The 264,533-nt window shown below is 44.7% G+C and overlaps 3 protein-coding genes and 1 long non-coding RNA gene across 10 annotated transcripts in view; 1 reads left to right on the forward strand and 3 right to left on the reverse strand.

The window, feature by feature from the left end:
• ZNHIT6 (zinc finger HIT-type containing 6) overlaps positions 1 to 14,206 on the reverse strand; it is a 16,379-nt gene extending 2,173 nt beyond the window's left edge. The window contains exons 1-7 of the mRNA XM_069981561.1: positions 13,925 to 14,206; positions 12,923 to 12,988; positions 11,934 to 12,040; positions 9,830 to 9,915; positions 9,006 to 9,109; positions 1,288 to 1,356; positions 148 to 228 (exon numbers count right to left, since the gene is read on the reverse strand). Of these exons, the coding sequence (XP_069837662.1) occupies positions 148 to 228; positions 1,288 to 1,356; positions 9,006 to 9,109; positions 9,830 to 9,915; positions 11,934 to 12,040; positions 12,923 to 12,988; positions 13,925 to 14,022 (611 nt within the window). The 5' untranslated portion in view covers positions 14,023 to 14,206. The remainder of the gene's footprint in view (positions 1 to 147; positions 229 to 1,287; positions 1,357 to 9,005; positions 9,110 to 9,829; positions 9,916 to 11,933; positions 12,041 to 12,922; positions 12,989 to 13,924) is intronic.
• Positions 14,207 to 49,490: 35,284 nt separating this feature from the next.
• Positions 49,491 to 236,115, reverse strand: COL24A1 (collagen type XXIV alpha 1 chain). 3 transcript variants are annotated; one of them, XM_069981558.1, is made up of 60 exons: positions 235,797 to 236,115; positions 208,564 to 208,628; positions 200,462 to 201,753; positions 196,699 to 196,752; positions 182,306 to 182,359; positions 170,338 to 170,391; positions 169,794 to 169,847; positions 162,804 to 162,848; positions 154,141 to 154,194; positions 150,734 to 150,778; positions 147,675 to 147,728; positions 147,516 to 147,560; positions 131,559 to 131,612; positions 130,090 to 130,134; positions 122,957 to 123,010; positions 122,833 to 122,877; positions 122,533 to 122,586; positions 120,746 to 120,799; positions 117,860 to 117,913; positions 114,342 to 114,395; positions 114,074 to 114,127; positions 112,493 to 112,537; positions 102,495 to 102,548; positions 101,612 to 101,656; positions 93,887 to 93,940; positions 92,380 to 92,433; positions 89,897 to 89,950; positions 89,214 to 89,267; positions 83,465 to 83,518; positions 83,329 to 83,373; positions 82,977 to 83,021; positions 82,534 to 82,587; positions 77,015 to 77,068; positions 76,021 to 76,074; positions 75,620 to 75,673; positions 75,023 to 75,076; positions 74,603 to 74,710; positions 73,341 to 73,394; positions 72,345 to 72,452; positions 71,942 to 71,995; positions 71,004 to 71,057; positions 70,654 to 70,710; positions 69,356 to 69,409; positions 69,191 to 69,244; positions 68,118 to 68,171; positions 66,235 to 66,288; positions 64,283 to 64,390; positions 61,509 to 61,616; positions 61,309 to 61,416; positions 61,179 to 61,232; positions 61,011 to 61,073; positions 60,597 to 60,650; positions 57,461 to 57,496; positions 56,018 to 56,053; positions 55,575 to 55,601; positions 54,422 to 54,487; positions 53,209 to 53,377; positions 52,021 to 52,130; positions 51,307 to 51,516; positions 49,491 to 50,834 (listed from the first exon to the last, which is right to left on the reverse strand). In XM_069981558.1, exons 1-60 carry the CDS (start codon positions 235,850 to 235,852, stop codon positions 50,691 to 50,693), a joined length of 5,058 nt encoding a protein of 1,685 aa, XP_069837659.1. In that variant the 5' UTR covers positions 235,853 to 236,115; the 3' UTR covers positions 49,491 to 50,690. The 3 variants fall into 3 exon arrangements, with proteins under 3 accessions (XP_069837659.1, XP_069837660.1, XP_069837661.1); XM_069981559.1 differs by lacking the exon at positions 182,306 to 182,359; XM_069981560.1 differs by lacking the exons at positions 49,491 to 50,834; positions 51,307 to 51,516; positions 52,021 to 52,130; ... (4 more) ...; positions 57,461 to 57,496; positions 60,597 to 60,650 and having other exon boundaries at positions 61,012 to 61,073; positions 61,179 to 61,248.
• Positions 55,678 to 83,090, forward strand: LOC138799853 (uncharacterized). Of its 5 annotated transcripts, none has more exons than XR_011364318.1 (9): positions 55,678 to 55,833; positions 71,018 to 71,075; positions 75,493 to 75,692; positions 75,810 to 76,067; positions 80,200 to 80,484; positions 80,766 to 80,803; positions 81,313 to 81,395; positions 81,624 to 81,735; positions 81,918 to 82,468. It is a non-coding gene; the product is annotated as an uncharacterized lncRNA (long non-coding RNA). The 5 variants fall into 5 exon arrangements; XR_011364320.1 differs by having other exon boundaries at positions 80,200 to 80,359; XR_011364321.1 differs by having other exon boundaries at positions 80,200 to 80,328; positions 80,418 to 80,803.
• A 14,693-nt stretch (positions 236,116 to 250,808) lies between the features above and the next one.
• Positions 250,809 to 258,298, reverse strand: RPS11 (ribosomal protein S11). Its single transcript, XM_069981569.1, has 5 exons — positions 258,191 to 258,298; positions 255,251 to 255,382; positions 253,414 to 253,489; positions 253,093 to 253,222; positions 250,809 to 250,984 (listed from the first exon to the last, which is right to left on the reverse strand). The coding sequence occupies exons 1-5, from the start codon at positions 258,203 to 258,205 to the stop codon at positions 250,861 to 250,863; spliced, it is 477 nt and encodes a 158-aa protein (XP_069837670.1). The 5' UTR covers positions 258,206 to 258,298; the 3' UTR covers positions 250,809 to 250,860.
• Positions 258,299 to 264,533: the final 6,235 nt, after the last annotated feature.

Genomic DNA, 264,533 nt, shown 5'->3' on the forward strand with positions numbered 1-264,533 from the left:
CAGCAAGACCCCGACTCTTTGGTGAAGAGTGCCCATTTAATTATTTTGGTGGACACCATATTATTGGCCGTCCCCCGAGGATCCTTAGTTAGATATCCATCATCATACATACCCCACCACCAAACGCGATGCACAACTCCAACATACCTTTGGCGAATGGTTGGATCGGACTCTGCTGGGTCAATGTATTTTTTCAGGATCTCATTGAGTGTTTTATTCTCCGGTACCCTGCCAACCATAAAGAGACTTCTGTCAATAACTAGAGGGGATAGGTTACTACGTCAAATTTCATTCTTTGTAGGATTCAGGAGCTAGATAAGTTATCATTCTTCCCTATATGCTCTATAACACATCCTCAGAGGAAGCGGTAGCAAAATAGAGGACATTATAGAGCAGCAGTGAGCAGTATAGGCTGTGAATCCAGCACTGAGTGAGATAGCGATTATAACACTCACTAGAAGCTGCTGCAGACTCTCCCTGTATCGCTGTCTACCACTTTTTCTTTCTAGCCACTTGTGCTCCACATGAGCAACTGCAACCTGATCACTCAGTGAGCTGTTTTTATTCAATAGACTTAAGCAGGTTTTCAGAATGAATTAATGTTTGAGTAGTGCTGGGCAGGAAAGAAGCCCGACAAGTGAAAAAAGAGGCTAATTTCTCTAATAAGATATATTTCAACATATGAAAACCCCTTTAATTCTATTAGGGCTCCGCTATGATCAGCCTAAATTCCTAAATTAATTGTGGGGAGATGACAAACATATTGACTTCTAAGAGGCACTTTTTTCTGCTAAGATATATTACAATATACCACATATATAACCCCTTCAACGCTATTAGGGCTCAGCTATGATCAGCGACTCCTACATAAATTGGGGGAGGGGGGGAATCCCAGACATATGGGGGGAGATTTATGAAAGGGTGTAAATATTCACCTGGTGTAAACTGCCCAGAGCAACCAATCACAGCTCAGCTTTCAGCTCTGGTAAAATATAAGAGGAGCTGTGATTGGATGCTGGGAGCAGTTTACACCAGGTGTATATTTACACCCTTTCATAAATCTCCCCCATCGACTTCAAGGGGCACTTTACTCTGATAAGATATATAGCAACATTTTTACATTTCACATGTTTTATTGATTTCTACCTAGTAGAGTGTTGCTCACGGGAAATCATCATCTCTTGGACAACTCGTTTGCATTAAACCCCATTATTTATTTTATTTTAGTGTTGCTTTTTTATATATTTTTTTTTTTTTTATTAGATATCATTATAAATAGACGATTACCTCTTTTCCGTGTACTCGGCCTGACTCTGCGGAAATTGAAGCTTTAGATGCCAGTAAAATCTTTGTTCTCTGGAATCAGGGAGAGAGAAGAAGAGGACGTCAGACTCCACATAACACTTATACATAAGATTTCTAGGTTTGTACCAGGCCCAATTCTCCATAGATCAGGATTCAGGTCTATAGTGAAGAACGAGGCCGGAGCGCATGCATCGGTGTGTTTTACAGCTGAACCCGAACAACATTTGGTTGCTATGTGGTTCTATAGCAAAGCTGTCACATCCCTCCACATGAGAGTTATAAAACGCGGCTTTATTGGCTCCAGACTGGACTCTTGCCCGAGGAGCAGCCCGAGCTCTGAGGTCATGTTCATGAAACACGCCTGGACTCCTGGCTCCCGAGCTGTCAGCTTCTTCTCCCACTCGCTCTGCGTCACCATCGTGACTCGTCTCTCCCCGGACTGAGGCGGCTTTTGATGCTTTCCCCAGACTGGCACTGCCCAGGACCCGTATAAAGGAACGTATGTCTGGAAAAATCCATGGACTGAACCTGTGATGTCAGGGTAGACTGGGAATGTCTGACAAGCGTCCATTACCAGACGTCTCCTGGCTCTCTAGATGTCTGACTTTATGCTATATGATATTATGTAATAGGTCAAGACCAGCCTATTGATAGTAAGCAGCTATGGGGACTGTTATGGGAAACGGCTGACATTATTAGTAAGTGCTACTTAGGCAGAAACAGCGCCACCATTATCTGCAGGTTGTGTCTGGCATTGCAGCTTAGCCTTGAGTGCTTGATAGCTGCAATACCAGACGCAGCCTATGGACAAAAGTGGCGCCATTTCTGACCAAAATAAATAAATAAATTAAATCCAGATAAGCTGCTCCATATATTTTGATAACCAAGACAAATTTGGCAATCTTTCCCACGCACTGGTGTGAGCACTAAAGCCTCTTCCATGTTTACCAGCACATTTTCTCCGAGCTCTGAACGCATGTGACCGAGATGGACTCCCAATGTAAGGGTCCTTTTACACTAAAAGATTTATTGGGTCATATGTAGTGCCGAACTTTGTTTGTGCAGCCACGGAAACTGACAGCACTGATATACATATATCTGTGCTGTCAGTTTCCAAATCACACAGCAGTACATACTTACCTAGCACGCTGCTCCTGCGATCCAAAATCCTGTTCTCTCTCTCTCTCTCATCCAACCGCTCCAGTCTTCAGGCTCCGGCTGTCAATCATTCTAGAAGAGGTGTCAGCCTGAAGATACAGCAGCTAGACGGGAGAACCGGAGAAGAGGATGCCGGATCACAGCAGCAGTGCACTAGGTAAGTATGTACTGCTGTGTGATCAGGAAAATGACAGCACAGATATACATATATTTATACTGTCAATTTCCCTTTATTACTGGCCCCACATCCTCCAGTTACAGAAAAAGATCACAAACATATTGACTTCTAAGGAGGAGGGTCTATCCCCGTCACTCCTAATCGGCGCATGTCAGATGGAATCCAAAAATGTTGTTTATTTGCAAGAGGGGGGAAACCTAAAGCGCTGCAGCGTCCTCTATAACCGCCTGTCCTCTGGCTCTGTCCTATAATAACACCCGAGTGTCAAAACAAGCTCATGGGGGGGGGGGCTCGCCAGCACAAGTGCGCTCTGTCTGTAAATATTCAGGTACAAGCAGCCATATTAACCACAATCTGTCTTTTAACACTTGATCTGATGTTTGAATTCCAGGTCAGTTTTGCTAGAACAAACACGAAAGGGACAAGAGGTCTGTGTGATGGCGGACGGGAGCTGCTCCGAGATTCCTCTAAAAAGTTGAAATGTTTGTGAAGTAGTAAGTGTGAGGCGTGCAAACCCCAAAATATCTCCTCAACCACTAACATTCACTGTCCGCCCCCGGTATGTAAGAAAATACCGGAGAACCTCAACCATGTTCTCAAAAACATCTCTCTACCTATCTGATGTCTAGCTATATCTACCTCCCCTCTCTCTCTCGCTCTCCCCCCCCCATCATCTCTCCCTCTCCCCCCCCCCCATCATCTCTCCCTCCCCCCTCCCATCATCTCTCCCTCTCCCCCCCATCATCTCTCCCTCTCCCCCCCCATCATCTCTCCCTCTCCCCCCCCCCCATCTCTCCCTCTCCCCCCCCATCATCTCTCCCTCTCCCCCCCCCCATCATCTCTCCCTCTCCCCCCCATCATCTCTCCCTCTCCCCCCCATCATCTCTCCCTCTCCCCCCATCATCTCTCCCTCTCCCCCCCCCATCATCTCTCCCTCTCCCCCCCCCCATCATCTCTCCCTCTCCCCCCCCCCATCATCTCTCCCTCTCCCCCCCCCCATCATCTCTCCCTCCCCATCATCTCTCCCTCCCCATCATCTCTCCCTCTCCCCCCATCATCTCTATCTCTCCCTCTCCCCCCCATCATCTCTATCTCTCCCTCTCCCCCCCATCATCTCTATCTCTCCCTCATCATCTCTCTCCCTCATCATCTCTCCCTCTCCTCCCCCCCCCCATCATCTCTCCCTCTCCCCCCCATCATCTCTCCCTCTCCCCCCCATCATCTCTCCCTCTCCCCCCCCCCATCTCTCCCCCCCCCCCCCCCATCATCTCTCCCCCTCCCCATCATCTCTCCCTCTCCCCCTATCATCTTTCCCTCTCCTTTCCCCCCCCCCATCATCTCTCCCTCTCCCCCCCCCCCCCCCCCATCATCTCTCCCTCTCCCCCCCATCATCTCTCCCTCTCCCCCCCATCATCTCTCCCTCTCCCCCCATCTCTCCCTCTCCCCCCCCCCCCCCATCATCTTTCCCTCTCCCCCCCTGTGGCCGGAGAGGATCCTGCGCTCTGGAAGCGTCCGGGGTTTTGTTGCCTTAGCTGTGTGTAACCATACTGACCACATCCACATTGTATAAACACGTGCTGCTGACCGCCGGACTGAGGAGCCAAGAGCGGATGGCAGCGTCCTCACTCATGTGGTCGGCGGCGGCATGCTTGCTTGGAAATGAAGGGTTTGGCTGCACGTGGTCTGGAGGGGAACAGCAAATAACACAGATGGGGCTTTACCCGAAGCCAGCGCTCTCCGGCCACAAACACTGCCACCGGGAGGAGGGCACTAAGAGGTGCCAAGCCACACAGCAGTGAGAACGTGTCTCCAGTCTCGATTCTGAGGGACATTACCATCCCCAAGCCTACCGAAGGGTTCCCGAATACAGAGAATATAGAGAGGTTGATTATATAAATTAAAGGGGCACTCTGGTGTCAGAAAGTTATACAGATTTGTAACTTACTTCTTTTTAAAAATCTCCAGTCTTCCGGTACTTATCAGATGCTGTAGGTCCTGCAGGAAGTGGTGTATTCTCTCCAGTCTGACACAGTGCTCTCTGCCTCCACCTCTGTCCATGTCAGGAACTGTCCAGAGCAGGAGAGGTTTTTTATGTTTTTATCTTCTACTGCTCCGGACAGTTCCTGACATGGACAGAGGTGGCAGCAGAGAGCACTGTACCAGACTGGAAACTTCCCCACTTCCTGCAGGACATACAGCAGCTGATAAGTACTGGAAAACTATTTTTTTTTTTTATAAAAGTAAATTACAAATCTGTAAGTGTGTGTGTGTGTGTGTGTGTGTGTGTGTGTGCGTATTAAAAATTAAAATGTAATAATAATTATATATACACTGTGTGTGTATATATATATATATATATATATATATATATATATATAAATAATATTTATATATACATACACACACATAAAATATACACTCACTGTATAGTATCTATGTATATATTCTGCACAGCCACACACATACAGGGTTATACTGCGGCCTCCATATCTGTTACACCTGAGTACATAACTGCATTAATACCCCAGGTTCCCACATCTGATCGACCACAAACATCCCCCCCCCCCCGGTTTACTTGTTGGCCCAGGAGCCGGATCTCCGTCCATATGAATGAATGACTATATTTACCGGGTGTTTTCATTAGCCCCCAGATCCGCACAGAGCCGCTCACATTTTATAGCCCAGAAAAAGAATTGACTGTCAGCGCAGTTTAGTTTGGCAGAGAACCATTACATTTCACATCCTGGGGTTACTCTCCGCTCCGCAGACTACATCTTAATATAGGTGTCACCGAGGTGTGAAGAGTCGGACCCAACTGATATACAACTTACACACTGTGACGAATTCCAGCGACAATCGCAAAACGGACGCGGGGTAAACAGACGGACAGACCAGACATATTTCAGGGGTGGAAGACGCATCAATCAAGGGAACAAGTCTATTTATAGCCTCAGCTGGTGAACATGTGAGAGCCAAAAACTCCTGATAACAGAGAGCAATAGCTGAGGGATCTGTACTGCTGGTCTATGACCTAAACTTCAATATAAGCGTATACAGCAATCCTCTATAGAGGAGCCATAAACATCTGCTGCAAAACTACAACTCCCATCATGCCTGGAAAACCAAAGCTTTAGCTGTGCAGGCATGATGGGAGTTGTAGTTTTGCAACAGCTGGAGGCCAAGGTTCCCTACCCCTGTCATAGACTACAGAATTAGTATAGGAATCATCATCTGCAGCAGAAGAGGGAGAGAAGCACTTAGTTATGCACTTCTCTCAGAGTTTGAACCCGACTGATCAAAACTTTTGACAAGTCTGTAAAAAAAAATTATGAAGTAATAGTAACGATTTAAAGAAAAAGTCCGACCAAATCAAAAAGGTTACACTGCAGGCAGTGGGTGGGGGGACATAACAAAGAATCTATACTTACATGCCCCCATAGCACAAACACCCAGACCCACCACCAGCCTCCTGCAGCTCCAGTCCCTGCAAAGCCAAAACCCAGCTCAGGCAGTCAGTGACTGGGGCGCAAACCACAGCAGGTTGTGATCACATCAGAACCCTGGAGAAAATATAACCTGGAGGTTTTAGCGCCACTCTTGCCGTGAGCGGTATTGCAGCTCAGTTCCATTGAAGTCAATGAGGCCATGTTGTAATAACACTCACAACCTAAGGACAGGGGTGGTGCTGTTTTTTTAAGGAATAACCCCTTTAAAAGGGTTTTCAAATCAGCTGGTGCCAGAGATTTGTAGTTTACTTCTATTAAAAAAATCTCAAGTCTTCCAGTACTTATCGGCTGCTGCATGTCCTGCAGGAAGTGGTGCATTCTCTCCAGTCTGACACAGTGCTCTCTGCTGCCACCTCTGTCCATGTCAGGAACTGTCCAGAGCAGGAGAGGTTTTCTATGGGGATTTGCTGCTGCTCTGGACAGTTCCTGACATGGACAGAGGTGGCAGCAGAGAGCACTGTATCAGACTGGAGAGAATGCACCACTTCCTGCAGGACATCCAGCAGCCGATAAGTCCTGGAAGACTTGAGATTCTTTAATAGAAGTAAATTACAAATCTCTGGCACTCTCTGGGACCAGCTTTTTTGAAAGAAAAAAAAAATGGTGAACAACCCCTCTAAGCTTTTCTTTAAAGCGACTCTGTTCCCACAATCTGCCCCCCCACCCACCCACCCAAACCACTTGTACCTTCGGATAGCTGCTTTTATCCAAGATCTGTCCTGGGGTCCATTCAGCAGGTGATGCAGTTACTGTCCTAAAAAACAACTTTTAGACTTGCTGCCCCGTGCCAAACCGGAATATCTGTGCCCTAACCTTGCACCACCGCTCCGTCCCTCCTCTCCAGCTCTTTATCATTAGGAATGCCACTGGAACATTTTTTCCATGCTGAACATTGCACAGGTGCTTAACAATCCAGCCCATGTGCCGTGTGCACATAGCTGAGGAATAGGAGACAATCTGCCTGGAGCATTCCTAATTACGAGGAGGGCGGAGAGGTTGTGCGAGCTAATGCATACAAAATCTAGGCCATAGCCGTTGGGCACAGGGCTGCAAGTTTAAAAGCTGTTTTTTAGGACAATAACTGCATCACCTGCTGAACGGACCACAGGACAGATCTTGGATTAAAAGCAGCTATCCGAAGGTACAAGTGGTTTGTGGGGGAGGGGGGAGGACAGATTGTGGGTACAGAGTCACTTTAAGTATACACCTATCAGGGGGGACAAGCTAGATTCCCATAAACAATGTGAGGACGAGCCTATAAATCTGTGGTTAGGCCGGGACATTTCTCAAAAAGAATGTCAGAGATACTGTATATACCTGTAAATACACAGGATATATACCTCCAATCTACCATTAATAAGGCTTAATTGTAATACCAGACAAAGCCTGAGGACAGGAGTGGCGCTGTGATGCACATTAAGGGGTTAATCTTTTACGATGCGGTTGTAACTATACCATGTCATAGACTTCTATATCTGCACAGAGGACGAAAACGAGAGGCGTCTGTCTTCCTCCTGATCACTTCTAATGCAGAGAGAGACACCCAGTGGACGAGCGCTGCTCTGGCTGCCTCCGCACAATCCTCTGCTGTTACTTTTGCCTTCAGATCAGTTTCAGTCGTTACTAAGTCAGTGAATGTAAGCAGCAGTTTCCAGCATGTAGCATTCCAGCTGCTGCAAAACTACAACTCCCAGCATGCTGGGAGTTGTAGTTTTCCAACAGCTGGAGAGCTGGAAATTGTTCCCTTTAAAAGGGATTGTTCACAAAATAAAACCTCAAGTCTTCTAGTACTTCAGCTGCTGTACGTCCTACAGGAAATGGTGTATTCTTTCCAGTCTGACACAGTGCTCTCTGCCGCCACCTCTGTCCATGTCAGGAACTGTACAGAACAGTAGAAAATCGCCATAGAAAACATTTCCTGTGCTCCAGTCTCGGAAAAAATATCACTTCCTGCAGGACATACAGCTGCTCATAAGTACTTGAAGACTAGAGATTTTTTTTTTTTTTTTTTTAATAGAAGCAAATTACAAATATCTGGCTCCAGTTAATCTGAAATAATTTTTTTTAGTGAGCTACAACTTTAAGTAGAAAAAAACAGCATCATCCCTATCTTCAGATTGTGTGTAGTATTACAGTTCAGTTTTACTGCACTGAACTTAGCTGCAATACCTAAACCCAACCTAAGGAGAGGGGTGGTGCTGTTTCTGAAAGAAGGAAGCGAAAATTATTATGTTAATTTGTTTTCCCTGAGACCCATTGGCATCACAACGTATGGGGTTAATTCGCCCCTGCGAGACCCTGGGACGAAGGAATTTTAATGAATATAATTAGCATAAGCTTTTAATCCCCTCCTACGGATGTATAAATAGGCCCCGCCTCCCCTCGTCATCAGTCAAATAACAAGAACCCAATAAGGGAGGGAGCCTTGTGATGCCAATGGGTCTCAGGGAAAACAAATTAACATAATAATTTTTGCTTCCCTATCGTCCCATTGGCATCACAACGTATGGGGAACTAGCAAGAAATCCCCAAGGGTGGGTCATTCCAGAACAGCGGCGCTGAGCACCGATCTGGCGAAGGCTGTTCTGGCCTCAAACCTAGTGTTTAGTCTGTAATGTCTTACGAAGAAAAAAAGACTGATGACGAGGGGAGGCGGGGCCTATTTATACATCTGTAGGAGGGGATTAAAAGCTTATGCTAATTATATTCATTAAAATTCCTTCGTCCCAGGGGCTCGCAGGGGCGAATTAACCCCATACGTTGTGATGCCAATGGGACGATAGGGAAGCAACATATTTCTAAGCCCAGATAACCCCTTTAAAGGGGGGCACTACCCGCAGTAAAACACATGTACTTACTTTTTATGGAAAAAGGTCGTATTTGCTTTTCTTTTCGAGAACCCAACGGGCAGTAACTTCAGGTCGATGCCTTGTCTCCGAGCTCGGTTTTTCAGATAATTCAACTGAAGGAAAGGAAGGGGATGGTGTGAAATGAGGGGGGGGGAAAGAACGCTCCCCTACATGTTGCATACACCTATACGGCAGAGATGGGGAGCCTGCATGCTGCAGCAAACTACAATTCCCATCATGCTAAAGCTTTGGCTGTCCAGGCATGATGGGATTTGTAGTTCTGCAACAGCTGGTGGGTCACATTAAAGGGGTATTCCAGTGAAAAACTTTTTATTCTCCAATCAACAAGTACCAGAAACTTTATATAAATTTGTAATTTACTTCTATTTAAATATCTCCAGTCTTCCAATACTTATCAGCTGCTGTATGTCCTGCAAGAAGTGGTGTATTCTCTCCAGTCTGACACAGTGCTCTCTTCTGCCACCTCTGTCCATGTCAGGAACTGTCCACAGCAGCAGCAAATCCCCATGAAAAAAACTCTCCTGCTATGGACAGTTCCTGACATGGACAGAGGTGGCAGCAGAGAGCATTGTGTCAGACTGGAGAGAATACACCACTTCCTGCAGGACATACAACAGCTGATAAGTACTGGAAGACTGGAGATATTTTTAATTTTTTATAAGAAGTGAATTACTTACAAAGTTTTACATAAATTTCTGGCATCAGTTGATATGAAAGAAAAAAAAATTGTTGGTGAACAATCCCTTTAAGGTATTATGGATTGCCACATGCAGCAGGAGGGATCACATCACATAGGGGAAGCAAAAACTTACAAACTTATTGGTTGTTTGCCGGGGGATCAGGGCGTCCCTCAGTGCGGCGTCCGCCACTCTGCCCGCATCCTCTAGAAACCGATAATCTGTAGGGAAAAGCAATGAATGTAAGATACAGTAACTTTGGTGATCATTTGCCCCTTAGAGGGAATGTACACACACAAGAACTATCCCTTTAAGAATCCTGAATGATCATTGTTATTGGAGCAGCTCCATCCCCCTCTTATCACAGCAGAAAAGCAACCACACAGCGCTGTCTGTAAGTGCTGACAATGCCGTCTCCATGCCGCCATAAACCCATCAGCCATAACACCTCGGGAGACAATTGGTTTCCTGGCTCTACATCAATGTCCAATGAGAAGCTTCTATGGTGATGAGTATACAAGAAAGCTGTATGTATACCCCCTCTACTTTGGATCCAGCCTTGGTGAACACAGCCCCATCCTTCACTGATGTTGCAAGGAATCAGCTTCCTTAAAGGGATTATCCAGGATTAAATATGGCACAGCGCCACCCTTGATCTCAGGTTGTGTGTGGTATTACAAATCAGCTCCCTTTACTTCAATGGAACTGAGCTGCAAAACCCACATCCAAACTGAGGGCAGGAGAGGCGCCATTTCTGGAAGATGGAAGAGAGCGGCCATGTTTTTTTAAGCTTGGACAACCCCTTTAATAGGGGCTTTTAAAGGGGTCGTCTCACCTACAGCTCAGTATAGGCTTATAAGTACTGGGGTTCTCACCTCTGGGACCCCTGAGTCTCCTTTCTGAATAGTGCAGTGGTTATGAAGGTTTATTGCTGCTCCAATCACAAGGGCTGGAGATATCAGTTATTAAGGGCTGCAGTGTGCATATAACATGGGAAGAAGACATGGGACCCCACCTCAGTCTTGAGATCTCTGGGATTAGGCGTATGGCAGAGGACAACTCCAGTTCATACAGAATTTACAGTTCTGGGTGCTAACTATATAGTGTCAGCATTGTAAATGTTTGGTGTTACATTACAGGTTAATTTAAAGTAGTTATTCAAAATGGGGGAGGTGGGGGTTGGTGGACTCCTATGCACTGGTCTTAACAGATCTCTCCATAAAATTTATTTGAAGGTCCTGGGACAAAGAGTCTCCAATATGTTCCATAGCGCGAAAATCTCCAGACAGTACAGATTACATCACTGGCTCCTTCCATATTTCAATACAATGGTCTATGGCTGCTACCCCCACTCTGCAGCCACAAATCTGCAGCCACAACCCCCACTCTACAGCCGCATATCTATAGCCGCAACCCCCACTCTACAGCCACAAATCTGCAGCCGCAACCCCCACTCTGCAGCCACAAATCTACAGTTGTGACCCCCACTCTACAGCTACAAATCTACAGCCGCGACCCCCACTCTACAGCTACAAATCTACAGCCGCAACCCCCACTCTACAGCTACAAATCTACAGCCGCAACCCCCACTCTACAGCTACAAATCTACAGCCGCAACCCCCACTCTACAGCTACAAATCTACAGCCGCAACCGCCACTCTACAGCCGCAACCCCCACACTCTACAGCTACAAATCTACAGTCGTGACCCCCACTCTACAGCTACAAATCTACAGTCGTGATCCCCACTCTACAGCCACAAATCTACAGTCGTGATCCCCACTCTACAGCCACAAATCTACAGCAGCGACCCCCAACGCTACAGCAGTCATTCCCACTCTACAGTCAACCCCTAATCTACACTCACAAATCTAAAGCCTCAACCCCCACTCTACAGCAGCGATCCCCAACAGCCCAGACCTCCCCAACTCTACAGCCCCGACCTTCGCTATACAGCTGCGATCCCCACTCTATAGCTGTGGTCTGCATCTGTTGCAAAACTACATCTACATGATGGGAGTTGTAGTTTTGCAATAGATGAAGGGCCACAGATTGGGGATTGCTGGTGTAAAGCACAAGCCACACCCTGCGTCTCTGCATCTCATGGTGCCAAACTTCTCCACTACCTGTAGAGCCACAGATAGAAGGGGACATGGCCCAGTGTCGGCCCCATATGCACAACGGTGGGGAGGGGGGTGAGGACAGGATGATAATCTGCGCCAGGCGGAGGCTTTACTTACCGCTCAGTAGATGTATGTCACCAAAAGTATTTAAAGGGACAAAAGCAGTCTTGTCTCGCACTCCGCTGCACGTAACGTCCACTTTATGCTTCTTCACACAAGGTAAACTAAGAGGAGAGACGCAATGAATGAGGAAAACTGAGAAGAGACATGATGGCAGGGGGCACAGGTGTGTGATCTGTTACATGACGGCAGGGGGCACAGGTGTGTGATCTGTTACATGATGGCAGGGGGCACAGGTGTGTGATCTGTTACATGATGGCAGGGGGGGGGGCACAGGTGTGTGATCTGTTACATGATGGCAGGGGGGGGCACAGGTGTGTGATCTGTTACATGATGGCAGGGGGGCACAGGTGTGTGATCTGTTACATGATGGCAGGGGGGCACAGGTGTGTGATCTGTTACATGATGGCAGGGGGGCACAGGTGTGTGATCTGTTACATGATGGCAGGGGGGCACAGGTGTGTGATCTGTTACATGATGGCAGGGGGACAGGTGTGTGTGATCTGTTATATGATGGCGGGGGGCACAGGTGTGTGATCTGTTACATGATGGCGGGGGGCACAGGTGTGTGATCTGTTACATGATGGCAGGGGGCACAGGTGTGTGATCTGTTACATGATGGCAGCGGGCACAGGTGTGTGATCTGTTACATGATGGCAGCGGGCACAGGTGTGTGATCTGTTACATTATGGCAGGGGGCACTGGTGTGTGATCTGTTACATGATGGCAGTGGGGGGGGGGCACAGGTGTGTGATCTGTTATCTGATGGCAGGGGGCACTGGTGTGTGATCTGTTACATGATAGCAGGGGGACAGGTGTGTGATCTGTTATATGATGGCAGGGGGACAGGTGTGTGATCTGTTACATTATGGCAGGCGGGGGGGGGGCACAGGTGTGTGATCTGTTATCTGATGGCAGGGGGCACTGGTGTGTGATCTGTTACATGATGGCAGTGGGGGGGGGGGCACAGGTGTGTGATATGTTACCTGCAGGAAAACTTCAGACACCGCGGACACTTGTACTTTGCCTCCTCATTGCCGCAAGTCTCACAGCTGCAGAACACAAGAGCAGAGAATGAAGAGCAAACACACACAATATACATGTACAATCATCATCATGCAGAGCATCATGTGTGTCCTTAATCCTGCAGAGCATCGTCAAGCACCACGGCTGCTGCAGAGCATTTTGTGTATCCTTAATCCTGAAGAAAATCCCATGCCTCGGCTGCTGCAGAGCATCTTCTTGTGTATCATTATGTACCCCAGCTGCTGCAGAGCATCATCACCCGTCCTGGCTGCTGCAGAGCATCATCACCCGTCCTGGCTGCTGCAGAGCATCATCACCCGTCCTGCCTGCTGCAGAGCATCATCACCCGTCCTGCCTGCTGCAGAGCATCATCACCCGTCCTGCCTGCTGCAGAGCATCATCACCCGTCCTGCCTGCTGCAGAGCATCATCACCCGTCCTGCCTGCTGCAGAGCATCATCACCCGTCCTGCCTGCTGCAGAGCATCATCACCCGTCCTGGCTGCTGCAGAGCATCATCACCCGTCCTGGCTGCTGCAGAGCATCATCACCCGTCCTGGCTGCTGCAGAGCATCATCACCCGTCCTGGCTGCTGCAGAGCATCATCACCCGTCCTGGCTGCTGCAGAGCATCATCACCCGTCCTGGCTGCTGCAGAGCATCATCACCCGTCCTGGCTGCTGCAGAGCATCATCACCCGTCCTGGCTGCTGCAGAGCATCATCACCCGTCCTGGCTGCTGCAGAGCATCATCACCCGTCCTGGCTGCTGCAGAGCATCATCACCCGTCCTGGCTGCTGCAGAGCATCATCACCCGTCCTGCCTGCTGCAGAGCATCATCACCTGTCCTGGCTGCTGCAGAGCATCACCTGTCCTGGCTGCTGCAGAGCATCATCACTTGTCCTGGCTGCTGCAGAGCATCATCACATGTCCTGGCTGCTGCTGAGCCGCGCTGTGTGTACTCACCTGTATAAGGACATCTTCCTCTTGGGCCGCACCGTGTGTTCCCATTCCTCCGAGCTCTTCCCCATTCCCAATGTATCAGACACCAGCAGAGCCTCCATGGCCGCCCCCGTCACCACACGTGTGACCTACTTCCGGGATCCGCAGGAAACAGCTCAGGTAAACAGGAAGTTACGCCGCCATATTGGGTTTGGCAAAATGAGCGGCAAAGATCAAACGGGCGGGCACTTTGAGTGTGAGGGAAATGCACTAAACTGCTGCAGCCGCCATGTTGTGGTCATGTGGTTATGTACAGGGCGCGAGTGTCATGGCAACGGCATATAGGTATGATGGCTGTACAACAATAAGGAGCTTCACTGAGGTGCCGGCAGAGTGCCCCCATAGATAATAGTGCTGGCAGAGTGCCTCCCCATATATAATAGTGCCGGCAGAGTGCCCCCATACATAATAGTGCCGGCAGTGTGCCCCCCCCCCACACATAATAGTGCCGGCAGAGTGCCCCCCCACACACACACACATAATAGTTCAGGCAGAGTGCCCCCATACATAATAGTTAAGGCAGTGTGCCCCCATACGTAGTAGTTCAGGCAGAGTGCCCCCCATACATAATAGTGCTGGCAGAGTGCCCCCATACATAATAGTGCCGGCAGAGTGCCCCCATACATAATAGTGCTGGCCAGGGCCGGATTAAGGTTGGTGGAGGCCCTGGGCAACAATTTTGTTGGGGGCCCCCCCATTTTCTTCCCCCCACAAATAAACCATACAGTGATCTATACAGGTTGCTGATTACTGTAGGGGACTGTAGCACCTACCTCTCCTCACTCCTGGCTGTGTGGCTCAGCATCCTCCTCTGTTCTGCATATGCTGGTCCCTAGAGGCTGCAGTCCAGAGGAAGATGCCAGGCCCTAGAGACAGGATGGGGGAGGGGTGAGCATTGCGGTATGTTCCCACTTAATTCAATGCGAGAACACAGCACTTTAGCACTTTCTGTGCGCTCTTGCCCACTGGGTCAGCCACCACAGCTAGCATGTTCCCAACCACAGCTAGCTAGCAGTTCCCAACCATATAAACTACCTGAAGCAGTAAAGAGCAGAAAGTTGTGTATAATCTATAGCGGATATGCTACATGTGAATATACCCTAAGGATCATGGCATATATAGCTGCACACAGGCTACATGTCATATGCTGCACACAGGCTATGTATACCATATGCTGCACACAGGCTATATATACACCATATGCTGCACACAGGCTATATACCATACACTGCACACAAGCTATATATCATACACTGCTCACAGGCTATATATCATACGCTGCACACAAGGTATATATCATACACTGCACACAGGCTATATGTCATACACTGCACACAGGCTATATACCATACACTGCACACAGGCAATATATCATAGGCTGCACACAGGCTATTTATCATACACTGCACACAGGTTACATGTCCATATGCTGCACACAGGCTATATACCATACACTGCACACAGGCTATATACCATACACTGCACACAGGCTATATACCATACACTGCACACAGGCTATATATCATACACTGCACACAGGCTATATACCATACACTGCACACAGGCAATATATCATAGGCTGCACACAGGCTATTTATCATACACTGCACACAGGTTACATGTCCATATGCTGCACACAGGCTATATACCATACACTGCACACAGGCTATATATCATACACTGCACACAGGCTATATGTCATATGCTGCACACAGGCTATATACCATACACTGCACACAGGCAATATATCATAGGCTGCACACAGGCTATATATCATACACTGCACACAGGTTACATGTCATATGCTGCACACAGGCTATATACCATACACTGCACACAGGCTATATATTATAGGCTGCACACAGGCTATATACCATACACTGCACACAGGCAATATATCCTAGGCTGTACACAGGCTATATACCATACACTGCACACAGGCTATATATCATAGGCTGCACACAGGCTATATATCATACACTGCACACAGGCTACATGTCATATGCTGCACACAGGTTATATATATATATATATATATATATATATATATATGCGCCTATAGTATATACCCCTGCTCTGATATATGCCCCCATAGTATATGCCCTCGGCTCTGATATATGCCCCCATAGTATATGCCCCCTGCTCTGATATATGCCCCTATAGTATATACCCCTGCTCTGATATATGCCCCTATAATATATATCCCTGGTCTCATATATGCCTCTATAGTATATACCCCTGCTCTGATGTGCCAATACAAAACAAAACCTCATACTCACCTGATCTGGGCAGATGACAGGTCTTCTCCCTTCTGGCTCTTCTCTGTTCCTTCAGCCTGTCAGCCACTGTGACAGATGCTCCAGCATGCTCCATGATGTCACATCCCTGCTGGAGAGATCAGGTTTCCTTGCTAAGGTCCCAGGCAGTCCTCTCCTCAGTGAGGGGAAGGGGGAGTGAGGACCTCGGCAGGAGACAGGCACCCAGAAGCTTGACAGGAAGAATCCATTCAAAGACCCACCAGGGGGGAGTCTGAGCCTGCCGGGAGGGAGATGCTTACACAGGATTAACCCTACACCTCCCACCCTCCCTGGACAGCATGCAGTGTGGCCAGTGCTGTGTCCAGGTAGGGTTTCCACATGCTTTTTGCGCATGGGACTGGCTCCCAGACACCACTTCTGGGTTTGGGCTGGTGGAGGCCCCCTAGTGGTGGAGGCCCCTAGGCACGTGCCCCTTGTGCCCTCCCTTTAATCCGGCCCTGGTGCCAGCAGAGTGCCCCCATACTACATAATAGTGCTGACAGAGTGCCCCCATACATAATAGTGCTGGCAGAGTGCCCCCATACATAATAGTGCCGGCAGAGTGCCCCCTATACATAATAGTTCAGGCAGAGTGCCCCCATACATAATAGTGCTGGCAGAGTGCCCCATACATAATAGTTCCGGCAGAGTGTCCCCATACATAATAGTGCCGGCAGTGTGCCCCTATACATAATAGTTCAGGTAGAGTCCCCCCATACATAATAGTGTTGGCAGAGTGCCCCCATACATAATAGTGCTGGCAGAGTGCCCCCATACATAATAGTTCAGGTAGAGTGCCCCCATACAAAATAGTGCCGGCAGAGTGCCCCCATACATAATAGTGCCGGCAGAGTGCCCCCATATATAATAGTTCAGGTAGAGTGCCCCTATACATAAAAGTGCTGGCAGAGTGCCCCCATACATAATAGTGCCAGCAGAGTGCCCCCATACATAATAGTGCTGGCAGAGTGCCCCCATACATAATAGTGCCGGCAGAGTGCCCCCATACATAATAGTGCTGGCAGTGTGCCCCCATACATAATAGTGCCGGCAGTGTGCCCCCATATATAATAGTGCTGGCAGAGTGCCCCCATACATAATAGTGCCGGCAGTGTGCCCCCATACATAATAGTGCCGGCAGTGTGCCCCCATACATAATAGTGCCGGCAGAGTGCCCCCATACATAATAGAGCCGGCAGAGTGCCCCCATACATAATAGTGAGGGCAGTGTGCCCCCATACATAATAGTGCCGGCAGAGTGCCCCCATACATAATAGTGCCGGCAGAGTGCCCCCTATACATAATAGTTCAAGCAGAGTGCCCCCATACATAATAGTGCTGGCAGAGTGCCCCATACATAATAGTTCCGGGAGAGTGTCCCCATACATAATAGTGTCGGCAGTGTGCCCCCATACATAATAGTTCAGGTAGAGTGCCCCTACACATAATAGTGCTGGCAGAGTGCCCCCATACATAATAGTGCTGGCAGAGTTCCCCCATACATAATAGTGCCGGCAGAGTGCCCCCATACATAATAGTGACGGAATAGTGACGGCAGTTTGCCCCCATACATAATAGTGCCGGCAGAGTGCCCCCATACATAATAGTGCTGGCAGAGTGCCCCATACATAATAGTGCCAGCAGTGTGCCCCCATACATAATAGTTCAGGTAGAGTGCCCCCATACATAATAGTTCAGGTAGAGTGCCTCCATACATAATAGTGTCAGCAGAGTGCCCCCATACATAATAGTGTCGGCACAGTGCAAGCATACATAATAGTGTCAGAAGAGTGCCCCCATACATAATAGTGCTGGCAGTGTGCCCCCATACATAATAGAGTCAGCAGAGTGCCCCCATACATAATAGTGCTGGCAGAGTGCCCCCATACATAATAGTAGGGAAAAGCCCATTCAATCGTAATCTCAACGTCCGGCCTTTGCCTAGCAGTGAGGCCCTTGTTCCTGCCCTCCATCCTGGGATCCTCCGCTCTCTTCTTAGGGTAGGTTTACACCTCGTTAACATTAACCCCTTAAAGACGGAGCCAATTTCGATTCTTGCACTTCCGTTTTCTCCTCCTTGTGTATATAAGGCCATAGCACTTGCATTTTTTCACATAGAAACCCACATGAGCGCTTATTTTTTGCGCCACTAATTGTACTTTGCAATGACAGGCTGAATTTTTTCATAAAGTACACTGGAAAAGCAGGAAAAAATTCAATGTGTGGTGAAATTGAAAAAAAAATGCATTAAGTTTATTTGGGGGGTATTTGTTTTTACGCCGCTCGTCCTGGGGGAAAACTGATTTGTTTTGCATGTTCCTCAAGTTGTTACGATTACAACGATATATAACATGTATAACTTATATTGTATCTGATGGCCTGTAAAAAATTCAAACCATTGTTAACAAATATATGTTCCTTAAAATCGCTCCATTCCCAGGCTTATAACGCTTTTATCCTTTGGTCTATGGGGCTGTGTGAGGTGTCATTTTTTGCACCATGATGTGATCTTTCTATTGGTACCTTGATTGCGCATATGCAACTTTTTGATTGCTTTTTATTACAATTTTTCTGGATTTGATGCCACCAAAAATGCGCAATTTTGTACTTTGGGAATTTTTTATGCTTGCACCGTTTACCGTACGAGATCAGGAATGTGATAAATTTTTAATTCGGGCGATTACAGACGAGGCGATAACAAACATGTTTATTTATTTATTTTTATTTATAACATGGGAAAAGGGGTAATTCAAACTTTTATTAGGGGAGGGGGCTTTTATTAACAACACTTTATTTATTTATTTATTTTACACATAAACTAGAACCTCCCTGGGATTAGGGTTATCCCCCCTGTGGTTAGGGTTATTCTCCCTGGGGTTATGGTTATTCTACCTGTGGTTAGGGTTATTCTCCCTGAGGTTAGGGTTATTCCCCCTGTGGTTAGGGTTATTCCCCCTGTGGTTAGGGTTATTCCCCCTGGGCGGTTATTCCCCCTGGAGTTAGGGTTATTCCCCCTGTGGTTAGGGTTATTCCCCTTGGGGTTAGGGTTATTCCCCCTGGGGTTAGGGTTATTCCCCCTGGGGTTAGGGTTATTCCCCCTGTGGTTAGGGTTATTCCCCTGGGGTTAAGGTTATTCTCCCTGGGGTTAGGGTTATTCCCCTGGGGTTAGGGTTATTCCCCCTGGGGTCAGGGTTATTCCCCCTGGGAGGTTAGGGTTATTCCCCCTGGGGTTAGGGTTATTCCCCCTGGGCGGTTATTCCCCCTGGGGTTAGGGTTATTCCCCCTGGGGTTAGGGTTAGTCCCCCTGGGCGGTTATTCCCCCTGGGGTTAGGGTTATTCTCCCTGGGGTTAGGGTTATTCTACCTGGGGTTAGGGTTATTCCCCCTGGGGTTAGGGTTATTCTACCTGTGGTTAGGGTTATTCCCCCTAGGGTTAGGGTTATTCCCCTGGGCTTAGGGTTATTCTCCCTGAGGTTAGGGTTATTCTACCTGTGGTTAGGGTTATTCCCCCTGGGGTTAGGGTTATTCCCCCTGGGCGGTTATTCCCCCTGGAGTTAGGGTTATTCCCCCTGGGGTTAGGGTTATTCCCCCTGGGCGGTTATTCCCCCTGGAGTTAGGGTTATTCCCCCTGTGGTTAGGGTTATTCCCCCTGGGGTTAGGGTTATTCCCCCTGGGAGGTTAGGGTTATTCCCCCTGGGGTTAGGGTTATTCCCCCTGGGAGGTTATTTCCCCTGGGGTTAGGGTTATTCCCCCTGTGGTTAGGGTTATTCCCCCTGGAGTTAGGGTTATTCCCCCTGTGGTTAGGGTTATTCCCCTTGGGGTTAGGGTTATTCCCCCTGGGGTTAGGGTTATTCCACCTGGGGTTAGGGTTATTCCTCCTGTGGTTAGGGTTATTCCCCTGGGGTTAAGGTTATTCTCCCTGGGGTTAGGGTTATTCCCCTGGGGTTAGGGTTATTCCCCCTGGGGTTAGGGTTATTCCCCCTGGGGTTAGGGTTATTCCCCCTGGGAGGTTACGGCTATTCCCCCTGGGGTTAGGGTTATTCCCCCTGGGCGGTTATTCCCCCTGGGGTTAGGGTTATTCCCTCTGGGGTTAGGGTTAGTCCCCCTGGGCGGTTATTCCCCCTGGGGTTAGGGTTATCCCCCCTGTGGTTAGGGTTATTCTCCCTGGGGTTAGGGTTATTCTACCTGTGGTTAGGGTTATTCTCCCTGAGGTTAGGGTTATTCCCCCTGTGGTTAGGGTTATTCCCCCTGGGGTTAGGGTTATTCCCCCTGGGCGGTTATTCCCCCTGGAGTTAGGGTTATCCCCCCTGTGGTTAGGGTTATTCCCCCTGGGGTTAGGGTTATTCCCCCTGGGAGGTTAAGGTTATTCCCCCTGGGGTTAGGGTTATTCCCCCTGGGCGGTTATTCCCCCTGGAGTTAGGGTTATTCCCCCTGGGGTTAGGGTTATTCCCCCTGGGCGGTTATTCCCCCTGGAGTTAGGGTTATTCCCCCTGTGGTTAGGGTTATTCCCCCTGGGGTTAGGGTTATTCCCCCTGGGAGGTTAGGGTTATTCCCCCTGGGGTTAGGGTTATTCCCCCTGGGCGGTTATTTCCCCTGGGGTTAGGGTTATTCCCCCTGTGGTTAGGGTTATTCCCCCTGGAGTTAGGGTTATTCCCCCTGTGGTTAGGGTTATTCCCCTTGGGGTTAGGGTTATTCCCCCTGGGGTTAGGGTTATTCCACCTGTGGTTAGGGTTATTCCCCCTGTGGTTAGGGTTATTCCCCTGGGGTTAAGGTTATTCTCCCTGGGGTTAGGGTTAGTCCCCCTGGGCGGTTATTCCCCCTGGGGTTAGGGTTATCCCCCCTGTGGTTAGGGTTATTCTCCCTGGGGTTAGGGTTATTTTACCTGTGGTTAGGGTTATTCTCCCTGAGGTTAGGGTTATTCCCCCTGTGGTTAGGGTTATTCTACCTGTGGTTAGGGTTATTCTCCCTGGGGTTAGGGTTATTCTACCTGTGGTTAGGGTTATTCTCCCTGAGGTTAGGGTTATTCCCCCTGTGGTTAGGGTTATTCCCCCTGGGAGGTTAGGGTTATTCCCCCTGGGGTTAGGGTTATTCCCCCTGGGCGGTTATTCCCCCTGGGGTTAGTGTTATTCCCCCTGGGGGACTTCTAGTATAAGTACACTGATCTCTCATTGAGATCTATGCTGTATAGTTATACTGCATAGATCAATATGGATTGCTTCTGGCGTCATTACGGCGCAGACCTCAGCCCGAGCCAGATGTGTGGATCGCTCCTCCGGGACAACGTCCCGGGGGGAGGGGGGGGGCGATCCACCCCAGTAGACACCAGGGATGAGGCTGCATAAAGGATTCTGATGCAGCTGTCAACTTTAACAGCTGCATCTGAATCCTTAATTAGCGGGCACGGCAATCAAACCGCACACAGGTTACATGTCATATGCTGCACACAGGCTATATACCATACACTGCACACAGGCTATATATTATAGGCTGCACACAGGCTATATACCATACACTGCACACAGGCAATATATCCTAGGCTGTACACAGGCTATATACCATACACTGCACACAGGCTATATATCATAGGCTGCACACAGGCTATATATCATACACTGCACACAGGCTACATGTCATATGCTGCACACAGGTTATATATATATATATATATATATGCGCCTATAGTATATACCCCTGCTCTGATATATGCCCCCATAGTATATGCCCTCGGCTCTGATATATGCCCCCATAGTATATGCCCCCTGCTCTGATATATGCCCCTATAGTATATACCCCTGCTCTGATATATGCCCCTATAATATATATCCCTGGTCTCATATATGCCTCTATAGTATATACCCCTGCTCTGATGTGCCAATACAAAACAAAACCTCATACTCACCTGATCTGGGCAGATGACAGGTCTTCTCCCTTCTGGCTCTTCTCTGTTCCTTCAGCCTGTCAGCCACTGTGACAGATGCTCCAGCATGCTCCATGATGTCACATCCCTGCTGGAGAGATCAGGTTTCCTTGCTAAGGTCCCAGGCAGTCCTCTCCTCAGTGAGGGGAAGGGGGAGTGAGGACCTCGGCAGGAGACAGGCACCCAGAAGCTTGACAGGAAGAATCCATTCAAAGACCCACCAGGGGGGAGTCTGAGCCTGCCGGGAGGGAGATGCTTACACAGGATTAACCCTACACCTCCCACCCTCCCTGGACAGCATGCAGTGTGGCCAGTGCTGTGTCCAGGTAGGGTTTCCACATGCTTTTTGCGCATGGGACTGGCTCCCAGACACCACTTCTGGGTTTGGGCTGGTGGAGGCCCCCTAGTGGTGGAGGCCCCTAGGCACGTGCCCCTTGTGCCCTCCCTTTAATCCGGCCCTGGTGCCAGCAGAGTGCCCCCATACTACATAATAGTGCTGACAGAGTGCCCCCATACATAATAGTGCTGGCAGAGTGCCCCCATACATAATAGTGCCGGCAGAGTGCCCCCTATACATAATAGTTCAGGCAGAGTGCCCCCATACATAATAGTGCTGGCAGAGTGCCCCATACATAATAGTTCCGGCAGAGTGTCCCCATACATAATAGTGCCGGCAGTGTGCCCCTATACATAATAGTTCAGGTAGAGTCCCCCCATACATAATAGTGTTGGCAGAGTGCCCCCATACATAATAGTGCTGGCAGAGTGCCCCCATACATAATAGTTCAGGTAGAGTGCCCCCATACAAAATAGTGCCGGCAGAGTGCCCCCATACATAATAGTGCCGGCAGAGTGCCCCCATATATAATAGTTCAGGTAGAGTGCCCCTATACATAAAAGTGCTGGCAGAGTGCCCCCATACATAATAGTGCCAGCAGAGTGCCCCCATACATAATAGTGCTGGCAGAGTGCCCCCATACATAATAGTGCCGGCAGAGTGCCCCCATACATAATAGTGCTGGCAGTGTGCCCCCATACATAATAGTGCCGGCAGTGTGCCCCCATATATAATAGTGCTGGCAGAGTGCCCCCATACATAATAGTGCCGGCAGTGTGCCCCCATACATAATAGTGCCGGCAGTGTGCCCCCATACATAATAGTGCCGGCAGAGTGCCCCCATACATAATAGAGCCGGCAGAGTGCCCCCATACATAATAGTGAGGGCAGTGTGCCCCCATACATAATAGTGCCGGCAGAGTGCCCCCATACATAATAGTGCCGGCAGAGTGCCCCCTATACATAATAGTTCAAGCAGAGTGCCCCCCATACATAATAGTGCTGGCAGAGTGCCCCATACATAATAGTTCCGGGAGAGTGTCCCCATACATAATAGTGTCGGCAGTGTGCCCCCATACATAATAGTTCAGGTAGAGTGCCCCTACACATAATAGTGCTGGCAGAGTGCCCCCATACATAATAGTGCTGGCAGAGTTCCCCCATACATAATAGTGCCGGCAGAGTGCCCCCATACATAATAGTGACGGAATAGTGACGGCAGTTTGCCCCCATACATAATAGTGCCGGCAGAGTGCCCCCATACATAATAGTGCTGGCAGAGTGCCCCATACATAATAGTGCCAGCAGTGTGCCCCCATACATAATAGTTCAGGTAGAGTGCCCCCATACATAATAGTTCAGGTAGAGTGCCTCCATACATAATAGTGTCAGCAGAGTGCCCCCATACATAATAGTGTCGGCACAGTGCAAGCATACATAATAGTGTCAGAAGAGTGCCCCCATACATAATAGTGCTGGCAGTGTGCCCCCATACATAATAGAGTCAGCAGAGTGCCCCCATACATAATAGTGCTGGCAGAGTGCCCCCATACATAATAGTAGGGAAAAGCCCATTCAATCGTAATCTCAACGTCCGGCCTTTGCCTAGCAGTGAGGCCCTTGTTCCTGCCCTCCATCCTGGGATCCTCCGCTCTCTTCTTAGGGTAGGTTTACACCTCGTTAACATTAACCCCTTAAAGACGGAGCCAATTTCGATTCTTGCACTTCCGTTTTCTCCTCCTTGTGTATATAAGGCCATAGCACTTGCATTTTTTCACATAGAAACCCACATGAGCGCTTATTTTTTGCGCCACTAATTGTACTTTGCAATGACAGGCTGAATTTTTTCATAAAGTACACTGGAAAAGCAGGAAAAAATTCAATGTGTGGTGAAATTGAAAAAAAAATGCATTAAGTTTATTTGGGGGGTATTTGTTTTTACGCCGCTCGTCCTGGGGGAAAACTGATTTGTTTTGCATGTTCCTCAAGTTGTTACGATTACAACGATATATAACATGTATAACTTATATTGTATCTGATGGCCTGTAAAAAATTCAAACCATTGTTAACAAATATATGTTCCTTAAAATCGCTCCATTCCCAGGCTTATAACGCTTTTATCCTTTGGTCTATGGGGCTGTGTGAGGTGTCATTTTTTGCACCATGATGTGATCTTTCTATTGGTACCTTGATTGCGCATATGCAACTTTTTGATTGCTTTTTATTACAATTTTTCTGGATTTGATGCCACCAAAAATGCGCAATTTTGTACTTTGGGAATTTTTTATGCTTGCACCGTTTACCGTACGAGATCAGGAATGTGATAAATTTTTAATTCGGGCGATTACAGACGAGGCGATAACAAACATGTTTATTTATTTATTTTTATTTATAACATGGGAAAAGGGGTAATTCAAACTTTTATTAGGGGAGGGGGCTTTTATTAACAACACTTTATTTATTTATTTATTTTACACATAAACTAGAACCTCCCTGGGATTAGGGTTATCCCCCCTGTGGTTAGGGTTATTCTCCCTGGGGTTATGGTTATTCTACCTGTGGTTAGGGTTATTCTCCCTGAGGTTAGGGTTATTCCCCCTGTGGTTAGGGTTATTCCCCCTGTGGTTAGGGTTATTCCCCCTGGGCGGTTATTCCCCCTGGAGTTAGGGTTATTCCCCCTGTGGTTAGGGTTATTCCCCTTGGGGTTAGGGTTATTCCCCCTGGGGTTAGGGTTATTCCCCCTGGGGTTAGGGTTATTCCCCCTGTGGTTAGGGTTATTCCCCTGGGGTTAAGGTTATTCTCCCTGGGGTTAGGGTTATTCCCCTGGGGTTAGGGTTATTCCCCCTGGGGTCAGGGTTATTCCCCCTGGGAGGTTAGGGTTATTCCCCCTGGGGTTAGGGTTATTCCCCCTGGGCGGTTATTCCCCCTGGGGTTAGGGTTATTCCCCCTGGGGTTAGGGTTAGTCCCCCTGGGCGGTTATTCCCCCTGGGGTTAGGGTTATTCTCCCTGGGGTTAGGGTTATTCTACCTGGGGTTAGGGTTATTCCCCCTGGGGTTAGGGTTATTCTACCTGTGGTTAGGGTTATTCCCCCTAGGGTTAGGGTTATTCCCCTGGGCTTAGGGTTATTCTCCCTGAGGTTAGGGTTATTCTACCTGTGGTTAGGGTTATTCCCCCTGGGGTTAGGGTTATTCCCCCTGGGCGGTTATTCCCCCTGGAGTTAGGGTTATTCCCCCTGGGGTTAGGGTTATTCCCCCTGGGCGGTTATTCCCCCTGGAGTTAGGGTTATTCCCCCTGTGGTTAGGGTTATTCCCCCTGGGGTTAGGGTTATTCCCCCTGGGAGGTTAGGGTTATTCCCCCTGGGGTTAGGGTTATTCCCCCTGGGAGGTTATTTCCCCTGGGGTTAGGGTTATTCCCCCTGTGGTTAGGGTTATTCCCCCTGGAGTTAGGGTTATTCCCCCTGTGGTTAGGGTTATTCCCCTTGGGGTTAGGGTTATTCCCCCTGGGGTTAGGGTTATTCCACCTGGGGTTAGGGTTATTCCTCCTGTGGTTAGGGTTATTCCCCTGGGGTTAAGGTTATTCTCCCTGGGGTTAGGGTTATTCCCCTGGGGTTAGGGTTATTCCCCCTGGGGTTAGGGTTATTCCCCCTGGGGTTAGGGTTATTCCCCCTGGGAGGTTACGGCTATTCCCCCTGGGGTTAGGGTTATTCCCCCTGGGCGGTTATTCCCCCTGGGGTTAGGGTTATTCCCTCTGGGGTTAGGGTTAGTCCCCCTGGGCGGTTATTCCCCCTGGGGTTAGGGTTATCCCCCCTGTGGTTAGGGTTATTCTCCCTGGGGTTAGGGTTATTCTACCTGTGGTTAGGGTTATTCTCCCTGAGGTTAGGGTTATTCCCCCTGTGGTTAGGGTTATTCCCCCTGGGGTTAGGGTTATTCCCCCTGGGCGGTTATTCCCCCTGGAGTTAGGGTTATCCCCCCTGTGGTTAGGGTTATTCCCCCTGGGGTTAGGGTTATTCCCCCTGGGAGGTTAAGGTTATTCCCCCTGGGGTTAGGGTTATTCCCCCTGGGCGGTTATTCCCCCTGGAGTTAGGGTTATTCCCCCTGGGGTTAGGGTTATTCCCCCTGGGCGGTTATTCCCCCTGGAGTTAGGGTTATTCCCCCTGTGGTTAGGGTTATTCCCCCTGGGGTTAGGGTTATTCCCCCTGGGAGGTTAGGGTTATTCCCCCTGGGGTTAGGGTTATTCCCCCTGGGCGGTTATTTCCCCTGGGGTTAGGGTTATTCCCCCTGTGGTTAGGGTTATTCCCCCTGGAGTTAGGGTTATTCCCCCTGTGGTTAGGGTTATTCCCCTTGGGGTTAGGGTTATTCCCCCTGGGGTTAGGGTTATTCCACCTGTGGTTAGGGTTATTCCCCCTGTGGTTAGGGTTATTCCCCTGGGGTTAAGGTTATTCTCCCTGGGGTTAGGGTTAGTCCCCCTGGGCGGTTATTCCCCCTGGGGTTAGGGTTATCCCCCCTGTGGTTAGGGTTATTCTCCCTGGGGTTAGGGTTATTTTACCTGTGGTTAGGGTTATTCTCCCTGAGGTTAGGGTTATTCCCCCTGTGGTTAGGGTTATTCTACCTGTGGTTAGGGTTATTCTCCCTGGGGTTAGGGTTATTCTACCTGTGGTTAGGGTTATTCTCCCTGAGGTTAGGGTTATTCCCCCTGTGGTTAGGGTTATTCCCCCTGGGAGGTTAGGGTTATTCCCCCTGGGGTTAGGGTTATTCCCCCTGGGCGGTTATTCCCCCTGGGGTTAGTGTTATTCCCCCTGGGGGACTTCTAGTATAAGTACACTGATCTCTCATTGAGATCTATGCTGTATAGTTATACTGCATAGATCAATATGGATTGCTTCTGGCGTCATTACGGCGCAGACCTCAGCCCGAGCCAGATGTGTGGATCGCTCCTCCGGGACAACGTCCCGGGGGGAGGGGGGGGGCGATCCACCCCAGTAGACACCAGGGATGAGGCTGCATAAAGGATTCTGATGCAGCTGTCAACTTTAACAGCTGCATCTGAATCCTTAATTAGCGGGCACGGCAATCAAACCGTGCCCGCTAATTGCCACGGTCCCAGGCTACATGTGGCAATCGGGACCACGGCGGTTCAGAGCGGGGTCGCCAGGCAGCCCCGCTCTGAACTGCCCGAGGCGGTCGCAAGGCGTAAATATACACCTGCAGTCGTTGGGGTTAAAGAATGGATGTAACAAGCTGTACATTACAGTGTAATGAATACCCTGTAGGATGCAATATTTGATATATATATATATATTAAAGATGGAGGATCCTATGTTTTGCATATCTGGATTCCATGCTAAATACCCGCTGTGGGCTCAGATTCTTGCATCAAAAGGTCACTTGGTGTCACAGGTGGAGTGTTTACAGATGCAATATATCAATGTGAGACCAAGTGACAATCCGTCCCTTCCATGGTCAAAAGGTTCCTTCTAACAACGGGATGTCTGCGAGAATGGGGGAAACAAAGGGACATGAGGGGTATAAAAGGAACCAAACATGGCTCATAGGAGTGGGCAAAGGAGGCCGGGAAGGGGGAAGACAGACCAAAAGAAAAGTCAAGAGACGGGAGACCAGACCTGAAGGGGAGCGGCTACTGTAAATGGAGACCTGTGTGTTTAAAGGCCCTATTACACGGGCCAATGGCGAGGAGGAAGAGAGCGCCAACCTGGAAGATGAGCGTTTGCTTGCTCCTCGGGTCAGTGTGGGGGGAAGGCGCAGGAAGGGGCTCCTTGGATGGTCGTCCAAGTATAGACGATCTCCTTTGGGCCCTATTACACGGGACGATTATCGTGTGAAAAATCGTAATATCGTTTGAATAAACGATAATCGTTCTGTGTAATTGCAGGAAACGATCGAAAAATCATTCGTATGTCGTTGATCGTTGATTAAGATCTGAACCTAAGATTATCGTTAATCGTTCGCTGTAATTCCACGTTCGTTTGCTCAAGTTTCTAATTTTTTCTCTAATCGTTCAGTGTAATTGCACATTGCCCATTGTTTTTCTGAAATCAGAAGGAATAAACGATCGCAATAACGATCGCATCTAACGACCATTGTTCTGTGTAATATGGTGAACGATTTCAGGTTAAAGATAAACACTCTCATTTGCGATCGTTTATCGTTAGTCGTTAATCGTTAAAAATCGCTCCGTGTAATAGGACCCTTAGATGTCTGTGGAGAGTAGGAGGAGGGGAGGCACTTAATCCCCTTACTTGCTGGGATGGGTACACTGTGAGATCAATCTGCAATCTGGCCCCCAGGGGGTTAAGTATGGATGCCATGCATCCTCACTCAACCCCTTGTGTGCCAGACTGTAAGCAGCATACTGTAAGGTGGCCTATTCCATGGAGCGACTATCCGATTATCGTTCCGTGGAATAGAGACAACGATGAGCTGATGATCGTGTCATCGGCTGATTGTTTATTTAGGTTCACACCTAAAATCATCGGTCGCCACTTGCGCATCGCTGCGTGGAATAGTGGTGCACGGCGGGCGACCGACGATCTTACAAGCACCATACATTACCTGTCCAGGCGCAGGTCTTCTCCTTCTCCCGGTCCCGCCCCGCAGCAGCTTCGGAGCGGCCTGTCTGAACTGACAGACAGCTCAGCCAATCACTGGCCGGGACCGCCATGGCCAGTTATTGGCTGAGCGGTCTGTCAGTTCAGACAGACCGCTCCAAAGCTGCTGCGGCGCGGGACCGAGAGAAGGAGAAGACCTGCGCCTGGACAGATAATGTATGAAACAAGGGCTGCAAGGACATCGGTAACGATGTCCCTGCAGCCCTCGCTAAACGATTGTCGGGCCGTGGAGTAGGTCCAGATCGGTGCTTGTTTACACCGCTGATCGGGCGCTTCTCAGCCCGTGGAATAGGACCCTTAGGTGCAGAACACCTGTCAAAATGATGGGCGTTCTGCTCCTGGCTTTTTCTTGTGTTTCTCCCTTTTGTTTTTCAGATATCCGTATCCAGGAGACTGCATCCAATTCAGTCAATGACCAGCGTTGTTTTTTTTTTTTTGTTTGTTTTTCAGGCTTTTAGTAGGGGAAGCTGTCTGATAGACGGCATCCATTACTAAGTCAGGGCTTAATGTTAGCCGGTATAACATGGCTAATCCTAAACCCCCATTATTACCCCAGTACCCACCGCACCAGGGGTACTGGGAAGAGCCGGGTGCCAGTAGTCCTGGTGCATCAAAATTGGCGCTCCTGGACTGGGTGGTGACAGGCTAGTATTATTAGGCTTGGGCCTAAAATGGCTCCTCCCACCCTGGTACTACTAGGCTGTTGCTGTTTGTTTTCTTACCTGGCTAGTTATGGAAATAGAGGGAACCCTACATGTTTGTTTTAATAAAAAAATTCCCCCCATTTTCATAACCAACCCGGTTAAAAAAACAAACAGCTGCAGCCTAGTAGTAACAGGACATACGACAGCTGATAAGTACTGGAAGGCAATATTTTTTTTTTTAACATAATTTCTAGCACTTTCTGGCACCAGTTGATTTCTGCTGGAGTTGCCCTTTGACCGCTTCAGGACTGGGCTAATTTTCATTTTTGCACATTAATTTTTTCCTCTCCGTGTTTAAAAGGCCATACGTTGCATTTTTTAACCTACATGAGTCTTTATTTGTTGTGACATTAATTGTACTTTGCAATGGCAGTCTTAATTTTTCCATAGAGTATGCTGTGAAACCAGAAAAAAATTATTTCTGCAGTGAAATAAAAAAAAAAAAAAGGAAATTGTTTTCATTTTGGTAGGTTTTGTGTTTACACTGTTTGATGTGATAATTTAATAGTTCGGGTGATTCCGCATGCGGCGATACCAAATATGTTTGTTTATTTTTATTTATAAAATGGTGAAAGGGTGATTTAAACTTTTATTAGGGGAGAGAATTATTTATTAATGAAATGAAATCTCCCATAAAGATCACTGCAGTATTGCAGTATTTAATACAGCACTGATCGATAAGGCTCTGCAGACCAGATACATCAATTGCCGGGTCGGGATCAGCATCAGTGCGACGCTGAGCCCCGGCCGGTAAGCAGGAGGGATCTCCCCCACTAGATACCAGGGATAGGGGCACACTATACATTTAAATGCAACTGTCAGTTTTGACAGCTGCATTTAAATGTTCAATTAGCGGGCGGGTCATCGCACCACACCCGCTAATAGCTGCGGTCCCAGGATACATATAGCAGCCGGAATCGCTGTGGTTCAGAGCAGGGTTGCTGTACGACCCCTCTTTAAGCCCCCCACCCGCATAAGGCCGTACAGTTACATTCTGATGCAGGAAGGGGTTAAAGCTGTCATTGCAAAGTACAATTGGTGTCACAAAAACAACACGAGGAGGAAAAAGCAAAAACGAAAGTGCAAACACTGAAATTGGACATTGAAAGCTTTTAATATGTCTGAATAAAAGTTTTCCTCTCTTGCAGCTGTGGATTTTGCTTGAATCATCGGGTGTCGGCCGAGTCTTCAGATTCCACCTGCTCCTTCTTGGAAACCAGTTGGTTATTGGACACAATGCACACTGGTAAGCTGACAAATCTTCATTCGTTGTCTGGATTACACACGGTTATATTGATCCCCCTTCCTTTCCCGGGATGTGCGGGATCATTGTTCTACAATTCAGGGAAATGTCAGATGGGCGGGAACTTATCCTAATAATGGGAGTAAATAGCCGGTGATGGCCGGATTATACAGTCAGGGAAAGGGAATGGGTTACACTGAGGGGTGTGTATACCTAATACCCCCGACCATAGAATCCCAGCCAGTCACTCCCGGAATTGTCAGACAAACTTTACACCCACAAATCTCAGGAACAGGAGGGAGAATCAAGAAGCTATAAGAGGAACATCACATTTTATTAGGTTATAACATATCCTCTTTAGGCCATGTTCACACATGGTATAACACTGGCCGTTCTGTGACACGGCTGGGTCACAGAATGGCTGGTTTTACTGAAGATTATCCCGGCCAGTACTGCAGTACCAGCCAGATGATCTTCCTTTCTGGTGAAAGGGCGTACAAGGAAATCACCCGCATCCCAATTCAGCGCTGCACACAATGGAGCATGCAGCCGCACGCTCCAGTGTGTGAACTGATATGTCTCTGTGGCCGCTATTCAATGAATACTATTTGTATGTATATATGTACTATGTGTATACGCTCCGGCCAGGATTCCATTCATTCCAATACAACCATTGTTTAACATAAATCACGGCCGTTGTTGCAAATTGCAACAACGACTGTAATTTATGCTAAACATACATTGTGTGAACATGGCCTAAAAGTGTCACTGTCACTTAAAGTGACACTGTCACCCCCTTTTTTGCATTATGACTTCTCTACACAGGTGTAAAGGGTAAATTTTGCAGTTTTCATACCTTATTTTATATCATATGTCATGGTGGTTGTTCCAATAAAAAGTGATCTTTTATTATCTGCGGCAGCCACATCAACACTTAGCCCCGCCCACATCATGCCGTAGCCCCCTCCGTGACGTAAATGGCGCATAGGCCCCGCCCCCTCAATGGCCATCAGAAGGGCCGGCCTAAAGGTCTATGTGTCCATGAGGCCACGGTGAGATGTTGGCAGGGCTACGGTGGCGATGGTGCAAGACTCCAAATGGCTTTCCATAGACAAAGTGCAGGAGATGTAACCCTGGCCGATGTGTAATAAAGAACATGCACATACTCTGTATAGATACATTATGGACCCAAAGTGCCACTTAGTAACTACTAATGATGGTCACTGGACACTAACTCAATGTAATAAAACATTTATTTAAATGTGGAGGTGGCCCCATGGTCGGGGCATCCGAATGAGGTTGCCCGATGGTCAGGGCAACCGGAATGGGTGGTGGCCCAATGGTCGGGGCAAAGCGAGGAAAGGGGTGGCCCAATAGTATGGGGCAGCGGCAGAAGGAGGGGTGGCCCGATTGTCGGGGCAGCCGGATCAGGGGGGAGGGAGTCGCCCGTTGTTCATGGCAACCACAATGGGGGGGGAGTGGCCCGATGTTCTGGGCAGGAGGAGGGGGGGTGGCCCGATGTTCGGGGCTGGAGGAGGGGGGTTGGCCCGATGTTCGGGGCAGGAGGAGGGGGGGTGGCCCGATGTTCGGGGCAGGAGGAGGGGGGGTGGCCCGATGTTCGGGGCAGGAGGAGGGGGGGTGGCCCGATGTTCGGGGCAGGAGGAGGGGGGGTGGCCCGATGTTCGGGGCAGGAGGAGGGGGGGCCCTATGTTCGGGGCAGGAGGAGGGGGGGGTGGCCCGATGTTCTGGGCAGGAGGAGGGGGGGGGGTGGCCCGATGTTCGGGGCAGGAGGAGGGGGGGTGGCCCGATGTTCGGGGCAGGAGGAGGGGGGGGCCCGATGTTCGGGGCAGGAGGAGGGGGGGGCCCGATGTTCGGGGCAGGAGGAGGGGGGGTGGCCCGATGTTCGGGGCAGGAGGAGGGGGGGCCCGATGTTCGGGGCAGGAGGAGGGGGGTGGCCCGATGTTCGGGGCAGGAGGAGGGGGGTGGCCCGATGTTCGGGGCAGCAGGAGGGGGGTGGCCCGATGTTCGGGGCAGGAGGAGGGGGGTGGCCCGATGTTCGGGGCTGGAGGAGGGGGGGTGGCCCGATGTTCAGGGCAGGAGGAGGGGGGTGGCCCGATGTTCGGGGCGGTGGGATGAGGGGGGGGGCCCCGATGTTTGGGGCAGTGGGATGAGGGGATGTGGCCCGATGGTCGGGGCGGCAAATATCTTGATCTTTAGAATATAGCGACATCCTGTATAGAGAGAAGTGACAGATAATAATGTTAAACAAATCTGCGACCTCCATCTTTGTATGTATAGCACAAGTAACATCTAACCCCCCGAGTTACATACACAGAAATAACTACATGAGGAAATGAGGTATTTCTGGCCTAATATACTAGAACTAGGACTAGATAAGCTGTGAAAGTTCTTTATAGGTTCTAATAACAAATAAATGTACAATATGAAGAGATGCGGGAAAACCTTCTCCTCTCCATATGTAGCAGCTGCCAAGACTAGAGCTCTATGATATTCCCATAGTGCACTGCTCTCATTGAGCGCCCCCTAGCTGCCTACACTACTAGTTACATAAAGGAGCTTAAAGCCACCAGGTTGCTGCTTCCAGGAGCCCCGAGAATACTTCTTATATACAAGGAATGGAAATCCCGCATTGATGCTCTATTACTTTGCATCGTTTTTTGTTTTTTTTAATATGACTACGGTGGCTATTAAAAAGACCAGCAGTTAAAAGGGTACTCCGGCAAAAATCTTTTTCTTTCAAATCAATTGGGTTCATAAAGTTAGGTAGATTTGTAATTTACTTCAATCTTCCAGTACTTATAAGCTGCTGTATGTCCTGCAGGAAGTGGTGTATTCTCTCCAGTCTGACAGTGCTCTCTGCTGCCACCCTTGTCCATGTCAGGAACAGTCCAGAGCAGGAGAGGTTTCCTATAAGGATTTGCTGCTGCTCTGGACAGTTCCTGACATGGACAGAGGTGGCAGCAGAGAGCACTGTGTCAGACTGACATGAATGCACAATTTCCTGCAGGACATACAGCAGCTGATAAATACTGGAAGACTGCTGATTTTTTAATAAAAGTTATTTATAAAGCAATATACCTTTCTGAATCCAGCTGATCAAAAATAAAAAAGTTGGAGTACCCCTTTAAGGGCAGCATTGTACAGAACGACTTAGAAGTCCTTAGAAAGATGTCATATACTCACCCCATCAATGGCGTCTATAGCCCAGCAGCAGCAGAAGGCAGATGTAATCCTATAAGAAAAAGAAATAATATAACATGAGAACCTCTCCTCCCAGTGACACCATGTAGAATAGCCGTGTATATTGCTGGGTCCAATCTCTCCACTTACAGCTTCCAGACTGATGGCTTTGGGGCGATCTCTTTGGTGTTTTCTCTATTGGACACAGAATAGATAATTTATTAGAGAAATTTGTGAAGAAAAAAAAAACATCAAGAATTTATAATAATAGTAATTGTATTTATATAGCGGCAACATATTCTGCAGCTCTGTACAATCCTGGGGGTATATACACTGACACAATCAGACATTACACAGATACACATGTAGCCGTCAGGTCAGACATGAGGAGAGAGCGTCCTGATCCCAAGAGCTTACACTCTATGCGGAAAAGAGCAAAGAATGACAGATAATTCTCCTCTTATTTCCTCCACAGTTCAGTAAGACCGTTAGGAGCACTGCCCCCCCCCCCCCCCCCCATAGCGCTGATCCACCCTCATAGTGCCCCTCCGTCCATGCTTCTCCCTGCTGCTCCGGCTGCTCCTCACTTTCTCTCTTTCTCCGCTGCAGGGAACATCCGTTTAGAGCAGGGATTCCCCTTATTCCCCTCCTTTACAGTAAGTAGTGGTGTAAGATGCGCGGCTACTTACTATTAGTCTTTACACTCTGTGGGCCGGGTGCTCTGCACACATGGAGGGTAAACACCAATTATAGACATTTACATTGTTCCCTATGGGAGCACACAGCTCGGTTCTCTAGCCGCTCGGTTATGGAACAGCCTCCAGAACCGATTATGTTCCAGAACAGAGGTATTACTGTATTGTACTATTAATCCATCTTGGGTTCCTATAACTTACAGATGACATGTTATCAGTTTTGTGTGCGCTGTGTATACAGTGGTACCTCTGTTCTCGAACATAATCAGTTCTGGAAGACTGATCCACAACCGACCTGTAAGTTCTCATAGGGAACAGTGTAAGTCTCTTTAATTGGTTTTTGCACTCCATGGGGTCAGATGCAGAGCACCCGGCCCACAGAGCGTAATAACTAGTAGTAAGTAGCCACGCACCACTACTTACTGTAAAGAGCGGGGATTCCTGTCATTATGAACCTGTTTAAACTTGCTGCGCTGCTCCTGCTTCTCTCAGCTGCGGGGAGCACCCTGTAAAGAAGCGGGATTCACAACATAATGAGGGGAATACCCCCTTCTTTACAGGGTGTTCCCCAAAGCAGAGAGAAGCAGGAGAAAGTTTACACAGCCGCCCGCTCCTGCCGGTTTTGTTCGGATACCGAGTAATGTTCGAGTACAGAACAAAATGAGGTGTTACTGTATTAGTACAATAAATGTCTCGGCTTACTTCCACATATCATCCATGGTCTTCTTCATAGCGCCACACTTTAGTTCCAGCTCCCAGAGCAGCTGTTCGGCAGTTTCATCCCTATTGCACATAGAACATACAGTATAAACAGGAGCCATAAAAATGTCATCTTTGTTGTGTCATCTATAAGGGTTGTGTATATTAGTATAATAAATCTCTCTGCTTACATTGTCATTTCTGGCAGGTGCTTCCCAGGTGTCAGTTTCTCAATGTCCACCATGAGCTTTTTAGAGCTGTCCTTCCTATTATATATAGAACATACAGTATAAAGGGGAGACACAAGGACTTTAAACCTACAAGTAGGAGGAAGGGGGAGGAGCCGCTCTGAGCGCCATCCCAGGGAAGTAGGGTGGTCCGAGAGTGCCGTCCGGGAGGGTGCTGGGGAGATTGCAGTTTGCAGTGCCGTGAGAACCGCTCTGAGCACCATCCCAGGAAGAGGGAGGGTAGCGGCTCTGAGCGCTGTACCATGGAGGCAGGACATGCTCGGCCAGGTGCAGGCCCCCCTGCCTCACATGATGCCCCATAGCAGCTGCGTGGCCTGCCTCTATGGTAGCTACGCCACTGGTTGTGTATATTAGTACAATACATCTGCTTACATTGTCAGGTCCTGCAGGGTCTTTAAAAAGCTGAGATCCAGGTCCAGGTCTCTCTCTAGTTGGTCCGTGGTAATCTCCCTATTATACATAGAATATACAGTATAAACAGGAAGTTTTACACTATGACTGAGCTATAACTATTTTATAAGTCAAGAAGAGTGTGGAGATATATATTCTGTATATGTGTTACATATGAGGATTTGCTGCTGCTCTGGACAGTTCCTGACATGGACAGAGGTGGCAGCAGAGAGCGCTGTGTCAGACTGGAGAGAATACACCACTTCCTGCAGGACATACAGCAGCTGATAAGTAGTGGAAGACTGGACATTTTTTTTGATAGAAGTAAATTACAAAGTTACAATTAAACTGAGATCTTGGAGACATTTTCTTATTAAATTCAATATAATTCCATTAAGAAAATTCCATTGATTTCCCATTTCCAGGATTTGATGTCCCTGTCGTCTCTGACCCCGGCATTTATACAGCAGCCATGGAGTGATGACAGCCACCAGGAGCCATCTGGGTATGAAGGGAGCCCAGCTCCTCAGCCAGCTTCATACACTCTTACTGGGATGGTACAGCGCCATGGTGGGTGAGGGCGATACTAAATGTATTCATGTCAGTAATATGTCAGAAAAGATATGGACTAAGTGATCTATTTCCTGACATAAGTAACTGTATAGGAAAATATGGTCTGGGCTCAGGGTTGTAACTAGAAAGGGCCAGGCCCCATAGCAAACTTCTGATTGGGCCTCCTCCTCGCCCCCATTCCACTGTAGATATCCCCCTGTTTGTTAGCCCTCCGGCCAGTACATAGCATATGTTATGCATCTCCCCCAGTACATAGTGCCCCCCGTGTTATGCATCTCCCCTGGTATATGGTGACAGCTCAGGAGGCCCAGTGTATTGCAGGGATGGGGATGTATTGCGGCCACTATGGTGTTAGTTACGCCCCTGGCCAGACCTCAGAGGAGGGTGAAGAGTCTCGGCCGCTATTAACAAGCATGAAGGAACGTCCCATCCCCCCATACCGCAATAATAGACATTTCCTGGGAGTTATAGACAGCAGCACAGAATCAGCTACATCAGGGGGAGGGAAGCTTTTTGGCTGAGACATGGACACCAAATTTCTTTAAAATGTGATTCTGTGAGAACCGTACAATCTGTATATAACTAAACAGTAAATGTCGGTATTTTATGTAAGATCAACACTTATACACTACAATAAGTCTCTGAGTCCTTTGTAATAACCTAGTTCTGCTACTGCCACCAATGAAGAATAAAGGCCCTATTCCAGGAAACCATTATCAGTTGTTTTCAGTCGATATCGGCCGTTGCGGCCGATAATCGTCCTGTGGAATAGAAGGCAACGATCAGCCGACATCGTTCATGTTGGCTGATCGTTGCGTCGTTTGTCGTTCAAACAAGTTGAAAGAGAAACGACTGGGATAGCAGCGATCTGCTACCATCGCTCCACGGAATAGGAGCGGTGGTACCAGACCGCTACTATCCTCTATGTGCTGCCTGGACGATCACCTGGGCAGCTCCCCACGACCCCTCCCGCACTCACCTGCTCGCTACTGCAGCGCGGAATAGCGGCGGCAGCAAGCGGGAAACCAGGAGCAAACAAGCTTTGACAGCGCTCGTTTGCTCCTCTCGTCGGCCCGTGGAATAGGGGCTTTAAAGGACGTCTTACCATTACTGTGACTACTGGTGTTGCATGGACTTGCTGATGATGGCTTTGTAGTCCCCCCCCCCCCCCCCCCCCACACACACACACACGCACTACCAGTGCAGCTATGTTTTCAAAATCTCCAGGCAGAACAGATGGGGATGGCTTTAAAATTCAACTTTCAAATCCCTTTTTTACCCCAACATCATGTCTTGGTAAGTAAGGACCCCCCCAATTCAAAATCCATGGGTACAACAGCAATAATACATATGGCAATATCATTATTAAATATCTTTACAAAACATTTTTCTTTCAAATAAACTGTTGCCATAGATTTATAATTTACTTCTATTATAAAAATTCTCCAGTCTTCCAGTACTTATCAGCTGCTGTATGTCCTGCAGGAAGTGGAGTATTCTTTCCAGTCTGACACAGTGCTCTCTGCTGCCACCTCCGTCCATGTCAGGAACTGTCCAGAGCAGCAGCAAATCCCTATAGAAAACCTCTCCTGCTCTGAACGCTTCCTGACATGGACAGAGGTGGCAGCAGAGAGCACTGTGTCAGACTGGAGAGAATACACCACTTCCTGCAGGACATACAGCAGCTGATAAGTACTGGAAGACTGGGGATTTCTAAATAAAAGTAAATTACAAATCTATAAAATTTTCTGAAACCAGATGATTTAAAAGAAAAAGATTTTCACTGGAGTACCCCTTTAATTCATTTTCTGACTTACATAATATGATTTTTCCTTTCTTCTTATAGAAGAACTCAAAGTCAAAGTCTCAAAAGTAGTCGCAATCGTCACAAAGGAAGTTGTAGTTATCGCAGCAATTGAAGAACAATCCTTGATATAAAGAATAAAAGACATGTTATTACAATGGGCCACACATGGCAGGAGGAGGGGAGGGCAGGTGCCGCACATGGCAGGAGGAGGGGAGGGCAGGTGCCGCACATGGCAGGAGGAGGGGAGGGCAGGTGCCGCACATGGCAGGAGGAGGGGAGGGCAGGTGGCGCACATGGCAGGAGGAGGGGAGGGCAGGTGCCGCACATGGCAGGAGGAGGGGAGGGCAGGTGGCGCACATGGCAGGAGGAGGGGAGGGCAGGTGCCGCACATGGCAGGAGGAGGGGAGGGCAGGTGCCGCACATGGCGGTTTGTCTGGAAAACGGTCGCTGCAGTTTCTGAGCCACAGCCAGAAGTGGATCCAGCCCAGCGGAGACATACAAGCCCGTCCTTTCTATTTCCTATCAGCTCTGACTCCACTTTTGGATTTGGCTTAAAAAACACATTGAGAATTCTTAGTAAGAAACAGTGATGTGTGACAGCGGTCTATAAGAGTTATAGGTAGAAGAGAGGAGATAATAGAGACAGGAGGTAAGGACGGCCATACTTACTCTTACCGCAGCAACACTACAACTGGGAGACAATTCTCTGCTGATGCTTAGTGATGTCATAATGGGCCTGATGATGTCATCATGTGCAGCAGGGTCGGGTTACACTGCAATGCATTATACAGGAGATACATAGATATACAGGAAGCCTATGTGCAGTTACTGAAGCATATATTAGGTGGCTATAGTACCTGGGAGCAATCCCCTCTATATGCTTCTATCTTCTATTATGGAGGATTACTTTCCAGCTGTATTTATAAGCAGCCGCTAATATGTTGGGCAGGAATGGGAGGTGTTACATGAGACCTTTATAAGTCCCACTGATGGCTCCCTAGTGGGCTCAGGGCGCTGGGGAGGAGGGTATGTCTGTTACCTTTATACTCTGTGCCGTTCCTGTGCAGTTGTTTGTGACGTTCTCTGCCTAGTAAAACGTTAAGAGCACTGGGGGCAGGACTACGGCTACAGGCCCCCCCCAGCACCGATCTGGCCGACCCCCCTATAGTGACAATCATTAGAAGGGGCGGTGCAATAGCCCCGCCTTTCTTACTAAATATATTAGTTTACGAAATGATGTCCATCAGGATTGGTGTACTATTAGTGGCAGATTCTGAGTATGAACCTCTAAAAAGGAAAGGAATGATCCTTCACCAGAGTGTCAGTACTGGACACTGAGCGACACCAACTTCTCTTAACCAGAAGGGAACTTTGGCTCCATCCCTGTCCTAGGGTGTGTGTAGTATTGCAATTCACTTCAATGTAAATATGTTGAAGAAATGTTCAGGGGTCTAACTAGAAAGGGTTGGGTTCCACAGCAAACTTTTAATTGGTCCCCCTGCTCACCCCCATCCCACTGTAGATAATCCCAGTTTGTTAGCCCTCTGCACAGTAGACAGAATATGTTAGGCGTCTCCCCCGGTTCCCCCCCCCCCCCCCCCCAGTAGATAGTGCCCCGATGGCAGGCATCTCCACCAGTGTCTCCCTTGGTTGTATAGGAGGCCTAGTGTATTATAGGGATGGGCCCCGTGAAGTGGTGGGCCCCGTAGCGGCCACTATGGTCAGGGCCGCCATCAGGAATTTCGGGGCCCCATACAACCAAAGTGTCTGGGCCCCCCACATTAATAAAAAAAAAATAGTGTGTTCGCCCCACGCCTTGCTGGGAGGTATAATTTGATTCCGATCAATTCTAGAGAACTGGCTCATATTCCCCATTTTCCCCAGTGGCTTAAAATGTAACCTCTGTTATACAGTTATAAAATTGTAGAAACTAAATGTGAACAAGGTGCAATGTAAATGTCCCCATACAGACACTTACTTGTATAGCCGTCTCTTGTGCTCTGTATGCAGTGCGTTATATTCACCCCTGCAACGTACAATTTATAGCGTGTCTACAAGCCCAGCGGGGCTCATTATGATGGAGACTACAACATACAAGAGTGGGGTAGGGGTTCCCCTGTATTCAGAATGCTGTTGAGTACTAGGCAATGCCCCGTTTGGGGTTATTGAATTTCGAGGGTCTGGGGGGCTGTTTGATTTGTATATGTTCACCAATAATAATGCCCCCAGAGGTGCCCCCATACACTAATAATGCCCCCAGAGGTGCCCCCATATACTAATAATGCCCCCAGAGGTGCCCCCATACACTAATAATGCCCCCAGAGGTGCCTCCATACACTAATAATGCCCCCAGAGGTGCCCCCATATACTAATAATGCCCCCAGAGGTGCCCCCATATACTAATAATGCCCCCAGAGGTGCCCCCATATACTAATAATGCCCCCAGAGGTGCCCTCATATACTAATAATGCCCCCAGAGGTGCCTCCATACACTAATAATGCCCCCAGAGGTGCCCCCATACACTAATAATGCCCCCAGAGGTGCCTCCATACACTAATAATGCCCCCAGAGGTGCCCCCATATACTAATAATGCCCCCAGAGGTGCCCCCATATACTAATAATGCCCCCAGAGGTGCCCCCCATGAACTAATAATGCCCCCAGAGGTGCCCCCCATGAACTAATAATGCCCCCAGAGGTGCCCCCATATACTAATAATGCCCCCAGAGGTGCCCCCATATACTAATAATGCCCCCAGAGGTGCCCCCCAAGAACTAATAATGCCCCCAGAGGTGCCCCCATATACTAATAATGCCCCCAGAGGTGCCCCCATATACTAATAATGCCCCCAGAGGTGCCCCCCAAGAACTAATAATGCCCCCAGAGGTGCCCCCATATACTAATAATGCCCCCAGAGGTGCCCCCATATACTAATAATGCCCCCAGAGGTGCCCCCCATGAACTAATAATGCCCCCAGAGGTGCCCCCATATACTAATAATGCCCCCGGAGATGCCCCCATATACTAATAATGCCCCCAGAGGTGCCCCCATATACTAATAATGCCCCCAGAGGTGCCCCCATACACTAATAATGCCCCCAGAGGTGCCCCCATATACTAATAATGCCCCCAGAGGTGCCCCCATATACTAATAATGCCCCCAGAGGTGCCCCCATGAACTAATAATGCCCCCAGAGGTGCCCCCATACACTAATAATGCCCCCAGAGGTGCCCCCATACACTAATAATGCCCCCAGAGGTGCCCCCATACACTAATAATGCCCCCAGAGGTGCCCCCATACACTAATAATGCCCCCAGAGGTGCCCCCATATACTAATAATGCCCCCAGAGGTGCCCCCATACACTAATAATGCCCCCAGAGGTGCCCCCATGAACTAATAATGCCCCCAGAGGTGCCCCCATACACTAATAATGCCCCCAGAGGTGCCCCCATACACTAATAATGCCCCCAGAGGTGCCCCCATACACTAATAATGCCCCCAGAGGTGCCCCCATATACTAATAATGCCCCCAGAGGTGCCCCCATATACTAATAATGCCCCCAGAGGTGCCCCCATATACTAATAATGCCCCCAGAGGTGCCCCCATTCACTAATAATGCCCCCAGTGGTGCCCCCATGAGATAATAATGCCTCCAGAGGTGCCCCCATGAGCTAATAATGCCCCTAGAGGTGTCCCCATATACTAATAATGCCCCCAGAGGTGCCCCCATATACTAATAATGCCCCCAGAGGTGCCCCCATATACTAATAATGCCCCCAGAGGTGCCCCCCATGAACTAATAATGCCCCCATATGCTAATAATGCCCCCAGAGGTGCCCCCATATGCTAATAATGCCCCCAGAGGTGCCCCCATACACTAATAATGCCCCCAGAGGTGCCCCCCTCGAACTAATAATGCCCCCAGAGGTGCCCCTAAAAAAACAAACATCCTACTCACCTAATCCGCGCTGTGCAGGCAGCAGCTCTTCCTCCTCTTCGGGCTCCATCTTGCGAGCCGCAGGGACGGGACTTCCGGCAGGCGTGATGACGTCACATGATCACGCCTGCCGGAGAGGTCACGGCCCGGCCTCCCATAGGCTGCTGGTATGAAGTGCCGGCAGCCAGGCCTGTATTTAGAGTTTATGCTGCCCTAGGCACTTTGCACGCTGTGGCGCCCCCCCCCCCCCCACGTTGCTGTACATGCATGGTATATACCCTGGCACTTGGGTGTCGCTCTGCTTGATGCCCGCTATTCTCATCAAACAAATGTGATGGAGGAAGGAAGGAGCCGGGGACGTCTTAGTTTGGGGGCCGCTTCTGTCCAGTGTCGGACTGGGGCACCTGGGGCCCACCAATATAGAACCAGTGAGACACGACATGCTGACCCGCTCCTTTCCTGAATTCATCTGTATCTGTGACAAATCCCTACATTTATACAGCTCTCAGGGTATGCTGGGAGTTGTAGTCTCTGAGAGGACAACCCTGTAATAAATCACTGTGTGCAGAGGCTCCTGGTGGCTGCAATCTGTGGGTGACAACCATCAGCCCTGAAGGTCCAGCAATACATCTGTCTACACTATACTACAACTCCCAGCATACTCTGAGGGCTGCAGACTGTCAGTACATGCTGGGAGTTGTAGTGCCTGCAGCTGTTGTAGTTGGGTCCTATACACTGGATGCTTTGTGGCATATAAGAATACAAAGATCTGTGGGGGCTCAGTGCAGGGAGGTGACCCCAGAACATCACTAATAGGGATAGAACAAAAACATCTACCACTATCCCCTATTAGTGATGTTCTGGGGTCACTTCACCGCACTGAGCCCCCACAGATCTATGTATTCTTATATGCTACAAAGCCTCCAGTGTATAATGCACCTAGGACCCAACTACAACAGCTGCAGGCACTACAACTCCCAGCATTTACTGACAGTCTGCAGCCCTCAGCATATGCTGGGAGTTGTAGTGCCTGCGGCTGTTGTAGTTGGGTCCTAGTTTAAAAGTTTGCGCTAGTGTACTGTAGTGACTGCGGGGCTGTGTCAGTACACTACTGCAAACAATACACTGACCCATTTAGACCCCAATGGTACACAGGCTCTGCACACTATAGAAGTGATTACAGTGCAGTTACTAATGACTCACCGGTGACGTCTTCTCCGATTGCCGTCGCTTCTTGCTTTCTTCTCCATCTGGCGCAGCAATCAAGAAGACTTCTCCGACCACAACTAGTCTGCAAGCAGGCAGCTGGGGGTGACTGGGGAAGGGAGGCAGCTGGGTGTGCCAGGGGAAGCCGCTGGGGTGAAGGGGAGAAGCTGGGGTGACAGGGGGAAGGAGAGCAGCTGGGGTGACGGGGAGCAGCTAGGGGTGGCAGGGGGAGAATCTGGGGAGGCAGAGGGAGCAGCTGGGGGCAGGGGGAGTAGATGGGGGCAGGAGGAGGAGCAGATGGGGGGCAGGGGGAGCAGCTGGGGTGAGAGGGGCAGGGGTAGTAGATGGGGGCAGGGGGAGCAGCTGGGGGGGCAGAGGGAGCAATGTGGGGCAGAGGGATCAGCTCGGGGGCAGCAGCTGGGGTGGCAGGGGGAGTAGATGGGGGGCAGGAGGAGCAGCTGGGGTGGCAGGCAGGGGGAGCAGATAGGTGGCAGCTAGGGTGGCAGGAAGAAGATTGGGCAGCTGGAGTGGCAGGGGGAGAAGATGGGGGACAGGCGGAGGAGCAGATGGGGCAGGGGGAGAAGATGGGGGGCAGGAGGAGCAGCTGGGGGGCAGGGAGAGCAGCTGGAGGTGCTGGTGGAGAGGCTAGGGGGTGCAGGAGGAGAGGCTGGGGGGTGCTGACAGAGAGGCTGGGGGGTGCTGACAGAGAGGCTGGGGGGGTGCTGACGGAAAGGCTGGGGGAGAGGCTGGGGGTGCAGGAGGGTAGGCTAGGGGGAGAGGTTGTGGGGTGCAGGAGGAGAGGCTTTGGGGTGCAGGAGGAGAGGCTGTGGGGTGCAGGAGGAGAGGCTGGAGGAGAGGCTGGGGGTGCAGGAGAAGAGGCTGTGGGAGAGGCTGTGGGGTGCAGGAGGAGAGGCTGAGGGGTGCAGGAGAAGAGGCTGGGTGAGGCTGTGGGGTGCAGGAGGAGAGGCTGGGGGGTGCAGGAGAAGAGGCTGGGGGAGAGGCTGTGGGGTGCAGGAGGAGAGGCTGGGGGTGCAGGAGGAGAGGCTGGGGGGTGCAGGAGGAGAGGCTGGGGGGTGCAGGAGGAGAGGCTGGGGGAGAGGCTGGGGGGTGCAGGAGGAGAGGCTGGGGGTTGCAGGAGGAGAGGCTGGGGGGTGCAGGAGGAGAGGCTGGGGGGTGCAGGAGGAGAGGCTGGAGGGGGGGTACAAGAGGAGAGGCTGGAGGGGGGGTACAAGAGGAGAGGCTGGAGGGGGGGTACAAGAGGAGAGGCTGGAGGGGGGGTACAAGAGGAGAGGCTGGAGGGGGGGTACAGGAGGAGAGGCTGGAGGGGGGGTACAGGAGGAGAGGCTGGAGGGGGGGTACAGGAGGAGAGGCTGGAGGGGGGGTACAGGAGGAGAGGCTGGAAGGGGGTACAGGAGGAGAGACTGGAAGGGGGTACAGGAGGAGAGACTGGAAGGGGGTGCAGGAGGAGAGGCTGGAGGGGGGTACAGGAGGGGGGGTACAGGAGGAGAGGCTGGAAGGGGATACAGGAGGAGAGGCTGGAGGGGGGGTACAGGAGGGGGGGTACAGGAGGGGGGGTACAGGAGGAGAGGCTGGAGGGGGGGTACAGGAGGGGGGGTACAGGAGGAGAGGCTGGAGGGGGGGTACAGGAGGGGGGGTACAGGAGGAGAGGCTGGAAGGGGGTACAGGAGGAGAGGCTGGAGGGGGGGGTACAGGAAGAGAGGCTGGAGGGGGGGGGGTACAGGAAGAGAGGCGGGGGGAAGAGGGAGCGGCCGGGGGAGCCAGGGGAGCAGAGGGAGCAGAGGCAGGTGAGGGAGCAGAGGCAGGTGAGGCAGGTCCCCCCTTCCCATGCTGCGTTGGTCCGGTGAGCTTCCGGCACACGCTGCCTCTATCACTGGCCGGAAGCTCACAGCTGCAGCCCCGCGGTCCAGGAACTTCTCTCCTGCTGGGCGCGATGACGTCACGTGCGCCGCTGCCGAGCAGGAGAGAAGGACCGCAGGGCTGCAGCTGTGAGCTTCCGGCCAGTGATAGAGGCAGCGTGTGCCGGAAGCTCACCGGACCGAAGCGGCACAACCCCCCCCCCCCCCCCAGGTGGCAAGGGGGGCCGTGCGGGCCCCCCTAGCTTAGCGGTCGGGGTGGGGGGGTAGCGGTCGGGGTGGGGGGGTAGCGGTCGGGCGGGAGGCGGCGGCCGGCGGGCCCGCCGGGCCCCCCCCCCATGTCTCTTAAGGGTCCGGGCCCCATACGGCAGTACCGGTTGTACTGCCCTATCGGCGGCCCTGACTATGGTTGCTACAGTGGTAGTAACGCCTCTGAAAATATTTAATAGGGAAACAGCCTGATGGTCACTTGTCCAACTCAGACATATTCATATTGGACGATTCTCTTTCAGTAGATCCTGACAACTATTCCAGCTGCGGTATAACAGAGGCTGCTGGGTATGGAGAATGATTCCTCTGCTGAGTGACTAGAGCCGCCCCATGACTTGAGAATAGTCGGGTTGGGTTGTTGTGTAGAATAATAAAACCATCGTGGCACAGCAAGATCGGCTAAGAGCCGGCAGTAATATTGCTACAGCCCGCCCTGATGAGTCCTCTGATGGAAGCAGAGCTTCTCGGCCCCTCAGAAGGGTCAAGCATCTTGTTCATTGACAGTGTTTGTGTTGTTCTGAATCTTCTGATGAACCCCGTATATTATGGTCATAGTTGGGAGATTTCAGAATTTCACTGAAACAGGAGCCGTGAAATGAAGAGAAAAAAGTGCCCGGTGCCAGCTGTGCCCACCGATCGGATTGTTACAGCCAGCTGATAACTCATTAGTATGCCAGTCCATATTTATAGAGCATGCTTTATGCCGCACTTTCTCACAATGTGGTTTTGATGTCTTGCTCAGAAATTATTTCTTAAAAACACAATGGCCAGAGGTTAGCTTGGCATCAATAGGGAAATATGACAAGTCACCCCCACATGGTGTTTTTTCCACCCTTTAGTGTACGTTTTAGGCTCAGTCACAGTTTATCACACTCCCAGCATATTCAGGGGATATTTTTATCCAGCCAGAATAAAGGAGTGCAAAATTAGTGTCTGAAGGAAACCTAAAACTTACAGAAAAAACTGTGCTCAGTCTAGTCCTGGTCTTCCACCAATTCTGGCTGCTATCTACAGTGGTAAAGATTAGTTATAGAGAATAGGCCTAGCCTGACTAATCCTGAGTGTAAGAGACGAGAAAAGACTCCACCATGCTTTCTCCTAATATAGTTATCTCCGTACACATAGATAGAATTAACTGTCACTGTTGTGTTTCTTTTTGCAGAAACCAATCGTCCAGGCGATTTTAAGAAACTTTGTAATTGGGTTTATTTGGCAATTATGCCATTATCTGCATTCAAAAAGACTTTCCCCAGGTCCCCCCCTCCCTCCTCTCTCTCATTCACTGCTCATTATCAGGAAATCTCGTCTTTTTTACATCAGTCAGGCCCTGTGTAACCTATGGAGAGGGGAGGGGGGAGGAGGGAGATTAGTCGCTAGCAGAGAGCAGAGAACAAAGGATTACACAGCGGGAAATGCATGAAAGCCGGTATTCAGAGGTCAGAGAGGTCAGTCAGAGGAGATAGCCTGGTGATGTCGCTGTAAATTAACTCTTTGTTGTTCTGTTTTGGTGCCTCATCTCCATCCACCCCTCCCCTCTCCGTAGACAACCATGAAGACAGGGGGGAGAGCTTCAAACTCTTTTTTCATGATGAAAATGTATTTTTCGGCTAATAAACCCAATTATAAAGTTTCTCAAAATCGCCTGTACTATTGATTTCTGCAAAAAAATAAAAATAAAAAATTAAACGACAGTGACACTTTAACTCTTCCCCGCACGAGGACGTAACTGTACGTCCTCGTGCGGGTGTTCAGAGCGGGGCCGCGCAGCGACCCCGCTCTGGACCGCCGCGATCCCGGGTGCCTCATATAGCCCGGGATCGCGGCTATTAGCGGGCACGGTCCGATCGCCGTGCCCGCTAATTAGATAATCGGAGGCAGCTGTCAAAGATTACCAGATTCAGCCGCTCCCTGGTGTCTAGTGGGGGAGATCTCAGTTACTGAAGCCGGCCGGGGACTGCTCCAAGATGGCACCGTCCCCGGCTCGGCACTCGTTTGTTTTCGGCTGCAGCAGCCGAAAGCAAACGAGTGCCGATCTCATTGATCTTTACTGTATAACTATACAGCAAAGATCTCAATGAGAGATCAAAGTGTATATACTAGAAGTCCCCCAGGGGGAATAACCCTAGCCCCAGGGGGGAATAACCCCAACACCAGGGGGGAATAACCCCAACACCAGGGGGGAATAACCCTAACCCCAGGGGGGAATAACCCTAACCCCAGGGGGTAATAACCCTAACCCCAGGGGGGGCTTCTAGTATATGTGTAAAAATAAATAAATAAAGTGTTGTCAATAAAAAGCCCCCTCCCCTAATAAAAGTCTGAATCACCCCCCTTTTCCCAGGTTATAAATAAAAGTAAATAAATAAATAAACATGTTTGCTATCGCCGCACACGTAATCGCCCGAACTATTAATTAATCACATTCCTGATCTCGTACGGTAAACAGAGTCAGCGCAAAAATATCCCAAAGTGCAAAATTGCGCATTTTTGGTCGCATCAAATCCAAAAAAATTGTAATAAAAAGCGATCAAAAAGTCGTATATGCGCAATCAAGGTACCGATAGAAAGAACACATAATAGCGCAAAAAATGACACCTGACACAGCCCCATAGACCAAAGGATAAAAGCGTTATAAGCCTGGGAATGGAGCGATTTTAAGGGACATATATTTGTTAACAATGGTTTGAATTTTTTACAGGCCATCAGATACAATATAAGTTATACATGTTATATATCCTTGTAATCGTAACGACTTGAGGAACTTATAAAATATGTCACTTTTTCCATAGGACACACCGCGTAAAAACACAATCCCCCCCCCCAAAGAAAAAGAATTGTGTTTTTTTTTAAATTTCACTGCGCATATATTTTTTTCTGGTTTCGCAGCATATTTTATGCAAAAGTTCAGCCTGTTATTGCAAAGTACAATTAGTGACGCAAAAAATATGGGCTCATGTGGGTCTCTAGGTGTAAAAATGCAAGTGCTATGGCCTTTTAAGCACAAGGAGGAAAAAACGAAAACGCAAAAATGAAAATTAGCCTGGTCCCGAAGGGGTTAAGAGGTAACAATTAAGAAATAAGAATATAGGATGTGTGCTGTAATATAATATGTGTGCTGTAATACATACCTTCCAAGCTGATTCATCACCAGATCAAAAGGTCTACTTTAATCAGATCATAAATAAGTTTGAAGGTCACACACACCGTAGCGCAGCGGATTTGATGGTGCGGATCTGCTGCATATTTGATCTAAATAACTGAACACAGCATTTAAATCTGCTGCGGATCCTGTACATGTGAACGCACCCTAAAGGGTCTGTCTCCTGAAAAATCCGGCCCAGTGATCAGCTGATCACCACAGGTCTGGGTTCTGCATGGTGCCCATTCAGTGCAAGAACTGTCTGGGAGCCATATATACTTCATCTATAAGCACTATGGAATATGGCTATACTTCAATAGAGACCACAGAGAGCAGAGGCCGGTCCTCATAGTGTACAGCGCTGTTTTATTAACACTAAGGCAGATCTTTTATTACAGTGGTAAAAGACGGCTGACAATCTCATTCTATGATGATAGGTTACAATATACACGTAGAAACAAACAATACGCACTGAAAGCCAAATTAACATAAGGTTCATCTTCTGCGGACCACATTTCCTTTTTTTTTTTTTTTTTTTAAATCGAAACGTGGATTTTTATTTATTTATTTTTTTGGAGACCAATCTGAATTAAATAAAAAATAGCACCAATTAATATTGCAAAAAAAAAAAACAAAAAAAACATCATCTAAACATCAGAAACGATTACAATTATTATAACTTAACATCAGCATTATAAAATATCCGCTGTATTAAAATTTCAATACATGTTACAAAATATATACACACTTTAACAACGTGGATGCCATCGGATGTTGGGGGAGGAGGAAAAAATACATCCTGAACAAGGCTAAACTTTATTTAAAGTTAAATTTTTTTTACTTTTTTTTGTACAATAAGAAAATATGACTTATAGGCACCATATACATTGTGCTATGCGGGGCTATGACAAAAAATAGATTGATCCTTTCATATAAATAAACGTCTCCTGAAATGTACGGAAGAGAACGAGTGATGTAGCCAGTACATACAGACGGGAAGCAATCGGACTGGTTCCATTTAAGCCATGAGCACCTTGTTTTCTTATGAGCACCAGGCAACACGGAAGAGGTAGGGTACCATCTCATGAGAGGTATACGTCTGCTAAGGACCAGAATCAGCCAAGGTAAGTGTTCCGGCCCGGGCAGGTGATTGTTCTCTCCTCTAATTCGGAGTTACTCCTTATATTAAAAAAAATTATTTTTCAAAAACATTATTGCACTTTCCAGAGTAGTAACCAGTACTGCTCCTCAGCAAGCCCACTGCTTCCTCGAAGGCAACTTGTACAGTGCTTTTCTATTTGTCTCAGGTTTACATAAAGTTTTTGATTAAAAAAAAAAAAAAAAGATTAATAAAAAACTTAAATACTCTATCAATATCAAAGTTCTTTATCTCCTGTGAAATTATGTCCTTCTTAGGAGGAAGTCTCTTCCGGCTTCTTTAGAAGATTGCCCACACAATGGTCTGTAATAGTCACGCAGTGGCGACACTGCTACCTTCCCTTATATGCTCTTTTATAGAAAAGAGACTTGCACTTAGCAGCTGTCCCTTGGTTGTCTACATGAGATCAGAGGAAGCAGACTGGACCGTTCTCCAAATAATGCTGTCCTCTCTGGAGGGGGGTGAACTTGGAGATGTCAACGATTGGAAGTTGGTTCGTCTCTAGGGTGTGAAACTTGAATTTTGTCTTGTGCCAGCTGCCGTCCTGTACCTGCAACAAGAGAGCAAGAGGATCATCTCCACTTTCCACTCCAAAGTCGCTGTTTGATAGGAAGCCTATTGTGGCATTCTAAAAACACTATCCCTAATAAGACAACCCCTTTGACAGGGTATTCCAGTGTCCCTAAAAAATTATATACATGTATATATAGTTTCTTAGACAAGTCCGAGCCTGAAAGCTCAGCCATTCACTGGTATAGACGGGACACCACAACGGCCGGTGATTGGCTTCAAATTTTTGTCTTAGAAACAGAAGAGATAAGTATTGCGGGACTGGAAGGGACCGGCACCTGTGGGGGACCAGGCATAGGTGAGTGTGTGTGTACATACAGAAACATTCCCATACAGAATAGTCCTTGTCCTGCATTGTATGGCCTGTCCCTGCTCACTGGTGCTGTCACACTTCTCTCTCCTGACGTCTTCCTACTTGCTTCTGGTTTCCTCCTTGCACCTGTGTGTCTTACCTTGCATTCATCTAGAAGAACGTTTCTTTCAAGTAAATTTTTTCCTTCAAATTTGTGGCCATTCCATCCCTTAAAGGTGAGAGGCGTCCCCCCACCGACATCTGTCCCTAAGACCGGTGTGTTCAGACAGTGGATGGTGATGGTGTGAACGGCCTCAGAGCTCAGCAAATGGAGAAAATTCATCTGCACCTTGCCAACGCTGAACTCCAGCTGGTTAAATGGAAAAGATGAATTAGTACATTAAATAATAGATGGGAATAGATGGATCATAAGAGAGTTTGGGGGGAGGGGGCTGGTAGACATGGCAGGACTCTCTTCGAGAGTTGGGGGAGGGGGCTTGTAGACGTTGCAGGACTCTCAGTTTTTGGGGGGGGGCTGGTAGATGTGGCAGGACTCTTTCAGTTTTGGGGGGAGGGGGCTGGTAGACGTGGCAGGACTCTTCGAGAGTTGGGGGAGTGGGCTGGTAGATGTGGCAGGACTCTCACTTTTGGGGAAGGGGGCTGGTAGACGTTGCAGGACTCAGTTTTGGGGGGAGGGGGCTGGTAGATGTGGCAGGACTCTCAGTTTTGGGGGGAGGGGGCTGGTAGATGTGGCAGGACTCTCACTTTTGGGGAAGGGGGCTGGTAGACATTGCAGGACTCTCTCAGTTTTGGTGGCCTCTTACAGGTTTGTCCCTCCCCTTGTGGTTGGCCGTAGATTTCCAGGTTCCGTTACCTTTGTCACAGTGGTGGGTGATAAGCACGTCTGTCCCCCTGCTGTAAAGTTACAGAACACTTCTATAGCATCTGATGGGCAGCCAAGATTGGGGTCAATCCAATATTTTCCTGGAAGATACAATACGGATGGTATACAGCCAGTGAGTGTGATGTGGAGCAACTAACCTGACATCTCCCTATAGTGCCGGGGGCGCTGAGGATGAAGACAAGTTTTTTACCTTCATCCACAGCACCGTTTTCATGTACTTTATAGTTTAATCCATATGCCAATGAGGCTGTTTTGGTGCAAAGAGTGCGGGAATACTGCACCATCGGCATGTGACACCCGCGGCTTATTCATTCCTAATGAGGGCTCTTTCCGTCGGCTCCACAGGAATGAATAAGCCGCGGGTCACATGCCGTACCTGCGGCTCTATTCATAACAGAGCTGGCACAGCCAGATACGGAGATGGGGGGGTGTTTCCTGGAATACCCCTTTAAATGGCATCAGTGTGATCCCTGGTATTGGTCAATAGTAGCGGGAGTCTACTGCAGATAGCACCCAACCCGCTACGTATGGAGTAGATTTACCTCTTGAGACTGCTCCATACACAAGTTATATATACAAGTTATACAATATGCAAGGTAAAGGGGTTATCCAGGATTAGAAAAAGCACAGCTACTTTCATACAAAAACAGCGCTACCCCTGTCCTCTGGCTGTGGGGCTTTTAACCTCAGTTCTATTGAAGTGAATGGAGCTGAATTGTAATGCCACACACAGAGGACAGCGGAGGTGCTGTTTCTGGAAGAGAGCGGCCATGTTTTTGTGAACTTGGAAAACCCCATATAATAAGGATATATTATATATAGATGTGTGTGTGTCATACCATATTATTTTAGGTCCAATATATATTTTAAATAGGTTCTCCTATTTGAACAATCCCAACAAGTTTCTTGACATTCAGCTGATCTCTGTGCTGGGACCACCAGCGATCAGCTGTAATTTATAATGAAGTGTGGCAGTAAGGGTTCTGTTACCCTGCAGCGCCACCCACAGGTGAAATAAAGCATTACACATTTCTCATAGAAATCGCTTTCTGATCTATTTTCAATGGTCAACGCGTAATCTCAAGGCCATGGGCCCCGATGCAGTGTCAGTACATTAGGACCCCTCCTCCTAACATGCACACGTTTTGGTGCACCTACCGTCAGTCACTTTCCGTTCACAGTGAAGAAGGTCTCGACAAATCCGAGCTGGATTATCCCGGGTCCCAGGGGGGTTCTTTATACTGTGCATTAAATCCGTAAGGTAATGGAGTGTTTTAAAGACCTCCGTGCTAAAGTCTAGTATGGTTACTTCAGTATTTTGATAGCTCTGCATGTTAGTAGTCAGAGTTTAACGAGTCAGTAACAATGTGGTCAGAGGGTAACGTGTCAGTAACAATGTGGTCAGAGGGTAACGTGTCAGTAACAATGTGGTGAGAGGGTAACGAGTCAGTAACAATGTGGTCAGAGGGTAACGTGTCAGTAACAATGTGGTGAGAGGATAACGAGTCAGTAACAATGTGGTCAGAGGGTAACGTGTCGGTAACAATGTAGTCAGAGGGTAACGTGTCAGTAACAATGTGGTGAGAGGGTAACGAGTCAGTAACAATGGGGTCAGAGGGTAACGTGTCAGTAACAATGTGGTCAGAGGGTAACGTGTCGGTAACAATGTGGTCAGAGGGTAACGTGTCGGTAACAATGTGGTCAGAGGGTAACATGGAGACGAGATGATACAGAGAATGACAATGTTACAGACAGAGAATTAGACGCAGAATAACACGTTCATGCAAAACATTAGTTCAGGTGGTTAATAGGTTATGGGGAAAAAAGCATAATAAAAACACGTTAGAAATTTATTGCAATTTTTTTTTATGACAACAGTTTGAAAATCCCCACAGTAACTAATGACACTATTGAATAGAAATGTATGCAAAATTATCTGTCCACCAGAAGGAAGAAAACTGTGCTTCTAGCGCCACCTATAGGATATTTCTTATAGCTGACACCAGAGAGACGGTTTTTTATTACCTAGATGTGAACTCATTTGCATACTGTTTTCTCAGGGGGCGTTTCCTGCAAGAATATGGACACCGTCCGGCTCTCCTTAGCCAGAACAATACCTTCCAAGGTTGTAGATCAGAACGGTTTTAGACCATAGCAGTAGTAGCAGCTGGTCACATGACATCACTAGGGACAATCCTAACAATACTTTTCAACCAATAAAAGTTAAGAATTTGCATCTTATTACCATACATTATATTCCCGCATACTGCATATAATAATTCCTCGAGTTATCCCAAGCTATGTCATTATATTTGATTCTGTGTAATAAATGAATGTGGTTTGGTGCTAAATGGCAATGATTGCTCCTCACCTCCATCTGCAAAGCTGCGTGCGACTCCATGAGGGCCTGAATAGCCGAGTTTACGTCAATCACTTTCTATGTAATAAAATGGAAAAGCAAAAATTAAAAAAGAAGCACAAACTGTCCATAACGGGCACAGACACGTGACGTCCCTGGGGAACATGTGGCAGAACTATGTGAGGGGGGGACACTTGAATTAATTGTAATACCACACATAACCTGAAGACAGGGATGGCGCTTTTTCTGCTGTGCTTATTCTAATCCTGGGTAATCTCTTTAATTTTGCTGGTAGTCAGAGAATATTGGATTGACTATATAAGCCTTTACTCATGGGTGTGCAGATTCCTGCATTTGTTTTTTAATTCATTTTAGTAGCATTTTCTTTTTCAGCAGATTGATAAAAATTTTACAAAGTATTGTATTACCCCTCAAAAGTTATACAAATTACCAATATACACTTATTTCCGGAAATGCACATAGTGTTTTTTCCCTGCACTAACTACTGCATCAAGGCTTCACTTCCTGGATAACATGGTGATGTCACTTCCTAGATAACATGGTGATGTCACTTCCTGGATAACATGGTGATGTCACTTCCTGAATAACATGGTGATGTCACTTCCTGGATAACATGGTGATGTCACTTCCTGGATAACATGGTGATGTCAGAGCTGTGCGGGCTGTGGCTGCTGGAGAAGATGATGGCAGGGGGACATTGAGGGACACAGGGCACTGGAGGGACACTGAGCATCGCTCTGCCATCATCCTCTCCAGCAGCCACAGCCGCACAGCTCTGACATCACCATGTTATCCAGGAAGTGACATCACCATGTTATCCAGGAAGTGACATCACCATGTTATCCAGGAAGTGAAGACTTGATGCAGTAGTAAGTGCAGGAAAAAAGCACTTTATAAGCATTTCCTGTAATAAGTGTATTTTGGGGATCTCTATAACTTTTGGGGGGCAATGCAATACTTTAATAAAATTTTTGCCAGACTTCTCCTTTAAAGGTTAGGGACCTCTATGGAAACTACAGACATCCCCCCATACACATTAGAGCTGTGGTATATACTCTACTTAGAAATTAATGGGCTCAATCGATGTGTGACCATGATGGATGCAGAACTCTATACTTGACATGAATACATCTCTTACACTTACCGTTGGTCCTGGCTCCCCCCGCGGACCCTAAAATAGATATTTGAAATCTCAGGTTTACAATTGTTTTGCCATTTTAAACAGTTCTTTTTTTTACAGCTGCAACAATGGCTCTGATCCACTGTAACACGAACCCCCACGACATACGGAATCATAGACAGTCAGGATCTGTGGCACATGTGAAGGATCCTGCTGTTCTCCATTGATGGAATCCCTGTCTAGTAGCACCTCTCTACAGTACAGGGCGGTACTACATGTCAGGGTGAGTTGCACCTCTGGAAACAGGGGAAGTTGGCTTTATATTATTATTGGAAACCATTGGCTTTCTGTCATGTTGTCCACAATTTCACGGGACATAAGGTACAGCATAGCATGCTGGGAAATAATCTGGGATTCTTGGCTGAATACGTGCACACATGAAGCTATCGGTATGATATTATACTCACAGGTAGACCTGGGTTTCCTGGGGGTCCTTGAGGTCCCTAGAAATAAAACAGAATTTCTATAAAAGGCAATGGGGGAGAGAACAGCAAGTTTACATAATAGGAGTGAATAGAGATGTAATGTACCACAAAGGGTTAACCTGATGGATGCTGAGAGTTCCCGCTGCGCAGCTCCTACGCTGCCCTCCCCAGGACGGACAAAGCTTCCCTTACATCAGGCGGACACAATGTACTAACCCCAAGAACGCCGTAATGGGGGCTGCAGTGTGTGATCTCAGCTCCGGGTTAACCCTTTATGAGCATGTAGTAGCTTCTTTATTGATTTGCTCCCCCTATCTGAGTGTTGCAGCTATCTCCCACTGTGCAGGACACCAGATACTGTAGATACTATAAGGAGCTCTGTCAGGTGACAATGCTCCGGAATCACTCACTGATACTTGTTATAGGGGTGACATTTACAGCTCATTCTCCGGTAACTATACACAGACCACCCTACAACTTGGTTGACACAAAAAAAAACTTCTAATACAGAACAGATTTGTTAAAAGATACAATAGTTTTGACCCAAAATCTGTGCTCTACTCCCTGGCCCGCTGCCCTATCCAATTGTTTTAAAGGCAGTCCAGTTTATACCCCAATACTGAAGGGGTACTCTGGGAAAAAAGGCTTTCAAATCAACTAGTGTCAGAATGTTACAGATTTGTAAATTACTTCTATCTAAATCTTCAGTCTTCCAGTACTTATCAGCTGCTATATGTCCTGCAGGAAGTGGTGAATTCTCTCCAGTCTGACAAAGTGCCCTCTGCTGCCACCTCTGTCCATGTCAGGAACTGTCCAGAGCAGGAGAGGTTTTCTATGGGGATTTGATACTTCTCTGGACAGTAGCAACTCTGGGTAGTTTTTTTTTTTTTTTTTAACACCAGTTTATTTGAAAACTTTTTCCCACCAGAGTACCCCTTTAAAGGAATATTCTCAACTTATAACATGATTGCATGATTGTGAGGTCCCAGAGGTTGACCCTACTGATCCTAAGAATTAAGGACTGCGGCACTTATAAGGCACAGTGAAAGGGCATGAGTGCCATTGCAAAAGGAAAACAGTGAAGGGGCCACATCACTGCAATAGTACAGCACTATATCAGCACAGCACTACAATAGTAAAGGTCTATAGCAGCACATCACTACAAGATTACAGCACTATATCAGGACAGCACTATATCAGCACAGCACCACAATAGTACCGCACTATAGCAGCACAGCACTGTAACAGTACAGCATTATAGCAGGACAGCACTGCAATAGTACAGCGCAGCACTACAATAGTACAGCACTATAGCAGCACAGCACTACAATAGTACAGCACTATACCAGCACAGCACTACTCTACTACTGTGCTGACCACCACAAACAAGAAAAAGATGGCAAATCCTAGAGCATATTTTCTTACCATTTCGCCTTTCGATCCCTTTTCGCCCCGATTTCCCTGAAAATGAAGACATAAAGTTAATAAACGTCAATACTATATCTTATTCGCATGGCTGCTCTATGGACGGGATACATGCACAGATCTCTATGGACAGGATACATGCACAGATCTCTATGGACAGGATACATGCACAGATCTCTATGGACAGGATGCATGCACAGATCTCTATGGACAGGATACATGCACAGATCTCTATGGACAGGATACATGCACAGATCTCTATGGACAGGATGCATGCACAGATCTCTATGGACAGGATACATACACAGATCTTTATGGACAGGATACATACACAGATCTCTATGGACAGGATACATGCACAGATCTCTATGGACAGGATGCATGCACAGATTCCTACGGACAGGATACATGCACAGATCTCTATGGACAGGATACATGCACAGATCTTTATGGACAGGATACATGCACAGATCTCTATGGACACAGCCATATATTAATAGCTACAGCCTCCTTCTTACACCTGGGCAGTGGCGGTCTTTGGCACCAAGCACACCAAGCGATCGCTTGGGGCCCCCAACATCCAGGGGGGCCCCCACGCCCCACTCTTGTGCTCAAGACCGCTGGACAGGGCCGCTGCCCCGCTCGCTACTGCCCTCTGAACTGTAACTATGAGCACTCGTAATGAGCGCTCATAGTTACATGCAGCAGCACTGGCAGGGCAGGAGACATTGGCTCCCTTCCTGTCAGTCACTCTTGTGGCCACAGGAAGGGTTTTCCCTGCGGTCACAAGTGGCAGCTTTGTCCTTGTGGTGCCGGCGCTCCAGTGACATCACTGGAGCATCGGCGCCAGCACAAGGGGAGTGCGGTCTTTTGTGATCGCAGGGAAAACCCTTCCTGCAGCCACAAGAGTGAAGAGAAGAGGAGACGCCCGGACCCAGGTGAGTATAAGTGTTTGTTTTATTGTGTTATATACTGTATGGGAGGGGGAGCACACAGGGGTCTGTTTAACTGGGGGAGCGCACATCGGGGGTCTATATAAATGGGGGGAGCACACAGGGGGGCTATATAACAGGGGGAGCACACAGGGGGGCTGTAGACTACTGGGGCTTCACAAAGGGGTCTACATACTATTGGGGGCAGCACACAGGGGGTCTATATACAACTTGGGCCAGCAGAATGGGGTCTATATACAACTTGGAGAGCACACAGGAGGTCTATATCCAAGTGGGGGAGCACACGGGGGCTATATACTACTGGGGGAGCACACAGGGGTCTATATACTACTGGTGGGGCACACAGGGGGTCTATATACTACTGGGGGAACATACAGGGGGTCTATATACTACTTGTGAGGCACACAGGTGGTCTATATATAACTGGGGGAGCACACAGGGGTCTGTATACTGCTGGGGCAGCACACAAGGGGTCTATTTAATACTGGTGGGGCACACAGGGGGTCTATATACTACTGGGGGAACCACACAGGGGGTTTATATACTACTGGAGGAGCACACAGGGGTCTATATCCAAGTGGGGTAGCACACAGGAGGTCTGTATCCAAGTGGGGGAGCACACAGGGGGTCTATATACTAGTGGGGGAGCACACAGGAGGTCTATATACTTCTGGGGGAGCACACGGGGGGGCTATATATAACTGGGGGAACACACAGGGGTCTATATACTACTGGGGGAAGCAAACAAGGGGTATGTACTATTGGGGGAAGGACACAAGGGGTATATACTACTGGGGACAACACACAGCGGTCTATTGTTTTGGAACGCGTGTCGAGGGGGGGGGGGGCCAGACATAACTTCGCTTGGGGCCCCAGAAATGCCAAGACCGACCCTGCACCTGGGCACAATGCTACAGGCAGCTATAAACTTCATTGGATTTAAATGTGACATGATTGTGGCCGCTGAGTGATAGCACCAGACAGCGGATATGTGAGGCGCGTGTCTCCATCCCCGGCCCCATCACTATCATGCTGAAGGGTTCAATTTATATTATCTTGGAAATGTTCGGCCTGTCATGATGTATACGGTATATACACATGTGGTATTATTTACACATTGTCATTTTTAATACTAGGTTTGAGATTCCAGTATTCCTCAGAGTACAGATGTGTAGATATACAGTTATATGGATTAATACTCTATGTGGGATCAAAGCTTAAAGGGAATGTGTCATCAGACAATGACTTATCGTACAAATAATGTTTCTGTGTTAAACAAATTTTTGGTGACATTTTTCAAATTTTCCATTTTTCTATATATATTATAAAATAATCCTGATATCTTGCAGTTCTCATTCTTACCACTGAGACTTCCTGTTGTGTCTGTAGTAATAAGAGGAGGCTGCCGTAAAGTGATCTGTATAGCATTGCAGCGTCATGTGACACCAGTAGATAGAGGAGACAATAACAGCTCCCTGTGGAATGACCTCTTCACAGGTCACAGAGCTCGCTCAGTAATGTCTCACATTTATATCAAGGGGATAGAGTCTGTCTATTGTCATCTATATCCATGAGTCTTGGATATAGGCAAGATGGTTTCCACCATAGCATTGTAAAAAAAAGTGAATAAAAAAAAAATTACAGTCAGAAAATAAAAGCAGATTAGAATAAAAGAACAAGTTTTAGTGTCTGACTCTAATCAGTAAAAGAAAATTTAGGTGACACATTCCCTTTAAAGGGACTTTGCCCCATCTTGTCAAAATGAAGAGGGAAAAAAATCCTTAAAGAGTCCTACTGGGGCATATGGATGTAATGTAGGGACACGCCTCTTTGACACGTGGAATGGTAACTCCCAGTTGTCAATTTATGCTTTATTATTCAGGGGGAGTAACAGAGGAACGGAAGTTATAAGAAGAAGTGCTCCAAAGTTATTACTTTATGAGCAATGTCATATCAGGAATGGAGACAGCTCGTATATAGAGGTGAACACTAGATGGGGGTCCCATATGTCATAGATACACGTCAGAGAGTCAGATCACTATAACAATGGGTCCGGGACATGAAAACCCCTTGGGCACTGCCTAGAGATTTCCATCCCTGTAATAGGATGCAGTGTCAGAGATTTCCAGAAACTGACACCAAAGGGTCCAGATCTCAGCGGAGGAAGGTTTCTCACTACTCACCAGATTGCCTGAGGGTCCGATGATTCCAGCAGGGCCAACAGGACCACTGTTTCCCTTTACGGAAGGATAAGATAGTATAAGTAAACACAATGCAGAATATCCCAACACCACAGGGTTTATGTACATGTGACAATGCTATTAGTGGATGGCGTGGGGGTCTGGGGCTTTCCTCCTTCATAACCCATACGCAAGGAGGTGGACACAGACAGTATGTGGCCCCTCGGCAATGACCCTTTATAAGCCCCTAGCCCTCAAGTAACTCAATATGGAGGTCCCCTCTTATTCATCTAACAGCCCACTAGTAGACGTGAGTTCTTTCATCCAATATCAAAGCTTGTAGATGCTTTTAGGGTGGCAATGGGCCCCTATACCTACTGGGCAGCTATACAGTCTAATACAATAAAGAACACTTACAGCTTGACCAGGAGGACCTTTAGGACCGATGATACCCACTAGACCAATACCACCAGAAGGACCCTAAAAACATAGGAAAAAAGGTAACATAAATATCTAAAAATGTTGAAACTACAGAATGTTACCATCTACTACTCCTCACACGGTTAGACAAGAGTCATACTGTACCTTTGGGCCAGGAAACCCTTGGAACCCCATGAGACCTTGATCACCATCTTCTCCCTGTGTACAAACAAATCTTATTATTGCATATGTATTGCATGATTCCTTAAGTGGATAAGAAGTGATGGACACTTACCGGCAGCCCCTTTAGGCCACTTTCACCCTTTGGTCCTTGATCGCCATCAGCTCCAGTTAACCCCCTCGAGCCTGCTTTCCCCGGGTAACCACGGAGTCCTGTCTCCCCCTCAAAAGGTGAAAAATGTATGGAATTAATTGGAATTGTCACAATATCCTGTAGAACAGTAAGTAATGTGTGTATGGATGGCGGTGGTATACCTTCGGTCCTGGCATTCCTTCACTTCCTTGAGGGCCAGGAGAACCCTTTGGCCCCGGTCGGCCAGGTAAACCAGCCAGTCCATCTAGACCCGGGCTGCCACTTTCACCCTATAGTAATAGAAATATAGAACGTTACATCTTCCATCTTCTTATCAGGGATATACAGCCCCTCTGAAGATTGCATACATGTCTACTATATATCAGCGTTCTTGAATGACTTGGATTTGATGAATACACCATCAGACACTATGATCTGATGGTGGTGGCACCCACTATTATCTATACGGACACTATGTAGGTACTTTTGTGTCCTTTTTGAGGCATTTAATTACCAGACACCGACCGTTCCCTGATGAAGCTGTACTTCTTGACAGGAAAAAAGCCTTGAAGTGTTTCTACTTTTGGTGTCTTTTCTATGTCTAAGTGTTGTGGAGTCGATCACAAGTGATTTCACTGTTTTGTTACTTTTTCCTGCACTTACTACAGGGTAGGAATCACCCACATGGTTGGAGCCACCCTATTAAGGGGGTATTACACTCAAACATAACTTTTGCTGCCCATTGGGAGACTAGCAATTCATTTCATAATTGTCATTATCTATTCAGTCTCCTTCCCCCCATTCTCAACTGCTGCTTTCTGATGAAAAATCTGAAGTCTTTCAGTACTTATCAGCTGCTGTATGTCCTGCAGGAAGTAGTGTATTCTTTCCAGTCTGACACAGTGTTTTCTGCTGCCACCTCTGTCCGTGTCAGGAACTGTTCAGAGCAGGGGTTTTCTATAGGTATTTGCTGCTGCTCTGGACAGTTAGAGGGGTATTCCCACATGACAATCTCCTATCTACAGTATAGGGGATAACAGTCCAACCACTGGGGTCACCAGTAATCTTAATAAACGCGACCCCTGTTTCCCTTTGGAATGGAATGGCAAGTCACACAAGCACCACTACTCCATTTATTCTCAATAGAGGCTAATAGAAACGGCTGAACACTATATTCAGTTGTTTCTGCAGCTCCCATAGGGAATGAATGGAATGGGCCCACCGCTTCATTCTGATGGGGGTCCCAACAGTTAAACCCTTTGTGATCAGCTAGTTATCCCATATCCTGAGGATACCCCTTTAAATGGATGCAAAGTAATAATGGAACTACTAACTCCTCTAGGGGCATGTTACAGATTTAGTGACCTTTTGGATGATGATTATGATGGTAACTCCTGCATTGTGCTCCATAACCCCCTTAAGCTTTGGCTGTCCAATCATGATGGGAATTGTAGTTTTTCCAAAAGCTGGACGGCTGAAGGTTCCCCATCCCTGTACTAGAATGTAACTGTGCAGCACTGGCGTAGCTACCATGGAGGCAGACCACACAGCTGCTATGGGGCCTGGGGCTTGCCCTGGCTAAGCGTGATCTGTCTCCACAGTACGGCTCTCCCTTGACAGTCACCAGCCGCACCCCCAGGACACCCACCGGTCACACCAGCACCTGCACCCCCTGGCCACACCAGCACCCGTCATGCACCCCTGGACACTCGCTGGCCGCACCAGCATCCGCATCCCCTGGACACGCGCCGGCTGGACCAGCACCTGCACCCCCTGCACACCCGCCGGCTGCACCAGCACCCACAGGACACCGTCAGGCCGCACCAGAACGAGATATTGCAGAGGGCTGTGCTGGTTGAGTATATATGCTGGTCTGGTTGAGCGGTGCATACAGGACCTCATACAGGTTTTTTTTGCAATGGAGTCCCCTTGAATCCTAGGTACACCCCTGCTGCGCTGTAATACCAAACACGGACTAAGGACAACGGTGGTGCTCTTTCTGAGAAAAAGTTCCACTGTTCTTTCACAGAAGAGGACACCTCCAGGACATATCTGGATGTGATGTTTTTCTCATTTTTAGAAAGAAATGTTCTTCACAAGTTTATTATAAATAAAGGAAAGGTCGGAAAGAAAAACTGGACATGGTTTTCCGCACATGTTCTATCGTCTAATAAAACTCAGGTTTTTATGCATTTGGCGAACATTTCATTTTCTAAGGTTTTTTTCCAAATACAAACAACAAAACAGAGGAAAAGTCAGAAGGAAGAAGATTTTCCATAACTTTTCTCTTTTATGGCTACATCAAACAGCCGGGGGATGATTTCTGGATGACATTAGAGGGTTTGATATTATTTAACACACACAACATGTGAACGTTGAGGCCCTTCTATTCTGCACTGTAGAAGTCATGTGTGTTTATGTGTATTCCATGCAAATAGCTGACATCCCTGCAATAAACACATAATAAACAGCCCCTGCAATACACACATAGTAAACAGCCCCTGCAATAAAGACATAGTAAGTGCTAGGATCCCCACCCATCACAGGAATGGAGGTCTGTAGTCCTCCAAATGAATGGAGCAGCAGTGCACATGCTCGACCACCTCATAATTTATTGTCTATAGGACTGGCTAGGTGGTCGAGCATGTGTGGCCACTCCATTCTCACAGGAGACAACCGACCTCTTTTCTCATGATAGGTGCGGGTCCGAGTGGTGGGATAGTTTCCACTGATCCTGTGAATAAAACTACTCACTTTATGGCAGCCGCATAGTAAGAGGTCAGATAAAGCACCGATGGCTTTTAATTATGTAAATTCACACTGCCCACCCCCTTGACCCCAACTAACACTAAACAACCATTTTTTTTTTTTTTTAACTTTCCCTTATATGAAAAACATGTCTGTGTAGTAAGTATAACATCTACAATTCCTTGAGCCCATTGTTCTGTATACTCACACGTAACCCAGGTTTTCCAAGCAATCCAGGCTTTCCAGGAAACCCAACAACAGAATCAGACCCAGGGTATCCATCTGCACCTCTTAATCCAGGTGGACCTTGTTTTCCCTTAAATTAAATAAAAATAAAAAAAGGACAAGTTATACCCACATATAATGGAGGGTTCCGGCAATATTAAAGGGCTTTACTGAGGTGGATACAGTTGCACTCAATCTACATATACATCAGCAGCAGCTGTAAAGGGAACTACAATTCCCATAATCCTTGGACAGCCAGTGCTAAAGCTTTGGCTGTGCAGGTATGATGGGAATTGTAGTTTTGTAACAGCTGGAGGGCCACAGGATCCTCATCCCTGTTTTAGATGAACAGCCTGTAAATAAACACAGAGCGGTGCTCCATTACCAAGCCTCAATCATCATGCTGGCAGGACTAAAAGAATTATCTATAGGGCCATTACTGTTGGTCACACATCGCCCAATTGGATAAGGCAGGAAATATGAGGCTGTGTATGGGTAGTAGTAGTGTCCCAGAACCCACGTGCCACTGCTGTTTCTGTGTACATGTAGGTCAGTACTTAGGGTAATGTATTGATGGGTATTCGGTGGATGGTAAAGGTCATACTGCATTTTGGTCACTAGATGTCACTGTGTATTTTCTATTACTGGAAGCACAAGCTGAAGGGAACTGTAGCAGAAGGGTTCATGGTGTATGTGACTCGGCACATGTCTGCCGCCTGTTAATTGGCTTGTCCACCAATCCCTGTAAGATACTTTCCCAACTCCCCAGGTTTCTCTCCACCAATAGCTAACCTGACAAAAGTCTATAAGCAGAGGTGGAGTGGGCCATGTGCTCAGACCAGAACAAGCTCAGAACAGGGCAGATCAGTGAAATCAGGTGTAGTGAGTAGTAGTGTATGCTCAGCCTGCTAGTTTTTCTCAAGCGTTCCTGTATCCCACGTCCGGCTAGTACACCTTGGGTGAGAATACCACAGAGGTACTACATCCTATCCATGCCGAGGAGCTATCCTGATTGTCTCTGAGCCCTGAAACCTCCAGGAGCTTCAGTCAGGCCAGCAGATTGGGTAAGAGCAACTTAACCGGGGCCTGTACTAATGGACTTGTCACTTGGCCTTTGCCCAGCAATAAACGGATTGTCATAGACGCGAGTACAGGTTATTTCTCAAATGTATCACCACTAACTCCAAAGTGGTCAGAGCCCTCCATCAGAGCGGGGCTCTCTCAGGAAATTCTGAGTGCCATCCTGGGGGTGCTGAGGTGATTGCTGCGCCATGAGGGCTGTGCTGGAAGGGAAGGGGTCGTTGGTACGGGGGCCATGCTGCATGGGCCCCATAGCAGTTGTGTGGTCTGCCTCCTTGATAGCTATGCCACTGGTAGTACTAGTAGCAGCAGGAATATGAACTATCATGTATTACAAAAACATGCACTCTGCTCTGTATATTTCCTTCAGGTCCTGTATATAGTGAACCTGTAAGTATCACACTACATTAAAGTTTCTGCAAGGAGGTCATGTATAGAAATAACTCCAGTATCACATTACTAAATGGAAGAATTGCCCGGCTCTTAGCAATGATACATGTGTCCTGATGTATGAGAATGCGCATTGACAGCTATTTGGTTACATGTCCAGAGGGTTTCTATACTCATAGGCCCCACTAGCTGTATACGGAGCCCTGTCTATGGTGTAGTCATTATTACGGTGGCTGTGTACATTATATAACGGTAAAGGATCAGAGGCGTCATCCATCATGTAGTTACATTTCTCTCTCACTGGTAAAATATTCCAGGCTTCTGATTATAGATAAAGCACAGAACATCTGGTCCTAATCCAGCGACTACTGCATGTGGGATCACCGGGGAGAAGAAACTGATGTTATAATAATATTCAATTGAAAGGAGAGATAAGTTGTCATACGCGATATCCACATCACTCACAGGAATTCCCGCTTTGCCAGCTGCTCCTCTCATTCCTTTCTTTCCCTTTGCGCCCTGAAATATAAAGTTTTGTAGAGTTTAGGCTAAGAGGGTCGGCTACCATGAAAAGAACTGCAATGCTATACGGTATAGGTCATAAAAGGTGCAATAAAAATACAATTATGTAAAGGGAGCCCTGTGGATACCTCCAGGTTATAGAACTTGGCCGTTCTTATGATCAGGAAACACGGACCTGGAAGCCTTTCATGAGGATACAGGAAACCATCAGTGCTTCCTGACCGTAAAAATGGAGGAGAAAAAGGTATATACTCACCTGCTGCATGGCTGCAGTTGTGCTCCCAGCCGGCTTCTCCCTCTGTCTTCCAGCTTTGCAAGCACATGGGTAACGTCACTCATGTGCCACAGTGCTAGGTGGGAGAGAGCGCCCTCTTGTGGCCGGAGGCAAAATGCTGCCTCTGGCCAGAAGAGTGATTGACAGGAGATGGGATATGCGCTCCTGATTAGGTTACAGTTAAAAGCCATCAGCACCCAGCGGCACTTACTGGTGCTGACACTGGCCCTGGTTACCATGCAGTGCAACAAGAATTCCGGACAGTTTCTGGATGCGCATCTGGAGCTGTCCAGAATTCTGGATTCCCTCATAGAGGTCTATGGGGCATCTGTGCTGGAATTATGGACAAGTAAAAGGACAGGTCCTATAACCTCTGGGCCTATTTTCTGGCACGGACACCTGAAGGGTCTCCATGCCCAATAGAATCCTGCGGGTGATTCAGGACCGTATATAATGTCCACAATCCACAGAAAAGTTGTCCGGAGTGCATCTGTAATCAGTAATGCAAAAATGGGAAAGTGATCAAATTAAGGTGATCCGAAATGTTTTCAGACATTACAAACGTTACTTCTCTAACATCCGCAAATTACAGACACTTCCATAGACTTCTTTGGATAAATCCGTGCCACAGTTACGGCCCTAATATTTGCAGATCCATAAAACGGACAGTGTGAACAGCCCAATCAATGAGCCTTAATGAGAACTTGCGGAATGTGGGAGCACGTGGCCTTAAGGAATTATGTTTTTACGTCTTGTAAATAAGAAAAAAAAATTGAATCTGAAAAATCTGAACTGCTCTGCTCTTTTCAGTATTTTACCAAAATAAAAATAAGAAATTAAAGGAATATCCTCCATCTCCCCTAAAGGCTTCCCGGCCCCCTCTGGCCTGTTTATGGCAACTGCATGTAGCCTGGAAGCCGAGAACACATAAAGCGGGTGAGCTACGCAACGCTCTTGTGGGGCTTCACTGTGTGCAGCTCTGATTAGAGCAATGTGAGAAATTCATCTGCTTCAGCTGTTTATAGATCTCCGATGGCCCTAGGCAGGCCTGAGGAGGCTGGGAAGCCTTCAGTGCAGATGGGAGTACCCCTTGAATAAGAAACCAACAGCAGGTTAGAAGACTCACAGAACAGGTGCACAGAACGCTAAGGAGGATGATAATTATTTTACTTTCAGCCTCGATGCCCTTTTCGCAAAATCTTCAATTTAATCAGTATGTGAATTAGCTTGGTGCACTGTGGACGGGACTACCAACCCAGCCCACCCCTCCTCATGAATACTGGGGCAGCACCAGACTGACGTCACTGCAGATCGCTGCCTCTATATTCAAGAGGAGGGGAGGGCCGGCAGGGCGGATCAGTGCACCACCTCCTGGGCAAGGAAACGGCGCTGAGGATAAAGGCAAGTAAAATCCTGTTCATTCTCGGCTTCCCTGACCCTATGGGAACCTAACAGGAGGTTAAAGTCTCTGAACTGTGCATGAAAATGATTTCAAACGTTTGTTTTCCAAATCCAGAATAATAGAAATCCTAATAATCATATAAATACATACCACAAATCCTCGCTCTCCTTTCTGTCCCTGGTCGCCTCTCTCACCGTGTTCCCCCTAAAATATCAATCACAATGTTAAATAGTGCAGATCAGCACAATGGCCTATAGACCATGCAGCCGTTCTATGTAGAGATAAGCGAACCTCGAGCATACTGGGGACCGTCCCAACCAGAGCGTGCGGCATTTGTTACCGGTGGTTGCAGACCTAGGGAGTCCTGGAAAACATGGATATAGCCATTGGCCTATGGCTGTATTCATATCTTCCAAGACTTCCTAAGGTTGCATCCAACTTCTACAGCCGCCCGTTATCAAATGCTGCACACTCGGATGAACCCCAACGTGCTTGCGGTTCTCTCATCTCTAGTTCTATGATCTATGTAAGATTGTGGCTCCCACCATGGATGCATCCATCCATCCATCCAGTACAAGGTTAGCAGAGGAATAGCTAAAGGTTCACAGCCCTGATGCAAATGCTTGTCTTTGGTCCTTCCCCCTTCTATGGTCTTATAGATGTCCTGTCTCCAATAAATACACTCACATATATCCTTTTGTTCATGGTGAGATAAGCTGCTGCAAGATGTGAGGCTGAATCAGTTGCGGCCCCTGTAGACTCATGTACCTGTGCGGCCCCTGTAGTCTTATATACCTGTGCGGCCCCTGTAGTCTTATATACCTGTGCGGCCCCTGTAGTCTTATATACCTGTGCGGCCCCTGAAGTGTTATATACCTGTGCGGCCCCTGTAGTCTTATATACCTGTGCGGCCCCTGTAGTCTTATATACCTGTGTAGCCCCTGTAGTCTCATGTACCTTTGCGGCCCCTGTAGACTTTGTATCTGTGAGGCCTGGGACACTAACCCTAGTTGGTGAACAGCATAGAGCAATATCATTATTGAGAGCAATAGGTTAACACACAGTTGTTTTCGCCTCCGCTCCGGTTTATGGATCTGCACCCCCTGCGACCCCTGTGACCCTGCAGCTACACCACTGATGCCATTAGACCAGTAAGACCTATTTCCCCTCCGGTCTATAGATGAGTAGTGGGAAAGTATTATAGAAGAATGATAGAGACTTACTGGAGGTCCCTGCTGTCCGATAGCGCCCCTTGGTCCAATGACACCAATTATTCCCTATATAAGAAAGGTGACATTGTATCACTTTATTCTCATAGATTGCTATGAAGGAGCCTGAACCATTCAGTGACATATACTAATGGCTGTAACTGTGCATATTTATATCACCTTATAGCCCTCATCTCCAGGTTCGCCTCGGTCTCCATGTTCTCCAGGAGGACCCTACAGGGAAAAGTATATATTTAGTGTTTTATTCACCAGTTAACATTATTGAAGTCATGAACACTTCCATCATACATACTATACATACCATACATACTATACATACTATCTATCATCACTGTACAAGAAGTGGTGCGGCAATGGTGGCAATCTGCGGCCCTCTAGCTGTTGCAAAACTATAACTCCCAGCATGCCTCAACAGCTGCAAGTTGTGGTTTTGCAATGGCTGTAGGGCCACAGGATGGGGAATACTACTGGGAAACAATACATGAAATATGCAGACGGTGAGAGGAGTGACCCAGGTGTACCTTTAAGTGGGGTGAGTGATTTTAAGAGTGATTTTATTTTTTATTGAAAAGATGAATAGATAGATAGATAATAGATAGATAGATAGATAGATAGATAGATAGATAGATAGATAGATAGGAGATAGATAGATAGATAATAGATAGATAGATAGGAGATAGATAGATAGGAGATAGATAGATAGGAGATAGATAGATAGGAGATAGATAGATAGATAGATAGATAGGATAGATAGATAGATAGATAGATAGATAGATAGATATAAGCCGCACTTCCGAAACCAATGTGGCGGGTGCTATAGGAATTAGGTCCCCAGGCCAGGGAGTCTACAAGTAGAAGATGGAGAGTCCACAGCACACCAGCTCAGGTAGTAAAAGAATGTAGTTTATTCCAAAAAATATGGTACAAACAGATGCAATGTTTCTATGCATGCTTGAGAAAGATAGCGAGAGGCTATCGAAACGTTGCATCTGTTTGTTCACTATTTTTTGGAATAAACTACATTTTTTTACTACCTGAGCTGGTGTGCTGTGGACTCTCCATCTTCTACATAGATAGATAGATAGATAGATAGATAGGAGATAGATGATAGATAGATAGATAGATAGATAGATAGATAGATAGATAGATAGATAGGTAGATAGATGATAGATAGATAGATAGGAGATAGATGATAGATAGATAGATAGATAGATAGATAGATAGATAGATAGATGATAGATAGATAGATAGATAGATAGATAGATAGATAGATAGATAGATAGATAGGAGATAGAAGATAGAAGATAGAAGATAGAAGATAGAAGATAGATAGATAGATAGATAGATAGATAGATAGATAGATAGATGTAATATAGTGTGTTACATGTATGATCTGTATATGGTCTATAGAAGAGGATATAGCTCCTAAAACAAAAATGCTTTAGGGAAAAACCTACTGGTTCACCTGGGGATCCCTGTGGTCCTATAACCGTATTGTCTTCTCCGGGATAACCCTACAATGCAAAAAGAAAAGAAAAAAAAAAAACCTTTCAATTTTTCTTTAAAAATGAAAGAAAAAAAACAACACAACAGCAGGGTGGGGAGAGAATCCTCTGAGGACAGCTCAGGTAGCATGAAAGTAATGAGAGATTCTCTCTTAGAAATGCGAGTGCTTGGTAATAGTGCTTGGTATTAGTGCCTTTCTATCAGATCTCCTGATGTTCTTCACATTAGACGCCGGCGTCCATTATAAGCCCACAGCTCCGGCATATACCCCACCACATCAGACATAATGTACATGTATTACCTTTTCTCCTTTAGGTCCAGGTGGTCCTGGGGGTCCTGTCTGACCTTGATGACCCTGTGCAGAAATATACAGGTAAGTCATATATACAGATTACCTTTCAGTATTACTGTAATATCATATTCATTACTATTCTCACATCGGCTTAGACGTCGGCACCTGTGCTAATATTTTTCAAGCCTCTACCCAACAAAAGGTAACACCATAAGACCCCTTTACTGCACCATTAATAAAAGGACATTAACATAACACTTGTCTTCCCCTATTACAGCTCTTTGGTCCTCTATTTGACCAATTATTAAATCATTAAAAGGGGATCTCTGGTGATTTTTTTTTCCTTTCAAACCAACTGGAGTCAGAAAGTTATATAGATTTGTAATTTACTTCTATTTAAAAATCTCCAGTCTTCCAGCACTTACCAGCTGCTGTGTGTCCTGCAGAAAGTGTTTTTTTTCCTTCCAGTCTGACACAGTGCTCTCTGCTGCCACCCCTGTCCATGTCAGGAACTGTCCAGAGCAGGAGAGGTTTTCTGTGGGGATTTGCGACTGCTCTGGACAGTTCCTGACATGGACAGAGGTGTTTACTGTGTCAGACTGGAAAGAATACACCACATCCTGCATGACATACAGCAGCTGATAAGGACTGGAAGACTTATTATTAAATACAAATATGTATAGCTTTCTGACACCAGTTGATTTGACAGAAAACATTTCTCACAGAGTACCCCGCACAGCTACTGTCTTGCAGAAACAGCCCCACCCCTGTCCTTAGGTTGTGTGTAGTATTACAGTTCAGCTCTATCCACTTCAAGGGAGCCACTTCAAATAGAATTGTGCTTTTTCTGGAAGAAGGCATCCATGTTTTTCTAAGCCTGGACAACCCCTTTAAATTATTTCATTAAAAGCAAAATAATAACCAAAACAGTATGAAGTAGTCCATACCCCATATCCTGGGATTCCAGGCTCTCCTTCTGGCCCCATGGCTCCTAAATGCCCCTGTCCAAACACAAGGAAATGACAATTACATATGGCGCAGCGCTTGGTGCTTTGTTGTCTTCTTGATAATTGGGCGTCTGATTGGCAAAGGATTTTCTATTTCTCCCTCTTGATGTAAATAAGACATCTTCCTGCAATGAGATAGGGGCCGCTCTAGTGGTTATGCCCCCCGGAATTATAAGTAAGAAAGTCTTTGGTTCTCGCAGTAATTGCCGTCCTTTGATCTAAATACAGAGTTTATATCATAGAGACAAACAGCCGGTTGTGTGTTGCTTTTTGTTCTTTGTTGTTCTGTTACGTCTGATTGCATCAATGGTGCTTGATTTCTTCCACATTGGTAAATACCCACCAGTGGTCCTCTAGTGCCCCGCGATCCTTTCGGCCCCGATTCTCCGCTCTTTCCTCTGTCACCTATACTTCCAGGCTCTCCGGCCGGCCCCATGTGACCTTTGTCCCCCTGTAGGGAACATTATCAGAACGCCGTCATTTTTAGTGAAATAAATAATTATCAAGGTGTTCCATATGACAAGCTTGCTCAGGGCGTGATCCCACGTTAAGGTTTTTTGATGCCAAGGCCGGGAGCGGATCATAAATGTAGAGCATGTATAATGGAAAGAGTGAGACGTCGCTTCTTTATGAATCCCTTCTAGGCTTTGGCTTTAAAAACTCAAAAAAAACCATGAACATGGAAACACACCCTTACATATCGAGATGTGGAATTTTATAAGACAAGACACTACATCATCTTGGATGGAACCCAAGATGTTTTCTAGGCTGTGAACCTTGAACCTTTTATCACCTTGTTCTCTAAATGTAGCTGCTATATAGCCAAAGTTGATCTGGTGGAGCTTCACTTTAAAGGGATTTGTTGGGAGAAAATTCTTATTTGTTATATGGTTCCTTATGCACTTAAAACGGCATACTCACCTCCCCCACTCCCCAGCTGAGACTGCAGCCAAGATTTACAATCCCTACTGCTGTCCTCTTCTTCCTCTTCCTGATAATGTTTCATGCCAAGTCAGCCAATCAGTGGGCCAAGTGACCAGTTCTTGGCTGCACAAAGCATCACTAGGTGGAGGAAGAAGAGGACCACAGTGGGGAGCAGCAGTGGGGGAGTGGGGAAGGGGAGTAAGCACAGTGCATAGGGAGGCATATGACACATGGGAAAAGTAGCTTTCCTCCAGAATGAAGAGGCTAATGGGCAATGCTCTTTCAAACTGCAAGAAAACAATATGAACCCTATTAAAATCAATAGGATCTGTTGGGATGCACATTATGTGATTTTTGCAGCAAATGGAATAGATGTGAATGAAGCCTTTGACTGTTTTTGCTGGTGTACCCTCACCTTTTTGCCAGGGCGGCCCCTTTGACCTGGGTTTCCTTGTTTGCCTTCTGGTCCCTGTTTGTTAATAAAGCAACCGCTATTATTATACACCCAAAGAGATTAACACACGCCATGAATAAATGAATAAAACAGTACTGCTTAGAATTGTTGTAAAGGTACATGACATTTATAGAGTGATATAAACAGGAGCCAAACCTCAACTGCATAAGGGCATGCTCATGGTTTAGTGGCCTCAAGTCTAGTGACAGAGTCCCTTTAAAGAATTTAAAGGGGTACTCTGGAGAAAAGCACAGTGCTCTCTGCTGCCACCTCTGCCCATGTCAGGAACGGTTTTCTTTAAGGAGTTGTTCCTGCTCAGGACAGTTCCTGACATGGACAGAGGTGGCAACAAAGAGCACTGTGTCACACTGGAAAGAATACAGCACTTCCTGCAGGACATACAGCAGCTGATAAATACTTGAAAACTTGAGTTTGTTTTTTTTAAATAGAAATAAATTACAAGTCTGTATAACTTTCTGACACAGATTGAAGAGCTGAGCAAATTAATATAAGTCATTGTGGGAAAACACTCAGTATAACTTTTTTAACTGAAATCTCTGCAGTCTCTATTCTTAGGAGCCTAATGGGCAGAGTCACTTTGTGATAGGACAGGCCACTGGACTCGTAAGCATTAAAAAGAGAATTAACAAGTAATCTTTCCCCACAAAGATGCAAAGAACGGATGAAAAAAAAAACAGATTGCAAAAACGTAGTGTGAACCCAGCCTAACTCGATCAGGAGTTCCGTCACCAGAATTAGCACAAACAAAAAGTAGAAAAAGCGGTGGCTTTCCTGGCTCAGGTCTGATGAAGAGGAGGGTGAGCGCCTCCAAACGCATAGCCGAATGCAAATAAAGAACTTTTTTCTCCAAAACGTGGAGTCAGTGTCCGGTAACATTGAAGAAACCCAGTGATCCAAACATCAGACTCCAGGTCCAGAAGGACTGTGCCAGGAAAGCCACCGCTTTTTCCACGTTCTCTTTGTGCTTATCTATCTAAACATATACATCAATCTGCTCAGCTCGTTCTGCTCTGTAATATGATGCTGATCGATTCCATATCATTTGCAATGTGACAGGTTCCCTTTACATTAATAAGCAATAAAATATTAAACCAATTTAGATTAAAAAAAACCAACCATCCATATACAGATTATTTCAGCTTTAATTGTTGTGGTCAAAATATTAATGATATAATGATTGGTTATAGAGAAGAGAAACCTACGTGTAATCCCATTCGGCCAGGTTCTCCACCAGATCCCTGGATGCCGGGGATTCCTCCTTCCCCCTTCTCTCCATACTCTCCCTGTAGACCAGGATCACCAGCTTCTCCCTTCATGAAACCACAAATATATAAAACACTGGAACATTAGGTGCAGAAATATATGATAATAAATGTAATAATAGTCACAGGCAACAGTATCCAGAGATATTGGCCCTGATTTACTAACGTTATCTGGTTTACGAGAACCCTGCACCTCAGGGCTTTAGTTACCAAAACTGAGAGATTCATTAATGTCCCATCACCCTTAGTAAATCTCATAGTTTGTACAGCAGTTTTCTATCATAAAGCAGCAATGGAGGGTCCCACCTGAGAGACCCCCCAAATTGTTAAAGGAGTCATGGTCTGAAAAGTGGTTGTTACCTTTGGACCATCTTTTCCTTGAACACCATCTTCACCTGCAGGACCTGGTTGCCCCTATTAATCCCATAAAAATTAAAGTTAAAATTGACATTGCTTGGCATATACAGTATACCTATAGAGGAACAGAGGTTATAATCCAGTGCTGTAACTTGTGGCATTATGTACAACAATTGTCCCTAATCTGAGTCTAGTTTAGCCAATGAGTGACTCCCTTACAGCTATAGTGCCCGCCCCCAAGGAGCTGGAAACTGATCACAAGACTTCAATGATGGAAATACATCGCTGCCATCTTACTTAGCGGCTTCAGTTCAAGTCTTTATTTCTTCCCACCTCAACATCAGCATGGACTCTGCGGTGTGGATTTTGGTGCTGATTTGGAGGTGGTTTTTTGTGTTTTTTTTTTTTTTAAGATCTCATTGATTTTAATAGAATTTTCTTTTTTTTTTGCCCACTTCCCATTATAATCAAAGGGAAATGGTTTTATAGGTTAAGATAAACAGAGTGATCTGTGGGCACACATCTAGATGATCACCGATCGGATTATTTGGATTTCCAATTAAGGTTTCCCATCATGCGACAGCCATACTTCATACTTACCCTGATGCCCGGTTCTCCTGGTGCCCCTGTGTTACCGATACTTCCGAGGTCTCCCTACAACCAAGATAAATTGGTAAGATAATATATTCTTAGAGTTTGCAGGATAAATGAAAGAAGATATTTTGTAATTGACAATATATAAGCTTCTTTATGTCAGAAACAAACAGACATCTGGATTTTATTGTTCCAGACATGGAGTCTATCAGAGGTTTGCATTGCAGCTGATGCTCAGAATTGTGCATGGTCCTTAGCCATGGAAACCCAATGCGAGAAGCTTAGGATCAGCTTGGTATTGTGACCAATCATAATGAGGCAGGTATAATCTGATACACCCAAACTTGTATTGCGTTATTGACTCCCAGAGAGGAAACCTTTACAAGGCAAGACGCAGAATGGCTCACCTTCATGCCAGGATCTCCTTGAGGACCAACACTCCCTTCAGTTCCAGGTGATCCCTATATAAAATAAATGTTACAGCATGAATACAGCCTAAATATTCTTACAGTTACCCAAACCCAGGCCAATATGATGAAATAGATGAAAGGTGGGATACTGAGTATGGGACCATGATCAATCACGAGGACATGGGTCCTTTGTCCTCTGAGTGAATGGAGCAGCAGCATACAAGTTCAGCCTTAACTCCATTCTAAAGATAGCCGAGTATTGTGCTGAAGCAGAACAGAGGCCGAGCATAGACACTGCCACTTCATTCAGTAATCAGTGGATAGGGGATTACTTTTAATCATGGCTGAACCCCTTTAAAGGTTATGGACACCTTTGCACTGACCTTTTTATTGTTTTTTTGTTAATTGTTTGTTGTTTATTGTTTATTTGTATTAAGCAACTTTAAATAGTCTTCATTATAAATTTCCTGCCATTTAGCTGCTGCTCAGAGAAAGAGAAGATAAATCCATAAGAAAGAATCTCTGCTTCCTCAGTGTTAATTAGGAGTGAGTTACACAGCAACTTAAATAGTGGACAGGAGGGAGAGAAACTCTGGAGGATAGCTTACTAAGGCTGCACACCTTCCCATCACAAGCATGGCTTTCAATTTTTGATGTAAGGAAAGCCATTGGAGACATGCACCTATTAAATGGAACCAGATTATGAGGGTGGTCCCTGGTAGCTTCTCCCCACGCCACCAGTCTTGATTAATAGATCTCTCCTACTTGGGGTGTAAAGAAATATCTATCAATCCAGACCAATAGGACAGGCAGAAGCCACCAGGGACTACCCTGATAATGTGGTGCAGGCAGCATGGTGCATTTTTCTGGTTGGTTGGTTTATTTCATTCTGGAAGAGGGTGAGTAATAGACTATAATTTACCTGTTGTATACAATACTATTATATAACACATTCTAAAAACTGCTAAGTAGTCAAAAAGGTGGAACTCACCTCTGGTCCTGCTTCTCCAGGTGGTCCTGCATCTCCTTGGGGTCCCCTTGGCCCCTAACATTTATGACAAATGATATAGAATATATTAGTAAACCAGAGAGTGAAATATTTTAAGGTCCTAATGTATCTCATTGCGAGATTCCATTTAGTTCCCCGGTTCAGACAATGTTCCTTTAGCACTAAAATGAACATTGTAATTTGCTTGAGCTGATACATTTAGTACAAGTCTGTGGGGTCTGATGGTCTGAACCCAAGTATATTCGCTTTATAATTGAACAAACTATAAACATCTGGTATAATCCTGCAGAGAGGAGCTTCACTGGGTTATGTCAATCTGCTCCGAATTACTCCCGAAAGTTAGTGAATTCCTCATAAGGGGCTATTGTTCTTTACATTATTAAGAAACCAAAAAACAGGATTACAAATGGCAGACCAATCAATCTGGTTTTCAGGGTCAGAAAGCTGGCTGTGCTATATGTGTTGGGAATATTCTGGATATCTGATAACAAAAGGTTGTATATATATATATATATATATATATATATATATATATATATATACACACACACACAGTGGTGCCTTGGATTACGAGCATAATCCGTTCCGGGTCCGTGCTTGTAATCCAAATCCACTTTTAAACCAAAGCAAATTTTCCCATAAGAAATCACAGAAATGCAGACAATTGGTTCCACACTCCAAAAATAATGATTTATTATTCTGAATAACATGTAAAATTAATGAAACAAACATTCAGAAACAGCAGAATCTGTGATATATAAGTTACTGTACAGTAATGGAGAGGATGGGAAACACAAGGGCGGACAGAGACTGCAGGGAGCATGAAGGAATGAGCAGGACAGATGTGGGCACAGTATAGCAGCGCTCTCTGTCCGGGGAGAGAGGGGTTACAGCTATGGAGAGATTACCTCCACAGTCCTGTCCCCTGATGCAAGCCCCAGCCTGAAGTGGATCTGGTATGATTTGTAAGGTGAGGAAGACCTTCTGGGTCTGAGTACAGGGCTGTAGACCCCGCTATGCAGACCATGCCCCTCCTCCATGCGCGCTCCCACAGTACAGGGAGCTCTTAAACCAAAGCAATGCTCTTAAACCAAGTCTTAATTTTGAAAAACTGTGAGCTCTTATATCAAAACGCTCTTAAACCAAGTTACTCTTAAACCAAGGTACCACTGTGTATATATATATATATATATATATATATATATATATATATATATGCTATGGGCCTGAAAGCTATCTCTTCTGATCCCGCCTTACATGGGAACAAAATTGGTAGGGAAGGGCCAGCTGTCAGATAGAGAACAAATGGATTCTATTGTTGAAATTTAACATGCCCAATCCTTCCCCTGACATTGTTGGAGGAGAGTCAGGAGTCCTCCCATATATACGTTAGATGGTCAGCCCATCATGTTGTCAGGCTCCTCTAACACATGTCTGATGTATATGAGGGCTTTAAGGTGAATCTGTCAGCTGCAGTTCACATTAAAAATTGCTAAGAGGGCCCAGAGAAGGGGTTGTTCACCCCCCAAAAAATTTCTTTCAAATCAACTGGTGCCAGAGATTTGTAATTTACTTCTAGTAAAAAAATCTCAAGTCTTCCAGTACTTATCAGCTGCTGTATGTCCTGAAGGAAGTGGTATTCTATTCAGTCTGGAGAGCAGAAGAGGTTTTCTGTGGGGATTTGCTACTGATCTGAACAGTTCCTGACATGGACAGAGGTGGCAGCAGAGAGCACTGTGTCAGACTGAAGAGAATACACCACTTCCTGAAGGACATACAGCAGCTGATAAGTACTGGAAGACTTGAGATTTTTTTAATAGAAGAAAATTACAAATCTCTGGCACCAGTTGATTTGAAAAAAATTTTTGGGGGGTAAACAACCCCTTTTCAAGACTCTGATATGTAGAGGGCTTGGTTGAAGGCATAGTTTTTTTTAAGTGCAGGATGAATTTGATGATACCATTATATTTTATATTATTATACTATTTTTATAGAGTAATCTCTTTATACAATTCAAATATTAATTTTTTTTAATAATGAGCCCTAGTTCTCACCTCCATGACACTTATGGGAGATTAAAAAAGCATTTGTTCAACAAAAAGCACACATGTAGGGTTTAGAGATGTGCGGGACGCCGATTCACTTTAACTCCTCTGAGACCGGCCTACTTGGACCTTCCCCAATTTCACATATGTATGGCCTATCAATAACTGATTGGAGGGGTGCCGACAACCAGCACCCCCATCAATCAGAGCCACCCAAGCCAGATCTACACTGTGGTCACAGCCAGGAGCAGACAGTGCAGGACAGGTTAGTCCTTTTCAGGATGAATATTTTGTTTTATTCTGTTTTTCTTATTTTAAGTAACTGTAACTGTATTTTTTTAAGTATACTGATTACCTTTTTTAACTTTTAGTAGAAATAGCGAAAAAAAAAGAATTCTTCCATTGTTTTTAAAATGTTCGCAGTCCACTATGTGGCATAAATAACTTCATTCTTTGGGTTATTATAATTACAGAAATACCATAAATTTTCCATCGAGGGAGGTGAATTAGAGCTTGTTTTTAATAATATAATTTTTTTTTTTTTAACTGGTTGAACATAAAAAATCCCCCCCCCCCCCCCCCTTTTATTTTCTTTTTTACAGTGCAGGATGAATCTGATGATAGCGTTATATTTTATACTATTATACTATTGTTTATAGTGTAATCCCTTTATACAATTAAAATATTATATATATATATATATATATATATTAATTCTAAATTAATATTTATTCATCATTGTATTTTTCTTTTGGCGGAGCTGTACGAGAACTTTTTGCAGGATTTTTCAGTTTTTATTTTATTGGTGGCATTTTAGGCGACATATGGCTTTTTTTAAAATTCTTTTGTTATGCAAGGCAAATAAAAAAATTTGGCAGTTTTATAGGATTGTTTCTAGCGACGTTCGCCATGTGGGATAAGTGATGTGATAATTTTATAGTTTGAGTTGCTATGGATCCATTGATGCCAATAATGCGGAGTTTGTTTATTTATTTATTTATTTTTGTATGTCTTTTTTTTTCTTTACAAAAAACATATGTCTCTTTGTGCCTATTACCTATTGTTCTGCTTTATAGTTATACATTGTCTTTTTTTTCTTAAATAACTCTCATTTATTGGCAGCAAAGGTTCTCTATGGGGATTTTCTGCTGCTCTGGACATTTCCTGATATGGACAGATGTGGCAGCAGAGAGCACTGTGTCAGACTGGAGAAAATACACCACTTCCTGCAGGACATACAGCAGCTGATAAGTACTGGGAGACAGGATATTTTTAAATCAAAGTAATTTACAAATCTGTATAACTTAATGACACCAGTTGATTTGAAAACATTTTTTCAGAGTACCCCTTTAAGGAACCTGCACAAAATTCTGAACCAAAAGCGTTAAGAGAAAGCATCACATAATGGTAATAAACTGTGCACAGTCACAGTTTTTTTGTTACTAGGACATATCTCCAACCTATGATCTTTGGGGTTCAGACCTTTAGGACCCCCACTGATCTTAAGAAAGGAGGGGGTGTAACAATGATTTGGCATTAGGATAACCATACACATACAGTAGCTGTTAGCTGAACACTTGTTCCATCTGTCCTCTATTACATCTACCATAGGCTATTGGGTTGTGGGTGACTCAGGCACTACCCACCAAGGGACGTGCACCACACTATGACGTTTATCTCTTTTCCAGATACCTGTCCTGATCACTGCATACACATCAATGCTCAGGTGGGTATCCATGTATTCTGAACAGAGGGGGATGGAAGTTGCCGCTGGACTCCTCTAGCGGAGGCTTAGCCCACTAAGAACATAAGGTCGGATCAGTTGAAATATAACATGCCCAATCCTTTTCTTCTAGAGTCCAGAGGCCGCCATACATATTAGACAACTCACCAGTCCTACTGAATTTGCAAGTTTGCATGACTTTTCTCCAATGTGTATGGGGTTCTGTGTGGGAAACATCAACAGGCCCCTTTCACTTGAAGGGAGCTGCAATTCCCTGGCACAGTGAAGCAGCATATAGTGAACATATGTAGTCGCACAGTGGTGTATTGGTGGGTACAGCTGTGTATCAGTTGGCACAAAGTTATATTGGTTAGCACAGCAGTGTATTGGTTGGCCCAGCAGTGTATTAGTCGGTTGGCACAGTGGTGTGTTGATAGCTGTGTATTGGTATCCCAGAGTGGGTGTCCACAGCTAATGTAGCAGCATGTATTGATTGGTACTATGTGTTATAGGATTCGGGGCTGAAGACCTGTAGAATGCGGCGCCTGCCACCAGGTGTCACTGTGATTTGGACCTTATGTCTTCACGGCTGAAGGTAAAACTACTAAAGGGTATATTAATGTCTCTTTTGATCATATGACTCATGCCACTGATAAATATATATATAGTGGGGTGGGACTTCATGTCAGTGAGGAGAGTGTGTCCAGAAGTGATTAATGATTATTACAGAGTGTACGCTAAGAAAATCTTCTAGGCCTTGGCCTGAGGCCTAGACCCTGTCACAGGACTATTCCTGATTTCTTTATGTCCAATTACACTCTAGCCATTTCCAGCTAAAGCACCTCAAGGATGGACTGGGATAAAAAGCAGGACCAAACCTGTTCACACTGGGAAGCTATATCTTCTACCTCTGAAGGCTATGCAAGTATATTGAGGTATTGTACAACACAGTAGTCAAGCTAAGTGCAAAGGTCAAGTCTCTACTGCCAACACGCCAGGTTCTTAAGGGGTACCCCCAACGGGTTGTTCTCCCACTGGGTGGTCCTGTAATCCCTGATCTTGTGTCACTCCATGCCTACAGGATAGCTAAGGCAGATTTTTATTCCCTTGGATACAGGACTTTCTTCTAACGGCCCCAGCGGAGTACCTCGTGTCTGAATAGGTCCCCAATCTGCAGCCTGCAGACTCCCAATACTACAACTTCTTAAAGTCAAGGCTATTCTAAATTATTCTTGTCAAGGTCTACTCTACTACAAGTGTCTAAAGTATACAGAGACTGTGTCAACTCATATCTCTACCAGCGACCAAGCTGTGCCTGAACATAGCAAGCCTTATCTCCTCTTGTATTCCAGCCAAGCCAGCTGTGTATTATTCAACGTGCAAGCATCTATTGGGTTCTTGAGATTCATAAACTATGTTTACTGCCCTAATGGGATCTTCTGCAAATGATATAGATACTATACCTCTGTACTGCACTACTTCAGTAAAGACGTTAACCGTTTAAGTGCCTGAACTCTAAGCTCATTAGCGTACGACACCATGCTACACACACTTGTCCTACCTAACTGAAAAGACGTGTAACAGTGCATTCAGGGGTGGGCAAACATACCACTCCTTGCCACCGTGACAAGTTCTCTCCTTGCCTATTATAAAAAGATTGTGTGAATATTCTGGTGCATTAGAAACGATAATAAAAAGAACCTTATGTAATATAGTATAAGGAATCAACATACTGCTTCTCCAGGAGGCCCCACGTCTCCCGCGCTTCCTGATGGACCCGCTGTGCCCTTTAAATTCAAAGAAAAAAAAAGAGCAATCACTATGATATACCAAGAGTGATAGAACAGTCTCTGACCATTAGCTCCGAGGCTGAGAAACTGCAACTCTTTGTGTGTCCCAGCATGTTGAGTTGAGTTGTAATCAGAAAGCTTAATGTTTACAACCATAAAACATATTAGCAGAAATCTGTATGCGATAAACTCCCCCTAGTGGTGGCCACAGATAGCCAGAATTTTATCTTTCTGTCTTTCTGCATTGTAAATGGAAGAAGTTCAGTAGATATTATAGCTACCTGTTACTATACCGATTTCATTTTATTATATCTCCTTTTTAACATAAATAGCAAAAAAACATTACATGATCTGTCAGCATCTGCCACATTTCACATGTTACTTACAGGTTTTCCTTGTTCTCCTCTTTCTCCAGGATTTCCCACCTTCCCCTATGTAAGTATATAAAAGAGAAACTTTATACAGATATATCAGAAGCCATGACAATGGGAAAATATACAGCAGTCTATAGTTCACATGATCATGGGGGGTTAAAGAATGGAGACTGACAGGGAAATAACCATGTAAATGCTCATGTCCATCAAGAATAACAAAGTATTACATGGAGCTGTATTAAAGAACTGGGTGCCCATTGGATTTAATAGAGGTCTTATAATAGATAGATAGATAGATAGATAGATAGATAGATAGATAGATAGATAGCTTTTTATTTGGATGTGGATTTAGAGTTCTACTCACAATACGTCCAGGCGGTCCCTTTTTCCCAGATTCACCTCTTTCACCCTGGAGGAAGGAATATTAATATGTAATAATAGTAATACCATACAAGCTATAATGAGATGATAGATTTTCTTACAATTAATAGTTTGCTTACCTTTAACCCTGGGCTGCCCTGATCTCCTGGGGGACCGTCAGGACCTCTTGGACCCTAAAACAAAAATCCAGCAGCTCTATACCACCGATTTACAATGAAAACATGAAGTTTAAGCACTATATAGACAACATCTTCTTAAATTATTAATTCTTTTAAGCATTAAAACTAATAGTTCTTTGTATCAGTCATCATTACTTTGCAGGGAAACCTTCTAGAAAGCGTTCACATTCCCTGCAGCGCCACCACAGGGGGATTGAAGCATTACACCACTGATACTGACATCTATGAACGTGCTGGATGTGACAGATATTCTTTCTAGATGATCAAACTAATTGACGTAGATTTTAAAGCGACAGACTTCTTTTTATTAACTATATATACACACATAGATAATGTAAACCATTCTACCTCATAAAGCAAATAACTAGACCAGTATATCACATTCCAGTGGAGGGGAATTATTTTATTTTATCCTCATTTTTCATTGCATTAGCTTAAGGACCCCGCTCGGTCCACATATCATTGTGAGTATTAAAGCAACCCAGCAGCCTAATGGTTAAAATGACAATGGATGATGAAGATGAAGAAGAGAAATTCCATGGGGAGAGGTGTAATTATTAGTTAGCAGGTTCATACAGGTTCTCCAGGAATGTAACTTTCCATCTGATTGTGGAACGTGGATGGAAGAAAGTGCATGATAGACGGAGACATGACTGGGGGGACTGGGCACCATTAGGTAACATAGTCATGAGCGGCTCATACACCTCATACATCCCTAGCTGCTTTTATCCTGATGGTGGAGAATGTGTTTCCATTTGATTCTCTTCAGTTCTGATGGAAATGATGATGTATGTATGGCAGCCCTGGATGAATGGTGAATGTGTGCTTCACGTCTCCTGTTATCCATCGGCTAGTTATCACTCTAAATACTTTCTGATATTTGAATAAAATGTAATATGATCAGACAAATGGAATTCGAGAAATCACCTAAAAATGTGGAAGTATGATAACATTCATCTATGGACCAGCCCTATCACCGGTATGAAAAATGAGCATTTTAATGGGAAAAGATGACTATGTTATATTATATATATATGAGGGGTCCTGACCCTCCTCAAACCGATCTCAGCAGGACCAGACGACTATGTAATATATGGGGGTGTCCTGGCCCTCCCCAAACCAGTCTCAGCAGATCCAGATGATTATGTTATATATGGGGTGTCCTGACCCTCTCCAAACCAATCTTAGCAGGACCAGATGACTATGTTATTTATGGGGGTGTCCTGACTCTCCCCAAACCAATCTTAGCAGGAACAGATGACTATATTATGCTTAGACTATCCTGACTCTCATCAGATCATCTTTTAACAGTACCAGACTGAATTTTCTGTATAGGGGTGTCCTAACAATCCACCATAAACAATTGGTATTGTAAGGAGGATGTATTGGGCATGTTGAATTTTAAAGGGACTCCGTCAACTCCAAAACACCCGCTAAACTTAAGTTATCAGTAGATGATACATCAGTTGAATATACAATGCTGATTCTAAATCTGAATCTTTTATGTTTCTATGTTCTTGTATTCCTTTCCTATAAGCCACAAATGAAGGAGTCTAAGTAGTCCTCTCCGTTATATTCTTGAGCTGAGTCGTCCTCTCTATGCATCAACATGCCCAGTTTATAGGATTACAGCGGTGACATACAAAAAATTAGAAAGCTACAAATGACAGATTTGGACTTGGCATCCTTTATGCTACTTATAGATGACTTTAGTTTAGGGATTTGAGGAGGTTGGGTTGGAGGTGACAGAGTCCCTTTAAGAATGACAACCACAGTTATGCAAATTACATCTCAGATTAAATAAATACATAGATTCAGTGGGTTGAACAATGCTCAGCACCAGCCCTGATGAATCTAGCCCTTTACTACATAGTAAATAGTGATGAACAAACTTGCCGAATTGAGTCCGGCAACTTTCTTCACGCCTAATTGCCGTTTGAAGTTTGGCATTTGACTCCTGGCGGCTGAAGAAGTCAGATGCTGCCAGTGGTTGTATCAATGTTTTCTAGGACTCCGAGCACTTGGGTTCAGAGAACGTTGCCAAACCTGAACAGTCAACTCCACCCAAAACTACTAGCCACATATCAGAGTTAGTTATAGGGCATTATGGGGACTGTAGTTTTGTTAGAGTTAGAGGGCCGAAGGTTCTCCATCCCAGCAATAGTGACAGCATTGATAAATCGCCCCATATGTTTGTTTATTCAGACAGGGAATGTGATCACTGGAAAGGAAAGATGGGATTACCGCTGACGAGCTAGAACAGAACATGCAGCAAACAATCTCATGACAAATTGTAGGACACCAAATCTGCCACTTTCCACCCGGTAATCTTCTCATTATCATCAGTAGCTATTATAGGTGTCAGGAAGGACTAAACATAATATTTACTGCTAGTATAGTCTTCTGTAAGAGCCACCTGGACCTGATCCTAGACTGGAAGGAATGGCAGAATCACCAGTTTAGCCCTTTCTAAGTGGTATTATAGTGGATGGTGGGAGTCGTGCCATCCGCATAGCAGATCCAGCATCGCTTCTTATGATTGGTTTGCACAGTCGGCAAATTACATAGCACCGAGCTTAGAATATACTTATTGCGGATGGTCTGTGTCCCACGGCCGCTCACATTCTAATTACCCGCCTGGGTGGCAGATATAATGGAGCCAGGTAACCTCTTAGTATATTTCTGGACTGTAAGAATGAAACTTATGATTCCGGCACAGCAAAGTTATAATTGTCCGCAGTGTTTTAGCGTATAAATGTAGGTTATATATAGAGATGGAATGTGATAAAGCTCTTTAGTCTGGTCATGTGGGTGATACAGGGATTGTGTAGGGCCAGGTAGTCATAGGGCGTGAAGTGCGGAGAGTGGTTCTTCCCTTACATGCAGCTATATTCATCCCACAGAGTAATTTTGTTCTACTTTAGGCTTAAAACTTTACTTTTAAGTTGCACTTTTCTGGTTTTATTCTACCGCAGGACAGTGAAGCAGGAAGTTGACAGCCATCGATATACAGTGTTTATTATAGTATCTCTTAACAAAATTTAAAGGGATTGTCCTATTTGCACAGCCTTGTTTGTAAGTTCTATTGGGAAACCTCTATTTGGGTCCCCCTCCTTATGCCCATTGCAGGAAGCCCCTGAAAAGAGTGGTTGCTGGTCTGTAAAGGACCCTTACATGATGCCCTCAGATTGGACTCCATTTCTAATATGACGCTGGTGATGACTTTTTCTCTCTTTGAATTATTAACCTATAAATAATGGTGATCATTGGATGAATGGTCCTATTACTCAGCCCAATACTCAAAACAATGGAGCCCGGGGGCTGAACCGGAGATCGTGGGGGGTACAGAGGTCGGATCCCCTGCGATCTTTTACTTGTCCCCTATCCTGTTCGTTTTAAAGGGTACCCATCATTTAAACAAACTTCTGCAATGTCATAGCCACATGTCAGAGGTTTGTATTGGTCAGGGTCCGAGTGACGAGATCCCCGCCGATCATTAGAATGAACAGGTAAGACGCACACAGCAATACCCGCTCTGCCTCTTCATCTCCTTGTCACTGGTAAAGTAGCGGTACACAGAACTATAATGGAGCCCTATGGAACTTTCAGTAATTGCTGTACCAGAAGTTCCATAGGGCTCCATTATAATTCTGTCCACCGCTACCTTAGCAGTGAGGCTGAGATGAAGAGGAAGAGCGGTTGCTGCTGAGCGCATCTGCCCCTTCATTCTAACAATCGGTGGGGTCTCAGCACCCCGACTTCGACCAACATAAACCTCTCACATGTGGCTATGACAAGTCAGAAGTTTGTTTAAATGATAGAAACCCTCTAAGTAAAAGAATCCCTTTAATAATCATAAACCATGAATACAATGACGTCTGAGTTCTTCTATTGATCCTTAAGATACATAACTGAGATGCACTAAAGGTCAAATCAGCCATCTCACTCATTGACCAATCTCTGCCACTTGCACCCTTTCCCTGTTTTTTCTCAAAGTTATCTGCTCTGGACGTCTAAAATCCTCTACTCTGGGTGCACTCTGACCACGCTCAGCTCCCCCCTCCCTTTGTAGATACAGGACATGTGATCCCCTCTCTGGTGGTGGGGTTAGCTGTCTATTCACTTGGAAACATCATCTGCATCATCAGCATTGGTGCTGCTTCCATAGACTTGTTCCATAGACATGTGTCCCTGAGCCTAGGTCTCTTTAATATGAAAATGTATAGTTCTATCTCTGCTAGCTGTCAGTGAATGCAGGCATATCTACCTGTCTTTGTGTCACAGCTCTGTATATTGTAAGTGTTATAGAAGTTCTTAGAGTCTGGATGGAACTAGAATGTTTTTATTAACAGTCAGCAAGCAGAGATCTAAACCTACACTACACCCCTCACAGATGCCCCTTATGCAGCACATAGCTACACCATGCGTGCATCAGCTCTGCTGCATCACCAGCTAGTATGGAATACATATTGTTGTGATGTGATGCAAAATCGGTGAAAAAAACAGTCCTGTGTTTACTGTGCAATAGTAATGACAGCAGTGGGCAGGAAAGAAAGCTAAGGGGGCGAGTACAGACCAATCAGGGAGATGCATGATGGGAAATGTAGTTTCATATCTAGGTTATAGATTGGCTTTTAGAAAAACATGTAACTCGGGAATTGCAGCAGCTGCTTACTTAAAGGGGTTATCCAGGCATGATGGGAATTGTAGTTCTGCAACTGCTGCAGACCGCCAGTTTTTCTCCCCAGCTGTAGACTACCCATCTCATTTATCCAGGATCTATGATGGAGCAGTACTTCACAGCCGCACAGCAGAAGCTTTGCCCCCATACTCTCAGCCTGTCTAGGTACTCAACCATAGAGAATGTTTCTTGGCCCTTCCTCCCTGGTTTCCCATGATCACATGTATCCGGCCCCTCTGGCGCTGACGTGTCTTCCTGCAGCACATCTGGGTTAGATGCGATCTCGGCATGGCTTACACATAGACAAGGCCACTTCTAGTTTTATAGCTCACTCATAAGCATTTGATTTGTGCGGCTTCGGAGAAGGTCATTTCGTTTTGCTCGCGTTCTGCGACTAATTAGAAATTTTCTCTTTAGTCTCAGAATAAATTCATAAACAAATACATCAGGGCTTCAATTACGTCTTACAAACCGGCCACCGCTAACCCTAGAGATGGCTTCCAGCTGTCTCCTGAGCATTCTGACTTACAGTAATAGATGAAAGATTGTGCAGGGAACGTGGGGAGCAGACTCTAGGTGCGCTGAATTTAGGTGCGCCTCTACATAAATCTGCGTACTGTCGGCGCTGCGGGAACATACTTGTTTCCACCCTGGCTTTACCCATATAACTCATAGGGTCACTATAGGCAGAGGGAGTAATAATAATGGTATAATATTATGGTAGGGGAGATACAGAAACCTAGTGTAGCGCCACCCGGTAGAGAGAGATCTTGTTTTCACCAGTGTATTCTCACTCCCTAAACATCACCATTCTCTCTCCTCCATTGTTACCTCTGTCCTCCCTGTATTAGTTTTAGTTGTGTATGGAGACGTCACGGACAACAATTCATGTATATCCAGACGGTTCATTGTATATCCAGATAGCTCACTGCTAACGTTTGACAAAGGGCTCCGGAGCCATGGGTTGTAGAACAATGGCCCACATTGTATGGATAAGCTCATACTCACTCTTTGACCTTTTGGACCTTGTATTCCTGGTGATCCCCTTTGCCCAGCAGGACCCTGTGGTAGAAATACAGAATTCTGTTATGTCAGAGATAACCACCAAGTACTGTACATCCGGCTATAGTGTGTAACCAGCAAGACCATATTTGTCCCCAAGCACCCCAGGGCCTGCGCTCAGGGCGGCACTTAAAGGGGCGGTGTCACAAAGGAAACTAGATCTAAACTGATGTATTATGTAATATGAAACATATTTTAAGGCCAAGTTCTCACAGTGTTTTTTTTTTTTGTTTTTTTTTTGTGAACTAGCCCTTTGTATCGTTTGAGAGCTATAGACTTACTAACCGCCATAAGTCTGCTTTGTTTGATAACCTGTTGCCCCTGCCTGGCATCCACTAAGTTGGGTCACTCATGTTCAGTTCAATCCCAGTCACCCGATCTGTTCCATTAGTTCCAGGAGTTGGTTTCCACTTCACATGAAAGCAAGGTGGATTATGGGAAAGTGTCTGCACTGTTGCTAACATTTGATTTATGACACAGCCCCTTTAAGTTAGTGACAAATGGTTGAAAAATTCTGCTGCACATGGAGTCCAGATATCTAGGGCAGCACAAGCTGCAAATACGGCCCAGGTAAGTGGTTGGTAAATAGTTAAGAAAATGGTCAACTTCTGATAAGGTCTTTTACTTACTGGTAATCCTGGTGGACCAACTGGTCCAGGTGTGCCAGGGGGTCCAGGATAGCCCTAAAATGACATGAGAAAAAGGTGAAACTCCTGCAGTTTATATAAACTATATAGGTTGCAAAGTTTGTTTCCTAAAATGTTATACAAATCCTTTAAAGTATTTCCTAGCATCATGTGACCAAGACTACTTTCACTTCTATAGAGTAGCTTATGTTTGGGCTCTACATTGGCATACTGGTAGCATATGCTGTATTCCCTGACATATAGTACATTATAGATGATTATAGTCACTTGTATAAAGAGTCTGCCACTATCTGAGGGTAGACTAGGACTGAGGGACAGATTGTGGTCCTGTCCTAAGGTTTCATCCACTTTAGTAAATGCTAAGTCTGATATATACAGCCTGCAAGTAGCACTTTCCCCGCCCATGTGGAGTCATTGTTGGCTTTTCCTATACGAGTCTGTATACAGGAAGAGCTGTCAATCACTAAGTGTGGGCAGGCGGAGCAGGACTCACAGGCTGTCTATTAGGTTGGTGTCATGGAGCTTTTTTTGCCTGGTAACACTGCAGCCGGATGTTGGCTGAAAGTAGGGAAATATAAAACATGATACAAATAATTAGAGATGAGCAAACTTTTCAAAAGTTCGGTTCGGCAGGTTTGCAGAACTTTAACGCAAAGTTCCGGCTCGTTTGAACCGAACCCTAAATGAACCGACTAAAACAGCTAAACGATTGCAGGTGAATAGCTGTTTTAGTGCAGATCAGCAAGTTAGCTCATCAATACTTACCTGTCTGTGCTTCCCCAGTGTCCCCCTGCAGCTGTCTCCAGCCCGCTCAGCTAATTGTTGGTCACTGCGCTGTTCAGTTTAAGTCAGTGAGTGGCTGAGCGGGCTGACACCAGAGACCTGTAGCAGGACACCGTAGGAACGCAGACAGGTGAGCATACCTTTCTTTTTGTATAATATTGTGCAGCCACCATCTTTACAAACTCATTAAAAATTTACAAAAAGTTTGGTACCAAACCAAACTTTCTACAAACTTCTCACCTACAAATGGGTGGAGTTTTTTTTTCTCCGCTCATCTCTACAACTGACCAAGGTTTTTTTTCAAGTCTGTTATGCACATTGCAGAACAAAAACAATGTTTTGGTGCAGGCGGATTGTGTTTCTCCCTGTGCATACTACGATATGCACTCTGTGGTGGAGCGACAGACTGTCTACAGATGAAGACATCCATACTCTCAGTTTGGGTACAGGCTGGAGTGTTTAACGTTTGTGGTTTTGAACAAGCAAAAGTTATGTTTTCAAGTGCAAAGTGTGCATAGTTGTGGTGAACCCTCTGTAGGTAGTGCCTATAGGGGCTGGAGGAAATCTTAGTCTCTTGGTTCCAGCTTCACAATTTTCTGCTGTTCTGCAAATTCTTCCAGCTCTATATGTCCTACAGCCATTTACGGAGAGACGTTAAATTACATTTCCATGAAATAAGTCTCGTAATGTTACCCTGGTGGTCAATGCAACTGTTTAAAGCATAAGATGGTAATGATGGAAAAATTATTTCAGGTCTTGAAAAGCTCAGCAGAAAAAGTCGGAAAATCTGCAAGAGCCATCGAAACCGCAAAACAATCTTTACGTAACGTTCTGGTACCAGTCTGTCAGTGAGCGTTCTCTGCCAGAGGAAATGTGTTCGCTCAGCCACAGATGGCACATGAAGCGTTCTGCCGCTCTAGTATCCATTATATAACATTGTACATTGCAGCTCGTGTGGAATGCTTCCCCTATTACTGGTGGTGGTTGACCGCTGCTGGGAAAACAGGGCCAGATGCAATATGATCTCCATGGGACTACAGGATAACGGTAATGAATCCAGAGGAGGACGCCGCTGACTTTGCACATTGTCACAAAAAACACAACACAATGACATTTTTGACAATGATCACAGTGATCTTGTGAATTTAAAGAGGTATTCTGGCTTCTTTTAATCAACTGATTTGATAAAGTTATATAGATTTGTAGAGCAGGAGAGGTTTTCTATTTGCTACTGCCCTGAACAGTTCCTGACATGGACAGAGGTGGCAGCAGAGAGCACTATGTCAGACTGGAAAGAATACACTACTTCCTGCGAGACATACAGCAGGTGATAAGTACTAGAAGACTTAATTTTTTTAAAATAAAAGTAAATTACAAATCTCTATAACTTTCTGACACAGTTGATTTGAAAAAAAATATTTTTTAACATAAATATGTTTAACATAAAAAGCAATCGTCAAGTTTTAAAGGGAATGATGATGATACATTCCCTTTAAGAACTGGACACTGACACAGGGTTGCAATATATAGGTGGCGAGGGAACAAATTAGCATATTTCTTTCCCAAGAAGCATTGCGTATAATACTCCATACCTTCAGCTGGATCTTCTTACTGATAACTGGTACCCCCCCCCCCCCGAGCCGTATTAATTTCATCACATGACGGTTTATATATATTTATACCTGTGAGCCTTTTTCACCAGAAGGACCTTCAGGACCAGGATTACCACGCTCTCCCTGAAAAAAAATGAAATAATGTATAATAATGTCGTACATGCTCTCGTTGCCAAACCTGAACAGTTTTGGTCCACTCAACACTAGTAATAAAGTACATTAGTCCTGTGTATTAAGGGGCCATCTATATCTCATACAGGATGAGTGATAATAAGGTGACTGGTGTTGGTCCAACCACCACCAGTCCCAAAACCATTGACATAATTGCCCCTGTAATGAATGTCTCGGCTTCTACTCACATACAGATTCCTGGCGACATACAATTAGACTAAAGAATGCCTACAATCCTCGACATCATGTTGCCATAATACTGTGGCCATGTTTCCAGGACTTACATAATTATACCCACTTAAAAACAATTTATGGCTCTGGAATTTCTATCCTCCGTCCATGTTTTCTTTGAGCTGCCGAGTTACGATCGGAGCAGAAACTACAATAAATCCTTATCTACCCCTTCAAAGATTGTTTGTATGAGACATCATCATTACAGGCGGATTCCATGCCATTCCTGGGTCGTAATAATCTTTGCAGATGTTGTATTTCCCAAAACTGAAATATCTGAATATTACGAAGTAAAGCCGATCCAAATGTAGAACGTATTACACCGTCTTATAAAGAGAGCGTATTGTCATTCTTGTGGTGTTTTTATGTAAGATAGTATAATATATTCCCCTTCATACACTGCTACCACTGAGGCACACAATAAGCTTACATATCCCATTCCTGCTGCTCATTCAGCTTTGCTGTATAAACTGAGACAGAGCCCCAGAGTCTTCTCATTGTCATTAGAAAAGGGGGGTTTAAGAGTTATTTTTTTTTACCCTTTTTAGACTTTCAGGATGCAGCAAAAACTTTAGGAATTTACAGTGATTTGCAAAAAAAAAACACTTTTTTTGTGCAAATTATAGAAAAATGCAGAACACATCCTGGCACTGTTAAAGGGGTATTCCAGCTGTGTAAAACTTGATATGTTGCTGTCCCGGTGAAGAACATAACAAACATGTTATTCTTACCTTCTGTGCCCCCCCAGTGTGTCCTCTTGAGACATCTCCATGTCCCCGGCTGAAGGATCCCATCTCCACTTCCGGGACCGACTCATCCTGGCAGTGACAGCTCACACACCAATCAGTGACTGAGATGGGACAGCACTGCGGCCAGTGATTGGCTGAGTGCCCTGTCACTGCTGAGACAAGTCTGTCTCTGAAATGGAGGTGGGATCATTCAGTAGGGGACCCGGAGATCCAGCTGATTGTTGCGGGTGCCAGGTGTTACTGTGGATCATTCTGCCCTACTAAAACCCACCTCTATGATACTAATAATGGCCTTCACCAACTGGTAATGAGCAATCTGGATGATTTCGGGCAGTTCTTGGCTTCTTTACTATGAGACCCCCCCTCCCCTGCTATGCACCAGTGACACACTACAAACATCACACATCCCATTTTACAGCTTGTACCTTTTCTCCAGGATCTCCAGCTGGTCCAGATTCTCCCGGCAACCCCTCAGGACCCTACAGGATTAACAAAAAAAAACAGCATATAAACAAAATTACCCCCAACAAAGGCAACACAGTAAACAAAACCAAACAAAGTTATGTGTTTTTCATCACACTATTCAACAAAAAGCTAATTTTTATAAAAAAAAAAAAAAGCAAAAAAACAAAAACAGATTTCTTTTGTCTAAACTGCGTCCAAACGTAAATCTTCAATAAATCCCCAATTAGAGTTGTACAATCCCTACTGTACACGGTGTGTTACAGCTCCGACTGATCATGGCCGGGATGGTTGCAGTGACCTTTAGTGCTACACGTTTTCTTTAGACTGCCCCCTGGAGGTGAGGGCAGGTAACAACATTTGCCGAGCCTTTCTCATTGTAAAACGGGTCAGCTCCGCTACCGACAAGTAAGTTAACGGCAGCAGCTTCTGTGTCCTCATGTACAATGCCGGATTCTTATATTACATGAGTCAGAGCTCCAATAATTCACCCCAGCTTCCGTCATCTGTTTTCATTCATAAATTGTCTTGAAATAACTTAAGTTCCAGATTTTCGGCTATAAAGGGACGTTCTCTCCCACCTCTCACATAGTTCTGCACAAAGTGATCATTATATAGTTTTTTTTATTTACCCTTTAAACATTATATTAGTATTGTTTTTTAATGTGATGGGAAGTTTTAGGGACCAACAACTAAATCTGTACCAGCATACCCCCCTCAATTGACAACGTATGACATAAGAGCCTCCAGGCCCCGACAAGTAGCAAGTCTGAGGTGTAACTGGGTCCCAAAGCAAAATCTGTAATAGCAACCCCAGCTACCATGCATCATTTATAGTACCTGTCACACATAAGGTGGTTTAAGAACTTTAACACTGACTGACTCTGTCAGTAGGTTTATGGTGTCCTATCTCACGGTGGTATAAACTAGTAACAGAGAAGCGAAACAGAAGGATGTATCACTTACATCCCCTAGCAGAGGATAGCGTATAAGTATGAGATTGTGGGGGGATCCAACTTCCATGTCCTCTGGGAATTTCTTTATAGGCTGGGTCCCTATAGAGAGATCCCCGGGGGCACGGAGGTCAGACTCCTGCAATCTCTATTCTGTGGATAGAGGACAAGTATTTTCAAATCGGAAAACCCCTTTAAATGAGGGAAGGCGGGTCAGAAAAACTAAGTCATAGGTTCATTTTAAATGCTGCGGGGCAACTGCACTCTGTACCATCTGCACCAGCATACAAATTATATTTAATAAAATAAAAAAGCCCATTTTGACCCATGCAGAAATATTTGTATGCTATGCTCCCCATATCCAAGATATAGGGGGTTTACTATTTGGTTCACTGTCTGCACTTTACATGAAACAGGCAGATAGAAGGGAACTTTACTGTAAAACAGACTGCAAATGCTAGTCTTAGGGGGTCTTTGTCGCAGCTTCATAATCGCACAACCAGCCAAGCCTGATTCATGCCCCCTTAGCCTAGCAGCCAATTTTTATACACATATTAGCACATAGCTCCAGACCAGGGTATTGGTAAGTCAGTCTTGGTAAATTCCCCCATTAAAGGATGCACTTACTACTGCATCAAGGCTTCACTTCCTGGATAACATGGTGATGTCACTTCCTGGATAACATGGTGATGTCACTTCCTGGATAAAATGTTGAAGTCACAACCCGACTCTCAGAGCTGTGCGGGCTGTGGCTGCTGGAGAGGATGATGGCAGGGGGATGCTCAGTGTCACTCCAGTGCTCTGTGTCCCCCTGCAATAATCCTCTCCAGCAGCCACAGTCCGCACAGCTCTGGGAGTCGGGTCGTGACATCCCCACTTTATCCAGGAAGTGACATCACCACGTTATCCAGGAAGTGACATCACCATGTTATCCAGGAAGTGACATCACCATGTTATCCAGGAAGTGACATCACCATGTTATCCAGGAAGTGACATCACCATGTTATCCAGGAAGTGACATCACCATGTTATCCAGGAAGTGAAGCCTTGATGCAGTAGTAAGTGCACGGAAAAAAGCACTTTATGTGCATTTCCTGTAATAAGTGTATATTGGTGATTTGTACAAATTTTGGGGAGCAATACAATACTGTAATAAAATTTTTTGATGGACTTCTCCTTTAAGCCTAGTAAAATGCTGGAGGAGTTGGGGCCTTTCAGTTACCCTATAATCCTCCATTTCCCCGTTTATCTAGACTGTTCCTTTAAGATATTTTTAGAAATTGTTTTCTAAACCAACAAAAAATACCAAAGACAAAGATCAATAACAAAAAAAATATTCAAAGGTGAAAGTGTCAGGAAATCATCGCTGTACCACGTCTAGGCTATAAATTTACCAGACAGAGAGACGTGCTTCTTCCTACAGATACTGTAATGGTCTCTGAGAAATGAATCAACCAGGGGAAGAAAAAGTCCATGTGACTAAACCTAAGAGAAGCGTACAATTGTTCAGGAGCATCTGAGGCCTGACCTTCTCATTATACGGAAAACCTCATGGTGGATCCATCCCAAGCCTGTTTAACAGATTTTATTCATACATATAAAGAAAGGAAATGCTCTCATCTTCCCATCTCTGGTGAACTAGTGATCACTGAACGGCCATGTGTCACATTAGAATGGCTTACATATACTAGGCGGTCCAACATCATTCTTTTGATGACAACTGATACCACAACGGCAAGATAGCATCAGTTGTCATCAGACTTTCAACCTGGATGTTTCCATTAACCAACAGGGCTGGATGGCAGAAGGCTGCACGTTTGTTCCACCATCTTGCCTGTCCCGCGATCGGGCGTCCCAATTGAAGTGCTGCATGCTTTGAACTGTCCAGTTGAAATGAATGGATCTACTGTGCCGGAGGGGAACGCTGTCGGATTGCAGAATAAATCTAAACCCGCCTTTACTCTCAGATCAATCTTTTAAGGAGTACTCCGACAAAATATTTTTCAATTGGTTTAAAAAAGTTATAGTTATATATTTGTAATTTACTCCTATTTAAAAAGATCCAGTCTTCCAGTACTTATCAGTTGCTGCATGTCCTGCAGGAAGTGGTGTATTCTTTCCAGTCTGACACAGTGCTCTCTGCTGCCACCTCTGTCCATGTCAGGAACTGTCCAGAGCAGGAGAGGTTTTCTATGAGCATTTGCTGCTGCTCTTGACAGTTCCTGACATGGACAGAGGTGGCAGCAGAGAGCACTGTGTCAGACTGGAGAGAATACACCACTACCTGCAGGACATACAGCAGATGATAAGTACTGGAAGACTAGTGATTCTTAAATAGAAGTAAATTACAAATCTATATAACTTTCTGAAGCCAGTTGATTTGAAAGATAAACACTGGCGGAGTTCCCCTTTAATTGAAGCTGTATGGGCACCCTTACAGTATCCATGCACAGTAGATTAAAGTTGAAGTCCATGAACAATCTTTCAGGACAGAATAATCTCAGATCTCATCCTCCGCCTGGTGTTATTGATCAACAACAACCACTGTGATGGCTATTTATAAGTCTGAAATGTGTGCTGCCTGTGTTCTGCATCATGGAGACCTTGATGTGAAATAGTTTGATGAAGAAAAAGGAATAGTTACTGGAAAGTGTTGGTTTCCATATTTCTCCTATAAAATGTAATGGATGATATAACTATATGACAGCAATACCATCATTCAACGGTGGTACAACCATCAAAATAGTTCTATCTAATGTATATGGAGACTTTAAAGGGAATGTGTCACCTAAATTTTCTTTTACTAATTAGAGTCAGATACTAAAACTTGTTCTTTTATTCTAATCTGTTTCTATTTTCTGACAAAAATCTACAATTTTTGTACATTGTTATGGGGGCTCCCATCTTGCCTGGGTTGTTCTTAACAGCATTTAGTGACATTCTTTACAAGACAATAGACAGAGTTTGTCCCTTTGAGGTGAATATGAAACATTACTGAGCGCGCTCTGCGACCTGTGAAAAGGTGATTCCACAGGGAGCTGCTATTGTCTCCTTTACTGGTGTCACATGACGCTACAATGCTGTACAAATCACTTTACAGCAGCCTCCTCTTATCACCACATACACAACAGGAAGTCTCAGCTTAATTTTAGCCCCAGTGGTGAGAATGAGAACTGCAAGATCTCAGGATTATCTTATAGTATAGATAGAAAAATTGAAAATTTGAAAAAATGTCCCCAAAAATTCTTAAAAAAATCTGTTTAGCATAAAAACCTTATTTATACAATAAGTCATTTTCTGATGACATTGTCCCTTTAAGGGGGAGAAGCAGGAGATAGAGAAGTAGAAGAAGGCAATGGAATAAGTCCAATAAGACAATGAAGTGATGAAGCTGCAATGCGGGTACAGGTGTTACATAGAGATCCACCATCTGGCTTCCACCCACTTCACGTCAAAATATCAGATCAAGGTTATAGCATATGGCATTATTTTACAGCTGCGCTGGGGGAAAATTTACTAAATAATTCTAAAATACAACTTCATGTCATCACCTTGCAGACTGTGATGAGGATCATAGCAATAGAAGTGCCCCCATATGTTCTATAGGCAGCATGCTGGAACAGAACTAATGCGTCCTTCTCCAGCCCCTATTACCGCCTGTGCAGATAAAGCTTTCAGGACCGCTCCTCTGATCAAAGCCTTCGTGATAGCTTTAGCATACCTAAAATGTGCAGATAAAACATTTTTCCTTAAAAACAGGAAGATGGCAGCCCGCCTCCGCCTATGGGCCTCGGCTATTGATGTCAGCCATCTCACACATTCTGTACAGGTGACAACTGGTTCTCATTTCCTAGAGTCTGAGCGCTGATGCGGAAAAATGACCACGATCACATAGAACTATAACTTTTTATTCTTTGATATCTATTTGGAATATTTTTACATTTAAAATATATGTGACTAAAAAAATGGGATGAGCTGGCTTGTGTGACTGATGAGAACTGCAATGCCACACAACAAGGTAGGAGTGGTGCTGTCTGATATGTTAGTGAGAGCCTAGACTGTCACACCAATGGCTTCTCAATGGGAAAAGTGCTCAGGTTTATGCCCCATCGAACGCAATGGTGACTGCCCGAAAATCTATAAACTGCAGTGATGTTAATAGACAATAGACATGGTGGTCACCACTGCTTAAAGGGAAACTATCTGCCAGTAAGAAGAATCTAAGGGTAATTTTCTTACCTCCATCCTCGGCACTGTTTCCATTATTTTAGGTTTATCTCCTACGTTAAAAAATAGTTTTGGTGCAATGGGGGCAGAACAGTCACCTCTAGGTGGCCCACCCCTCCTAATGGATATCAAAGCGGGCCGGCCAGAGAGGATAATTGTAGTCCTGCACCCAGTGCACCAAAACGACTTATTAAGCATAGGAGATGAATTCCTAATTTCATGGAAACGGCACCAAGTATGAAGGTAAGAAACTTACCTTGATGCTCAGAGCCTCATGCACAATATGGAGATATCAGAAGGTTAGATAGTTCTAACCTGCTGATAGTTTCCCTTTACAGAGAGTCAGTCAGCCAGCAGGTTTATGGGGTCCTATCTCAGGGTAGTATAAACTAGTGACAGAGAAGCTGAACAGAATGATGCATCACTTACTAATTGTTCTGTGCAGCTTCAGAGATCTCCTCCTGAATAACATGGACAATAATTAGTCCTCTCCATTATGTGCATGAGCTCAGTAGTCCTGGATATTCATGAGAAGCAGAAAACTCCGCCCACCAGCTGTTGATTGGCAGTTATCTATCCATGCTGTGTAAAGGCAGTCAACTGTCAATCAGCAGCTGGAGGGCGGGGGAAGGGGTGTGGCAAGGATCCTATTCTCCTGCATATTAGGAGAACGGCTGAACTGAATGTTGTAAGTAATACACTGATCTGTTCAGCATTTCTGTCACTAGTTTATACTGCCCTCATTTAAGACACCATACACCTAGATTCCCTTTAAGCTGGCCATACAGTTTTAATAACTGTCAGTTGACTAAGTATTCGGCCAACATTTACCTCTCCTGACTTCCCCATACACATGAGCGTTCAGCACAGTGCAATGTTCATATTTCCTATGGCTGCCAGTTACCTCCCAGAACAAAAGGGTCGGGTAGCAAAAATCCAGCATGCATTTCCCTCCTTTTCACAAACATTATCGGGGGGATGCTATACAAGTTGGCCCAACCCATCAATGGCACCCTTTTAGTATAAGGTGTATTGGCATCTTTAGTTTTGAATGGGACTTGAATCAGAGGGCTCTCTCTATGGAGAACTGAGCAATAGTGACCATCCATTTGGCAATCTAGACCCAAATTAACATATTGGACTGGAAAACATTTTGAATTGTTGTAACCAGCATTTTAGCTACTTAGATGCTTCTTCAAGTAAAATATTAATTTGCTCTGAGACGACCATTGTAAATTGGACACTTTGTTAAATCTGACAATAATTTAAGAAGAATAAATTAAACATTGCTACCTAAGCTCCAGTTAAAATGGAGTCACTGGGGCTCTCCATGAGTCCCACTGATGCAAGCACGCCTTTTGTTTCATAATTGACAGCCCCCTAAGCTTGACTTCAGATAAGGTTGAGGCCTGCTTGCAGCAGGGGAAGAAGTGACTACACACAACTTCATGACTCAGGACTGCTATGTAATGCCCAAATGGGTCCAGGTACTTAAAGTGACTCTATACCCAAAATCTGCCCCCCCCCAAACCGCTTGTACCTTTGGATAGCTGCTTTTAATCCAACATCTATCCTGGGGTTCCTTCGGCAGGTGACACAGTTATTGTCCTAAAAAAAACGTTTAATCTTGCAGCCCTGTGTCAAATTGGCGTGGCCTAGGATTGCGACACCCCTCCATCCCTCCTCATCATTAGGAATGCTCCTAGAACATTTTCTCCTATTCCTCACCTGTTTGAACACTGCACAGGTACCTTAACGATCCAGTCTATGTGCAGTGTTTACACAAGTGAGGAATAGGAGAAAATGTTCCAGGGGCATTCCTAATGGTGAAGAGTGCGGGGAGGAGGGACGGAGGGGTGGTGCAATGCTAGAGCATGGGTACTCTAGGCTACGCTAATTTGACACAGGACTGCAAGTTTTAAAGTTCTTTTTTAGGACAATAACTGCATCACCTGCCAAACAGACCCCAGGACAGATCGTGGATTAAAAGCAGCTAATCGAAGGTACAAGTGGTTTTGGGGGGGTCAGATTGTGGGTACAGAGTCACTTTAAATTAGACCAAGTTAAAATCCAAGAACATATTACTCAGACACACATATTCATGTATCAAATGACCTACATCACACTGCAGATGGGCAGTGTCTGACAATGTATGTTAAATGTGATTTCAAGTTATATCTGTCCAGGAAAGACCAATGTAAGTTTTAAATACAGTAACCTAAGAGCACTGTATGGCTCCGTTCACACGAAGCAAAACTGGCGGAATTCTTTCATTCTTCAGTGTAGAGAGAGGAGGCGCACGAGGCTCCCATAGACTGACATTATGTCAGGGAAGCAGGCGGGATTCTGTGGCGGACCAGTTTTGCTCCTTGTAAACTGAGCCTATCTGCAGGGAATATGTCATCTGTGTATGGGAAATGTTTATGAAATTTAAAATATTTATCATGAACTGAAATAATGAGGGTCACTAAAGTTATAACAGAAACTAATAACTATTAGAAAACTTACTGCTTCCCCAATTTTTCCAATTTTTCCTACATCTCCAACTTCACCCTGAGGAAAAACATACAAAAACAACACTTACATGAAATACTTATTACACAACTGTATATCCACAAAATACTTTGACAAAAACAACAAAATAATTTAGGCTGCCTGCAACCACCACTAGAGGGAGGTATTAGATCCTACTGCATACTCTTTTACTATTGTGTTTAATACACAAACAGCTGTAAGCTCCCTCTACTGGTGGCTGTAGGGAGCCAAAATGTCAGAACAAATCTGTACTGTAACCCCCAAACCACCAGTACCCTAAGTAGCTTTAATGGTTTCCTCCTGTTGCTGGCATTCCGGAGCGAGGCAGGGACCAGAGCATCTGTACTCTAGACCTGCAGCCTCTCTCTCTTTTTGCTGCCCACCCTGCCTGCCCCAGGGGCGTAGCTAAAAAGAAGGGCGGGTAGCAAGAAGAAAGAGTTGCCACAGGCCTAGAACACAGATGCACTGGTCTCCGCCTCTTTGACCCATCACCACAGAAAAAAATAAAAAAAATCATGATATCTATCAATATAAATGAGGCGCACAGCATGCATTTTTCCATTATTTAATATATTTTTTCCTTTTTTTTTTTAACACAGAAAAACCTGCACTAAAATTCACCCCAAAATCAATAAAATGTCATGTAAGATCTGCTGTGGAAGAGGCCCACTTGTAGTAGTGCAATATTAATTAAATATAAAAGATGTTGATTTCCCGTAAGCCTGGGGCGCCTATAAACCTCTATTAACATCAGAAAGGCTGCAGAGGAGGATGAGGAAGCTCTTTAATGTCCCAGATGGTGAGCTCATCCTCAGCCTGTCTGGAAGCAGCACTTTCTTGGTAACAAATAAATCACCTTTAAGCCTTCGGGGCCTTGTTCTCCAGCGTAGCCTTTACGTCCCGGTCTTCCCTAACAACAAATTAGAAAGAGAAAAAAGATTTTTTGGGGTAAATGATACCGTTTCATATGACTTATCACAGCTATACACCCAAAAAGTTGCCCTTCAATCAAGCTACCAATCAGGAGGAGTCTTACAATAAGTCCCGCCCACCTGACTCCTTTAAAACAGGACTCTTCTTGTTGCTTAGGTTTCAGTGTTGCAGAGAAGTGGGACATGTGACATGCAGAAAATACACCCATAGCCATTTAGTGTGAACATACCCTTATGCAATTTTCCAGATCTTTTGTTCTGGTGGCTATTATAGAGTCTCTGTCACTTAGAAAAAAAAAACCTTGGGGGGGGTCTTGGAACTCCGGTAGAGCAATTTAAGTAGAGAGGGCGGGGGGGGGGGGGGGATATAATAATAAAATGATACTTACCTTTCCAGGGGCAGCTCCACCACTAACACCATCCAGTCTCCTGAATCTTTCAGTTCCTGTATCATCATGACACCATAGGATCCACCCGCTCATCAAGTCAGTGCAGAGGTAGTCACTGATTGGCTGAGCGGGCTGTAACACCACAGGATCAGGACACACAGGAGACCGGCAGGTGAATGTGAATAGTATCATTATTATGTTCCCACAACCCCCTGCTCTCTCTGTTTTTGTTTACCTATACCCGTAGTACCACTTTAACTGAATAAAGTCCATCATTTAGGATCTTAGCCAGAGTGAAGAGCAGCAATAAAGAGCATCTCTCTCTCTGGGGGACCAGTCCTGTTCTACACACTTTCCCACATTTCATTTCAGAGTAGTGTTGAGCAGACTTGCCAAACTTTCTCCAAACCTGAACTCATTTGACTCCTGGTGGCTGCAGAAGTTGAATGCCACCCCAGGGAGTCCTGGAAAACATGGAAACAGCCATAGGCCTCCCTAGGGTGGCATCAAACCTCTCCAGCCAAATACCAATCGTCTAGGTTCAGAGAAAGTTGCAGAACAGCTCGAGTCCTACCAGCAGCAAATCAACTTATCTTCTAACAAAAAGTTCACATTACAATATGCTTTTATTGTATGATAATGATGTAATTGGATTAAAATCTTATGAATCGCTTAGAGGGAGCCGAGCCAAACAGGTCATCCCAGGAATGAGCACTGGGTAATTGCTGACACCATTACTGAGGGTCAAACCATTTAGCCATGTGCACGCTATGTGGTCAAGAAGGTTTTAAGCACTTAAAGATTTTCAGTCCAAAAGCAATATTTGTAGAGTACATCTAATCTGAGAAGACCTCAACCCCTCTCTCCTCCCGAAAACAGACGATAACCTTGTGTTTGTTTTGGGAGCTATGGTTCCTATGTACAGTTTCAAGCCTCACAACAAATGCACATTTTGTTAGTATTAGGCTACTTGCTCTAGAGGTCTACAGCGGAGATGGGGAACCTTCTTCCCTCCGGCTGTTGCAAAACTACAACTCCCATCATGCCTGGACAGCCGCTGGCTACCTAAAGGGAATGTGTCATCAGATGACTTATTGACTTATTGTATAAGTAATGTTTTTATGTTAAACAAATTTTTTATGAATTCTTGGTGAAATTTTTATAATTTTAGATTTTTCGATCTATATAATCAATTATTCCTGATATGTTGCAGTTTTTATTCTCACCACTGGGGCTAAAACTAAGCTGATACTTCCTGTTGTGCCTGTGGTGATAAGAGGAGGCTGCTGTAGGCTCATTGCTGCGTCATGTGACACCAGTAGATAGAGGAGACAATATCAGCTCCCTGTGGAATGACCTCTTCAGAAGTCACAGCGCACTCAGTAATGTTTCACATTCATCTCAAAGGGACAGAGGCTGTCTATTGTCATCTATGTCCATGAGTCTTGTTGTAAAACATGTCATTAAATGCTGTTAAGAACAGCCCAGGCAATAGGGCAGCCCCCATAACCATTTACAAAAAGTGAAATTTAAAGGAGAAGTCTGGCCAAAATTTATTTTTTATATGTTATTACTTATGGAAAGTTATACAATTTTCTAATGTACATTAATTATGGGAAATGCTTATATACTGCTATTTCCCTTAATTTAGTGTATCAGGAAGTGTTAGAATTCTCTCAGAACCAGTGACGTCACGACGAAGGGTGTAATTCCTATGGAGTGTCCAGCAGGGGGCGCTCTATATATAGAAGTCAATGAGTACCATTGACTTCTATATATACTGCGCCCCTGCTGGACACTCCATTGGAATTACAATGGATGTGTGTATGTAATGTAATGTACTGTACTTTGCGATTGAATACATTTATGGAATACTTTGGGGAGCAAGTGTCCTTGCTCCCCAAAGTATCCCATAAATGTATTCAATAAATACATTTGCTGGGCACAGAGCAGGGAGGAAGAGAGGTGTCATCTACCTCCCCCCTCCCTGCTCGGTGCTGGGAACATATACACAGTACTACTCCCCCATTATCTGTAGATAATGGGGGAGTAGTACCTGTGCTATCTTATCACCGCCCGCTCCGCCGCCGCCGCTCACACAAGGGCCGCCCTCTCCGCCGCCGCCGCTCACAGAGGTGCCCCCTCCTCCTCCTCGAAACACTATGGTCACGCTGACTCCCCCGCCGCCACTCACACTATCCAGCCATCCGCCGCTCTCTGCTCCTGCAGGCCGGCTGCGTCAGCCCTCACCCACCCCGGCCTGGGACACCAGGAAGCACCAAGAGCGCCGTGCTCCCAGCCGGGGTGGGTGAGGGCTGACGTGGCCGGCCTGCAGGAGCAGAGAGCGGCGGATGGCCGGATAGTGTGAGTGGCGGCGGGGAGTCAGCGCGACCATAGTGTTTCGAGGAGGAGGAGGAGGGGGCACCTCTGTGAGCGGCGGCGGCAGAGCGGGCAGCCCTTGTGTGAGCGGCGGCGGCGGAGCGGGCGGCCCTTGTGTGAGCGGCGGCGGCGGAGCGGACGCCGATAAGATAGCACAGGTACTACTCACCCATTATCTGCAGATAATGGGGGAGTAGTACTGTGTATATGTTCCCAGCACCGAGCAGGGAGGGGGGAGGTAGATGGCACCTCTCTCCCTCCCTGCTCGGTGCCCAGCAAATGTATTCAATCGCAAAGTACAGTACATTACATTACATACACACATCCATTGTAATTCCAATGGAGTGTCCAGCAGGGGCGCAGTATATATAGAAGTCAATGGTACTCATTGACTTCTATATAGAGAGCGCCCCCTGCTGGACACTCCATAGGAATTACACCGTTCGTCGTGACGTCACTGGTTCGGAGAGAATTCTAACACTTCCTGATACACTAAATTAAGGGAAATAGCAGTATATGAGCATTTCCCATAATTAATGTACATTAGAAAATTGTAACTTTCCATAAGTAATAACATATAAAAAATAAATTTTGGCCGGACTTCTCCTTTAATACTTGTCATGGAGTCCCTGGCCAATGCTCTACAAAGAAATGACTCAGTCAGGAAGGTGATGTTGGGCTACCAGGAACATAAACTGTCCTTGTTTGCTGATGATCTCCTCATTTATTTGACTGACCCACAAGTAGGCCTCCCGAACGTTTTGAAGGAATTCGAGAGGTTCGGGGCGCTCAGCAATTTTAAAGTCAAATTACAAAAATCGGACATCTTGAACATCACCCTCCCCCTAATGAGGTATCTTCCTTAAAAGAGAAATTCCCTTTCTGTTGGAGAAGTGACTCCATTAAAGGAAAAGTCCGGCAAATTTTTTTATTAAAGTATTGTATTGTCCCCTAAAAGTTATACAAATCACCAATATACACTCATTACGGGAAATGCTTATAAAGTGCTTTTTTCCCTGCACTTACTACTGCATCAAGGCTATACTTCCTGGATAACATGGTGATGTCACGACCCGACTCCCAGAGCTGTGCGGGCTGTGGCTGCTGGAGAGGATGATGGCAGAGGTATCAGTGTACCTCTGCCATCATCCTCTCCAGCAGCCACAGCCCGCACAGCTCTGGGAGTCGGGTCGTGACATCACCATTTTATTCAGGAAGTGAAGCCTTGATGCAGTAGTAAGTGCAGGGAAAAAAGCACTTTATAAGCATTTCCAGTAATAAGTGTATATTGGTGATTTGTATAACTTTTTGGGGAAAATACAATACTTTAATAAAAAATTTCCAACAAACTTCTCCTTTAAATATTTGGGCACACACATCCCTGCTGACCCATCTAGGCTCTACAAATTAAATAACAAACCCCTGTTATTAACGATAGAAAAGGACCTCCGAAATTGGAGTTCACTGACACTCTCAGGGTTTGGCAGAATTAGCGTGCTAAAAATGGACACTCTACCTAAATTATTATTTATTTTCCAAACCGCTCCCCTATGCCTACCCAGTACCTATCTAAAACAACTTCGCCAGTTGGCCTCCAAATTTGTATGGGGGCAGTCCAGTGCTAGACTCCGCCATTTTAAATTCACTTGTTTCAAAGAACTAGGTTGTACAGGCATGCCAGATTTTACACTACCACAGGGCATTTATAGCCACCTGTGTTTTAGATCGTTTCTACCATAAAGATTCCAAATTGTGGGTGGTGTGGGTTGAGCGGACTCTAGACCCTCTCCTGTCCCTGGGTATTATTTGGATCCCGGGAGGTGACCTAACCCGGAAGCTTCAAATTTCACCACTATTAACGACCCTATCCCAAGCGTGGAGAGGTTTTGCCTCTGCACTGGGACTGGTTCATGTTCCAGGCCCTTTCACCCCACTGTTGGGGAAACCACATCTCAACCTGTCTCGATCCGACCATACACTATTCCCTACATCACACATTCAACTGCCTAGGGTTAGAGATGTATTATCCGCCTTAGGGATGAGGTCACTAACAAAAATAAGAGGTGAGAGTGGAGTGGGCCCAGGTATGTGGCTCTCTTATTTCCGACTCAGGAGTATGATTAGATCTCTAGCACCCATCACTGTATTGACAGCTCTTCTGACATCATTTGAAAAACTATGCATGGCTTAGGAGGCTCCTTTGCATAAGATTCAGTTGGTGTATGGCATTCTTATATCTGAAGGGGCAGAGGACACACCTTTGAGTTTCCAGGAGATGTGGCAGAGAGAACTAGGACGTACTATGCCCACTGAAGAGTGCTCCACATCCAGGATACTCACGCATAAATTATCCATTGCTAGCAGAGTATAAGAGCTCAATTATAAAATTCTTACACGGTGGTACCTGACACCTGAGACGTGGGAACTATGCTTCACATATGGTAGTCCCCTTATCGCCCCTTTGTGGACAGATATACAGGCTCTATACGCCAACGTCACCTCTCTGACTATCATAGTGACACCGGAGATGGCACTTCTCTCCATTTTACCTGGGTCCATAGCCAAAATTAAAACGGAATTGCTAGGCTTCTTCCAGATTGCCACAAGACAAGTCATGCCCAGATTAGGAAAATCCACTACCCCCGTCTAGGGTAATGTGGGTGGATGCACTGAACTTCTTAATGAGAATGGAGGAGTTGAGAGCTGAGGAACTTAATTCTCATTAGAAGTTCACGGCAACGTGGGGTGAATGGATGGAATTTAAATCCTCCTCGGCCTTCACAATATGGGTGTCAGGCCCGGATGCCTCTAGCACGAACCCCACTGCTCCTGGATAGGCCCTGTCATGTTTTCCAGCATGTACTTTAGTGACACCCTTGCTGGACGTCCCTCTTGCTTCCCGTCCCAGCCCCGATACCTTCCATCCCTAACATCTTCCCTCTCTCTTTTTTATCTTTATTCTTTCAGTCTCTTTTTCTCTTTTTCTTTCTTCCTTTGCTTACTTAAAGGGGTAGTGCGGCGCTAAAAAATTATTCACAGAATAGCACACATTACAAAGTTATACAACTTTGTAATGTATGTTATGTCTGTGAATCGCCCCCTTCCCTGTGTCCCCCCACCCCCGCACGTGTACCCGAAAGTATGGTGCATTATACATTACCTGATCCGTGTCGAGGGCCGTCCGCCATTTTGTGCCAAACCTCATCTTCGGACGGACGGCGGAATCCTTGCCGCCGCCCCCCCTCCGCTGCGTCATCAACCGCTCAGCCACGATTGGCTGAGCATAACTGTGCTCAGCCAATCGCGGCTGAGCACAGTTGTGACGCGGCGGAGGGGGGACGGCGGCAAGGATTCGGCCGTCCGTCCAAAGATGAGGTTTGGCACAAAATGGCGGACGGCCCTCAAAACGGATCAGGTAATGTATAATGCACCATACTTCCGGGTACACGTGCGGGGGTGGGGGGACACAGGGAAGGGGGCGATTCACAGACATAACATACGTTACAAAGTTGTATAACTTTGTAATGTGCGTTATTCTGTGAATAATTTTTTTGCGCCGCACTACCCCTTTAAATGTGGTTGTGTTTCAGATATAGACCGGTTGGTCTAGTTTGTTAAAAGTTAGAGAGCCTACAATTTGTAACTCTTCATGTGATTATTCATACACTGTGGCTTCGTTATCATACACTTTAATGTATTATTCTTTTTCTAAAAATGAGTATACCATGAATTTAAAACAATGTTATACTATGTACAATGAATCTGGTGTACTAATAAAAATACATTTTGAACAAAAAAATGAAATTTAAAAATTATAGTCAGAAAATAGAAACAGATTAAAATGAAAAAAGAAGTTTTAGTATCTGACTCTAATCAGTAAAAGAAAATATAGGTGACACATTCCCTTTAAAGTGTCCCTGTTTTTAGAACTTTCAAAATCTAAATTATCAGTAGATGTGGTATAAAGCAATTTTTCTATTTACATTCACTATTTGTTTTTAGTTATCATGGAAAACACGACACTTGCTGTTTATCATGGAAAACACGACACTTGCTGTTTTCCAACTCTTTTTTTTCTAATAATAAAAAAAAAAAAAAACACAAAAAAACAACAGGAGATAGTCAGAAAACAGGAAGTCCTGTGTATCCCAGGTCATCTGAGCGCTTCCGGAGAGAAGGAAGTCATGTAATTGTCAGACATATTGAGCTGTGTCTCTGTACTGGCCCGAATTTGGGTATAGTCTCTTTTTTTCAACCAGAACAAGTCTAAAAATCTGCCTTCAGGAGACTGGACTTGGATACAGTAAGTATAGCTGTTATATAGCTGCCTTCAGGAGATTGGACCTGGATACAGTAAGTATAGCTGTTATATAGCTGCCTTCAGGAGATTGGACCTGGATACAGTAAGTATAGCTGTTATATAGCTGCCTTCAGGAGACTGGACCTGGATACAGTAAGTATAACTGTTATATAGCTGCCTTCAGGAGATTGGACCTGGATACAGTAAGTATAGCTGTTATATAGCTGCCTTGAGGAGACTGGACCTGGATACAGTAAGTATAGCTGTTATATAGCTGCCTTGAGGAGACTGGACCTGGATACAGTAAGTATAGCTGTTATATAGCTGCCTCCAGGAGATTGGATACAGTAAGTATAGCTGTTATATAGCTGCCTTCAGGAAATTAGACCTGGATACAGTAAGTATAGCTGCCTTCAGGAGACTGGACCTGGATTTCTGCTAAGTTCAGCTTTGTTTTACAGCATGATAACAACAAAAAATAAATGAATGTATATTGCAAACTTGCTTTCTTTCACATCTACTGTTGATTTAGATTTTAAAAGTTATAATGACAGTGAAGTTTTATTGCCATCAGCCTAAAGAAAGAAAAATTACAAGAAGTTGCGTCTAAGGGAGTCTGGCATGTGATTGAATGCAAGCTAATCATGTGACCCTGGCATCCAGGCGGGGGGGCACCCAGTACGTGGTATTTATATTGGGTTCTCTTAGACAATGGCATTGTGTGACTGTCTATGAGCAGTGAATTGCCTTTATGTCTTCTAGACACTTCATTTAGCCCCTGAGGCTTATAAAGCGCCGTCTTCGTTTATATTGTCTGGTAAATAACTTGCTTTTAGTCTTTTAAATCAATTCAAGATCAAGATTTAGCTCCATGTGTTTTATGGGAAATTAATTCCTGCCATTGACACAATAAAACCAATGATAATAACCAGAGAGGTTTCCGTGTTCCCTGTCACCACTGCAGAGTATAACAAACCATAACCATGACTGTGATATTTACGACTTGGTGAGCTTCACTGCGGGACTTCAAACAACGTGAAAATGTGATGTTTATGTACAATACATGGTAGACGTCTACAGACGAGATCTATCACCAGAAAGAATGAAGACTTAAGCAAGACAGTGGTAGCGTTTAGGAGGAAAAGCTTTCTTCCTTCTGGAGTGAAGCTAATTTGCATACTGTTTTCCCATGTTGCATCACCTGAACATTAGTCTCTTCAATGAGAATCAGCTGCATCAAAGTCATCTCTCAAGTCACCCAGAGCCCTGTTGTTTACGGATATAGAGCAAGGAGTTTGATAGTATAAGAACATTTTCTAGTTCCTCAAGAGTTACAGTCTATATCCATAGAGCATATCCTGGTATATTCTTTATGTCACAGTTTGATCACAGGATCTTACCAGGTTGCAGTGCACTTAAGGGTGATCTCTCTAGAAGGTCTAGGGGTCTTTGGGTAGTTATCAGGTTCCGCCACCCAGCTGCTCATCTGGGGAAACCAACCTCAACTTTTGGTTCCTTGGCAGAAGCTAGGTGCAAGATGGGCTGTCCCTAAGGTTCAATAAGAGATGGCCATGAATCTCTAACCTTTACATGTGTCTTTCGGGCCTGGAGGGTAAGGAAAGGAGGAACAGTCTCTTCCAGAGGCACTGTCACGAAACTAAAATTTTCACAGAGAGACATGAAAAGTTTTGCTTAGTCAGGGTCTGTGCATTCAGATTGCGACAGATAGGGAGAACAAGTCGGGAGAAATCTCTGCTCGGTGTGGTCCTCTCCCGGCTTTTTGTCAAGAGTGGAGACAGCTGCCTAATGCAAGTCTAGGGGGGACGTCTCCTCAGAAGACAACATTTCTGCTTCTTGCCTGGTGATGTAATAAAATCTTTACACTTTGTGTACGAACTTATGGATGCTGTTGGACTTCTTTACATCCGATGTCTCTCTGACATGTCAAAAGTTTCTCTTTGTAACAAGAACACTTTAAGGTCCCCATATACTTAAGACAAATATTGGCCAAACTTGCTGAGGTAGCAGGTTTGGACAACTTCCAAAGTGTATGGGTCATCCTGGTTCTCCCTGTCGGGGTATAGAAGGGTTGGGCATGTTGAATTTCAGCTGTTTGACCCAAATGTCTTGGAGAGATTATCTGACCCCCACAACGGTCTTAGTAGCAGCCGATTTAGGAGCTGAGTGCCCTTAGACCTTATTCTTTGCACCATTCTCCCAATCTGAAACCAAACTAGACTTAAATGGGTCAACCGGAAGAGTAATAATTCTGTCCTCCACCAAGGACTGAAACAATAAAGTGAGAAGCTGATTGTACTGAGGGAGGGACCTTGTATAGCGTCGTCTTATATTAGGTCTTTTTTTATTGCAGGAGATAAGTTGAAGCCAAAGAATTAAACAAGTCCCGGAAACAGGAGGAGGTAATTCACGTTTCTATGTTGGGTAATGCAGCTTTGATCTATATTTATATGTTTGCTCATTCTCAATTTCCATGAGTATCCAGAAGGATAAAAACAGCTCAACAGGAAGGACATGTGGTCCTCATGCAGGAGAAGTTAGGAAATCCAGCCTGAGTATCCAACCGAGAAACAAAAAGCACTAAATAACTAATAACAACTAATAATTACGTAACTAAGGGATATTGAGTAAGGACGGCCATCAATCTGTTCCAGATTTCCGAGTAAACTCCTTTGTAAGAATGAAAAAGCATCTTTGAAGACCATGGATGACTCCCATGATGGTAACATCTGCAGGCGGACCCTAGTGAGCTGTTGTATGACACTGCTGATCTATGTATGAGAGGCCCTACTGTTATATAGACATAATACAGCACTAAGGTATCCAGTCAACTTACAACTGGTCCAAGACCACCCGGAGGTCCCAGAGGTCCTTCTTCTCCCTGCAAAACATAAATACTAAATGGGTAACGCAGAAAAATACAATCTAAGATACAATACATTAACCAGGACCCACTTTGTATTAAAGCTCTTGGTATTATGTCTCTTGGTTTAGAATAAATACATAGATAGATTTGGCATAAAGCCATAACATGAAAACTTCCTCCCTAATATTTGGTAGTCCCTGTACAGGGCCACTAAACCAGATGTGACCATTCAAGGCATAGACTCCTCAAGACCTCTGAAGGTGTCCTATGGTATCAGGCACAAGGGCATCAGCAGCAGATCCTATATTTTCTGTAAGGTGGGAGATCTGGGGAATTTGGAAACCAAGTTGAACTGTTCTGTAAACTACACGTGAACAATTACTGCCATGTGACCTGGCACAGATCCTGCTGATACCATCTCTCCCCAAGGTAAGTGATGTCTATGCACAAAAACATCCACATGATATAAGAGAAAACAGGATCCATCAGAGCAGGCTCCATAGTCTAGGTTTGATGCTCATGAGTAGTGTTGAGTCTACTCAATGGCGGCGGCAGGAGTAGGATGCCTCCCTAGGTAGTCCTAGAAAACATGGATACAGCCATAGGCCATAGGCGGTATTCATGTTTTTCTGGCAGCCCTAGGGCGGCTTGCATCTTCTGCAGCTGTAGGGAATCAAATGTCAAGTGTTCGGGTTCGGAGAACTTTGCCAAACCCGAACAATTTGACAGGTCCGTCCAACACTACTCATGAGCCAATTGTAGACACCTTTAGCAGCGGAGCAAGGACAGCATGGGCTTTGAGCAGTTGCAGCTACATAATGCACAATAATCTGTGATGCCCTGTGTGTTCTGATGCTTTTCTATCATTGACAGAAGGATGGTTTTCAGCAACTTGTCCTATTGTAGCTGACCCATTCTGTCAGATCAGACCTCATCTAGTGGCCATTCTTTGCCTTACAAATGACCATGCTCCACAAATGCATCAATGAGCTTTGGACACCTATAACCCATGTCTCCAGTTCCCTGATTGTTGTTGCTTGGATTACTTATTGGTAGATACTAACCACTATTGTCTTTTTCCTGTAGGCCTTGCCCCTAAACTTAAAGGAGGGTCGTAACTGTTAAAGGGGTTATCTAGCGCTACAAAAACATGGCCACTTTCTTCCAGAGACAGCACCGCTCTTGTCTCCAGTTTGGGTGCAGGCTTTGCTACTCAGTTCCATTGAAGTGAATGGAGCTTAATTGCAAACACACCTGAACTGGAGACAATGGGTGCTGTCTCTGGAAGAAAGTCACCGTGTTTTTGTAGCGCTGGATAACCCCTTTAAAGAAACCATTGACTTGCCGCAATTTCCCATAAGTCCAAATGGTTATCCTGCCCTTAATTTTGGCATTTGTGCCTAGGTTTATAGATTTACTTACTTCTGCAATATAAGCTATTTGTTTTTTATTTTATTGTCACAACGTGTGGAAGTGACATTATGATGATGCTAGTTGACACTTTAACTATTGTTTTGGGTTTTTTTTAGAGGAGGGGGCAGGTGGTCTTACCTCTGCACCTTTTGGACCTTGGGGACCCGGAGGCCCTCTGTCTCCAATAAGACCCTAAAAAGAAAGACTTATTACCACCGGCTTTTACATCACAGTCCTGAAAATCCACAGCTTACACCGAGCAACGTCCTCAAGAGCTGGCAGCTGTTAGGGGCTTTATTACAGTTTGGAAAAATGCCATGGAAAATACACCTATTTTGGCAGGAACGTAGGTGTAAATGAGAGCACAAACATACCGTACACACATTCCAAGGAACACAATTTTTACCTTTGGTCCTTCAGGTCCATTTAACCCTGGCAAGCCAATGTCTCCTGGAAAACCCTAGGTTAAAAAAAACCCACAAAAAGTATAGTTCATTTTTTTTAAAGGAAGTAAAATGTTGTAACAATAATAAGCAAAATGTTATGAATGTTCACCCCTAAGTGTTAAGTAATCTAAACGGGGCCAAAATGCTGTATAAAATAAAGTGTCAATAGTACAAGCAATTTTAAGAAACTTTGTCATAGGTTTTATTAGGCAAAGAGTTTCCTTCTGTACTCAAAAAGCTGTTTTCCTACCTCCCCCCTCACTTCAGAAGAAACAGGATTTCTGTGTCCATTATGTTCTATGGAGAGGGGAGGGGCTGAGGGGGAGGAGTGAGAACAGAGAGGAGAAAAGGAAGCACTGCACAGCACAACATCCTGCAATCTTATCTCACCAAGCTCCCAGACCTGCACGGACCTTTCTGACCTGTGAATCCAGCGATTTATGTGCTTAGACAGTCTCCAAACAGTACAGCTGCTTCTCTGCCCTCCCTGATCACTCATCCCCCTTGGCCCCTCCCCCCTCCATAGGTTATAATAGACACAGCAAACCAGTCTTTACTTTACTCCTCTGTAATGAAGATGGCTTTGCCTGATAATGCACAGATAAGAGGTGAGGTGGGTGTGGGAAGAGGTAGGAAACACTTTTTGAGTACAGAAAGAGGATTTTTTGCCTAATAAACCCTATTACAGAGTTTCTTAAAATTGCTTGTAAGCTTCAATTTCTTACATCTGCTTCCTGATTGTTTTACCCTTTTTTGCATAGTCAGTGACCTGTTAAAATCTCATGATTCTTATATGGATCATTTCTTAGTATATATGTACAGCAATAGCAGATCCACTTCTTTTAGCATAGAGAAAGCTACAATCACCGCTAGAGGGGCCTAAGTGCATTAAAGGGACACTCCAGAGAAAACTTTTATTCTCCCCCTTGTATTACTGTGTTGAGGCTAAACTACTTTTCCGATCAGATGCTAATTGCGGCCCCCACTTTCAATTGTAGCAGAAATTGCTGCGTGGGTGGGAGGTCACCTACTCTGTGTTACTCAATATAAGTCTCATAAAGTTACATACAGACAGTGACTTCAGGTAAACATCACTATCAATGACTATTTGTAGTTTAGGAAGGGAAAAAATCATAATTTTTCTGTTGTCTTGACTGACTACCATAGAGATCTAATAAATAGCATGCTGTGTCCGCATTTCAAATCACCATAGCCGATATGTAAAGTGCGGCCGGAGCCAGACTTTACATTGTCTGAACTGACAGTTCTGTGTGGCCGATATTCAATGAATAGCAGCTACACAAGTTGTTTAATTAACTTATACCTAGTGTGAACTGCCTTATTATGTAAACTGTATGAAAATATTATTTCAGCACTGTAGGTGGCTATTAGATTATCACTGTATGACAATATTATTTATTCTGTATCACTATTATTTTAGCCCTTTATGGATCTATTATTTCTGGACATTGTAGGTTATTACTATAGTATTGTATATAACTATTAATTCAGCCTCATAGGCTACTGTTTTTGGACATTTTATAGCATTATTTTTTCAGCATTTGGGTAGAACTATTGGACACTGTATATCACCGTATAGTACTGTTATTTATGGGCACTGTATAGCACTATTTTTAGCACTGCATGGTGCTGTTCTTGTTGGGAATTATATATCACTATTATTTGGGTACTGTTTGGTGCTATTTAGTCACTGTGTGGAAGGGTTAATAGGTTGATGCTATTAAACTACCATGATATTGTTTGCCTATTGATATATTTGTCTATTGGCTTAAAACATATCTATATATATATATATATATATATATATATATATATAATGTAAATATAAATAAATACATATACATATTCATATAGATATCCATATAAATATACATATTCCCAGTCGTATGTTAAGGCTGGGTTCACACTACATTTTCTGCAGTCCGTTTTTTCATGCGTTTTTTGCAATAATGGACAAAAAAAATGTATAAAAACCCAGATGTGTTTGTGTGCGTCCATTTTGTTCCGTTCTTTTTTTAACATTTACAAAAATGTGGTTGACCACGTTTTTGTGTACACTTAAAAAAAAAAAAGATGCATTTTGATCCTTTTTTTATAATGAAAGTCAAAGACGGATAAAAACAAATGCACACAAACACATCTGGGTTTTCTTTTTTGCAAAAAAGTGGATGAAAAAACTGACTGCAAAATGCGGTGTGAACCCAGCCTAAAACCCTGTGGGAAAACTAAAAAGTGCATGGGAAAACAAGCAGAGGCGGAGTTTGAGGCCAGGGTCTCCACGCCAATACCAACTTTTTTGAGTGTGAAATAAGCAAATTAACATGACCCGGGAGGAGAACTTGGCTGAATGAAACTAATCAGGGATATTTTAAGGAATGTAAACGATACTGACATGCACATGTTTGACATACGCGGAATTATCAGCAGATTATTTATACAAAGCCCCATAAGCCATCATACATCCCATCCATCAATGCTGAGAAAGGGTATGGAGCAGCAGAACGGAGCTTACACTTCATTACTCCACATTATCTGTGTGACGTCCCTTAAGGCAGAACAATGTCATACATGGCGATGGAGAACAGAAGTGTCACATAGAGGATTCCTATGCATGTCTGTCACCATAACTATATTATATGATCATTTATACAGGGTGGACAGAAAATAGGTGGATCTGTGAAACTGGCTCAGTCGCCCCCTGCAACCAATCAGATTCCACCTTTCATTTTCCAAAAAGTCTTTACACCATTGTTTGATAATTCCACCCCTTCATAACCTTATTACAGATACTGACCACCTACCTTTGGACCACCCTGTATTTAGGAGCCCGTTATAAGTCCAAATCGTTTTTTAAATTTAGAGCGGAGAGAGGATGCGCTGCAGCGCATCTTATCCCCACTCTATCTCCCGATCGGTACAGGTGTGAACACTCAGACCCGGACCGATCAAAACTTTTGACGAGTTTCTATGTCTCTACATGTCAAAAGTTTTTTATAAGGACAGGTACACTTTAACTGTTACAGTGTGTAGCAAAGTGCTCCAAAGTATGTGCACGTTGTTGGCATAATGTAAGCAAATTAGACTAGACAGTGCAAAGATGTACCGGATGTTTACACAGCCTGCGTGTAACACAGTCAGGCGTTTTGGTTCACTAGGGGCGGGACTACAACCCCCCAGTGCACCAATCCACCCTGGCCGGCCCACCTCTCTGAATATCAGCAGCTAGGGTCAGATCAGTGCACTAGGAATAGTAGTCCCACCACCAGTGCAACAAAAGTAATTTTGGTTTAGGCATAAAGTCAATGGGATGTGTTGTATATCTGTTTTCCTCGTTGTGTTGCTCTGATGGTGGAGCAGGAAAAAGGAAAAGACAATTCTGCTGTGAACCGTAGTGGCCCTTCAAGGGTGGAGTAACAATTTGTTCTATGGATACAGTATATATAGCTGCATTTGTTACCTCTGGTCCAGGGGGGCCTGGCAATCCCTGCGGTCCTCGATCTCCAGTTTTTCCCTAAAATGCATAAAGAACTATTAGAAATTCTGGACTTTTTTCTTTAAACGCCGCACTTTCCATGCAGTATAATTGGAGAAATGTTTTATCTTTGTCATGTCTCAACTTTTTTGGTTAAAAAAGACATGTAGTAAAACAGTACTTATCAGTTGCTGTATGTCCTGCAGGAAGTGGTGTATTCTCTCCAGTCTGACACAGTGCTCTCTGCTGCCACCTCTGTCCATGTCAGGAACTGTCCAGAGCAGGAGAGGTTTAATATGAGGATTTCCTACTGCTCTGGACAGTTCCTGACATGGACAGAGGTGGCAGCAGAGAGCACTGTGTCACTCTGGAAAGAATACACCGCTTCCTGCAGGACATACAGCAGCTGATGAGTACTGGAAGACTGGAGATTTTTAAACAGAAGCAAATCAAAATTCTGAAACCAGCTGATTTAAAAGAAAATCAGTGATTTTTTTTGCCTGTGTACCCCTTTAAGACTTTTTTTTTCATAGATGTAAATTACAAATCTGTATAACTTTCTGACACAGGTTAATTTGAAAGCAAGTTTTTTCATCTGGAGTACCCCTTTAAACAAACTTCTTATATGAAAATGAGTATCACAATACAGTATACAGAAGCCACTATAGATGACCTGTGCTATAGGAATGAACTGTACACTGGTCTGATTCTATAACTAAGCGGCTCCAAGGATACATGACCTTTACAAATGTCATAACATCCGGCTACTATGGTTTTTTATGGCAAAAAAAGCATAAACAGCAAAAAGAAGTCTAACGCCATTAGTCCCCATCACCACATCAAAGGCTTCCCTTTCTGCTCCATACTGATAGGGGTAAGAATGGCAAAACAGCTGCCTACAGAGGATTGTCTGGTTTGGCTAATATCCAGGTCATGTTCTAAGGCTCTTTTATGGGTTAGATATTAACCTACAGGGCAGTTACCTATAGGTGGCAGTAAAGACACCATTTTCTTCTTTCTGGAGGGGAGCTAATTTCCATACTTCAACTAAGAAGTGTTTCTTGTTTGATTTCATTCTTTTGGCTAATTAGTCTTACCTCTAAAGATTTTAATTCATTTCCCACAAAGCATTGCACTGATTGTAAGACTCCATATACCAATTTGGCAGTCATCTTAAAGAGGTACTCCCGTAAAAAAAATTTTCCTTTAGGGTACAAACCCACTTGACGTATTTGAATTGAATCAGTCTTAAAAATAAGCAGGCAAAACGCAGTTTGGCTTTATACAATTGTTCTGTATTAAAATACGCAATTGCGTATTTTTGAAGCATAAAGCTACATGCGTTTTTCGCACAGGTTGTTAACAACTGATGCTTTGCTAACAACAAGCTTCACGCTTCAAAAATACGCAATTGCGTATTTTAACGCAGAACAATCATATAAAGCCAACCTGCGTTTTGCCTGCTTATTTTTAAGACTGATTCACGCAGCAAATACGTCAAGTGGGTTTGTACCCTTAAAGCGACTCTGTACACACAATCTCTCCAAGCTTTGCACAGGTGTATTTACGATCCAGCCCATGTTCATTATACAAACAGGTGGGGAATAGGAAGCAATCTGCCTAATGCTGAGGAGGGTGGGGAGGAGGGAAGGACGGAGAGGTTGTGCCAGCCTAATGCATATACAAATGTAAGCCCCGGCCGTTAGACACAGCGCTGCTGGATTAAAAGTTATTTTTATGACAATAACTGCATCCCTTGCTGAACGGACCCCAGGATAGATCTTGGATTAAAAGCAGCTATCTGACGGTACAAGTGGTTTGGATGGGTCAGATTGTGGGTACAGAGTCACTTTAAATCAACTGGTGTCAGAAAGTTATACAGATTTATAAATTACTTCTATTTAAAAAGCTCCTGTCTACCAGTACTTATCAGCTGCTGTATGTCATGCAGGAAGTGGGGTATTCTCTCCAGTCTGACACAGTGCTCTCTGCTGCCACCTCTGTCCATGTCAGGAACTGTCCACAGCAGCAGCAGCAGCAAATCCTCATATTAAACCTCTCCTGCTCTGGACATTTCCTGACATGGACAGAGGTGGCAGCAGAGAGCACTGTGTCAGACTGGAGGGAATACACCACCTTCTGCAGGACATACAGCAGCTGATAAGTACTAGAAGACTGGAGATATTTAAATAGAAGTAAATTACAAGTCTATATAACTTTCTAAAACCATCCAAGTTGAAAGAAAAAAAATGTTTTCGCCGGAGTACCCCTTTAATGAGACAAACGACTTCACTAGTCCTTCACTGTACTGACAAGGGGCAAAAATCCTGAAGGAGTTGTGTACAGGTGGGTTACTCCACCTTCTGAGGAAGATCCTGGCTTAACATATAATACTCAGTCAGTGACTGTAAGGGAAGCTATGGTAAGTAGTTGTCAATGTAAAATGAATTCTCTGCAGATTAGATTCCCATGAAGCTTGTAACACTCTGTATACCAAGGAGCACCAGTACTATCCAGCTCCCCCAAACAAACTGCAGAACGTCTTAATCCTATCCAGGTCTACAATCCTAGAATTGCCCCTTCTTCTGCTATTTCCCAAGATGGGACTGTTGGCGTGTCTGCTTATGTTGCTTGGTAAATGACTATAATAGACTGTCTGCTAGCCAAGGGGCTTTCCAATGTACGTGTAGCGTCTCCAGTTAAATCACAGGAGGCTATTTGTGCAGTTCTTTGTGATCGCTCTCCACCCACACCGCGCTCACTATGTACAGCGGACTAGAATGCCGAAAAGGAACACATGATTCATGATAACAATATGTCAATAGCATTCTTATTGTGATCTTACTTGCAAACCAAAACAGGCTGACATACCGGGGGTCCTGGTTTTCCTTTCAATCCGGGAGGTCCTGGCAAACCCACGGCACCCTGATTAAGGAAAAAGACGTAATCACTGAAAAATATTGTGTAAGACCTAAAAACTATATAACATGATAAATAAAATAGTCCAATAACATCTCTCTATGGTGTCTGTAATTGATCAGTGATCAGCTTGGTATGCCCTATCCCATAGATAAGCTGAGATTGGACTACCCCTTTAAGGCACCAGATCCCATGAATAGAGATAAGTGTCTGATCTTGAGAACAGAGCTCCTCAAAGTCAACTATCTTCGGCACTCCCATAGACAATGAATGGAGCCTCAGTTGAGTACGCGTACTCCCGTTCCACAGAGAAGAGAGATTTGGGAGTCAAGTTTTTGAGATTGCAGGATGTTTTAGTGGTTGGACCTCCTGTGAAGAGACACTTCTCTCCTAGGGGATATGTGCTCTTCGTGACAAATCGTTTTAAACTTAATCTGTATCCATCCACTCCCCACCCACCCCTTCCCCCCAATACCACAGGTAACATTGGTTACATAAGTCCTTTCCCTTCACTGGGTTAAAATTGCTCCTGGTGCCATCTTTGGAGTAAAAAACAATGTTTTAATCCAGAGTAGCAATGTTAACGAGCATCCATGGCCTTAGGCCTCTTAGGCCTTCCTCCCTACCCTTTTTCTTTTTAGTGACACCCCTGGCCATGACTGTTCCTCTTTGGCGCTGAAAAAAAACTCTGTGCATACACCTTTGCGAGCAGAAGAGCGGGCACACTGCCCCGGCCTCTTCCGCTTGCAATGGTTTTTACAGTGCAGAAGAGGAAAAGTCGTGCCGGGGTCATCCTTAATAGAAGGAGGGCGGGAAGGAAGGCCTGAGAGGCGGCGTAGGCCTCGGGCACAGACACTCTAGCCCAGGGGTCTACAAACTGCCTCACTCCAGCTGTTGCAAAACCACAATTTCCATCATGCCCGTACAGCTAAAGCGGTGGATTTGGCTGTCCAGACATGAAGGGAAATGTAGTATTGCAACAGCTGGAGGGACACAGTTTGGAGACCCATGCTATAGCCCCACCTCTTTGACACATCTACTCCGGATTAAAACATTGGGGTTTTTTTTTACCCCAAAGACGGCACAAAGGGCAATTTGAACCCTGCAACAAGAAAAGACTTTATGTCAGCTTTTTTTGTAATCCAAGACGATTTTATAGTAGTATCAGGTAACAAGTAGTATCCAGTACATTTCTGCATTTTCAGAAAACAATTGTAGACGAAGCCCTATTTACATTGAGCAACAGTGGTAACAATCTGCTAAATGTCAAACAAAACTATAAACTATACGAATCAGATGCAGAACAATGGGTTATGGTTCATAAGCTGTATAAACAATGGCCGTTTCATGTTAACAGCCAATGTTTAACGTTACCTATGGCCAGAATTGATGATCATTAAAGGGGAATTCCACTGCCCCCCCCAGGGCAGAGTGGGGACCCAGGTCGTGACGTGTCAGCCCCACTCAGTGGCCAAGGTGGGACCCAGCACTGGAGCCGGGGAGCAGGTGGCTGAACATAACAAAATGCACCTACCTCCCCACCAAAGCTCTTTGGAAAAAAGGTCCGACACTGGACTCCACCTTTCATTTCGGCCGTTGGTAGCATTAAACATCGACCTTTCACACGGAACAGCCATTGTTTGTACAGCCTTATGGTCAACAATCTACATGAGATACCAGCCATAATATCTTCACGTATGTTCCTGAATATCCCCATATAACTGTGCCATGTAACGTACCTTATCTCCCGGATAGCCCATCTCGCCCGGTTCCCCCGAGAATCCGGCTTCACCCTAAATAATATATCATGATAAGTCATATAATAACAATGACGCTGAGAAATGCACAAGGTTCTCTGGCAGCGGTAGCTGGATAAATTCTCGGGAATTAAAAAGAATTAAAATTCCTAAATTCTGCCAGGCCGCTCTTAACACGGCAACTTGGTCGTCAATTATTCTTTCAGCAAACTGGATTAACTTTACAAGTGCGGATTTTCTACGCCATAATATTCACACTGATAATAGAAATATTTAGATCACCTTATCACCTTTCAGTCCGGGTTGCCCCATAATTCCTGGAATGCCCTAGAATGGAAAAAATGCTATCAAATTTTTCAAATCATGTGATCACCGTGTGCCAAAATACTGATGGTTTCCAAAGTACCTGAGGACCAGGGATCCCAGGCGGCCCCGATGCTCCTGCGGGCCCCACTTCTCCCTATAAAGCAATGCAAAAAGCAATATTAACAAGAGTATTATGGGTTCTAAGCTTGCTCCAGCATTAGGGGGGGGCAGTGTTTTTTGGGTAATGCTGTCATGTATCCAGGACTTTGTAGTTTTATGAGACTAAGCTTTTGCAGTGACTGCCAGCATTCATGGAGAATTCCTTCAAATAATTGCTTAATATACTGTTATTATGCTCTCTTTATAAGAAGTCAGGTGACGGCTAAGCGGGTCCTCGTCTTTCATACGACAGTCCGAAATATGACCATAAACTCAAATGCCTGGACTGAGAAGTTTCCAAATCTGACAAGCAAAATGACCAGGAGGGATAATAAAATAATATGTATGTAATAAACTATAGACATTTGCGATCTTCCGTAGAGATATCAGAGTATGTGGGTAATGAAGCTGTAGAAAAGAAGCTTTCTGTTCTTTGGACTTTCCACAGTCATTGTAGTTTTTGGCCGTACCGGGGTAATTGAGGTTGGACACAGAACACTCTCTTAGTAGACTTGGATTTCATGGAGTCCCCTGTGTCCTATCAGTCCTTATTTAGATAAAAAATCTTTCACATGTCGATGGATGGATGGTTTATTAAAGGAGAAGTGCAGCGAAAATTTTTATTTAAGAATTGTATTGCTCCCCAAAAGTTATACAAATCACCAATATACACTTACTACTGCATCAAGACCTCACTTCCTGGATAACATTGTGATGTCAAATCCTGGATAACATGGTGAGGTCACTTCCTGGATAACATGGTGATGTCACTTCCTGGATAACATGGTGATGTCACTTCCTGGATAACATTGTGATGTCACTTCCTGGATAACATGGTGAGGTCACTTCCTGGATAAAATGGTGATGCCACAACCCGACTCCCAGAGCTGTGCGGCTGTGGCTGCTGGAGAGGATGATGGCAGGGGGACACTGAGGGACACAGGGCACTGGAGGGACACTGAGCATCCCTCTGCCATCATTCTCTCCAGCAGCCACAGCCCGTACAGCTCTTGGAGTCAGGTCATGATATTAGCATTTCATCCAGGAAGTGACATCGCCATGTTATCCAGGAAGTGACATCATGTTATCCAGGAAGTGACATCATCATGTTATCCAGGAAGTGACATCATCATGTTATCCAGGAAGTGACATCATCATGTTATCCAGGAAGTGACATCACCATGTTATCCAGGGAGTGAAGTCTTGATGCAGTAGTAAGTGCAGGGGAAAAAAAGCACTTTATGTGCATTTCCCGTAATAACTGTACATTGGGGATTTGCAAAACTTTTTTTTTTTTGGGGGGGTGTGGGGGCGCAATAAAATACTTTGATAAAAAATTTCACCGAGCTTCTCCTATTAGTGTGTCTGGGAATCGACAAAGACACAACACTGGTTTGAGAATAATATTATCTATATTATGGCTCCATTCCAGGACCCTCTGTAGGGTTAATACCCGACATGGAGACATCGTAGGGATCTATGATGCTTTCAGTTTGGGTAATTAGACCTGTGGATTGGTTATGACTTGCAGCCATGTTAAAGTTGTCTGAAAGACGTCTTAAAGGGTTCCTCCGGCACGGGAACTGCCCTCTCATCCATTCACTGAGTGCAGTAGTGACCCACCTCGGTTAGTGATTAGCAGAGCAGGAAGTTCCTATGGGGACAACAGGAAGTAGGGAGAAGTGGGCAGCAGTGAGACAGGAAGCCATCACATTAGCAGTTGCAAAGAACTGGAACAGGTTTCAACGCAAACCAAGTCCATTTCACAAAAATGTTGTAGTGTTTCAATAAACCTTGAAGGTGCATTTTCATATCCAGAAAACCAGGATAATTTCTCTCCACTGAGGATGTTGCTGCATTTTCCAATTTGACATGCTGACAGGTCTGCGGTCTTGTCCATAGGACTTAGTGATGTGCCTCTACATGAGGACATGAACTGCAGGAAGCAGCACTGGGTGCAACAACTCCAGCTTCTTGCATCTGGTGCTTCCATACAGAGTGGCTTCAGATGGTCCATCATATGGGAAGGTGCGCTAACAAATGTGGTGAGGTCTTACCAAAGAAACTTCACATATATATGACTTATATTTTTCAGATATAAAGAACAACTAATGCTATAATTATAATTTGTTAAAAAAAAATTAATGAAAAGTTTAATCTAATGTAAAATCCACAGCGTCCTGAAAAATATTCTAGGTCACATTAGCACAATGTCAAGATCTTGTCTGTACTGTAGAGTTGATCCAGTATCTCTCAGTCAACAGGTGGTGCTGCTGAGCCTCCTCATTGCTCCACAGCTTCAAAACTTTTCAAAGTTTTTCTAATTGTAAGATCCCTGTAGAGCAGCTGCTGCCTACATGATGTCCTCAGATGTGAGCGACTGAAACATACAGGATGGGTCGGGGAGCAAAGAATTCTTACAGAAGAAAAATCCTCTCCATTCCAATCAGTAAAAGTGACAACCAAAAAGCCAATAACAATGATTTGCTTTATTATACTTGTACCCTCGGGGGGAGGCTAATAAGCTATTGTAATCCATCCACATGTCATAGTCAGTGGGAGAGCACTGGACCCTGTAGGAACTCATTGGATTACAGTAGTTTCTACCAGTGGACTGTATATAAGACCGTACCAGGGATTCCCACATTTTACTTATTGTTTATAGTACAAGAAATGTAAATTTGTCAGGATATTGCCAGACAGCCACAATAATGGTGACTGACAATGTATATGTCGTCTTTACTAACAGGCTGTTGTAGTTATTGGAGAGCTGGGGCGCTGTGTAGAGTGTTGTACAGGGGTCCTCTCTGTTGTCTATGTTATCACATCACTTATTATTGCATGCTCTGGGAGACCTGTCCTGTCCTGCATTACACTAACAACCCAATGACATCATGCATCATGCATCATGCAATGCGTCTTTTAAAGAAGAACCTTTGCGCATGGGGCGCTATGAAGGATGGTATGTCTGTTACCTTCTTCCTCGGCCCCGTTCTGCTGTTAGCAGAGTAATCCTTGGTTCGGAGCACCGTTAGGAGCACTGCCCTGCCTTGTCCAATGATTATCATTAGAAGGAGCAGGCTGGTACTCCTAACGGTGCTTTGGACTAAGGATTATACTGCTAACAGCACAGGAACTGCGCAGAGGATGAAGATAACAGAGACACCTTTCTCCTCCGTGCCCCAGGCACATTAGGGGTATATCAGCAGGTTAGATTCGTCTAACCTGCTGATAGATCCTCTTTAACCTGTGATTGCACGGCTAGGAAACTGCACACTTAAGGCCCTATTACATGAAACGATTATCGTCCGTACTTTGCCGATTACCAGACGTTCTGGGCGATTATCATTTGGAGTAATGGCTCATGCTGAAAGAGAATGATCAGCTAACAATGATAGCGACAGTCTGCTGGCCGCCTCACCCAGTAATAAGAGCGGCAGCGCTGCTATCTCACCGGACGATCTATATAGTAAGCTACCATTCTAATACTCAGAGTGACAATGTAAGAAAAGGTTGGGGACCTCTGCTCTCTATAGTGCAGTATGGTAAGAAAGAGAGAAGTAGACTGGATCAATTGTTGGATTGCGGGAAGCTCTAAATACTGATAAAGTTCAATGAAGATGAGATATTGGACGGGGGACAGTTTACATGTATATGGTGGATGGGAAACAGTACATGTGTATATGGTGGACGGAGATAGTATATGGTGGACGGGAGACAGTATATGTGTATATGGTGGATGGGAGACAGTATACATGTATATGGTGGATGGGAGACAGTATATGTGTATATGGTGGATGGGAGACAGTATACATGTATATGGTGGATGGGAGACAGTATATGTGTATATGGTGGATGGGAGACAGTATACATGTATATGGTGGATGGGAGACAGTATACATGTATATGGTGGATGGGAGACAGTATATGTGTATATGGTGGATAGGAGACAGTATAAATGTATATGGTGGATGGGAGACAGTACATGTGTATATGGTGGATGGGAGACAGTATACATGTTTATACTGTATATATGGTGGGTGGTAGACAGTACATGTGTATATGGTGGACGGAGATAGTATATGGTGGACGGGAGACAGTATATGTGTATATGGTGGATGGGAGACAGTATACATGTATATGGTGGATGGGAGACAGTATAAATGTATATGGTGGATAGGAGATAGCATATGTGTATATGGTGGACGGGAGACAGTACATGTGTATATGGTGGATGGGAGACAGTATACATGTATATGGTGGATGGGAGACAGTATACATGTATATGGTGGATGGGAGACAGTATATGTGTATATGGTAGATGGGAGACAGTATATGTGTATATGGTAGATGGGAGACAGTATAAATATATATGGTGGATAGGAGATAGCATATGTGTATATGGTGGACGGGAGACAGTACATGTGTATATGGTGGATGGGAGACAGTATACATGTATATGGTGGATGGGAGACAGTATACATGTATATGGTGGATGGGAGACAGTATGTGTGTATATGGTGGATGGAGATAGTTTATGTGTATATGGTGGGTGGGTGGACAGTATGTGTATATATGGTGGATGGGAGACAGTATATGTGTATATGGTGAACAGAGATAGTACATGTGTATATGGTGGATGGAGATAGTATAAGGTGGATGGGAGACAACAGTATACATGTATATGGTGGATGGGAGACAGTATGTGTGTATACGGTGGATGGAGATAGTTTATGTGTATATGATGGACGGAGATAGTATATGGTGGATGAGAGAGATTTGATAAATGTCCCCCTATATGTGTATATATGGACAACACAATTCTGCTATTCTCATTATAGATTATTGGCCTCTATTTCTATCGATTCCAGTCCATGACATAAGAAGTAAGACGAACTCGGAATTATATCTGCATCCAGACAGCAATCATATATGGCTTTCCACTGACGGAAGAAAAAGACAGTAAACTTAATGAATTCCGAATGTTTTATTCCTGGTTACTTCTACCTCAAAAGGGGTCTCCGAAAGCCCCTGCTGTTTTATATAAGCCTTTACTGAGTGTCTCCCAGCACCCCCTCCTGTTCACGAGATTCTTGGCACTCCATAGGGTCAGCATGGAGCTGGAGTATTTATTTCACAAGCCATTCAGATTCAGTAGCCGAGAAGTGCGGCTAACCTTGTGCAATAAATCACCGGGCTCCCGAGATCTACAGCTGGGATGGAGGCTTAGTGCTGGCAGATCGGGAACACTCTTTTTGTCTAAAGACTACCAAAATGTTCCAGGCTGATTTGTGTCAATTGTCCAACGAAATGAAGAGGCGCAATGCCAACTGGCAAGCCTCGCTGTGTACAGGAAGAGAGATGTTATTTCATGAGAGATCCTTTAAGGAGCAGGCAGGACACCAACAGTGAGTATTACACAACTCCACCGAAAATGTGCAATATCTCATGGTGAGGTGTACTGTGCGCACCATCACAGTATCATCAAGACAAGAGGCCATAAAAAATGGAGCCACAGAATCAGGCCCAGTATATGGATACTGGTAAGATGGTTGTTTTATCAGTGCATCTTGTACCTGCACCCGGTGTTCCCATACTGTGCAGAGTGGCCATGAATCTCTTGGTTTCCCATCCCCATCCTCTTGTCCAGCAAAAAAATCTTTTTCTTCAGGCACAGTGCTCTCTGTTGCCACCTCTGGCCGAGACAGGAACTCTCCAGAGTAGAAGAGGCTTTCTATGGGAATCCCCATAGAAAACTTCTCCTTCTCTGGACAGTTCGTGTCTCTGCCAGAGGTGGCAGCAGAGAGCACTGTGCCTGAATGAAAATAAAACAACACTTCCTGCAGGACATACAGCTGCTGATAAGTATGGGAAGATTTGAGATTTTTTAATAGAAGTAAATGACAAATTTATATATAACCTCTGACACCAGTTCATTCGAAAGAAAAAGATTTTCGCTGGACAACCTCTTTAAGGCCTATGGGAACTATATAACCAGCCAAGTTCGGTTGCTTGTCCGTTTCTGTGTTTCTTACAGGCTTCAGTGCATCTTTGGAAATGATTAAAGGAATTATTCTATCAGTTCTCCACAGACCAGGGGATAACTAGCTAATCCATGTCTTGGACTATCACACATTGTTCATAGAGTAAATGCAGCCATAGGGCACATGCTTGGCCACCACTCCATTCACCCTCTATGGGAGTTTTGAACCTAGCCAATGTTGTGCAGTTCCTGCAAGAATGATTGGAGAGGAGGGTGAGCATGCGCATCAGTTCTCATGGTTAGTGGTGGTTAGAGTCAGTCTCACTGGTCAGCTAGTTATCCCCTATGGTGCGGTTAGAGGGGATAACATTTCATCTTAGGATAAGCCCTCTATAGCCTATAAACAATTTACATAGATTTTTTTGGATAAAAGGCAAAACCTGCAGCTAAGGGTCTGTTCACACTGAGCAAATTCGGTGGCATTCCGCGGCGGAGCTATCCACCTCGGAACCCTGTCTGCCTCAGTGTCAAACAGCGTCTTTATGGAAGGGCTTGCGTGCCTCCGTTTCTGCCCCTCGCCGCTCAAAGAATTGACATGTCAATTCTTTGAGCAGAGACGTGCAAGCCCTCTCATAGAGACGTCGTTTGACATGTGAAAAGACCCTAAAAGAGCAAAAAAAAATTACAATAGAAATGAGCACAACTCGAGCGAGCATGCTTCAGTCCGTCCAAACTCGGAAGTCTCTGCATTTCATTACCGGTGGCTGGAGAAGTTGGATGTGGCCCTAAGGCTGCCTGGAAAACATGTATACAGCCATAGGCCATAGACTGTATCCATGTATTCCCAGACTCTCTAGGGCTGCATCCACCTTCTTTAGCCACTAGTAATCAAATGCAGAGACTACCAATGTTGGACAGACTGCACCAGACTGCTCAAGTTGCGCTCATCTCTGATCTGCACATCTCTGACAAATGTTTCCTGCAGTATTCATGCAGATTTACCCTATGAAACAATACGGCATTGTATATTCATATACAGCATAATAAAAATCATGCAATACTACTGAATGGCCATAGGAGATTATACTTACTCTCAAGCCAGGAAAGCCAGGAGGACCAGAACTGCCGACCGTTCCCTGCAAAATCACAAGAGATAATACACATCAACAAATCCAATATAATTTTACCCGTGGTGAATGCTTTAGTAATGGATAGACTGAATGAATTTTTGGCCTTTTTGGTCACTGTTATGCTGTTATGTCATGCGGACTTGGAATGTACACATTGTTGAATCTGTATTTATATTTGCATCCCTTTTGTAAAATATTTTTGTAAATTTTTTTATAAAATTGTAAAAATAAAGATTTGAATTAAAAAAAACAAATCCAATACTGCTAAGAACTTGGAGCCAGACCAAGGCTTTTAGAGCAGAGCGGTGGTTGGTAACCTAGACAAGGAACATGGATACAGCCATAGGCCGTATCCATGTATTCCATGTAGCCTTAGGGCCGCATCCAACTTCTTGAGCCATTGGTAATCAAATGCAGAGCGATCCGCTCCAGTAGCGCTCATTTCTAGTAATTGACCACTACCAGGAGGGAGACTCCATTCCATCAGCTAAGGACGCCCCCTCTAGTACTGGTCTGTGCACCTATAGCCTTCCATATCCAGATCAGAAGGACACTTTGGCCAATTTCTTACTAACTTTTTTTTTTTCCGCTAATGGAGCAAGAGGGTAGTCCTGTGCAGGTCTTTAATACCCAATAGAAGAGGCAATAGGGACAACCCTGACTGGGCTACCATCATGAATATCTGCAAAACCATATTAGCTACACAAGGGGAACAAAGCCAGCGATGTGAGCGATAGCTTTAGGATCTTATACGGCTCATTTCCCAATCCGCAGTAACATAACAAAATACGCAACATGCAAAAAATCCCATCTGTAACTTCAATGACGTGTCCATAAACAGAAGTTCTCCTGATATTAAGCATGCAATGTCATAAATGCAAATAAGGATTACATAGTGAGGATCACAAGGAAAGCTGCTCATGATAAATGAGCCTATGTGCCTTTCCTCTGATTATAATGGGAGGGATAGGCGCTTCACGCCTTACAATCTGCAGGGATATCGGACATTAAAGTGAACTGTGTTAGGAGGAAACTACATGGATGATTCATGGAGGTTTTGGTAACTGTGCTGGTTTACAATAAAGGGAATGGGACCACCGTGGTACTGACATGACAAATCACTGTGCAATAATCATTATACATTGGATTTCAGTATCATACGGTCATGATGCCTCAGAACATGTACAGGTTGTATACACAGCTCAGCCAACGTGCTATCATGGTGTCATTGGAGATGTAGGTCGGGGGGGGGGGGGGGGGGGCCTTCGGCCCTCCAGCTGCTGCAAAACTACAATTCCCATCATGCCAGGACATCCAAAGCTAAACCTTCGGCTGTCCAGGCATGATGGAAATTGTAGTTTTGCAACAGCTGGAGGGCCGAAGGTTCCCCATCCCTGGTGTAGGTATTATTGAACCATTCATTCACTTACTGGGCTTCCATCTGGACCGGCCGGACCCCTATCACCAAAGTCTCCGGGAAAACCCTATTAAAACAAAAAACGGATAAGGTTGGACACAACTATAACTGAAAATATAGAGGGAAATAGTTTGGTTAGTTAGTTAATAAATATCTAATATAATATTCAGAAATTTAAAACAAAATCATGTTACTTGGGTTCATTGTCTCCTGTTCGGACCCCGACCAATAAAAGGATCAAGAAAGCAGCGCAATGCCATCCACTTGTCTACCCCCACATAGACATCTGTCTTGGTCACTTAAAGGGAAACTATCAGAAGGTTAGACGAATATAATCTGCTGATATGTCCCTATTGCAAAGGAGATCCTGAGGAGGAAGGTATGATTCTTTTTACTTGGCGCCGTTCCAAAGCAGTTAGTAGTTTGCTCCACGGTCTGGTGAGACCTATTAGGAGCACTGGCCGCCCCCCATAGCACTGATCCGGCCCGCTCCATTCATCATCATTAGAAAGGGGTGGGCCAACTGGGGGTGGATCAGCGCTAAGGGGGCGGGCTGGATTCCTATTGGTCTTCCTTAATTAAGCATCATAATTTAACATGCCTGACCTTCCCCCCCCCTCCCCCCTTCAATATCATCTGTTGTGGGAGAGTTAGCACACCCCCATACACAGGGGATATTTAGCTATTATGTGTATGGTCACGCATGAATCCTATGAAAATCTCTTTTGCAATGCTAAAGTGGCAAATAAAAAACTTTCCAACGTGGCTGCAAGCTCTGCCGTAGCTACAAGGCTGATTGTGTTCTTTCCCCATAGAGAATAATTGTTTACCAGGATTGTGATGTTCACATGATTCTCCTATACAGTGATGCCTTGGATTACGAGCAAATTACCACCAAAGCTAATTTTCCTATAAGAAATTATTGAAATCTCAAAAATTGGTTCCACCCCCCAAAAGTAATGATTTTTTTTTATTCTGAACATGTAAAACAAATGAAACAAACATTTAGAAAAAGCAGAATATGCAATATTATAAGTTACTGTACAGTAATGGAGAGGATGGGAAACACAAGGGCGGACAGAGACTGCAGGGAGCATGAAGGAATGAGCAGGGAGATGTGGGCACATACATGCAGCGCTCTCTGTCGGGGGAGAGAAGGGTTACAGCTATGGAGAGATTATCTCCACAGACCTGTCCCCTGATGTAAGCCCCAGCCTGAAGTGGATCTGCTATGATTTGGAAGGTGAGGGAGACTTCCTGGGTCAGAGTACAGGGCTGTAGACCCCGCTATGCAGACCATGCCCCTCCCCCGCCCCCCCTCCCACCTAGTACAGGGAGCTCTTAAACCAAAACAATGCTCTTAAACCAAGTTAGGGCCCTATTCCACTGGACGATCATCGTTTGCATAATCGTTAACGATTTTAAACGACCACTATTGCAAAAGACCTGAAAACGTTCACTCATTTCCATGGAATGATAATCGTTACTTATGATCGTAATTGCGATCGTTTTTTCTTCGCTACTTATTCGCTATTGCGTTCATATCTATTGCAAGCGACCGAACGACGTCTTATTCAATGCGAACGATTTGCGAACGTTTTGCGAACGAGCAACGATAAAAATAGGTCCAGGTCTTATAAAGCGATCAACGATTTCTCGTTCGGTAGTTAATCGTTAACTGCATTTCAACCGAGCGATTATTGTTTAGATTCGAACAATTTAACGATAATCTGAACGATAATCGTCCGGTAGAATAGGGCCCTTACAATTTTGAAAAACTGTGAGCTCTTCTTGCGGAATGGTCTCAATCCAAGTTACTCTTAAACCAAGGTACCACTGTATTTTAGTCTTTGTCAGACCAATGCTTTACATGCGTAAAGCCCCACACCTAATGTTACCAGCCCTACACCTAATGTTACCAGCCCTACACCTAATGTTACCTTACCAGCCCTACATCTAATGTTACCTTACCAGCCCTACACCTAATGTTAGCTCATCAGCCCTACACCTAATGTTACCTTACCAGCCCTACACCTAATGTTACCTTACCAGCCCTACACCTAATGTTAGCTTACCAGCCCTACACCTAATGTTAGCTTACCAGTCTTACACCTAATGTTAGCTTACCAGTCTTACACCTAATGTTAGCTTACCAGTCTTACACCTAATGTTAGCTCACCAGTCTTACACCTAATGTTAGCTCACCAGCCCTACACCTAATGTTAGCTTACCAGTCTTACACCTAATGTTAGCTCACCAGCCCTACACCTAATGTTAGCTTACCAGTCTTACACCTAATGTTAGCTCACCAGCCCTACACCTAATGTTAGCTTACCAGTCTTACACCTAATGTTAGCTCACCAGCCCTACACCTAATGTTAGCTTACCAGCCCTACACCTAATGTTAGCTTACCAGCCCTACACCTAATGTTAGCTTACCAGCCCTACACCTAATGTTAGCTCACCAGCCCTACACCTAATGTTAGCTTACCAGTCTTACACCTAATGTTAGCTTACCAGCCCTTCACCTAATGTTATCTTACCAGCCCTACACCTAATGTTACCTTACCAGCCCTACACCTAATGTTACCTTACCAGCCCTACACCTAATGTTACCTTACCAGCCCTACACCTAATGTTAGCTCACCAGCCCTACACCTAATGTTACCTTACCAGCCCTACACCTAATGTTACCTTACCAGCCCTACACCTAATGTTACCTTACCAGCCCTACACCTAATGTTACCTTACCAGCCCTACACCTAATGTTAGCTCACCAGCCCTACACCTAATGTTAGCTTGCAGAAAGCGATGTCTATGTCCGCGAATAGAAGCGAACAGTAGAGAATGAGCGTCCAGTGTCATCTGCAGTATGTTAGCTGCATTAGTTTGCTTCCTGCCTCGGGCTGCACATTACAGATGACATCATTTTATTTGCTTTGATAAGTCTCAGTGTACTGTGCAGCCTGCGACCAGCTGTAGGGAATAGATGGGGGGAGCTCAGTTTGTCAGATGTGGCAAAGCTCAGTAGTTAGAGGGACTAGAATTACTGCTTTCGCATTAGATCTGAATCCTGAATTTGTACACGGAAAGCCGATTAGTTAATAAGAAAATATTATTAGCATTCCTCAGCATTTAGCTCCCTGCCTGTCCCCTCCACAGCGCCCCCGCCAGGGCGGATAGAGCATAACTGTCCCTCCAGCTACTTTCTTGCAAAAACAGGTGTCCTCAGTCTGGGTGATTTTGCAAATCAGCTCTGTTAACTTCAATGGAACTAAGCTGCAAAACCCACACCAAGAGTTACGCTGTTTTTGGAAGAAAGCAGCCATGTTTTTTAAGCCTGGATAATGCCTTTAAAAGGGCTACCCGAAATTGCTTCTTTTGGTGTCGTCAGGCACCTTTAGCGGCATATTGGTATAATTGTTAGCTTTCTATACTTATGTTCTTTTATTATAATAGAAAACCGGATGCCATGCGACTTGCAGGTCGCAATTTATTGCACGTTATTTGATTTGTATCTGTTATTTTTGCATGGTTGCCAATAAAATCAGATTACACATAAAAGGGCTACCCCTGTAAAACTTTTTTTTTCCTTCAAATCATCTGGTGTCAGTAAGTTATACGGATTTGTAATTTACATCTATTTAAAAAAATCGCCAGTTTTCCAGTACTTATCAGCTGCTGTATGTCAGTCATGCAAGAAGTGGTGTATTCTTTCCAGTCTTACACAGTGCTTTCTGCTGCCACATCTGTCCATGTCAGGAACTGTCCAGAGCAGCAGCAAATCCCCATAGAAAACCTCTCCTGCTCTGGACAGTTCCTGACATGGACAGAGGTGGCAGCAGGGAGCAGTGTGTCAGATTGGAAAGGAAACACCACTTTCTGCAGGGCATACAGCAGCTCATAAGTACTGGAAGACAGGAGATTAAAAATAAATAAATAAATTACAAATCTGTATAACTTTCTGACACCAGTTGATTTGAAAGAAAATAGTTTTTTTTCCCAGAGTTCCCCTTTAAGTTCTTCTTTCTATTGAAGCCATGTATTAGGGTCCCCTGTAATAACCACTCCTCCCTGGCTGACAGAGGAAGGGTCCAGATCGGACCTATAAAGAGGTTGTATTAACCAGTTATCCCTTTAAAACTAATTCCAGATTCTTGAAACCTTTCCTTCTTCTTTATACTACAACTGGTCGATTTGGCTGCTAATCCTGGATAATCCCGGAGCCTAGAACATCAAAGGAAGATAAACGCTTCATGAGATGAAAAAAGGGGCTGCTTCCATTGTGTTCTGGATGATCTCAATGGATTTTTCACACTTCAACAGCTCCGACCTCACCCCTTACTCCTATTTAAGTATCTGAAGATCATATCATGTATAACAAAGCGACACATCTCACTAAGTGATAGGTAAACAAGGTCAAAGATGACAGAAGATGGATTCTGCTGCTGGTTATAGGTGGGATTTAAAGGACAATGCATCTGACAGACTGATTGGAGTTGTAGTATAGACGATTCCTATACTGTAGTTTCTTATTGCAGTCATAGTCACTCTAGGCCAGGGGTGGAGAACCTTCGGCCCTCCAGCTGTTGTAAAACTACAATTTCCATCATGCCTGGAGAGCTATAGCTTGGCTTTGGCTGTCCAGGCATGATGGGAGATGTACATCTGCAGCAGCTGGAACACCAAAGGTTCCCCATCACTCCTCTAGGCAATAGCCCTTATGGTCGGGAGTAGAGATGAGCGAACCAGGAGCATGCTGGAGTCCATCCGAACCTGAACTTTCGGCATTTGATTAGCGGTGGCTGCTGAATTTAGATAAAGCTCTAAGGCTATGTGGAAAACATGGATATAGTCATTGGCTGTATCCATGTTTTCCAGACAACCTTAGAGCTTTATCCAAGTTCAGCAGCCCCAGCTAATCAAATACCGATCGTTTGGGTTCGGATGGACTCAAACCCCAACCCGGTTTGCTCATCTCTAGTCGGGAGCATAACTATAGGTGGTTCAGAGGTAGGAGTTGCACCTAGGATCCCAAGTCAGATCCCAAGACACCATTGCTATACATGGTAGACAAGAGGTCAGTAACAGATTTTACATTGGAGAACTGGAGCTGCACCGCTGTTTATAGCGGCCATTTGACCCTTTGCCTCCTGCCCATGTCAGTGATGGAAAGTGATGTCCATGATACATGTCAGTGATGGAAAGTGAAGTCCATGATATTTGCCTAGCATAGAAAAAGTTTAAATTGGGTGATTTGTGCCTCAAAGCATCACATTCCTTAATTTTAGGATGCCATTTTAATTGTGATTTTTTTTTGGATGTTATATAGCTAAGGTATAGCAGAAATGTATGGTTGCTGATTGATTGTGACAATGAAGGCTACACAGTGCTGGGTCCCCTCCTGATTATTTCCCTCCCAGCAACCTGACTATACAGGGAACAGCGGCCGACCCCAAAACAGAGAAGGGGACAGGATGCTACACCAGAGCTTCAACAGCTCCATTCTCATGATCCATTGGGGTCCCTGACGTTGGACCCCCACTTATCATAAAGGAATGACATTCACTATAAATTATGCTGATGGATTGTTAGACCTCAGAACCAAGCTTCACCTTTATCACAGTTTTCTGGGTTCTAACAATCACTCTGAGTACTCAGACACACCCAGGACTTAATGTAGAGCAGGATAATTATTTTAACTCTTATTTTATTAAAGATTTTTTTTGAAAATAGAGGATTACAGACATACACAAGACAGTGCTGAAAGTATACAGTAGAAACTGGGGCAAAGAGGCACATCGGAAAGCATCACAAAATAACAAGAGTGCTAAGGGCCCTACTCCACCGGACGACTATCGTTCGCATAATCGTTAACGATTTCAAATGACCGCTATTGCGAAAGACCTGAAAACGTTCACTCATTTCCATGGAACGATAATCGTTACTTATGATCGTATTTGCGATCGTTTTTTCACTATTGCGTTCGTATCTACTGGGAACGACCGAACGATGTCTTATTCAATGCGAACGATTTGCGAACGAGCAACGATAAAAATAGGTCCAGGTCTTATAAAGCGATCAACGATTTCTCGTTCGGTCGTTAATCGTTAACTGAATTTCAACCGAACGATTATCGTTTGGATTCGAACGATTTAACGATAATCTGAACGATAATCGTCCGGTGGAATAGGGCCCTAAGAATGTAGAGCAGGATAATTAGTCATTAAAAAAAATCACACACGCTTTGTAAATATACATGATTTTTGCACCTATGAATAAATAGTTTATTAGAAGTTACTCCGAGTGTTCAGCAGAGTTGCCGAACTATTCGGGTTCAGCAACTTTCTCCGAATCCAAACACTTTGCATTTAAAAAAAAAAAAAATTCTTTGAAATCAACTAGTGCCAGAAAGTGCCAGAGATTTATAGTTTACTCCCAGTACTTATCAGCTACTGTATGTCCTTCATGAAGTGGTATATTTTCTCCAGTCTGACACAGCGCTCTCTGCTGCCACCTCTGTCCATGTAAGGAACTGTCCAGGGCAGCAGCAAATCCCTATAGAAAACCTTTTCTGCTCTGCAGACTGGGAAAAAATACCACTTCCTGCAGGACATACAGCAGCTAATAAGTACTGGAAGACTTCAGATTTTTCAGCAAAGGTAAATTGCAAATTTCTGGCACTAGTTGATTTGAAAGAAAAATCTTTTTGGTGAACAACCCCTTTAACTCCATACATTTGGAAAGTTTGGATGCCACCCTAGGGAGTCCTGGAAAACATGGATACACCCTATGGATTTTTTCCTGGCAGCCTTAGAGCGGCATCCAACATCACCAGATGCCGGGAGTCAAATGCTAAGTGTTCAGTGGATTCAGAGAAAGTTGCCAAATCCGAACAGTTCGACAACTTTGTTTAACACTAGCTACTATGGGAAAGGCCACTAAATTTTATTCAACAGAGCTTTATTGTGAAGAACTTCTAATCTGTAGCAGGCCCATCTACCACGTGCCATCTATAATTCCTCTCATGTTAGACAAGAGCCCTTGGACTGCCTCAGGCCCTGGGACCTGGATACGACTGTAAACCATCACAGCAAGGAGCATAAACATAGCTGCAGAGGCCGGATCCTTCTCATATGGCCCCGTCATGTCTTTAAGGCTTAGTGGCCCTTTAAGTGCTTCACGAGACACAGGCCAGCTGTGGCTAAGACGCGCTACTGTTGTACATGACACACCCAACTCTGCATTCTTAGTTATAGCTTCTTAATTCTTTTATGTGAAAACAGATCATTGATATTTGGGAATGTCTGAATCACGCTGCCGAGTTCATGAACTAAGGTGAAGCTTTTATATAAAACATGTGCGCTAAATCTTTACTTCTGCATTTTTTGTTATAATGTGTTTTTTTTTTCCAGTACACTTTGTATTTGTCAGTACTTCTCTAGTGATTCCACCCACAAACGGAAATTCTGCTTTGGGCGGGATATCCTCAGTACGACTGGTCCCTATAGTCCCTAAGTATTTTATTGCCCAGCGTTCACTTACTATCTTAAAGCGAATGTACCACCAGATTCATGGCTTTGGTTTTTTCCATGAATAGACCAGCACCGGTGCGGGAATGCCAGTGGCACGGTCCTTCTTTTGAGCCAATGCACGGTTCTCACACACAGCGTCGGTCTATTCCTGAGCACCGGCCCACCGTAGCGTGACAATTTCTCCTCCCCTCTGCTACCTGGCTCCATTGATTCTAATGGAGCCGTGTCACAGAGGGGAGGGGGGGTTCATCACACTGGGGGGCCGGCGGGCCTGCCCCCAGTGCTCCAGGACAGGCCGGGGCTCAGAAATAGACTGGAGCCGTGTAGGAGAACCGGGCCGTTCAAAATAAGGAACGTGCCACCGGCATCCCCGCGCCGACGTGCTAATGTAAAAAAACGAAATCGATGTACCTAGTGGTACATTCACTTTAAAGAATACTGCTTAGTGGCACTCAAGTCGTATTGTTTGGCGTTTGATTACCGGTGGCTAAAGAGACACTGAATGCAGCCCTAAGGAGTCTGGGAAAACATTGATACAGCCATAGGCCATAGGCAGTATTCATGTTTTTCAGGACTCCTTAGGGTTGCATGCTCACGTCGCAACATCTCTACTTATAACATTAGAATGGATCAAGTTCATCTTTAAAAAGGAACAAAAACATGTCAAGGGCCAAAAACACTTCTGTGCTCTCCATGAACAGTGCAGCCTGCTAATATACCAATATAAAGATAGAGACTCTTATAGGGATTATCCTAAGAATAAAATGTATCACCTCTGCACAGAATAAGTGACAAGTATCTGATTAGAGTCTCAAGACATGCTCAGCTGCTGCTCTATTCACTTCCAAAGATAGCCAAGGATTCATCTATCTTCAGCAGTGCCATAGCAAGTGACTGGAGCGGGGGCTGAGCATGTGAATACTGAGGGTTCTAGCGTTCACACCTCCACCCTCCACCAACCAGGTAATTATTTCTTTTATTTTTATTTTATTTATTTCTTTTATTCTTGGGATAGCCCCTTTAAAGAGGTTTTTCCATCTCATTAATAAAAAAAAAATTACAGCAGGTGGGATGTAATCAGTATAGAGGCCTTACTACAGGGGAACTTACAGTATAGGAGCTTAAAGCAAATGTACCATCAGGTACATTAGCTTTAATTTGACCCACGCGTAGAACGGTGCCTGTGCAGGAAAGCTGGTGCCGCGGTCCATTTTCTGAACTGCGGCCCGGTTCCAGAGTACGGTGCCGTTCTATCCACGGGTATTGGGCCGGGGCTGAAGCACTGTCGGCCCACCCCCAGGGGCAGAATTCCCCGCCCCTCTATGATGCGGCTCTGTTAGAATTAATGGAGCTGTTTCATAGAGGAGCGGGGGATTTCGACCATTGGGGGTGGGCTGGCTCGCCTCCAGGGCTTCAGCCCCGATCCGGTACCCATGGATAGAACAGCGCTGTACACGGGAACCGGGCTGCGATTCAAAAAATAGACTGCAGCACCAGCTTCCCTGTGACGGCGCCGATCTAGCTGTGAGTCAAATTAAAGCAAATGTACTTGATGGTACATTCGCTTTAAAGGAGAAGTCCAGCCTCCGTTTTTTGTGGGTTTTTTTTTTGCGGGGGGGGGGGGGGGGGGTTATGTCAGGGGAACTGGGAATAATAAAGGGTCAGTCACTGATTAGCTGAGCAGACAGTCCATCAGCCGGGACGGGCATTTTCATCACAACTCGGGGGAAAAATGCCTTCCGATGGGGGTCCCGGAGCTGGTCACGTGGCGGATTGCAGGCACAGAGGCGGGTAAGCACAGGTTTTTAAATTTGCCGGCTGTTAGATTTTAGCTAGGGCCGGACATTTTCTTCAACAACAGTAGGACATACAGTATAGTAGCTTTCTACCACATAGAGTAGAGCTACAGGATAGGTGTACTGCGTTTCTCTGAATAATAAGACCTACCCAAAAAATAAGCCCTAGCTCTTACTTTCAGAGAAAAAAAAGACTGTGTGTTATTTTTATGGAAATACAGTATGCAGATGTAAAAGCATGGTGTTCAAAGAAGACATTCAATATGGACATAGAATAAAAATTCTGCCAAATCTGGGTTATTATGTAGCACTTAAGATAATATTTCCTTTGGTCAGAACAATCTGTTTTGACCGAACGAGATGTGTCGAAAAACCACACATCTAAAACATGGCCACTTCAATAAGCTGCCGCAGGATTGGGGGTGAGAAAGGGGTAAACCAGTACGATCAGTTGGCCCAAGGCTAGGTTTACCCATAGTATTATGGTCATGTGGGTAGAAAACAAAAAAAAAAGGTAAAAATTATTCCATGAAAGTTTTTGTGTGTTGGTTCCAGTCCTGGTTTTGGCTTATGCTGACTAAAAAAGATGAACTAAAATAGGAAGTCTGAACCCAGTCTTCTACTGTTTTTAGCTCTGTATCTACAGTAATATACTATGGACTCAAGAACACAAAACTGGTTTAGTACAGTTAATCTAGTGACCAGCAATAGCTGCTCGGTATGCAGAACATGTGTCCGCTGCCAACACTAGGAGCCCGCTTACCATTGAGCAGTCATTTTATTTTTTGTGCACTTGGCCGGGACAAGGAGGAGATTTAGTTTGTAAATGTTGCAACTTGGCAAAGTTCAGAGACTTTATAATACCATATGTTTACTATGCCGCTGGCTTTCTGCTCCGAGCTCTATAAACAGGGCCAAATGATGTCATAGAAAGTGTACATGTGCTTTACTTTTCTAAATAGGTCCCGTAACTCATACTAGAATAACTCCGAGGTGTAATGAAATTGGAAGCCGACCAGTTGCAGCGCTTTCCTGATCCTTGTAACCGGATAACGTGTTTAGGAAGCACGTCTGAGGAAAATGGTCCCCTTGGTGGCTGGACTATTATGGGATGCAGAAAGTCTGCCGCTGAAGGCTTCATCGTGAGTTTCCGGAAAACTATATTTTTCCCTGGCGGAAAGTCTCTTTTTTTTTTTTTTCTTCTTTTCTTTACTGTATGAAATTACATTTTCCAATCAATTTGTTAAACTTACAACCTATTTCGAAAAGCGGGACTGACTTTGTTTCGGCCAAAGATGGGATTTTGGGATCAATGTAATTTTGTGTAAATTTCAGCATTTTGGGTCAACTGCAAATCCGCAATCTGGTGCATCACTTTCTTCTTTACAACCGTCTGCATGTGTTTTTAAGTCTATTTTTGTGAACGAAATGACTCACTGAGCTTGTATCCCGTGCCCCTCTTGCTATCCTGTGTATCCCGTGTCCCTCGTTGGCTACATGATCCCGAGTGCATCAGGTTTTATTGATTGATTGGAGATAAATGGAGGCAGTGAATAGCCGCACTTGTCCATATCTGGATGGCTGTAAGAAAATCCTTTGCAAGAAACGTTGTCTCAGGTTCTTTCAGCCTAATACAAATGCCCACTGTGTAATTGTATACTAAGGGGTCAGGGCACTGTAGCAAAACGAGGGACAAGTGCTGGACAAGGAGGAATTTCTGCTAATTTGCTGGCTTTTTGCATCAGGAAGATGAGGATTTCTTACCAAGACTTGGCATGGGGGTCCTGGGTGATTATACTTGTGCAGAGCCCAAGTATCTGCTTTGAGTCTATGTATCTGGATCGGCTTGTACACAAAACTCATTTTCTGCAATTTGTGGTAGAGTAAAACTTTAACAGAATTACCCTCTGGGTATGCTGGCAAGGCAGATAAACCATGCCTAATGTGTTCATAATAATCTGATTATTTGTTGCTTTCGTATGGATCTTGCGGTTGACATGATCAGCGGGCCTCCGTCTCTGCCCGGGACGCCTACGAGAAGAATCTGAATTGGTAGCAAGAAAGATTTGAGGGATTCGATCTCCCTTTTAGTGCATACATGGTACTTCTCAATGGTTCAAAGCACCTACTACATAAATAAATGGGATCAAAATACTACCGATGATGATAATATGGTATTATATGGGGCAATGCCATATTGTCTATGTACCAACCATCTGAAGACAGATATCCTTGTACCTAGTGACTGCTTACATCATGTAGTTTCCCTGTTAAAGAGATTGTCAGTAGGTTTATGGTGTCCTATCTCAGGGTAGCATAAACTAGTGATAGAGAAGCTGAACAGAATGATGTATCACATACATTGTTCTGTGCAGATGATCAAGAGATCTTCTCCTGAATAACATGGACAATATGTAGTCCTCCCCATTATGTGCATGAGCTCAGTAGTCCTGGATATTCATGAGAAGCAGAAAACTCCACCCACCAGCTGCTGATTGGCAGTTATCTATCCATGCTGTGTACAGGCAGCCAACTGTCAATCAGCAGCAAGGGGAGGGGTGTGTGGCAATAATCCTATTCTTCTGCATATTAGGAGAACGGCTGAACAGAATGATGTAAATAATGCACCGATCTGTTCACCATTTCTGTCATTAGTTTATACTGCCCTCATTTAAGGCAGCATAAACCTAGTGACAGATTCCCTTTAAAGAGGAGTAGGAAACAGTGTGAGACAATGGGGTCTTTTGACCCTTATTTGATACTCTCTTGAGTAGTAGATAAGCAATAGTGATTTAGCCAATATAGTTAATAACAGTGATGAAATGATAGGTTGTCCCAGTGGCGTAGCCACCGTGGTCGCGGGGGTCGCCGCCGCGACCGGGCCCGCCACAAGGGGGGCCCGCGGGGCCCCCCGATCAATCACTCTTGTGACCGCAAGCATTGTTTTGCTTGCGGTCACAAGAGTCGGGCTCCGTCTTCCCCCGGCTGCTGCGCGGCTGCCGGGGGTGTCGCGTCTTACCCCCGGCAGCGCGCGCATCCCAGAACTCCCTGCGCGCCTTGGGCCCTGACTTCCGGTTCCGGCGCGCAGGGAGTTCTGGGATGCGCGCGCTGCCGGGGATAAGACGCGACACCCCCGGCAGCCGCGCAGCAGCCGGGGACAGACCAGGAGGAGTGAGAATCAACGTGGGAGCGCGATGTCAGGTGAGTTAAGTTTTGTTTTTTTTATCAGCCTGTACGGGTGGGGGGAAAGGAGGGGGCCATCTATGAGGGTGGGGGGAAAGGAGGGGGCCATCTATGAGGGTGGGGGGAAAGGAGGGGGCCATCTATGAGGGTGGGGGGAAAGGAGGGGGCCATCTATGAGGGTGGGGGGAAAGGAGGGGGCCATCTATGAGGGTGGGGGGAAAGGAGGGGGCCATCTATGAGGGTGGGGGGAAAGGAGGGGGCCATCTATGAGGGTGGGGGGAAAGAGGGGGCCATCTATGAGGGTGGGGGGAAAGAGGGGGCCATCTATGAGGGTGGGGGGAAAGAGGGGGCCATCTATGAGGGTGGGGGGAAAGGAGGGGGCCATCTATGAGGGTGGGGGGAAAGAGGGGGCCATCTATGAGGGTGGGGGGAAAGAGGGGGCCATCTATGAGGGTGGGGGGGAAGGAGGGGGGCATCTATGAGGGTGGGGGGGAAGGAGGGGGGCATCTATGAGGGTGGGGGGAAGAGGGGGCCATTTATGAGGGTGGGGGGAAGAGGGGGCCATTTATGAGGGTGGGGGGAAAGAGGGGGGCCATCTATGAGGGTGGGGGGAAGGAGGGGGCCATCTATGAGGGTGGGGGGGAAGGAGGGGCCATTTATGAGGGTGGGGGGAAGAGGGGGCCATTTATGAGGGTGGGGGGAAAGAGGGGGGCCATCTATGAGGGTGGGGGGAAGGAGGGGGCCATCTATGAGGGTGGGGGGAAGAGGGGGCCATTTATGAGGGTGGGGGGAAAGAGGGGGGCCATCTATGAGGGTGGGGGGAAGGAGGGGGCCATCTATGAGGGTGGGGGGAAAGAGGAGCAATCTATGAGGGTGGGGGGAAAGAGGGGCCATCTATGAGGGTGGGGGGAAAGAGGGGGGCATCTATGAGGGTGGGGGGGGGAAGGGGACCATCTATAAGGGAGGGAGGAAGGGGACCATCTATGAAGGGGGGGAAGGGGACCATCTATAAAGGGGGGGGAAAGGGGACCATCTATAAGGGAGGGGGGGAAGGGGACCATCTATAAGGGAGGGGGGGAAGGGGACCATCTATAAGGGAGGGGGGGGAAGGGGACCATCTATAAGGGAGGGGGGGGGGAAGGGGACCATCTATAAAGGAGGGGGGGGGGGAAGGGGACCATCTATAAGGGAGGGGGGGGGGAAGGGGACCATCTATAAGGGAGGGGGGGGGGAGAGGGGGCCATCTATAAGGGAGGGTGGGGGGAGAGGGGACCATCCATAAGGGAGGGGGAGGAGAGAGGGGGCCATCTATAAGGGAGGGGGTAGAGGGGGCCATCTATAAGGGAGGGGGTAGAGGGGGCCATCTATAAGGGAGGGGGTAGAGGGGGCCATCTATTTGGGGGGGCAACATAGGGGGAGAGGGAATACACAGAGGGGGGCATATATTATTAGGAGGTCACAGAGTCAGGGCTACCCACTAAATGAGGGTGTAAAGGGGACAGTACAGATGTGTAGAGAGATGGAGATGGTGTCAGAGTGAGGAGACTAATATGTCTGTCTGGCAGATTCTGTGGATTCGTGGCTCGGAGAAGTTCTCATAACGGCCTAGGACGGATGGAGAAGATGATGAAAAGGAAAGAACTCCGATCAGAAAAGACGTCTCCTGTGAGTCACCTGATATAACTGCACAGTAATATATATGGTGTATAGAGCCTGTGTAGAGCTGGGGCCACCTCTATATGACTGGATGAGGTGATTTAGTGTACTGGATTTGGTCAGTAACAATATGGTGGTGATGGTAGTGGTTGTGGTGTGGCGGTAATGTTTCCTCCCTATATACTGGTATTACTGGTAATATTGGTCTCAGTATACAGGATTTGGTCGGTAACAGTATGGCGGTAATAGGTAATATCTGTCTTGGTGTGTGTGTGTGTGTGTGTATATATATATATATATATATATATATATATATATATATATATATATATATATACATACAGTGGTACCGTGGTTTAAGAGTAACTTCGTTTAAGAGCGTTTTGGTTTAAGAGCTCACAGTTTTTCAAAATTGTGACTTGGTTTAAGAACATTGCTTTGGTTTAAGAACTTCCTGTATTGGGTGGGAGCGCGAGTGGAGAAGGGGCATGGCCTGCATAGCGGGGTCTACAGCACTGTACTCTAAACACCTTCCAAATCATAGCAGATCCCCTTCAGGCTGGGGCTTACATCAGGGGACAGGACTGGGGGGGGGTAATCTCTCCATAGCTGTAACCCCTCTCTCCCCGGACAGAGAGTGCTGCATGTATGTGCCCACATCTGCCCTGCTCATTCCTTCATGCTCCCTGCAGTCTCTGTCAGCCCTTGTGTTTCCCATCCTCTCCATTACTGTACAGTACAGAATAATAAATATATTTGGGGTGCGGAACCAATTGTCTGCATTTACATGATTTCTTATAGGAAAATTTGCTTTGGTTTAAGAGTGGATTTGGATTACAAGCACGGTCCTGGAACGAATTATGCTCATAATCCAAGGCACCACTGTGTGTGTAATATATATATATATATATATACACAAACACACACAACAATAGCATCACTTGGTCGTGAAAGGAGGGGGGGGGGGGCCCAAGTTGGCCTCTCGCACCAGGGCCCAGGAGACATTAGCTACGCCCCTGGGTTGTCCCATATTTCATATTGTAGAAAGCTCCATGTATGGTGCTAAATGATGAAGAAGGTGGTGACCCTATTCCCTTAATAGGTGAGAGTCAGCGAAAACCACAGCGATCAGACACTTTATGATATAAGCATCTCAGATGTTAGTGCAGTTAAGCTCCATTCACTTTAATGCAACAGAGTTGCAAAACCACACAAAAACTGGAGATAAGAAAGGTGCTGTTTCTGGAAGAATGCGGTCATGTGTTTCTAAGCCTGGACAACCCCTTTGAGCTTCTGGTGTGCAGCAAATTCATAAGGTGCAGCTGCCTGCATCAGTACAGTAGATCTGCTCTATAGACAATACCTGTACCCCCTGGAGATGATTTATCACATGTTGAGAAGTTAGGAGCTAGATGGCCTGTTCAGCCTACAATGTTTACGAGGTCCTCTTTAAAGAAAAAAAAAAAAGGCAAGATTTTTATCCAACGTACAGTGAATAAATGGGTTCCGGCACTATAGGGTAGGGTTTTTTCCCATGATGCTACAATACATCGAAGGGAGAGTTTCGGCATGGCCTTTGTCGGCTCTATCGTGCCAAAACGCGCCCTCTGCTGTATTGTTGCATCATGTGAATAAACCGTTTGCAGAGAATTTTGGTGAGTGCCGAAACCCATTTATCAACTGTACCTTGTTCTGCTGTTCACGAGCACTGCACTACGGACTGCCAACATATGGATTATACCAAGATTTTTCTCCAAGACTTTGCAATATTTAATAAATCTCTTTGAAGATTGTGCTTACCTGGAGTCCTTTGGGTCCCTTCTTTCCAGCTGGTCCTGTCAAACCCTAAGATTAAGATAAAATTTGCCCTTAAGATTTTGCCTTTCAATAACTTATAAATGGTGAAGGTGAAACTAGTGATGCACCTGCTTAGTACTTAAAAAGAACAGATTAACTTACTCGTTCTCCTTCAGGTCCGGGAGGTCCTGGCAACCCCGGTATTCCGATAAAGCCCTACAATAAATACAGGATTTCTTTTTACATAAAAAATACAGCACAGCCTATGATCACTGATCTACTAAAACAACTCCACTTCTTCGAGGGTTGACAATTGACAATGTCAAAGCTCTACTGGAAAAGATAGTATGGAGTACACAAGTCATGCATGAAAATAACCTGGAGGTATTTCAAGAAACATCTGCTGGGTGAGTGGACTTGTTAGAGGTGTATCATTCATACAGGAGATATGTCATACATAGAATTATTCTGCCCGGCAACGTCTGCTGTGGTTTGGAGCCGCCAAGCTCGGGGCAGAAATGAAACGTTAATCGTCACTTGTATGTAGACAACTTCCCCAATACAAATATGTTACTAAGCTTCTCGATGGAGAATAATCCCTCTCTCCGTCCACTATCGGATTGTTGTGTTTGTACATGCAGAATCCAGGGCTGCCATAACTTGCTCAGGTTTCCGTTCTTCTTGCACAGTTAACTAATCCGGTGATTGACATCTCCCTTATGTCGTAGGGTTGGCAATGTGCAATGTGGAGCGATGGTAAATTCATTGTACGGGAGATTAGTCAGCAAGGATGAGGGACTGTCTGCCTCTGCTCTGTGACATATAGGTCTCCTTTCTAAGAAAGGAAATGACTAACTGATGGTATTTATGGTACAAGAGCGAATGTATCTGGTGGTACATCTGTCACTGGCTACTTAGAGCTATTTTACGTTGATGGGAATGTAGGAGTTTTACCAAGATCCAGTGACATCTCCATGTTCCTCTGCATTTTTTTGACGTATTATGTTATATATGAACGCTGAGAAGGACGCCAGTCTGCAAAGGCACGGTAGTGGGTGCTGCTATTTCCAACACAGGCCGCAAGGGCTGAGAATAGAACCAACCCAATAAAAACAGCCAGATTGGGGTCAAAGAAGAAAAATGATGGAAAGACATGTAGTAAATCAGTCTCATTACCATTATCCTGACTCGTGTTGAGCAAAAGTGTCAACATGTTGGGCAACAATCTCTGTACCTGAATGCTCGGCATTTGATGAAGTTGGATGTAGCCCTAGGGCTTCCCGAAAAACACGGATACTGCCTATGGCTGTATCCATGTTCCTCGGGTCTCCTTAGTGAGGGGAATCAAATGCTGAGCGTTTGTGTTCGGAACGTCAGCGGCAGCCATCTTACTCCATTGCTGGTGTTGGACTAAGATTTCTAGTGATGTGTAACATGGACCAATAGTATCAGTATCTTAAAAAAGTATGAGGATATGGATGCCTTGTGTCAGCCCAATGTGTTGCTGAGAAAGACCTGAACGTGAATCAGGCTTAGGAGGGTGTGAATCTGGCTCAGAAGGGTGTTAATATGAGACTGTAGGCATGAATCCAGCTCAAGGGGTGTGAATATGAGGCTAAGGGATGTGAATCAGGCTCAGGGGGTGAATATAAGCATAAAGGGTGTGAATCAGGCTCAGGGGCTGTGAATATGGGGCTGAGGGGATAGAAGTATGAGGCTTAGGGGATGTAAGTATGAGGCTGAGGGAGTAAATATGGGGCTGAGGGGTTGTAAGTATGAGGCTGAGGGAGTGAATATGAGGCTGAGGAAGGTGAATTGGGTTCAGGGGGTGAATATCAGGCTGTGGGGGTGTGAATCAGGTTTAGGGGTGAATATGAGCTTAAAGGCTGGGTTCACACTACGTATATTTCAGTCAGTATTGTGGTCCTCATATTGCAACCAAAACCAGGAGTGGAATGAATACACAGAAAGGCTCTGTTCACACAATGTTGAAATTGAGTGGATGGCCGCCATTTAATGGCAAATATTTGCTGTTATTTTAAAACAACGGCTGTTATATTGAAATAATGGCCGTTATTTACTGTTATATGGCGGCCATCCACTCAATTTCACCATTGTGTGAACAGATCCTTTCTGTGTTTTGAATCCACTCCTGGTTTTGGTTGCAATATGAGGACCACAATACTGACTGAAATATACGTAGTGTGAACCCAGCCAAAGGATGTGAACCGGGCTCAGGGGCCATGAATGTGAGGCTGAGGGGTGTAAATCAGGCTCAGAAGGTAAATATGAGGCTGAGGGGATGTAAGTATGAGGCTGAGGGGGTGTGAATCGCGAGCAAGGGGTGTAAATACGAGGCTGAGGGAATGTGAGTATGAGGTTGAGGGGATGTGAGTATGAGGCTGAGGGGATGTGAGTATGAGGCTGAGGGGATGTGAGTATGAGGCTGAGGGGATGTGAATATGAGGCTATGGGGTGTAAGTCAGGCTCAGGAGGTGAATATGAGGCTGATGGGGTGTAAATTAGGCTCAGGGGGTGAATATAAGGCTGAGGAGTTGTGAATCAGTTGCAAGGGGTGTGAATATGAGGCTGAGGAAATGTGAATCTAGCTCAAGGGGTGTGCATATGGGGCTGGGAGCATTAATCAGGCTGAGGGGTGTAAATTAAGCTCAGGGGGTCTATATGATCTCGGGGGGTATTGATAATCAGTTTTATTGATTACAATGAGGTGAATCTCCACATGGTTCTGCAGTATATTTTTGGTCCATCTGTGACAGATATCTGTATGTACAAACTGGAGCTCATGTTAAGAACATTGACCTTGAAGAGCGTTCCCCGAGCTGCATCTTTCAAACTATTGCATACCTAGACTAACAAAATGGTTGCGACCTACAAGTTGAAGATACCAACTTCTCAACATGATCTCGTTCACGCTTCAAAGTTTTTCTTCAGCAAGAAAACTTTCTCACATACAAAATGCCCAAGGCAGAAAATCATTTTTTCATATTTTTCTTTTGTATGTTTCCATTAATAGGAGCTCTATGATAGATAGGATTGGCCTGCACCTATGGATCCCCCTCCTCCTGTATAATTTCCCACTGGCAGGTAATTGAATGGAGACTTCTCCTCCTTTCCGACCATTCTGTAGTTATCAGTCACCACATCACACACGATCATCACATCTCAACACTTCACACATGCCAAAAAATGCAGAAACTTACTCTAATCCCTTTAGGGCCTGGGATTCCTTCTGGTCCTGCTAAGCCCTGTTATAAAAAGATACAGCCTGTTAGCTTCCTATTGAGACACTTGTGTTATTCTCTCTTGTATACAATGAGCAGCTTTTCATCTCGTCTCTAGTAAAATCATCATGAAAACCACTAACCCGCAAAGAGTCGCAGCTTTATTGGTTGTTTTGCCATCGGAAAAGGGGGAAGGCCGTTTGGGTTATTTAATGGGCAATACTTCCAAGTACGAAAAAATCTGACATATTTCAGGCATTGTCATTCGTGCATCAAAACACAGTAAAGAGAATTTTTTTTTTTCATCAATTGGCATCAAAAAGTTATACAGATTTGCAATTTACTTTATTAAAAAATCTCCAGTCTTCCAGTACTTATCAGTTGCTGTATGTCCTGCAGGAAGAAGTGTATTCTCTCCAGTCTGACACAGTGCTCTCTGCTTGCTGCCACCTCTGTCCATGTCAGGAACTGTCCAGAGCAGCAGCAAATCCCCATAGAAAACCTCTCCTGCTCTGCACAGTTCCTAACATGGACAGGGGTGGCAGCAGAGAGCACTGTGTCAGACTGGAGATAATACATAATACATACAGCAGCTGATAAGTACTGAAAGACTTGAGATTTTTTTAAAGGAAATAATTTACAAATTTACATAACTTTTTAACACCGGGTGATTTGAAATTTTCTCCAGAGGACGCCCTTTAAAGGGACATAAAAATGACTAAATTGGACCCGAGGACTCAAGTTTAATCATAACTGCGTTGGCAATCATACTGCTGGGATAACTATGCCTATCCGCTCACATGCTCTATGCTAATAGTAGTAGTGATAGTAGTGATCAGCTTACCTGTGGCACGTTCTTTGTATGTGGACTCTACATGCTACCATAGGGTGCACAGATTTCTACAGTGGACAGCGGAGGTAGTGTGACATCCCAAATAGATAATGCGATCAGCACCCAAATAATATAAACTATTTTCAAAAGCTGAAGGGCTGCGAGTTTGACACCTGTGTTCTAGAGGCTGCAATGCCCATCACAACCAATGGGGGGCACATTTATCATAAACAGCTTCCGACAGAGTCGTGTAAAATCACGTTTTCTTTCATAGCTGAGCATCTCGTACCCGTCACCTCCTGATATGCAAAGCCAAGAAGAAAGGTAAGGAGGCACACACGTGTATGACATATGAAGTTCTGACTTCATTGTGCTCTAGTTTGGGCTAGCTTCTTGGTTTTACAACAAGTTGGAGGCTGTAGCCGGGTTCCAGCCTGAGCTAGAATCTGTAAACACTTCTTAACCAGGGAAGTTTCCTTGCTCTCGGGTACAACCCCTCACCTCTGCTCTTGATTGACATCTCCTGCGGTATCCTGCTGGTTAGGATATAGTATGACGCAGGAGACTGCTGGAACTGTCAATCAAGAGCAGAGGGGAAAGTTTTGTCAAAGTTTGGAGCCAACGAGCCGGGACCCTTCTCTGAGACCTAAAACCTTCCCTTAGCAGTATGATTGGCAACTAAGGTACGATTAACCTGAATAGATGAACTCCATTAATAAATGTCAGACACATTACGATTCCTCTCGGCCTCGAAAATTTTCAAAATTTTTTAAAAGTCTAAATGCATAGTAATAATGACTATATAGTAATACGCGTGGCTATATACTGTATACAAGTACAGGGTAAGTGAAAATTAACTTTGCCAACTGCTCTAAATGAGACCAAAATTGGCCATTTATTACATTGAAATTTTTTGTTCAAACAAGTCACCAATAGGTGGCGCTGTAGCAGTAATAACTTTTAGTTTGCATAAATTGAGGCTTTCACAGATACACGTGATCAGTTTTTTTCCCCCCTCCAAAAGTGCGGTCTCCTCGCTCTCCTGATCTCACCCCATGTGACTTCTGGCTATGGGGTTTCTTAAAGTGACTCTGTACTCACAATCTGACCCTCCCAAACCACTTGTACCTTCGGATAGCTGTTTTAATCCAAGATCTGTCCTGGGGTCCAATCAGCAGGTGATGCAGTTATTGTCCTAAAAAAATACTTTCAAACTTGAAGCCCGTGACAAACGGGAGTATCTGTGCCCTAACTTTGCACCACCCCTCTGTCCTTCCTGCCCGCCCTCCTCATCATTAGGAATGCTCCAGGCAGATTGCCTCCTATTCCCCACCTGTGTCAGCCCGGCACATGGGCTGGATCGTTAAGGACCTGTGCAATGTTCAGCATGGAGAAAATGGTTCAGTGGCATTCCTAATGAGGAGGAGGGTGGGGAGGAGGCACGGAGGGGTGGTGCAAGGTTAGGGCACAGATACTCCAGTTTGGCACTGCTTCAAGTTTAAAAGTATTTTTTTAGGACAATAACTGCATCACCTGCCGAACGGACCCCAGGACAGATTTTGGATTAAAAGCAGCTATCCGAAGGTACAAGCGGTTTGGGGGGGTCAGATTGTGGGTACAGAGTCGCTTTAAAGAACCAGATCTACCAGGATAGACCGGCATCATTGTCAGATCTGAAGGTCACACATTCTAGTAAGTTGAAGTTCAGTCAGCTTTTGAGAATGAAGACCTTTTGTTGACAACCAAGGGAGACATATTTAATATTTCTAGCATGATTTGCATAGCTACAACGCCACCTATCTGTGACTTTATGTACAAATTCTCTTTATTTATTAAATGGTGATCGCATCAACTGCCCATTGTGTGATTGTGGGCCCTCTTGGAGCAGATATGTTTGGGGGTTCTGAGTCAAGGGAAGTTTCAAGGGGTACTCTGCAAAAAAATCTTTTTCTTTTAAAATCAACTGGTGTCGGAAAGTTCTATAGATTTGTATTTTACTTCTATTTAAAAATCTCCAGTCTTCCGGTACTTATCAGCTGCAGAATGTCCTGGTGTATTCTCTCCAGTCTGACACAGTGCTCTCTGCTGCCATCTCTGTCCATGTCAGGAACTGTCCAGAGCAGCAGCAAATCCCCATAACAAACCTCTCCTGCTCTGGACAGTTCCCGACATGGACAGAGGTGGCAGCAGAGAGCACTGTGTCAGTCTGGATAGAATACACCACTTCCTGCAGGACATACAGCAGCTGATAAGTACTGGAAGACTTGAGATTTTTAAATAGAAGTAAATTACAAATCTACATAACTTTTTGACACCAGCTGATGTGAAAGAAAAAGATTTTCGCTGGAGTTCCCCTTAAATGTTGCTAACCCTGTAACCACAGCCCCAATGGACACAAGTAAAGGACAGAATTCATCCATTCAGTCTTTGGATCTGCTCCCAATACTGTGCCTCAGTTTGTTGTTTTGTACCGATATACAGATTTTATTCAGCTAGAAAACCCCGGTATGGCTGCTCATCCTCAGCCCATAATGGTTAAGCACAGTTACTGCACCTGCCTGCCAGGGAAACCCGGTGCCCCTGCGTCGCCATCCAGCCCAGGAATGCCCTAGAAGGAAGATGAAATAAAACAATTAGCGGTAATTAGTAGGAATGAATTGGCTTTGTGTGTAATAAGCAGCACCTGGATAGGAAATGCTGTGGTGCAATATGAACAATTCCCACTACAGACAGACTCTTACATATGGGAACACTTGGCCTTTTCAGATGCTGCGGTCTATTCATTGTACACTATGCCTCTAATTACATTCTAATAATCCCCCCCCAAACAACACGGGAATACCATAGAGATCAGGACCGGTCCCGTGCACACAGTTCCACCATGACTGTAAGAGATTTACATTAACTTCTACATATAATACTAAAAGGGGTAAAACAAAATAAACCTGCTGCAGAGAATAGCATGGTTACCGGTCTGCCCCAGTTCTGAAACATCAAAATCAAAAATCTATTTGTTTTACGATTTTAGTTCTGCACTTCCTGGTTGAGCTGTTACTACATTTCCCAGAATGCATTGCAGAGGTGGGACTCCCATGCACCTTCTTATACACTGTGTCCGGCAACACGAGTGGGTATAAGATGATGAGCTTTAGGCAATGTTCACACGCTGTAATATAACTTTAATGTAAATCATTCTTCAATAATTCATATTAAAGTCTATGGAAACAACAGCCGTTGGTTCACACAATGTATATAATAACGGCTGATGGTCGCATGGTATCAGCTGCTGTATGTCCTGCAGGAAGCAGTGTATTCTTTCCAGCCTGACACAGCGCTCTCTACTGCCACCTCTGTCCAGAGCAATAGCAACTCCCCATAGAAAACCTCTCCTGCTCTGGACAGTTCCTGACATGGACAGAGGTGGCAGCAGAGAGCACTGTGTAAGACTGGAAAAAGTACAGCACTTCCTGCAGGACATACAGCAGCTGATAAGTACTGGAAGACTGGAGATTTTGAATAATTTACAAACTTAACAAATCTCTATAAGGTTCTGACATCTGTTGATCTGAAAACATTTTTTTACCCTTCGGAGTACCCCATTAATACCTTATTTTTTCATGCAGGATTGCTGCAGGGAAAGTGAACATGTCAGTTTTTAGCTGATCCCTACTGATGACATCCAGTTTCTTGCCTCTATGTGAATGCAAATGTTTTTTGTTTCACTACGGTTTGTGATTTTTAAAAAAAGAGACTCTGTCACTAGCTTCATTCCGCCTTAAATGAGGGCGGCATAAACTAGTGACGGAAATGCTGAACAGATCTGTGTATTACTTACATCATTCTGGTCAGCCATTCCCCTCATATGCAGGAGAATGTGCTTTTGGCCATGCCACTAACTCCTCCCCCAGCTGCCTGGACAGCCAAAGCTTTTATAACAGCTGAAGGGCCTAAGTTTGATACCTGTGGTATAGAGAAGTGCTAACTGCTAGAGTGTGCTGGTGCTCATGAATATCCAGGACTACTGGGCTCACACACATAATGGAGAGGACTACTTATTGTCCATGTTATTCAGGAGGAGATCTCTGGATCAGCTGCACAGAACAATATAAGTGATCCATCATGCTGTTCAGCTTCTCTGTCACTAGTTTATGCTACCCTGAGATAGGACACCAGAAACTTGCTGACAGAGTCTCTTTAAGAACAAATTTGACTCCGATCCATATACCAATAAGTATTGAACAACCTCCATCTATAATCCCAGGCACTTCCATTAAAGCTGATGATGAAGAAGATTCAGTATGTGTGAACTTCGAGGTTACGAGACATATGCACCAGTAAAACTTTGGCATCCCGGTGCCGTCTATAACGTGACTGGTTCTGTGAATCTTGGCATCTTGTTTTACTTCCAATGCGCCGGCCAAGCCTCAGTTAATGTGGTTGATTTAATAAGTGAACTGCAGACATGTAAATGGAAAATAACATATAAAATCTTCAAGCTACTGTTACAAATGATTTCTGCTGAAATATGTCGGCAAGAGAGTTATGGATTTTTTTTTCTTTCCTGGAGTGTTTACTGGGAGACAGTGACATGGAGTTATGCGGTGTAAACATGGAGTTGTACTTACTGGCAAAATTAGAGGTTATGAGGAGTCTGTAGTAGGTTAGAGGCTTTTTATGGCAGCCGCATGGTTGGCCATTGATTATAATGGGCCTATCATGTGGCTGACAGGCAGTAAAGTGGCATGCCGCTGTCCTAACCCCACCGCCATTTCATTCTAATGTTTGGCAGGGGTCACGATGATCCCAGCAGTATGCCATCAATATCTTCAGGGAAACAAACATCTATACCCTATAGAACAGGAAACGGGACCTGCGGCCCTCTAGCTGTTGCAAAACTACAATTCCCATCATGCCTGGAGTGGCTCCTGGCCCTTTCAAACTCATCCCCCCATTTAAAGCGACTCTGTACCCACAATCTGACCCCCCCAAACTGCTTGTACCACCGGATAGCTGCTTTTAATCCAAGATCTGTCCTGGCGTCCGTTCGGCAGGTGGTGGTGTTATTTTCCTAAAAAACAACTTTTAAACTTGCAGCCCTGTGTCAAATTGGCATGGCCTAGAGTGTGTGTTCCCTTGACCTGCACCGTCTCTCCGTCCCTCCTCACCATTAGGGATGCCCCTAGAAGGATTTCTTCTAATCACCACTTGTCTGAACACTGCACATGGACTTTAACAATCCAGCACATGTGCAGTTTACAGACAAGTAATGATAAGGAGAAATCCTAATGATGAAGAGGGTGGGGAGGAGGGACAGAGGGGTGTTGCAGGCATGGGGCACAAACACTCTAGTCTATGCCAGTTTGACACAGGGCTGCAAGTTTAAAAGTTGTTTTTTAGGACAATAACTGCGTCACCTGCAGAACGGACCCCAGAACAGATCTTAGATTAAAAGCAGCTATCCGGTGGTACAAGTGGTTTGGGGAGGCAGATTGTGGGTGCAGAGTCGCTTTAACTGACTGCACTGATTAGGAGCACTTACAGTTAAAAAGACAAGAACCAATACTTCCCCCTTAGAGTCATAAAAATGTCTCGCTGCTAAGGTACATGTAACTAGTTTCTAGTTTTTAGTTTTAGTTTTGGGTTAACGTTCCTACATAATACTTACTTTCAGTATTAAGTGCTCTGTGTTTATGGTCAGTGCTCTTTTAATGTTAAGTCACAACTTGCTGCTCGGGAACGAGTATTGATGCACTGCAGCACCGACCTTTCCGTTTTTCTTATCTTACGGATTTGCTCATGCATGTCGTAGAATACAGAACTGCATTGTATTGTTCTTTACATGTAAAAAGTTTTGACAATTTTTGTCGTGACAATGTTATCTTTACTACTTTTTTCTGTCATGTAAAACTCCAATAAAATATATAAAAAAAAAAAAAAAAAAGACAAGACAAGAACCAGTGCCAGCACCCAACGGCACTAGAACATCTAGAATTCTGGACAGCTCCAGGTGCACAACCGTAAACTTTCTAGAATTCTGGATGCCCACATAGGCAGCCCAAGCCAGCGCCACCACCCAGGCAAGTGCCACCGGGTGCTGACGCTGGCTCTTTAACTGTACACACTTCTAATTAAAAGTGCATGCAGTTAAATGCAGCACTGTGTTTGACAGCGGTCTCTTCTGGCTGGAGGTATAATGCTGCTTTGGGCTAGAAAAGTAATTGACAAGGCCGGGAGCCATTGGCTCCAAGCCTTGTCAATTACTCTTCTGGCCGGAGACAGCATTATACTTCTAGCCGGAAGAGGCCGCTTCCTCCCCCCAGCATTGCAGCGCATAAGTGATGTCACTTGCGTGCTTGCAAAGCCAAAAGACATACAGAGAAGTTGGTCAGGAGCACCGCTGCAGCAGGTGAGTATAGCTCAATTTTTATGGTCAGGAAATACTGATGGTTTCCTGAAGCTTTCTGATCAGTGTTTCCTGACTGTAAAAACGACCATGGAAGTGTGAAGGGGGCCTCGATCTTTGGAAATCTTTCTGACCACACCTCTTTCACTAACTCCATCCGCTTGTGCAAAAATTGTGCAAATATATTGCGTTTTTAAATTTGCTTAGATCACTGTCGATCACCGTGGGATTCCACAGTAATTTAAGTTTGGTTCATCAGAACTGCGAGAGGTCTGTATACCGTGACCGTAAACTGCAGATGTTTTACGACCTTCTATAACCAGTCCTATTATTCGATTATTCCGATTTTATTAGGACGGTAATTATTAAAATTGCTGGTTTTAAAGACGTGAGGGATTTTTTTTCCAGGCCCTTCTCATAAATACCGATATAAGCGAAGCTGATGTGGTGCGAACGCGTCGCTGACACATGGAAGATGGAGATTTTGGCAATAAAACACAATTACTAAACGCGAACAAAAACTCAACATCAAAGCCCAAAACTTTCCATAAAGATTTCTAGACTTATCTGCATTTTACTGCCCATTTATTTGCAAAAAGTCTCAGCCGCAAAAGATCTGTGCAATTGTCCATCACTGCAGCCTCTCCAGCAAAATAGAGAAATTCACCAGAAATGTTATGGACATTGGAAACATGTATCTGTTATATATTGTGCACCCTAAGCTGTGGGCAGAAATGTATGGGGGGGGGGGGGGGGGGGGGTGAATATACTATCTTTTTTTTTTTTTTTTAGTTTTCTATGTTTAAATCAATGTTATACATATAGCCACTAGGTGTCTCCCTTCCTGTCACACTGCACTTCATACTCCATCCATGACAATATTTGGTCTTCTCTCTGTTCGAAAAAAGTGACAAAACACAGGAAGTCCCAGTTCTTTGCATGCTCAGAGACATGGCTTGGTATTGATTGACAGCCATTCCTGAGCTTGCACGGAGCGGGACAAGTCTTTACTGTGCATGTGTACAGCTGCTGCATATCCACATTCAGTAGCAGAGAATCCTGGGGGTGCTTGCATTTTATGGTCAGCTCTCCTGTCACACAGCATTAAAACAACTGATACACTGTAAGGAAAAAAAAAAATCTTACTTCTTTTCCCATAGGGAAACAATCTGTCAGTGTGCATATCGCTTTATTCAAATAAGGTCAGTAAGGACCCTCATAATAATTACCGGTGGGGGTTCCAGCTGTCGGACCCCAAACAGGCACCTGAAGGTTATAAAGAATAAATAGAGAGGATCCACAGCTTCCATAAAACTTATTTATCTCTATTTTGTCACATAAAAACTGGATATAAAGTTTAAAAATTGACCCAGACATGTTTTGGAAACATCCCTTAATCATGGCAACATGACTGCCATGATTAAGGGATGTTCCCGAAACACGTCAGCGTGAATTTATAAACTTTGAATCTAGTTTTCATGTGCTGAAGTAAAGATTAATAAGTTTTATGGAAGATGTGGATTCTCTCCGTTATTTCTCATGGACTTTGCAGACGTACGGCCCAAGCCATCCACGTGCTCCTTCCAAGAAACCCGCTGCTAACTCCAAGAGTCCGGTATGGTGAGCTGACAACTCATCTGTATCTAAAGGTAAGTATGATCTTATATGTTCTGTAGGTGTCATATAACAGATCTCAATCACAACTATCTATGTAACAAAATACAAACCCACCCTAGAAGGCGAGAGCGGACGTGTGACATAGCGGCAGCTGAGAGCGGCGGGGATCATTGCTTTTCCAGCACAGTGTGCAGAGATTGATGACACATGGCAGGTATTATGAAGTCGTCCCGGCCCCACAGGACCGCTGTAATCCATGCTCCAGATTAACAACTACATTGGTGCTAATATATTTTATCAGCACAAATATGAGACAGGGCTGTAGGCGATGAACAGCTGCTCGCCAATCCATTCTAATAACCTCTTCTTGGATATTAATTGAAGCACACCTCGACTTGTTATAGCACATACTGGAAGTTGCTAAAAGCATTTTTTTTTTTTTCGGAAAAAAAAACACAGACATTTTTCAATAAAACAAAAAAATATATAAAAAGAGTTATACCGATGAATGCAGATTGTGATGTCGTCATCGGAGGATATTTATTACTTTCACGTCGGTCTTAAAAGGGTACTCCAGCAAAAATATTTATCTTTCAAATCAACTGGTGTCGGAAAATTATACAGATTTGTAATAAACTTCTATTAAAAAAATCTTCAGTCTTCTGGTACTTATCAGCTGCTGTATGTCCTGCAGAAAGTGGTGTATTCTTTCCAATCCGACACAGTGCTCTCTGCTGCCACCTCTATCCATGTCAGGAACTGTCCAGAGCAGGAGAGGTTTTCTATGGGGATTTGCTGCTGCTCTGGACAGTTCCTGACATGGAAAGAGGTGGCAGCAGAGAGCACTGTGTCAGACTGGAAAGAATACAAGAGTTACAGCAGCTGATAAGTCATGGAAAACTGGAGATTTTTTTTTTTTTTTAATAGAAGTAAATTACAAATCTCTGGCACTTTCTGACACTAACTGACTGATAAATCATTGGGGTACCACTTTAAATAAAGCCCCACCCTCATTCATCCTAACGCATTTAGTAAGAGGTGCGCATCTCTTTGTAAATTCAGCGGGACCTGCGCCTGTTGAATGGCGGGGCAGAAATTCTGACTCCTGCCATGACACCTGCCTGTTTCCAGGCCAGTAAGCGGCTGATCTGGAAATCTTAGGAGTCCAGTGGGTTCTAATTAGTGATTGATGGTCTTCCCTGTATTAGCGCATACAAAGTTAACTGGCAATTACTTAGCAGGACCGCCCACTGGACTCCTAAGCTCAGAATGATATGATAGTTAGATAAATATCTTACTAGTTATATGGAGTTATATAAGCAAAGTTTTATATCCATCTGCTGAGCTCCTCCTGCTCTATGTTATGCTGTCCACAGATTCACCTGTATTTTTAAAGGGATATTCCGCTCAAACATATCTTTTCAAATACGGTCAGAAAAAATAGCCCATTCCTTCCTTTCTGCGCTCCCCCAATGTCATTATACAGTATGTTTGGGTCCTAGCTGAACAATCCTTGTCTGGGGGTGACAGCCAGCTCAGCCAATCACTGACTGAGACGGCACAGCGCCGTGGCCAGTGATTGGCTGAGCAGGCTGTCACTCATAGACGAGTCTGTCTCAGAAATGTTGGAGTTATAACCAACTATAAAGGACAAGACATGCCAATAATACTGGGTGGCACTTCCTTAGTAAATCCAAAACACTAAACCATAATGTGAATGAATACATTTTATTGATGGTACAAAAAGACTACAAGTGAAGACACACAGAATAAAATTAGAGATGAGCGAACCCGAACGATCGGTATTTGATTAGCGGTGGCTGCTGAACTTGGATAAAGCTCTAAGGTTGTCTGGAAAACATGGATACAGCCAATGACTATATCCATGATTTCCACATAGCCTTAGGGCTTTATCCAACTTCAGCAGCCACCGCTAATCAAATGCCGAAAGTTCGGGTTCTGATCGACTCGGGCATGCTTGAGGTTCGCTCATCTCTAAATAAAATCAATGAAAAAAACAGAGACACACAAGGGACCGTGTACAATAACCACGATGCCAAGCCCCCCTTACATGTATAGAGTATGATGTCCTCAACTGGTGCTAATGAAAGAATCAGATATATACAAAGGACACACAGATTGGAAATGTGGGTGTAGGATCGTCTCAGCTGGGACCTGAAAATGCCATAGGAGGATACCAGAGGAACGTGAAGAGGTAAGAATAGGCTGTTTTTCTCACCATGGACAGCTATACTTGTTATGTGTGAGCGGAATACCCCTTTAATGTGACAAGTTCTTTTTAGGTTAAAGGGAATCTGTCAATAGGTGTATACTGCCTTAAAGGAGGGCGGCATAAACAAGTGACAGAAATGCTGAAGAGATCGGTGTATTACTTACATCTTTCTGTTTAACCGTTCTCCTAATTTGCAGGAGAATAGGATTCTTGCCACACCCCTCCCCCCGCCCTCCAGCTGCTGATTGACAGTTGTCTGCCTATACACAGAATAGATAGATAACTGCCAATCAGCAGCTGGTGGGCAGAGTTTTCTACTTCTACTTCTCATGAATATTCAGGACTACCGTGCTTACGCACATAATGTAGAGGACTACGTATTGTTCATGTTATTCAGGAGGAGATCTCTGGATCAGCTGCACAGAACAACGTAAGTGATCCATCATTCTGTTCAGCTTCTCTGTCACTAGATTATGCTACTCTGAGGATAGGACAACATAAACCTTAAAGAGTCTTTTTGTGTAATAGACAGATATGCTGGGGGTCTGACAGAGCAAGAAACCACTCTGTGTGAAGCTTTCCCCTCTGGCTCACAGAGAAGTCCCTATCTATTTGACCTAATGACCAATGTGGAGACAGGCTGGTTTATGGAGACAACCCCTTTAAATCACAAGACTGGATGGGCCCTCTGGGAATATGCTGCAGTATACGGCGACATATCTTTTTTCCGACATACAAACATCATACACCAAAAAGGGAAGATGAAGCGGCTCTTAGGTGCAGATACTTCACAAAACCAATGCAAACCTGCCCTGTGTGAATACGGCCTAAAAAGTGAAAGTACTGAATTAGTATCGCAATGTGACAATCGGACGTTACTTTCAGGTACCTTGGATATACTGAAAAGAATAAATCTAAGAAAATATAAGCAAATCAAGTCTGTTAATAAAATATAGACACATACCTTCTCTCCTGGCAGGCCTGGTGGTCCCGGATAACCTTTAGGACCCTACAGAGAGAATAAAACACTGTCAACTCTGCATATGTACAATTAAATATATAGTAAAAGTAGATTCCTCAAATACTAGAACTCAAATAAGCAAATCCATTTAATGGTGTATATAAGATTAATAAAAAAAGGGCTGCTTTTCTACAGAAACAGCGCCACCCCTGTCTAGGGGCTATGTCTGGTATTGCAGTCCAAATCACTTAAATATACCTCATCCAACCATACCTCATCCAAAATATACCTCATCCAACCCATGGACAAGGCTGGCACTGTTTCTGGGGTAATAAAAACAGAACCTGTTTATAGTCTAATTGAACCCCTTCTTTTAATTGAAACCATGAGCCATATTTACTAATACCACAGACAGAGTATTAGATAGATAAAATAGCGTCAGATTTATTACAGTTAGACAAGAGGAGGGACCTATACGACCTAAAGGGGACCTGTAGCTAACCCCCTAAAATGAGATGTTACTATCATTAAAAGGAGAATTCGGGTGAAGATTTTTATTAAAAGTACTGTATTGTCCCCCAAAAGTTATACAAATCACCAATATGCACTTATTACGGGAAATGCTTATAAAGTGCTTTTTCCCTGCACTTACTACTGCATCAAGGCTTCACTTCCTGGATAACATGGTGATGTCACTTCCTGGATAACATGGTGATGTCACGACCCGACTCCCAGAGCTATGCGGGCTGTGACTGTTGGAGAGGATGATGGCAGAGAGATGCTCAGTGTCCCTCCAGTGCCCTGTGTCCCTCAGTGTCCCCTTGCCATCATCCTCTCCAGCAGCCACAGCCGCACAGCTCTAGGAGTCGGGTCATGACATTACCATGTTATCCAGGAAGTGACATCACCATGTTATCCAGGAAGTGAAGCCTTGATGCAGTAGTAAGTGCATGGAAAAAAGCTCTTTATAAGCATTTCCCATAATAAGTGTATATTGGTGATTTGTATAACTTTTGGGGTGCAATACAATACTTAAATAAAAGTTTTCACCTGAACAGATAAGGATCCCCTGATCACATGGCTTTTTGCAATTTTATGATTGCCTCCCATTCCCAAGGTTTATGATTTGACAATTCAGTAAATAGTCACATGGGCGTGGACTTAATATTGGGAGTGGCTATACAGTCGGGTACAGTCAGGTGTCAATGTTTTACACTGCTTTACCCTGAGGGATGTGTATGCCTTATTCACACCCCTACTGTACAATCCTGCCTATCACCTTCTATTATTAAAATTAAAGGTGTACTCCAGCAATTTATTTTTTTATTTCAGATCAACTGGAGCCAGAAAGTTATATACATTTGTAATTTACTTCTAATCTCCCAGCACGTATCAGCTGCTGTATGCCCTGCAGGAAGTGGTGTATTCTCTCCAGTCTGACACAGTTCTCTCTGCTGCCACCTCTGTCCATGTCAGGAACTGTCCAGAGCAGGAGAGGTTTTCAATGGGGATTTACTGCTGCTCTGGACAGTTCCTGACATGGACAGAGGTGGCAGCAGGGAGCACTGTGTCAGACTGGAGAGAATACACCACTTCCTGCAGGACATACAGCAGCTCATAAGTACTGGAAGACTGGAGATTTTTAAATAGAAGTAAATTACAAATCTACCGTATATAACATTCTGAAACCAGTGGATTTGAAAGAAAAAGATTTTCGTACCGCTTTAAAGGGAAACGCTCAGCAGGAGTTCTACTTTAACCTTCAAAAAAATAAAATAAAAATCTGGAGCCAAACACCATAGTTTACGTATTTATTTAGGTCTGTCACCACTAACCTGGACAATGCCCCATAGACTGCGGCTCCAGTTATATCTGTATGGATTAGTTTCACCAAGTTGGAAACAAGTCAAAGGTCATTTAAAAAATACTAAATATGTCTCTGTGCCCGTTGTGAACATGACTTGATTTGGTGGATGCTGAGCATCTGGTGTTGCATATATGGGCCGTGATTTACAGCGCACTATGTCTGGGATAGTACATCAGTACAAACGCTTGGAACAAGATGAGAGGGGATAACAAATTCAAGATTTTCTTTATTCTTCCTTTTACTTTAAAGCCCTTTAATATTATCAGTAAAGCGACTTCTCTCATCAGCCATTAATAAGGAGAGGTGTCTCGCTGAAACGATGAAGACAATGTAAATGGAGCGGCTACATGGACAGTCCAGACACTAATGTGCACAGTCATCTTTAGGAAATAGGAACCAGGCCGAGGTTTTAGAACAATAACAGGTTAACCAATTGGTGAAAGATTTCTGCCTAGAGGCTAATAGCACCAAGGTAATGTGTGAGTAATTGTAGTGCCGGACAGAGGTCAGATAGCATACAGCTAGATACAAACTGCATAAAACGCTAGACACTGTGTGCATACATTACATTACTGATCCTGTATTATACTCCAGAGCTGCACTCACTATTCTGCTGTGGGGGGGGGGGGGGGGGGTCACTGTGTACATACATTACATTACTGATCCTGAGTTACATCTTGTATTATACTCCAGAGCAGCACTCACTATTCTGCTGGGGGGGTCACTGTGTACATACATTACATTACTGATCCTGAGTTACATCTTGTATTATACTCCAGAGCTGCACTCACTATTCTGCTGGGGGGGTCACTGTGTACATACATTACATTACTGATCCTGAGTTACATCCTGTATTATACCCCAGAGCTGCACTCACTATTCTGCTGGTGGGGTCACTGTGTACATACATTACATTACTGATCCTGAGTATGACTGTATCCAGGACTCCCTAGGGCGGCATCCAACTTCTTCAGCCACCGCTAATCAAATGCTGCACACTCAGGTTTAGATGAAGAGCAAAGGCAGCACAGTATGGGGACAAGTCTTATTAACTCTTACTGGCTGAAATGGGTCCCCCCACCTCTCCCACATCACTTGCACTCACAGCAGCCATCAATCGCTGTAAGGATTCCATCATGAATACTGGATATGTATACCTGTCCCTATACTGTTCTCCTCTCCTTCTTCTTCCCTATAGTCTGACTACAGTTCTGCATTGAATCTTATCCATTAGCTGGTGTGGCAGCTCAGGGTTAGTCACTGGCGTGGGGCCCAGAAGCGGCCCATAGACAAGACCTACAAAAGTTAAATGTAGTAGGAAGGTGAGGATGGCACTCCAGTGGTCGGTGGTGCTTGTTGTGGCAATAACCAGCAAGATGTAGAGAAAAGCCCGGCACTCACCAAATCGTTATCTTCATTGATTTAGTGCAGAATGCATCAATATTACAGAAGTACGCTTTTCAACCAAGCATGGCCTTCTCGGCAAAATCGTGCACTGCTGTAATATTGATTCTGCATTCTGCACTAAATCAATTAAAAAAACAATTTGGCTATTTTACACCCTGAGGTATTTTCTGGCCTGGAGGGGTATAGTTTGGCCTAAGCTATTTTACACCTCAGGATATAGTTTGGCCTGGAGGGGTATAGTTTGGCCTAAGGTATTTTACACCACAGGGTATAGTTTCCCTAGGCTATTTTACACCTTGGAGTATAGTTTGGCCTAGGGTATTTCACACTCCGAGAGTACTTTGGCCTGGAGGGGTATAGTATAGCCTAGGCCAAACTATACCTGGGTATAAGGTGGGTGGGGGTTATTTTGGCCTTCTACACCACACTTTTCTCTACACACTACACATGGTAAAGGCCATGGCGCAATATGGTAATCAGATATCATTTTGCTTTTTTGTACAAACACAGTGTGAGCCACATTATAGAATGTATCATATCAAGAGAGTCTGGAAATACCTTAAACCTGACTACACTAGAACATAGTATTCAAATCAAATACAAAGACGGACATTTAATGACTCTTATACCAGTCATAGAGGTTACCAATGAACGGCCATAGGGATAAGATGCTTTTGGATTGTCCACAAAGAGACAAAAACCTGCAACAATGTAACATGTACTGATCAACAAATGCCAACATAAATAGGTAGAAACCCTATATCGTGGTCATTAACATTCCTGATCTCTGCCGCTACATGCTCACTGCTACCCCAGCGTACAGGAAAGCCATTTGTCATGTCACCTTTTATCTTGACACTCCTACCGAGAGAACAAATTATTTTATCCTGGAAATGTTACTATCCAACAACTTAGTAACCAACAAAAGGCACACACCCAGCAGTAGCCTGCTCACGCCAGGCCAACAAAAGACACACACCCAGCAGTAGCCAGCTCACACCGGGCCAACAAAAGACACACACCCAGCAGTAGCCTGCTCACACCGGGCCAACAAAAGACACACACCCAGCAGTAGCCAGCTCACGCCGGGCCAACAAAAGACACACACCCAGCAGTAGCCAGCTCACGCCGGGCCAACAAAAGACACACACCCAGCAGTAGCCAGCTCACACCGGGCCAACAAAAGACACACACCCAGCAGTAGCCAGCTCACACCGGGCCAACAAAAGACACACACCCAGCAGTAGCCTGCTCACACCGGGCCAACAAAAGACACACACCCAGCAGTAGCCAGCTCACACCAGGCCAACAAAAGACACACACCCAGCAGTAGCCAGCTCACACCAGGCCAACAAAAGACACACACCCAGCAGTAGCCAGCTCACGCCGGGCCAACAAAAGACACACACCCAGCAGTAGCCTGCTCACACCGGGCCAACAAAAGACACACACCCAGCAGTAGCCAGCTCACCCCGGGCCAACAAAAGACACACACCCAGCAGTAGCCTGCTCACACCGGGCCAACAAAAGACACACACCCAGCAGTAGCCAGCTAACTCCAGGCCAACATCCAGCCGTGGTCAGCTCACACCCGGCCAACAGGCCAACATCCAGCAGTAGCCAGCTCACACCGGGCCAACAAAAGACACACACCCAGCAGTAGCCAGCTCACACCGGGCCAACAAAACACACACAGCCGGTAGTAGTCAGCTCATACCGGGTCAACAGGCCAGCATCCAGCAGTAACCAGCTGACTCCGGGCCAAGAGGCCAACATCCAGCAGTAGCCTGCTCACACCGGGCCAACAAAAGACACAAACCCAGCAGTAGCCTGCTCACACCGGGCCAACAAAAGACACAAACCCAGCAGTAGCCTGCTCACACCGGGCCAACAAAAGACACACACCCAGCAGTAGCCAGCTTACACCAGGCCAACATCCGGCAGTAGCCATCTCACTTCGGGCCAACAGGCCAACATCTGGCAGTAGCCAGCTCACACCAGGACAACATTTGTCAGTATTTATTTTTGCAGGTATTAGACGGATCTTGCATGCCCAGAGCATAGCCGTATTATACGCCATGGAGAGGCCATAGTGTACATACAGTGTAGGGTCTGCCTCGATATGAGTCCACCTTATCGTGGTGAGGCAGTTTACGCTGTTTGCAAATAGTAACCAAGAGACTCATTATTTTTGTGGGAATTTTTTGGGCAGTTGGGGGGGCTGCTTTTAATTATTTTCATGTCTATGGTGGGTCTGTATCTTGCTGTTGCGGTGAGCTGTTGCATTTTTCTGTGTTTTTGTGTGTTGTCAGTAGCCAGCTCACACAGCATTCCCCAGTCTGCCAACTTCACAGCTGATATCCCCCAGCTTTAGGTATATTGTAGGAGTGTATCCGATAACTAGCTTGTTGACTGTAACTAATAAAATCCCGGAGCTCTGGGATATCATACAGGCCAAAACTCACGGGTGAGAAAAGATGTAATTTAATATATTTAAAGGGGATGCAAATTTCTATGCAAATTATACATGTATATTGTTAAATGGAACTGGATATATTGAAAATGTAGTCTGATCTGCCATGATTGTGTTCTAGAGCGAGAGGAGCTGAGCAGATTCATATATAGGTTTGTGGGAAAAGTTCCAGGATAACATGTAAACCTCTGCTTATTCTGGACTATGTAGTCAAGCGGGTGGTCCTACTCAGCACTTCCCTAGGCTCGGCCGTCGGCTTGTCAGCCTGCTGCCTTTGAACTCCAGAAGTTTCCCAGGACTCGCTCCAGCTTTTCCAGACACCTGGAGAGGAATGGCCAGAGTTCAAAGGCAGCAGGCTGACAAGCTGACGGCCGAACCTAGCAAAGCGCTTTCCTTCTCTAGTACTGTAAATTTGCTCACCTCTAATTAAAAGGGGTTGAAGCATGACACAAAATTAGTAACATTAGGGGGGATTTACTAAGCTTACACCAGAGGCGTACGCCAGGGAGAAGGTGCAGATTTGCCCCTTCTCCCTGGCGTATGCATCCCATGCGCCCCGCTCGCCCGATGGGTGGGCTGGCGGAGCTTGTGAGGGGCGTAATGAGGCGGGGAGGAGGCGTGGCCTCCTCCCACGCCTCATTTATCATGATTTACACCTGCTCGCAGGCGCAAATTATGATGTAAATCTACACCTGCTGGAAGCGTGTGCCTCTTAGCGTATTCTGCCTGGAAAAAGGGGGCGGGCTTAATATAAGACTTGTACGCCGGTCTTCATAAATCCCCCCTAGATGTGTGCCACATACATTTATGTATGTAAGTAGTAAATTTTTTGTAAAATAACTAAATCACTGCACTGTTTTTCCCCACCATGGATGAACTCACTTCCTGGTTTCCTCACTAAACTGTGACCCTGCTGTAGCCATGCAACAGTGCACACGCTTTCCCACAATTCCCTTTGCTCGTAGACTCAGTGGAGACCAACTGACAGTACTTTCTGGAGATCGCAGTTGAACTGCGCATGCCTGACCACCTCAGTGGGTCATAACCAAGGGCAGTAGGTTATTGAAACAATGCAGGAAAAAAAAACCTGTTGTCTTGCAACAGCTGGAGGGCAGAAGGTTCCTTATCTCGGACCTATATCAGTGACCATAGGAAATTGGAGGTAATTTTCATTAACAAGAATTTGCTTTCATGGGTTGTCTGTTCTAAACTCTGTTCTGCCTTTATATACAAGCAGTTATTATACCTTTTGACCTGGAGGTCCACGATCTCCCATTAAACCAATCAGTCCAGGATCTCCCTGTAACACAAAATCAAGGATTTTAATAAATGGTATGATTAAAAACCTATCATTATAAGCCTATAATTAAAGAGCGGCCCAGCGGCTCAGTGGTTAGCACTGCTGCATTGCCGCCATGTGTCGTGGTCTCTAATTCGACTGAGGGGTTTGTATGTTCTTCATCTGTTTGCGTGGCTTCCTATACAACGTGCATTCAGATAGACCCCATTGGGGGGCAGGGACTGATGGTAATCTCTATGCAGCTCCATGGATTATAGAGCAAATAACTACAGTATGTAATAACCATAGTGATTGAGATTGGAAAGAATTGGTTATTAGCAGTCTCAGCCAGTTCCAAAGAAATGATTACCAGTGGCTGAAGTTCTTGGATACAGCCCTAGGGAGTCGTGGAAAACATGGATACAACCATAGGCTATAGACTGTATGCATCTTTTTCAGGACTCCCTAGGGCTGGAACGTTCCCCAAAATACAACTATAGGGTGATAGTACCTTTGGGCCCGGTGGAGCTTGCCCCGGTGACAATCCTGGATCTCCTTTTGGACCCTGTCGGACAGATCAAAAACCTTTTATTAAATACAGGAAACAAGACAATCCATTATAATGTAATTCCTGTATATAGAACTCGTCCACATAATATATTCATAGAAAAACATAAAAGCATTTACTTCTTTTTCCAACATGTTTCTAACAGCTGCCAACACTCAATGTAACTGTACCATGTGGGATAAGTAAGACCTTCCGCCTCCAAGAATTACTTTTCTACCAAAGATAAACAGAATGGTTCTTGTCAGAACTCTCTGCCCCCATATACAACCATCCATCACTAACCCAAGATAACCATGGTGACCTCATCTATGTATACACAGGTTTCATGCGATAAAACTTACATCCATATTACATGACAGGTGCTGGGGCCTAATCAAATATTCTGACATAGCTGCAGAACCCCCTCACGGCTGATCTTAACGGAGATCACCATAGGGGCCGATCGTGGATTACGGAGGTATTCTTCCCTAGAAGCATTGCCTGAAGGATAGAATACACGGCCATACAAACTGACCATCTGGCAGAACATGGACTGTCTACAGCCACCTACTACAGAATGAAGAGAGCGCTGTGAGCTGCCATATGTGGTCACATTTGCTAATCCTGTTGGGTGTTATTTTATATGGGGACAATTGTTTTCTATTTAGCAAACACATTATTTAAAAAAAAAAAGAAAAAAAAAAGAGACTTAAGGTTTGCAGGTAGGGATGGTCCGAACCCGCCAAGGTTCGGGTTCGGCTGAACCCGAACACTCGGCATCGGATCCCCGCTGTCTGCCCGCTCCGTGCAGCGGGCGGATCCAGCGGGAGGACCGCCTGGAAAACTGGGATACAGCCTATGGCTATGGCTGTATCCCAGTTTTCCAGGCGTTCCTCCCGCTGCACGAAGCGGGCAGACAGCGGTAATCATTGCGGAGGGTTCGGGTTCGTACGAACCCCGTCCGAACCAGGTTCGGACCATCCCTATTTGCAGGTTTATGTCAAGAGTCATGCTTTTTAACTGCAAAAAAAGGCAAACAGTAAGCAAGACAGGAATGTCAAGAAAGACATAAAAAAGTGGCATGAAAATGAAAACATAAAATTCTAAAAAGGCTAAAATGTACTGAGCTAAAATACACAACAACCTAATGAGACAAGACATACAAATTTGTGGTCTATGTGGTCCCTACAAGGGACACCAAATCCCTCTTCTCAGCAGGTTAAAGAATACAAAGAAAGCTTTCCCCAACCTTTCCATGGGAACGTTGAGCCCCCTGTAATGTCCACACCTGTTTAGTGCGGTTCTCTGCCCCTAAAGCAAACCAAGACTGGGCTTTTGGCCATGGTTCAGTGTTCATGTTTCTTACCAGTCTGAACTCTGCCTTATTCTAGCACTTGCTATGATTGGCAGGTACCACTTCACCCATCTGGTTTCTTTTGCTAGTCCTAGCTGGGATGCAGATGGTTTAGACTGAGTAGTGATGGACAGTCGCCTTCTCCACTTATCTTCATTCCCTTTCAGTCTGTGTTCTGTGTAGTGTGGATGTCAGAGGGCTGGTCCAATCACACCCTGGACTGGGACTCTATCATCTCATAAGTAGTCCACTTGTGCTCTTGGACATGGCTTGTAATAGTTTTTTGTGGTTTGAGCTTCATGTTGGATTGCTTGGTATTTTGACCTCTTTGCCTGACCTTCTGACCTCCCTTTTTCCTGCTGTTCTTGTACTGTTCTGCAATATCCTGGTTGACCTGTACCTGCCCGATTATTCTTTATCTTGTCTCTTTCTCTGTTTCACTCAACTAGTGAAGGGAATTTCACCCAGTTGTCACTGATCACCTATGGTCAGACTGTCTAGTTGAGGGGCCTAACGGTAAGGCTCACACTGTCTGTTTGTCCCTGTCTTCCATCCGGGTCCTGGGTTCCCTTACACCCTCATGGTATAATGGAGAGGTTGAGTGGTCTATTATAAGGCTGAGTTCCTATTATTATGGTCAGTATTTGATCCTCATTTGGGTTACTATTTTACCCCAAACCAAAAGAGGAACCAACATAGGAGAAAGGTATCATGGAAATCTTTGCATTCTGGACCCACTCCTGTTTGTTAAACAGTGACCAAAATTAGCTGGAAAAAGAGAATAAAAGTTGACCTTAATCTATGTGTGAACCTAGCCGAAGCCAACTCCTATCATAACCCTCTAAAACATACATCTGAATGCTCACTAGTAAACTGGCCTGAAGTTCTTCCCCTCTTTTATAGCACATAATGCCCTGTATTCAAAGCAGATCCATTATAGCCCACGGCTCCTCTAGAACATTGTATTCATAGCCTTCAGCTACCTGAGCAATCTTTACAAGGACGGTTTCTAGGAAAAATCTAGAATACGGTCAAGTTTATTGAAAGCCATTTGTTTGGTTTGGAACGTTCCCCAAACCGATTTCTCTCATGCTTTTTCCGCACTCTGCAATCATAAAACCACCATAAATACCAGACTATCTCATTGCTGGTTCAAACATAGCTGTGTTTAGGCTGAAGAGCAGCTTGTATGTATAATCATCCCAAATTACAAGCTACTGTTGGGAAAGAGAGTACAAAAAAGACATCTTAATGTTCCCCGGAGCGTTTCACATTAGCGGTCTACAGATGAGAGATCTGAAAGCTCTACACTTACAGAAATACACACTACATGGCCAAAAGTATGTGGACACCTGACCATCAGACGTATAGGAGCTTGGTGGACACTAGAGATGAGCTCAACTGGAGCGTGCTTGAGTCCGATTGTTCGGTATTGGAATATCGGTGGTGAAGAAGCAGCTCTAAGGCTGCCTGGAAAACATGGATGCCACCATAGGCTTTATCCATGTTTTCCATGCCACCAGTAATCAGATGCTGACCAATTGGCCTCCCGCATGTTTGAGTTGCGCTCATCTCTAGAGGCCACCCCATCCCATTCTAGAACCATGACCTCTAAAACCATTCTAGAACACTCTTCTGCAAAGGCTTTCCACAACATTTTTCAAGGGTGTTTGTCGGAATTTGTGTCCAGCCAAAAAAGGAATTTCTAAAAGTCAAACACTGATCTGATGTTGGACGTGAAGATCTGGCTCATGAATGAAGTCCCAATTCATCACAGAAGCAATGATAGAGTTTGGGTTAGGAACCTCTGTGGGCCACTCAAATACATCTAAACTCAATCTCGATTTAGCATTTGGTGGTTCCATTCTTCTTCTTGGAGCCCTATCGAGTAGAACACCCACTAAAGGGCAGAATATGTCTTATGGTTTAATTGCTTTTATGTTAAACAAATTTAAGAAATGTTTTCGTTTTTTTTTTATCTGCACTTTAATTTTTGTATAAAAACTCAATACCAAGTGGGTGTTACCAGCTGGGGGGGGGGGTGTCCCTACACTATAATATACTATCCAATCAGGGCTCACAGTGCCAGACTGTAAAGGGACCCCCCCCCCAATTGGTAACACCCACATGGCTATTGAGTCATTCATCCCTTGAAAGAATAACGGAGGAGCGGCACATCCCACAGCTATAAGAATAGGTGATCCAGAATTGTTATTTCATGGCGAATACAAGGATTTACTAACACAGACAGGTCAGGGGTGGTGACAGGTTCCCTTTAAATGAGTTAAAAAGCTATCCCCATTGACAGGATAGCTGATGAGTGTGGGGGGGGGGGGGGGGGGGGGTCCATCAGCCCTGAGAATGGAGGTCAACTTTCTCTTCTTTCTAACATAACATTTCATCCTAGAATATTCCCTTTAAATCAGAGATGGGGAACCTTTCCCTATCCCTGCATTAAATAAAAGCATAAGGCAATAGTCACCCTAAGTAGTTGTCCAGTGTCTCTTTGCTGTGGTTCAATGAGGGGCTTCCCAGCGTAGATCACATGTTCTCAATGCACCGACTTGATGGGCGCACTTTATTACATACACGTGCCCACCTAAACAAGCTGCACTGTAAACCATGGAGGAAAGTAGCGCAGCAGGCAGTGATATATAGACCGTAAAGAGAGCACTACCCAGAAGTAAGGACCCAAAATGGAGCCAGACTGTAAAAACGTCAGGCACCTTGAGGTTAGGAGCCGTAATTATACCTGTGTTTGATTAAGACGAGCGATTATACAATGAGCAAAAGGGTTTAATCCTTTTATATGGAAGATTATTCTGCAGCTGCTTGGGTTTACATAGGAAACATTTTATGTTAGGTTCTATTATTTTTATCTCTTTTGTATAAGAGCTCTTTGGAGCTTTGTTATGGCTGTGTAACACATGCTCGGTGTATGATTACAAGCACATGCGACACACTGCTCTCCAATACCCAGACAACACAATTACTTCACTTCAAAGCTTTTTACTATGACTGGCTCGGATTCAGTGAATGAAATGAAGACATATGTCTAATAAACCACAACAAAGTCACTGTTTCCAGATCGGATTGTGTCTTATTCCTTACAATCAGATGAGGGGGCGCTCCAGCTTATCAGTTGCTCCTCCGCGCCGCCCGCCATTTACCCGTCACTCCCTCACACGCAATCTATCAGTCATCCCTCACTCCAGAAAAACGTACCGCTCAATCTCCACATGTCATCCATCATTCTTTTCATGCAAAACTGTTGTAAATATTTACGGCTTTAGCACCATTTTGCACATTTTTTTCTCTCTTAAAGCGGTAGTTCTAGGAAGAGGGGTTTTTTAAATGTTTTTTCCTCCATTTAAGTTCAGGGGGTGCTAGTATGCATTAAGGAGGGCCACCTGGTGCATGGAGTCGAGGCAAAGCTTCATGGGAATAAATATGCAAAGTAGCTCTCCCCTAGAAGGACGAAAACTGTCTCTCCGGTGACACCTATAGGTAAATATTACGAAGGTCATGTCCCATCCATAAAAGAGCCTTATGGACAATGTTCTATGGGAAAATACTATGCAAATTAGTTCTCCTCCAGAAGGAAGACTGAAGTGACACAATTATCTCTATAGTGTCATCTATAAGTAACTAAATCAAATGTCCAGCCTTGAAACATGATTAGGGATATTAGCCATGGAAACTGACTGCACGAATATACATATATCTGCTATCAGTTTCCAGATCACACAGCAGTACATACTTACCTAGTGCGCTGCTGTTGTGATCTGGCATCCTCTTCTCCAGCTCTCTTATCTAGCCGCTGTGTCTTAAAGCCCCACCTCTTCTGGCTGCCAATCATTCTTGGGGAGGCGGCGGCCTGAAGATGCAGCAGCTGGACGGAAGAGCAGGATGCCAGATCACAACAGCAGCGCACTAGGTAAGTATGCACGTACTGCATGTGTGATCTGCAGACTGACAATATGGATATACTGTATATATATATATATCTGTGCTGTTAGTTTGCCTTTATAATTATCGGCCTCACATCCCCTGTTTACAGTGAGCGGCACAATACATTTTGAAGCATGTTCTAAAGAAATGATCAGAAATGATTTCCCCGTCCCCGTGATTGCGGTCACTTTTACATGGGACAATTATGGCCTGCAGAAGCGTTTCTATCAACACTCCTGGCCGATAATCAGCCTTTTACAAGCAACGCTCTATAGAAAATTTATGCAAATTAGCTCTCTCCCAGAAGGAAGACAAGTGTCTTTGTAGTGCCACCTAGGGGTAACTATCCCGTAGATCAATGTCCAACCCAAGCATGGAAGCACAACTGCAGATATTAGGTGTTCCGGTTTTTGATTAAAATAGCGTTGTTCACACTCATCAAAAATACAGCGCAGGCCAAGAGACTTATTTCAGAGCAGGGCATTGGTTGTCTAAATTTTCCTTTTTTCTTTTTGAGACAGTTCTGGGGGTTACTTGACCCTACTAAAGAGATCCAGCTTGTGTGAGAACCCTCACAAGCAATCATCCATAGGAAAACATATGCAAATTTACTTTTGTCTAGTAAGAAGAAACCTGTCTCTCCACCCCCCAACCCCCGTTTAGATCCATAAAGTGCTGAAAAACTTAAAAAGAGGATGTGTGAACCAAACAAAACATCCATGTGTAGACAGCCACCAGGGAAGGGTAGTGGTTGGCTAGGCGAGATGCCGTTGCTGTAGCTCTGGGGATACTAGATCCTGATGGTGTATGGAGTCTTACAGGAAATGCCCCATTGTAAAGATCTGATGTCTCCGGTTGGAAGAAAACTGTGTTCCTAGTGCCCTCTATAGGTAGTTGGCCGGTAATTGAATATCCAGTCTGTAAAAGAGCCTTGAGACATGACTAGGGATATCAGCAAAACCAGACACCCATCTATACTGGACAAATCATACAACAACATAGAATCACTTTCAACGAAACTACAAGTACAGAGCAGCAGCCAATGCCTCCATTATCCATCACCAGAATATGCCCAATATACAGTTCTTCCAGCACAATGCTTATATAGTCAGGAAAATCAGAGAGCCCCCTCATACACAGCGCCAGCAGAGAGTCCCCTCATACACAGCGCCAGCAGAGAGTCCCCTCATACACAGCGCCAGCAGAGAGTCCCCTCATACACAGCGCCAGCAGAGAGCCCCCTCATACACAGCGCCAGCAGAGAGCCCCCTCATACACAGCGCCAGCAGAGAGCCTCCTCATACACAGCGCCAGCAGAGAGCCCCCTCATACACAGCGCCAGCAGAGAGCCCCCTCATACACTGCGCCAGCAGAGAGCCCCCTCATACACTGCGCCAGCAGAGAGCCCCCTCATACACAGCGCCAGCAGAGAGCCCCCTCATACACAGCGCCAGCAGAGAGCCCCCTCATACACAGCGCCAGCAGAGAGCCCCCTCATACACAGCGCCAGCAGAGAGCCCCCTCATACACAGCGCCAGCAGAGAGCCCCCTCATACACAGCGCCAGCAGAGAGCCCCCTCATACACAGCGCCAGCAGAGAGCCCCCTCATACACAGCGCCAGCAGAGAGCCCCCTCATACACAGCGCCAGCAGAGAGCCCCCCTTATACACAGTACCAGCAGAGAGCCCCCTCATACACAGTACCAGCAGAGAGCTCCCTTATACACAGTACCAGCAGAGAGCCCCCTCATACACAGCACCAGCAGAGAGCCCCCTCATACACAGCGCCAGCAGAGAGCCCCCTCATACACAGCGCCAGCAGAGAGCCTCCTCATACACAGCGCCAGCAAAGAGCCCCCTCATACACAGCGCCAGCAGAGAGCCCCCTCATACACAGCACCAGCAGAGAGCCCCCTCATACACAGCGCCAGCAGAGAGCCCCCTCATACACAGCGCCAGCAGAGAGCCCCCTCATACACAGCACCAGCAGAGAGCCCCCTCATACACAGCGCCAGCAGAGAGCCCCCTCATACACAGCGCCAGCAGAGAGCCCCCTCATACACAGCGCCAGCAGAGAGCCCCCTCATACACAGTGCCAGCAGAGAGCCCCCTCATACACAGCACCAGCAGAGAGCCCCCTCATACACAGCGCCAGCAGAGAGCCCCCTCATACACAGTACCAGCAGAGAGCCCCCTTATACACAGTACCAGCAGAGAGCCCCCCTTATACACAGTACCAGCAGAGAGTCCCCTCATACACAGTACCAGCAGAGAGCCCCCCTCATACACAGTACCAGCAGAGAGCCCCCTCATACACAGTACAAGCAGAGAGCCCCCTCATACACAGCACCAGCAGAGAGCCCCCTCATACACAGCGCCAGCAGAGAGCCCCCCTTATACACAGCGCTAGCAGAGAGTCCCCTCATACACAGTACCAGCAGAGAGCCCCCTCATACACAGTACCAGCAGAGAGCCCCCTCATACACAGCGCCAGCAGAGAGCCCCCCTTATACACAGTACCAGCAGAGAGTCCCCTCATACACAGCGCCAGCAGAGAGCCCCCCTTATACACAGTACCAGCAGAGAGCCCCCCTTATACACAGTACCAGCAGAGTTATTTCTGCCCTTTCAGCAATGAAGAATGTGAGATGATCATGTAGGAACACAAGATTTTGCAGCAGTTTCCTTTATGGCATGGTGGTACAATTCTGAACACCTGTGTTCCCACATGAATCCCAGTTCTTACTCTTCCTATGTCTGATATTACTTATCTACCTCACATAAGGCAACATTTATCATCCAACCTTCACATGGAATCCATCAGATGTTCCTCACATGGAGCTATAATTTATCAATAATTTCCCTGTGTCTGATAGTGTTTAGTATCCATTACCTCATGTGGGCGGCCGCAGAGCTGGAGCTCTTGTCAGTGTTCTTCACAAATCCGCCCTAATCTGCTAATGGATTTGCCCTTCACCAGTGATTACCTATCCTGACGACAAGCTATCCCTAATGTGACCTGTCGCTTATCTATCATTCCCCCATAGAACGTCTCTGTCATCCCTGCACATTAATCCCCGTTATTCTTGCAACTTACATCCTAATTCTATAAATCCTATGTACCCTACTGGGGTAGTTAAGAGGGCACACCTTCTTTGTATGTATGATTGTAGTGTCCCAGTACAGCTGTGCCACTAAGTTCTGTATTCAAGGTAACCCTGTCAGGTGTCACACTGTGGGATGATGGGTGCTTTTCTGCACTATCACCACTTGGTGTCTCACTATCCACACAGCTAAAGGAAGCTTTAGGGTCATGACTAAACAGATCTAGGATTAGTGGAGCAGACACTTACTCGACCTACTCGGGTTTTCTTGAGAGGTTAGCTTTGCCCAGTCATGCAAACCTGCTACTTAACCTGACACTCGCTGGAATGGTTTGGCAAAAGGCGGTCTCTTTCCCTTTGTCCTAACTGTGAGTATGAGGTCTTTTTCTCATCTTCACAAGTCACACAACCAACTATCCTGGCAGAGTACTGTACTAATTAGGCAAGGTCCCCAAGACAGACCCTAAATCTGTCTAAGTTAAGAAACACTTCTTCTTTCTACTACCTAAAGCACTACCGACACCTGTACCTGCACCTACTGAAGATATTAAAGGGGTATTCCAGGAAAAGTTGACCATGCCCCTATCCACAGGAAACGGGAAAAGTAGGATATCCTACTCCTATTGAGCGACAGAAAGAGCCGAGTACATCGCTCTTCCGGCGTACTCTGCTCTTTCCTTCGGCTCCATAGGAATGAATAGAGCTGTAGGTCAAGTGCTGACCGGGGGCTCTATTCATAACAGACAGCAGGGTCCGATTTGGAGACCGCCGGGGGTTCAGGGGTTGAACCCCCTGCAATCTCCTACTTTTCCTCTATCCTGTGGATAAGGTAAAAGTAATTTTCCCAGAATACCCCTAGAACTTGTATTGCACGGACACTCTTAAAGGGGTTATCCAGCGCTACAAAAACATGGTCACTTTTCCCCCTCTCTTGTCTCCAGGTCAGGTGTGGATTGCAATTAAGCCACATTTACTTCAATAGAATTGAGTTTGAAACCACACCCAATCTGGAGACAAGAGAGGGGGAAAAGTGGCCATGTTTTTTTAGCGCTGGATAACCCCTTTAAGTAAAAGTTATCTCCTGTTTAAGTGCTGGACTGTGTTAATTTCTCTCTGCCGCACCTGCATCCTCACATTTGCGCCCCCCTTTAAAAAGCCCAGTGCCGGTGTGTCCGGGTGGGAAGGCCACTGCGACAATTGCCCGGGTAAAACACCAGAAGCCCACCTGCTGTTACCACCTATCAACGGCATAGTAGCGATAGGAGTCATGGTGTCCAGAGTTTAACATGTGACCATTGAGTCCACTGATTGGTGGTAATAGTTTCGTGTTGTTCACTTGTAAATAAAGATTTGGGTGCTGACCAGATTTTCTACGGAACTCAGAAGGCAAGTAACAATTTTTTCTAGTTTTTCCATCATATGCGGGCTCTTTTTAATGTCTCTTTTCAAGATGTCTTTTCAAGTGAATCTAGCAGCATTTTAGATTAGATGAGGCAGTTCAGTGCCGTGGGGGTAGTCTTATAACTCTCGATACACCAACATGCCTGCCAGCTCCTGCAGCACATCAGGAGTCTTCCTCATGGTGCTCTGTAGTCATGTCCCTCTCTGCCGATGCTAAGTGCAGAACACAGTTATTAATATCCATGCGGAGTCATGCTGCAGGAAACGGCGGATCGGTGCACTGATTGCTACAGGATCCCCCCCCCCCATACACCACCTAATTTACATATTCTGGAAAAGTAACAATATTACCCTGTTTCTCAAGAGCTCAAAAAATAAATAAATAAAAAGCTACTCCGTGGAGTACAAGAAAGGAATTGAGCATCATAAAGTATAAAAATAAGCCCCAGACCCTTTTTTGGAGAAAAAATAAATAAATAGGACCATCAGGGTTACATTGCTGATGGGGGCATGTAAGGGCCCTCTTAGGGTCCATTTACACAGAAAGATTATCTGACAGATTATCTGCCAAAGATTTGAAGCCAAAGCCAGGAATGGACTATAAACAGAGATCAGGTCATAAAGGAAAGCCTGAGATTTCTCCTCTTTTCAAATCCATTCCTGGCTTTGGCTTCAAATCTTTGGCAGATAATCTTTCTGTGTAAATGGACCCTTACAAGGCCTGATAAGCACAGCAAAAGAGCACCTATCATCGAGATTAGAGCTTGTTTTCAGAGCCATTACAAGACTCAATCATGTTTTCATGGCAAGATGTGTGGGCGACTACCAATGATTGTAACACCCACATGAGTGTCAGCGAACAAGGAATTTCTCATTCATCTGCCAATTACTGGCCCTTTTACATGAGATGATTATTATAGCTGTGTAAGGCTGGGTTCATATTGTTTTTTTTTCATCCGTTTTTTTCTCATCTGTTTTTACAAAAAAAACAGATGGAAAAACGGATGGATTCGTGTGCATCCATTTTGATCTGTTTTTCCGTTGACCTTAATTATACAAATACACAAAATACATAGTTTTTTAAAAAACGGAAGCGTTTTGATCCTTCTTTTTTTTTTTTTAATGGAAGTCTATGGAAAAACGGATCAAAATTGTAATAGTTTTTCCATCTGTTTTTTTGCCAAAACGGATGAATCATCTCATGATTGCAAAAATGTAGGGGTGCTGTAAGGAAACTGAGCACTTGCTACTTGACTCACTGTAGTGTTGAGCGAGCTTGCTGAACTGTTTGGTTTCGGCAATGTTCTCTGAACCTAAATGTTCAGAATTAGATTCCCGTCACTTGGAGAAGTTGGATGCTGTATCCATGTTTTCACGCCTCCGCATGGAGGCATCCAACTCCGTAACACTCTAGGATTCAAATACCGAGCTTTCAGATTCGGAGAATAGTTTGGTAAGTTTACTCAACACTAACCACTGGGAGTCCTGACAAAGTGACAAAAAGTGAAAAATCAGTAATACCAAAATAAGTATTGCAAAAAATATTAGTCCTCCAACACACACATCACATCCAGAGCTCTAGGTCTAGTAATACGTGATGAGATGATGATGATGAGAAAAATGTAAGTATTATTCTATGACTTATTTATGTGGTTATGATATATTGTACTAGTAATAGGTTCTGCATTAACGTTTCTTGTTTTGGCTATTATAGAGGATAAAAGGCAGCACAAAAACCATTACAAAGCCACAGCTTAAACATAGGCTAAGTATAAGTTTTATGAGAAGACGTAAAAGTCTCTTAGATGTTATTTATTACGAGTATAAGTGCTCGCTGTAAACACTGCGATAAGGCGAGCTGGAGATCAAGGCTGGGGGGGCTCGGAGTCGCTCCCGGAGATCAGCACCTTTAACTTGGCAATGTATTAGAGAAAGCGTATTGACATATTGTTGGACTCCTTTCTGATTTCTGACTCTTTTCTAATTTAGCTTTTTTTATATGCAAAAAACTCCCCTCTAGCATTAAAGCTACGTGACGCTATGATTTAGAAGCATAATGTGTCCTCATTCATCATTTTATCCCTCTCCGGCTTCATCTATACACGGTTTGTTATTAACTTACTTTTGGACCAGGTGGGCCAGGTAATCCAGGATTGCCATGGGGTCCGACCATCCCCTAAAAAACAAAATCCAATATCAGCACATTAAATCAGTATATTGCAGGATATACCCCCCCCCCCTGCCCCGTTGGTGTATAATTTACATACTGAATAACATAACAAGGTGAAGCAAAGGATTATTACATTACTTATGACCTGCAGTTACTGCATATAATAAAAGCTACAGCTGCATTCACAATTATGTAAGCTTCAGAGCTGAAATCTCAGAGCATTCCTTGTGATAGATAGATATTTTTTCCAGGATTTTTAGGTAATGGACCTAGTCTAAATCCTAAGTCCTGCTGCGATAATATCACATATATACGGTTTCCATGACTCTACAGCCAATGACTCTACACTGGGCTGAGCCAATCACTGGGCTGAGAGTCACAGGAGACGCCCAAGAGGAAGATATGTCTCTTACTTTCCTCCTCTGCGCTGTTCCAGTGCAGTTAGTCCATTAGGAGCCCAGCCCGCCCCTATAGCTATGAGGGTGGACAGTGCTCCTAATAGGTGGCCCAGGGCTCCTAATGGTTTTACCAGACTGTGGAGAAAACTGCACTAGAATGGAGGTAAAAGACAGATCCTCTGCCACAGCATCTTCTCTGCAGTAGGGACATATCAGCAAATTAGATTAGTCTAACCTATTGATATTTCCCCTTTAAAGGTTAAATTAAGGTTCTTTTTTCTATTTGAGGCCAGGTCTAGCTTCATAAATCATTTTCTAAAATGGAATCACTGTGTCATGTGATCAGCATTACCAGGAATAAGCAAATCGTATATGACAACATAAACACCTGAGATGAAGCCTGGTAATGCTGATGACATGGTAAACAACTAATACCCACAGATATTGGGAGGAAATCAAACACTGGAACATACAGACTCCTTGCACATGTCATTCTTGGTCAGGTTGAAAGCAAAGACCCCAGTTCTGTGTGCCAACAAAGCTAACCACAGAGCCACAAAAACAGTCCACATATTCTGTAAATGATTTCACATCTAGATTAAAAAAAAATATTATAGCTCACTGAAATGCTGCGTTTACACGGACGATTATCGTTCGAATTTGCACGATAACGATCGAATTCGAACGATAATCGTACGTGTAAACGCAGCGAACGATCAAACGAAGAGCGAGAAATCGTTCATTTTGATCTTACAACATGTTCTTACATCGTCGTTCGCAAAAAATTCGCAGATCGTTCCGTGTAAACAGTCGTTCACCGATTTAACCTACGTGAGCATTGGGGGCAGGCCCCCTAGCCCCCAGTGTGACGAAACCCCCTCTCCTCTGTGACGGGGCTAAATTGATTCTAATATTAACTATTGTTAACTACAATCATTTACTCCATCTGACCCCAGCAAATGAAGGAGCGATGTGGAATTACACTGAACGATTAGTGATCGAATGCGGAATTACAGCGATCAATTAATGATGACTTTGGTGTCGGCACCAAACAAACGATTTCTCATTGCCTGCATTTACACAAAACGGTTATCGGTTAAATTCAAACGATATAACGATAATTTGCACAATAACCGCCTTAGGGGCTTCAGGCTCAATAAATGCCTTTGGCGATTATCATTATATTTTGACCATCTTTAAATGCCTTGTAAATAGTCTCACTGCCCATTGACGGCTTTCTTTTCATCTCTTTTATACAGTGAGGTAAACCATCTATTCGTTTCATTTCGCCAAGACAATTAGCATAATTGGCATATTCACAAACACATGGGGAACCACATAGAATCCAGGGAAGTTTTTGCCAAGATTAGTATAACAACCATTACGTGTTGTATAAGGATACATTACCCTTAACAGCAGTGGACCACCCACTTAAGAACACATATAATCCTATGGATCTATGCCACCAAGGTCAGGAACACTTGGAAGCAGCAGCGTGTTTGGGCTGAAGGGGGTGGCATGGCTGGGTTTAGTTACACGAGTAGAAATTCCAACCACACAGCCATTAAACCAACTGGGCCATTTGCCATTTATACACAATATTTCAGACGCCAAAGCTTCTCCAAGAACATTTTCCAAGTTTCTAAAATTTTTCCAAACTTATTGGAGATGTACTGATAACCAAGTGCTGCTGACTCTGTATTTTTATGGAGGTTGATGGCGTGTAGAGATTACCGTAAGTTGAGCAACTTGAGCACATCCCATTGTTTGGCATTTGAATACCGGTGGCTGGTTGGATGCAGCCCATGGGCCATAGGCTGTATCCATGTTTTCCTGGACTCCCTAGGGCTTCATCCAACTTCTTTAGCCACAGCCACTCCGCAACTATGTTCCCATTGATTTTTATAGAGCCCGTTCACACGTCCATAATTTTACAGATCCGTGATTTGGTTGTGCCGCAATTACGACCCGTATTAGGGCATGTTTTTTGCAGCACAGATCTTGGCCAAATAATGGATCTTGGATTTGGGGCTCACCAACAGAAGTCAATGGAACCAGCCCTAATTTGCAGACATCACAGAGGTAACGTCCACAAATCCCTCAAATCATTGACTGTTTGCCCCCAATAGTCATTGTAAAGAAACAATTTTTTTTTTACAGGTTATGTTAAAATGTTTGCCCAGCGAGATGAATTGTTTTTTTAATAAGGGTCTCTGGGTCCCTACTGATCTCTACTTCCAGTTTTTGTCAAACAGAAAATGGAGATAAAGGCAGTCTGAAGAAGTCTATAGGAGTTATGCCTCTACTCCACTTCATGGTCAAACATTCATGCACTCCCTATGGTGACGGATAAGGGCCCTATTACACGGAACGATAATCTGCTGAATGGATCCTATCCGGCCAATTATCGATGCGTGTCATAAACACAACGATCAGCCGATGACAACGATCATTGGCTTATCGTTGATATAGGTTTGGACGTATAATTGTCGGGCGCCACCTCGCATCGCTACGTGTAATAGCGGTGCGCAGCCGGCGGCTGATGATTTCCAAACTCTATACATTACCTATCCATGCTGCAGGGCTCCGCTTGCGCTCTGCTTCTCCCTGGGTCCTACGCTGCAGTTTCAGAGCGGCCTGTCTCAGCTGACAGGCCACTAAGCCAATCACAGGCCGGGACCGCCGTGGCCAGTGATTGGCTGAGTGGCCTGTCAGCTCAGACAGGCCGCTCTGGAGCTGCAGCGAGCGTGAACAGGTGACAAGCAGACTGCAAGAGGAGCCCTGCAGCATGGATAGGTAATGTATAGCGTTTAAGCAAGGGCTGCAAAGACATCGGTAACGCAGTCCTTGTTAAACGATTATCGGGCCGTATAATAGGCCCAGTAAACGAGCGCCGATCTAGCAGATCGGTGCTCGTTTACAGTGATTATTGGGCCTCCATTGGCCCATGTAATAGTACCCTAAGTTGCTGCCGCCAAATTGCTTTGGCACTAGCTTATCTCTCTGAGAACAAAAGGGTTGGGCAGTCAAAATTTATCATCCCTATCTCTATCGACATTATCTGTCAGTGAAGAGTCAGGAGGCCCCCATACACCTTCAGCCACTGCTTCAGACCTGCTTCAGCCAATATTGTGTCCCCTAGAGGGTAAACGGACACTTTAGTTACTTTGGGGATATTTGACCTTCATTCTTGTAATCGGTGAGGGTCCCTCCAGTTGGACCCCTACAGGTCAGCTGGTTATCTTTTTCAGATAAATTAAAATCTCCTTCATATTCACATTTGAAAGTTTTAATTTAGTTATGAATCTATATTTAGATATCACCAAACAGAAGAGGTATTTTTTTTTTCTTTGAAATACAAGATCTACAGCTTCATTTATATGGAGGGATGCCTTTAGGCAATTTTAAGAGGTGTTCTTTTGAAATAAATTTGTGAAATTAAATTATTGAATGGGGAATGAGACAGAAAAAAAAACCTGGCCAATGATCTAAAAAAATACATGAGCTATGCTTATTTAACAATCCAAGTAATGAAAATAAATGTAAGTTTTTGGAAGCGCAACGGAATAAGGAATTGATCTCGCGCCAGTGGGCGAAGCAAAATATTCTCTTCTTCAATCAGACCACATTTATCGAGGGACGTAGAACGGGTAAAATACCTGATAATATGGTTAAAACTCGTGCCTCTTCTGGAAAGAAACGTCAAGTACTATAATAAATAATACACAGCAGGGACTGCAGGAGTTTATAAAACTCTTCTATCGTAGGGTCATTTTACTCTCATAATGCTTTCATTTTTGGATCGGTTGAGTTTACCTAAAATGACTTAACTTTGAAAGGGTCTTTTTGGATTCTCTTACACCTCTGGAGGAGCCAGAGGAACTTTCTTGTGGTGAGGTACAAGGTTTGGAAGACCTTCCTTTAGATGTGTAAAATGCGCAGAGAGTGTGGACCTGCTGTGTTGCCAAACCGGTTTGACTTTGGGTCACACCTGGAGGCAGAGTCTAAAGGCCCTATTCCACCAACAGATCTGACGACAGATTATCTGCCAAAGATTTGAAGCCAAACCCAGGAACAGACTATAATCAGAGAACAGGTCATAAAGGAAAGACTGGATTTTACCTCTTTTCAAATTCACTCCTGGGTTTGGCTTCAAATCTTTGACAGATAATCTTTAGTCAGATCTGTTGGTGTAATAGGGCCTTAAGTACCCTTTTTGTTTTCGCCCTTCATCCCACTCCAGGATGCAGAAACTGATGTTCTGCTTCTTGAGAACAGGTGGCCCTCCAGCTGTTACCAAACTAGAATTTTCCATCAGGCATGGATAGCTAAAACTCTGGCCCTGGATACAGCTGGTGGGCCGTGAGTTGGATAATCCTGTTCTAGAGGATACCAGGTAGTACCACAAGCAATGTCCCAGTATGGGTACTAGACCAGATGGTACTGGTGCATGGCACCAGATCTGGCAAGTTGGCCTAGTCAACAGACCAGGTCAAGCACTTGGGAGTAAGTTTTGGTACACTGGGAGATGCATAGTCAAGAACAGGCAAGAGGGTTGAGGCAGGAGACACAGGTGCTTGATCAACAGTCCAAGTTGTCTACAGGTACACAGGGCCGTATTTACCACTAGGCGCCCGTGGTCCAGTGCCTAGGGCAGCACCTTTGAGTGGGGCAGCACCAGGGAGCAGGGGGAGGGAAATAACTTTTTTTTGTGTCTCCCACCTGCCATTCAGACTTGCCAGTAAATCTGTTGTCTTTTCGAGGGGGGGAGGGGGGGATGGATTGGTACTGGTCAGGGCTTGTATGGGGGTGTTAATCCAGGTGTTACCCGGATTAGTGGCCGTATGCCTATTGGTTACCGCATGAGTGTCTGGCTTTGGCTGCATGGGTGGTGACGTTCAGTAAATGTGGGAACGCGGCCTAAGACTGATCAGATATAAATATGATGTTCAAAAACTAGATAATCCTGATGCTAATTGGTGAGTGAAATAGGGGGGGTCTGCAGGTGTAGTGCCTAGGGCAGCAGCAGCTGGTAATACGGCCCTGCAGGTACAGGAAGGAGACAAGATAGCAGAATTAAGGTGTGTGCTGGCCCTTTAAACAAATATAATAGCCCAAATGTGGTCCCTATAGGCTAGGTCTGGAAACAACAATAGACAAAGCATGGCGACGATTAGGTGAGCAGGGCAAGGAGCAGAGAGGGCCAGATCTGGCAGTGCAATGATGGAAGCCACCCCTCGGGAAAAGACTATAACAGGTAGGAGGCGGAGCAAGGGACTGACACCGTCAAGGCCGGAGCCAACCGCCAGCATTAGATATTCTTCAATAGCTATATTTTAGGATAAGTTGCTTTTCAGATCAGGTACCGGTCTTGTAAATATTCATTCCTATAGTCCCATATCATTATTCAACAGTGATAATAAAATTCCAGCAAAACTTCTGCCCAATCATTTAGCACAAGTTATTACGACCTCTGAACACAAAGGACGAACCGGATTTATGCCATCCCGGTCAACATCTGCTAATGTGAGAAAACTATTTGGCCATTTCCAGTAAGGAAGGGATGAGGCTGTTCTGTCACTCGACACTGCCGAGGCATCTGACAGCGCTGAATGACAATACATGTGGTCGGCGTCTGAAGCCTTGGGATTTAGGGTTTTATAGGCTGGATAAAGATTTTAGACCACAATCCCAGCATGAGGATACAAGAACATAGTGATGGATTAGATCCTTTTTGCCCCTAGTGTGGAACACATCAGGGATGAATGCTCTTGCTTTTGATCTTTGTGGTATCACTTAAACCCCTAGTGACTATTCACATAATAGATCTTGCCAGCTTAGATATGGCACGACTGATGACATCAAGGGCGGCATCCAACTTCTGCAGCTGCGGTGAATCAAATGCCGCGTGGGTTCGGAAAATGTCGAGCTCGAGGATACATCAATCCATAGATTTAGTCTGGACAACTCCTTTAAGATTATTACAACATTTTTGGACTTATAAGTCTACACTACATCCTTTGGGTTGTCATGACTCAGAGTTAGAAAGGTTAGTCTCAGTTGTTTCCTCAATGCCTAGTTTATGCAATTGCAGATGGTATGGGACCCATTGTAGTCTATAGGCCAGTAGGCATGAATGTGGATGCCATGGTCCTGAGATATTAGCTAAATGTGTTTTATGTTAATGAGCTTCTCTGGTGTACTGGAAGTGGTTTCATAATTATGAAGTGGTGTCATTGGCGGGCTGGGGGTGCTAAGACGGCCTCTAGTGCACCAAGCAAACTCATTAGCACAAAACAAACTTAAAGGGGTATTCCACTCAAACATAAGTTTTGATATGTTGCTGCCCATGGTGAGACTAAAAATTCCTTCCATACAATAACCCTCCCAGCATTTCAAAGAAGCTACAATGTTGCAGATAAATGTTACCTGGACCTGAACCCAAACTTACAGTGAAAATCTGGTTTGCAGCCGCTGTAATGATAATTTCAAGAAAATAAACAATATTTCAATTGGAAGTGAAGCTGATAAGTCAGATAATAAGACTGAAGGGCGGCCGGGGATTACACATTCCTGCAGGTGCTGTCTACAGAACATGCTTACATGCTGACACAGGCGGCTGCAATGTACTGATGGCAATCAATAAGGCTGAATTCACACCATGCTTGCACGTGCTATACACAATATAGAGAATAACAGAATATATGCTGCTGCCACCTTACCATACCAGTTGTGCCACATCCATCATCATCCATTTCCTGAGATCTTCTCTGTTATGTGAGTATGCAAATAGGCTGGTTTGGTGCACTGGAGGCGGGGCCAGAGCTCCCAGTGCACCGATATCCCTCCCCTGGGTGAGGCGCCTCCTTCAGAATCAGGTCTGGCCATGTCACCCAAGGGACATATCAGTGCACTGGCGGTTCAGAGCACTAAACTAGCCTATTTGCATACTTACATAATGGAGGATATGGTGTGATTTTTGGTGTGAAAATACTATTGCAGAAAATCTGCAGCATTCTGTGTCCTTATAGAGGCCGCAAACCAGACCAGATTGCACAGAATTGTGTCAAAAATTGTTTTCAGGTGATCAAATGAGCGGGTCAATATACAACCTATAATAAATGAATATTACTAGTAAAGTTCCAATAACAGAACATAAAAATTTTCAAGAATCTCTCATATTTCACTCAGATCAAACCTGGACAGCAGAGATTATACAGACAACCTAGCTGTGAGCGCACTGCCTCCCCACTGACCGTTTTGCACCATAATTGCACAACAATTTTGATCACGGCCCAGCTTCCTTCTCCCCTGTAGCTAGGCCTGGCAGAAGACTTTCCAGAGCCAGAGAAGTGGAGAAGCGGATGACTTGCATTCCCTGCTTGTCAGTGGCGCACATGTAAATGCTTTCAGATCTCGCACAGTTGGCTGTACTTGAATGGTATGGTCTCCTTAAATAACCCAAAATACAAACTTGGGAGGGGAAAAAAGCCACTTTCATTACTGAAACAAAACCAATTCAATCTGTTCAATTGCAAAAAGTATTAAATCGCAACAAGATCTGGTGAAAACCTGTTGCACAGTTATCAGGCATTCGTCATTTGTGATAGGATCCTGTTGCTTTTCTAGAATCCCATCTGGCCATTGAGAAACACTTAAACTAAACCTATTATAAGTATATCGACCATTCTGCAGCCGGAAACAAATGTTTTCATCTGCTAATCTTAAAAGAGACCATTAAACGTCCCATGCCTCAGTAATGTGACTGCTACCGGTTTACTATAGATGGAAGAAGAACCGTTCTGCTAAGGATATATTCACATGGAGAGGATTAGACTCAGAATCCCAGACTTAGAGATTTTAGCACAGAACTTGCATCATAGCTAATGACAATCCACACAACCCTATTCACGTGCATTAAAAAGTTTCTGCATTGATTTTACAGTTGATGCTATTATTGCACATGCATGACAAGTCACCAATAGGTTGTGTGTGACCATAAGACAGGGATGAGGAACCTACAGCCTTCCAGCTGTTGCACAACTACAGTCCCCATCATGCCTGGACAGCCAAAGTTGTGGCTGTCCAGGCATAATATGAATTGTAGTTTCACAACAGCTGGAGGGCTGCAGGTTCCCTTTCCCTGAAATAGACCCTAGTGCCAAGAGATAAGCACCAAAGTCACCACTAAACAGGGTTGTCTTCTGCTGAACTATTGGATCAACTACTATGTCAGAATCTAGGACTATTAGTACTCCAATGGGCCAACCCAACCTGACATAAGAGTAACACATAGATTCAATAAACCTTACCTATAGGATGAGTTATGGATAGGAGGTTATTGACCTCTAGCTGTTTCTCCAAACTTCCCATTCACAAACTTGGCCAAATAAACATGTGCACAAGAAGAGAAGAGCATGGAGCGGAGATGTCAAAGTGTTCAGGTTCAGCAACTTTCTTCAAACCTGAACGCTCTGCATTTGACTCCCTGAGGCTGCAAAAGTTGCATGCCGCCTTAGGGCCAGTAAACATGGCAGAATTCTCCGTTATGGAATCCAGTCAGCATGTCATACTGGCAGTCTATGGGAGGCTCGCACGCCTCCTCTCTCCGCGCGGAAGATTGGACACGTCAATTCTTCTGAGCGGAGAGGCGCGTGAGCCTCCCATAGACTGCCAGTATGACACGGAGGCTGGCTGCATTCCGTGAGTTTTACTCCATGTGAACTCAGCCTTAGGGCCCTATTCCACCGGACGATTATAGTTTGCATAATCGTTAACGATTAACGATCTCAAGCGACCGCTATTGCGAAAGACCTGAAAACGTTCACTTTTCATTTTTATGGAACGATAATTGTTACTTATGATCGTAATTGCGATCGTTCCTTCTTCGCTATTTATTCGCTATTGCGTTCATATCTATTGCAAACGACCGAACGATGTCTTATTCAATGCGAACGATTTGCGAACGTTTTGCGAACGAGCAACGATAAAAATAGGTCCAGGTCTTATAAAGCGATCAAGGATTTCTCGTTCGGTCGTTAATCGTTAACTGCATTTCAACCTAACGATTATCGTTTAGATTCGAACGATTTAACGATAATCTGAACGATAATCGTCCGGTGGAATAGGGCCCTTAGTGAGTTCTGGAAAAGAATGGGAAACATCTATAGGCATCCAACTTCTGAAGCCAAAGGGAGCCAAATACTAAGCGTTCAGGTTCAGAGAACAATGCTGAACCTGAACAGTTCAGCATCTACTAAAGAAGAAGAGAGGAGTCTATCACTGGTAAATGCCTCTATTGGTGGCTTATCTCCTCTGAGAAAAAAGTTTTCACAATGTTGAAATCCAACTTCATGATCCTTCTCTTCTCCAACATAAGTTGGGAGGACACCATACTCATCAGAGGTTCGCCAGTCCTACCAAAACTGGTGGGTTCAGCCAACATTAATCTAATGTGTATGGCTGGCTTTAGTCATGTTGATGTTTCTGTAGCTTCTCTACTCAATTGTGATTGGACTTTGAAGTGGTAGGACATATTGCCTCTGGTAACTGATCATTGGAATTTCTAACATTGGGTTTTCATAGTTGAACAACCACACAGAAGTCTGAGATCAACATGTGGGATACAGTTTGCAGTTAAGTGATGTATGGCCCAACCCTGTTAGATGTATCGCACTTCACCATCTGGAAGTCTGATGGACAAAGCTGGGTTTGAAGGCTGCAAGAATACTTCTGCCCAGATACATCAGTGGTAGAGATAATGGTCTGTCGTAGGCTGGACCTTTTGATTCTCTGACCTCAACCCCATTAAACTCCTTCGGGAAAAAGTGGAATGCCAACTGCAAGCTAGACCTTATCTCCGAACATTGGTCCTTGATCTTACTGAAGCCCACGGGGAACCAAGTTCATATTAAAGAGCTGTCAACTTGTAACAATCCACTTTTGTTAGTTTGAAGGTTCCTAAAAGTGGTCTGTCCTGCTCCTGGGATCTCCGATAATAAGAGAGACAGAGAAAAGAGAGAGAGACACTCTTTGTGGTTGCTCTTCACATTAACTGCTTGACCCAAATAACACATGAGGGCCCCCAACTCTATTAACTACGGTCCAGTAGAGTATCATATCTAAACCTTTGTAAAGTCTTCAAAAATATAAAGGCTAACATTTTCATGTGTCTCTGTCCACTGACAGTCAGGGGACCAGGAAACTGAAAGACTTAAGCCACAGTAGACTGCCTAATATTTTTTAAGCCTATAAATACCCTTCATAGGTGACCCATAGCCTCTTCGTAGCTGTATGTTTGAATAAATACTTCTGGAACATCTTTTCTTATAGCTCTGTGTTATGTTGTTTCTCTATGTGTTCTTAGAAACAGAAAATTGTTGGCAGAACCCCCCCAGGTCCATTTGGTTTGCCCTTATATAATTTCCTTTATTATATTTTAGGGTAGCTAAAGGTTTATCCCAGGCGGATTTATATTTACTTACTGTAGATTTACCAACCACATCAGCCAGAAGATTCCTTCAGAACTGGACACAGTATTCCAGATGTGATGTCACTAGAGCTGTATACAGCAGGATCACTATCTCCCTCTTCCTTCTGGTTATACCTTTTGAGCCCAGCATTCAATTATATGTATACAGCCCAGTATATATATATATATATATATATATATATATATATATATATATATATAAATAAATAAAACAGGCGAGCATACCATTAGCTTTTCCTACCACCTGGTTGCACTGGTGACTCATTTTAAGACTGTCAGAAATCACTACCCCTAAATCCTTCTCTTCTGAAGTCTTCACTAACACAGAACTAATGATATGATCCTACTCCCCAATTTATTTTACATTTGGAAACATTAAACTGTAGTTTCCATTGTTTGGACCACATATCTAGTAACCAGTCTCTGCTCAGAATATACATAATAAATAACAGCCCTCTGATATCTATACTTCATCCAACTACAAATCCACTTACAAGAAATGGATGACTAAATAGCCATTTTGGTGTTACCATTTGGAGATGTGTCTCTAGACTGTCTGAGATTATACAATCAGAGCTGACAGTGTCAGGCAGTGTAGGGACACGCCCACTTGTCTATTTAGTCAGAACAACAGGGACAGCACAGAGCTACCAGTCATCTGGATACTTTTAGTTGTTGTCTTACTACATACTCTGTTGAGTCACACTGGGTTTTTACACTTTCCAGCCAAAAATTTTATTATTTTTATGTTTTTTTTCGTTAATACATTGGCTGCTACTTTATCTACTTGTAAACACATTTACATCAAACAAATTGAACTAAGGTCGAGGTGAAGGATGAGTCAAGTCTTTTGGCCAAGTTTACAAATAACCAACTTCAAGATTGCACCATTCCCAAAATATCAGAACTGAGTAGTTAAAATTACAGTAAAGACGTGCACTTAATGACACGGCAAATATACACACAGCTCACTTGGCTTACAGGCACGAGTTATAATAAAACATTGCGTACTATGCTAAACCACAATTATATCTAGACTACACATAAAAGACTGGGTGGAAACAAATATTTTATATTTAGGATCCGACAGGCACTTTCAGAGCCAGTAAATGGGTGTATCCATAGAGAAGGTCTAAAAATGAGGACGAAAAGATGAGCAAAGGATTTTTGCCAGGATAAGTATATATCTCCCCCCCCCCCCCTCCCCAAGTACTGAGGCTGCAGGTTCAAGGTCAAATTGGTCCTAAATTGTGTATTATATAAGGCGACCGCTAAAATTATATTGGAAGTGTTAAAAGGGGCTCAGCGTGAATGTATACATGGTCTGCAGATCACGATACAGAGAATAATGAATGTGATATGTCCGGACATGCCATAGGTGGTGGCCCTCTGGCTCAGGCCATGACTATTTTTCCTTCATTCTGACTATGTTTAATTCTCACAGTCTCCTCTTCACGTAACTAGATGTAGGGTGAATGTTTGGTCCATGGTCAGACTGGTCCACCAGAGTACCAGAGGATTCAAAGCTAGGTCAGGACTATGGAACAGTATAGATGCCAAGGTCCAGTTGAGGACAACCACATTAAGAGCTGCCTCTACAGCCAACCACTGGACCGTTGCCATTGTTGTTGTTTGTCTTTCAACATGTTATAAAACAATGAAAGACAAAGAAGCCTTTTATTACATGAAGCAATTATCGGCCTTAATGGCCAATAATCGCCCAAATACAGCCGATTAATCGCTTTGTGTAATAGGGCCATAAGGCTAAATTCATATGGGTTGGATTTTCTGCAGATAATTTCTCTGCAAACATGAAGGACATTTGTGAAAATCCCCACCGGTAGAATATCTGCAGCACTGCCACAATTTTTGGATGTAGCCTTACGGTCTGCGAGGGAAAAGCTGCAGCAGAATCTTATGAACACACTGAAAAGCTTCTGCATGGAAATTAAACTACAATGTCAATTTCTGATCGATTCCTGCTGCAGAAACTGCAAGGATTTCTTGCAAATCTTCTCCATTGACTTCAATGGGGAGTTGGAAATTTGCAATCAAATCCTTGTGTTGGGGATTTCACTGTGCACCTAAACCAGGGATTGGAAACCTTCGGCGCTCCAGCTGTTGCAAAACTACAACTCCCATCATGCTTGGACAGCCAAAGCTTTAGTTTTGGCTGTCCAGGCATGATGAAAATTGTAGTTTTGCAATAGCTGGAGGGCTGCAGGTTTCCGATCCCTTGTTTAGGTGCACAGTGAAATCCCCAACACAAGGATTTGATTGCAAATTTCCAACTCCCCATTGAAGTAAATGGAGAAGATTTGCGAGAAATCCCTGAAGGTTTCCCTATCCCTAACCTAAACCAATATGGTGGGGATTTCCGGGTGAATTTTCCTGCATTTTTAGATTTTCAGCTAAATTCAGCAAGTGTAACCCATGTGGATGTACTCCAAGAGCCACAGCCAATACTGAAAAAAACTCTAGATTGTATGAATCTTTAAAGCGAATCTATACCACTTGGACAGCCCCCCCCCAAACAACTGGTGGTGGTGGTGGAGTTTGATGAGGCGGGGCCTAGTGCATCTGTGCCCTAGGCCTGCAGCGCCTCTCTCCCCGCCTTCATCCAGCCAATGGACATGCCAAAGACAGGACATCAAAACGGTACCGGCGGTGGGTGGGGGCTGTCCAGGTGGAATGTGCCAAGAGTGCTTATTAGATTTGAGTCAGGCTACAGTAGGTTTTACCAAATCTGATAATGAATCAGCAGACAATGAAATCATCCACCTTCCAAGTATCTCGACTCCCCAGAAAAGTCTGGAGTGGACTCTAGACCACAGGTGCCAAACTTGCAGCCCTCCAGCTGTTGCAAAACTACAATTCCCATCATGCCTGGACAGGAATGATGGGAATTGTAGTTTTGCAACAGCTGGAGAGCCGCAAATTTGACCCCCCCCCCCCCCCCCCCCACACACACACACACACACACTTTTAGACTCGTTCCAGACTCTTCTATGGAATTGGAACACATGGAAAGTTGATGACTTTTACAAGACAAAGTAAAAAAAAAAGTCAACAGCTGATTCATTTAATTCGTGTTTGACACATGTTACTCTACATTCGGTCGACTTTGGACAAGGATACACAAGGACAAGAGCTCTCAGATTTTTTTTTTATTGTATATAAGAAATGTAATTATATTGAGAGAATTACCTGGAATCAGAGGTGATGTGTTGTGCTAAATATCCCCCATTATGTCTCCATAGATAGCATCTCTATGAAGCAGGTTCACACAGCCGGCACTTACAATTTCCGTCAAGTCATACATTCCAATGTTTAAGAACCCTTCTCTACTAAATATTTCTAAGACACTCTTGTTAACCAGGGATAAACTAAATGCGATCTATTATCAGGTTGTAAATGCAAAAACAGATGTGAAACGTGATATGCCAGTTACTCACCCTTGGACCTCTTTTCCCTGGGGGACCTGGTAAACCGGGAGGACCTGGAGGACCCTGAAGACACAGAAACACACAAGTATTTTACTGAAAGTCTAAGAATGACTAAGCTCCAGTGTCTGAGACTCGAAATCCCAAACTATCAATTATCAACACCTTCTAACCCTGCAGTAAGATCACAGAGCGTTGGGCTTAAAGCTCCGACTTTCAGCTGAAAAGAATCCAAGCATTTAATGGAGCTCCCAACACACAGATTCTCATTGAAGCCAAAGGAATGTCTGTTATTTCCATGAGGAAATGATGGTCTTCCATTATTTACAAATTTTCTGAAATAATAAATGGCCGCAGTGTGAATGGTCCCAGACGCCCTTGTGTAAGGCGGCCTATCTCAAGTAAAACAACTGCACTCCGGTGGAAGTCAACCAGGCTTTGTGCGCTCTATGGGCCCACTGCGTTTGGCGTACAAGAAGTTTTCTGTATCCTTTTAGCTAGTGGTTAACACCTGGTTCTGCTATTTTTCTTTGCTTTTTTTTTTTTTCACAAATCCTTTTGAAATGTGACAGACCGTCCTTGATCCCCTCCGAGCTGTGATGAGATGGCGGCTCTAGGATCTGAATCTCAATTACATTGGTTGTTCTCCAAACTTTGTAAAAGTTTGATAATGTAGATAAAACTCAACTTTGTGTTATTGCTTCTTGTGACAGCCAAGAAGGTGTGTCTGGAATATGACCCCAGGCCTGTTTTACACTGCTGCTGTCTCTTTCCAAGGGCGCTCCTGGACCCTTCAAAAATCACAAATTTTCCGATGTGTAAACTAATAACTAATCCTTCAAAGTCAACTGGTGTCAGGAAGGTATATAGATTTGTGATTTACTTCCATTCAAAACCTCCAACTTTCCAGTACTTATCCGATGTGTGTCTTCCAGGAAGTGGGGTATTCTTTCCAATCTAACACAGTGCTCTCTGCTGCCATCTCTGTCCATGTCAGGAACTGTCCAGAGCAGGAAAGATTTTCTGTGGGGATTTGCCACTTTTTTGTACAGTTCCTGACATAAATAGACAGAGGTGGCAGCAGATAGCACTGTGTCAGACTGGAAAGATAATATATGTGTGTGTGTGTGTGTATATATATATATATATATATATATATATATATATATATATATAAAGAACAAACAGCTAACAAAAAGACTTAAAATTCAGCCTCAGTCCTGAAAATTTTACATTTAGAAAACACTTTTAAAGTTGATTTTGAAGCCAATTACAAGCAGGTATCTCTGAATCAGTGTCTGAAACCTCCTTAATTATAGGTTCTGGGAAAAAAAGTTTCGAAAACCAAGAGTGGATTTATCAGTGTTGCATGCACAGTAAAAGCTGACACCCACTGAACTCAATGGGAGGTGGTATTCATGCAAAAATAAAAAAAAAACAACAACAACAATTAAACAATGATTTGAATATTCTTGAATTTAGTGTCCAAAGCAGCACTGACTTTTGCTGTGCAAATAGGGTCAAACTATGCTGTAAAGATCTTTTCGGAGGTTTATTTAATCACAGAAAAACGCAGAGCTTGCTTTCTAGAATTCCATGCAATAATCTACTTTTCTAGCAATGCTACAAATTGTGCAGCTATGGACAAGAGTGCCCCTGCTGGGCTGTGTCTGGTATTACAGCGTTATTTGTATGGAGCCGAGCGCTCTTGTGGCACGCTTGTTCTTAGCTACACAATTTATTGCACTGTTAAAAAAAATATTATATAAAATATAAAAGCAGGAATTCATAAAAAGGCTCAATAACTTGTCTATAGGTATTTCCTCTACAGATGCTTTAATAACAGGAAACATATTATATTACTTTAAGTTTCATCTTGTCCTTGTAACCATCTTATCTACATCCACATTCAGAATTTGTCTGGTTGTTGCTGAAGATCTGTCGACATTGTGTTGACAGACACACCCACATAGATTAGCTGCTCTCTGCTCCAATGAATCTTTCACAATCACCATAGCAGAGGATGCGGAATGCAGAGAATGAACCAACAGGGGGCAGCAAAGGAAGAGGCAAGAAGTCAATGGCATTTGTGAATGTAGAGGTTTATTTTCAGTTTTATCTAAAAAAAAATATCATAAGGCTAGCTTCACACTACGTTTTTGCAATCTGTGTTTGCAAAAAAAACTAATGGAAAAAAACAGATGTTTTTATCCGTTTTTTTTATTGACTTCCATCATAAAAAAAAAATGGACCAAAACACACACTTTTGTTTAACGTACACAAAAATAAGTTCAAGTACGTTTTTAAGTGTAATGGAAATCAATGGAAAATGAATCGAAACAGTTGCACACAATTGCATCTGTTTTTCCATCCATTTTTCCATCCGATATTTCCATTTTTGCAAAAACATGAAAAAAAAAAACTGATTGCAAAAACGTTGTGTGAACCCAGCCTTATAAGGGTTGGCCTCCCACCTTTCCCTATCCCCTATTTTTTCCGTCTGATGTAATATTACAGATGGTAATTGGGCATGTAAGATTTCAATGCCTGATCACTTTGACTGAAAATAAGGTCATAGGTCTCTAGCAGCCATGTACTCCCCTATCTCCATTTAAAACACATGCACACTGTGAGCGTGCATATGTATGTAGGTTCACATGTCAGCTGCATCCATACATGTCATTATTGTATTTTCATTATTGTTGTCACAATCTTGAACTTCAGACTGCACTCTTTCCTTTTCAAGTCCATTAACCATCCTATGATGCATCATTACATGGGCAACTAAGCCTCTACTATCACTTCCTTCTTGCCACGTTGAGAGTACAGAAACGCATGTGTTTTCGGGGTGGGGTGGGGGGTTTACGTTGAGATCACATGACCTAACACATGGAAATTATTCTGGGAATTTTTAGGCAATAAATTAGGTTATAACTAGAGAGGAGCGGGCTTTTCGGATTTCTGGTTCGTGAGAACCAGAACGATCGGCGTCGGATTCCCGCTGTCTGCTCGCTCCGTGCAGCGGGTGGATACCTCCTAAGGAACGCCTGGAAAACTGGGATACAGCCATTGGCATTGGCGTTTTCCAGGAGTTCCTTAGGAGGTATCCACCCGCTGCACGGAGCGAGCAGACAGCGGGAATCCATCGCCGATCTCTTTGGTTCTCACGAACCAGAAATCCAAAAAGTCCACTAATCTCTAGTTATAACTACTAACTAGCTGTATAATGAAGATTATAAAAAATTGTGGAGTGCTTCTTCAAACATGGCCTAAACTACTTTCCAGATCCAACAGCATCAAAGAGTAGTATCTAAAATTTCCAATATTTATTGCATTTCTAAGTGAAAAACAGCAACATTTCGACCCAATGTTTGCAAGGATTGCGTGTTTTTTTTTCCATGCTTGAAAAAAAAACCCATTGGGTTGAAACATTGCTGTTTTTTTACTTGGAAATGCAATCAATTTTGGAAATTTTTGATGCTACTGATGCTGTTGGAACTTCTTGAACACCACAAAGAACTGTGTGAACTTGGCCCTCTATTCTGTCTGCAATTTGATTTCCATGAATTTAGAATGAAAAATGCTTTACTACAGCTTGAAACATTTGGCTCTGTCTGTAAGAAGATAGAAGACATCTGAAATAACGTTCCTCTAAAATTACTATCGTTTCGCTAAGCCAAGAAACTACAGTGAGTCATGTCACATGCTCATCAAATGTTCCAAAACTCTTTTCACAAGTCACACACACATCTTATTAATAAAACAGTCAACTTACTGGAGGTCCAGGGTCTCCTTTATCTCCAAGCAAATCCTCCATTTCAAAAAGCATGTTCATCTCCTCGTAGTCGTAGTCATAGTTCTCCATGTCGACTTCGTAGTTGTTTTCTGTCCCATAGATATTTTCCGTTCCATAGTCATTTTCCGGTCCATAGTCAACCTCAGTTCCATAGTGGTCACCCTCCGTTCCATAGTGGTCACCCTCATCGGGACCATCCAAAACGTCAAGTTGGCTATATGTGTCACTACTGGCCTGATACAGCGTCCTGTTGAAGATCCGATGGATACCCACCTTTCCATCCTTTTGTTCTTTTGTGTATTTTCTCTCTGTGACGTTCCTCAAACGCATCTTTTCATAAGCCAAGGTTGGCGATAAATAACCATGTCCTGTGTTGTTCGAAGATGAATTTCGATGGTGTGTTGGTTGGATATTTGTTTCAGGACGTTGAGTAACCCTGACACGAGATGTTTCTTTTTGGGCAGAACTAAAATTTTGGAATTTTGGGGACAGCTTAGAGGAGGAGGTTCTAGATGTCAATAAATCTGGTTCTTTGGCTAGGTCTAATATAGACTGTGATTGGGCACTGTCCTCTACACGTTTTTTCGTCTGCTCTTGCACAGATGGACGAAGAAGTTGTTGACTTGTTGGGTCTTCAGGTTGCGATCGGTAAGTATCGGTATGAAGACAATGCTTCCGCACATAGAGACAATAATTTGCAGAAGCTTCTGCTGAAGGAATAATCTCCAGTTGACATATCACTCCTTCAAACTGAACAGAATGAAGAGTCATTCTCCCCAAAGTAAATGTACTGCTGGGAGCAAGCGTCTGTCTGTCAAATACAGCTTCTTTGTTAAAGTATTTCTTTCCACATTCTGCAAACAATGAAATGGACGTGTGTCCGACACCAATAGCGAAGCTGTGCCACTGTCCATCCTGCACCGTGTAATCGAAAGACACCGACTGTTTGCCCCCCGTGTGTACCACCAACTTTCTCGGCAGCAACTGTACACCAAAAAATATTCTATTTTTATTTCTAATACTGAAAAGGAAAGCATTGTTGGGTTTGTCTGAGCGTAGACTGATCAACAAGTAAAATGGAAGTCCCAGTTTGGAAACAATGTCATTTCCCAGTGGATATTCGATGACTGTGTCTGTGGTCAGAACTACTCCTGGTTCTGCTAACTCTACTCTGCGCTCTTCGCCAGCAGCTGTCCATGGTTTGGTGGTCACTGATGACAATGGTAGAGGCCCCTTTTCTCCACGACCTGACGGATGAGAAGCACGTGTGCCTACAATAGAAATGGAAAGAAATCAGATTTTATGATCTTAGAAAAACTGTTTTTTTTTATTTTTTTCTATGTATCTTTGTATATTATGTATGTGCAGTTATAGTATGGTGTTACATGTAGTGCACCAGAAAATAATTCTTCTTAACTTCCTTGACGGCAGGCGGGGAAGTTATGACCTTGAAGAATAGAAAAGATGTCTGACATACCTAAAATGCATTTTAAGTGTTTTCCGTGTTTCTATTGTGGAATTTTCAGGACTCATGCAGGGTGGTCATCTTGTGATGACGGGGGATTTTTTTCCCCTTTAATTCTGAGCTATGAACTTACAATGCTGCAAAGACAATCGCCTTTGAATTATCTTCAAAGTGTGACACTGTGGTTTTATTAAATGAAGAAGCCAGGTTGTCTGTCTTCTTGACTGCCAAGTGTATTGTGGGCATTATTCCATGAGTCTACTTGGAAACTCCCCAGTGATTACTCAGGGAGATGAAAAGTCATACAAATGAGAGTACAGAGCCACAGTCTTGACTTTCTATTGTATATATACAGACGCAGTTACCTCTCGTTGGGTCATTATTACATAAATTGAAGATATTGTAACTTAAAAGGAGTCAGCCCACTAACGGCATCAATCACTTCTCCATAGGTTAGAGGTTAGATGATAAATGTATGATTATTGGGTGTCTTTGACTGCCGGGACCCCACTCAAAGAGAATTAGAATCCCCAAGTTTCCATTCACCATCATTGGAATGGATGGAGATAGTGAAGTACACCATAGTCCCATACACTGGCACGATACAGCTCCATTCACACTGATCACTTGGAGGACTTCTGTTCCAATGATCAACAATGGTCCTGGTAGTCAGACCCTCAGCAAACTTGCAAGCTCTCTTACTGGGCCAACACCTTATAGAAAACTAGTAAATAGCTTGGAAGCTTCTAAAAGAAAAAAACTAATATAGAAAACAGAAACTCCTTGCATATAACAAATATATAGTGGTTGTAAATACCGTTGTACTTGAAGGATCAGAGGATCTCTGGTGTCCTGTACAGTACAAACAGGGCCCTTTCTGTCATGGGTTTATTGCTCAGGCGGCAGATTTGTCGGGCAGCAGATTTTATGGAGTGGCCATAAATGATACTGTCTACTACTCACGACTGACATCATTGACCCCATGACCTGTAAATGATAGTTGGACACTGAGGTAGAAAGCAAGGAAGTCAGGAGTGCAAACACTCTGAAGGTATTGTTATATGTGTCACCCATCACTACACTACAAGTGGTTACTGCCCCTTTCAAATGCTTTGATGAATCAGAGCTGGTTTGGTGCCACAATGGGGACCTAAACAGTATCAGGCATATAAAGTTCTAACATTCTGGTTGAGTGATGTAGGACACCTCTGGTCTTAGGACTATTAAATTATTTAGGGCATTTAAACTTTGTCTTCCAGATAAAAACCTAAGTGTTTTATAAATGTCGGTTGAAGGAGAACGAAAAAGGAAACCTAACCAGCCATTTACCTAAAAGTCTACCAGCATCTGGAGTCCCCAAACTTTGCTGATCTACACTTACATAAAGGAGCATCTAAAGGGACCACCCTCTCTCCAAAGCAGGACCATACTAAGGGGTGACCAGATGCCCAGTCCAACACATACTCCTATAGGCCTCATTACACGGAGCGATTATCGTTTAAACATTCGCTATAACAATCAAATTTGTTGAATGTAATAACGTCAGAATCGTTCGCTACTAAATCCATAGTTATCACTTCTGATCAATCGTTAAAGAGAATCTTTACACGATAATCGCTATGTGTAATAGGGCCTTAAGGGTCACCAAACATCAAACAACTTTTTTTGATGGCTCTGGAAACGGCATGTTGCGTTGGTTTTCCCTAATCGTCTATGGTCTCTATAGTCTCTGGTACTCTTGGGTGGTCATCATAAAATTGGGGGAAACTGCATGAATATAAACAATAAATACCCGACTCTTATGTACAAATGGTATGTGCATTCTGGAAGAGTATTTTTGTGCAATAGGAGACGTACGCGGTGTATATAGAATATAGGGATTCCGATGGCGGTAAACATTTCACATAGCCAGCATACCAAGGGCTTATCCAATGTCCAGGTCTACAATGCCTCCGGCTGTTAATAAATGTATCCAGCGGAAAGTGACCTATTTATAATACACGCCATGGCGCTGTGTGGTATCAATGAATGCAGGAGGCTTAATATAACATGCACAGGATGTTTACCTCTTACATCCTGGGTCCTCTTCTCAATGACCAAGTGATGTAAATATTTCTGTCTGCCGAGCACACAAGTGGTGGATACTAAAGTCTTGGCTGGAAGACGACTCTAGCAGCCATCATCACACTGATAGCTTAACCCACAAAAACGTACAATTTGTAGTCATGTAGTAGTATACTGAGAGGTTGTAAGGTCACCATACAGAACATCTAAGGTTCATGGGGGTTTTCTGACTCTCCGCCGGCCTCAGAGGTGGGGGAAACAAAATGGTTGGGCAGCTAAATGTCAACACTAAAGAGATCCGACAGTGGCTCCTTTCCCACTCTCAACCAAGAACACATGCACAATCGGGCTGAGGAGAACGTGCATGGGTTTTGAAGTGATTCAAAGTAAGAAGAGGTCATCTGACATCTAATATGTATTGCCAGCATTGGCCCTGTTGAATGGTCAGGTTGTTGAAGACTGATGTTTCTGTGTAACCTTACGCAACTGGTAGAATAGCTGACTTCTTAGTCCCATTCATTTTCCTTTGCCTAGAACAGGTCTAGGTCACATACTATTCATAGTATCTTAACTTTAGGTTGTGAATGAACTGCAATATCCCCCTCCCAAGGGCGTAATACCATAGAGGTCAACTTATCAGCTGGTATTGGGCCCTTGGGAAGAGAAAACACAGTCCTGAATATTGAGAACCTTGGCAGAGCCTTCCTGGCTTTTGCATTGCATTGACTCCAGTCATCCTGCCAATCTGTTGCTTGCCAATTTGCCTCAATACACAGTGCACAGGACAGAAGAAGACATCTCCATACATCACATGCAGAGTCCGTGGAGCCTCATTTAAGAGTCTCAAAACACGGGAACATGCATGATCTGTTCTCCAGATTTGTCAGCTAGACATGTGGGCCTCAGTGCAAAGACTGTCAGAGGGCCCTCAACTAAATGATTAATTTATAGTCCTGGCCTCCTCATATAGAGATAAAAGACTGTATGGTCCCCCCCTAGGGTACAACCGCATCATCATCTATATCTACGTCCCTGGTGATGGTCCCATGCTGGGTTACTACAGCTCAGTCCTCATTCATGTTAATGGTAACTGATCTTTGGTATCCCAGCACTACCACTACACAATATACAATGTTATCCGCTTCTATTTCTGTTCAATGTACGATGGACGGCTATATGGAGGTGTTTGACGGACAGTTTTAGGTGGCATATCATGTGCCCACCCCTTTCGCCAACTATGACTTATGCATGATAATGCTATAGGTAAGCAGATACCTAAAGACCCAACCATACTAAGAGGAGTTTTCCATGTCTGTAATTTTACTAGAAAAACAGTGTTGCGTGTTGTATTTTTTCCGTCGAATGTGACGGAATCTATGACGGAGCCTCCAATTGCAGATGTGAACAGATAGCGAGCAAACATATCCCGCTGGTGTGTACCAAGTTACCACAAGTATGTGCTGATAATGTTGTAGCTTGTCTTAGAAAATTACTTTCTCCTTGTTCCTACACTCATCAGGTCAAATTCAGTCCACAATATGAAAGAGGGTTAAAATAACCCACCATAGATCTTGGTCTTGTCCCCTCAGTCCATACCTCCAGGAAATAAAATAGTTTAGCACGTCTTCAGTAAAGTCAGCGAAGAGACAACTTGTTCTCTCAATCTATCAAATAGATGTCGTCAAACAAGAGTGAGTGCATCTACCAGCCTCCACGGCTCGGCTCTGGGCAGGAGAAGTATGGGCTGAGCCCGAGGAGCTGTACAAGACAAGGTTTTTTTTTTTTTTAAATCCCACTTTATCTAGTATCGGAGACCTCCATAGGTCACCCTCTGCCTCTCCCAGGAATTTTATCCTCTTTTCCAACGTCTAGGGTCGTGAAGTTTTTGAATCGTATGATTTAGATGGCTGCCGCTTCTGCTTTACATTTTTTATCTGCTTCTAATTTGGCGTTTATCTTATGATTTCATTCACCATTAATCCTCTCTCGATGTTACAGGGAACGCCATATGACTTCCATGCGCTCTAATGGATCCAACGTGGACAAAATATGTTTCTGCTAAATGGTCTAAACTCTGAGACAAAATATAAGCTGAAACTAAAACTTCACAAGGCGCAAATATCTGTTTGTGTGACATGTAGATTATTATTATTATTATTTATTTATAAAGCGCCCTTAATTCCAGAGCGCTAATATATACAGTATATACACACATATATACTATAGTTTAGGTACAGGGACTTAAGGGGGTACTCCAGATTAATGTTGTTTTTCTTTCAAATCAACTGGTGTCAGCACGTTATATAGAGTTTTAATTTACTACTATTTAAAAATCTCCAGTCTTTCACTACTTATCAGCTGCTGTACGTCCTGCAGGAAGTGGTGTATTCTCTCCAGTCTAACACAGTGCTCTCTGCTGCCACCTATGTCCATGTCAGGAACTGTCCAGAGCAGGAGAGGTTTTCTATGGGGATTTGCTACTGCTCAGGACTATAGATGAGCAAACCTCAAGCATGCTCGAGACGATCCGAACCCGAACTTTCGGCATTTGATTAGCGGGGGCTGCTGAACTTGGATAAAACCCTAAGGCTATGTGGAAATCATGGATATAGTTATTGGCTGTATCCATGTTTTCCAAACAACCTTAGAGCTTTATCCAAGTTCAGCAGCCCCAGCTAATCAAATACCGAACGATCGACTCGAATCCGAACCCGGTTCGCTTATCTCTAGTCAGGACAGTTCCTGACATGGACATAGGTGGCAGCAGAGAGCACTGTGTCAGACTGGAGAGAATACACCACCTCCCTATTGTAGTCAATGGTAAAAAAAAACACACAAATTAATGGTGTTTGCATGTGTGGCATGCAATGTTCAACTGGGTTAAAAAAAATGATCCACCTACTGGACATAGTATCTCTGCACGTCAATGCCCAGCCCCCTCAACAACCCCCTCAAATTGTTGTTCTTGGCTCACCGACGCCACTCAGATCACACTGGCGCCTACCTACGTTACATCTCTCCTGACCGCCCTTAATTCTCCTATGCCTTTGAAGACTGGAAGTTAGGATCTTCAATGAATCTCTATGACAGCGCTCTCATAGAGATGCATAGAAAACTGACTTCTGGCCTCTAAAGATGAGGGACAGCCAGAGAAGAGGTCACATAGGCACCATCAAGGTTTGAATAGCATTGTAGCACTGGTATAATGTTGCACCATTATGCTGCTGGGTGAGTATCCGGGGGAGCCTGCAGCAGGGGAGCAAATATTGACTGTCCAATGGCCACAGAATGTGTGACCGACAACCATAGGCATACCAAGCCATGTAATATGCTCAGTAAATAACCACAGGTCTACAAGATCAGTGGCTCAGCCTGTGTAATTCAGCCCCAATGCCACCCCCGAAGGGTTACAATGGATCAGGAAAAAAAAAAAAAAAACATGGCTGGTTTCTAACAGAAACAGTGCCACACCAGACAACAGGTTGTGTAAGACATTGCAGCTCAGCTTCTTTAAACAAATGGGGCTTCGCTGCAGTACCTCTCACAACCTGTGGACAGGAGTGGCGCTATTTTTTAAAAGAAGTAATTTTGATAATCCTGTTCCTTCCTTGTCTTCTCACCATATGCACATTGGTTATGGCATAATATTCTACAAATCTTAAAGGGATACTCTGGCAAAAATATTTTTCTTTTATATTAACAGGCTTCCCAAAGTTATATAGATTTGTATTTTACTTCTATTAAAAAAATCTCAACTCTTCCACTACTTATCAGCTGCTGTATATCCTGCAGGAAGTGGTGAATTCTCTCCAGTCTGACACAGTGCTACCTCTGTCCATGTCAGGAACTGTCCAGAGCAGGAGAGATTTTCTATGGTGAGTTCCTGACATGGACAGAGGTGGCTGTGTCAGACTGGAGAGAATACACCACTTCCTGCAGGACATACAGAAGCTGATAAGTACTGGACGACTGAGAGATTTTTAAATAGAAGTAAATTACAAATCTATATAACTTTCTGAAACCGGTTGATTTAAAAAAAGAAAAGTTTTTCGACGGAGTGCCCCTTTAACTTATCCCTATAACCCTCATATTTCGACGCACTCGTGCCACTTCTCTTGCCGTTTACCATGGTGTTTCTGTATGTTTTCTGTGCGAGTAACCCTGTAATCTAAGGGGCTACTATCATCTCTCCGAGCTTTTATTCTGGAAAGATTTCTTGCATCGAATAAGCAGAACCAGAAGACGAGCACATAATGAAATCGTCCTCCTCGGCGGCCGCACCAGGGATTGTCATCAGTATAATCACATCCCGCTGTTTTATTTATTTTTTCCATTTGTTTAATAACACTCAAATACAATGTGATTCCCGGAGCGTCAGTGTTGCCCCCCCCCCCCTCCCCCGCGACACCCACAGGCGGGAAAGTCACAATCAAAGCCTTTCTGCTGCAGTACAAAATGTCACAGGCTGAAGAGATTTTTCCAAAGGTCATAGCTCCTAGTGTAATGGCGGCCTGTGCGTTATAGTGTGACAGTGCAGACGGTCTCCTCTCACCTTGTGCTCGCCTCTCCGCCACACCGACAGCTGTGCATACTGCGACTACAACTAGGAGCCTTATCCTGAAAGAGAAAAAGAAAAAAAACTTTTAATAACACAGTAATAACAATGACACTAAGCACCAAAGCAGTCGCCATAGCAACCAGTCAGGTTACAGCTTCCATTTTCCTGCAGTAGATTGGAAAATGAAAGCAGCGATCAGCTCTCTCTTGTGCAGTTTTTAAATAAACTTTATTGGTGCATCGAAACAGAAAACAAACGCACATCATTATCAAATTGATGAGTATAAAGGATTAGTTAGGCCGGGTTCACACTGCTTATAGCCCTGTCAAAAAGGGATGCTGACGTAAACCACGGCGTACTGGCAACAGGTCCGCAAAGTTCAATGGCAAAAGTGTAGCCAGCTAGGGACTGTGCTTGGCCCAAATGTATACGTTTATTTTACGGGACTGAATACAGAAGTATACATGTCAGAAATGGGCCGAATATAGTCACTACAAGGTGTGTTAAACCGAATTAGCCTGCTGCCAGTATGCCATGGTATATGTCAGCATCCCTTTTTGACAAGTTGCCAGTGTGTCTGGGTATATGCAGCCTCATACCATTACTGTATCTGAATTAGAAAGCAAAGTTTAACCACGATCTATTCTTCCCATTCACAAGTATGCTCAATACAGCGGAGCATGCACGTGTTCTCAGTAGGGAAGAAGGCACAAGCCGCTGCTAGACATCTCGGGTGGTAGTTTGTACACTAAAGTTGTTGAAATATGCCCACTCCTTCCTACCCCCTTCATCTTGGAGAATTGGCAAGAACAACATACATGTAAGATAGTCAACCAGTCACACCGACTTTACTGTAATGGGTATCTTAGCCCTATGTCCAATATACACCTGTATGACGAAATGGATATAGATGAAGCTTAAAGGGGTATTCCTCTAATTGACATTAAGGGTAAGTTCACACTGAGGAATAGGCGAGGAAAGTTTTCTGCTTGAAATTTCCTCTTCTCGAGCTATGGCGGAATAGCCATGGAATTTGAGCAGAATGCAAGCGGAAAGCAGAAGTTTAAAGCCCCAATGGGATTTCTCCAGCGGAATCCACCCAAAGAATTGGCAAGTAAATCTGTGGCGGAAGGTTCTGCCATGTGAACAACAGAGTGGAAATCCCATTGAACACACATTGCTCTGTACATATTTTACAGGTGGAATTTCAAGCGGAATATGTGTAAAATTAAGCGCAGATTCCGCTTAAAATTCCTTGCTTATTCCTCAGTGTGAACATACCCTAATAGCATACCCACATAGGTTTATAGGTACAGGACCTTTATCTATCCCCCTTGGCTAGAGATGTGGCCACCAACTTGCTTGTCTATGTATCTGCTTTATAGGGGTGTTCCACCATGGACACTTCAAGGCACTGTCCACAGAATAGAGAATACAAGTCTGCGCACAGGGATTTGACCCCTTAGAAGACGCGTTGAATAAAGTTCTAGTCTGAATGAGGCAACAAGGAACCTGTCCAACCTGTTTTCGGCCATGTTTAGCACTCCCATAGACTCCCATAAATGGGGCTGTGGCAGAGTACTCTGTGCACTCTACTTCTCCATTCAGGAGTCCTTTTTTAAAGTTTGGAGGTTCCCAATGTTCAGACCTCAGACAGTCAGACACTTACATGGATAAGTTGATAAGTAGCCATTGGGGCAAAAACCTTTTATCGCATGGACTAGTGGGACCCCTGTTGTGGATATAGGGCCTGTGAATATGCCATAGATGTCTAGAATGAAATTAACCCCTTAATCATTTACCATGTGCATCAATAAACAGCAAAAAAATATCCTCCATGTATTAAAACATGGCATCCATTCTTACACTGTTCATTGAGGCACTGGGGGAATGCACTATTGACATTGATGAACAGACAGAGGTTAAATCCTCTAGCCACTAGTCAAACATTATAGCCTCCAGTCCTATGTACACATCTTTGTATATACAACACCCAATGTCACCTTCTTTGCTAAGGACGGCTCCATTTATACGTGTGATCACATGACACGGGGGCCAGCGACCACCAACCTCCCCCTTAAATAACTGTACTGACCACTAACCAAATAAATGGATGTCAGCAGTGATTTTTTTGACTTTCCCTGTTAGACCCCCCCCCCCCCCCCCCCCCGGCTCTTATCCATCATACCAGCTTACGTGACTCTTCCATGATGAAACCCAACTCAACAAGACCCTGACCTATGGATTACTGCTACACATTCCTTCTCGAAGCTCAAAAATCCAGAATCAGAATAGATAGAGAAGATGATCCTTTTCCCTTTTCGTATAGGAAAGCTAATAGATGGCAAAGGAAAAGTCTGTATGAACTTACAAGCCAACTCTACCTCGGGCTGTTTGGTCAATCTCACTTTAAATACCTGACATTCCTTTTTTTTTTTCATGGGAAAACTATATGTAAAGCATTGCCAGCTGGCCGTGTAATGGGTGTCAGCCAGACCTGGATAGAGTTGGCGGTGCACCTGATGCAGGATAGGGCTGTATACAGAAGTTCACACCTTCATAGACTCAGTTAAAGGGGTTATCCAGCGCTACAAAAACACGGCCACTTTTCCCCCTACTGTTGTCGCCAGTTCAGGTGCGGTTTGCAATTAAGCTCCATTTACTTCAATAGAAACGGAGTTTCAAAACCCCACCCAAACTGGAGACAACAGTAGGGGGAAAGTGGCCGTGTTTTTGTAGCGCTGGATAACCCCTTTAAGGGATCCTATTGTCATTGTGAACTAGAGCATGAATAATATGATAATATAATATAATAATGGTGATGGTGTATAATACATCTCATAGATCTAATACAGTTCATAGATAACTTATCAGTATTCATCAGCTGCTATATGTCCTGCAGGAAGTGGTGTATTCTTTCCAGTCTGACACAGTACTCTCTGCTGCCACCTCTGTTCATGTCAGGAACTGTCCAGAGCAGTAGCAAATCCCCATAGAAAACCTCTCCTGCTCTGGACAGTTTCTGACATGAACAGATGTGGCAGCAGAGAGCACTGTGTCAAACTGGAGAGAATACACCCCTTCCTGCAGGACATACAGCAGCTAATAAGTACTGTAAGACTGGAGATTTTTTTTAAATAGAAGTAAATTACAAATCTTTATAACTTTCTGACACCAGTTGATTTAAAAGACAAAGATTTTTGCTAGAGTACCCCTTTAAGTCGGCTGAACCCACTTTTCAGTATCATGGTCTCTCAAGACTCCACAGACATCATTTGAGATAGGTGTCAGGTGTAATGGGATTTCACAGCCGGACCCCTTTGTTCTCAGAGAGATAAGCCACCAACAGAGCTGTCTGGCTGCAGCATACCCCTCCCCATTGAGAACACAGAAAGGTTCATGTGTATGGGGAGTATGGGAGAAATAATTGCTCGTTCGGCCAACAGTTATTGAACGTGTATTAGGTGATTAGTATCTGTGGTCTAAAGACTGGGACTCTTCCAGATCACAAGGACAGGGATCCATCTCCCCTACACTGTGAATTGGGCCATGGTACAGGATGATTGCTGCTCCTGCTGCATTCACTTCTTACAGCAAGAGCCGAGTGCAGTCCCATAATGGGCCCCCCACTATACTGATGTCAGAGGTCACATCCCCACCAGATACCTATGACCTTATCTAAGTTTATTCTTTGGAGTACCCCTTTAAGTACCAGTGCAAAGCAAATACTACAATAGAGTGCCCACATAACACAGTGAACAAATACAATCTCCATACTACATGTAGAGTAATCCAATAACAGGACTATGGTTACAAGTGTCGAGTGACATTAGGCAATGCCCCCCATCAGTAGGGACGCCTGAGGCTATCCCCGAGCACCATACTCCAATGCTGCACACCAGAGCACAGCTATATAGTGGTCTACAGGCAGACACCTGGTCTAGCTGTATAATCGTTTTGTTTATGCGCCCCCCCCCCCCCCCCATTAGCGTCAATGGATGGTCATAATCATAAGAAAGAAAAAAAAACACAATGGCAAGTAGAATTTTTATGAAGTGCAATAAAAGCAGCGTAATGAGTATAATCTCCAGGCTGCAGCTGGACAGAACAGATGGTTTTATATAGAAAATGAAGCAAACAAACAGATGGGATTGTTATTCTCCGCTAGAATGGAGCAGTATGGGACATTTCTGGGGATTTTATGGCAATTTTTTTTTTTTTTTACTAAACTCAAAGAAGATGATGAATAAATTACATCGGTGATGAATAAATTACAGATAATGTACAGTGAGTGTCCACTATAAGAGTATAATATACCATGTCAGTGTCACACCTTATATACTAATAATCTGGCAAAGAGCTGACATATAACACTCAGTAAATCTACTGAGATCATGTACTGTGTGTCTTTTCCCTCGTACACCTTAGATAGCTGTTGACTTATTCTTCTACCAGGCTCCTCTTGGCTACACCTTTTGGTCTACATGGCAACTTAAAGGGGTACACCGGCGGAATTGTTTTCTTTCAGATCAACGGGTGTGAGAAAGTTATACAGATTTGTAAATTACTTCTATTAAAATTTCCAGTCTTCCAATACTATCAGCTGCTGTATGTCCTGTAGGAAGTGGTGTATTCTCTCCAGTCTGACACAGTGCTCTCTGCTGCCGCCTCTGTCCATGTCAGGAACTGTTTATAGCAGCAGAGCATTGCTATAGAAAACCTCTCCTGCTCTGGACAGTTCCTGACATGGACAGAGGCGGCAGCAGAGAGCACTGTGTCAGACTGGAAAGAATACACCACTTCCTGCAGGACATACAGCAGCTGATAAGTATTGGAAGACTGAAGATTTTCAAATAAAAGTAAATTACAAATCTATTTCTCTTTCTGAAACGTTGATTTAAAAGATTTTTTTTTCGACGGAGCACCCCTTTTAAAGAAGTTACATTCCCAATCTGCCATCCACTGGATATAACACTGCACAAACAATAATAATATTTATTTGTATAGCGCCAACAGATTCCGCAGCGCAATCTTACATTACAGACACAGATTACCATGGCTTCATGTTGTAGACCCATAATGCACCACCACACGTTCCTCCCCATAGCCCGCATAGTAACAGAGTGCATTGAGTTTCTGAAATGCCTCAACATAGATTGTAGAGTCAATGGGCGGAATCCGGCCGCCTCGGGGAGGTGAGTATTCCGCCACTTGTTGGTGACTTCTTCTGGTATGTATGACCAATAATGATCTCAGCTCCAGTATGAACCAACATGTTAATGCTGTTTGCTCAAGTCCAGCAGACGAGCCCCCCGGGGATCAGCAAGGTGAGGTTTTCCATGGTCTGCAAAGGCTCCTATCACCAAGTCTTGTTGTTTAGTCACCACTAAGGGGGCGACCTCCAGCAGCTGTCATAACAGCGTGCACACGTCTCCCACTATGCAGATTTGTTACAAGTGTGAATACAGTCACCTGGTGCACAGCACCATCTCACTCCTCAGCAAATAGTTGTCTCCCAGTGGAGCAGTGTTCCCCATCGCCTGCAAAGAATCTGCCCACCAGCAGGCAGAGGGGAGGCCAAGGCCGCCAGGGGCTGGCACTGATCAGCAGGCGGTATAGTCAGTCATTTAGGATGGTTTTTATTGGCTCTGGATCCATTGCACCAGTTAAAGGGATCCTTCGGAGGAAATAAAAATTGCTAAATAAAGTTTTCAAAAAGTTACAAAACTTTGTAATATATCTTCAGTAATGGGGAAAAAAAGTGTCCTGGCCATAAGAATGGGGCAAAAAGGAGCAGAGGGATCCGTCCAGAGCGCTGCCCCACATGGTGCAGAGACTCAATCATCCTCTACACGCCTGGTCACCTGCTACGCAGAGCGATCAGTATGTGTACCCCATTAGCTTAGTACATGGCCAGAGGGGGCAGCAGAGAGCCAGTGTCTGGACTGTCTGCACTAGGGATAGTAAAAAAAACATTACCATCAAATTTGGAAACTTTTTAGAAAGATCTATTATAAAGTAAAGAGGCCCAATCATCATAACATTAGAAAAAATTTAATGATACATGGTATATTATACTCTTATTTTTATTTCAGCTTTTCAGTGAATTTTTTCTTCTTCTCCAGAGTTCCCCTTTAACCCCTTTAGCTAGCTTTTTATCCCAACAATGCTTGGCCTAGGAACGCTTCATCTTTTTTTTTTCCACCTGGAGTGACTTTTGTAATAATATAATAAGTCTATTTTCAAAAATTCACCAGGTTCACAAATATTTTTATGTAAAATTCGCAAACTTACAAATCCGGACCGTAATGAATCGCACTGAAACAGCTAAACAACTGTTGAGCTATTTTTGTGTAATACTTACCTGTCCATGTCCCCTGATGTCATCTACAGTGTCGACAGCTGCATCCAGCCCGCTCAGCCAATTACTGACTGAGATGGACAGTGCAGCGGCCTGTGATTGGCTGAGCGGGCAGCAAATTTTTGCTCTAATGACGTCCATACTGGTCTGTAATGCAGAATGAATGTTGATCTATGGGGCTTTTCATACTGGTCCCCATCATTGATAATCATTAGAAGGGGCCGGCTGGCTGAGGCCCGTAACCCTGACCCCGCACCCCCCAATGATTGAAGGGGTGGGCCAGATCAGTACCCCTGCCCCCAGTGCCCCTGTTGGCTTACTGGGCAGAGGATTTCAGAACAAACAGCACAGTAATGGAGCCAAAGAGGAAGGTAAGAGACAGTGTTATCCATAGCGCCCCATGCCCACTAAGGAGCTATCAGTAGATTAGATTCATGAAACCTGCTGATAGTTCTCCTTTAATACATTTTACCCCATCACTTACTGGTGCCCTATGCAGTCGGCTACTTTACCTAACCCCTTATCATAGGTGACTGTGCTGTGTCCCAATACTGTTCTACTACAGTCCTAAATGCACACAGGTCTGTCCTTAGCATTAACCCCTTCTCCATGTATGGCTGCCAATATGATGACATACAGATGTTACATGGCCTGTCATCACGGACATACTGCAGAGCTGCATTCTGCTTAGAAAGGAATATTCTTCAGTGAAATTGCCCACAAGGAAATTCTGGATCTTCTTCTACAATATCAAGTGCTTCTTATTATCGTCAGCCCTACATGGCCCAACCGTTGTGCTGATCTGCATAATCGGGGGCCTGTCCCGGACCCTGAGGTCCAACCCATAGACCTCCTCCGATCCGTAAATTAAAGGGGAAATCAACTGGTGACAGAAAGTTTTCTAAGTGACTTCTATTTAAGAAATCTCCAGTCTTCCAGTACTTATCAGCTGCTGTATGTCCTGCAGGAAGTGGTGTATTCTTTCCAGTCTGACACAGTGCTCTCTGCTGCCACCTCTGTCCATGTCAGGAACTGTCCAGAGTAGGAGAGGTTTTCTATGGGGATTTCTATGGATATGGATATCACATGTCTGTATCCATATCCATATACAATGCCCCATGAAGGTTGCTGAGGCTCCTTAGGAGTCACAGAGCTTTATTAGAGCTAAGTGCACGGTCCTCACTGAAGTCTATTTCTAGAAGCAATGGAACATTTCCCAGAGTCTCTCTCTGATCTCCAGGGCTAATGAAACCCATGCACATAATGATTTAATCACCCTCTGCCGTCTGCTGTTTACATCTATTGGGCCCGATGTATAGCTCTCCGTTCTTTCGCCATTGCTGGTGTTTAATGAAATACACACGACAGTGAAAAAAACGACGGGTCCCCAGCAGGAATGCCGAAACAAAAAGACCTGGCAGATGAGCCGCACGTTCCAGCCACAAACTCTGAAGGATTGTGGCGCCAAACACAAGGAGACACTCCAATGTACACTCCAATCTAAGATCAGATGGAATGCATTACATACCCGACAAAGTGAAGATGATGGGGTGCTCAAAAGGTCGGTCCGAGACCGCCAAATTTTTCTTCTTTTAAATCAACTGGTGCCAGAGATGGTGTATGTCCTGCAGAAAGTGGTGTATTCCAGGTGTCCAGTCTGACACAGTGCTCTCTGCTGCCACCTCTGTCCATGTCAGGAACTGTCCAGAGCAGCAACAAATCCCCATAGAAAACCTCTCCTGCTCTGAAAACTGGGATACAGCCTATGGCTATGGCTGTATCCCCGTTTCCAGGAGGTCCTCAAGGTTGTATCCACCCTCTCCACAGAGCCTGCAGACAGCGGGAATCAGAAGCCGATAGTTCAGGTTCATACAAATCCGAACCTCAGCCGGTTCGCTCATCCCAACTGGTGACATGGGACACTCTGTTTGAGCAAATAGTTTGCTAAGATCATCATTTTTCAAAATATCTATAGAGCAGGTTTTGCGTGTACACCGGGGGTAGTATATACGGTAACCCTTGCACCTGTGGCTTGCTGTTGCACTTTCTGTTTTTTTTTTGTCTGTACTTAAGCCACCTGCAGCGTGCAACCTACAGTGTGAACAGAGGCATGAAGGTTTTTTTTTTCCAGTTCCTGACATGGACAGAGGTGGCAGCAGAGAGCACTGTGTCAGACTAGAGAGAATACACCACTTCCTGCAGGACATACAGCAGCTGATAAGTACTGGAAGACTGGAGATATTTAAACAGAAGTAAATTACAAATCTATATAACTTTCTGGCACCAGTTAATTTGAAAGAAAAATTGTTTTGGTGAACAACCCCTTTAAGTGTCCACAAAGTGGAATAGCCCAGCACTGTACGGTACCGTATGGTAAACGGCTGCATTAGTCGATGCATGTCTACACTACGGCTTGAAACGCATCAGTTATCGCACATTATCTGCATTATTTCTGACTTTACACTGTATTGATATAGAAGTGAAAAATGTTATCATACATCCCAAGTGACTTTGTGGATACCTATGTATGATACAAACAATACATGGAAACACAATAGGAAGTGTATACATAAAATAATAGGCAATTTGTAATGTAAACTATCTGCATTGAGCAATGGTTGCGAATTCTGACATAGACATGGCCATACATGGAAAAATCCAGCATAAGACCAGCTATCCGTACGTCGTCTTCTAGGACCGTGATGGGTTCTAATCTGGAGACGTCTCCATAACAGAGCCCAACCACTGTGACGGATGAGTTTCCATAGTGTTCATTCTATACAGGGTCAATCTTCACTATATAACTGACATAGTCTTCCTAGTCTTAGGGCCCTATTCCACCGGACGATTATCGTTCGCATAATCGTTAACGATTAACGATCTCAAACGACCGCTATTGCGAAAGACTTGAAAACGTTCATTCATTTCCATGGAACGATAATCGTTACTTATGATCGTATTTGCGATAGTTTTTTTTCTTCGCTATTTCTTCGCTATTGCGTTCGTATCTACTGCCAACGACTGAACAACGTCTTATTCGATGCGAACGATTTGCGAAGGTTTTGCAAACGAGCAACAATAAGAATAGGTCCAGGCCTTAGGGCCCTATTCCACCGGACAATTATCGTTCAGATTATCGTTAAATCGTTCAAATCTAAACAATAATCGTTCGGTTAAATGCAGTTAACGATTAACGACCGAACGAGAAATCGTTGATCGCTTTATAAGGGCCCTATTCCAACGCACGATTATCGTTCGCATAATCGCTAACGATCTCAAACGACCGCTATTGCGATCGTTTTTTCTTCACTATTTCTTCGCTATTGCGTTCGTATCTACTGCGAACGACGTCTTATTCGATGCGAACGAGCAACGATAAAAATAGGTCCAGGTCTTATAAAGCGATCAACGATTTCTCGTTCGATCGTTAATCGTTAACTGCATTTAACCGAACGATTATTGTTTAGATTCGAACGATTTAACGATAATCTGAACGATAATTGTCCGGTGGAATAGGGCCCTATCGTTTAGATTATCGGTAAATCGTTCCATGGAAATGAGTGAAAGTTTTCAGGCCTTTCGCAATAGCGGTCGTTTGAGATCGTTAACGATTGGAATAGGGCCCTTATAAAGCAATCAACGATTTCTCGTTCGGTCGTTAATCGTTAACTGCATTTCAACCGAACGATTATCGTTTAGATTCGAACGATTTAACGATAATCTGAACGATAATCGTCCGGTGGAATAGGGCCCTTAGTCCTCCTATGTGTGAGAGAGGACTTTATCTCCTTGTATAAATAAAGTGGCTACATCAGACCAGAAACATATGGAACAATGGAACAAACTACAACCCAGCTTATAGCAAAGAGCTACAAACAAATAAAAGCGAGACAGGCAAAATAAACATATAATATAATATATAGACGGCATGAAGTAAACACGTGTGGAGGGAAGCCAGAAGATGGGCAACATCAAAGGTGCCGCTGATTTACAGACGGACATCAAACACATCCGACCGGGCCGTATCAATGGCGGATCAGAGGAGATTGACAGGTAGACATTATCTGGACGCCTGTGGCCTGCACTTAGCGGGAATGCAGAACTAATGTTACGCTCAACCTTCCCGGTGTGGAAAACATATTGTAAATTGAAGGAAGCATGTGTTAAACCGATACAGGAAATACAACATAGTATGAACGGCCACCAGAATACGCATTAAGGATAATAACTTCTTAAAGGGACCAAAAGCCTTAACAAATAAAAGGGATTATAAGAGTAACTGATGACAATAACATACGACGGGTGATGAGATTTTCCGAAATATTATATATAATAATTGAGAAGAGGGATGGGGAACCTTTGTCCATCCAGCTGTTGCAGAACTACAATTCCCATCATGCTTTAGCTGTCCAGGCAGGCTGTGAATTGTAGTTTTGCAACAGCTGAAGGCCGAAAGTTCCCCATCCCTCTTCTAGAATCAGAGACAAAATCAACATTGTCAAGGACCATACTAGAAGTTCCCAGCAATTTCCTTGTTGGAAATTGTTTAACCAAATCAATAGTACAAGTGAAGATGAGCAACATTATAATATATCTTATCAGAGAAAAGTGTTTCCTTTCTCCTCTCATCAAGCCTCCTCCTGATAAACTTTCATTCAACAGCTTATTTATACCCTGTGTACAAAATGGACTGGCAGCTCTGAAAGTCTGCCCATACAAGTCTATGGAGAGGGGAAACAGAATGAGTTCAGAGAGCAGATACAGAGACACATACACAATCTGCAGAGAGCTTAGAGCTTGTTACACTGCTTAGTCTATTTGCTACTGCTCTATAATGCCCTTCATGCTGCTGCTACTGCTTCTTAGAGTGTGTATAGAGGCACAGAAGAGAACAAAAAAAAAAATATAAAAATAAAATAATTAGTTTTTAAATCAACAGGTGTCAGAAAGTTATAGATTTGTAAATAACTTCTATTAAATAAAATCTCTAGTCTTCCTGTACTTATCAGCTGCTGTATGCCCTGCAGGAAGTGATGTATTCTTTCCAGTCTAACACAGTGCTCTCTGCTGCCACCTCTGTTCATGTCAGGAACTGTCCAGAGCAGCAGCAAATCCCTATAGAAAACATCAAAACCTCCCCTTTAAATGGCATTTTCCCCTAAATCACAGAAGCTCAAACAGGTGTCGGGGCGGCCGTCTATGACATTTGGACTGGTTTCTCTCCGTATTGGCCAGCACAAAGCTCGGACAGGAGAGAACAGCTGGGACTGACTAGGAAGGGGGTGCTGACAGCGTGTGACGACTGCCAAAGAGGAGAACGCTTAAGACGGAGGCGCCTAAGGTGGCCAGATGCGAGGAGCCGGGCCGCACTGCTGTATTCTACTATTCACCAACAGAAGAGACTGAATAAGCAATAGTACTTTTCCACATTGTGCACAGAACATGTAATAATATAAGATACAGTAGGATGGAATATGGTATTCTGCAGAGATATATATACATATATAAGGGGCGTAGCTAGGATTCACAGGGCCCCATAGCAAAAAATTGAACCCCCCCCCCCCCCCCCCAGTCTCCTATGCAGAACACAAAGCACTGCATATATTTATATTTAGTCTGTCATGTGGCCAAGAAATAAAATCTCCTGTGGCCAGAGGCAGAATCCACAGAGCCACAAGAGTGATGGTAGAGCAGGGAGCCAATTACCTTCTTTCCTGGGGCCCCCCTCCTGCACGGGCCCCATAGCAGCTGCCTACCCTGCCTCTATGGTAGCTACGCCACTGACATATATGTATAGTGCCCGTATGAAAGAATCAGCCGGCAAGGTCCACTATATACCAGATACAGAGCTCCTAGTCAGCTGGAAGGGTCCCCCTGAGGATAAAGGGAAAACAGGGGGCACAACTGATGAGACCCCGAGAGTCTAGTAAACGGCTTAATATCTCTGCAGCGCCACCGCTTCTAAAAGTAGCATCACACATCTCCATTAAAATCAATGAGCTATCTGTATCATGCACTGACATGCTGGGTCCTCCAGGCCATGTATCCAGTGCATAAGTGACAAGTGTGCCATACATCTAGTGCATTAGTGATAAGTGTGCCATACATCTCATGTTAGTGACAAGTGTGCCATGCAGTGTATTAGTGACAAGTGTGCCATGCAGTGTATTAGTGACAAGTGTGCCATGTGTGCAGTGTGTTGGTGTACCATGCTTCCCAATGTGCCATGCATCCAGTGTGTTAGTGACCAGTGTGCCATGCATCCAGTGTGTTAGTGACCAGTGTGCCATGCATCCAGTGTGTTAGTGACCAGTGTGCCATGCATCCAGTGTGTTAGTGACCAGTGTGCCATGCATCCAGTGTGTGACCAGTGTGCCATGCATCCAGTGTGTTAGTGACCAGTGTGCAATGCATGCAGTGTGTCTGCACACACTACTGACAATAGGAAATGCCCACATTTCCAGGAAGAGGAGCAGAGGAGCGGTACAATACAACGTCCTCTAAAAGGATTCTCTGGAAATATTTTATAAGAAATCCTAATATTCACTAAGAGAAGACAAGACTGTAGCTCCTCTAAAAGATCATGAGCTGCTATCCTGTAAGCTGCATGAACAATAACACAGAACCCTATATGATGCAGCGCCTATGGTCCTGTGGAGTGTTAGTGTAAGGAATCATGTACATGTATAGTTATACATTTCCAGGAGGAATAACAGAGGAACATACTGACTTTTTTATGGAGTAGACAAGAATATACTCAGACCTGACAGAAGAGCTGATCCTGTCTTACACAGCAGTCAGTGCAGCGCCACTCACAGGTTGTATGGTGAAACTACACTTCAACAATAAAAACACTTTCCAGTGGATGCATGCACTGCGACTGGGTATGCTTAAAGAGTCACTGTCGTATTTTTTTTTTTTGCAGAAATCAATAGTCCAGGCGATTGTAAGAAACTTTGTAATTGGGTTTATTAGCCAAATCTGCCATTATCTGCATGTAAAAAGCCTTTTCCCAGGTCCCCCCCTCCTTCCTCTTTTTCATCCACTCTGAAAAATCTGAAAATTGTGACTTGTTGCAGGAGACGTCCCCTGTCTGCTCTAGGGAGAGGGGAGGGGGAGGAGGGAGGAGGGAGTTAGCCGGCAGCAGAAAGCAGATAACAGAGGATTACAGGCACGGAGCTGGGTGACAGCTGTAATCTGAGCTCAGACAGGTCAGTGGTGACTGTCCAAGAAGATAACGGGTGAGATATTTGTAGATTAACTCTTTGTTGTCCTGTTTTGGTCTTTTCTTTAGCTCTCTCCATAGGAGAACAATGAAGACAGGGGGGAGAGCTTCAAACTGCTTTTTCATGATAAAAATGCATTTTTCGGATAATAAACCCAATTACAAAGTTTCTTAAAATCGCCTGGACTATTGATTTCTGCAAAAAAAAATTTCACGACAGTGACACTTTAAGTCATATAACAAATATATATAGTATATAGGATAAAACCTCTGGGCTACTCCTCAGGTCCATGAGCTATTGCACTGTCCAGTGTCCATATGTAGTGCAGCTTTAGGACCTCGTGCAGCAGCACCCAGACCTGGAGAGAAGCCCAGCAGGGTAAGTACATAGTCAGGTCTGGAGTCTGAATATTTTCACTACACAGACTTATAAGACTGAGAGCTAATAAAGTTTGCAGTGTTTGAATTCGCCTCGAGCAGTAAGTGCCGCCCTTTTGTGGTTACGTCTATATTTATGTTGGTGTCTGCTCTGGGGTCTCAGCTTATTTGGGGGTATTAATGTATTTAGGGGTCTGGATTAAATTTACTGGTCTGGGTTTTGAAATTAGGGATCTAGCTGTGAGGTCTTAAAGATTTAGTCTGGGGGCTGAATTAATAGAGTGGTCTGATCTGGGGTCTGAATGTAGTGGTCTGATCTGGGGTCTGAATGTAGTGGTCTGATCTGGGGTCTGAATGTAGTGGTCTGATCTGGGGGCTGAATGTAGTGGTCTGATCTGGGGGCTGAATTAATAGAGTGGTCTGATCTGGGGGCTGAATTAATAGAGTGGTCTGATCTGGGGGCTGAATTAATAGAGTGGTCTGATCTGGAGGCTGAATGTAGTGGTCTGATCTGGAGGCTGAATGTAGTGGTCTGATCTGGAGGCTGAATGTAATGGTCTGATCTGGAGGCTGAATGTAGTGGGCTGATCTGGAGGCTGAATGTAGTGGGCTGATCTGGAGGCTGAATGTAGTGGGCTGATCTGGAGGCTGAATGTAGTGGTCTGATCTGGAGGCTGAATGTAGTGGTCTGATCTGGAGGCTGAATGTAGTGGTCTGATCTGGAGGCTGAATGTAGTGGTCTGATCTGGAGGCTGAATGTAGTGGTCTGATCTGGAGGCTGAATGTAGTGGTCTGATCTGGAGGCTGAATGTAGTGGTCTGATCTGGGGTCTGAATGTAGTGGTCTGATCTGGGGTCTGAATGTAGTGGTCTGATCTGGGGTCTGAATGTAGTGGTCTGATCTGGGGTCTGAATGTAGTGGTCTGATCTGGGGTCTGAATGTAGTGGTCTGATCTGGGGTCTGAATGTAGTGGTCTGATCTGGGGTCTGAATTAATAGAGTGGTCTGATCTGGGGGCTGAATTAATAAATTGGTCTGATCTGGGGGCTGAATTAATAAATTGGTCTGATCTGGGGGCTGAATTAGTTTAGATATCTAAACTAGGTTTTATTTTATTTCTGGGTCTACATAATGTAAGGGGAAAGGTTTAGGGTCTGAATTATTTGGGGTCTAAATTAACCCAGGGTCAGGGGTGCGGGGTCCGAATGCATTTGGCGAGCAATGGCTGCAGAAGTAATAGACAATCACCGCAGTGACCATTACAAGTCACCATGGCAGTCTGGACTGGATGGAAGGGGAAAAAAAGGAAAGAGAATGTCTGGGGAGAAGACACCACCCGTGAGTCACTGGATTTATAGAGGAGCGGTCGGCTCTCCAGACACGTCTGCTTTAGTAAATACTTGTATTCTACCCCACAGGGGCGCCGCAATCATGAGGCGACCTGAATCGTCTGCCTCAGGCGGCGCCACTAGCTGTCACCATGGGGGCGGCATTCAGTGGCAGATTATAATATGAGCGGTTCGGGCGGCCGCCCACATTATAATCCGCCACTGACTGTACCCAGGGCCGCTTTAACCAGAGGGCACATGGTGCACGTGCACCGGGCCCACTGGTTAAAGGGGCCCCCCCCGAGCAGGCCGGCCGTTGCTATGTGCGACCAATGCGGTCGCACAGGGCTCCGGCCACCAGCCTGTCAGGGGGGAGCGCCATGGATGGGTAATCTACTTACCCCTCCATGGCGCCCCCTGCAGGGCCCCCCCGTCCGCCGCTGCCCCCGTCCGCTGCTGCTGCGGCGCTTCAGCGCTGCAGCAGCAGCGACACTGACAGAGAGAGAGCCATTGGCTCCCTCCCTGTCAGTCACTCTTGTGGCCGCACTTCCTGCGGTCACAAGAGGCCGCGCTCTCCCTCTAGCGCCCGACGTCACTGGAGCGTCGGCGCGAGGGTAAGGGGAGTGCAGCCTCTTGTGACTGCAGGAAGTGCGGCCACAAGAGGGAAGAGAAGAGGAACGTGTGAATCTAGGTGAGTAAAAGTGTTTGTTTTTTTCAATGTTATATAGCAGGGGGGGCTATATACTATGGGGGGGCACAGGGGGCTATATACTATGGGGGAGCACAGGGGAGCTATATACTATGGGGGGGCACAGGGGGCTATATACTATGGGGGAGAACAGGGGGCTATATACTATGGGGGAGAACGGGGGCTATATACTATTGGGGAGCACAGTGGGGCTATATACTATGGGGGAGAACGGGGGCTATATACTATTGGGGAGCACAGGGGGGCTATATACTATGGGGGAGCACAGGGGAGCTATATACTATGGGGGAGCTATATACTATCAGGGAGCACAGGGGGGCTATATACTATGGGGGAGAACGGGGGCTATATACTATTGGGGAGCACAGGGGGCTATATACTATGGGGGAGAACGGGGGCTATATACTATTGGGGAGCACAGGGGGCTATATACTATGGGGGAGCACAGGGGAGCTATATACTATGGGGGAGCACAGGGGAGCTATATACTATGGGGGAGCACAGGGGGCTATACACTATGGGGGAGCACAGGGGAGCTATATACTATTGGGGAGCACAGGGGAGCTATATACTATTGGGAAGCACAGGGGGCTATATACTATTGGGGAGCACAGGGGAGCTATATACTATGGGGGAGCACAGGGGGCTATATACTATGGGGGAGCACAGGGGGCTATATACTATTGGGGAGCACAGGGGGCTATATACTATGGGGGAGCACAGGGGGCTATATACTATGGGGGAGCACAGGGGAGCTATATACTATGGGGGAGCACAGGGGGCTATACACTATGGGGGAGCACAGGGGAGCTATATACTATTGGGGAGCACAGGGGAGCTATATACTATTGGGAAGCACAGGGGGCTATATACTATTGGGGAGCACAGGGGAGCTATATACTATGGGGGAGCACAGGGGAGCTATATACTTTGGGGGAGCACAGGGGGCTATATACTATGGGGGAGCACAGGGGAGCTATATACTATGGGGGAGCACAGGGGAGCTATATACTATGGGGGAGCACAGGGGGGCTATATACTATGGGGGAGCACAGGGGGGCTATATACTATGGGGGAGCACAGGGGGCTATATACTATGGGGGAGCACAGGGGAGCTATATACTATGGGGGAGCACAGGGGAGCTATATACTATGGGGGAGCACAGGGGGGCTATATACTATGGGGGAGCACAGGGGGGCTATATACTATGGGGGAGCACAGGGGGGCTATATACTATGGGGGAGCACAGGGGGCTATATACTATGGGGGAGCACAGGGGAGCTATATACTATGGGGGAGCACAGGGGAGCTATATACTATGGGGGAGCACAGGGGGCTATACACTATGGGGGAGAACGGGGGCTATATACTATTGGGGAGCACAGGGGGCTATATACTATGGGAGAGCACAGGGGGCTATATACTATTGTGGGAGAGCACAGGGGGGCTATATACTATTGTGGGAGAGCACAGGGGGGCTATATACTATTGGGGGAGAGCACAGGGGGGCTATATACTATTGGGGGAGAGCACAGGGGGGCTATATACTATTGTGGGTGAGCACAGGGGGCTATATACTATTGGGGAGAGCACAGGGGGGGGGGGCTATATACTATTGGGGGAGAGCATAGGGGGCTATATACTATTGGGGGAGAGCATAGGGGTCTATATACTATTGGAGAGCACAGGGGGGCTATATACTATTGTGGGAGAGCACAGGGGGCTATATACTATTGTGGGAGAGCACAGGGGGGGCTATATACTACTGGGGAGAGTGCACAGGGGGGCTATATACTAATGGGGGAGCGCACAGGAGGGCTGTATATAACTGGAGGAGCACATGAGGGTCTATATACTACAGGGACACCTTAAAACTATGGAGGCACAGAGGGGTGTAACTATGTAGGGGTACAGAGGGGTGTAACTACTGTATAGGGGTACAAGGGACCTAACTACTGTATGTGTTGGAGCCTAAAATATTTGTCTGGCAGATTCTGGAGAGAAGATTCACAGCCAGGGGAAGACTTCAAGGTGGCCCAGGCTGGATGGAGAGAAAAAGAAAAGGTGACAGACTCTGATCGGAGAAGACGCCTCCGGTGAGTCACTGGATGTAACTTCACTCTGTTATAGGCTTGTACTGATAGGGGTCATGGTGTGGCGGTATTATGTAATGTTATCAATGGTGATATCTTTCTGTTTTGTTTAGTGCAGTTTTTATGTAATATGTAATCACTGAATGGTGGAAATAGTGTTATAAGGTAACTACTGTATGTATTGGCGCTCTTGATACAGTGTGGGGGCAAATTCAGTACATTATACAATGTGCCGAAAGGGAAGGGGGGGCCCACTCTTGAGGGCTGTGCACTGGGCCCACCAATGTATTAAAACGGCCCTGACTGTACCATGTACTGGAGCCCCCCCGCCCCCGGGCAGTATCTGTAATGAGATGCTGTGAGCGGGGGAGACTGTATTCATAAGCGCCGCGCTGTACTAAATCAGCCGCGCGGTGCTGATACTACAGCGCGGCGCTTATAAATACAGTCTCCCCCGCTCCCAGCATCTCATTACAGATACTTCCCGGGGGCGGGGGGGCTCCAGTACATGCATTCCACGTCCGTGATCCGTCAGGATCACGGAACGTGGGAATGCAGCCTTAGTCCCCCGGCTGATGTGCGGCTGCCCGGGGTGTCCCGTCCTGTCCCCGGCAGCACGCGCATCAGAGAGCTCCCCGTGCGCCGGAAGTCACAGCCACAGGCGCACGGGGAGCTCTGTGATGCGCGCGCTGCCGGGGACAGGACGGGACACCCCGGGCAGCCGCACATCAGCCGGGACCAGACCAGAGAGGCTCGACGGGGGAACGGAGGGCAGGTGAGTTGTGTGCTGTTTTTTGTTTTTGTTTTATCTGCTGTGCAGGGGGGGGGGGGGGGGGAGAGGGGGACCATCTATAAGGTAGGGGGGGGAAGGGGGCCATCTATAAGGGAGGGGGGAAAGAGGGGGACGATCTATAAGGGAGGGGGGAAAGAGGGGGACGATCTATAAGGGGGGGGCCATCTATAAGGGAGGGGGAGAGGGAAGAGGGGGACCATCTATAGGGGGGGCCATCTATAAGGGAGGGGGGAAAGAGGGGGACCATCTATAAGGGGGGGGCCATCTATAAGGGAGGGGGGAAAGAGGGGGACCATCTATAAGGGGGGGACCATCTATAAGGGAGGGGCGGGAGGGGGACCGTCTATAAGGGGGGGGAAGAGGGGGACCATGTATAAGGGGGAGAGGGGGACCATCTATAAGGGAGGGGGAAAGAGGGGGACCATCTATAAGGGGGCATCTATAAGGGAGGGGGGAGAGGGGGACCATGTATAAGGGGGGGAGGGGGACCATCTATAAGGGAAAGGGGACCATCTATAAGGGAGGGGGAGAGAGGGAAGAGGGGGACCATCTATAAGGGGGGGGGGAGAGGGGGACCATCTATAAGGGGGGGGGGAGAGGGGGACCATCTATAAGGGGGGGAGAGGGGGACCATCTATAAGGGGGGGAGAGAGGGAAGAGGGGGACCAACTATAAGGGGGGGGGGAAGAGGGGGACCATCTATAAGGGGGGAAGAGGGGGACCATCTATAAGGGAGGGGAAAGAGGGGGACCATCTATAAGGGAGGGGAAAGAGGGGGACCATCTATAAGGGAGGGGGGAGAGGGGGACCATCTATAAGGGGGGGAGAGGGGGACCATCTATAAGGGAGAGGGGACCATCTATAAGGGGGGGAAGAGGGGGACCATCTATAAGGGGGGAAGAGGGGGACCATCTATAAGGGGGGAAGAGGGGGACCATCTCCTAAAAGATCAGCACCCTCCTCTCCTGACATCCTCTGTGCTGCTGGGACTTCTCCTATAGGATTAGCACCCTCCTCTCCTGACATCCTCTGTGCTGCTGGGACCTCTCCTATAGGATTAGCACCCTCATCTCCTGACATCCTCTGTGCTGCTGGGACCTCTCCTATAGGATTAGCCTCCTCCTCTCCTGACATCCTCTGTGCAGCAAGGGACCAAACATTATGTTTATTGGGGACAGCAGTGGGGGGGGGGGGGGGCAGTAGTGGATTATAATGTGGGCGGATTGACGGGGGGGGGGGGCGTCATTCTATAGTTCGCCTCGGGCAGCAGAGAGGCTAGAATCACCCCTGCTACCCCAGTATACAGACAGTATGTGCATAGCCCAGATCTAATTGTCAGCTAGGTGTTACATTACATTACTATCCCCCGTGTCAGAAGAAGGCGTCCCTGCACAGACCGAGACTGTCAGCAATGATTGGACACTGTCAGTATGCAGGGACACGGCCCCCTGACAAGGTGATTGGTAACAACCTGCTGTCAATTTATTCATACAAGCCGAACAAGGACTTACTGTGTAACCACATTATACACATGGGCGGCACTGAGGTAAGGGGGTCCAAAGTTTTTGGAACAAGCCAGACGTAATCCACCATAGAGTCCACCTTATTGGGACAACAGATCGAGGTAAAATACTCTATAGAGAGCAGCAGGTGAAGAACATACACTGATGCTTAGTATCGAAACTATATGAGGTCCTTACGATGTTCTGGCTTCTACTTTCCAGCAATCTTTTTGGGGTAATCGTTTTCTTTCAAATCAACTGGTTCCAGAAAGTTATATAGATTTTAAGTTTAAGCTTACTATTTAAAAATCTCCCATTACTTATCATCTGCTGTAAGTCCTGCAGGAAGTGGTGTATTCTCTCCAGTCTGACACAGTGCTCTCTGCTGCCACCTCTGTCCATGTCAGGAACTGTCCAGAGCAGGAGAAGTTTTCTATGTAGATTTGCTGCTGCTCTGGACAGTTCCTGACATGGACAGAGGTGGCAGCAGAGAGCACTGTGTCAGACTGGAAAGAATACACCACTTCCTGCAGGACATACAGCAGCTGATAAGTATTGGAAGAATGGAGATTTTTAAATAGATGTAAATTACTGATCTATTTAACCTTCTGAAACCAGAAAAAGATTTTTTGCTGGATTACCCCTTTAAAGGGACACTAACATAACAGACATATGTATAAGATGCAGATCCTTTCATGTTCAGCAGCCATAGATCACTAGATTCTCTATTCATCTCATTCGTGCAGAAGAATAAAAGAGAACTGGTGAGTGTCAGATTTATTAGATGTTCTTTATTCTACATCATGTACAAGTTCATCGTGGGACAGACGGCGGACTGTGTAAGATTGAGTGTCTACTGACAATGGTTGTGTCCACAGAGGAAACTGACTGACACTTGGAGATAATAGAAGTTGCTCCAGCAATAAAATAGAGGTCAGCTAAGTTTGGGCTGGGCCCGGCGGCCACCCAGTGTCTTTCAGTACCCAAGACAGCTGCCTATTCTGCTCATCTAATTTCGGAGCTGGGTGTCTCGCTCTGTTCGGACTTGTCTCGATCTTACTGCGCTGTGTGAACAGACTCTGAGTACTTTGCATAGAATGTGGGTTTCAAATAGATGAAGCTGTCATCACTTTTATGCTGCCCGAGCCGCAAGTCATCAGGGCGGTCCCTGGAGGCTTCTGCCCGCCCCTCTGGCCTTGATTGGCAGATCTCCCCCTATACCCAAACAAGGAGAGTCCTATCAATCATGGCGGTACAAAGTCACTGAGGACTGTCCTGATGACTTGTGGTTTGGGAAGCAGGAAACTGATGACAGGATTCTTTTATCAGTATAACCCTCTTAGAATAAAGTTGTCCCTTCTCTTGTAGCCCATATAACTATATTAGCGGCCATGTAATATGCCGTAGCATTGAGTAAGTTTGTGCTGGGTCTTTACTTTGAATAATAAGAGTCTTAAAGGGGTACTCCGAAGAATTTTCAGAAAGTTATATAGATTTGTTATTAACTTCCGTTTAAAAATCTCCAGTTTTCTGGTACTTATCAGCTGCTGTATGTCCTGCAGGAAGTGGTGTATTCTTTCCAGTCTGACACAGTGCTCTCTGCTGCCACCTTTGTTCATGTCAGGAACTGTCCAGAGCAGGAGAGGTTTTCTATGGGGATTTGCTACTGTTCTGGACAGTTCCTGACATGGACAGAGGTGGCAGCAGAGAGCACTGTGTCAGACTGGAAAAAATACACCACTTCCTGCAGGATATACAGCAGCTGATAAGTATTGGAAGACTGGAGATTTTTAAATAGAAGTAAATTGCAAATCTGTATAACTTTCTAACATCAGTTGATTGTATTTTTTTTTTACCGAAATTCACCCTTAATGGCATATAGGATACACAGGATAGGCTATAACTGTGTGATAGATGTGGGTCCCATCTCTAGGACCATTAACCTATGCATTGAAAAGGGGTCACATGACCCCTTTATACTGAATGGAAAGGTGGTCATGCATGTGGACAGGTCTCTCTATTCACGGCGATGGGGTTTACCTGGCAGATATGGAGACCTCTATTCTCCAGAGGTGGGACCTGTATCTATGCTATACAGTTAGGGGATACCCCTTTAAAGGGGTCTTTTATCGTGTCATTGCCACAGTGCTGTAGATTATAAGCTCCATTGGGCACATTACATGTTAATATTCCATGCACATACGATATACTGCCATCTCATTGTACAGCGCTGCGGAATAGGTTGCCGCCATATTAATAAGGAACAATATCCGCCTTCGTTGGAGCCTAGCGTTGTAATAAATGAACAGAGGAGGCCGTCGTGAATTGTTTTAGAGCTTGCCGATTCGAGCAGGCTGCCACATGAGGAGGTTATTTACAGCCTTGTATCAGCGCCCGCTTCACTACACATGCCAGGGAGCATCCAGAGTGCAGCAACCAGGAATCTGGAATGTGTTTCATCTGCCGAGAAGCTGCTAGAGGTGACCGGAGGAATTACGGCGACTTTACGAGACAATAAACCAATAATCGGAGAATTATTAGAAGCTTTGTCAGCTTTTTTATTGTGCGAGATTCCACTTGGTTTTGCACCAGGCAACTGGTTTTTCTGCCGATCCATAAACTACATATTTGTCCTGTTACCAGATCTGCAAGGTGACATGAAGAATTCTTATTCCCACATAGTATTATATGATCCTTTTCCTTCTCCAAAGGTAACAAATCCAACGCACTTCACACTGATATTATACATCTGTCTATAGCGGAAATGGGGAACCTTTGGCCTTCCGGCTGCTGCAAAACTACAATTCCCATCATGCCCGGACAGCCAAAGCTTTGGTTATCCAAGTATAATGGGAATTGTATTCTTTCAACAGGTCCAAAGGTTTCCCATCCCAGGTCTATAGCATGTCACCCAATCATCCCAGATCTAGTGATACAGTCTTGTATTAGAGGCCCGGCCGCTGACCTGCCAGGTCTGCCAATTGTCCCCTGCTCTCCTTAACACTTTGCTTTTAGTCTGCGAAATAAGGGTCCAACATCACCATGGTATCACCAAACCAAAGCTAGATATCTGTAGAACACAATGTTTGACTCCCTAGAGCCAATGAATCTGATATTGTGGCCTTGTGGTCATTATTTCTATGCTGCCTGGACTATGAGTTATCAGGGTGGTCCCCAATGGCTTCATACGGCCCGACCACCCTTGATTGAAAAATCTATATACTCAGGAAAACAGGAAAAAGTCTATCAACCAAGAGCGATGGGGCGAAGAGAAAAGGCCAAGGGGTGTCCCAATGACTCGTGAAAGTGATGACAGATTCCCTATAAACCTAATATTCAGACCTGTTATAGCTATCTGCAATGCTACCATCAGAATCTGTACTGCCTCATTTACACGTGTGGACACTGTGCCACAATATCTGACCTCATGGACGGTCCAAGCACCTGAACGGACACCATCAAAGTGATTTTAGGTCATAGTGTCAGATCAGGTCATTGGACCCGCAGATATAATAGGGGCAAAGGTAGGTATTCAGATTACAGTCCTGTGAATGCGGTGTTATGTTTACATGGCAAACATTTTACATAGATTGGAATCCACGTCCTATTGATTTCAATGGAAATCAACGCCGTGGTCTAGATGTCAGCGATTTTTATCCCTCGTGGATTTTCAATCAAGAAATAATGGAGCGTATCACTATTTTTGTTTGACACAGAAACCAAGTGGCATAACCTCAAGCAGATGAATGGGACCAAACTACGCGGCTGCGACATGGCAACTACTACGGTGACATGGCAAACTAAAGTCAGGAGGTTCTGCCATTAGAGATGGCGGAGAGGGACATCCTTAGTACATAAAAAAATTCTGCCGCAGTTAACCATTTTCTCTGCACTTTTGCTGCGATCAGCAACTCCAGCAGTACAACTTCTCGGGATAGCTTCTTTGTGGTTTAGCATGGAAAATCCTCAACTTCAGTGACTACATGCATTTTGTTTTACATTTTTACTATTTCTTTTACAGTCTCCGTGTACGTGTGGAGACTGTGTACGGTCTCTATTCCCCCCCCCTCCCGTGTACATGTGGCGACTGTGTATGGTCTGTATCCCCCCCCCCCGGTGTACATGTATGGTCTCTATCCTCCCGTATACATGTGGAGACTGTGTACGGTCTGTATCCCCCCGTGTACATGTGGAGACGGTATATGGTCTGTATCCCCCGTGTACGTGTGGAGACTGTGTACGGTCTGTATCCCCTCCTGTACATGTGGAGACTGTGTACGGTCTTTATCCCCCTGTGTACATGTGGAGACTGTGTACAGTCTGTATCCCCCCCCCCCTCCTGTGTATATGTGGAGGCTGTGTACGGTCTCTATCCCCCCCGTGTACATGTGGAGGCTGTGTAGGGTCTCTATCCCCTCCTGTACATGTGGAAACTGTTTACGGTCTGTATCCCCTGTGTACATGTGGAGACTGTGTATGGTCTCTATCCCCCCCGCGTATACATGTGGAGACTGTGTATGGTCTCTATCCCCGCGTATACTTATAGAGACTGTGTATGGTCTCTATCCCCCCCGTGTACATGTGGAGACTGTGTACGGTCTGTATCCCCTCCTGTACGTGTGGAAACCGTGTATGGTCTGTATCCCCCGTGTACGTTCTCTATACCCCGTGTACGTGTGGAGACTGTGTACGGTCTGTATCCCCTCCTGTACATGTGGAGACTGTGCACGGTCTGTATCCCCCCTGTGTATGGACTGTATCCCCAGTGTACGTGTGGAGACTGTGTACGGTCTCTATCCCCCCACGTATACATGTGGAGACTGTGTACAGTCTGTATCCCCCGTATACATGTGGAGACTATGTACAGTCTCTATCGCCCCGTGTACATGTGGAGACTGTGTACGGTCTGTATCCCCCCTGTGTACGGTCTGTATCCCCCCTGTGTACGTGTGGAGACTGTGTAATGTGACTCTTGGTTGTACATTTAGGATCTGAGAACCCTCAGTGGCTCAGCCCGAGTTCCTCTCACAACAAGTTCATACAAATATGCGAAGGACGGCGTCTCCCAAACTGCTAACATATGGGGGATGTCAGCTCGCAGCCCCCTGGACCTCCAGCTAGTGTCATTCCTGTCACAAATAGACCGGCTAAGAATGGCTGTCAGTGACATCCCCTGGAAATAGCTTTTATACGGCGCTGTGTTGCGGGTTGGGGGATTCCATTTTTGTCCCCTCATACATACTTTCCACAGAAGTGCAGCCCTCAGGGGGCGAGGGGGATGTATTTACTCTGTCATGTAGCTGACGGTTCCTTACAGTGTATACACAGGCCGCTATACAAACACATTCATCTCCTGTCATCTATTTCAAGTATTTGCCTTATTTAAGAAGCCTTCCCGGCAGACGGTGCGCAGATACAAGTCGCCACACGTGACACGTTTATCCCTAACGTATCCATAAGACTCAGTCACGCCGGCCGTCTCCATGGACGGCCGCGATTCGTGGAGCTTGGCGGAGTCTCCCGCTCCTGAAACGTCACAGTTCTTAGAAATTCATTGAGGTGAACAAGGTGTGCGACTGCGTTGCGAGTCTCAGGAGGTAGGAGGGTGTACGGCAAAATGGCAGGCTGGCGTAGCTCTGGTATTCTCTAACCTGTGGCAGGACTACAACTCTCAACATGCCCTGACAGCCGAAGAACACTGCTTTAGTAGGAGCTAGCTTTTAGATGGGAGTTGTAGTTTTGGAACAGCTGGAGAACCATAGGTTAGGGAGCACAAGGCTGGAGTCAGCTGGCAGGTCATGATGGGAGTTGTAGTCCTGCAACAGCTGAAGAGCCACGGGTTGGGGAACACTGCTGTAATATATGTAGGGGTTGGTTTTCAGGGCATGATGGGAGTTGTAGTCCTGCAACAGCTGAAGAGCCACAGGTTGGGGAACACTGCTGTAATATATGTAGGGGTTGGTATTCAGGGCATGATTGGAGTCGTAGTCCTGCAACAGCTGAAGAGCCACAAGTTGGGGAACACTGCTGTAATATATGTAGGGGTTGGTTTTCAGGGCATGATGGGAGTTGTAGTTTTCCTAGCAGGTTACTGCTCTACATTAATTGGAGGCTTCCTGTCAGGGCACGATGGGAGTTGTAGTTTCCCTAACAGCTGGAGAGCTATAGGTTACTGTTCTACTATAATTGGGGGCGAGCTGTCAAGGCACGATGGGAGTTGTAGTTTCCCTAACAGCTGGAGAGCTATAGGTTACTGTTCTACTATAATTGGGGGCGAGCTGTCAAGGCAGGATGGGAGTTGTAGTTTTGGAACTAGAGAGAGCCACAAAGGGGGGGACACGGCCATAGTATGTCCATCCACGAAGGTGACAATGCACTGCTCTATTCTAACCAGGGGCTTCCTTCCTACTGACTTAGCCACCAGCAGGGGGTCTATGCACCCCAAGATTGTCAGGGCATGATGGGAGTTTGTAGTTGGAGAAACAGAGGACATAAGAAAACATGATAAATATCCCAAAATCCCTAAACACGAACGGGAGGTGTGCTTGTGCTGTGTACAGCGCTACAGAATATGTCGGTGCTATATACATATAACATAGTACTAATATGGACTGACATGAAATAACATTTAGCGATACCACACATACAACTGATCATGACACACGTGAATCACAAGAGCTCGCAATCCATTCGCTAAGCTGGCTAGTTAACGCAACCAAGAGGCTACACGTTGTCTATACACACTGACGCCCAAAGGCTTGCAATCTACTTTATAGTGTCGTATACGAGTCTGCGATAACCGATCGAATGCCATGCACATCCATGCCCGGCGACTTACGTTTTTCCTATGGGAGAGATGTATCCACTCCTTGTCCTTTGAGCTCCTAAATGCATTTGTCTGCATTTGTCCTCACAGCTGAGATCTAATCGAAATCAGAAGCCAAGTGGGAGATCCAGGTAGCTGCAGGCACATCCACACCTTGGCATGGCTTGCAGGATCCAGGCACTGGCACCCATCAGTGACACATTGCACCTGGTCCAGGACTGGGACAAGTTGCAGAGTGGCTCTTCTCTATGGGCCAGCTGGGCTCTGTAGTCAGCAGAACAACTGCAGCTCCTTCAGTGTTCAGTGCAGATTGTCTGTGACTGCAGGAGAATCCTGCCTGGTGGTGTTAGATTTCAGCACACAGTGATTCCTGATGACATCAGCAGCTGCTGTATAGTATATGGGACTGTGAGAGTATATGAGAGTGAGTGTGTGTCACTACTGCAGACTCCTCCTAGTCATCACATACTCTAATCTTCTTTTTTTTTTTTTTTGGACCAGTGAATTGCCAGCAATACAACCAGATAAACTCAGGACAGGAAGTAGCTCAGTGCAATAGGAGCCAAAAATCAAGGAGGAAAATACAGCTTCTGTGTTACAGCCTGTACACAAGTAACTGCAGAACTACAACTCCCAGGAGGCGGCGAGAGTGGGCGACTACTCTCACCTATCCTGCAGCCTATCTATACACATGATGGGGATGTCCTTGCAAATCTACATTGTCGATGTGTAATGCTGCGTTTACACGGAACGATAATTCACCCGATTAACGATTTCGAAGTAACAATTTTTTTTTATAACGATCAGCGTTTAGAAGGAACGATATATCATATGGAAAATTCCTTTTGCGATCGCACATAGGTAAAATCGTTGAACAACTGTTTACACGGAACAATCTGCGAACGACGATTTAAGAACATGTTCAAAGATCAAAATGGACGATTTCTCGCTCGTCGTTCGATCGTTCGCTGCGTTTACACGTACGATTATCGTTCGAATTTGATCGTTATCGTGCAAATTCGCACGATAATCGTTCCGTGTAAATGCAGCAAAGGGTTCATTTATACAGAAAGATTATCTGCCAAACATTTGAAGCCAAAGCCAGGAAAGGAGAAATCTCAGGCTTTCCTTTATGACCTGTTCTCTGTTTATAGTCTGTTCCTGGCTTTGGCTTCAAATCTTTGTCAGATATAACCTGTGATAATCTTTCTGTGTAAATTGGCTTTGTAAATTGAGACTCAAAAATATTTTGGGCAAAATTAAAGAGGTATTACGGTACAGTATGTATGTGTAAATTTAAGTGGGACCACAGAGGAACAAAATAGTTTTTACATTGACTGTGTCAGAAAGTTTTACAGATTTGTAAATTACCTCTATTAACTCTATATCTCTATATACCTCTATATCTTAAGTCTTCCAGTACTTATGAGCTGCTGTATGTCCTGCAGGAAGTGGTGTATTCTCTCCAGTCTGACACAGTGCTCTCTGCTGCCACCTCTGTCCATGTCAGGAACTGTCCAGAGCAGCAGCAAATCCCCATAGAAAACCTTTCCTGCTCTGGACAGTTCCTGACATGGACAGAGGTGGCAGCAGAGAGCACTGTGTCAGACTGGAAAAAATACACCACTTCCTGCAGGATATACAGCAGCTGATAAGTACTGGAAGACTAGGAATTTTTAAATAGAAATAATTTACAAATCTGTATAACTTTTTGACACCAGTTGATTAAAAAAACTTTTTTCTTTCCAAAGTACCCCTTTAACATCAAATTATCAAGCTTTTCTATACATATTTTTTCTTTTATGGCTTGTTTTATGCAATTTAGGTCTTTTCCTGCAATTTTACTGCTCACAAAAATCCACACCATGTAAAAATAGCATAAAAAGGCAAAAAATAAGAACTCCTGCTCTAAAATTTATAAACCTGTATTTCCTTGTAATTTATTTCTATATAAAAAAAAATCAAGTCTTTCAGTACTCAGCTGCTGTATGTCCTGCAGGAAGTGGTGTGTTTTTTCCAGTCTGGAGAGCACAAAAGGTTTTCTATGGGGATTTGCTGCTGCTCTGGACAGTTCCTGACATGGACAGAGGTGGCAGCAGAGAGTGTGTCAGACTGGAAAGAATACGCCACTTCCTGCAGGACATACAGCAGCTGATAAGTCCTGGAAGACTTTAGACCTTTAAGTAGTAGTAGTTTACAAATCTATATAATTTTTCTGCCAACAGTTGATTTGAAAACATTTTTACGGGAGTACCCCTTTAAGTAGCTCTGTTCCTGGAAGGAAACAGCTTGCTCTTTGGTGCCACCTATTGGAGATGGCTACCAAGTCAATGCATGACCCCTTAAAAAGCCTTGAAACATGACCAGGTTATATAAGGCAAACTGGATTGACGTGTTAGTAGAGGAATTAGGGAAATCACCAAGTAACGGTGCGGTGGACAACCACCATCTTATATCTCCGGCCGCCTTCAGTCTCATCACTTCAGCTTCTACCCCAAGATTCACAGCTGTTTGACAATCACTTACATAACTCTTCAGGTCCATTTACACAGAAAGATTATCTGACAAATTTAAAGCCAAAGCCAGAAATGGATTTGAAAAAAAGGCTTTCCTTTATGACCTGATCTTTGTTTCTGGCTTTGGCTTTAAATCTTTGTCAGATAATCTTTCTGTGTAAATGGACCCTTCCTCCAGGAGCCTCACATCACATCAATCCCCGTCTGATGATAAATCTTACCTGTCCCCTCCTCGGGGTAGGTCAATGGCTTTGCCACGTGTAACCCTGTCTGCAGCAAGACAACCATAAACCAGGACAGGTCGCTGCCTGCCACCTGCACAGGACACTCCATCACCCTGTGCTGCTCGGGACATTCCGACAGATTGTATGTAATGTGAACAACCTGATGATGGTAACCAGCTGCGTCCACTGTTACATACATGGCTACAGCTCTGGTCTTATTCATATTCTTAAAGGGGCACTCCAGCAAGACGGAAAAAAAATCTTTCAAATCAACTGGTGTCAGAAAGTTATACAGATTTGTAATTTACTTCCATTAAAAAATCTCCCGTCTTCCAGTACTTCCAGCTGCTGTATGTCCCGCAGGAAGTGGTGTATTCTCTCCAGTCTGACACAGTGCTCTCTGCTGCCACCTCTGTCCATGTCAGGAACTGTCCAGAGCAGCAGCAAATCCCCATAGAAAACCTCTCCTGCTCTGGACAGTTCCTGACATGGACAGAGGTGGCAGCAGAGAGCACTGTGTCAGACTGGAAAGAATACACCACTTCCTGCAGGACATACAGAAGCTGATAAGTACTGGTAGACTGGAGATTTTTTAATAGAAGTAAATCGGAGCTCACCGATCAGCTATTCTGTGTATAGAGGATGACATACAATGTTGGGATCATGACCTTATTATGGGCACCGCTGGGGGTCTTTATATAGAGGTGGGACGTATTTTCATATACATAGTCCAGGGTTTGGAAGGTTTCATAGCTTAGTGCATTTCCTCTGCAGAGATCATTCCCATATGGAGCAGTTTTGGTGGAAGGTTTGGACATTTGGTGTATAGTGAGGGGAGGGGGTCAGGTATGTACATTTGGTGGTCCCATGGTGGGATCGTTGGTCCCCTGGTATGCACTTCTTGGATCTGAGGTTTGGATTCCTGTAACCCGGACGGTTCTGCTCACCTACAGTAGTCAGGACTGGGGGATCTGTGTCTTCAGCAGAAAGTAGCAGCTGAGAACTGGGGAAAGGAGACTGAATAGATAATAACAAGTATTGAAGGAATTGTTAGTCTCACCATGGGCAGCAACATATCGAAAGTTATGTTTAAGTGGATTACCCCTTTAACTTTTAATCCATTTGGATGAATCTTTGTTATATATCCATAGGAGGAGGTGGCATCTTCCTGGTCTCCCGTAGCCTATTGCTTTTCTTTTTGTATACGGCAACATTAGTGCTGTAAAAATATTAGAACCCCTGTGTTTATTCAGAATTAGGAAAACATATTTGATTTGTTTCAGAAACAGCGCCACCCCTGTCCTCGTGGTTGTGTGCAGTATTACAACTGGGCTCGTAAAAACGTAAAAAAAAACGTAAAAAAAATCCAGCCTGCACACATCTATTGTATGAGTGTAAACTACAGCTACACATGATGTGCCCCGACGTCCGGGGTTATGTAGATCAAGACGTCAATGTTTACACGTGAACACGTGGGGCACAGCAAAAATATTAATTCTCAGACGAAACGTCCGTCAGGGTAAGAACGTGTAATTGTCTTGATGGTCCTGTGGGAGCTGAAAATGTTACTGGAACCTGGAAAGGATTAAACTCGGCATTTCCCCCCAACAGAAGCCTGGGCTGGGGTGTAATACCCACGTCTACCACTAGGGCCTTATACCAGAAAACTGGAGATTTCTACATCGTTAATGGGATTTTATTGGGTTACGGTGATCTGACGTTATACATTACAGACATAGTTTATATTTCGTACACATAGAAGAGGCTCAGCAGATAATAAAGCGGATCTGTACTCGTTTAGGTTATAGTATGGAATTGCATTACCCTAATGTTATTAGTAGAGACAATATAATGAGATTATAAGATTGCAGCATGGAAGCGGACACTTTAGCGCAGTATTCCCTACCCTGCGGCTATTCAGCTGTTGCAGAACTACAACTCCCAGCAGCTTTCAGCTATCAGGGAATGCTGGGGGATGTAGTTTTGCAACAGCTGAGGATCCCAACATTAAAGGGTGCTTTCCTTAACCCCTGTATGAAGAACTAGCATGGTGTGGTCCTCAGACCCCCATTCTTCCCATGGGGCTTGCGATATGTTAAGGGATACCTATCATTGTATCAGACATTTGATATGTCATAGTTGCATGTCAGAAGTTTTGATTCAATTAATTAAAATCTAATTTAATTAAAATAAAAAAATAAACTAAGTAGGAGAGTCCTGTGCCCAAGAGCTTACAATCTAAATAAGAGATTAATTAGAATAGATGACAAGGCTGGATCCTTGGGATGTCACAATAAGAAACACATCCTCATTGCTGTCATCTTTGGTGACATCTTGTGGCCATTTAGTGTAAGTACAAGTGTCCAGAGTTTTATATTATACTAACTTTTCTATTGAAGACCTTCACCTCTTTAATTAGAGGATACCACCCCCCCCCCCCCCCCAAAAAAAAAAAAAAAAAAGTTGTTTTCAGCTTTTACTTATATTTAGAAGGCAAATATGTGTGAAACTACAAATGCGCTGTATAACAACTTTTCTGGATTCTTATGGACTTTAGTATCTTCGTAAAACTAGAAATATAGATTATTGGAAGAAAACCCCCCCCTTACCACTGGTCCATCCAGTCCACTCCTATATTATTTCCTTTCTTATTATCTTAGGATAGATATATCTTTATCACCGGCAGGTTTTCATTCACTTACTCTAGATTCAACAACCACATCTGCTGGAAGTTTGTTCTAAGTATCTACTACTCTTTCAGGCAGATTTGTCGCTAGGGAAGTTTAGTAACAAGCTCTGAGGTCACCCAGCTTTCCTAGAATAAAACAAGAATGAGCTGAATACAATATTTAACAACACAAGAGTTGAGATTGTCTTTCATTGCACCAGTGGAGTCTTGTCCAGTCTGCATTTAGGCTTGTTCAGTCTTCAGTCCTAGAGGTCCAGTAGAGTAAACAGTCCTGGGGAGTAGGCAAGAATCATGCCCTGTATATACATGTATTACTATCCTGCCCTTCATGGAAACCTGCAAACAATAGACTGATGTAATACAGGACTGTGGGATCAGACTACACTGGGTTTGCTTGTAGTCTGTAGCCATGGAGACACATGGGTTTGCATACTATACTCAACACTAGGAAACTATTTTTGAAGTTGTTTCTTTTTCATATAACATTAAATGGTCAATGATGTTTCCAATCACTTCCCTCTGTGTGATCCCTAACACGTCTCTGCATCGCTTCATTACCCCTGAATAATAGCTCTGAGGATTTGGCCACTAGATGTCTCACTTTCCTGCAATCTGCTGTCCAGGGTCTGTTGTTAGGGGAAATCTGTCTCCAGAACAGACACAGCAAGACGGAACACAGGAAATTGAGGATGGGGGCTGGAGAGAGATGTCTACATGCATGCTGAGGCTTTCTCCATGCTCCAGGGGATCTGTACTGTTTATGTGGACATGGACATGTGTCTACTTTTACCATACTGTTCATTTCTGCACCAGCACTATGTCATGGCATAGCAGAGAGGAGTATGTACTGTGTTGTGATTGGCCAGACAAGTAAGGTAGGGGGTAAACACTTGTTTTGGACCAAGGACTGAATAACAGCACCAAAATCCCCTTGTCACCACTCTAAAGGGTAAAGGGGTATTCCTCTCTAACAGAACTTTGGATATGTTGCTGCCCATGGAGGGACTAACAATTCCTTCCATACTTGTTATTATCTATTCAGTCTCCTTCCCCCAGTTCTGAGCTGCTGCTTTCTGTTGAAGACACAGAACTCTGTGTGTGATCCTTTCTCTTTGTCTCCCCTCCCCCCTCCCTTTTGAGACAGCTGATGTAAACAAGTCCCTGTCTGGCTTTATCTGCAACTTTGTAGCTTCTTTGTAATGCTGGGAGGGTGAACTTACTATGATTATCCCTCCCAGCATTATAAAGAAGCTACAATGTTGCTGATAAACCCTGCCAGGGACTTGTTTACATCAGTCGTCTCAGAAGGGAGGGGAGGACGGGGAGACAGAGAGAAAAGCCCACACAGATTTTTGTGTCTTCAGCAGAAAGCAGCAGCTGAGAGCTGGGGGAAGGAGACTGAATAGATAATAACAAGTATGGAAGGAATTGTTACTCTTACCATGGGCAGCAACGTATTAAAAGTTATTTTTGAGTGGAATATCCCTTTACTCTAATAAAACAGGCAGGTTTTGAAGCAACAGGTATATACTTTAAACATTTGCTATATAAATTGATTATACTTAATAACAACATAATAAAACAAGTATAAGATGGGACAAGTTGTGGTGTGTCGGGGACCATCTGTGTGACACGCGGTCCTGGGAGAGCCGAGCGCAGTAACACAATACAGGCGGCCCTGAACAATGCGCTTTATTCCTGGATAAGGAGCGGCCTGTCTGCTGCTCGGTGCAGTCATCCAGTGTGGCCGCTCTCATCACGCACACCTGGTTTAGACATTGGATTCAGTGTTTGCTGCCTTGTATCCACATGGGATGGCGCTGGGCTCCTCCAGGAGGCGGATAACCCCAACGTGCAGTTCCTCTCCTCGTGTTGACTTTAGATCCTGTTGACATGTTGGGTATGGAAAGTGTCAGACACTTCATCATCAGAAAGTCTGATTCATATGCCAGACTACTGAGAAGTACTACAGCCAAAACTATAGCGAAAGGATGGGAGGATCGGGTCATGTGATTGGAATGTTTCCCAGGGGTGCAGAGTATATAGTCAGTATATATATATATATATATATACAGTGGTGCCTTGGATTACGAGCATAATTCTTTGCGGGACAGGGCTTGTAATCCAAATCCACTCTTAAACCAAAGCAAATTTTCCCATAAGAAATCATTGATATGCAGACAATTGGTTCCACACCCCAAATATAATGATTTATTATTATGAATAACATGTAAAACAGATGAAACAAACATTCAGAAACAGCAGAATCTGTGATATTATAAGTTACTGTACAGTAATGGAGAGGATGGGAAACACAAGGGTGGACAGAGACTGCAGGGAGCAGGAAGGAATGAGCAGGGCAGGTGTGGGCACATACATGCAGCACTCTCTGTCCGGGGAGAGAGGGGTTACAGCTATGGAGAGATTACCTCCACAGTCCTGTCCCCTGATGTAAGCCCCAGCCTGAGGTGGATCTGCTATGATTTAGAAGGTGAGGGAGACTTCCTGGGTCAGAGTACAGGGCTGTAGACCCCGCTATGCAGACCATGCCCCTCCCCCACTCCCCCTCCCACCCAGTACAGGGAGCTCTTAATCCAAAGCAATGCTCTTAAACCAAGTCACAATTTTGAAAAACTGTGAGCTCTTAAACCAAAACGCTCTTAAACCAAGTTACTCTTAAACCAAGGTACCACTGTGTGTATATATATATATATATATATATATATATATATATATATATATATATATATTTGGGCTGTTTACTAACAGTCCAGATAAACTAGTTTGCTGTGTGGAAACCATCAGCAAGCAGGTGGATCATTTGTTTTGTAAATAGTTTTTACAACTTAAAAAAAAAGTGATTTTTTTTCTTTCAAATCAACTGGTTTTAGAAAGTTATATTGATTTGTAAACTTCTATTAACTTCACTTCTATTAAAAAAAAAAATCTCCAGTCTTCCAGTACCTATCTGATGCTGTATGTCCTACAGGAAGTGGTGTATTCTTTTCAGTCTGACACAATGCTCTCTGCTGCCCCCTCTGTCCATGTCAGGAACTGTCCAGAGCAGCAGCAAATCCCCATAGAAAACCTCTCCTGCTCTGGACAGTTCCTGACATGGACAGAGGGGGCAGCAGAGAGCACTGTGTCACACAGGAAAGAATACACAACTTCATGCAGGACATACAGAAGCTGATAAGTACTGGAAGACTGGAGATTTTTTAATAGAAGTAATTCACAAATCTGTATAACTTTTTAGCACCAGTTGATTTTAAAGGAATTTGCTGAAGTACCCCTTTAACATGTATTAGAATATAGTCCGCAAGGAGTACAAGTCCTTAGGAATAGGAACCGCACCATTTGTCTCCAGGAGGAATGAGACATGGACGTATAACCTGAAATAAACAGAATGGGGCTACACTGCAATACCAGACGCAGCCTATAGACAAAAGTGGCGCTGTTCTGGAATTGTTATTCTAAGGAAGCTCATGGTTGTTACTAATCCCAGACAACCCCTCTATAATAGACTCTCCCTGTAATCCTCTAAGGTCCCATGTAACGCTACTCCAGGCCGGCGGTTGTGTTGAAGCCATTGTAACTATATACTGATCTTATAATGTTCAGCCGAGCAATATACAAAGAGGAAATACAATTAGGGACTGTAAGCTCACAGTGTAATTGCCAGGATTTTAGGTTGAATGGGGGAAACTGTGATTTATTTAGGTTCATGGGGTCAGAACAGGTAGTGAAAAAGCAGAGAAGGAACATTTGGAAGTGATTGAACGGACAGTGAGAAGCCAGATGGGTTTCCTGTTGGAACAGCGAGCACCCCCCCCCCCCCCCCCGATCAGCGAGTACATGAAGCCCCTCGACCACATGTCGATCCCTTCCCCGCTCCCTCATTGTTTATGGACTTCATTTGTTGCTTTGGTTTGATGTTTGCGTACGGGCGGCTCGATGGGAGAGGTATACGGCCGTCCACATGAGCGCCATCAATCTGTCAGCTTATATAGCTTCATAGAACCCATTCACGGAGAGATTGATGGGCTAAAAAGTCGTGTTCTACACAAAAATATCTGCCCCCCCCCCCCCCCCCCCCCCACACACACAGAAAACCATCATTAACTGGCGACCATGTCTACCTCTAACATGGAAGTGCAGCAGAGCCAGACAGGAGTTATTAAAGAAGAAGTCCAGCGAAAATTTTTATTAAAGTATTGTATTTCCCCCCAAAGTTATACAAATCACCAATATACACTTATTATGGGAAATGCTTATAAAGTGCTTTTTTCTCTGAACTTACTACTGCATCAAGGCTTCCTGGATAACATGGTGATGTCACTTCCTGGATAACATGGTGATGTCACTTCCTGAATAACATGGTGATGTCACTTCCTGGATAACATGGTGATGTCACTTCCTGGATAACATGGTGATGTCACTTCCTGGATAACATGGTGATGTTACTTCCTGGATAATGTGGTGATATCACTTCCTGGATAACATGGTGATGTCACTTCCTGGATAACATGGTGATGTCACTTCCTGGATAACATGGTGATGTCACTTCCCGGATAACATGGTGATGTCACTTCCTGGATAATGTGGTGATGTCACTTCCTGGATAACATGGTGATGTCACTTCCTAGATAACATGGTGATGTCACTTTCTGGATAAAATAGTGACGTCACTTCCTGGATAACATGGTGATGTCACTTCCTAGATAAAATGGTTGATGTCACGACCCGACTCCCAGAGCTGTGCGGGCTGTGGCTGCTGGAGAGGATGATGGCAGAGGGATGGTAAGTGTCCCCCCCCCCTGCCATCATCCTCTCCAGCAGTCACAGCCCACACAGCTCTGGGAGTCGGGTCGTGACATCAACCATTTTATCTAGGAAGTGACATCACCATGTTAGCCAGGAAGTGACATCACCATGTTATCCAGGAAGTGAAGCCTTGATGCAGTAGTAAGTGCAGGGAAAAAAACTTTATAAGCATTTCCTGTAATAAGTGTATATTGGGGATTTGTATAACTTTTGTGGGGCAATACAATACTTTAATAAAATTTTTCGCCAGACTTCTCCTTTAAGGGTACACAACACCTATTCAAAACTTTAAACTCGTTGCCAGTTGTATGTCAGCGGAGGATGTATGGCCCTTTAAGTGAATGCACATTCGTAGCAGCAGTGGTACAGAAGAGTATTTTTCGAGGTTTTTTTTTTGTATATTTCTGTTTTTCTATTTTTGTGCAGTCTAACGCAACACTAACAAAATACACATAAAAAGACTTACAATGGAGCCGCCTGGACAAAGATTTCTGCAAGCTGGGAAGTGAAGTGTGATACTGCTCATGTCTCTAGTAGGGGTCCAAGCAGTGAGACCTCCATCCCATCAAACCTATTGACAGGTCAAAAATCCTGACAGTGCTCATTGAAGAGAATAGGGAGGTGCATCGGTGGGCGGTAAATACTGTAAGGGTCCCCTTTATTTATAGGTTTGGTGGGGTCTTAGTGGTCAAACTCCCACCTATTCTTAAAGGGGGTACTCCAGTAAAAATGATTGTCTTTTGAATTAACTGTTTTTAGAAAGTTGTAAAGATTTGTAAATTACTTCCATGTAAAAATCTCCAGTCTTCCAGTACTTATCAGCTGCTGTATGCTCTACAAGAAGTGTCAGGAACTGTCCAGAGCAGCAGGAAACCCCCATAGAAAATCTCTCCTGCTCTGGACAGTTCCTGACATGGACAGAGGTGGCAGCAGAGAACACTGTGTCAGACTAGTGAGAACACATCACTTCCAGCAGGACATACAGCAGCTGATAAGTACTGGAAGGCTGAAAATTTCACCGGAGTACCCCTTTTAAGTGTTTCTGTCAATTTTGACCAGTTGTGGTCTAGTGTTTAGATGCAGCTGGGAGAAACGAGCTGCTGAACGCTTCACTCCCTTGTCTGGCTCGAAGGTGATGATCTCCATAGACTTATAGTGAACCCCATACCCTGCAGCCAGTATACAGGGAGAGAAGAGCTCAGCCACTCGTTTTTTCTGTCTATCTAATAATCGGTGAATATTTGAACACTCAGACCCCAACAGATCCATTTTTTTCCCTACATCATAGGGACATTTGAAGTGACGGTATAATCCATTTCCCAACAATTGTATGGACTATTCCAGAGGTCAATCCCCCATGTTGTCCATATACTCTAATAGGACCACTCCTTTCCATATGGGTTGATGAGATAGTCCCTTACACTTCTGATTAGTAGCACTGAGGCAGTCATCGCAGCATGCTGGGACTAGTAGTTCTACACATAAGACATCACTTCATGCAGATTATCAGGCGGGTGAATGTTTTTGGAAATTCTTTGAGCAGCCCCCATCAGAGCTGATGTCCGCAGGCGTCTCCTGTCCAATCCGTCTTTCCACCTTCATGTAACAACTTGCTCGCTGATATGTTCTCTGAACACTATTCCAATCTATTACAGCTGGAGTTCTCCATAGGCGACAGTGGCTGCAGGTTAGCCCATATAGAAACCTAATGGCTCGAATATTGTGGACGCCAACAGCCCTGTCCAGGGACGGCGGAGGCAACCTCCCTACCCTCCTGTACAAGGTCAATAGGGGGCAAGTGCAACAGCACAAGTCCCTGTGGCAGGTATAGGGAAATCAGGGGCAAAACTACAACTCCCATCATGCCTGGACAGCCAAAGCTCTGGAGTTATACTTTAGCAATAACTAGAGGGCTGAGGGTCCCTACCCCTGGGCTATGGGCAGGATACAGGACATCATGTCCTCCCCTTTAATGCATTGCCAACTAGTAAGTATGTAGAATCTGGTAATATAAATACAACTTTATAACAGTGTACTCCAGGTCGGCCATCAGTAAACGTAAACCACTCCTATCCAAGTGACAGGTGCAGAGCTAACAGCAAAGGTTGGGAATCTTGGCTCTCCAGCTGTTGCAAAACTACAACTTCCATCATGCCTGGACAGCCAAAGCTAAAGCTTTGGCTGTCCAGGCACGATGGGAGTTGTAGTTTTGCAACAGCTAAAGAGCCAAAGTTCCCTTTTCCTGGCTAAGGGCCCTATTCCACAGAACGATTAACGACTGTATTCAGCCGTATAGCAGCGAACAGGAGCGGTGGCAGCAGACCGCCACTATCCCCTAGGGGCTGCCTGGATGATCTAGCGATCACACAGGCAGCCCCTCTCGCTGCTGCCGCATGTGATAGCGGCCCGTGGAATAGGGCCTTTAGAGTATTCTCCTGGAATAAGCCACAAAGCTGTCAGTCAGGACAGGTACAGCCAGAGGCAGGAAACAATCCCGATTTCATTCACTAACAATTTGTGTTCACCTGGTGCAGGTTTTTTTTGAGTTCTTAACCCAAATATCCAATGTAAGTCTCGTTGCACATGGACTACAGCAGGCTATGAATCAGAAGAAATCTTAACAGCAGGCCAGTGATCCCAACCTGTAGTAGAACTACAACTCCCAGAACCCCCTGCTAATCAGCAAAAGGCTGGATTCACATGAAGTTTTTGCAAAAAACAGACACATGTGTGCATCCGTTTTTCCATTGACTACAATTCTTAAAAAAAAAAAAAATGGACACAAAAATGAGGTCAACTATAGAGATGAGCGAACCGGGTTCGAGACGATCCGAACCCGAACGATCGGCATTTGATTAGCGGGGGCTGCTGAACTTGGATAAAGCTCTAAGGTTGTCTGGAAAACATGGAAACAGCCAATGACTATATCCATGATTTCCACATAGCCTTAGGGCTTTATCCAACTTCAGCAGCCGCCGCTAATCAAATGCCGAAAGTTCGGGTTTGGATGGACTCGAGCATGCTTGTGGTTCGCTCCTCTAGTCGACTACAATTGAGTATGTTAAAAAAACAAACAAACAAACAAAAAAAAACATCCGTTTAGATCTGTTTTGTTTTAAATGGAGGTCAATGTAAAACAAATCAAAACGGATGCACACAAAAGTATCCGTTTTGTGCAAAAAAAGCCGTTGCAAAACGTAGTGTGAACACAGCCTGATAAACATTGCTTTTGGAACAGCAGATTCCCAGCAACTTCTGAATGTAGAAGTTGACTATACACATCATACATATATACTTCAGAGCACATATCAAGCATCTACTTTACTGCCCTATTGCACAGGGCCATTTGTCTGAAGAGAGTAGCACGGCCCTGTGTAATATGTACAGCGATCAGCCGACGACACAGCTTGTTTGTTCAGATCCGATGGGGTGGAGGGGGGAAGAAACGCCACTGGCTGCTTTTACGGTCAAGCTTCATTTTACAGGTGTGCCGTACTATCAGTGCCTAGAAAGCAGACAGTACCTTGACAATGCCTATATCACTTGAAGCAAATCCACCATGAAATTTCAATAGCGATGTAATTTATACCGAAAGTCTGGAAATTTACATGAGGATTAATTGCAGCTTTCCAGAATTTGATACAGAACTTGCTCCAGGTTAGAAAACAGCATGTTCACCCCCAGAGAATAAGTGGAGCCCAGGCTGCAGTCACCATGCAGGGGCAGTAAGCACTCCAGTCATTGCAGGGATGGTGGTGTCCTTGGGATCAGTAAGGATCCTGGGTGGTCCTCCCCCCACCAATCAGCTTTTTAGCTCCTATCCTATGGATACAGGATGAGCAGAGATAGAATACCCTTTTAGAGCCATTTCCACAGTCAGTACTTTGCATTATATTTGTAGGAGTGAATGAGGGAAAGGGACCGTAAAGGGGTTATCCAACGCTACAAAAACATGGCCACTTTCCCCCTCTCTTGTCTCCAGATTGGGTGGGGTTTCTAACTCAGTTCCATTGAAGTAAATGGAGCTTAATTGCAAACCGCACCTGAACTGGAGACGAGAGGGGGAAGAGGGGCCATGTTTTTGTAGCGCTGGATAACCCCTTTAATTTAGTTTGAGCCAAAACCAGGAGTGGGTGCAAAACAGGACAAATGTGATTTGCAGGTTAGACGCCTAGGTTTAGACTACAAATACTGATGCAGTATACTGCTGCATGAGAGTGGCCGCAGGGGCAGAACCCACATGTTTGAACAGAACTCATCCTTAATTCAAAATGCCACCATATGTCCACAATACACAGGTGCGTACACACCATCATCCAGGTGACAATCCTCACACACATTGTAGCCATAGAATACTCAAACACACTGAATGCATTGTTCCTCAAACCCATTGTCCACAATTAGAAAGACTGCTTTCAGTGACACAGTACTACACCTGGCCACAGACCATACAGAATTCAAGCTCATCCCCATTTACTTGAGTGGAAGAAAGTTGGGGAAAGGATATCTGGTAAAACCTCTACGCGTCATAAGACAGGCCTTGTGTATTACTAGAACTTCTCAGCAAACTTTTCTAAAGGAATTGAATTAAAGTGAAGTTCTAGTCAGGTCCCTAAGGGGCTCTCAGCCTGTGGGACAGGTGTTATTAGTAGTCATTACCAGTGACGGCCATTGCTTCCTGTGATCTGATGATCTCGACCAGCACATGTTGTTGTATAGTTTTACAAGTGACCCAGAATATCCAGAATGCATTAAAAAGAAACACCTTAAATTTGATGTTTTTATAAAGTTTTATTTGACCTGAAAGAACATCTGATTTACATTTAAAACTTCTGGAATTGTTTCTTGGTTCCAGCTGCTTTTGTTACTTTCAGAACATTGAATCGAACGGTTTTGCTGAGAGGACGGCACTCTCCGACGGTGACGATATCTCCGATCGAGACGTCCCTGCAAGATAAGAACAATGAGAAAGGATTACAATACAGTGTGGATATACAAGATATCAACTCAGTCTGTACTATCCAGCCTCCTACTACACAGACTGGCCATATAGAATGTCTCAGTGTGCAAAACTAAGAAATGCCCCTTGTGTATAAGAATATGGAACAGACTGGGGTATCAGTCCGACTCCTACTCTTATGCAAGTAACCTTTGCCAACTACTTCAGAAGATACCATTAGTATTCCACCAATCCCAGTACCATAGAATCTGTATCAGGCCAGGTTCATACCAGTGTAGTAGGGATGCAATTGTCTGTATTATGGCTGTCCTGAGTCAAGTCCTGCAGCAGTAATACAGACATAATTGTGCATATTATATGCTTGAAATTGGCCTTAATTAAAAGAGCAAGACCCCTATCCAAGCTTCTATGAGAGCAGCATAGGACCATACAGTGATCCAGAGCTGCAGAGGGTATGGGTCCTGCAAGATATTGTTAGCTGAATTACACAGTGCCTCAGTGGTCAGCAATGGGGTCCTGGACAGGGACCAATGAGTGATAAGCTATATATTGTCCCCAGTCTATAAAGGCATTTACTCCAGTTATGCACAAGATATTGAACACTTTATATCCTGTCACATTAGTAATGGCTACCAAGAGAACCCACACCATCAGTCCATGGCAGAGATCTGTCTGCAGGGTCTTCTATCAGGTGAGGGAATATCCCAGCGCCTACAGCAAAACAAATCCAAGTACAATAAACTAACATGAGCGTCTACAGCAGATTTCACCGAGGACACATTGGGCCCTTATTGGTCTGTGTGTGCTGGCTTGGTTTAACCCATACGCAATGACTGATATTCACCCACATGTCACATCTTAGTAGGTATACTTCCAAAACATGCAAAAATACAGGAAGTGTATGTCAGAAGCAGAAAGCTCGAGTCGCCCAACTAGAGAATCCCTTTAAACTTCCAGGCACTTTAGTTCTACACCTACACAGTAATTTCATGCAGCTAACTGGATGAAAGCTCCCAGCTCTACTAAAGTGAAATACAGAAAGTAACGCATGTGGGATAAAGGTGAAGGTAATGGGGTACAGGTACCTCCAGGACTGGGTATGGGATGGCAGCCTTAGCTACAAACCTACAGAGCACGCTTGATGGCATCATAGCAGTGAACGTTAAAGGGCTACTTCAGCAAAAAGGTTTTCTTCCAAATGAACTGGTGCCAGAGATTTGTTCTTTACTTCCAGTACTTAGCTGCTGTATGTCCCGCAGGAAGTGGTGCATTCCTTCCAGCCTGGAGAGCAGGAAAGGTCTGCTATGGGGATTTGCTATTGTGTTAGACAGTTCTTGACATGAACAGAGGTGGCAGCAGAGAGCACTGTGTCAGACTGGAAAGAATTACAAATCTCTTGCACCAGTTGATTTGGAAGAAAAATCTTTCACTGGAGTACCCCTTTTAGGGAACACAACAGCTATTCAAAACTTCAAACACGTTGCCAGTTGTATGTATCTAAACTGCAAGCCAAGTACTAGGCAAATAGTCCTTCTAGCAGCCAGGCAACAACAAAACACCATTTGTTTCAAACATACAGAGAAAGAACCATCATGTGAACAGTGAGACTTGGTAAGTGAAAGAATTCATCTATCAGGCCACATGGTCAGAGCTTGTAGGGATGTAATATTCCCTTTATAATCCCATAGCACCAAAGAACTAAATGCACAGCACCAGAGATTTGTGCATAGAGCAACTAGTTTGTGTGTACAGCAACTTGTATGGGCAGTGACGGCTACTTACAGCTCCACTAGTATGAAAAGAGAAGTCGTCACCACCTGCATGACCCACTGGTGATCTTACAGGCCACTGTTGCAGAAGTAGCGCATAGTTTATCCCTACATCCGCCAGCTCTGTCCCAGCTTACAGTGATGTCAACATTTTGTTGTCACCAGCAACTCCTTTTCCATTCGCACTAGTAGCTAGATGACCTACTTTGTCCAATCCCTAATACTGACTGTATCGCCACGAGAGGTGACAGATGTGAAATACAGAGATGACCTGTAAGTCCAGTATTCTTATACACATACATACTGTACATCTGCCTTCATCTTACCTAAAGCAGGGGGACAGATGCACAGACATGTTCTTGTGGCGTTTCTCAAAACGGTTGTACTTGCGGATGTAATGCAAGTAGTCCCGGCGGATGACAATTGTGCGCTGCATCTTCATCTTGGTGACCACTCCTGAAGACAGGGGTAAAGAGAGGAGACGTCTTGGTCAATACAAAAAAGGAATAGTAATATCAAAATTAATTCATATTACTGGACTGGAGTAGAAACCACTTGCTCAATTCAGAATTATCCAACACACTGTATAGACCCCGACAAAAACCCAACACCGGTCATACAAGGTAAAACCCCAAGCAGTTACTCACCTGAAAGAATACGACCACGAATGGAGACGTTACCAGTGAAGGGACACTTCTTGTCAATGTATGTGCCATCAATTGCCTGAAAACAAGAGAAGATTGTGGTAAAATGACTTATGAGATACATACTGAAACATATCTCATACTGAAACATAATGCTGATCACAAGTAAACACCCACTCAGGTGTAGCGCCTATTGTCCACCATACAGTAGGCTCTCAATATGGCAGAATTAAGTGTCATCCCCAAGAAATGTACATACTTAGGTTATGTGCACACTACCACATTAGGTGTGGAATTTCAGGTGGAGTCCACGCAGCAAGTTCTGCTTAAAAGTTCTGCCTGGCCCATTGACTCAATGTGATTTCTCAAGTGCGTTCCGTCCAAAGAATTGACTGAGTCAATGGGACAGGCAGATCTTCAAGTGGAACCCGCCATGTGGACAAACTCCTCGCTTAAAGAAGAAGTCCTGCAAATTTTTTTTATTAAAGTATTGTATTGCCCCCTAAAAGTTATACAAATCCCCAATGTACACTTATTACGGGAAATACTTATAAAGTGCTTTTTCCCTGCACTTACTACTGCAAGGCTTCATTTCCTGTATAACATGGTGATGTCACAACCAGACTTCCAGAGCTGTGCGGGCTGTGGCTGCTGGAGAGGATGATGGCAGAGGGATGCTCAGTGTCCCTCAGTGTCCCCCTGCCATCATCCTCTCCAGCATCCACAGCCCACACAGCTCTGGAAGTCGGGTCGTGACATCACCATGTTATACAGGAAGTGAAGCCTTGATGCAGTAGTAAGTGCAGGGAAAAAGCACGTTATAAGTATTTTCCGTAATAAGTGTATATTGGGGATTTGTATAACTTTTAGGGGGCAATACAATACTTAAATTAAAAAAATTTGCCGGACTTCTCCTTTAATTCTGTAGTGTGAACTTACCTAAAATGGTTTAACAAGATTACGTAAACTTTATTGCTTTCAGATGTCACAAAACTGCAATGATTCTATAAGAAACATGACCACCACTCTGTTCTGACTGGAGACGCAGCCTTACAAAACTGATGGCCTATCCTCAGGACAAGATCGTCAAAAGTCTCATTCCTAGCACATTTCCAATCAGCTGTGTGAAACAGCGGCACCAAGGTATAGCAGCACTTGTAGCTGCTTCAAACAGCACAGATCTAGGTACACATGCTGTTAAAACTGAAGAGACAGGTATGAGCAGCACATCTGACTGGGGGGTGTAGTAGGACACTGGTCCCTATACATATAATACTGAAGCAACTCCTATTACTATGGGATTGAGTGATGTATATTTGGCAATTCCATAATGAAAGGAGCAGCAGGATACATACCCAAGTGCTCCACCATTCACAAGACAGGAGACTATCCTTGTGTTAGTTGGGGGTCCCAGTGGTAGTACTCCCACCAATCTTATATACCACTAGAGATGAGCTAACCGGGTTCGGGTCGATCCGAACCCAAACGTTTGGTATTTGATTAGCTGGGGCTGCTGAACTTGGACAAAGCTCTAAGGTTGTCTGGAAAACATGGATACAGCCAATGACTATATCTATGTTTTCCACATAGTCTTAGGGCTTTATCCAACTTCAGCAGCCACCGCTAATCAAATGCCGAAAGTTCGGGTTCGGATCGACTCGAGCATGCTTGGGGTTCGCTCATCTCTACTTATAACCTATTTGCAGCTCAATGCAAAATGTGTGGGTTGAACACAGCAGAAAAATAAAGGGTAAACCTGGGCCTTATTAACCTATGAATCAGAAAGGTCTCTTATCACCATGTTATAGAATGGCTTTGTTAAAAGTAAGTATACAATTACCTCTCTGGGGGTCTTGAAACCCAGACCGATGTTCTTGTAATAGCGGGGTAGCTTCTCCTTGCCAGTCTCCCCAAGAAGCACACGCTTCTTGTTCTGGAAGATAGTTGGCTGCTTCTGATAAGCCCTCTCAGTCTGCAAAAGGAGAAACACAAGGAGACATTAGAGCTGACAGTCAGCATTGCATGCACAGGCACCACTGCCACATTGGTGACTGATGCCCTAAGTATTAATACATGGCTTTTAGTTACTGTAGGTTCCATGACAAAATCCATAGGGGGGGGGGGGGGGGGGGGGGGGAGGAGAAGGGATAGTTTGGCCGCAAATCCAGAGATTCAAGCAAGCTGCATTCACATTTTTGCACCATGAGCCTCCCACATAGGTATACTGGAATAAGAGGCAGCTGGAAAAGGCTGTCAGTCACCCATCAGCCAGATATCCTATGGATCAGTGAAGTATCATTGAAGATACCCCTTTATAAGAGAATTAGTGTAAAGTAGTGTCTGCTTTTGCCATGTTGTAAAGATCTGTCTGTAGGGTCTCAGTCGCCCCTCCAATGGTGAGAGACGGCTAGGTGAAGCGTACAGCTGTGCACATGACTGCCCGCCCTGTCTACTGCAACCAGTTACCTGCTCCCCCAGCTATATGGATGGAGTGGGCTCCTTGGGCAACTTCACACATCTGTGCAACATGTAAAGTGACAGTAATGCTTTAGGGCAACATCCCAGGCAGCCATACAATAGATAAGTACTCTTCATGTGAACGGGCACCATGCAAACTCCCAATAGGGATCCACCGCAGGGGGCACAATGGAGACCAATGGCCACTTTAGAAGCACTTTCAGCAAGCACATTACCAGTATAACGCCAACAACCTCTAAAGGAGCCATTCACACCAGGACTCAAGGCTGTCCTACATACACACTGGGGTATGCTTATATGTACCAGGGATAACATACACACAATATATATATATATATATATATATATATATATATATATATATATATATATATATATATATATATATATATATATATATATATATATATATATATATACACACACACACTAGGGTATGCTTATATGTACCAGGGCTGCCATACATATATACACTGGGGTACGCTTATATATACACTAGCGCTGTCCTACATATATACACTGAGCTATGCTTATATATACCAGGGCTGCCATCCATATATACACTGGGATATGCTTCTATATACCAGGGCTGCCATCCATATATACACTGGCGTATGCTTCTATATACCAGGGCTGCCATACATATATACACTGGGGTACGCTTATATATACACTAGGGCTGTCCTACATATATACACTGAGCTATGCTTATATATACCAGGGCTGCCACACATATATACACTGGGGTATGCTTCTATATACCATTGCTAACATACATATATACACTGGGGTATGCTTCTATATACCAGGGCTGCCATCCATATATACACTGGGGTATGCTTCTATATACCAGGGCTGCCATCCATATATACACTGGGGTATGCTTCTATATACCAGGGCTGCCATCCATATATACACTGGGGTATGCTTATATATACCAGGGCTGTCCTACATATATACACTGGGGTATGCTTCTATATACCAGGGCTGTCCTACATATATACACTGGGGTATGCTTCTATATACCAGGGCTGCCATCCATATATACACTGGGATATGCTTATATATACCAGGGCTGTCCTACATATATACACTGGGGTATGCTTCTATATACACACTAGGGCTGTCCTACATATATACACTGGGGTATGCTTCTATATACACACTAGGGCTGTCCTACATATATACACTGGGGTACGCTTATATATACACACTAGGGCTGTCCTACATATATACACTGGGGTACGCTTATATATACACACTAGGGCTGTCCTATATATATACACTGGGGTACGCTTATATACACACACACTAGGGCTGTCCTACATATATACACTGGGATATGCTTATATATACACACTAGGGCTGTCCTACATATATACACTGGGATATGCTTATATATACACACTAGGGCTGTCCTACATATATACACTGCGGTACGCTTCTATATACACTAGGGCTGTCCTACATATATACACTGCGGTACGCTTCTATATACCAGGGCTGCCATCCATATATACACTGGGGTATGCTTCTATATACCAGGGCTGCCATCCATATATACACTGGGATATGCTTCTATATACCAGGGCTGCCATCCATATATACACTGGGATATGCTTCTATATACCAGGGCTGCCATCCATACATACACTGGGGTATGCTTCTATATACCAGGGCTGCCATACATATATACACTGGGGTATGCTTATATATACACTAGGGCTGCCATCCATATATACACTTGGGTATGCTTCTATATACCAGGGCTGCAATCCATATATACACTGGGGTATGCTTATATATACTAGGGCTGCCATCCATATATACACTGGGGTATGCTTCTATATACCAGGGCTGCAATCCATATATACACTGGCGTATGCTTCTATATACCAGGGCTGTCATCCATATATACACTGGGATATGCTTATATATACCAGAGCAGACCTATTCACATTAATACTGAATACATGAAGAGTCTTTATTAATAAACGCAGCATAATGTGAACAGAGACTAAACATACACGGACAGGCCACAGATCACACATCCATGGGCCTGACACTGCTGTATACATGGATATGAGGCCGGCACAGCACACACGGCTGCAGCGCGCAGGCAGGAGAGCACAGCCCCGGCCGCCTCCATGTGGCCTCATCCTCCCGGCCTCCGCCTCCTCCTACATCCCGGGTACTACCACCCCCATCTCCCCGGGACGCTCACTGCCCCGTCCTCACTCCACTACGTGATTCCGATAAGTGTATTGAGACGTTTTCTCGCCCGACCAGCCGGAGCCCTCACCTGGATATCCGCCATCTTGGCCTGCCGGGTGAAAAAGAGACCTGAACCAGCCACGGGGCTTCCTAAGGAAAGACTAGGGGCGGAAATGACGTCCAAATCTCGCGATATCTGTTGGGAAGCTGGAAGCGAATGGTAGGTGGGGCCTCGAAAGCAGAATTATAGAGAGCGCGCTGACGTCACGTGCCCTTCGACGTTACGGAGAAGCCGCGGGGAATGCTGGGACTTGTAGTTTTTTTTTCCTTTTCAAGTATTCACAGTTTGGAAACAGTAACAATATCGCAGCACAGCACAGTCTATAAAGCATAATATTGTGCCCAATCACTGGTGCCTCCACCATCCCTCAAAGAAAGGTGACATTGGGCGGAGCTACATTTGCACTTGACTTCTGTCCAGGACTTTACATTGAAGTAAAGATGTGATCACTTATAGCAGCAGGGATGGGGAATATTCTGCCCTCCAGCTGACTACACAGGGGGAGAGTTATCAAACATGGTGTAAAGTAAGACTGGCTCAGTTGCCCCTAGCAACCAATCAGATTCCACCTTTCATTCCTCACAGACTCTTAGGAAAATGAAAGGTGGAATCTGATTGGTTGCTAGGGGCAACTGAGCCAGTTTCACTTTACACCATGTTTGATAAATCTCCCCCTCAGTTCCCATATCACAGACTGCCCAATGCACCTCCAAGCAGAAAAGATTGTGGAGTTAGGGAAATCCCCGGATAGATAGAAATTAAAGGGATTGTTCACCCCCAAAGGGTTTCTCTCAAATCAACTGGTGCCAGAAAGTTATATAGATTTGTAATTTACTTCCATTTAAAAATCTCCAGTCTCCCAGTACTTATTATCTGCTGTATGTTCTGCAGGAAGTGGTGTATTCTTTCCAGTCTGACACAGCGCTCTCTGCTGCCACCTCTGTCCATGTCAGGAACTGTCCAGAGCAGGAGAGGTTTTCTATGGGGATTTGCTGCTGCTCTGGACAGTTCCTGACATGGACAGAGGTGGCAGTAGGGAGAACTGTGTCAGACTGGAAAGAATACACCACTTCCTGCAGGACATACAGCAGATGATAAGTACTGGAAGGATGGTGATTTTCAATAGAAATACATTACAAATCTAAATACATTTCTGACACCAGTTGATTTTGAAAGAAAAAAATTATCGCCGGAGTACCCCTTTAAACTTGGTCTTGGAGGGGCAGGTACCATATCTCAATCATTACATGTGGGTGAAACTATAGAAGTGGTGGCCATTGAGCGCACCCCCTGCTGTCTTAAAAAGTATATTTCCCAGCCAAATGTGAAGCATCAGAGAGTAAGTAAGTGATACCTGTTTTGCTCCCCTGATGACATGCAGACCAGAATATACCCAGTATAAAGCCCGACATGTGTCACTGTACACTGCGCCTTCCTCAGGGGCAGCATAGTAGCAGCTGTAGGTTATAGCTGACACCTGCTGCCTGTGGCGTGGACCCAGCAGATCTCTTCCACCCATTCACCACATGATAACCGTCTTCTGTAGGAGGTAACATCAGGTCTCTCCTGCACCTGGGATCTCTTATGTCTCCGTCATGTGATATTTCTTCAGATTTTCCTCTGGGATGTTGAGTCAAACAGCGGCGGCTACAGCTTTCCAGAGCTTTGTGTTAATATAGTGCTGCCCGAGGCGTTCATCCCGACAGCGGGGAGATATCATATACATGGGGTGATTGCAGGTAAAGAAATGTCCCCCGAGCAATGAAAAGCTCATGCAGAAAGCCGCACCCATTATATTCCCTGATATACAAAGAACAATGGACCTAGAAGCCCAGGCCTCATCCTGGATAGCCCTCCTACTGCTGCTGAACTACAATTCCCATCATGCCTGGACAGCCAAAGCTTCAGCATGATGGGACTTGTAGTTCTGCAACAGCTGGAGGGCTGAAGGTTCCCCATCCTTGCTTTAAAAGCATCAGTGTCATCTTAGATTGTCAGAATCCAAAAAGTCCACTCAATAATTATTTGTGCGATTTATATTGATGGCCTATCCTTAGTATAGTCCATTAACATCAGGCAAGGCACTGGGGCCTCAGGACTGCCAGTATAATACTTGGTTAGAGGATTCCTTCTCCCCAAATAATACACTCTGGGAGCAGAAATCCTATATCCGAGTATCTTGTTGGCAGTTCTGTGTTGGCAAAGACTTCAGAAGAGAAGGATTTAGGGATGGTGATTTCTGACAGCCTTAAAAAGGGTCACGAGTGCAGCCAGACAGTAGGGAAAGCTAAATGGTATGCTAGGCTATATATATAATGGTATGCTGGGCTGTATGTATATAATGGTATGCTGGGCTGTATATATATAATGGTATGCTGGGCTGTATATATATAATGGTATGCTGGGCTGTATATACAATGGTATGCTGGGCTGTATGTATATATATATATATATAATGGTATGCTGGGCAGTATATATAATGGCATGCTGGGCTGTATATATATAATGGTATGCTGGGCTGTATATATATAATGGTATGCTGGGCTGTATATGTATAATGGTATTATGCTGGTCTGTATATATATAATGGTATGCTGGGCTGTATATATATATATATATATATATATATATATATATATATAATGGTAAGCTGGGCTATATATAATGGTATGCTGGGCTGTATATGTATAATGGTACTATGCTGGGCTGTATATATATAATGGTATGCTGGGCTGTATATATATATATATATATATAATGGTAAGCTGGGCTATATATATATATATATATATATACATATATATATTGGTATGCTGGGCTTTATATACATAATGGTATGCTGGGCTGTATATACAATGGTATGCTGGGCTGTATGTATATATATATATATATATAATGGTATGCTGGGCAGTATATATAATGGCATGCTGGGCTGTATATATATAATGGTATGCTGGGCTGTATATATATAATGGTATGCTGGGCTGTATATGTATAATGGTATTATGCTGGTCTGTATATATATAATGGTATGCTGGGCTGTATATATATATATATATATATATATATATATATATATATAATGGTAAGCTGGGCTATATATAATGGTATGCTGGGCTGTATATGTATAATGGTACTATGCTGGGCTGTATATATATAATGGTATGCTGGGCTGTATATATATATATATATATATATATATATATATAATGGTAAGCTGGGCTATATATATATATATATATATATATATATACATATATATATTGGTATGCTGGGCTTTATATACATAATGGTATGCTGGGCTGTATATATATAATGGTATGCTGGGCTTTATATATATAATGGTATGCTGGGCTGTATATATATAATGGTATGCTGGGCTTTATATATATAATGGTATGCTGGGCTTTATATATATAATGGTATGCTGGTCTGTATATATAATGGTATGCTGGGCTTTATATATATAATGGTATGCTGGGCTATATATATAATGGTATGCTGAACTGTATATATATAATGGTATGCTGGGCTGTATATATATAATGGTATGCTGGGCTGTATATATATAATGGTATGCTGAACTGTATATATATATATATATATATATATAATGGTTTGCTGGGCTGTATATATATAATAGTATTCTGGGCTGTATATATATAATGGTATGCTGGTCTGTATATATATAATGGTATGCTGGGCTTTATATATATAACGGTATGCTGGTCTGTATATATATAATGGTATGCTGGGCTGTATATATATAACGGTATGCTGGGCTGTATATATATAATGGTTTGCTGGGCTGTATATATATAATAGTATTCTGGGCTGTATATATATAATGGTATGCTGGGCTGTATATATATAATGGTATGCTGGGCTGTATATATATATATTAGTATGCTTTTTTCCACTTCTAGTACCCAAAATCCATCCCATTTGATCTATCATTACATGGCGCCATAATAATACAGTCCACTAGTTTTCCCAGGCGTCTTGTAAAAGTGAACTCCGCGACCTCAGGATCATGTGATGTAATTTTTTCCCTTTGGTTCGGCCATGTTTATGGAAAGTTATTAGAAGGTTTCATAGGAGATGAGTGTTTTCTGCTGATGGCTTTAGCAGACGTTCCACCAGGTTTCATCGTGTCGGGAACGAAGAGTCAGTAAAGCCGCGGCCGTGTTTCCAGTGTTCCCTGCTGCGGTTCGGCCTGTACACTCAGCACTTCTGTTTCCTCTGCAGAGTCATAATGAGATTCTCAGATGTTGGAGAAGGAAAACGACAAAAACAATGAGGTTTATAAAACTGTATCAGTCAGAATGGCATCAAAGGGAATGTCCCGGGCTGTCATATCTGTGCCAGGGGCAAAGCTGGGTGGGGGAAGAAGTTGCTTTACCTCGACCAGGGTATGTAGATAAAATGTAAGGATATATCACCTGGTGTAAGAAAGTTATACAGATCTGTAAATTACTTCTAGTTAAAAATCTCCAGTCTTCCAGTACTTATCAGCTGCTGTATGTCCTGCAGGAAGTGGTGTCTTCTCTCCAGTCTGACACATTGCTCTCTGCTGCCACCTCTGTCCATGTCAGGAACTGTCCAGAGCAGGGGAGGTTTTCCATGGGGATTTGCTCCTCCTCTGGAAAATTCCTAACATAGACAGAGGTGGCAGCAGAGAGCACTGTGTCAGACTGGAGAGAATACTCCACTGCAGGACATACAGCAGCTAATAAGTACTGGAAAACTGGGCAGAATACACCATTTCCTGAATTTTTATTAGTGCTTGATAAATCCCTATATTGTAAGTCCTTTTCCTTCTTCTCCTTCTTGTTCTTCTTCCGATTTCTGCAATTAATACAGCCCGAACCGGTTAGGCTGGGTTCACACTGCGCTTTTGCAATCCGTTTAATGGATCCGGTTTTTTTCAACAGACAAAAAATAGTGTCAGCAACGTTTTTGTGTCCGTCAAAAAAAACGGATCTGTTTTGATCCGTTTTTTTATAATGGAAGTCAATGGAAAAACAAATCAAAACGGATGCACACAACTGCATCCGTTTTTGCAATCCGTTTTTCATCCGTTTTTTTCATTGCAAAAACGCAGTGTGAACCCAGCCTTAATGTACAGACTCTATTCTGCATTTCAATATTCCTCGGTGGTGACAGGTGTGCTAAGTATTTTTGGATTCAATCAGATTTGTCTGTTTCAAGAAATTTACATTAAGGCTATGTTCAGACCTCGTAAGAGACCGGCCGTTACGTGACCTGGGTCACGGAACGGCCGGTCTCATTAAAGATCATCCTGGCCTCCCTGCAGTCACATGTCCCCTACTGGCCATTATAAGGCCGCTGGGGCTGTCACTGTTAAAGAGTCGGTATCAAAGCTGTTCTTAAAGGGCCGGTACTGGATTTGCTCTTAATTAGACCGGCAGCAAAATCGCTCTTAAAGGGCTAGTACTGAATTTGCTCTTCAAGGGCAGGTTTTAACTATTTTTAACTATTTTGCTACATTGAATGTTGCTCTGTGTAATAAGGCCGATGGATGAGCAAATGTGTAAAAGTATATAAACCATATAAACAATCCGCTCCTATCATGAATCTAATATGTCCTGGAAACAAGTGCCGTCAGGGCATGCTGGGAGTTGTAGTTCCTGCACAGGGGTGCGTTCTCCATCTATGATGTCATTGATCGCTCTGCCTCGATTTATACAAACTCTGATAAACTAATCCATTACAGGGGGATGTAGTGGGGGGAGAATCTCTGTTCTTACCACCTGGGGGCGCTGTGTATAACAGATAATCATAGCTTTCTGCTGATGGGTCACATCATGGGGGCCTGGACATTCCTGCTGCACTATTCATGGAAACTAGAAGAGACAATGGAGCATCCATATAGAATGACTACCATCTGGCTGAGCGGATCCCGGGCGCAGAGATCTGGAGCCGGCCGCAGCTTTCCTGCACATTGTACTGGACTCAATGGGAGGGAAATGTCCCTGTAATTGTCCTTAATCAAGAATCTTCATCTCATAATGGTTCCCTGATGGAACGGGAATGTTTGTAAATACCTTTTCTTCTTATATCGCTCTATTTAGCACATATCCTGTTTATTTTCTGTTCGGCTCCCGCTGTGCTCGGGCAGATGCTTCTGTACTGTTTAGCCAGGATTTGGGGGTCTCCGTATCCAGCCATCTATCTACTGCACCACAAATGTTACTGCTATTCTGCCATATACTAGTTCCTTGGGGCCACTGTCTTAAAGGGATTGTTCCCACCCTCCAAATATAATTTTGAATTAACTGGAGATTTGTAATTTACTTCTATTAAAGGTTTTTTAGTACTTATCAGCTGCTGTAAGTCCTGCAGGAAG

This window comes from Dendropsophus ebraccatus, chromosome 8, assembly GCF_027789765.1.
Source record: "Dendropsophus ebraccatus isolate aDenEbr1 chromosome 8, aDenEbr1.pat, whole genome shotgun sequence".
Classification (NCBI taxonomy): domain Eukaryota; kingdom Metazoa; phylum Chordata; class Amphibia; order Anura; family Hylidae; genus Dendropsophus; species Dendropsophus ebraccatus.

Excerpts from the sequence above, each read along its gene's own strand:
- COL24A1 (XM_069981558.1), bottom strand. The coding sequence starts at position 235,852 with ATGCATTTAGGAGCTCAAAGGACAAGGAGTGGATACATCTCTCCCATA. Across the intron at positions 54,488-55,574 it reads GGGGGGAGCCAGGACCAACG|AAAGTGATTGACGTAAACTC; the intron begins GTAAGTGTAAGA and ends TTTATTACATAG. Across the intron at positions 50,835-51,306 it reads TTCTTCTAGATGAATGCAAG|GTACAGGACGGCAGCTGGCA; the intron begins GTAAGACACACA and ends CTCTTGTTGCAG.
- RPS11 (XM_069981569.1), bottom strand. Across the intron at positions 253,223-253,413 it reads TCGTGGTCGTATTCTTTCAG|GAGTGGTCACCAAGATGAAG; the intron begins GTGAGTAACTGC and ends CCCTGTCTTCAG. Across the intron at positions 250,985-253,092 it reads CATCTGTCCCCCTGCTTTAG|GGACGTCTCGATCGGAGATA; the intron begins GTAAGATGAAGG and ends CTTATCTTGCAG.